Source organism: Pelophylax lessonae (genome assembly GCF_965119305.1).
Source record: "Pelophylax lessonae genome assembly, chromosome: 4".
NCBI lineage: Eukaryota > Metazoa > Chordata > Amphibia > Anura > Ranidae > Pelophylax > Pelophylax lessonae.
This window is the reverse complement of record NC_138771.1, coordinates 483,463,190-483,751,547: the sequence shown is the minus strand read 5'-3', so window position 1 is coordinate 483,751,547 and position 288,358 is coordinate 483,463,190. Positions and strand designations below refer to the sequence as shown.

At 44.3% G+C, this 288,358-nt stretch overlaps 1 protein-coding gene across 3 annotated transcripts; it reads right to left on the bottom strand.

Moving 5' to 3' along the window:
* Positions 1–51,785: 51,785 nt before the first annotated feature.
* On the bottom strand, positions 51,786–260,209 carry PIK3C2G (phosphatidylinositol-4-phosphate 3-kinase catalytic subunit type 2 gamma). Of its 3 annotated transcripts, none has more exons than XM_082255684.1 (31): positions 260,157–260,209; positions 216,381–217,270; positions 211,979–212,061; positions 210,911–211,065; positions 208,526–208,802; positions 173,933–174,032; positions 173,440–173,510; positions 172,355–172,418; positions 172,042–172,167; positions 169,144–169,171; positions 165,364–165,553; positions 160,917–161,042; positions 156,582–156,707; positions 155,269–155,380; positions 153,634–153,758; positions 144,013–144,201; positions 143,260–143,353; positions 141,860–141,954; positions 141,212–141,392; positions 125,670–125,777; positions 116,605–116,697; positions 115,328–115,457; positions 113,850–113,965; positions 101,734–101,903; positions 94,437–94,593; positions 93,916–94,025; positions 91,106–91,277; positions 60,451–60,511; positions 60,236–60,315; positions 59,781–59,906; positions 51,786–52,442 (listed from the first exon to the last, which is right to left on the bottom strand). In XM_082255684.1, exons 2-31 carry the CDS (start codon positions 217,227–217,229, stop codon positions 52,302–52,304), a joined length of 4,455 nt encoding a protein of 1,484 aa, XP_082111810.1. In that variant the 5' UTR covers positions 217,230–217,270; positions 260,157–260,209; the 3' UTR covers positions 51,786–52,301. The 3 variants fall into 3 exon arrangements, with proteins under 3 accessions (XP_082111810.1, XP_082111809.1, XP_082111811.1); XM_082255683.1 differs by lacking the exon at positions 260,157–260,209 and adding an exon at positions 219,051–219,404; XM_082255685.1 differs by lacking the exons at positions 141,212–141,392; positions 141,860–141,954; positions 260,157–260,209 and adding an exon at positions 219,051–219,404.
* Between the last annotated feature and the right edge of the window lie 28,149 nt (positions 260,210–288,358).

Genomic DNA, 288,358 nt, shown 5'->3' with positions numbered 1-288,358 from the left:
TAACGTCTTTCTGGGTTGTTTATTCGTTGATTTGCAAGGTAAACATCTATTGCATCGAATAAACCCTTTTAAATCAGGAAACAGTTTCACTGGTTTGGGGGGATCAATAGCATTATGTACCAATTGATTGCGTAGATTAGGGGCTCTCCTATAGATAAACCTCGGTTGTCTAGGGAGTAATTTAGACAAGGTCTTGTCGGATTTTAGGATAGGCCAATATTTTTTCATAATCTTCTCTGTTTGTCTGAAATTTTGATGGAATCCCGTAATAAAAGCTAGCTCATTAGATTTTTTGTTGGGGACATTTTTCTTTTGTAGGAGTTCTTCCCTATTGATATTTAATGTTTTATCTCTTGTCATAATTAACTTTTGTCTGTCGTAACCCTTTTCCTCAAATCTTGTTATTAGAACATCCGTTTGTGATATATAATCTTCCACATTGTCACAATTTCTCCTGATCCTGACAAATTGGCTCTTTGGGATTCCTTCTTTCCATACAGGATGGTGACAGCTGTTAGTAGGTATGTATCCATTCCTATCTGTAGGTTTAAAATAGGTCCTACTTTTCAGTATATTATTGTCTTTAAAAATATTAAGATCCAAATAATTTATTTGATTAAAACTCCAGTCTCCTGTGAACTTAATGCCATATGGATTCTCATTCATTTTTAAAAAGAAATTATTCAAAGATTCTTCAGTCCCTTCCCATAAAATGATAATATCGTCTATATATCTTCGGTAGAATGTTAATTCTGGTATATCCTGAGTGTAAATCATCTTTTCCTCTAACATGTCCATAAATAGGTTCGCTACGCTAGGTGCGTAGCGGGCTCCCATTGCAACTCCCTTTGTTTGTAGGAAATATTCATTTTTATGCCAAAAGAAGTTGCTACTCATGGTGAGTTTTAAACCATCCAGGATATATTTTATTTGTGTTTGTTTTAACTTGCTACGTTCGTGTAAGGCAATATCTACCGCTTTTAATCCATCACTTTGTTTGATGCTGGTATAAAGGGAATTAGCATCTATTGTAGCCAAGATACATCCTTCTGGTAATTGTACTTCTTTGAGTGCTTTAATCAACTCTGAACTATCTTTAAGGTAAGATTTCCCCATCTTTACAGCTGGTTGTAGGTATCCATCCAGATATTCGCCCAATCTAGAAAACAAGGAGTCCACCCCACTCACAATGGGTCTCCCCGGGGGTTTGACAGGGTCCTTATGTATTTTAGGCAAATAGTACAATACTGGGATCTTACTTGAATCAGGTATCAGGTATTGTGCTTCCTTTTTATCCAATATTCCTATTTCTTTGCCTTTGTTGATGAATTCTTTAAGTTTCTTCCTATATATCTTGGTTGGATTCCTTTTCAGTTTTTCATAGGTGCCTTCCACTCTTAATAGATTGTTCATTTCTTCTTCATAGTCATTTTTGTTCAGAATTACTAATCCCCCTCCTTTATCTGCGGGTCGAATAATAATTCCTTTTCTGTCTTCTAGTTGTTTGATTGCAGATTTAACCTGATTGTACTTTTTATGTGGTTTTTTAATCTTCCTCAGGTCCTCCTCCACCATTTTCTTGAATGCGCTAATACATTCACCTCCAGGTACTTTTGGATTAAAAATTGAGTTATTTCTGAGACCTGAGTGTACAAAATTGGGGTCAGGAATAGTGGGTGTGTGTCCTTTTAGTTTAAAAAATTTCTTAATATTCAGTTTTCTTAAAAATTTATGAAGATCAATAAAAATTTCAAAGGGGTCCGCATCTTTGGTGGGGGCGAATTTAAGGCCAAGATCTAAAAGCTGAAGTTCGTCATCGTTAAAAACTATATCCGTGAGGTTAAAAATACCTTGCCCTAAAATTCTCGCCTTCGTTTTCTTCCTCCCACCTCTCTTACCCCTCTTACGTCTTCTTCTTCCCAATAATGGTTTTGTTGATTGGGTCTCATGTATCCTCCTGGGGGTGGTGGTCCCCTCCATTGATTCTGGTAGTCTCCTCCTCTGTATGTATTGGGTCTTCTGTCTTCGTGATAATTGTGGTTCCATCTCGTCTGTTGGTCTTGTGGTCCTCTCCATCTCGTTCCTCCTTGTGGCCTGTACCATCCTTGTTGTCTGTAAGAGGGTGGTGGTCTTCTTTGGTGGCCTCCACGGAAAAAATCCCTTTGCATATTGTAGTTCGGTCTATCCCTATAATCTCTGCCTGGAGTATATGTATCCATCCTGGCTAACGGAGAAAATCTGTTATGCATAGGTAAATTAAAATTTCTGTGATTGGGTGTATCATTCCTATTAAAATCTCTGGGTGGTGTACGTGGTCTTTCTTGTACTCTGGGTTGATTCCTGGGTGGTATGAGTCTATTTTCTTGGGTAGTAGGTGTGGTGTCTTCTATGTCTCTATTGGGTCTAAAGGTGAAAACTTGTGGGGTCCTAGGAGCTGGAGTAGCTATAGATTCTTCGTATTCATCTTCATCTACTGATGTATCTCTGGACTCAAAAGCATTAGGAGTGGTAGGAATTTCCATTTCTTCTTCCGCTACTTGCCATTTGTACACTTTGGAACTTTTATAGTCAGTGACATCTCTGCTATACTTTTTTTGCTTTTTCTGTTGTATAGCCGAGTCATATTTTGCAATATATGTTTGGAGTTCTTTTTCTTTGTCTTTATATTCCTTATGCAGTGAAAATGGAATGAGTGCCGTTTTCAGGTCTGTTATCTGTGTTTCAATATTCCTTAGTTTGGTCTGTCTCCTTTTGATAATGAGTGTAAGGAGATCTGTTTCGCACCGATTGAAGAATATATACCATTCTTCTGTTAAGGTAATATCATTAAGACCATCATTGGGGTTGACATCCCACCTTAGTCGTCTGGGGGTAATTTTATCTCTAATGTACATTTCTAAAGTGGAAATGTCCCACCAGACCCTAAGTTGTTTTTCAAGGGCATGTTTAAGTTGTTTGAAAAGCCCGTCCATGTCTTGTCTATTGGTTACTCTTTCCTGATTGAAAATATCCTCAATATTGATTTTCCGATTATTTATATATCCAAAGATATCCGAAGCTGCAGGATTAGCCATGACCCCTAAGGGTATGTAAGAATATGTGGATAAATAAATCCGCGCTAAGGATATCAAGGGATTGTAACAATATATGCACAAATAAGCTGCAGCCTCCCTTAAACTATAGCCAAAGGCTATAAAGAGATAAATAAAATGGAAGGTGATGGCGCTGCTTATTTAATAAAGTGCAAATAAATAAATATAAGATGCTAAAGTATAAATACGATTGAGGAATAAGTTAATAGATAAAAGATGCGGAGGTGAAAAACCAAGTAAAAAGATCAAACGTATGGTGTTATAAGGGATATAAATTAATCTAAAAATAAATTTAAATATATAAAAATATTCCAAAGGTATATGAGAGAAGCAACCACCAGAGGGCGTAATAAATGGCAAAGTGTGACAATAAATATGCTTGTGTATATGCCAAAATAAAATAAACAATGTGAATATATGACAATGCTAAATAAATAAATAAAATATATACAAGGTGTATATTCCACAAGTGATAATATAAATAATAGTGAATAGGTAAGTAAATAAATAGGTGATAAATGTGCGGGAAACTATTAAGCACGGGATGGGTGTGCAAAACAACAGCTGATATACAGTGCAACAAAAGTGATATCAATAAATATATCAAGGTGAGTCAAAGATAAATGTGCCAAAAATAATTTTTTATATATAAATATGCAGGTGAATGTAAAAGTGCGGGAAGTCTATTTGTGCAACGTGCAAAAAAATCCAAAAAATTAGTCCATAAAATAATGGTGATAGCAAAAAATATATAGGTGTACAGGATATCTTACGGTGACCCCCAAGGTGGGTGACTGGTGAGTGGCTAAGTGGCCCCTGGTAAAAAGACCTACTCACCAGATGTACCCACCCCACACAGGGGTATAGAGCGGGTACTGAAGAGGTATCTTATGAGCCTGGATCTGTGTAGTAGTTCCCTTCCTAGGGTAGATGTGTTATGGAGTCCGGAGTGTCCTGAGTGGGGTCCGGTGGTGAATTGTGGTATCCAAAATCTCGTGGGTAAATCAAGTGTGGCCACTCAAGGGTATATGGATGGAGGAAAAAAAAGGAGCTCGATAGTGTATTATCGTTATGCTAGAAAGTTTATTGTAAATTACAGCAGCAAAATGGGTACTCACATATACAATGTGGGAAAACAGCGAGGTATCAGCGTCCCGGAACGCAATGCGTTCCAACCAGAGACCGGAACCGGAAGTGACGTGACGGCGCTGTACGCGTTTCGTCATGTGACGTCTTCTGCAGCGTCCTATCACTTCCAGCGTAGGCCCTTTTGTACATGGTGGTTGCTAGGCAACAAAGTAGGCGGAAATCAACAAAGGAAGAATGATGCCGTGGGTCGTAGTATAGGGAACAGGGCGTAAGATAATCTTAGCCAAATAGAAATCAGATGGTAAGTATAAATAGCAAAAACCCAGGCTAACCATTGTTGAATACTAATTAAATGAATATAAAATATAACAATATAAGAAATGTAATGTTCCGTGCCTAATAATTGAACCACCGTGTATACATACAGGGAAGGATATCTCGTACATGTTATTACAATATATACAACAATACTTTATTAACAAATAAGATTAAGAATATGTTAAAATAAAAAAGTATTAGATTAAAATATATTACGCCATCTGGTGGATAGAGTAAATAAATGAAGTACATTTGGTTTAAGAACGTAGACATTGCGCCATCTAGTGGATAAATTGTTAATTGTATAAACTATTCATTTGATATAAAAAGTATATATACGATGTAAAGGTTATTAGTGTTGTTACCATGAGTTTGTTAGTATGTGATTACTATCAGTATGTACCAATTTATGGAAAACATGATAGATAAAATATATAATTAAGGAGGACATCTGATTTGATATATGCTATATTGTAAAAAACATTATGGATAAAATTAGCATCAATATAAATTATTGTGTAGAAACCTTATTGGATAAGATTTTATGATTAAAAAATATAATGAATAAAAAATAAATAATAATATTTTATAGGAGGAGAGTACATCTAATGTGTGGAAAAATATATGTCTATTGATTATTAGAAGGATGTATCAAAATATATATAGAAAGATGTATATAAAAATAAAAAATATATATATATATAAAAATTAAGAAATGGAAGGTGAGATGACAATAGTGTGTATCGAACATTAGAATCCAGTATAATATATTAAGTTTAATACATATGAATATGAATACATACAGTGTAAGAATGTAATAAATGTGAATATAAGAATTAATAAATGGGAAGTGATATAGTAAAAAATAGTAAACAATAAAAATATGTGATTATAAAATATATTGTGATGATAGGATGGATACTATATTCATATATAAAAATTGATAGGAAAAGGATTAAAAATTAGAAATAAAACAGTTGAGGTCTATATCTAGGTTTAATCCCCTAGGCTGGAGTGTATTAAGCCGATATATCCAGCTGGTTTCATTTTTGGAAATTTTAATTCTTTTATTTTCACCTCTCCAGTGTCCTGTAATAGAGTCAATTCCAACAAATGTAAGTCCCCTGGGATCCTTGTTGTGTGCCTCTGCAAAGTGCCTAGAGAGGCTATGTTTCGGGAATCCATTTCTTATGTTCTTGATGTGTTCTCTAATACGCACGAAAAGAGGTCTGGTGGTCCTACCGACATACTGAAGTCGGCATGGACACTCTACCAGGTAGGTCACATGGGTGGTCTGACATGTAATTAGTTTGTTAATCTTGAATTCCTCTCCACTCCATCTGGATTTAAAATATAACGTCTTTCTGGGTTGTTTATTCGTTGATTTGCAAGGTAAACATCTATTGCATCGAATAAACCCTTTTAAATCAGGAAACAGTTTCACTGGTTTGGGGGGATCAATAGCATTATGTACCAATTGATTGCGTAGATTAGGGGCTCTCCTATAGATAAACCTCGGTTGTCTAGGGAGTAATTTAGACAAGGTCTTGTCGGATTTTAGGATAGGCCAATATTTTTTCATAATCTTCTCTGTTTGTCTGAAATTTTGATGGAATCCCGTAATAAAAGCTAGCTCATTAGATTTTTTGTTGGGGACATTTTTCTTTTGTAGGAGTTCTTCCCTATTGATATTTAATGTTTTATCTCTTGTCATAATTAACTTTTGTCTGTCGTAACCCTTTTCCTCAAATCTTGTTATTAGAACATCCGTTTGTGATATATAATCTTCCACATTGTCACAATTTCTCCTGATCCTGACAAATTGGCTCTTTGGGATTCCTTCTTTCCATACAGGATGGTGACAGCTGTTAGTAGGTATGTATCCATTCCTATCTGTAGGTTTAAAATAGGTCCTACTTTTCAGTATATTATTGTCTTTAAAAATATTAAGATCCAAATAATTTATTTGATTAAAACTCCAGTCTCCTGTGAACTTAATGCCATATGGATTCTCATTCATTTTTAAAAAGAAATTATTCAAAGATTCTTCAGTCCCTTCCCATAAAATGATAATATCGTCTATATATCTTCGGTAGAATGTTAATTCTGGTATATCCTGAGTGTAAATCATCTTTTCCTCTAACATGTCCATAAATAGGTTCGCTACGCTAGGTGCGTAGCGGGCTCCCATTGCAACTCCCTTTGTTTGTAGGAAATATTCATTTTTATGCCAAAAGAAGTTGCTACTCATGGTGAGTTTTAAACCATCCAGGATATATTTTATTTGTGTTTGTTTTAACTTGCTACGTTCGTGTAAGGCAATATCTACCGCTTTTAATCCATCACTTTGTTTGATGCTGGTATAAAGGGAATTAGCATCTATTGTAGCCAAGATACATCCTTCTGGTAATTGTACTTCTTTGAGTGCTTTAATCAACTCTGAACTATCTTTAAGGTAATGTTTTTCCAAAAGACTGTAGTGAATCCTCTGAATCAGATGATTTTGTAGGCTCTGGTTATATGGATTGAGTTTCCTCTTGGACAGCTTCTTCTTGAAGAGTTTCTTCTTGAGTACTTTCCTTGAGACATAACTTAAGGTGATTGCGATGTACTACACGTGATTTGTTCTCTTTGGTGATCTCATAAGTATCAGTCTCTGGATTAAAAATAGCTGTAATGGTGTAAGATTCTCTCTCCCATTTGCTATCTAACTTGCTGGTGCGATGGTCGTTTTTTAACCACACATGGTCACCAATTTTGAGAGGTTCTGCTTTGGCAGATTGGTTATAAACTTTTTGTTACTTTTCATGAGCATGTTCCATGCGATGTTGAACAATCTCTTGTGCATCAATTAGACGTCTTTGGTGCTCACTCACCCAATCAGTCTTTGGTAGAGGGTTGATTGCATCAGGCACTTGTACGCCCGAAGTATGGTCAGCAGGTAGTTTACCTTGTTGGCTAAACATGAGATAGTAAGGTGTATACCCAATAGAACAGTGAATAGTGTTATTGTAGGTGTACATCAATTGAGGCAATAGAGTAGGCCAATCACTTCTTGTAGCAGGCGGTACCGCTCTTAACATCTCAATTAAAGTTTGGTTCATTTCTTTGCAAAGCCCAATTCCCTTGGGGGTGGTAGGCTGTGGTCCTGATTTTCTGGCAATTGTGAAGTGTACACAGTTCTTTGAAGAGTTGCAACTCAAAGGCAGATCCCTGATCTGTAAGGATTCTTTCTGGGCATCCATATGGCAATAGGAAATGTTTCCAGAAGGCATTTGCAGTTGTTTTAGCAGTCAAGTCCTTAACAGGTACGGCTACAACAAATTTGGTATAATGATCAATGATGGTCATGGCGTATGTGTAACCTGAGCGACTTGGTTCCAGCTTCACATGGTCAATTGCAACTATTTCTAGCGGTGTTCTGCTTACAATGGGATGTAAGGGTGCTTTTTGGTCATGTTTTTCATATCTTCCAACAGCACAGGTGGAACATTCTCAACACCACTTTTCAATGTCTCCTCTCATCCCAATCCAGTAGAATCTTCTATGGATGGTGGCTTCTGTCTTCTGCATGCCAAAGTGTCCTGATTGATACATCTCAAGAATGATTTTTGCATCTCGGCGTGGTATTAAGATTTGGTATAGACGATCCCAGGTAATTTGGTCTAAAATTCTTCTTAATAGTAGTCCCTTCTGCAGGAAGAGATGTTTTCTGTGTCTCCATAGTTTTGACAATTCTGGATCAGCATTGCTTCTGCAAATTCTTTCAGGTGTTCTTCTGCTGGTGAAGAAATTTTGCAGTTCTCCCAACACTCTGCTTTAATTTTGCAGCTTGATACACTTTTCTTTGTCCACTTGGGATCTTGGATCCACTTGTTGTTGAAGGTTAAGGACTTTTCTTCCTTTGATAGTGATAATGTCTTGGTGGGCAACATTTTTGTAAAAAGCTGGAATTTCTACCTCTCCCCAAACATCTTCCTGTGTAGTAGGGTCTTCTTGGGTAGGCAGACGGGATAATGCATCCACATTTTCATTTGCTTTTCTTGTTCTGCATTTTACGGTGAAATTGTAGTTAGCAAAGCGTGAGGCCCACCTTGTTTTCAATGCTCCCAACTTGGTGGTATTAAGATGTGCTAGCAGGTTGTTATCTGGGAAGGCCACGAATGGTGTTGCGGCAAGGTAATCTTTAAATTTTTCTGTAACAGCCCACACTAGTGCAAGGAATTCCAACTTGAAGGAACTATAGTTTAGGTTGTTTCTTTCAGTACCTCTAAGAGATCTACTAGCGTAGGAAATAACTCTTTCTTTACCTTCTTGTACTTGCGACAGGACAGCTCCCAGGCCTTTCTTACCAGCATCTGTGTAAAGATGAAATGGCTGCTGGCAATGTGGATAGCCTAAGATTGGGGTTTCTGTTAACTTCTTCTTCAGGATCTGGAAGGCAATTTCTCTTTCTGTGTTCCATTCAACTGGTATTGGAGACTTTTGGTACCTCTTAGGATGTCCTCTCAGAAGTTCTAATATTGGCTCCGCAATTTGGGCAAAATAAGGGATAAAGCGTCTGTAGTATCCTGTGAAACTGAGAAATCTCCTCACTTCTTTCACTGTAGTAGGAGTAGGCCAATTTCGGACTGCGGCTATCTTCTCTGGATCCAGTTTAACACCTTCAGAGCTTACAATATGCCCTAAGTATATGACTTGTGGCTTCAGTAGATAGCACTTAGATGGTTTGACTTTGAGTCCATGTTTAATGAGGACTTGAAAAACTTCGGCCAAATGTTTCAAGTGATCTTCATAAGATTTGGAGTAGATGATGACATCGTCTAAGTACAACAGGACGGTTTCAAAATTTTCTGTGTCCTAAACAACGCTCCATTAATCTTTGAAAAGTTCCGGGCGCATTGCAAAGTCCAAAAGGCATGCAGTTGAACTCAAATAGGCCCATAGGGGTGGTAAATGCAGTCTTCTCACGATCTTCAGGTGACATTGGTACTTGCCAGTATCCACTGGTTAAATCAAGGTTAGAGAAGTAGGATGAAGATCCTAAAGCTGTCAAAGATTCCTCTATGCGTGGTAAAGGGTAAGCACCCTTGTGGGTGATTTGGTTAATTTTTCTGTAATCCACACAGAATCTGATGTTACTATCCTTTTTACGGACAAGGACTAGAGGTGCAGCCCATGGACTATGGCTGTTTTTAGTGATATTGGAGTCCTTCATCTCCTGGATCATTTGCGCTACGGATTGGTACATAGTTGGTGGTATAGGCCGATATCTTTCCTTGATCAGTGGGTGTGAACCTGTAGGGATGGAGTGCTTGATAATATCTACTTCTCCATAGTCTGTAGAATGCTTACTGAAGGCACGGTGAAGCGCCTTCACAACTTTTAGTACTCCCTCAATTTGGTTTGCTGGTGTGGAAGCATCTCCCACATGAAGTTCTGTCATCCAAGATGTGTTTACATTTTGGTCCTGTGGGTTCTGTCTCTTGGTAATTTGCTCTGTGGTAGCTGTAGCCACACTGATGACATCTTGAAAAAGTAACTTGGATTAGCTGTGCAATGGGACAGTATTTTGTTAGTGTTACACTCCTATCACTCAAGTTTAGGAGTCGAATAGACACTTTACCTTCAGAGACGGTTACCAGGCTTCTTGCAGCTCTAACTAGGGGATAGTCTTCCAAAACAACAGGCTCTACCAGGGCTTGGTAGTCTTGACCCTGAATTCCAACTACAGCTCGGCACCACAATAGAGTTTCGGTGTTGGATTTGAGGATCACAGGTTGCTTATCTCGGATATGGGCACAGCAAATTCCTCCTTTTATGTTGGCGAATCTCTGTTGCACATTTAGTACACGGATGGTTTGTTGGATCACCTTCTTGGAAGCAGGAGAGGCAGTAGGCACTGACTGGTTCAAGGCTTCTAGCATCTCAAAATAACAGTTCCTGAAGACATTAATACCTAGGACTATTGGAGGGTTATGCTTATTGTCACTGACTCGTACCACAATAAGGACCTGTCGAAGTAGTGCAGTTCCTCCTACTTGAATGGTAGGTTCCCAATAACCATAGACTGGTACTGGTTTGCCGTTACTGGCTATAAGACTCAGCCAGGATTCTGGAAGCTGGGTAAGCTGGTGGTGACTTGGGATCCTGTGTCAACTAGGCGGGTTGTTATCTAGGAAGGCCACGAATGGTGTTGCGGCAAGGTAATCTTTAATTTTTTCTGTAACAGCCCACACTAGTGCAAGGAATTCCAACTTGAAGGAGCTATAGTTTCGGGGCATTGCTCACTGTCAAGATGCCACATCTCCACACCGGAAGCCCTCTGGGGACCTTTTCTGTTTGGGCCTTGGCCACTTTGGAGGGGCCCCCGGTCTCCACCCATTTATTTTTATTGTTTTTTCTTATGGCGGGGGTACCGGTAGTCTCTTGGAACGTCCGAGGCTTGGGCTGCCCGCTCAAGCGGGCTATGGTGGCCCATCAGCTACAAAAGTATCACCCGACCATTATTGCTTTACAAGAGACTCACTTGGTGGGGGACTCTGTAGGGTGCCTTCGGTTATCATGGGTGGGTTGGGGATATCACTCCACATTTTCCCGAGGGGTCAGTGTGCTTATTCATGGGTCGCTGGCCTTTCGGGAAATGGGGGTCCAGGTGGACTCTGAGGGCAGGTATGTGTTCATACATTGTATGCTTTTTCAAGTTATGTGTGTTTTAGCAATAGTGTACATACCGCCTCCATTTTCTTCTAGGGTACTCAGGGAGCTTCTCCAATTTACTATGGACAAAGTTGGTCTGCCATTGTTTATTATAGGGGACTTTAATGGAGTGCTGGATCCTGCCAGGGACAGACACTCTCCACCTTCCCCCGTGGTTGTGGCAAGAGGTACAGCTCTTTCCCGCTTTCTGGCGGAGGTGGATTGGTCTGAGGTATGGCGCTTTAAAAACCCTGACACGGTGCAATTTTCCTGTTTCTCCAAAACACACTCTGCATTGTCTCGTATAGATTTATGTGTGGGTAACAGAGAGGCTATTGCCATGGTGGAGGACAATGAGTATGCCCGCAGGGGAATCTCGGACCACTCCCCGTTGGTGGTCAGATTACAGGTTCGCCCTCGGGTGGACTTACGTACAGCTCCCTGGAATTTGAATGCCTTCTGGCTGAAACTGTTTCCGCCGGATAACGACATTCCAGCAGCCATTGCCAACTTTTTTGAGGAGCATGACCAATTCGGGGATGTGCTTCTGAGGTGGGAGGCTTTTAAGAGCTTTCTCCGAGGGGTTCTCATAGCTAATGTTAAGAAGGTCCAGGCCAGGTCTAAATGCTTTGAGGAACAACTATCCCAGTGTGCACAGCGGCTGGAGCAGGAATACTTGCACAACCCCACTGATGATACGAGGGCGGCATGGCTCTCGGCTCAGTCGGTGTGGGTTGGGGAAGTTCGCTCCAAGGTGGACAAAAAGCGTTTTTTTGCCAAAACAGCATTTTATGAAGAGGGGGAAAGGACGGGCCGCATGCTGTCGAGAATGGTGGGGGCATGCCCCTCGGTTCCTCCCATAGGGGTTCTGCGGCTGCCTGGGGGGGCTTTGGTTAATACGCAGGATAAAATTATGGCTGAATTGGTGAAATTTTACAAGGACCTGTACTCCATTACGGCCCGGGAGAGTTGCAGGAATATTTAGGTGCCACTCCTCTACCGCAGTTGACGGAGGAACAGCGGATGCAGCTCGAGGCCCCGATTACGAAACACTAGTTGCTAGAAGCGGTGGCCCTGGGGATGATGGCCTTCCTGCTGAAATTTATCAAAACTACTCCGGGTTGTTAATGCCAAAATTATTAGAGGTGTTCCAGAGGGCTAGGGAGGTGGGGACTCGTCCGGAGTCTATGACTAGGGCAAACATCATATTATTGCTTAAACCAGATTCGGGCCATTGCTGTGGCACTCTGCATTGATTCGGGGCATTGCTGGGGCACTCTGCATTGATTGGAGGCAATGCTGTGGCACTCTGCATTGATTGGGGGCATTGCTTTGGCACTCTGCATTGATTGGGGGCATTGCTGTGGCACTCTGCATTGATTGGGGGGCATTGCTGTGGCACTCTGCATTGATTTGGGGCATTGCTGTGGCACTCTGCATTGATTGGGGGCATTGCTGTGGCACTCTGCATTGATTGGGGGCATTGCTGTGGCACTCTGCATTGATTGGGGGCATGCTGTGGCACTCTACATTGATTGGGGGAATTGCTGTGGCAATCTGCATTGATTGGGGGAATTGCTGTGGCACTCTGCATTGATTGGGGGCATTGCTGTGGCACTCTGCATTGATTGGGGGAACGCTGGCATCTCTGCATTGATTCGGGGCATTGGTGCAGCACTCTGCATTGATTGGGGGCATTGCTGTGGCACTCTGCATTGATTGGGGGCATCGCTGTGGCACTCTGCATTGATTGGGGGCATTGCTGTGGCACTCTGCATTGATTGGGGGCATCGCTGTGGCACTCTGCATTGATTGGGGGCATGCTGTGGCACTCTGCATTGATCGGGGGCATGCTGTGGCACTGTGCATTGATTGGGGGCATGCTGTGGTCACTGTGCATTGATTGGGGGCACGCTGTGGTCACTGTGCATTGACGCCCCCCCCCCCCCCCCTCAGCGGGCCACAGAAAAATTATCAAACGTCGACCGGTCCGCGGCGATAAAAAGGTTGGGGAGCACTGCTGTAGATGATGATAACTTCAAACTCTTTGCAATTTTTCTCTGAGAAACTCCTTTCTGATATTGCTCCACTAATTTTCGCCGCAGCATTGGGGGAATTGGTGATCCTCTGCCCATCTTGACTTCTGAGAGACACTGCCACTCTGAGAGGCCCTTTTTATAACCAATCATGTTGCCAATTGACCTAATAAGTTGCAAATTGGTCCTCCAGCTGTTCCTTATATGTACTGTACATTTAACTTTTCCGGCCTCTTATTGCTACCTGTCCCAACTTTTTTGGAATGTGTAGCTCTCATGAAATCCAAAATGAGCCAATATTTGGCATGAAATTTCAAAATGTCTCACTTTCAACATTTGATATGTTATCTATATTATATTGTGAATAAAATATACGTTTATGAGATTTGTAAATTAGTCCATTCCTTTTTCACTCACAATTTTTACAGTGTCCCAACTTTTTTGGAATTGGATTTGTATATCTTCCCCTTGCAGTCTGTGTAGGCGAACCGGAGGTGGCCCCTGAAACCCTCAAAGGGGCCCGGTATGCAAAAATAACTTTGGGATCGCCCAGTTACAGGACCCTACTCTTGCACAAGCCTGGAAAAATTGTGAAGGTAAGCAATGAGAGCCTAATAGCTCAGGGCTTGAGAATGTGTTAACCATAACATGCTGTATCGAGTTGACAAAATTCAGGGTGAGATTGTGGAACAATTCATGGTGCCCGGCCCTTATAGGCTTTGTTATAAAGCTTTAACATTTTTAACATCCCTTTTTTTGTCAATATTTCTATTGGTACCGTTAAAATCCCATTTCAATTGGTTTTCCAAGCCCTCCAACTCTTTTCGCCTAGGCGAGAACTCTGTAATTTCAGAGACAACTTTAAATAAGTATACTGGGGACGTTGGTACCACTGTGCTAAACTTTTCTTGCACGTATATTTCCTAACGACATACCTTAAACCTATTTTATAGGAGGACAGTGTTGAACTTGGCACATACAGTGGGAAAAATAGTTATTTAATCCTCTGCAGATATTGTAAGTTTGCCCACTTACAAAGAAATTAAGGGCTTATAATTTTTTTTATCATAGGTGTATTTTAAATGATAGAATTTCAACCAAAAATCCAGAAAAAAAACACATAAAACAAATGCAATAAATTAAGTTGCAGTTCAGTGAGTAAAATAAGTATTTAATACCCAAGCAAAACATGACTTAGTTTTTCGGGGAGAAACCCTTGTTAGCAAATACAGAGGTAAGACGTTTCTTGTAGTTGGTGACCAGGTTTGCACACATCTCAGGAGGGATTTTGATCCACTCTTCTTTACAGATCTTCTCTAAATCCTTAAGACTTCTTGGCAACTTGAAGTTTCAGCTCCATCTATAAATTTTCTATAGGATTAAGGTCTGGAGACTGACTAGGCCACTCCAAAACAGTAATGTGCTTCTTCTTGAGCCGCTCCTTTGTTGCCTTGGCAGTATGTTTTGGGTCATTGTCATGCCAGAAGACCCATCCACGACCCATCTTCAGTGTTCTTGCTGAGGGAAGAAGGTTATCATCCACGATTTTACAATACGTGGCTCCGTCCATTGTCTCTTCAATGCGGCAAAGTCAGCCTGTACCTTTAGCAGAGAAACAGCCCCAAAACATCATGTTTCCACCTCCGTGCTTGACTGTAGGAATGGTGTTCTTAGAGTCGTAGTCAGCATTTTTCTTCCTCCAAACTAGGGGGCCTTCCAGCATGACAATGACCCAAAACATACTGCAAAGGCAACAAAGGAGTGGCTCAAGAAGAAGCACATTAAACAGGAGTTACTCTTCCCCACCAAACAATTTAAAGTCAGCAGCTACAAATGCTGGATTTTCAAATCGGCTCTCAGGTGCTGCCACCACCATTATAAAAAAGGGAAACTGGCAGGGAAGCCTTGCGGCTTCACAGCCGGTTCCCTACTGCGCATGCACGAAGTGTACTGCGTTTTGTGAATGGCCCGGCAGTGGGGGAAGGAGGGGGGGGGGGAATTCCTGAGGTAATACCCCTAGTCCAGGAACACATGCAGCAAACACAGGAAGCACAGAGCCGAGTGTATAATAGATCAGCGAAGGTCCCAACTTTCCGCTTGGGGGATTGTGTGCTCATTTTGGTTTCAACAGTACAAAGTAAGTTCCTCGCTTAATACCAAGGGCCCTATGAAATACTAGTAAAGGTTGGGGAAGTACACTATAAGGTGTACAAACCAGACAAGTAGAAGAAGGCACAGATCTACCATGTAAATTTACTCATGTAAATTTCTTCTCAGAGTTGCCAGGCTGCACATATGTAAACAAACAGGACATGGCAACCTCCTTAAAAATGTGCCCCACATACCTTCGGGGATGGAAAATGCAAGAGCCAGGAGCCACGAACAGCAGGGGGGCCGCGCACACGTGATGTCATGCCCTAACTCGGGGCCCGGCTGAGAGTGAGAGTTGGGACCCGCAGTTAGGAGCAGGGGGGCGGGGCGCGCACGTGACGTCACACCCCAACTTGCGGCCCGGCTGGGAGTGAGCCGGGAGCTGTGGTAAGAAGCAGGGGTCAGGACGCACACATGGGATGTCACCCACGGTCCCAGCAAACCAATGACTGCTTATAGTGGCAACCTGACAGTCCGGGCAGAAGCTTCGTGCAGTCCGTTCTTGGACCGCAGGCCGCCATCTAATGATGGCTGCTCTAGGTTGATAAACGAGTTGAGAATTTGGATCCCACTAGGTACAAAACCACCCTTGATCTCACTAGAGGGTATTGGCAGGTTCCCCTGACTGATGAAGAAAAAGAAAAAAAAGCTCCAGAGGGTTTGTGGCAGTATGTCCAGATGCCCTTTGGATGATTCGGGCTCCCACTACATTCCAACGGATAAAGGATGAGATTCTTAGCCCACATAAATGCTATTCAGCAGCCTATTTACATGACATCACCGATTGGGAAAGTCACCTACCTAAAGTGCAGGCTCTCCTAAATTCCATTAGAAATGTGGGCTTAACAGCAAATCCATACAAAGTGTGCCTTTGGGGTTAGAAGAGGTCCGGTATCTGGGATACACCATTGGATGGGGCCTAATCAAACCCCAAATTCATAAAGTAGAATCCATCCGAGACTGGCCTGCTACTGCCACTAAGAAACAAGTGAGAACCTTCCTAGGCATGACCGGATATTATTGGAGGTTCATTCTAAATTTGCCACGATGTCGCCCTCTAACTGACCTTACTAATAGTAAAAGCTTCTCTGTAGCAATTACGTGAAATCTCAAGGCTGAAGAAGCTATCCAAAGTCGGAAGCAGGTCCCGTGTACACAGCCTGTGGTGGTAGCCCCAGACTTTAGTAAAGAATTCATAGCCCAGACCAATGCCTCAAGTGTAGGTCTGGGGACTGTCTTGTCCCAAGTGGTAGGTGATGAACACCCGGTGGTCTATTTCAGTCGAAAGCTTACCCTGACAGAATTAAATTATAGTATTGTGGAGTGAGAGTGTTTGGCCATTAACTGCGCCTTGGAGGCTCTATGGTATAGTTACATAGTTACATAGTTAGTGAGGCTGAAAAAAGACACAAGTCCATCCAGTTCAACCTATGTGTGTGTGTTTGCTTTTAACCGTACATTGTATACCCCTGTATGTTGTGGTCTTTAAGGTGTCCATCCAATCGTTTTTTGAAACTATCAATGCTCCCCGCTGATACGACTGCTTGCGGAAGAGAATTCCACATCCTTACCGCTCTTACAGTGAAGAACCCCTTACGCACTTTAAGGTTAAACCGCCTTTCCTCAAGTTTTAGTGAGTGGCCACGTGTCTTATTGTATCTCCTTTCTCTGAATAGTTTGTTCCTTATGCTAGGGTCGCCAGTACAGTATTTGTACATTGATATCATATCCCCCCTCAATCGTCTCTTCTCCAGAGAGAATAAGTTCAGTGCTTGTAGTCTTTCCTCATAGCTGATGTCCTCCATTCCCCTAATTATTTTTGTTGCCCTTCTCTGGACTTTCTCCAGTTCCAGCACATCCTTCCTGAGGACCGGTGCCCAGAACTGGACAGCATACTCCAGATGTGGCCGGACCAGAGTCTTGTAGAGTGGAAGAATAATCTCTTTATTTCTGGAGTGAATCCCCTTTTTTATACAACCCAGTATTCTGTTGGCTTTGCTTGCAGCGGCTTGGCATTGCATGCCACTTCCAAGCCTGTTGTCTACTTGTCTGTCTTACTTGGTACTACTTGCTGGGACTGCACTTCTGACTCATACCACATCATGCTCCTTTAAAATGGATGGCCCAGGCTAAGGACTAATTCCAGGACTACCTGTTGGTTCTCGGCCTTCCAAGATTTTTCTTTTAAAGTGGAGCACTGGGCTGATTGTAATCAGAGAAATGCGGATGCCCTTTTGAGAACCCATTGTTTGGTAGCTGGCGTTCAAACCCACAGGAGGGAGGGGGGGGTGGGGGTGATGTGACAAACAGCCCCCGTCAGTTGTGGATCTGCTCCATAGGATTTTGCGGTTCATAAAATAAATAGGTTAGGTCTGCAGCAGGATGCAGATAGTTATTCACTGATAAGGCTTACCGGTAGGTACTGTGAATATCTCCTAAACTTGCACAGTTTAGGAGATATTCAGAATGCATGCAGCCATGATGTCATTGGCTCATGCGTCTGAAGGTCTGGCTTACAGTCCTGGACCTTCTGAGCCTATGTCGTAAATGTCGAGCGCGCAAACCTGGAAGAAGCACTGGCGAAGATGTCAGCTCAGCTGTCTCAGTGGTGTGCGGGCGCTGCTGGAGGGCTTAGTTTTAAGGTAAGTATTTCCTAATGAGCTAGTATGCGATGCCTTTATCTTACAGATTTTTTTGTTGTTGTTGTTTTTTACTTTCTTGGGGTTTACAACCTCTTTAATGGGTTGTTGCTGGAGAAGGATGCAAGCAGGCTGTGAAGAAACATGTCTGCAGGTCTGAAGAATACCCAATGGGTCTATTTACTAGCCAGGAGGGTTAATAACTGTTTCTGCTGGACTTTTGTTTTGGACTATGATACTTACCTGTGAGGGAATTTTCTTGTTTTGCTGTAAACTCTGGCAAATATACACGGGCAGGAAGCCCTTAAACCGTGTGTGGAATACCTCTCGGCAAGCTCTCTGCTTAAAGTTGACCACCACACTACCAAACGTGTTCCACTACACAAAACCTTTTATGCAAACCTTTTTATTAGCACATTTTTGTTTTAAAACAAATATAAATCAAGCATATCAATGAACAAAAAAAACAATTTTGGTTTATCCAACCATTTTTTGCTTATTAATTCTGCATGGGCCATGTACCTATGGGCAAGGCAAGGAGTATGTCTTATCTTAGAAAATTGGGAGATATGCATGAGTTATATTTATGCTACCTTTAGGTGACTGGACTGGACACTGGCAAAAACTTTGCTGGGGCCACCCCTAGGGGCATTTCCTTTTGGAGCCCTAAGCCCACCAAGCCTACCCAGAACCCTTCCTCAAAATGAAGGGGACGCCTATCCTATTGGCATCTGTGATGTCCAGGACCTCTGGGTTATAATCTGTCATTTTAAAGGAGTACAATATAGAATTTCTATCTCTGCCCCCTCCTCGTTTGTAACCATGGAAATTTACGTGGTTTTAAATTTCCGTGGTTGCAGGAAAGTAATTTGCACTGTCTATGGCTTGCCTAAGTAAGAATTATATTTCCTCTAGGCATCATTGCCTCCCTAAGGTCCTACATAGGTACAGAGGATGTTAGATCTCAGGGTTATAGAGAATTCTAAAATGTAATGATATTTCAAAATTACAGGATGTTTAACCGCTTGCCGCCCCCCCGCCGTCATATTACGGCGGAGCAGTGCGACCATTGTTCTGGGCCGCCGTCATATGACGGCGGCACTTTCAGCAGGGCAGGCGCGCGATCGTGTGCGCGCCGCCCTGCACTGCTGGTGTCGGCGTGTACCCGGGACACCCCCGTCACCAGCAGGGGGAAACAGCCAATGGGCATGGCTGTTTCCCACGTGATCGGCTGTGTTCCAATGACACAGCCGATCACAATAGAGGAGCCCACAAGATGACCGCGCATGCGCGATCGGGAGCGCGCAGCGCGGTCATGTCGGTGGCTCTGTGTTCCCTAAGAACACAGCTAGTCACCGGCGGTAGTGAACAGTCACTGACAGTGACTGTTTACTATGTGATCGGCTGTGAATCCATTCACAGCCGATCACAAAATGTAAACACAGAGCAGTAACTCACTGTTACTAGCTCTTCTCCCCTCACACAGTTTCCAGTGTGAGGAGAGCAGAGCTAGAAACAGTGAGTTACTGCTCTGTGTACCTGTAAAAGTAAAATCACAAAAATAAATGTCCCCACACAGTTCTTAGCCCCCCCCAATTGCAGCTGTCACCCAACAGTCACCTCATCAGTGCCCAGAAATTGACACCCATAAGGCTACGTTCACATGTGAGCGTAGTGATCGCAGGCAGAATCACCGCGATTCTGCCCGCGATCCGGAAACCATTGCAAATCGCGGGGCACCTGTGCGTTGCCCGTGATTTGCAATAGCACCCCAAACGCTGTGCGATGTTGCCGTGATTTCCGCCTGCCGAATCGCAGTAACATCGCGCAAACAACGCATGCCGCCCAAAAAAGGACAAGAGCTTCTTTGGGGCATCATGAGTTGTTTGCGCCATGTTACCGCGATTCAGCAGGCGGAAATCGCGGCAACATCGCACAGCGTTTGGGGTGCTATTGCAAATCACGGGCAACGCACAGGCGCCCCGCGATTTGCAATGATTTCCGGATCGCGGGCAGAATCGCTGGGATTCTGCCCACGATCGCTACGCTCACATGTGAACGTAGCCTAAAGTTCACCGGTCACCAGAGACTGCCATCAGTACCGCCGTGCACCATTGCCCGTCACCTGTCACCCATCGGTGACCATCGCCCGTCACCTGTCACCCCATCAATCACCGTCAATTTAACTGTTAGATGGTCACCTTAGAGACCACAACATACAGGGGTATACAATGTACGGTTAAAAGCAAACACACACACACACATCATAGGTTGAACTGGATGGACTGTTGTCTTTTTTCAACCTCACTAACTATGTAACTATATGTAACTATGTAACTATGTAACCGTCACCTGTCACCCCATCAGTCATCGTCACCTGTCACCCCATCAGTCATCGTCACTTGTCACCCCATCAGTGATCATCACTTGTCACCCCATCAGTGATCATCACCTGTCCCCCCATCAATCATCGCCACTTGTCACCCCATCAGTGATCGTCATCTGTCACCCCATCAATCATCGTCACTTGTCACCCCATCAGTGATCGTCATCTGTCACCCCATCAGTGATCGTCATCTCTCACCCCATCAATCATCGTCACCTGTCACCCCATCAGTTATCGTCATCTGTCAACCCATCAATCATCATCGCCTGTCACCCCATCAGTCATCGTCACCTGTCACCCCATCAGTCATTGTCACCTGTCACCCCATCAGTCATCGTCACCTGTCACCCTATCAGTCATCGTCACCTGTAAACCCATCAGTCATCGTCATCTGTCAACCCATCAGTCATCGTCATCTGTCAACCCATCAGTGACCGTCACCTGTCACCTATCAGTCACCTGCCACCCATCAGTGATCATCCCCAGTCAACCGTCACCCGTCGCACAGCCAATCACAGCCAGCATGTCAAAAAGGATGTACAGCAGCGAGGAGGCCCTTCAGGTCCTCTCCATGACTGAGGAGAGCACCGGGGAGCTCTCATCAGTATCCGAATCCAATTCCGAATTTGAAATGGCTAATAGTAGCGGATCAGAGATGGACTCGGACTATTCCTGTACACTTTCCTTTCTAGAATGTATTTTGGGGTGCAATTTTTGCTATATACATGCAACCACTTACCGACCGCCTAACGACTATATACGTCGGCCGTTACCGACCGCCTAACGACTATATACGTCGGCCATTAAAAGCTAAATACTGGGGTTATGGCAGCAGATAGCTGCCATAACCCCGGTATTTTTTTAAACGGCGGGCGGTTGGCTTTCAGATAAGGGTGGTCCCAGTGGCGGATTCGCTGCGGAATTACCCTTACGGTGCAGAGGAAGAGGTGCCCCCCCTCCCCCTCCCGCCGCGTCCCAGACATTTTCCCAGCTTACCGGACCCGCCGGCAGCGGGGAAAACTATCCGGTCCCGGATTCTCAGAGACAGGACTCTATGGTCTTGGAGGACCGGAGCTACGCCAAAAGTCGTTGCCTAGCAACCGGTTTAAAGGGCCGTTTTTTTTTTTTTTTCTTTTTCAACAATTTTTTTTTATTTTTTAGTGTAGTTGTGAGGTGTGAGGTCTTTTTGACCCCAGATCTCACAATAAAGAGGACCGGTCATGCCTATTTCTATTACAAGGGATGTCTACATTCCTTGTAATAGGAATAAAAATGATGAAAACATATTTTTTTTTTTTAACTGTGTAAAATAAAAAAATAATAAATAAAATAAATAGGGAAAAAAAAAAAAAAAAATGAAAGCGCCCTGTCCCCGTTAGCTCGCGTGCAGAAGCGAATACATACGCAAGTCCCTCCCACATATGTAAACGGTGTTCAAACCACACATGTGAGGTATCGGCGCGATCGTTAGAGCGAGAGCAATAATTTGAGCCCTAGACCTCCTCTGTAACTCTAAGCTAGTAACCTGTAGAAATGTTTAAAATGTTGCCTATGGGGATTTTTAAGTACCAATGTTTGGCGCCATTCCGTGAGCGTGCGCAATTTTGAAGCATGACATGTTGGGTATCTAATTACTCGGCGTAACATTATCTTTTACATTATGGAAAAAAATTGGGCTAAATTTACTGTTTTCTTATATTTTAATTAAAAAAAGCGAATATTTTTCAAAAAAATTGCGTTTGGAAGACTGCTGCGCAAATATGGTGTGATAAAAAATATTACAACAATCTCCATTTTATTCTCTAGGGTCTCTAGGGTTATAAAAAATATATAATGTTTGGGGGTTCTAAGTAGTTTTCTAGCAAAAAAAAATATTTTAGCTTGTAAACACCAAGTGTCAATAATAGGCCCAGTCTTAAAGTGGATAAATGGACAACTTTGTGAAAAGTGCTACTTGGATGTTAGGACTCTGTATGTGGCTAGGCTGTGTAAAAGTGTTACACATGTGGTATTGCCATACTCAGGAGGAATAGCAGAATGTATTTTGGGGTGCAATTTTTGCTATGTACATGCTATGTGTTGGAAATATTTCATAAATGGACAACTTTGTGTAAAAAAAAATGCATTTTCATTTTCTTTCCACATTTTCCAAAAACTTGTGGAAAAAAATGACACGTTCAAAAGACTCATTATGCCTCAAAAATTATACGTTGGGGTGTTTGCTTTCCAAAATGGGGTAATTTTATGGGGGTTTCCATTGTCCTGGTGCTCCAGGGCCTTCAAAAGTGCGATAGGTTGTCAGGAAATTATATGTGTAATTTATGCTCCTAGAATGCCGGACGGTGCTACTTGGATGTTAGGCCTCTGTATGTGGCTAGGCTGTGAAAAAGTCTCACACATGTGGTATCGCCATACTCAGGAGGAGTAGTAGAATGTGTTTTGGGGTGTAGTTCCAAGTATACATATGCTGTGTCAGAGAAATAACCTGTTAATACGTCAATTTGTAAAAAAAAAAAAAAAAAAAAATCTTCATTTTGCAAAGAATTGTGGGAAAAAATTACAACTTCAAAAAACTCACCATGCCCCTTTATAAATAAATACCTTGGAATGTCTACTTTCCAAAAAGGGGTAATTTGGGGGGTATTTGTACTTTCCTGACCTTTTAGTGTCTCAAGAAATTAGATAGGCCTTCAGTACATCAGGTGTGATCAAGTGTGATCAATTTTCAATGAATAGCACCATAGCTTGTGGACTCTATAACTTTCACAAAGACCAAATAATATACACTTATTTGGGTTATTTTTACCAAAGATAAGTAGCAGTATAAATTTTGGCCAAAATTTGTGAAGAAAAATTACTAATTTGCAAAATTTTATGACAGAAACAAAGAAAAATGTGTTTTTTCACAATATTTTCAGTCTTTTTTTATTTATAGCACAAAAAATAAAAAACCCAGTAGTGATTAAATACCATCAAAAGAAAGCTCTATTTGTGTGAAGAAAAGGACACAAATTTTTTATGGGTACAGTGTTGCATGACTAATTGTCATTCAAAGTGTGAGAGCGCTGAAAGCTGAAAATCGGTCTGGGCAGGAAGGGGGTGAAAGTGCACTGTAGGCAAGTTAATGTTATAAAACAATTTATTACACCTCATTACCTGATAATAAATCTTTTATGTATAGGTCCATCTGATTTATTAATGTTTATTTGATTTTGGACTAATCATGTATACAGATTAAAGCAAACCTTTTCTTTTAAAGTCCAAACAGAGCTCCTCTCTCAGATTCCCTTCTGAGTCTCAGGCCAGAGCATTTCTGTGCTCTCTTCCTGTTCATTTAAAGTCCACCTGAGCATGGACTCAAGTGAACCACAACCTGCGGACCGGAACCCAGCCTGTCACAGAGGCTGGAAAAGCCCGGGCCGGATTCCGGTTCAGTCTCTCACCACAGAACGTATGCGAGGTGAAATATACCGATTATCTACTACCTCACCTCGCATATCGTCACATATCCTCCCCCTCTGCTCAAGCGCCTGTGATTGAGCAATTGACCCAAGCATACAATGCATGCGGGAGAGGGCATTCGCATTGTTTTGGAGCTTGCCAAGCCTATGCTCTACTGTAAATTTAAATGGCTGTAGAGCCAGAAACCATCTTGTCACGTGCCCATTTTTATCCCTGTTGTCACACATCCACTTTAGGGGAGCATGGTCAGTGACCAACTTAAACGACCTCCCCAACAAGTAATACTTCAGGGAGTCCAAAGCCCACTTAATAGCAAGACACTCCTCGACAATAGCATAGTTCTTTTCATGCTTGTTCAGTTTTCGGCTCAGGTATACAACCGGGTGCTCCTCACTACCTCTGTTCTGGGATAGTACAGCACCTAGGCCCACCTCGGAGGCGTCAGTCTGTACCACAAACTCCTTTGTGAAATCCGGGGTCACCAGCACCGGTAGTACACAAAGGGCCTGCTTTAACTTCTGGAACGACCATGACCGACCCTCTACCCTTCGTTAGGTCCGTCAGAGGGGTGGCAAAGTTAGGTATAAACCACTGGTAATACCCCATAATGCCTAAGAAGGCCCTAACTTGTTTCTTGTTTACCAGTTGGGTCACTTTTGAATTGCCTCAATCTTATTGGTGTGAGGCTTGACCAGTCCCCGACCAATAACATACCCAAGGTATTTGGCCTCCTCCAGGCCTATGGCACATTTTTTTGGGTTGGCCATAAGACCTGCTTCCCTAAGGGAATCTACCACTGCTTGTACTCGGGGCAGGTGCGAGTCCCAATCTGGGCTGTGGATGACAACATCGTCCAAATAAGCAGCTGCGTACAAGCGATGTGGTCTCAAAGTTTTGTCCATCATTCGCTGGAACGGTGCATGGGTCCCATGCAGACTGAAAGGCATCCGCTTTTATTGAAACGAGCCCTCAGGAGTGGAAAAGGCAGTCTTCTCCTTGGCCTATTCAGTTAGGGGTATTTGCCAATAGCCTTTCGTTAGATCTAGGGTTGTTATGTAGCGGGCCTGTCCCAACCTGTCCATGAGTTCGTTAACCCGCGGCATTGGGTATGCATCGAACTTGGATACACTGTTGAGTTTCCTAAAATCGTTACAAAACCTGATAGTGCCATCAGGTTTTGGGACCAGTAATATAGGGCTCGACCACTCACTGTGGGACTCTTTATCATGTCCAACTCTAACATATTTTTGATTTCCTTTGCAACTGCCTCTTGTCTGGCCTCTGGGATTCTATATGGCTTTAAATTTACGCGAACTCCTGGTTCTGTAACTATATCATGCTGGACCACATTGGTCAGTCCAGGTAAGGGGGAGAAAAAGTCTCTATTTTGTACACAAACCCCCTAACGTCATTTGTTAACACGTCAGGTGTTACTAATGCTACTAATAAAGTCTCTCTGTCCTTCCAGGGCTTTAAGAGATTCACATGATAAATTTGTTGTGGTTTTCTTTTCCCTGGTTGGTAGACTTTATAGTTGACCTCTCCTACCCTTTTGATAACTTCAAAAGGACCCTGCCACTTGGCTAGGAACTTACTTTCAACCGTGGGAACCAGTACCAACACTCTGTCCCCCGGGCTGAAAGTACGGACTCTGGCACCCCGATCATAGACCCTCCTCTGGGCCTTCTGAGCTCGCTCCATATGTTCTTGCACCAGTGGCAGGACAGCAGCGATTCTGTCTTGCATCAGGGAGACATGCTCTATGACGCTTCTATATGGGGTGGCCTCACCTTCCCATGTTTCTTTGGCAACATCCAGCAGCCCCCTGGGATGTCTACCATACAAGAGCTCAAAGGGAGAATAACCTGTGGATGCTTGCGGAACCTCTCGTATGGCAAACATAAGATATGGGAGCAAAAAATCCCAATTTCTCCCATCTTTGTCAACCACCTTTTTTAGCATACTTTTCAAGGTTTTATTAAATCTTTCGACCAAACCATCTGTTTGGGGGTGGTAGACAGAGGTACGGAGATGGTAGATTTTATATAATATATTCTACATGGTTCCTTGGTAACCCTGGACATAAATGGGGTGCCCTGATCGGTTAAGATCTCTTTTGGGATTCGCACTCGACTAAACACCTGGACTAACTCCTTGGCGATAGCCTTAGCGGAAGTGTTACACAAAGGTATGGCCTCAGGATAGCGTGTCGCATAGTCTAGTATTACCAGAATATGCTGGTGACCCCGGGCAGACTTCACTACCGGCCCCACCAGGTTCATGCCAATCCTCTCAAAAGGAACCTCGATGATTGGTAGAGGGACCAGGGGACTGCGAAAATGGGGCGACGGTGCCGACATTTGGCACTCAGGGCATGATTCACAATACCCCCTGACATCTGCATGCAACCCAGGCCAGAAAAATCTCTGGGCGATTCTCTCCCGGGTCTTTTCGATACCGAGATGTCCCCCTATTACATGACCATGGGCCAGGTCTAGAACCAACCTGCGGAAGGGTTTGGGAACCAGTAGCTGTTCAACCTCATCCTCTCCACGTTTTACCACCTGATACAGTAAATTGTTTTTAATGGCCATGTAGGGAAAAGACACCCCCAGTGAGGATCTACTGGTTCCCCATCCACCATCTTAGCGTTTTCTCTGGCTCTAAGGAGGGTGACATCTCGTAGTTGCTCGGTACAGAAATCCTCTCTCCTGACCTCTAAGTCGGGTACCACATTCTGGCTACTCTCATTGTCAGGGCCAGAAATGTCCTCCTGTTCGTTACCCTCCGGCTGAGAGCTAGCTTCCAGCTCCTCCGGCTCCCCAGCCATGACAGGGAAAGGAAAAGGATCTCCAGCTCCCTCGATTCCCCCAACAGTGTGTCACGGAACCATGAACCAGACGTACAACAACAGATAAGTGAAAATAAGACAGCTTTATTGAAAAACAAGCTATAAAGCAAAAGTCCAAACGGATGGCGAAACCGATGCAGAGTCTTTGCGAAGCCAGGGGTCAGGAACCAGCAGAGTAGTCAGACGAAGCCAGGATCAGGAACCAACAGGGTAGTCAGACGAAGCCAGGATCAGGAACCAACAGGGTAGTCAGACGAAGCCAGGAACAGGAACCAGAAGTAGCAGCAGTCTTAGTAGCATGTGAACACAGGAGGACCAAGCAGGGAACTGAAGCCACAGACCTCCTATGTATATGAGCTAGGCATCCAGCTCCTCCCAGTGGGAAGGAGGAGCCGCAGGGTGGGAGGCTACAAGAAACCCAGAAACCAAGATGGCCGCCAGCACATGTCAAACGAAGGAGAACAGCAAGAAGGTAAGACCATGACAGTACCTCCCCCTCAAGGGCCCCTCCTCCGCGGAGTAAAGAACGGTTTCTGAGGGAAGCGTGCGTGGAAGGCTCGGAGCAAGGCAGGAGCATGGACATCTGCGGAGGGAACCCAGGAACGCTCCTCTGGACCATAACCACGCCAATGAACCAAAAACTGCACCCGACCGCGGACCAGGCGTGAGTCCAGGATATTGCTCACCTCATACTCCTCACGATTGCCCACTTGGACCGGACGAGGCCGAGGAAGTGAAACGATTACACACCAGAGGCTTCAACAGGGAGACATGAAACACGTTGGAGATCCGCATGCCAGGAGGAAGCGCAAGGGCATAGGCTACCGGGTTTACCCTGCGAAGCACTCGGAAGGGACCAACAAAGCGAGGCGCCAGCTTGGGAGTGGGCACTCGAAGGTTGAGGTTGCGGGTGGACAACCATACACGGTCTCCGGCCTGGTAGGAAGGAGCAGGCGCTCGTCTGCGATCAGCCTGGAGTCTCTGGCGCTGCGCAGAGACCTCAAGGGACTTCTGGATCTGTACCCAAGAAGCACGTAGGACGGAAAGGTGATCCTCCACAGCCGGAATATCCTGGGGAGAGAATACCTCCGGTAACACGGCAGGTTGGAACCCATAGTTGGCCATGAAGGGAGACGTCCCAGAGGAAGAGTTCACCGCCGTGTTCCTGGCAAACTCAGCCCAAGGCAGGAGGTCAACCCAATTGTCTTGGTGATCGGAGACATAGCAACGAAGGAATTGCTCCAAGGCCTGATTGGATCGTTCTGCGGCCCCATTGGACTGAGGGTGGTAGGCCGAGGAGAAGGAGAGATGAATCCCCAACTGGGAGCAAAAGGCGCGCCAGAACCTGGACACAAACTGACTCCCCCGATCCGACACAATCTCCTTGGGCAAACCGTGCAACCGGAAGACCTCCCTGGCAAAAATCGTGGCCAACTCCTGTGCAGAGGGTAACTTCTTGAGAGGAACACAGTGACACATTTTGGAAAACCGATCCACAATCATGAGAATGACCGTATGGCCTCGGGATGCAGGGAGGTCCACAATGAAATCCATCCCCAGGTGTGACCATGGGCGCTCCCCGGTGGCTAAGGGTTGCAGAAGGCCCAACGGAAGGTGCCGAGGGGACTTACTCTGGGCACAAACGGAGCATGCCGCTACATATGCGGCGATGTCGGAACGTAGGGAAGGCCACCAGAACAGACGTGAAACAGCCCAGGACAGCTGATTCTTTCCAGGATGCCCCGCGGTCTTGGAGTTATGGTAGGTTCGCAACAACCGAGTGCGCAACTCCTCAGGCACAAAACATCTGCCGTTGGGTCTCCCAGAGGGAGCACCAGATTGAGCCGCCAAAATCTGCTCACCCAGGGGAGAGGTCAGGCTGGTGCGAATGGCAGCCAGGATCTGATTCGGAGGTATGACCGAAGTCGGAATCGACTCCTCCCTGGACAGGTCGGAGTACTGCCGTGATAAGGCATCAGCCCTGATGTTCTTGGAACCGGGTAGGTAGGAGACCACGTAATTAAAACGTGACAAGAACAGAGCCCATCTGGCCTGACGTGGTGTCAATCTCTTGGCCTCAGAGAGGTAGGTCAGATTCTTGTGGTCCGTCAGGATGAGGACCGGAACCACCGAACCCTCGAGCAAGTGCCTCCATTCTTTAAGAGCCTGCACGATGGCCAATAATTCCCTGTCACCAATCTGGTAGTTGCACTCCGCGGAAGACAGTTTCCGGGAGTAAAACCCACAAGGAAGCAGAGGACCCTCTGGTGTTCTACGCTGAGACAGAAGGGCGCCTACTCCCGTCTCAGACACGTCCACCTCGAGGACAAAGGGCAACCCAGGGTTGGGATGCGACAGAATCGGAGCCGACACAAAGGCGGACTTTAGAGCCTCAAAAGCTCGGATGGCCTCGGGCGGCCAGACCTGGGAATTACTGCCCTTCCTGGTCAGATCCGTGAGAGGCTTGGCTAGCATGGAAAAGTCCCTGATGAACTTCCGATAATAATTGGCGAAGCCCAAAAAGCGCTGCAGGGAGCGAAGACCACTGGGCTGGGGCCACTGTAAGACAGCCGAAACCTTCTCAGGATCCATGGAGAACCCCTCAGCGGAAATGATGTAACCTAAGAAGGTTACCTGGGATCGGTGAAATTCGCATTTCTCAAGCTTACCGAACAGCTTGTTCTCTCGTAACCGTTGCAACACTCGTTTGACATCCAGAATGTGGGTCTCCATGGACTCAGAATATACCAAGATGTCATCCAGGTAGACCACCACACACTGCTGCAACAGGTCACGGAAAACATCGTTGATGAATTCCTGAAAGACTGTGGGCGCATTGCACAGCCCAAAGGGCATAACCAAGGATTCATAATGACCGGTCCTGGTGTTAAACGCGGTCTTCCACTCATCGCCCGCCTTGATCCTTACGAGGTTATATGCCGCCCTCAGGTCGAGTTTGGTAAAGACCGTGGCCCCTTTAAGGCGATCGAACAGCTCGGAAATCAAGGGTATCGGGTAAGCGTTCTTGATCGTGATGCGATTGAGACCCCTGTAATCGATGCAAGGCCTCAACTCACCGCCCCTCTTTTTCACAAAGAAAAATCCAGCCCCTGCCGGGGACGAGGATTTGCGAATGTGTCCACGTGAAAGCGCCTCCCTCACGTACTCCTCCATGGCCTCATTCTCCGCTACCGACAGTGGATAGACTTTGCCACGAGGAGGAACGGCACCAGATTGTAACTCGATGGCACAATCGTATGGGCGGTGCGGAGGTAGGGCAACCGCGCGCACCTTATCGAATACATCCCGGTACTCCTCGTATTCAGGGGGCAACAGAGAGTCCGAGGAAGTACACAGCAACTTGACAGGCCCATGGATGCAACTAGTCCCACACTGCGGTGACCACGAGAGGATCTCGGCCGATCTCCAATCGAAAATCGGATTATGCTTCTGGAGCCAGGGGTACCCCAAGACCACCGAGTAGTGTGGAGACGAAATAACCTGGAAGCAGACCGACTCTCTGTGGACAGCACCAATGGCTAACCCCACTGGAAGGGTCTCATGAGTCACGTGTGGCGGCAGAAGGGGTCTGCCGTCTATCGCCTCAAGAGCCAGAGGAGAACCTCGAGCCTGCAGAGGTATGGAATTGGCGGCAGCGAACACACTATCAATGAACAAACCACCAGCACCAGAGTCCACCAACGCCTGGGTCGTCACCGAGCCCCCGACCCAGGAAAGGACAACAGTGATCAGTGGTTTGTCAACACGGGAAACCGGGGACGAGGAGACTCCACCCAAGATCTGCCCCCGACAGGATCTCAGGTGCGAGCGTTTCCCTGGACGGTTCGGACATGCCAACCGAAAATGCCCACCGATCCCACAGTACATGCATCGGCCCTCGCGTCTCCGGAGTACCCTCTCCCCCTCGGACAGGCGAGCAAACCCCAGCTGCATGGGTTCACCCCCAGACAAGTCATCCCCAGGAGGCGTGGGAGGAGAGGGAGGCACGGGTGGGACAACAAAGGTAGGCGCCAATCTGTTAGGAGGCCTCCGCAGACTCTCCTTAAAGGAAGGTCTCTCCCTGAGTCTGGTGTCAATCAAAATCAGGAAAGAAATAAGAGACTCGAGCTCCACTGGTAGGTCCTTAGCTGCAACCTCATCCTTCAAGGCATCCGAGAGACCATGAGAGAAAGCAGTGACCAGAGCCTCATTATTCCAGCCCACCTCTGCTGCCAGGGTACGAAACTCAATGGCGTATTCAGCTACGGATCGTGAACCCTGTCTGATGGACATAAGGAGCTTCGCAGCAGAGGCAGCACGAGCCGGCACATCGAATACCTTCCGAAGAGAAGCAACAAAACCGGAAAACTCGGCAACCACCGGATTGTTGTTCTCCCATAAAGGGCTGGCCCAGGCCAAGGCCTTGTCCGAGAGCAGCGAGATTAAGAAGCCCACCTTTGATCTCTCAGTAGGAAAGGCATGTGGCAGCAACTCGAAATAAATGCCCACCTGGTTAAGGAAACCTCGGCACTGAGTTGGCTCTCCCCCAAAGCGCTGTGGAAGGGGGGCAGAACCGGACATACCCCGAAACACTGCGGGCGCAACAACAGGTGTCGGGGTAGACTCTGGCGCAACAACCGGAGCGGCAGTAGGAGCGGACCCAGGAGCGACAACCGACCCATCGGCAACGGGAGCGAAATGAACCGTGCGTTCAAGCAGGGTTTGCAACGCCACGGCGAACTGACCCAACAGGTGATCCTGCTGATCAAGTCTGGCAACCAGCGTGGGTAGTGAGGATGGCCCTGTACCGTCAGAATTCGTGGCCTGTGGTACCGTGCGTTCAAGCAGGGTTTGCAACGCCACGGCGAACCGACCCAACAGGTGATCCTGCTGATCAAGTCTGGCAACCAGCGTGGGTAGCGAGGATGGCCCTGTACCGTCAGAATTCATGGCTTGGTCCTAATGTCACGGAACCATGAACCAGACGTACAACAACAGATAAGTGAAAATAAGACAGCTTTATTGAAAAACAAGCTATAAAGCAAAAGTCCAAACGGATGGCGAAACCGATGCAGAGTCTTTGCGAAGCCAGGGGTCAGGAACCAGCAGGGTAGTCAGACGAAGCCAGGATCAGGAACCAACAGGGTAGTCAGACGAAGCCAGGATCAGGAACCAACAGGGTAGTCAGACGAAGCCAGGAACAGGAACCAGAAGTAGCAGCAGTCTTAGTAGCATGTGAACACAGGAGGACCAAGCAGGGAACTGAAGCCACAGACCTCCTATATATATGAGCTAGGCATCCAGCTCCTCCCAGTGGGAAGGAGGAGCCGCAGGGTGGGAGGCTACAAGAAACCCAGAAACCAAGATGGCCGCCAGCACATGTCAAACGAAGGAGAACAGCAAGAAGGTAAGACCATGACACAGTGTTTCCTTCCCTTTGGCATAAAGGGTCTGTTGAGAGTTCCTGTGCTTCCGGAGCAGGGGGAGCTCTATCCACCAGCCTCCCCTTGCTCTCCCACAACCTCCAAAAATGGGGGAAATCCCTCCCCACTAAAGCTTCATGACGTAGCGAAGGCACCACCCCCACTGAATGGGTCACACTGCCCCAAGGGGTATTAACCTCAACCACTGCTGTCTGGTAGTCCCGAGTGTCCCCATGGATGCAAATGACCCCAATAGTACTGGGGTGTAGTTTTGTGGGATTTACACAATCACTTCTGACTAGGGTCACCACACTTCCAGAGTCTAGTAGGGCTGTGAGCGGCTTTCCATCCACTGCAATAACACACATTTGTTATTCAATGAGACTCTGACATGATGCAGTATATGTGACCTGTGCAAACAGAGATATGCGTCTTTTCCTATAAGCAAAATCGCATTGCATAGGTTCATCATTTATAGGACAGTTTGCAGCAATATGCCCATATGCATGGCAGCGGAAACACTGTATGTGCTCTACCCCCAGCCCTCTTAGCGGTCCCAAAGCCCTTCCTGGCTTCTTTGGCCAGTCTCCAGGCCTAGGACCCACAGTCTCATTAGCTGTAACAATAATCTTATCTAGTTTCCCCATGCACTCGAACCCTGGAACAGTCTTACCAGAACCGCTGGGCGATCCTGCACCCCTAGACACACTGAAGAGGGGCGTAGACGGGTTCACCAAGTCCTCAGTAGCACTCTAACTCTCCACTAGGTCCACCAATTGGGCTGCAGTTTTGGGGTCCCCCTGTCCGACCCACTTCCTCAGAGCAACAGCGAGCGCACACAGGTACTGGTCCATTACCACACGCTCCACGATCTGGGTCTCCGTCAAGGTCTCTGGTTGCAACCACTTTTTGGTGAGGTGGACCAGGTCAAACATTTGAGAATGGGGTGGCTTGCTGCTGGAGTAGGTCCACTGATGCACGCACTGGGCCCGGACTGCCATGGTGACACCCAAGCGTGCGAGTATCTCCATCTTCAGAGTCTCATAGTCCTGGGCCTTATCCAGGTCCAGGTCAAAATATGCTTTTTGCGGTTCTTCGGTCAGAAACGGGGCCAACAGACCCGCCCACTGTTCATTTGGGCAACCTTTACGAACAGCGACCCTCTCAAAAGTCGCAAGGTATGCTTCAACATAATCGGCCGGTGTCATTTTCTGCAGGTGGTACGAGGCACTTACCAATTTTGGTTCAGCCGGCACAGGAGATGCAAATGCTTTTTTCAACTCCAGCAGAGCCTCTGCAAACTGCCGGTTCATCTCCTGCTGGGCTGCCTGTTGTGCTGCAGCAGCCTCCTGCTTGGCTGCCTGTTGTGCTGCAGCAGCCTCCTGTTGTGCTGTAGCGGCCTCTGCGATTTGGCAGTTGGTTTCCCACTGAGCTGCATTGGCCTGTAGCAGGGCCTTTAACATTTCCTCCATCTTTAGAATATGCCCGCATCCTCCACCACGTGTGGGAGATTAGCTCACAGGGATCACGTTTTCCAGGAAAGTAAGGCCAGCATGCAGGTAATTTCTTTAAAGTCTGGTGGGTTGCCAGCTTTATTTAGCAGAGGTTTGCAAATATGTAAAAACAACAAAACAGTAAAATAAATCCTTGCTGTCCGGCGCTAAACTAAACAGCAGTTTTTCTCACTATACAGTGTGGGGCTGGTCCCCATCACCTACAAAACACATGGTAAAGCAAACCTTTTCTTTTAAAGTCCAAACAGAGCTCCTCTCTCGGATTCCCTTCTGAGTCTCAGGCCAGAGCATTTCTGTGCTCTCTTCCTGTTCATTTAAAGTCCACCTGAGCATGGACTCAAGTGAATCACAACCTGCGGACCGGAACCCAGCCTGTCACAGAGGCTGGAAAAGCCCGGGCCGGATTCCGTTTCAGTCTCTCACACAGAACGTATGTGAGGTGAAATATACCGATTATCTACTACCTCTCCTCGCATATCGTCACAATGTATACTGACTTTATATGTACCCTTTGATTACCAGATGAAAATATCTTCACGTACCCTTGCCCTGATCCTGTTTATGATCTGGTTTTGTAAAGCCATAGAACCTATCCTGATAGGCAATCCTCCTAGCAGGCTGATGTTTTAATTTTTTTTTTCCTCTCTAGTTTATGACAGAAAGTTCAGCAATGGCAGCCATGTACCCTGTTTTACTTCGATTTCTCCCTATGATGTTGAGACGGAATTCAAACTTGGTGTTTGGCCTTGAGCCTTTAGTGGAACCAAGTGCAGTTTGGGATATTAATACGAAGTTAACATTTTTTTTTGTTGTTGAAGTTACTACGTTCAATTTGTGTTTTGTCTTTTACGCAGGATTCTTCCTACTTGCTTCCCTTCTCTATTTTCTTGCTTTTCTGCCCTCTCTTTTGGCTCCCACTTTCCTCTACTTGGCTCCTTCTGATCCAGTTCCCAAGCCTCCCTCAAGCTAAAGCAGACCGGGGACCCAAGCCATTTTCTTCCTGCCGATTGGTAAGTGACAGACCCTTTTTCTTTGAGCACCATGGCTGACTCGTTGCTCGTTAAGAAATGTAACCCCTTTCAACATTATCAGTCAGAGGACAGACGTGTTCCTTCTCCAGGAAATGCATTTTCCTCCTACCTATAACCCTACATTTTTACATAAACAGTATTGACAATTTTATCTGGATAATGGTCTGGGGATAGCGATTTGCTTCTCCAAATTAGTCTCTTTTTCCCTGGAATAGATAATTGGCTAGCATGAGGGGCAATATATCTTACTTAAAGGCTACTTTGAGGGGTCACAGGTCACTTTAATCTCTCACTATGCCCCAAATATGGGCCAATTGCCCTTTTTTAGCAACTGTTAGACAAGGTGTTCTCAGAGATTGAGGGATTTACTATATTTGGAGGGGACTCTAATGTAGCCCTGTAGTTTGATAAAACTCAAAGACCACTATGCTCATTATAGAAACTTACTTAAAATAGGTACCAAACTGGTTAAAATGGATTTCTTTCATGATTTAGTAGACATTTGGAGAGAGCTAAACACATCCAGGAAAGACTACACTTTTTTTTTTTCTTATGTCTATAATACATATTCACATATTGATCATGTTTTCACATCCTCCTCCACAGGTCCCGTTGTTCTATTCTAGTAAAATGGAAAACGTGGCCTGGTCGGGCAACCCGGCCCTCTGGATCATTTGCAATTCTCCAAGTCATTTTTCTGGTTCCTCCCCTCCCTCCTTAGCAGCCACTTATTTATTGTATGTTTTATCTATGAACAGCATTTGGGTTAACTGGATGTTTAGAAGATATCAGATTCAGACTGCAGCTTGATTGAAAAAAATCCTCTGAAGCTATTATCTGCCAGAAGAAGTGTGAATTTTTCAACCTAATGACCATGCACAGATAAAACTGGGACTTGGACCTTCAAGATAAGACAGACTTTGCTAGGCTGAAACTTAATTTATGTTGGATGATGAAAGCAGAAAAGGATCTTCGTTGCACAATTCTACACACAATCAGATTGTCTGGGTACACTGTTGCCTCAGAAACTTAATCCCTGACCTCCTCACATGGCTATTCCAAAAATCTGGAAGCCTGATGGCTCCCTCACACAAAACCCTGCAGTGGTCATGCGTCTCTTCTACTCCTACTACTCTAAACTCTACGAGACCTCTGAAGTAATGGCACCAGGGAAAAAGGTCCCCCATCTTTCAGAATTATTTAATGCCCTGCAAGAAGGAATGACCATTTTGTGGACTCCAATAGGACCCACATCTGTATGACACCAAAGCTGAATAAGGACCCTAGCGGCGTGGTGAATTATTGTCCAATATTGTTAATCAATAATGACTTGAAACTACTGGTGAAAATGTGCACTAACAGACTTAACACATTTTTGGGGAAGTATATACTTATAGATAAGGCCAGATTCGTCTTGATTCGAACATCAAGCGGTGGCTCAGATTTGAAGGGAAATTATTCTCATCTCGCTTTTATGCTCTAACTGGGACAGAGTGGGCACTAGGGATGGGCTATGTGTTCGAGTCAATCGTAAGTTCGACTTGAACATCAGCTGTTCTATGTGTTCGCTGAACACACACAAACAAATGGGGCGCTAGGTGGGAAATTTGCCTGCCGATGAACGCCCCATAATGCACTGCGTTTTTTTTTTCCAGGTCCAGTGGGCGTCATGATTGACGATTGTTTTAAAAGTTTCGAGGGACACTATTTTTTTAATAAAGGACATGTCAAAAACTGTTTCCTGTGGTTCTTACTTTTTGCCACTTTTTTTGGTAAATGGGTAGGGGTACGATGTACCGATACCCATTTACATGGGGGGGATCTTGGGGCCCCCTTGTTAAAGGGGGTTTTCAGATTCCGATAAGCTCCCCACCCACAGACCCAGACAACCACAGCCCAGGGTTGTCGGGAAGAGGCCCTTGTCCCCATCAACACCTTGTCCCCAGCACCCCCCCCCCCCCCATGTTGAGGGCTTGTGGCCTGGTATGGTTCAGGAGGTACAAAGTATTGTACTTTTTTTTATTTATTTCCCATCCAGGTACCTTCCCTTTACTTAAAGAGGCTCTTCAGTCATTTTTCATCTTTCCATCTACTAAATCTTCTTCCCCATGTTGTTTTAACTTTGGATAGTAAAAATTGGATTTTTGTACTTACCGTGTACTAACTCTGAGTTCATTGACGGACACAGCTCTCCATTATTTAGAACCATTGGGGTATATTGCCCCCTACAGGAGTAGGACACTAGGCAGAAAAAAGACTTGGCTATGCCAATGGGCAGTCCCAGGTGGTATACTCCCCCTGTCTGCCATAGGTCTTCAGTTTAGTAACAAGCTGTGTCTGAAGTATTACAACTCCATAGAGGGGTGGGTGCTGTGTCCGTCAATGAACTCAAAGAAATGGGTTTTATAGTAAGTACAAAAAAGCACATTTTCTCTATTGTTTATTGGCCGACACAGCTCTCCATTATTCAGAACCATAGGGATGTCCCCAAGCAGTGCCAAACATGAGGGGTGGGACAACAAAAAAACCCCCAAGGCTAAACACAATAGCCAACCAGGAGCTCAACAAAAAACAACTGGAGCCCAACCTGAACACTACACCCCCAAAGAGGGAACAAACCCTCTAAACATTAGCCTGCAAAACTTTGCAGCCAAAGGAAGCATCCACAGATGCCAACATGTCCACTTGTAGAATTTAGTGAAAGTGTGCACCGACAACCAAGTCGCTGCCTTGCAAACCTGCGCCACTGATGCCTAATGACGGAAGGCCCAAGAAGCACTAAGCGCCCAAGTAGTGCGCTGTTACAGGGAAAGGAGGAACCTGACCTTTGATAGAATAGCTCTGTGTCACCGTCTGTCTGATCCATCTGGAAATGGTTGCAGAAGAAGCCGAAAAGCCCTTTTCCTGGATTATCCGTAGTCACAAACAGTGAATCTGACCTCCTGAAAAGACTCCATGGCTGAAAAATACACCCGAATCACCCAAACCACATCCACGGTATGCAAAGTAAAATCCTTAGGATGTTTGAGCCTGGGACACAGAGAAGGCAACACAAAGTCTTCATTCATATGGAAATCAGAGTAAAGTACGATGGACATAGATGAAAAAACACTTTAACTTTGTGGACCACTAAGGAGGGGGTACAACGAGATAACAACGCCAGCTCCGACACCCTGCGCGTAGAGGTGATAGCCACTGAGATGGCCACCCCCTGGGACAGCGTAAGCAGCTGAATTTCCTAAATATTTTTAAAGGGAGGGTTCTGGAGAATTGAAAGCACTAAGTTCAATTCCCAAGGCGGTAGAGGAGACCACACCGGTGGAGTGAGATGTCGAACCCCTTGAATAAAGATATGCACCAGAAAGTGCGTGGCCAGAGGTCGCTGAATGAAGACTGCCAAGGCCGACATCTGGCCCTTGATGGTACTCAAGGTCATTTTCTGCTCAACAGCTTGTTGAAGAAAAGCCAAAATCCGAGCCACTGAAAAAGAGCGAGGGTGAACTCCAATCGACTCACACCACAAAATATATTTTCCACGTACGATGGTAGAACTTCCTAGAGGTAGACTTCCTAGCCTTCATTAGTGTCAGAATCACTGACCCATGCAAACCTCTATCCTTCAACACCTGGCTTTCAACAGCCAGGTCGTCAAATCCAGCTTCTGTAAGGCAATATGGACTTACGTGACTGGAATCTTCTCGGCCTCGATTCTGCACAAAAGCTGTGGCAGAAGCTTGAGAGGAGGAAAAGTGGTGTAAATCAGATGATACTGGCCCTGCAAGGCCACCAAAGCGTCTGTGGCATCCACCAAAGGATCCCGTGACCTTGCCACAAACATCGGTACCTTTCTGTTAAACCCAGAAGCCAACAGATCTACTTTGGGGGGCCTCACTGGAAACATCTGATGAAACATGTCCGGAAGAAGAGACCACTCCCCTTGGTCCAACGCCTGCCGACTGATAATCCGCTTGCCAGTTTTCCACTCCTGGAATGTGTACGGCAGAGAGAGCTGTAACAAAGCGTTCTGCCACCGGAGGATGCCGGCTACTTTCAGGGCTGCCAACACATTCTTTGTTCCGCCCTGGTGATTAACATAAGCCAACGCCGTGTCATTGTCCGACTGGATCTGCACCTGAGCCCCCACAGTCAATCCGTCCATTGATCCAGGCACACCTTAATGGCCTGAAGTTCCAAGACATAGATAGACAGTCCGGACTCTTCCAGCGTCCAACAACCCTGAGCGGAGCTAAGTCTCAGGACACCTCCCCACCCAGACAGACTGGCATCCGCAGTGACCACTGTCCAATACAATGGTAAGAAAGGATTTGCCCTGCTGAAGAGCAAAGCCACCAGACCAGAGAACCCCCTAGTTTCCCGGCTCAGCCGGATCTGATTGTCCAGAGACTTCGGACACTTGTCCCATTTTACCAGGATCTCCTTTTGATGGGACCTCATATAGAACTGTGCTACGAACCGCCTCAAAGAGAGATACCATCAGGCCCAGTACCCGGATGCAAGTCTGGAGGGAGGACCATCTGCTGGACAGCAGGAGATGAATCACAGCATACAACTTTAGGAGTTTTTTAGAGCCCAGAGTTAATCCCAGATAATCCAATTTTCTGGATGGAACCAGAGCAGGCTTCTGGTAATTTAGAAGCCAGCCAAACTCCTTCAGGGTCTGTATAGTGATCTCCACGTCATACATCAAGGCAGCAGAGGACTCCGCTCACAAGAGGAGCTTTTCTAGATAGCCCAGTACCCCAATCCCCCGCTTACATAGCAATGCCAAAACTGGGGCCAACACTTTTGTGAAGACCCGAGGAGCTGAGGTGAGACCAAAGGGTAAGGCCACAACTGATAATGCTCTTCCCCTACAGTAAAATAGAGGAAGTGCTGGTGTTGGGCACATTGGAATGTGCTGGCAAGCGTCCTTGATGTCTATGGAGGCATGAAAAATCCCCCTGATGTAGGGATGCCACCACTATGCGAATGGGCTCCATTCTGAACTTCTGTACCTGCACAAAGCAGTTCAGGGTCTTGAGGTCCAGAATTGGACATACCTTGCCCTCCTTCTTTGGGACTGTGGACAAGTTTGAACAAAAACACTGAAACCGTTCCGATACTGGAACCAGAACAATCACACCCTGAAGCAACAGGTCTTGCACTGCCCCAAAGAGAGCTTGCAATCGGTCCGGGACAGATGCACATTAGAAGGGAAGAACCTTTCGGGAGGGCAAGAATGAAAATCTATCTTGTAACCGGACAGTAATTAATGGACCCATTGGTTGTTTACCAAGAAGGTCCACGGAACCAGGAAACCAGAGAAGACGTCCACCCCAGGCACAAGTAAGGGCACATCTGCATGTTGAAGGAGCCTTGTCTGTGAGTCTGGAGAATCCCGCTCTCGGCTTTCCAGATGGGGGTCGCTTGGAACCTCCCGAGGAGGACGTGAAAGGTTTTGAACCATTGTCAGTGGACCCTGCGGGATGAAAAACTTCTTGTGAGTCGAGAAAGACGGGCCACGTCTGCGATGAGGTTCTTTCCCCTTCCCAGACTGTGGAAGCAAGGTACTCCTCTCCCTTGTGAGACTTAATGATGTCATCCAGGGTAACCCTAAACAGGCGAACGCCTTGAAAGGGTAAATCAGACAGAGCTTTTATAGCAGTTTGGTCTGCAGACCAACACTTAAGCCACAATACACGCTTAAGCATCACTGCCGATAAGGATAGCTTAGAAATCAGGAGAACCGCATCAATCAAGCATAGCAGACAAAACTGCAGCCCCTGGACCAACTGTTCCGCCACACAGCAAAGGCAGGGGAAATCTGCTCACCCCCTAGGTCATGGTGCAAAAGCTTAGCACACTCAGTTAGTGTTTGTGACACCGGCAATGGCCAGATCTGGCCTAAGCGTCGGGCCAGCAAAAGTGAACATATTGCAGGCCACAGACTCCATCTTCCTGTCAGCCAGATATTTAAAAAACAGAGATTTCTATACCAGAATCATAGTTGTCGTGTTCAACCTGGAGAAAGGGGGGTCCAACACTGGTGGAACAGTCCATTTCTTGAGGAGAGACTCTTCAAAGGGGTACCGCACCGCAAAAGTGTGTAGGAACCACAAAGGGACGTTTGGGACGCTCCCACTCTTTAGAGACCAATCTGTCAAAACAAGAGGGTTAAGGAAACACATTTGCAGTGCGAGATGGCATGTGGGTGCCAAAGGGGACCAGCATCTCTGCCTGCAGTCTCAGTTGCATCCTCCATTCCTAAAGTTTCCTGCACAAATGCAATCAGTGTGTCAACTAATGCCTTCTCGTGCACAGCTAAAGGTGTGGAGAAATCATCCTCACTATCTGACAATCAGAGAGCGTGGCAGCAGACCCCGCAGGGTAGGCCAAGTCCACGGCGGCCGAGTTCAGGATCTGATGAGACAGATGAGGCAGGGGGCGCTTTTTGCCCAAAGGGCTGAGGGGAACCCACAGGTCCGACCATCCCAGGGAGGGGCCCACATCCACCCCAAAACCCTCCAGGGGGGGAGGGGGGATAGCTACTCACCATACCAGGAACCAGGCGGGCACCGCTCCAGACAGAACTTCCTGGCAATCAAAATAGGAGGGCTGTAAACCAGGAAGAACAATGCAACTCCGGTTGAGACCCAGTCGTATGCGACCTCGCGAGGCCTGCCTGTGTCCAGGGGGCTATATCACAGCTGACCTAGCATGGAGCTGTGGTCTGTGTGCGCTCACTGGCCAGACTGAGGGAACCACTGGATCTACATTATCCAGCCTGTTGCCCAGTCCGGCAGTTGATTGTAGATCTCACAGGAAAAATACAGGAGAAAAAAAGCCATTTAAAAGGAAAAATTTGCCAGGACCACAGATACCATCAGGGAAGTAGGTTCTTACTCCTGACTAGGCAGAAAAAAAACTAAGGACCTATAGCAGAGAGGGGGAGTATACCACCTGGGACTGCCCATAAGCATAGCCAAGTCTTTTTTTCTGCCAAGTGTCCTACTCCTGTAGGGGGCAATATAACCCTATGGTTCTGAATAATGGAGAGCTGTGTTTGTCAATGAACGAAAGAGAAACATTTTTGTTCTGCCAGTAAATACCTTATACAGCCCACTTCCTCTTTCTTGTCTGGTCATTAGCCTAGGCTAATGGCATCATGTACAGCTCTCTCTAACTCTGGTGAGAATTAGCCAACAAGGGAGGCAGGGAGTAGTCATAAGAATACCAAGGAGAGCTGGAGGGGACGGGATGAGGGCAGAGATAACAGGAGACTGAAGAGGTGAATGAGTTTTCATCAAGAGAGGAGAAATGTGGTGCGAGTATGTCTGCCTGTATATATGTGGTGTGTGCCTGCATAAATGTGTGTGTCTGCGTGTATATATATATATATGTGTGTGTGTGTGTGTGTGTGTGTGTAAATCCAGGAATTGAACAGTCAGCAGCTTCAGCTGCCCACAGTTAAAATGGCTGAAGCCAGACTCAGTGAAGGAAGATTTCTGCAACATTTTTGGCAAGTACAGAATCACAGTACATATAAAATAACTTGCAAAGTGGTTGGAGGGAAGCTTCAGAATGGTTAATGTGTTTTTATTACAAATTATGTGAGCAGACTGCAGTTTCCATTTATATGGAGCTCTTGAGACTTTGGAGCCGCTTGTTCAACACTGTATGCTCCTAAATCGCTTTGGGGTCTGGGTGTTCCACACCTTCAGAGATATTATAAGGAAGCCCAATTTTCCCCAAATAACTTAGACCTTTTACACCATTTATAGAGCAGACTGGGTTATACTTGAAGATCAAGCTCATGCTCTACACCCTATTGATCTCCTTTGTGGTTTCTTCACAAGGATTGTGGGGTAATCTTTAGCCTCACACTGTTGCTCTCTCACCATATTTGGGACTTAGCCTGTAAAGCCTATCCCCTTTAGGTCTCAACATACGCCTGTGGTCCCTCTATTCAATAACCCGCTCTTCCCCCCATGCCTGTCTCCCCATCTATTCTATTGGTGGCTTAACAAAGGCCTATATAGGATAAGAACTCTTTTTGAAAACAGATGTATGCAGTGCCTAGGAACAAAAGGGGGCATTTCAGAGCTGTATTTTCTTTCTTCCGCTCCCACAACTAAGCTCCCTTATCAGAGGGCATTGAAAATGACGAGAGACTCTTTAGATCCCTCATTTTTTTCATCCTCCTGGCTGCCAAAATATCTATTGCCCAGGCGTGGAAAACTCCATTGATAAATTTCACTGGGACTAAAAAAAAATATATACTGGATAATGCTCCATGAAAAACTGGCTAGTGTCCTGTGGGATAAACAGTTTGGAGTCAAAAAAGTTTGGGAGCCCTGGATTAGATACACATTAATGGACAATATGTATAGCATTGTTTAAACGATGATCGGAAATGCTATGCATTGGTGAGTATGCATTGGTGCTAAGTCACAAATTAACTTTTATTTGGACTATTATCAGCACATTTGCACTTGAAGCACCATTAATGTCTTTTATTGTGACAATATTCATTTGATTTATTTTATGATAACTTTGATTGTTATCCATCCACTTACAGTATTATTGTTATTATTATGATATTTATCCACACCATACAATTATTTATTGATTGATTATTTATCAGCACCCAGCACTTTATTTTTACTCCTACTCTTCCCCAACCTGGGACACTGCTAAGCCATTGTCCACCCCTGGTTTAATCTCAGCAAGCGCTATAGTTGGCCCTAACTCCCCCTGGGGTCTTATCTCTACTTTATCATACTTTATTTCCTATAGCAGCTGCATTTCTCCTCTTTTATCCCTTAACCCACTTCACCCTTATCTATCTGTTGGAACATCCTAGGCGCGAGGGATATACACACCAATTACTTTGGAGTATATACATTTTCTCATATAGAACAAATGCTCATGAGACTTTGAATGACAAATTACAAGGCAATTTGGGCTCTATCAAGTTACTCTTTCAAAAGCTGGAGAAAGCCATGAATAAGTAAATTAGAGCTTATTGGGACTCCAGCACACCTACGGAATATCTGGCATTAGCGTGTATACCAAAAGGACTACGTATAAAAAAGTTCCTGACTTTTAAGTTATGCGATGAGGAACTAAAAAATAAATGGACAGATACACTCTCCCTTTGTTCCTCTACTCTAATAAATATCATTATTCTGTCTTAAACCAAAGCAATCGAGAGTCTACAGGAAGAGATTAAATCTCTTCAAAATACAGGTGAATTTTCAGACTTGGACAAACAATTTAACGAAAGATAAAATCATTTAAAAAAAGGAATTATTGAAATGAAAAAAGAAAAAATTATGAGAGACAAGTTAGATTAGGATACCAACTCCATATACATATAGAAACTAAAACGTACTTGGAGCCACCAATCTGGTAAATATGTCAGTTTTTCAGATACTGAAGAGTATTTCATGGAAGAAACAATGGGGGCTTCGGATTCGGATCAATCACCGGTGCAGACACCTGTCTCTGGACGACAAAATGTAGCTAATACACCGATCCCAGCAAAAAATGGGGGAAGAAAACAGAAAACACACAGGAGGACACGCAGTCGGAACACAGCAGGACCCGGAGGGGCCATAGGCGACAGTTGCTACCCGTACCGAGCTCAACCACGCAGGACTTAATAGGTAACCCCAATGTATTGAATCTATCTGATAGATCCCAAACATCTGATGAAATCTCTCTACTCTCAAAAGGGGCTCAATTTTTGTCCACAGAGACATTTTAATGTTTTTGATACAATACTGGACAATTAACAATTTATTAGAAATGTGACGATTAAGAAGCATTATTTTAAATGTGACAGTAATGCGGATTTATGTGATGATGAAGTTAGCCAAACACTGATGTATTGTAGTGATGTAGATAACAAATTTTCAATGCACACATTCAGTGAGGAGTTTAATGCTCGGTGTAAAGAAATTGATACGTTTCAGAGAATGGTAGAGAAGAATTTGACCTCATTGGTGACTCGGTCTCCATGGGTTCAACTCCTTGGCACGACAATTTGACTCCCAAAGCAAGAGAGGCTTTAAAAAAACCTTGAAAATTACTCCACAATTGTCATAGGAAATTAGGCAAAGGTGGTCTCATTGTTGTTATGTTTATAGACAGGAAGCTGAAAGACAGTTATCAGATGTTTGTATTTATCAGAAATTAGGAGGTGACCCTACCAAAAAATACAAAACAATTTTAAGAACACTTGTGGATGAGAGGGTTAGACTGGGCATCTTTGATGAAAAAACAGCAGAAAATGTCATTCCTATTTACCCAATCACTCCCACTTTTTACCATCTTCCTAAAATTTACAAGGGGTTAAACCCACTACATGGCAGGCCCATCATATCTGGTATAGGGTCTTTAAATGAAAAATTAGGTCAGTGGCTGGATAGACAACTGCAACCACTGGTAACCACACTTCCTAGTTATCTAAAGGATACGAATTATCTTTTGAAAGTTGTTAATAAGCTACACTGAGAAGAGGAATTCATGTGGGTTACTTGTGATGTTGCAAGTCTATACTCATCTATTCCACATAAGCTAGCTGTTCAATCAATTAATTTTCACCTGGAACATTGCACTGACCTTACAGTGGAGATTTGCCTGTATATGTTGGATGTTGTGGAATATCTGTTGACCCATAATTATTTTACATTTAATGGTGATTATTTTTTACAGAAATGCGGAGCCGCGATGGGGGCAGAATTTTCACCCTCTCTCGCCAACCTGTAGATGTGTTGGTTTGAACGGTCCAGCATTTTTGTCACAGAAAATCCATTCAGACAACATATCAAATTCTTCCATCACTGCTCTTTATAGTTGATAAACGTATGGAGCGATTAGAAAATTTCCTGGATTACCTTAATACTAATGATAAAACTTTAAATTTACTTGACAGGCAGACATGAAAGAAGTTTGTTTTTTAGATACTCCTCTGAGTAGCAATGGAAGGAATGTAAATATTGATCTTTACAGAAAGCCACTCTCAGGTAACACCCTTTAAATGGCACAATCGGGACATCCGAAACATACAATTAAGGGGATTCCTGTGGGTCAGTTTTTTAGGTAAGCCGAATTTGCAGTAACCAACAAGCCTTTGAAAGAGACACCGGCTCTCTATCAACGATTTCTACAAATGGACTATCCGAGATGGATGCTGGATAGGGCTCTATCCATAGAGTCCTCCAAATGTTGGGCAGAACTAAGGAAAGGAGGACAGGAAATTAGAGGAATAGGGATGGTACCAACCAAAAATTTATCAGAAAAAAACTCACATTGACAATACCATTTAGTTCTGAGTTTAGTGAGAATAGGGTAATTATCAATACACATTTACCCATCCTTTTTGAGAATGATGTGTGTGCCAACCTCCTCAGTGAGGGTATAAACATTGTCCCTAGAGGAGCACCCACATTGGGCAATTCATTATCACCTAGCTTTTTTAATCCACTACTTGGTTACATTTTTAAAGGGAATTTTCTGTGTGGGAGCAGTGATTGTCCCTGTTGTAAACACATTATCAAAGGGGATGTAGTCCGCTCATACACAAATGAAAAGAAACATAAAATACAATCTTTTTTAAATTGCAATCTAGCCTACGTGATTTATATTATCACTTGTAAAGTGTGTCATGTACAGTATATATGGCGTACAATTCGAAGGTTGAGCGATCGATTCTATGAACACTTATTCAGTATCGCAAACAATCGGTCTATGAATGTAGCCAGGCATTTTATCAACTACCATGCAGGAGATACATCTATTGTAGGTGTACAAGTTCTGGAAAAAATTTGTCCACCAAAGAGAGGGGGCGATATGTTTAAACTGTTTTGGATCTTTTATTTTAAAACAATGAATAGCGTTTCAGTCTTATCCCCCAGTTTTTAGGGTTCTTTTTTGATCTTACCTTTGCTCATAGATTTTTTTTCCACAGAGGGCAACAGTTTATCCCTTAAATAAAATACTCTGCAACTAAAATAAATCCACATATTTACAGTGCCTTGCGAAAGTATTCGGCCCCCTTGAACTTTTCGACCTTTTGCCACATTTCAGGCTTCAAACATAAAGATATAAAACTGTAATTTTTTGTGAAGAATCAACAACAAGTGGGACACAATCATAAAGTGAAATTTATTGGATATTTCAAACTTTTTTAACAAATAAAAAACTGAAAAATTGGGCGTGCAAAATTATTCAGCCCCTTAAGTTAATACTTTGTAGCGCCACCTTTTGCTGCAAATACAGCTGTATGTCGCTTGGGGTATGTCTCTATCAGTTTTGCACAGATACTGAAATGTTTGCCCGTTCCTCCTTGCAAAACAGCTCGAGCTCAGTGAGGTTGGATGGAGAGCATTTGTGAACAGCAGTTTTGAGTTCTTTTCACAGATTCTCGATTGGATTCAGATCTGGACTTTGACTTAGCCATTCTAACACCTGGATATGTTTATTTGTGAACCATTCCATTGTAGATTTTGCTTTATGTTTTGGATCATTGTCTTGTTGGAAGACAAATCTCTGTCCCAGTCTCAGGTCTTTTGCAGACTCCATCAGGGTTTCTTCCAGAATGGTCCTGTATTTGGCTCCCTCCATCTTCCCATCAAATTTAACCAGCTTCCCTGTCCCTGCTGAAGAAAAGCAGGCCCAAACCATGATGCTGCCACCACCATGTTTGACAGTGGGGATGGTGTGTTCAGGGTGATGAGCTGTGTTGCTTTTACGCCAAACATAACGTTTTGCATTGTTGCTAAAAAGTTCGATTTTGGTTTCATCTGACCAGAGCACCTTCTTCCACATGTTGGGTGTGTCTCCCAGGTGGCTTGTGGCAAACTTTAAACAACACTTTTTATGGATATCTTTAAGAAATGGCTTTCTTCTTGCCACTCTTCCATAAAGGCCAGATTTGTGCAGTATACGACTGATTGTTGTCCTATGGACAGAGTCTCCCACCTCAGCTGTAGATCTCTGCAGTTCATCCAGAGTGATCATGGGCCTCTTGGCTGCATCTCTGATCAGTCTTCTCCTTGTATGAGCTGAAATTTTGGAGGGACGGCCAGGTCTTCGTAGATTTGCAGTGGTCTGATACTCTTTCCATTTCAATATTATCGCTTGCACAGTGCTCCTTGGGATGTTTAAATCTTGGGAAATCTTTTTGTATCCAAATCTGGCTTTAAACTTCTCCACAACAGTATCTCTGATCTGCCTGGTGGGTTCCTTGTTCTTCATGATGCTCTCTGCGCTTTAAACGGACCTCTGAGACTATCACAGTGCAGGTGCATTTATACGGAGACTTGATTACACACAGGTGGATTCTATTTATCATCATTAGTCATTTAGGTCAACATTGGATCATTCAGAGATCCTCACTGAACTTCTGGAGAGAGTTTGCTGCACTGAAAGTAAAGGGGCTGAATAATTTTGCACGCCCAATGTTTCAGTTTTTTATTTGTTAACAAAGTTTGAAATATCCAATAAATTTTGTTCCACTTCATGATTGTGTCCCACTTGTTGTTGATTCTTCACAAAAAATTACAGTTTTATATCTTTATGTTTGAAGCCTGAAATGTGGCAAAAGGTCGCAAAGTTCAAGGGGGCCGAATACTTTCGCAAGGCACTGTATTTCCTTACCTCCTGACATGTTCATATGATGCTTGAATAGGGTCCCCTTTTTGTCATCTTGTTATTTGCTAACTAATGATATGTATTCCCTCGGGATGGTGTCTATGGGGTGATTTAGCAGCTCCTTGTAGCCATTAGATTTTAGGAAGGGAATCTTTCTTATATCTGTTTCAATTTTGCTTGCCTCGGCTCTGGCGATTTGGTTGTATAGATCTTATACCTAATATAGATCTTTATTGATTTTTCTTTAACAGATTTGACACAAGCTGAATGAGCAATGTCTTTTGGTTGCCTTAGAATGTAAGGATGTGAAGATATCCAAGTATTTGTTACGTTGATTTTACTTCACACCAGTGAAGAATAGATATGTGTTTTCTCTTTATCCATAGGGTATATGGTTTACAACCACGTTCTTGGAACTTTATTTTTATACAAATTATAGTATTCACTTTTGACTATTTGGTTATATATTTTTAAAATGCAATCCAATACTAGACCTTTTTAGCACTTTATTTTGGTATCCTAATCTTTTTCTTAACCACTTTACCACTGGAGGATTTTGCTGTCTTACGTCTGGGCCACTTTTTGCGATTCGGCGCTGTGCGACTTTAACTGACAATTGCGCGGTCGTGTGACGCTGTACCCAAATGAAATTTACGTCCTTTTTTTCCCACAAACAAAGCTTTCTTTTGGTGGTATTTGATCACCTGTGCGATTTTTACTTTTTGCGCTATAAACAAAAAAAGAGCGTTTATTTTGAAAAAATAACAATATTTTTAACATTTTTTTATATGAAATTCCCCCCCCAAAAAATGTAAAAATCAAATTTTTTTTAAATTTTTGGCCAATTTGTTTTCTGCTACCTATGTTTGGTAAAAAAAATCACAATAAGCGTATTTTGATTGGTTTGCGCAAAAGTTATTGCGTTTACTAACAAAGGGAAAGATTTCTGTCATTTTTGGTGTTTTTTTTTTTTTAACGCGTAATGGCGGCGATCTGCGATTTTTTTTGCGGGACTGTGACATTGCGGCAGACAGATAGGACCCTTGACTGACATTTTTGACACTTTTGGGGGTACCAGTGACATTACTGCAGTAATCAGTGCTATATATATGCACTGTTACTGTAAAAATGACACTGGCAGGGAAGGGGTTAATTTTATTGGAGAGGGAGGGGTTAATGTATGTCTGGTGCTTACTAACGTGTGTGGGGGGAGGTGACTGTGTGACACAAGGACAGATCCAGGGTTCAGCTATGCTGAACCCTGCAATCTGACCCTGCCTGTCACTTAGGAGATCCGCCCGCTCTGTTTACACAGGCGGGCGGATCTCCAAACTAGATTCCCCGATGATCGGGGAAGAGCAGCGGCGATCGCCGCCGCTCCTCCCCTGGCCCGACTCCCGCTGTGACTGAAAACAGCGGGAGCGAGCCTCCGGCGGCGCGGGCGCGCCGCAGAGAGAGGGGAATGTCTGGTGACGTAGACCTACGTCGCCAGACGATAACGAGCCACTGTGCAGCAGTAGCAGCACAGTGAGCAGTGGTAAAGCGGTTAATTTTCACATTAATTGGCAATATGTATAGCATTGTTTAAATGAGGGTCAGAAATGCTATGCGTTGGTGTGTATAGGTGTTACACACATTGATCTTTTTATGTTTTGCCATGAAATATAGGGGTTTTAGGTATATTTATTACTCTTGGCATATTGCCACACGTACACTGCCTGGCCAAAAAAAAAAAGTCGCCACCAAAAAAAAGGTCACATCAATTGAAGATATGGGTTTTCTCGTTTTCCTTTTTCTTTTGTTTTTATATATCTATAAATAAACTGTATGTATACACTGATGTTTTTACTATTGAAGTTTCAATGTAGAGACAATCTGGCAACTAACTGACTATGGGTGCAAGCCCTACGGGGTGTGTACATAAACAATGGTTCTCTGATGTCTCTTTTGTAGTGAACAAGCACGCTGAGTCCATGTAAAAAGCATCTACATTTTACTTGTTGCACCTAGTACTTGGATATGTGTCAATAAACAATAAATTGCTTCATTTAAGCTCCTTTGTGGTGTGCGGCCATTTTCTCTCTTTGTCTGGATTAGATACAAGGCACAGAAGAGTGACATCACTCCAGGCAACCTGTAAAGATCCCTCACAGCTATGTAGACCCGGGTGCCAGCCTCGTCCGTGACCAGAGGAACATGTAGAAGAAAGAGAGATTGGTGGCCCTTACAGGGATAAAAAACACTTCTTTATTGAAACTTCATAAAAGCAGCAACATGATACACACATGATATGTGCTTGGTCAGCAAACATGTTTCACACTCCTGTGCTTAATCATTGTTTCTTGTTGCTTTTATGAAGTTTCAATAAAGAGGTCGTTTTATTCCTGGAAGTGCTGACAATCTCTGCTTCCCCTGGATAGATACATACAGTCACCTATTTAAGCTTGGGTAGCGCTGGAGTTGTGGGAGCTGGAATGGGTGGAACAATTCTTTACCTCTTCTTCTCTATCATTTAACTACTCCCCCCCCCCCCCTATTTTTTTCTTTCCACTCTTCTTTCACACCCCCTCTCCCTTTATCTTACTTTTCTCCTTTGGTTTATCACTTGCAGGTCAGGTTGATCTACCTTGCTTTTGAATCAGTGACAGCTTGGTATGGATATGGGTCTGTTATAAGATGCTGACTAAACCATGTCCACAGTTGCCACAATCGACCCCTCGCCCTCCTTGGCGGTAGCGGGCTAAAAACATGTCCTTATACTGGTTTCGTTTTTCCTTTTCCTTCTGAATATGACAATAACACAGTTTCTACGTAATTGTGGTCAAAGAATATGTACAGTCAGGTCCATAAATATTGGGACATCGACACAATTCTAATCTTTTTGGCTCTATTGAATAAGAAAGTCTGCAGTTAAAGCACATCTTGTTTGTTTCAATTCAAATTCATAGTGGTGGTGTATAGAGCCAAAAATATTAGAATTGTGTTGATGTCCCAATATTTATGGACTGCATATGATGCAGGGTTCTTGATTGTCATTTACACACATTCAGTATATATGTTTGTTATTTACAACCTATTCTCAAATGCTGAATATGTTGAACCTTTGCACCTGCATATGTTCTTGTATTCAACTCAAAACCTTAATACAAATATTGAAACAGAAAAATTAACCAATCCTTTTGTATTTTGCCCACAGTCACTGATAAGTGTCTAACCTTCATTAGAAATCCTGACTCTGGCACTGTGTAGAACCATCCTGGAGTTCAGTCTGCTTAGGGAGGGAGGGATTTTTGTAAATGCAATAATGTGAGAGTATTTCTATTTGATGTGTGGAAGTTATTGTGTGAAGTGTGTTTTTTGTCTTTCATGATCCCTCACATTACACAGATCTCCACCAATCACCAGTAAATGATAAAATAATTTATTTCTTCAGTGATAAATCACATCCATAATTGTCTCCACCTATAAAAGTATTTTGTAGTCAGTACATGATATTAATAGTCCTGCACTGCATTGCTGTGGCCTGAGTGGTGGTGGATATTGGAGCTCACACATCAAACTTGAGTCTCCTATAACTCGCTAAGCTCCGTCAACTGACTCCCCTCCTCATCCACCTACTCAGCAGCACCAAAATTCTATTGATGAGGGAAGCCGCCCCAACTTCTATCTGGCCAGACCTAAAATGGTCCCATTCTTAGGGCCAGATGCTGTGACACAATCATCATATTTGGGCAAACACTGAAATATCAGTTGTGAGCGGAATAATTCCATAATAACCAAGTGTGTCCATGATAATACTGAATTTTCCACTGTTGCCGAATGACAAGAATGGCACCATCTGATAGCCATCACGCCATAGAGATGGAAGCTGTCCAATTAGCTGTCGTCCACTATCCATAAAAATATCATCAGGTCCATCCCTCTGATTCCTGAAGCTGCAGATGTGTTTGGTCATCCTCCAAGGCGATACCAGACATCCTTGTTTAATGGGACAGTGCTCAATGAAACAAACAGCTCCCCCAGAGAAGCTCCTATGCTCTTCACCTGGAACTTTATCACATGGCCATTTAAATGCCCCACTGAGAACTGCACCTGCAATAAAACAGAGATATGATCAATCTGTATGTCCAGAATAAGACCATATAGAGGAGATGTACGTATACATGCAACAATGTACACATTCAAAATGTATATCCAGATTAGGAGTATACAAAGGAGTCATACATACACACAGAAACAGAGATATGATTAATCTGTAGATAAAGATAAATATATTTATACTCACTGAAAAATTATTTTCTTGGAGTCCATCGAGTGACTTAGAAAAGCTTTCACCCTCAGGTTATTCTGCTGCCTACGAAAGCTTTCACCCTCAGGTTATTCTGCTGCCTACAGTAGGACTAGACACCTGACAAACAAAAAACTATAGGCCAGCCCAGGATAACCCCCTCACTTCCAGAATGCCTCAATTATGTAGCAAGCAGCACCAGGAGCCTAATCATAAACATTGAGGGGTGAGATCTGTGTCCTTCAATGGATTCCAAAAAAAGGATTTCACAGTGGCTACAAAAAATTGGATTTTTTACTTACCCTAAAATCCATTTCTCTGATGTTCATTGACGGACACAGCTCCTGCTCGTCTTAATTATTGGTTATACTGCCCCCCTACAGGAGTAGGACACTAGGCGGGAAAAAAGTCTAACTACGCTTATATAGGCAGTCCCAGGGGTATACTCCCTCTCTCTCTGCTATCGGTACTCAGTTTTGTTACAAGCAGTGTCAGAGGAATTACAACTCCATAGAGGGGTGGATGTTGTGCCCGTCAATGAACTTTAGAGAAATGGATTTTCCGGTAAGTCAAAAATCCAATTTTCTCATTTGTTCATTGACAGACATAGCTCCTGATCTTCTTAAGCACTGAAAAATCCCAAAGCAGTGTTAAATATGAGGGGTTGAACAGCGAAAAAGAAATTCCCAAGGCTAAACTATAGCAAACCAGGTAAACAGGAGCTCAATCAAAACTACTGGAGTCCACTTGAAAAACAATACACCCTCAAAGAGGACCAGGACCTCTAAACAGCAGCCTGCAAAACTTTGCGGCCAAAGGAAGCATCCGCAGATGTCAACACATCCACTATGTAGAACTTTGTAAAAGTGTGCACCGATGACCAGGTGGCTGCCTTGCAAACTTGCATCACTGACACCTGATGAAGACAGGCCCAGGAGGCACTGAGCGCCCGAGTAAAATGCGCCTTGACAGGTAAAGGAGGAACCTGACCCTTGATGGAATAGGCCTGAACCACTGTCTGTCTGATCCATCTGGAAATGGTAGCAGTTTCCTTCAGATGCTTTAGACTGGGACACAGGGAAGGCAACATAATGTCTTCATTCAAATGAAAATCAGAGACAACCTTTGGAATTAACGACGGACAGAGACAAAGAACCACCTTATCTCTGTGAACCACCAAGTAATATGAACGACAGAATAATGCCACCAATTCCGACACCCTGCGCGCAGAGGTGATAGCCACCAAAAAGGCCACCTTCTGGAACAGTGTAAGCAGGGGAATATCCCGAAGATTCTCAGAGGGAGGCTTCTGGAGGACTCAGAGCACCAAATTGAGGTCCCAAGGCGGTAATGGAGACCGCACTGGAGGAGCCAAGTGCCGAACTCCCTGAAGAAAAGTACGCACCAGGAAATGTGTGGCCAAGGGCCGTTGAAAGACCGCTAAGGCTGAAACCCGGCCCTTAATAGTACTCAAGGCCAGTTTCTGCTCAACCCCCGCTGAAGGAAGGTCAAGACCTGAGCAACCGAAAAAGAATGAGGTTGAACCCCAAGAGACTCACACCACACAATGTAGATCTTCCTTGAAGTAGATTTCCTAGCTTTTAACAGCGTTGGAATCACTGACTCAGACAAACCTCTATCCATCAGCACCTGGCATTCAACAGCCAAGCCATCAAAGCCAGCGACTGTAAAGCAGGATGGAAGATTGGTCCTTGGGAAAGCAGATCCTCTCTGAGAAGAAGCTTCTAAGGAACGTCCGCGACCAGCCGCACCAGATCGGCGTACCAAGCCCGGGGAGGCCAGTCCGGGGCCACTAAGATGACCGGAATACCTTCTGCCTCGATCCTGCGTAGAAGTCTTGGCAGAAGCTTGAGAGGAGGAAAGGCGTAAATCAGACTATACTGACCCCACGGGGCCACCAGCGCGTCTGTGGCGTGCGCCAGAGGATCCTGTGACCAAGCCACCAACCTCCCCACCTTTCTGTTGAGCCTAGATAGCAACAGATCCACCTCGGGAATGCCCCACCAAAGACATAACTGATGAAACACCTCCAGATGAAGGGACCACTCCCCTTGGTCCAACGCCTGCCGACAGCTGAGGGCTGGGCAACAGTATAAAAAATGATAACAGGACCAATGCTAACAAGGAAAATTGGGGACTGCCTGCAGCTCAAGAGCCACCTGAAGCACCAATGCCCAAAGATGGCACTGGATGAAGCTAAACCCCCATCTAGTAAGGAGGACTTGGGAAAAATATTGCTATGTGGTAAGTTAGCATGGGGAACTATACTTGATGGCAGAAAACCAAACAATTACTTACATAACTATTGAGGAACAGTTCATCAAGGGAGAGAAAACGCTGAACCATAGACCATAAGCGTGTAACAGGTCTAACTGATCCAACCAAAAGAATGGAACGAGAAACTATTTCTGAACAGGGCAAAGACTCACAGCCTGAAGCATGGTCAACAAGATGCAAGGCCCACTTTCTAAGAACTAAGATCAGCCGTAGGGAAATTAGAACAATGTCCTGTTAGAGGACACACCAGAGCTATCATCAATTAGAGAAGACCCTGAGCGTCAAATCACCCAATCCCATAGGATTCCAGAGAAAAAAGGTGTCCATGCCTGGATTGAATGGCAATGCAAACATTCACCTTGTCAAGGTGATGACTACCACTCTGAGGATGGCCTTAGAAATATATTTAATGAGTGGTTCTTGATCCCATCTAAAGAACCAAGATTTGATCTCAAGAAGTATGAATTAGGCAGGGGATTGAAGGGAGATTCCCTCACAAAATTTTAACAAGGAGGAGTGAAGACCTCTCTGAAAGGAAAAGTATAACCCTGGGGTGAAGCCCTAGGGTGGGGAACCTGCTGAAATACCTGCCTACAGTATTTGAAGCATGAAAGAGTTGCAAGACTAGAGATGCTCCTTACTCTGCAGATCGAGCAGTGCATCAGAATCCATAAAGCAGTACTGAGCAGCAGCCTATCAGGATGGTGAGGAACATTCATTTGAGTGAATCCAAAGCAAGGAAGACTACCAGAAAGGCTTTCCTTTCGAGTGTGCAAAACAAACAAGAAGGAAAGACGTAAACCAAGGTGTGCAGAGTCAGAGCATTCCCAGCTACTACCAGAGGGTTTCTGCATCAGTGAACTAGGATGTTCAGTATATAAATGGTCCAGGGCCCCCCTCTGACATCTTCCACCTGCAACACAGGATCTAAAGCTCCCCCATGTCCACAGGGATTCAGTTGGGAAAAACTGGACTCTAAAAGGCTGCACTTGAAATTAGCAGACTGGACAGGACTAGGCACAAGGCTTCATCCAATACTGGGATACAGTTAATGAGACCAAACTGGCACAAAAACTAGAACAAGGATTGTTGGGTACAAGGGGCAGAGGTTGGTCTGCTAATCTAGGTAGGAAGGTGAGGAGCTGAAGGCCACGCTGGTGGTGGGGGTTCAGTCTGTAATCCTGAAAAGACACTCTGCACCCTATTGTCTGAAGAGCAAACTACCCAAGGATTACCAAACACCCCCCCCCCCCCCATGGGCGTACTTTCATGCTGATGGAGGCTTCCCTGAAGGTTTAGCAGGCTTCCAATTTCAGACCTTCCAGGAGGCTGGAAAACCAGGCTTGAAAGACCTAGACATGCCTACTTCAGGAGCATAGGAAGAAAAGGGAGAAGATGTTGGCCTCCAATGATACTCTTGACATCAAAAGATTTTCTGAATAGATGTCATACCTTAATGATCAAGCAGGGACACACTGTATGGATGCAGCGTTCGCAATACAGAATTTAAACTAGAGTGTTCTGCTTATACAGGAGAGAAGCCCAGATGCTTTCAGTGGGACATAGCAGCTGAAGTGTAAGGCTCCAGATACAGTATCTGCTCCACACACTCTATCCGGATTGGGTCCACTGCCACAGTGGAGAGATCCCTTTTGATGGATTTAGACCAGGGGTATTGAATTAAAATCCCCAGAGGTCCAGTCAGTAAAATTATATTCCTGCAGAGGTCCGAATCGCATGTTTGATTACTAATAGCACCTCTGCGCATCAGCAAACGCAGCGTGTTGCGAGTGCCAAACTGCATGTTGCTGCAGCATCATGCGGCTCAGCGTGGCACGATTTTAAATTGGGTCAGGGACTTGTTTTCTGCATGTAAGGCAGCCTGTTGAAATGAATGGGCTATATAAGAAGGTGTTCTGTACAGTGTACAGAACTGAAGATGGTTAGATGGTCAGTACAAATTTAGGGATACAAAGTGTCTGAGTTTAAATAATAGCAAATTTATTGTGGGTAAATTACATATATAATTGTAACCGTACAGATATAAAACACTATTGGTGTATCAGTTAAACAAGAAACAAGACAAAACAACATAAAACAATACATATAAACAAAGTACCGGCCGGTGCAAAAAATGTTACATTCACAGGGATGATGTGAAAAAATCTGATATATGTGGTAAATACCACTTAAAAGTCTTTCCTGTGATACGTGTCTGTGGATGGGCGGGATCCTGTGTAGAAATGGTGTGAACAGAAATAGTTTTAAATATGTGGGGATCCTGGATAGCAAGTTATTGTCGGGATGGCTTTATTGTAATTTCTAATTAACATCTACTGAGTGAAATTCCAGGGTATTGAAGTAGTTTTGTAATCCGGGATATGTATAATCATTCACTCCGGTGGTAATTGCCTTTACTTCATCTATTCCCTTTCTCAGATATGTGATGCTAGTTGGGGATGACTTTCAGCGGTCTCGAGGGTAGGGTAGGATGTTGTGTAACTGCGGCGGTATAGAGGAGTATCAGGGGTGTATTTATGTGTGCATATAAATATGCAAGTCTTGGCGCTTCCTGTGGGGACTATGCAGAGTGTTTCGTTTGGCTATCCTGGTGTTTTGCCTGAATAAGGCTGTTAGTGCCGTTTCCTCACTCTGTCAGCTTTGTAGCCGATGCTTCACCCCTGCTGCCTTGGATGCTGTGTAATATCTTCGCTTACCTTACCTCCTTCCTATAGCCGCACGCTCCGATATCTATCCTCCGCTGTTAGTAGCAATTGCCGGTCCCGATCTTCATGCTTCCATGCGCTCTGTCCGCCGTCCACGTCTGAGACACTCGTGTGTGTGCCGGCGGTGATGATGACGTCTTGTTTCTTGTTTAACTGATACACCAATAGTGTTTTATATCTGTACGGTTACAATTATATATGTAATTTACCCACAATAAATTTGCTATTATTTAAACTCAGACACTTTGTATCCCTAAATTTGTACTGACCATCTAACCATCTTCAGTTCTGTACACTGTTCATATGACCCTCCCCCCCTTCATATGACCCTCCCCATTTGACATCCCTGTCCTCAGTCCTCCTTTATATTATCCTCCTCCTTTACATTCATGTTCTGGCTCCTCTTTATATTACCCCTGTATTCTTTTTAAATTCCAGTCCTCAGCCCTCTTTCATACTGTATCAACCCCCTTTCACAATTCCATCCTTAGCCCCCACCTCTTCATATCACCCCCCACTCCTTTGCATTCCTGACCTCCAACCCTCTTTTTATATCACCCACCTCCTTCTTCTGACTCCTGTCATCAGCCCCCTCTTTATATCACCCCCGGCTTCCTCCCCATCCTGCACAGCAGTGGCATAGCCCTCGCCCCTGTCCTACCTTACACAGGGATGGGGGGGGGGGGGTTGGGGGGACACAGCAGGTCTAGAGCTGACGTCAGTAGGCAGGACAGTTCTGAATCGAGCACAGGAGCTGCACAACTTTTCCTGTTCATCAGCTTGTGATTGGTTGCTAGGAACGCCTAGCAACCAATCACCCGCTGCTTAACTTGAAAAGTTACCTTGGCAGGACGGTCTTGCCTCCCAATGCCGATGGCAGCCTGTGAGGATGTCAGCAGCGGCATCAGCTAAGGGGAAGAGCTGGCTCCTAAATGGCAGGACAGGGGCGGGCCAGGCAGAACAGTGGCTCGCCCTTTAGTGATGCCCAATGTAGACCATTCTGCCATGGTTTGCCAAAGGGGGATTTCCTACTATTGGGAAAATGCAGAGATGTTTCCCTAGCTCTACTGCTTGATGTAAAAGTCCATTAACTAGTGTTAGGTGCTTTAGCCAGGGCGTTCAACTTCCACAGATGGGTCATCTTATTCAGAGAAAGGCTGGCAACTCGGCGTGCTCTGGAATAAAAGTACTTTATTTGCTATATGGGTACAGAATATATGCTGACGTGTTTCGGCAATGAAGCCTTCATCAAAGATATCCAGTGATAGGCATTACTGTGCCTATCACTGGATAAAGGCATCCTGCGAAAACACAATGAGGTAGCAGCCAGTGCTTAGCCTAATCATCTTATATCAAGGCAATTCCACAACATCCAGAACAGCAGGGTCTAGATGTGGTACTCCAAACCAAGAGTGAGGATGGCCACACTGGAAAGCTGCAGTTGCAGAGATTAGCTCTAGCAGCAATGTAGAGGAAAGTCTTGATTGTAGAATAAAAAAATGTTAGCAGGAAATAGGTTAGGTTTTTCCCAGCAAAGCAGAAGAAAAGACATCCATCCTCCTAGAACACTAGTAAAAAAACTTAGGCACACTGGGCAGTAGGAGGGGTATTCTAGGCTGGCATACAGTTTTTTGCTTGCCAGAGTCCAATCCTTCAGTAGACAGCAGAATAACTTCCTATGTCCATCAAAAGTAGAGAGAGAAAAGAGTTTACAGGGGAGCAGTGCATAGACACAGCAGGCTCCATCCTTGAGCAGTCATTGTTTTTACATAATCAGCATCATCATTAATAACACAGTGACAGGTAGAATCGTCTTCATACAACACTGTTTTCCACAACATTTTCATTATCATCATATTTATTATTATCATCCCTTAAACAATTAATATTTCAGTGAGAGGGAAACTCAGTGGGAAAATGTTTTGCCAATTAACCACCCAGCATATTATTAGGTCATGGCAGGAAATGTACTGGGTATTGAAGCCAGGATCTAAGTGCTGCAAGGTGCCAGGATGGTCATGGATCAGGCTGGTAATACACAACACGTTGACACTGTACAGGTATTGGTTGTCAGGTGACTTTTAACCCCTCACACCATGGTGTCACCATCGTACTCACCAGCTTGTTGAAGGTTGGAGCCGGAGATCTGACTGAGGATTTGACCTCCTCTCTGGATATCTCCAAATTCTGATAAAAGAGAGAGATGGTGACGCTCACAGTGGGGGTGGAGCCATCTGATAAATACTGGAAATACAGAAAAAGAGGTTAAAGACTCATAGATTTATCATCACAAAAATTCCAGGAGTGGCCAAATCATCCAATCAGATAAAACGGTATTCTACCACTTATAAAAACTATATGTTTGACAGGGAGAAGGCATCTTCTTTACCTCTGCTGCCCCTCGGTTCAGACATGCTGTGCCTAACTATCAGCAATTTCTATTTAGAACACTAAGCACACTACTCTCCTGTGTGTGCATTCTGCAAACTGCCAAACCACATCTATTATTCCCTGCTATGAGCTGCTTCACAGACAACTGGATGGTGATGATTATTATTCAGGGAAGAACTTACAATATTTCGGAGATGCTTGAGGAGGACGGAAAATATGGGAGGAGAGAAGGAGAATTGAATCTGAATCCCACGCTCACCACCTGTTCAATCAGAAAAGAGAACTGTCTATAAAATCTGACATGGTTTTATATTATTCATTCAGAACATCTGCCCCCTTCACAGTAAAGAAAAGCAGTGAAATATGTCTCTGTCAACATCACATGAGGGACACTTACCTACTGCACCAGTCGGCCCAATGTCTACGGGTGTCTTGAACTCTGTCAGAATTCGCTCACTCTGTGGGAAGAGAAGGAAGAATTGTTGCATTAGAGAAACTTTTTTTATTTTTTTTTATTTTAACTAAAGAGGACTTGTCAGTTTTAAAAATGGCTATTCAGAACTTCCTCTCTTCATAGAAACAGCTGAGTTGACACTCTAGTTTAGAAAGCTCATTTTAGGCCACTCTACTAATATGATACATATCTCACTTTCAGCTAGAAATGAATGCATTCAGTGTGGAGAGGCCCAGTAGATGGTTTAAAGTGGGCAGTATGGATGAGGTAGGGGTTCGTGTCTAATTAATGTCCGCAGTTTAGTGAACAGGTGAAATAATTGTCTAGTTTCCCCGTCTTAACCTACAACAGCCGCCCGAATGTAGCCCACTTCTTTGGCTTCCGCGACTCTGCTCTTTCCTGGTTCTCCTCTTACCTATCTCAGCACACTATCAGTGTCACATTCAATTCTTTCTCCTCTTCCTTATTCTTTTGGGGTCCCCCAAGGCTCTGCCCGCAGACCCATTCTATTCATTCTCTAGTCTACACCAATTCCCTGGGCCAGCTGATAACCTCCTAGTGATTACAATGCCATTTCTACACAGAAGACACTCAAATCTATTATTACTCCTCAGCTCAGACCTTCAACCTCCTCATTCATTTGCTGATGGACATATCAGTATTGATGCCACACCACGTCCTTAAACTTAATCTGTCAAAGGCTGAGGTAGTAATATCCTCCCCGCCAAGTTTACCATTGAGATCAATAGCACAACTCAATGTCCCTCTCCTCAGGCCAGGATGCTGGATGTATTATCAGACTCTGACCTCTCCTTCGGGCCCCACATCTAATCACTGACTAAATCTGGTCTCAAAATCTCTCAAACCATCCTCTCCATTACTCCAAAGACCTACTGCTCTCTAGCCCAACTTACCTCCAGAACTTCTCCATAGTCTCTCATCCTCAAGTATTTCCTACCACAATCTCTCTGACTATCTCCTACTCTGTCTGCCTTCAGATAATCGTTGAAAACCCATTTCTTCAGGGAAGCCTATACTGTTTCCACCTAAAAACTGTACTTCTCCCTACATCACCTTATCCCTCATTTTACATTTTATCCCTCATATTACATTTTGCACCACTTGCCCCTCCCCTTTAGACTGTAACCTCTTATGAGCAAGGCCCTCCTAACTCTCTTGTATCAAATTGTATTGTAACTGATTTGTCTCCTTTTATTTTGTAAAGCTCTTGCCACTATATAAATCCTGTAAAAAATAATATTGTAGCCGGAAGACAGTCATTTAGCAATGGTATTACTGCTAGGCCAGCTTCTCTTTGAAATTGTAAACAAGTTCTTGGGGAATCTGGGTGACATCATTGACCAAATGTGTTTGATTCCAGTGGGGCCAGGGAGCTATCATTTACAGCGGGATAAGACGTGGGGCAGCATTATTATGACAGTAGGTCTACATTGTGAGGTTTCACTCATTGTGATTGATGTGGCTCTAGATCAGCCTTTTTCAACCAGTGTGTCTTGAGGTTTCTTCAGGGGTGCCTTCGCAAAATGCCTAAAAATTGCCCAAAAATTGTATACAAGCTGGCGAGTGGATGAAGCCTGCCTTTTTAGTTAAACTAAGTCAAAGGTTTTCATTGTGCACCATTACAACCTTCTAGCTGCCGGTGTCCTAATGACCAATGGCATCATCAGTTGATGAGGAGGATGTCAGTCGCCTGCATAGCATCCTTGTTTGACCCTCCCCTATCCCTCTCCCTCAGCATTGGGGTTACATTAGCTGAGTGATGGAGAAAAACTAAGGGAGAAAATACACATTATAATACTAGTCCATACCAATTCACAAAAATGTATTTGCTTTGGAAGAATAAATCCCCTCTAATGTTGGGTGTCCTACTTGGACTTGTTGATATTGCTGCATTATGTAAAACTATTAGAATAGCTTTTACATTTTAGAATGGAGTGCCTCGGGACTGTGCATAATTTTTAAAGGGTACCTGAGACTGTCAATCATTTTAAAAGGGTTCTTTGAGATTGTCCATGATTTTAACCACTTTAGGACCGGAGGATTTTCCTGCTTTACGTCCAGGCCACTTTTTGCGATTCGGCACTGTGCGACTTTAACTGACAATTGCGCGGTCATGCAACGCCGTACCAAAACGAAATTTACGTCCTTTTTTTCCCACAAACAGAGCTTTCTTTTGGTGGTATTTGATCACCTCTGCGCTTTTCATTTTTGGCGATATTAATAAAAAAATGCGACAATGTTGAAAACAATATTTTTCTACTTTGACAGTTAAAAAATATTCAGCATATTCAATTTTTGTCATATATTTAGGCCAAAATGAATTTAGCTACATGTCTTTGACAAAAAAATTCTCAATGAGCGTATTTTTAACCGCTTTATGACCGGAAGATTTTACCCCATTCCTGACCAGGCCATATTTTGTGATTCGGCACTGCGTTATTTTAACGGACAATTGCACGGTCGTGCGACGCTGTACCCAAATTAAATTTATGTCCTTTTTTTCCCTACAAATAGAGCTTTCTTTTGGTGGTATTTGATCACCTGTGCAATTTTTACTTTTTGCGCTATAAACAAAAAAAGAGCAACAATTTTGAAAAAATAACAATATTTTTCACATTTTTTATATGAAATTCCCCCCAAAAAATTGTAAAAATCAAAATTTTCTAACATTTTAGGCCAATTTGTTTTCTGCTACATATTTTTGGTTAAAAAAATTGCAATAAGCGTATTTTGATAAAAATTTATGTAATTTTTATTGTTTTTTTCGGCGATCTGCGTTTTTTTTTGCGGGACTGCGACATTGCGGCAGACAGATCGGACCCTTGACTGACATTTTTGACACTTTTGGGGGTACCAGTGACATTACTACAGTAATCAGTGCTATACATATGCACTGTTACTGTAAAAATGACACTGGCAGGGAAGGGGTTAACTTTTATTGGTGATCAAGGGGTTAATGTATGCCTGGTGCTTACTGACGTGTGTGGGGGGAGGAGACACAGGCACAGATCCCAGGTTCAGCTATGCTGAATCCTGCAATCTGTCCCGGCCTGTCAATTAGGAGATCCGCCCGCTTTGTTTACACAAGCGGACGGATCTCCACACTCGATCCCCGACGATCGGGGAAGAGCTGCGGTGATCACCGCCGCTCCTCCCCTGGCCCGACTCCCGCTGTGACTGAATACAGCGGGAGCGAGCCTCCGACGGCGCGCGCGCGCCGCCAACAAGGGGAGGAGTCCAGCAACGTAGACCTACGTCGCTGGACGATAACGAACCACTTTGCCGCAGTACGCTCAATGTGAGCGGTTGGCAAGTGGTTAAAGGGTGCTTGACTGAAAAAAGGTTGAGAAACACTGATCTAGATTGTAGGATGACATGGTTGACAGTTGATTTTAGACTTGGTCCACACTAGCGCGACTTGTCAGGCGACTTGTCAGCCTGACAAGTCGCGCTCCCTCGCGGTCCATTGACTGCTACAGGACCCGTTCTAATAGGAGCGACACAAGTCACTCCGACTTAGAAAAAGGGTCCTGTACTACTTCGGGGCGACCTCGGAGCAACTTGCATAGACTTCCATTATGTGAAGTCCATGCAAGTCGCTCTGAAGTCGTGGTGCATGGGAATGCACAAGTCGCCCCGAAGTAGTAAGGAGTCAGGTAGTAAGTAAGGAGTAGTAAGGAGCCCCAGTGTGAACCGAGCCTAAATCGAGGAAATTGTTTATTTTTGTATGTTATTTTGATGTGGTTGTAAACCTTTACATATACCCAGAGAAGTGATTTGCCTCAGGTGATACATAGAGATGAGACAAATCATCCTTTGAAGTTTCTGTTTATTTTCAGCCATTCTTTTCTCTACATCCTCCTAAAACACACAGATAAAAGGCTTTTCTCAGCAGTAGGGATGGGAATCTGATGTCACACATACTGCAGAGCTAGAGCACAGAGCTCAGTGAAACCTTAGTGAGAGAACAGACACCTCCTTTCTACACACTGTCATAGGGAAACACACACAGCTGACTTTCCAATTCCCACTTTTTCAGATAACTACAACTCTGCCATGCCTTCTCCTCTCAAATTGGCTCTCCGAGCCTGACCCTCCTGCACCGTAATTCAGAATCTCTATTGCGTTAGGACCACCTGGATAAACCCTTATCTAATATTATAATATTCATAAAGCACTCATGCCCTCAGTTCATTTTGACATGGAAGCCCTTCACTCTAAGTGGTCTATGCAAGGAAGGCCATAGTGCTGAAATGGAAATTAATGGAGGCACCCTCTTTGAATTTTTGGAAATCCCTGGTTAATTCCTCAATAGCCATGTACAAGGCCCCTGATTCCTCTCGTGGTTGCCCAGCCAAGTTTGGAACATTTGGACGGAATCCCTTACTACAAATGCTACTCAGTAATTGTTACTAACATCCGTTACTACGATCCTGAATTGAAATCTTCTTTAAATGCCCTTTATTAACTTCTGACCACAGGTATTCACTAGGTCTCCAACGGGTAGTAGTGGGTTGAGTGTATTTTTCCTTTTTTTTAGTTTTTCTTTTGTTCTCGGTTGTAGCTGGTTGCTATGTACCTCTATCTCGATGTAAGTGCCGAGCCAGGGAAAGCCCAGAGGCTCTGTTTTGTTAACCTTTCCACATTTGGAAACTACTAAATAGAATTTTAAAAAAACATACAGAGCTGAAGCTGTTAGTCAGCTGTTGTGTGCTTTGAGGCGGGCCCCCACCCAGGAGGCTGTGGAGTCTGCATAGAGCAGGGAACCTCAAACTATGGCCCTCCAGCTGTTGTGGAACTACACATTCCATGAGGCATTGTAAAACTCTGACATTCACAGACATGACTAGTCATGGTGGGAATTGTAGTTTCTGAACAACTGAAGGGCCATAGTTTGAAGACCCTTGGCATAGAGTATTATCAGTCACTGAAGATAGCAGAGAAGAGAGATTAGAGAGAATTTACACTTGATGCTTTGGATTGAGGCTAGTACACTATAGATGGATATGCTTAGGTGATTTTTCATATTAGAGGTTTACAACCACCTTAAATAAAGGGCTTTTTTAAATTTTGTGGGTGCTTCTTTTTACTATTACCTTTTTGTTTGTGAATGAGTAAGAAAGTATACTATTTACTCTGTAGGTTTTCATGTATGTGGGAGAGGGCCCTTATTCCAAAGAGGGTTTCCAGATTCCGATTTTGAGGGACAGGATGTGGGGATGAGGCTCTTTTTCCCAGCAGCATGAGGATAAGGTGCCTTGGAGGGGGAAAGGTTTGACAAAATGAAGTCACCCATGTTTGTATACAAACAAGCCAGAAAGGATCTCTCATAGGCAGTAGTGATACCACCACTAAATGATGGATCCCTGTCTGCGAAATAAAAAACAAAATGCAAAAAAAACAAAAAAACAAAAAAAAAAAAAAACACATTTGAAGGAGTAAAAAGTACTGGTTTAAGGCATTTGCAATGTTTAAATACATATATATATATATATATATATATATATATATATATATACGCACATATATATACACACATATATATATATATATATATATATATATATATACATATACATATACAGTGCCTTGCGAAAGTATTCGGCCCTCTTGAACTTTGCAACCTTTTGCCACATTTCAGGCTTCAAACATAAAGATATAAAACTGTAATTTTTTGTGACGAATCAACAACAAGTGTTACACAATCATGAATTGGAACTAAATTTATTGGATATTTCAAACTTTGTCAACAAATAAAAAACTGAAAAATTGGGCGTGCAAAATTATTCAGCCCCTTTACTTTCAGTGCAGCAAACTCTCTCCAGAAGTTCAGTGAGGATCTCTGAATGATCCAATGTTGACCTAAATGACTAATGATGATAAATAGAATCCACCTGTGTGTAATCAAGTCTCCGTATAAATGCACCTGCACTGCGATAGTCTCAGAGGTTCATTTAAAGCGCAGAGAGCATCATGAAGAACAAGGAACACACCAGGCAGGTCCGAGATACTGTTGTGGAGAAGTTTAAAGCCGGATTTGGATACAAAAAGATTTCCCAAGCTTTAAACATCCCAAGGAGCACTGTGCAAGCGATAATATTGAAATGGAAGGAGTATCAGACCACTGCAAATCTACGAAGACCTGGCAGTCCCTCTAAACTTTCAGCTCATACAAGCAGAAGACTGATCAGAGATGCAGCCAAGAGGCCCATGATCACTCTGGATGAACTGCAGACAGAGGCGGCTCTAGGCTCTGTGAGGCCTAAGGCAAAACTTGGACATGAGGCCCCACTCACGCCCATAATGGGAAAAATAATTCAAGCGATAAAAATTAACTGTATAAATTGCATATATTAAGAGCCTTAACCTTTGTACTATGAATTCACAGTTTCTAGAATTTCCTCTAACCAATTATTCTTTAATCAAAGATCATTAAAGGGTATGTATGTACTGTGTATATATACTGTATATATATATATGTCTGCTCTTACGTCACAGTCCCCAGCATTTCCCTATAGGTCATGATTCCCTGAGTCCCTCCTTACATCAGAGTTTAGTGTTCCCCCTTACATAAGAGTTCTCCTTTAAATCAGATTCCAAACAGCATCTCCTCCTTACATCAGAGCCCACATAATTCCTCTTTACATTAGAGTCCCTCTCTTAAATCAAATTTCACAGAGCCCCCTTTACATCAGAGTCTCCAGAGTTTCCCCCTTACACTGTAAGAGGGAACTCTGAAGACTCTGAAGTAAGGGGAGTTCTGGGAACCCAAATTTAAGGGGGAATGCTGGAGACTCTACTGTAAGGAGAGTTCTGAGAACTCTGATTTAGGGGGAATGTTGGGGACTCTGATGTAAGGAAAGTTCTGGGAACCCTGATTTGAGGGGGAAAGCTGGGGACTCTGGTGTAAAAGGGAACTCTGTGGTCACCAAAGCTCCCCCTTGCATCAGAGTTTCCAGAGACCCCCTTCCTCAGTCCACCACAGTCTAGGGCACAACAAGTCCCACTGCAGAAGACTGCCATACCTGAGTCCCCACAGAGGGCACTGTAAATTCCAGTATAGTGCACTGCCATTCCTCCCTGAGGAATGGAATCCTGCTATGCTTGGACTTGTACTGCTCTCTGTAGGGCACTGAGGAACTACTGCCTGCTATGCTAAGACTTGTAGTGCCCTCTGTGGGGACTAAGGCATGGCAGCCTGCTATTCTGGAACTTGTAGTGCCCTCTGCGAGGGACTGAGGATTCCTCAGTCCTCCACATTCTAGGGCACTATAAGTCCCAGCATAGTGGGCTGTCATTCCTCAGTCCCTCACAGCTGGGGGGGGGGGGGGGAAACAACAGAGTTAAACATCTAAAAGGACAACTCCAACCAAAACTACCAATAGAGTCCAAATGCTATATAATGTCAAAGCCCCCGCTACCCCTCACCTTCCACCTCGGATGCTGTCATTGTGTAGGGCAAAGGACTCCAGCTCCAACATGTTTGGCTTTGATGTCAGATATGCAGGACTGGCTCAGCTCCACTCTCTTCCCTGGCAACTGACTCTGGCATCATGGGGGGCCTCTCCTCCTCCCCCAGCCACCCAGGGGCCCTCTCCTTCTCCCCCAGCCACCCAGGGGCCCTCTCCTTCTCCTCCAGCCACCCAGGGCCCCCTCTCCTTTTCCTCCAGTCACCCAGGGTCCCTCTCCTCCTTCTCCAGCCACCCAGGGTCCCTCTCCTTCTCCTCCAGCCACCCAGGGGCCCTCTGCTTCTCCTCCAGCCACCCAGGAGCCCTTTCCTTCTCCCCCAGCCACCCAGGGTCTTTCTCCCCCAGCCTTCCAGGGGCCCTCTCCTTCTCCCCCAGCCATCCAGGGGCCCTCTCCTTCTCCCCCAGCTACCCAGTGACCCTCTCCTTCTCCCCCAGCTACCCAGGGGCCCTCTCCTTCTCCCCCAGCCACCCAGGGGCCCTCTCCCCCAGCCACCCAGGGGCCCCCTCCCCCAGCCACCCAGTTGCTCTCTCCTCCTCCAGCCACCCAGGGGCCCTTTCCTTCTTCTCCTCCAGCCACACAGGGGCCCTCTCCTACCCCAGCCACCCAGGGGCCCTCTCCTTCTCCCCCAGCCACCCAGGGGACTTCTCCCCCAGCCACCCAGGGGCCATCTCATTCTCCCCCAGCCACCCAGGGGCCATCTTCTTCTCCCCCAGCCACCCAGGGGCCCTCTCCTTCAGCCACCCAGAGGCCCTCTCCTCCCTTAGCCTCCCAGGTGCCCTCTCCTTCTCCTTCAGCCACCCAGGGGCCCTCTCCTTCTCCTTCAGCCACCCAGCGGCCCTCTCCTCCCTTAGCCTCCCAAGTGCCCTTTCCTTCTCCTTCAGCCACCCAGGGGCCCTCTACTCTTCCCGTAGCCACCCAGGGGCCCTCTCCTTTTCCCCTAGCCACCCAGGGGCCCTCTCCTTTTCCCCTAGCCACCCAGGGGCCCTCTCCTTTTCCCCTAGCCACCCAGGGGCCCTCTCCTTTTCCCCTAGCCACCCAGGGGACCTCTCCTTTTCCCCTAGCCACCCAGGGACCCTCTCCTTTTCCCCTAGCCACCCAGGGACCCTCTCCTTTTCCCCTAGCTACCCAGGGACCCTCTCCTTTTCCCCTAGCCACCCAGGGACCCTCTCCTTTTCCCCTAGCCACCCAGGGAACCTCTCCTTCTCCTCCAGCCACCCTCTCCTCCCCCAACCACCCAGGGCCTTCTTCTTCTTCTCCTCCTCCACCAACCATTTTAGGACTCTTCCAACTTCCCTGGGGCTACTCACCCCCTTTGCGTAGTAGACACCATAAATCTATGACCAGCCTGCAGAGTGACAAGTCGGGGCCTGGTTACCTGTATGTTCCTGGGCCAGGGCAGAGCTCTCCTCCCAGAGCATCAACCGATGATAGCAGAGTGAGCTGACCGGGCAGTCACTTCCTACTGATGCAGATACACGCCCACCGATTCCTCCACATCTTAAGATTACATGATCAGATGGCCAATCCCCAGGCAGAGAAGGCGGGTAAGTGTCAGCGGACAACAGACACCTGGCAACCGCAGTGAAGGGACTGCAGCACACTGCTGCAACTTTTATATCCGAGGATTTAAAACAATCTTTTACTTGGGAAATTTCCCTGACTGGGCCCATCTAAATGTTGTCGCTCTGCCACTGGCCTAGAGGCCCCTGTAGGTGCGAGGCCTTAGGCGACCGCCTAATTTGCCTAATTAGAGAGCCGCCTATGACTGCAGAGATCTACAGCTGAGGTGGGAGACTCTGTCCATAGGACAACTTGCAGTCGTATACTGCACAAATCTGGCCTCTATGGAAGAGTGGCAAGAAGAAAACCATTTCTTAAAGATATCCATAAAAAGTGTTGTTTAAAGTTTGCCACAAGCCACCTGGGAGACACCAAACATGTGGAAGAAGGTGCTATGGTCAGATGAAACCAAAATTGAACTTTTTGGCAACAATGCAAAACGTTTTGTTTGGTGTAAAAGCAACACATCTCATCACCTTGAACACACCATCCCCACTGTCAAACATCATGGTTTGGGCCTGCTATTCTTCAGCAGGGACAGGGAAGATGGTTAAAATTGATGGGAAGATGGATGGAGCCAAATACAGGACCATTCCGGAAGAAAACCTGATGGAGTCTGCAAAAGACCTGAGACTGGGATGGAGATTTGTCTTCCAACAAGACAATGATCCAAAACATAAAGCAAAATCTACAATGTAATGGTTCACAAATAAACATATCCAGGTGTTAGAATGGCCAAGTCAAAGTCCAGACCTGAATCCAATCGAGAATCTGTGGAAAGATTGGAAAACTGCTGTTCACAAACGCTCTCCATCCAACCTCACTGAGCTCGAACTGTTTTGCAAGGAGGAATGGACAAAAATTCAGTCTCTTGATGTGCAAAACTGATAGAGACATACCCCAAGCGACTTACAGCTGTAATTGCAGCAAAAGGTGGCGCTACAAAGTATTAACTTAAGGGTGCTGAATAATTTTGCACGCCCAATTTTTCAGTTTTTCATTTGTTAAAAAAGTTTGAAATATCCAATAAATTTCGTTCCACTTCATGATTGTGTCCCACTTGTTGTTGATTCGTCACAAAAAATTACAGTTTTATATCTTTATGTTTGAAGCCTGAAATGTGGCAAAAGGTCGAAAAGTTCAAGGGGGCTGAATACTTTCGCAAGGCACAGTATATATATATATATATATATATATATATATATATATATATATATGTATATATTATTTTTTGCATTGCCACATGTCCTCAATGGCAGTGCCTAGCTACACATGCCCTGTTTTGGATAAAAGCTTGTACAGTAGCCTTTAAAAAAAAACAGTAAAAACAACAAGATTCGGCCCTCATAGACTTATTGGGGATTAAAATTCCCCTATTGGGGTTTAGTGGATTTAGCTTGGTTTACTTCTCACTAGTAGAGAAAAGAGGAGGGGCCCAAAAGATGTGTTTATTGTGAGGCAGAAGGAAAGTAAAATTGGCAGTTTACAGTCGACAAGAGAGGAGAGGGCAGATAGACAGTTTATAGCAGGGAGAAGCTTAAAGCGGAGTTCCACCCAAAAGTGGAACTTCCACTTATCTGTCCCCCCCCCCCCCTCTGGGGCCACATTTGGCACCTTTCGAGTGTTTTTGACAGGTACCCTGTCCCCACTTCCGTCGGACTTTGTCACAACGAGGTACGTCAGAAGTTCGGCCCCCCCCTCCTCCCTCCTCCGCTGCCAGGCTAGTAAGAGAGCGCTTTACTGCCGGGTTCCCTTACTGTCAATGGTGGTGGCGGCTGCACCTGACAGCCGATAGAAACATTGGCTGCGGTGCCAGTGTCCGGTCAGAATAGCGCTACCCATCAAAAAAAAGTAATGGAAGTGACTTTCTAAGCAAGAAATGCTTACTGCACATGCATCAAGCGTTCCAAGACGCCAAACGTCAAAAGACGCCAGTTAGCAGCGTTTTTTGGCGTTTATTGGAGCACTCCAAACCCAATCGTTTTTGTTTTTTTTTTCCAGCCAGAAAATGCCCCTGCCAAAAACTGCTGATAACAGCCTATGTGTGTATAGACACATAGGATAACATGCTGAGGTGTTTATTGGCTGTAGAAAAAAACATCTGACGTCAAAAACAGCAGCCGTAAAAGGCCTCATAGTTAGGAGGTGAGGGCAGGCCCAGTTTAAATCGGGGAGGAGGTGGTTTTGACAAGGGGAATAACCAAGGTTAAAAAAAAATAAGGCACCCTAGACGAAACCTAATTTTGCTGCCCCATTGGCTCTGCCCCATTGGAGATTTTTGCAGCACCTCTCCAACTTTTTCTTCAGCCGTGGTCCGCAGGCCCGCACCTGCGCCTCTAGACCCGGCCTGAAAACAAATAGTGGCAGCACCGGCTCACTTTCTCATGCCAGCCATGGTCCGCAGGTATATGGACAGGCTAGGGTAGTATATGGACAGGCTAGGGTAGTATATGGACAGGCTAGGGTAGCATATGAAGAGGCTAGGGTAGTAAATGGACAGGCTAGGGTAGTATATGGACAGGCTAGGGTAGTATATGGACAGACTAGGGTAGCATATGGACAGGCTAGGGTAGTATTTGGACATGCTAGGGTAGCTAGGGTAGTATATAGTCAGGCTAGGGTATTATATAAACAGGCTAGGGTAGTATATGGACAGGCTAGGGTAGTAAATATGTTTTAAGGGGGGATGGGTGCGCTGATAGTGTGTTGAAGCTGCTCCCGGTATTCAGTGCTTTTGAATATAGATAAATGTATATGTGGTGTGGGGTGCGCTAAACAACAAATAAATAATGAATATATAACATATATCTATGTGTGAACCAAATCAACAAAAGTAAATATATATAACATATATCAATCTGTGAAGCCAATTAATAATGCAAATCAATTGGTGCATAAACATAAAAGTTCATAAATGTCCATAAATATTTTGCAGGTGAGTAGAACTGTATTCTATCCGAATAATACGTGTATCAACCACCGAGTGAAATTCATCCTTACCAAACGGAAATAAATAAGGTGCAACTATATTTTCTTGTGCTGAAAAAATATCCAATCTCCTTGTGAACAAACACCACGTGTAAATCACCAAGAATTAGCCTCTTACCAGATGGTAATAGGTATGCACTTGTTCAGTGAAACCACCGCCTTGCTTCCTCTTTAAAATCCTGAAGTGGGATGTAGAACCGCTCTACCTTTCTTTCTCCACTAGATGGCAACGAGTACCAGCAAGAAACACAGCCTCATCCTTCTTTACAAGCTCACAAAACCACCGTGTATTAAAGGAAAAAAGAGGGCTAATAGTGTATTACCCTTAAGATTTATTCAAAAAACAGTTGATAATGCACTTACAATTAGATGTCTTGTATTCAGCATAAACATAGGCATACGAATTCCTGCAAAGGCTTGCGGTCGGCTGCAGCACGGACCGCAAGTTGTGTGTGACGTGTGCGCCTCCTAATCTGACCGGTTTCTTCCCATAGGACTTCTACTGAGACAGGAGTGGAGTCCTATTCAGTAGAAGTCCTATGGGAAGAAACCGGTCAGATTAGGAGGCGCACACGTCACACACAACTTGCGGTCCGTGCTGCAGCCGACCGCAAGCCTTTGCAGGAATTCGTATGCCTATGTTTATGCTGAATACAAGACATCTAATTGTAAGTGCATTATCAACTGTTTTTTGAATAAATCTTAAGGGTAATACACTATTAGCCCTCTTTTTTCCTTTAATACACGGTGGTTTTGTGAGCTTGTAAAGAAGGATGAGGCTGTGTTTCTTGCTGGTACTCGTTGCCATCTAGTGGAGAAAGAAAGGTAGAGCGGTTCTACATCCCACTTCAGGATTTTAAAGAGGAAGCAAGGCGGTGGTTTCACTGAACAAGTGCATACCTATTACCATCTGGTAAGAGGCTAATTCTTGGTGATTTACACGTGGTGTTTGTTCACAAGGAGATTGGATATTTTTTCAGCACAAGAAAATATAGTTGCACCTTATTTATTTCCGTTTGGTAAGGATGAATTTCACTCGGTGGTTGATACACGTATTATTCGGATAGAATACAATTCTACTCACCTGCAAAATATTTATGGACACTTATGAACTTTTATGTTTATGCACCAATTGATTTGCATTATTAATTGGCTTCACAGATTGATATATGTTATATATATTTACTTTTGTTGATTTGGTTCACACATAGATATATGTTATATATTCATTATTTATTTGTTGTTTAGCGCACCCCACACCACATATAGGGTAGTAAATAGACAGGCTAGGGTGATAAAATGGACAGGCTAGGGTAGTATATGCAACTCACTTTATCTGCGGACCAGGCCCTGGTGTCTGCGACTGTAGAGACACCTGTGCTGACATCAGGCCAATGGAGTCCCCTCCAATCCCCCACCCCCCCTTACGTTCAGTTGACATCTAGTTCCCACCCCTGGTCCCAACGGCCATGCATGAACTAAATGACCGGGAAGCTGCGGAAAGGCCAGGTGAACAGCGTCAGCCCAAGGAGCAGGCCCAGTGAGCTTTATGGCCAGTCTGGGCCTGCCCCTGGCCCAGTCTGCCCCTGCCAGTGCGGCGCCCCCCACTGATGTGCACTCTAGGCCGGCGCCTACCTTGCCTATAGGTGGTGCCGGCCCTGATAAAGAAGTATATCAGAAAATTCTGTAACTTGCATTAAACTGATTTATAAATATTTTAAAATTTATTTTATTAAGTGAAACTTTTACATTTTAATTAAAATGAATTGAAACATTCTATCAGTGATTACTCTGCTATATCTCATTCATTTAATGCCCGAAGTCAGATGAATGGGGGTGGCTTTACAAGATATAGCAAAAAATCTTTTTCAGATCTGCTTCCCCACTCTGCAGTGTATGGGAGGGACCCCCAGAGACAACCCATCAGAATCTTAGACTCTCCTGGAAATCAGGGTGAGTTGGCAGCCATCAATGTTGAGAACTGCAGTTCCTCCACAAAACCCTCCAGAAAACTGGCATATCTGGCAGCCATCAATGTTTTTTTTTTTTTTTTTCAAATATTTTATTTTATTCAATCAGGCAGAGAATAATAACAACCGCATATATATAGAACTTCCACTGTACATAGTCCACCATCAAATGTAAAGCCAAATGCAATACAAACAAAACCGGCACAGAAACATAGGTACAGGAAAATCTACTAGGTATGAGTTGAGGATATCAGATACGAACCCCACCGTGGAGGGGGATTACCGTGGGACCCTGAGTCAGACAATATCCCCGAACAGATCGGAAAGTTGCAAAGTATGTGTTACAGGTAAGTGGTAGATCATGGTAAGGTAAACCTCTGCAGACCTAGCATACATAGTGGTACCTAATGCTAGAAGAGTGTGTAAGAGGATAGAAAGGAGGCAGAGTGAAGACAGGAAAGGGGACAAGAAGAGGAAAAGAGGGGGGGGAAGGGGGGGGGGAGGGAGCAGGGGTAGTGGGATGCAGCGCCAGACCAACACCCCCTACCTAGCCATCCACACCAATAGGGCTCACAAGCACATCAGGGCTTTCCCCCTGTCAGAGATAAGGAACATATTCCAGTATCCCCATATTTTCTCGTATTTGTCTCGTCTATGTAGCGCCGTGAGGGTCAGGTCCTCCATCTTATTGATTTCTTCCAACCTGCGCATGCAGTCCCTGATGGTAGGTATCTGGGAGGTCTTCCAATAGAGTGGAATACAAGACTTCGCTGCGGATAAGACATGAGGTACTATCGATTTCTTGTATTTGCGCAGCGGTATGCTCGATAGTTGCAAGAGAAAGAATGCCGGGGTATCTGGGATATTGTGTTCCGTGAGGTCCCGGAGGAGGGAGCCAACCGCGGAAGCCATCAATGTTTGGAGTTGTATTTCTTCAACAGAAATTCAGAGTGCCCCAGAAATAAGGCAGAGTTGGCAGTCATTAGTACTGGAAGTTGTAGGTCTTCAGCAGAATCTCATACTCCCCTGGAAATCAGGTAGAGCCTATAGGCAGTTTTAGTTATTTAGCAGGGGCAGATCCACCTCCTTCTGTAGATTTGTTTTGGTGGGGTCTGTGGTCCCCGTGCTGTCCTGTCATCAACCAGCGCTGGAATTGATCTATCTATAATCAGTATTCCTCTCTCGGCTGTTTCTGTGATTTAAAAAATGTTTTGACTCTATTAATCCCAATGTTTCCATCATTAAATATACAAATCTATTCACAGGGTGAAATGTGGGCTGTGCAGTGCTGATCCACCTGACACACTGTTGGTGAAAAAAAATCTCTCAACATTCCCTTACAAATTTGCAGACTTGCTGCTGCATGAAGAGAATTATTATTTTAATTAGGGTCAGCCCCGGTTCACACTTGTGCGAGTGCCGGGTTCGCATGTAATATCGGAGCGCACTGCTCCGACATTACATGCGATCAGCTGTGCGGTGCGAGTTTAGCCATACAGTTTTTATGGCTAAATTCGCATCGCACCCGGAGCAAACACGCACAGGAGGCATTTTTGCAGCCGCATCAGGATCGGATCGCACAGCGGTTCACACTTGTGCGATCCGTTCCTGTGCGAACTGCACGATCGCACTGCGATATGCGATCAAACTGGGGGTGTCGTTAAGATTACATTGACACCCCCAGCGTATCGCATATGGCAGTGTGAACTGCCGGGGGTGCGTGTGCGATGCGGGAACAGGCTGCGAATTCACAGCCTTCCCGCATCGCATAAATGTGAACCGAGCCTCATTCACAAACCACAACAATTACACAAAGGGAATTATTTATTTTAGCATTTCATCATTCGCTGCTCATGATTTCTGGTCCCTGGAACACATCTATTTATCCACCCCTCAGCTCACTCCCTCAGTCTCCTCACGTATCACTAATTTACTATCAGATATATCAGTCTGGATGTCACACCACTTCCTCAAACTCAATCTATCCAAAACCGAACATATCATTTTTCCTCCACCATGTGCCCCTCCACCGTTCTCCCTGTCAATATCGATGGCACAACTATCAGCCCATCCCCGCATGCCAAGGTCCCAGGTGTTGTCCTGGACTCTGAACTCTCCTTCAAGCCCCACATCCAATCACTGTCCAAATCTTGCCGCCTCAACCTCTGCAACATCTCCAAAATACGCCCCTTTCTAACCAATCACACAACAAAGCTCCTAGTTCACTCCCTGGTTATCTCACGCCTCGGCTACTGCAATTCCCTTCTCATTGGCAATCCCCCCTTCAATCCATCATGAATGCTGCTGCCAGACTCATCCGCCTTACCAATCGCTCAGTGTCCCTTACTCCTCTCTGTCAATCCCTCCACTGGCTTCCGCTCACCCAACAAATTAAATTAAAAATTCTAACAACATCTTACAAAGCCATCCACAATTTAGCTTCCAGCTACATCACTAGCCTAGTCTCAAAATACCAACCTAATCGCTTTCTTTGTTCCTCTCAAAATCTCCTGCTCTCTAGCTACCTCGTCACCTCCTCCCATACTCGCCTCCAGGCCTTTTCCAGAGCCTCTCCAATCCTATGGAACTCCTTACCCCAATCTGTCCGATTATCTCCTACTATATTAGCTTTTAGACAATCCCTGAAAACGCTCCTCTTCAGAGAAACCTATCCTACCCACACCTAACAACTATACCTCCATTTTCTCCATTAGATCATCCCCCACAGTTATTGCCTTTTGTTTCCCTTGACCCTCCTTTCTAGATTGTAAGCTCTAACGAGCAAGGTCCTCTGATTCCTACTGTATTGACTTGTATTGTAACTGTATTGTCTTCCCTCATATTGTAAAGCACTGATAAACAAATAATAATTGGAGTGTAGTTTGGGGTGCAGTCAGTATGGCTCATTCACTTCCACAGAGTAGATACTAACTCCACTCTAAAGCCGGCCATAGACGGCTCGAATCTCAGCTGGTTCAATAGGAACTGGATGAGATTCCAACCACGTATGGGCAGGCTGAATGTACCCAAGTTGATCGATCAATAACCAGCCTGTTATATTTTACATGCAATTTAAAATTAACAGCCCCATGCCCCAAAGCACCCCCCCCAATGTTGAAGGCAAGTGGCCTGGTATGGTTCAGGAGGGGGGGACCCTGACGCCACTTAAAAAAAAAAAAAAAAAAAAAAGGTGTGGTGGTTTCCCTCAAAATCCATACCAGAATTTTTTTATTCTTATTTTTTTCTTTGCCGGCAATTCTTTTTTTACATTCGGCTGCCAGAAGGGAACCCCACTGACAGCTGATGACTGGTCAGGTAAAGGATGTGGCGGCCGCCAACTCCTTAACAACCGGCTATTTACAGTTTGTTAAGGAGAAAAAAAAATGCAAAACACATGTTCAAAAATGCAGAAATGCACCGGAAAACCATATCAACCACAATCACATAGATGTGAACCTATCTGTAGGAAGAAACATATAAAAATGACAATTTTGAGGCGCCGAATCCGAAAATGCTAAGTGCTAAATAAATATATGAATATTGGCTAGTAAATAAAGTGGTGAATACATAATTAATAATAAATAAATAGAATACAATAATTTATAAAGTGCAGAAAATACATCCAGTGCACAAAACAACATATGAATATACTGTATATATTACATTAAGTCCATTAATTCATAAAGTGCAAAAAAAGTTTTTCCGTGTAAAAATTCCACCACAAAAAGTGACATAAAGTGCTGAGTCAACCTTCTTGTTTAAAAAAGGTGCTTGTGCTAGAAATATTCCTTCGCCTCTTAGTGTGAGGGTAACACTTGCAATTATTGTTCTTAATAAAATGAATTTGTTAAAGTAATATATATATATATATTTTTTTTTTTTTTGGTTATCCAAAAATTTGTGTTGCAAGAAAGTTTCTTTAGGGTAAGAGTGGTTAATTTAGTTTTGTAGAAAGAGTCCCATGTGGAAAGAGTCATTAAATTTGTGTTGTAGGCATGTATGATTTGGGGTAAGAGTTCCAGTTGTGTTGTAGGAAGGGTTATTTACAGTAACAGTGGTTAATTTGTGTTGTAAGAAGGATTCATCAGGATAAGAGAGGTAATTTGTGTTGTAGGAAGGTTACTTTAGGATAACAGAGGTTCATTTGTTCAGTAGGAAGGGTTCATTCCAGTAAGACTGGTCAGTTTGTGTTGAAGCAATGTTTATTTGGGGTAAGAACATTTAATTTTCATTGTAGGAAGAGTTCTTTAGAATAAGAGAGGTTAATTTGTGCTGTAGGCAGGTTTCTTTAGGGTAAGAGAGTTTCATTTGTATTGTAGGATTGTTCTTTCCTGTAAGAGTGCTACAATTGTGTTGCAGGTTCTTTAGGATAAGAGAGGTAGTGGTTTTGATATACTAAAACTGGAGAGAGAAAAATCAGGTGCAGCTCTGCGTAGAAATCAGCTTCCCGGTTTGTTTTGTCAAAGCCTAATTGAACAAGCTAAAGTTAAAAGCTGATTGGCTACCATGCACAGCTGTACAAGATTTTGCACTCTCCAGTTTTAGTAAATCAACCCCATTTAGTGTTGTAGGAAGGGTTCTTTACAGTAGGACCAGTTAGTTTGTGGTGTAGGAAGGGTTCTTTAAGGTAGGAGAGAATCATTTGTTTTGTAGGGAGGGTTCATTACAGTAAGGTCTCATGCACACAGGGAGTTCTAAAAAATGAGCTGCAAAGCCAGTTCTGACGCTAGGAAAAAGCAGCTGTAAAAATGTGCTTTTAGGAGCGTTTTGTATTGGCGTTAATGCACGTTTTAGCCACGTTTAGTAGCGTTAGTGTTTAGCAGCCTTTTTCTGCCCTCTTCTATTTTCCAACCTCAAAGTCAACTACCACAGCTTAAAAACGTCTGATGTGGCCTAACGCTGTATGCAGCCTTTAGAAGCCTTTGGCAGTGTCAGGCGTTTTTACAGCTTAACGTTGCTGCTCCAGAACGCGCTGACCCTGTTTTTTTTACAGCTTAAAAACACCTACGCCACTTGCAGCTCCTAAAAGCCTGTGTGTGCATGAGGCCATAGAACAACATGGAGGGGCGTTTTTATCCACTTCTGGACCGGAACATTTTCCCCCCTAATGACCAGGCCATATTTTGCTTTTCAGCACTGCGTTATTTTAACGGACAATTGCGCGGTCGTGCGACGCTGTACCCAAATAAAATTGATGTCCTTTTTTTCCCCACAAATAGAGCTTTCTTTTGGTGGTATTTGATCACCTGTGCGATTTTTTTTTTTTTTTGCGCTATAAACTAAAAAAGAGTGACATTTCTGAAAAAAAAACAATATTTTTCACATTCTGCTATATAACATTTCCAAAAAAAAAAAAAATTCAAAATCAAATTTGACATTTTAGACCAATTTGTTATATGCTACATATTTTTGGTAAAAAAAGAATGCAATAAGCGTATTTTGATTGGTTTGCGCATAAGTTATCGCGTCTACTAACTAGGGGAAAGATTTATGTCATTTTTATTGTTTTTTTTTTTACTAGTAAGGGCGGCTATCTGCGATTTTTTTTGGGACTGCGACATTGTGGCGGACAGATCGGACCCCTGACTGACATTTTTGGGGGGACCAGTGACATTACTACAGTATGCTAAAAATATGCACTGTAATAATGACACTGGCAGGGAAGCGGTTAACACAGTAAGTGATCAAGGGGTTAAATGTGTACCTAGGGACTAGGGATGATCGAACGGTTCGGGTCCACCATCGGTTCGGCCCGAACATTGGGTGTTCGAGGTTCGGCCGAATTTAGAACTTTTTGCCCAAAAAGTTCAGAATTCGGCAACCAGAACCGAACAAAATGCAATGCTTCAGGAAATGGGCTTTAAAAGCCCGTGATTGGACCAGAACCATTAGCAAAAGCCAATTGAGGGGGCAGTAGAATGCTAGGAATGTGATTGGGGTGACTAGGATGTCCCTAGACCAATCATTAGTGAATACGCCCCCCAGTATATAAGATAGCCCCCGCCATATTCCTAGCATTGTTATACTGGACATGGAAGAGAGTGGAAGCAGTTCTGTTAATTTTACTTTAAAAGTGTCATTAAGCATTTATTAGTGTGAGGAAAGGGATATCTAGTGTAGTTAGAGTGCTCCTTTACACTTAAGTTAGCTTCAAAAATTTAGTTTCTGTAGGGAAAGTGTTAAGTGTAAGGGGACCGTAGTGTAGTGTAGGGTTAACTGACAGTGACTGCTATGGAAGGGTGACAAAACCCTTCCATAGCAGGGTGACCGCTATAGAGAAATGATCATTTCTCTGAGTTGCTTCGGGACAGGAATATGGCTTCTCACCAGCAAGCATTTTTCATGCTGCAGGGGTTGCCACTGCCAGTGCTTTTTTGAGGACATGTTTGATGTCAGACATGACATCTGTACATGTGTATAGGGGGTATATATACACATATATGTCTGTATATATACCCCTAGACATATATAGGCGTGATAGTAGCAGAAATATATGATTGCGCTAATGAAATCATTTACAGTAATATATTTCTGCTACTATCACACCTATATATGGCTAGGTGTCTATATACATATAATTATGTGTGTATATATACCACTATACACAAGTTCAGATGTTTTGCCTGCCTCAAAAGAACCCCAAAAAATGCCAAAAAAACGCTAGCGTCAAAAAAAAAAAAATGCCCAGGTGTGTTTTTGCTGGCATTTTTTGGGGGTTTTTGGAGGCAAGCAAAACATGTGAACTTGTGCACAGTACCACTATACACCAATTCAGATGTTTTTCCTGACTGCAAAAGAACTGCAAAAAAAATGCCTGCTATTAAACCGGCAAGGTGTGAAAACCGAGAAGAGACGCCAACCCCCTGAGCTGAAAGTGTTCTAATACAAACAATCCTTTTTTTATGGTTCTGGACATGCTACAGAGCTGAAACTTCACAGGTACACCTTTTAGACCCCCCAGATACGAAATCACACAAAAAAAGTTCTTAAAAATTGTAATTTTTGATTAAAAAAAAGCCAATTATTGAGAAAAAAAAAAAAAAGAGATTTTTTGATTTTTACTTTGGATTTCAGATCTGGGGGGTCTAAAAAGTGTACATGTGAAGTTTCAGCTCTGTAGCATGTCCAGAACCATAAAAAAAAAAGATTGTTTGTATTAGAACACTTTCAGCTCAGGGGGTTGGCTTCTCTTCTGGGTTTTCACACCTTGCCGGTTTAATAGCAGGCATTTTTTTGGGTTCTATGCAGTCAGGAAAAACATCTGAACTTGTGTATAGTGGTACTGTGCACAAATAATTCTAAGGGTAGTGGTGCGCTTCAGGGATAGGCTCTAATGAATTTCTATTTGGGTTGATGGCAGTGATGTGTACAATTCTTGCTGTCAAAGTGCTCCGCGTAATAAATAATGTATAAAATCAATCAATGTCGAGAATTTCTTAAATAAATAATTATATGAGTATGGTGTGTATCAATGAATAAATAAATAAATAACAATCGGAGTGTTACTTCTTTACCAGTGATATCAAAAAAATAAATAAATAAATTCAGTGTAGGTCTTCAATCTGATTCATAAATAAAAACACATATATATTGTGCTCAAAATAAAGTGCTCCATGCAATTTTCTCTTAAAAATGGTGCTAGAAACAATATCTGTGAATAATTCAATTGCGATCCTTCAAATATAAATATTAAAATAAAATAGTCCAAAAAAAAAGATTATATAAAGTAATCCAAAATGGCTTGTGTGAATACGTTCCTCTTTTATATCCGTGCTTAACTCATGCGATTTAGTGACTGTGATCTCCTTCACCTTGTGTATCACCTCTGAGTGCTCTAGCCTCTCACCTTATAGGCAAGATAAATTTGCCTTTTGGTATCTATCCAGGCTCAACGAAAGACGAAAGACTCACTTTCTCTCGATCCCGGTCCTTTCTTGCTCAATGGAGCTGCTTTCTTGTTTCGATCGTTTTTTATATATACTATCCTCTTTGTCCGGTCTTTGGTGTGCCTCAGAGACAAAGACTATTCATGGTGCAGTATATCCAACTCATTTATTAAAATATAAGAATTTACACTTACAATTTAGGCATGTTGCTTCAGCATGTAAACAAAAAACCAGCCGCCGCTGTGGAGATCGGGCTCCGTTGTAACGTCACTTCCGGCTCCTCCTACGCGTTACGTCACGAGGTCACGTGACTTCATCAGGGAGTCGAACTTGTACTGTGCACAAGTTCTGATGTTTTGCCTGCCTCCAAAAACTCCCAAAAAATGCCAGCAAAAACACACCTGGGCATTTTTTTTTTGACGCTAGCGTTTTTTTTGGCATTTTTTGGGGTTCTTTTGAGGAAGGCAAAACATCTGAACTTGTGTATAGTGGTACATATACACACATAATTATATGTATATAGACACCTAGCCATATATAGGTGTGATAGTAGCAGAAATATATTACTGTAAATGATTTCATTAGCGCAAGCATATATTTCTGCTACTATCACACCTATATATGTCTAGGTGTGTATATAAATAGAATTAAAAAAAGACAGATAATCTCCTGCAACCTCTTTGAATCCATTTCCTGTTTACATCCACTCCAGTAATGGCTGCCTGGCATTTCTCAGAGCGGGTTTACTCATGGTATGACAGGGGACAACACATGAGCACAATTGGGAAACAGGAAAAAAGCATGGTCACCCTATAACAGCATGTGCCTAAAGAGGGACCTTCATGGCATAATCACCAGCAATTATTTTAATGAATCTGAAGGTTTATACATTTTAAAGTTTATTCATCTTCTGCTTTTTTCCTTTTTATTATATACAGTTTTTAGATTCAGTAACATCATAACTGGGTCTCTGTGCTTCTCACTGCAGCCGATTATGGCTGGTGGAAGGGGTCGGCATGGTGCAGTACATAGCCCCTGGAAAACATCACAGCCCCCTGTAGGAGTACTCATCTCAACAGCCCGCAGCCCTGATGCAAATATCACAATGCCTTGATAGTAGATGACAGTCTAGAGGAATTAGCATTCCTATACAGGCTGCATTCTAACGCAAATGCCCCTGGGTAACATGATGATGAGCTTCCAGGATTAAAAGAATTGAAACCAGTGAATGAAAGGGATTAGCCAGGGACAGCCAGGCTGAGGAGGAAAGACTACATGATGCTAGATATTCTTGAACTGGTAAGGTGGGCTCTGTCTGACTTGCTGCAGCACATTGTGAGAAGCTCACAGTGTTCTGTTAAATTTAGAGCAAACAATTTCAGTATAGGAGAGGAGGTGGTATAACTTTTCAAGACTGAAGGGAAAACTTATTTTCAGCCTTAAGTGCACATTTGAGGAATGGTTTTAAACAGAAGGTATTCAGGAAGCGGAAGGGGTTACACATCACGCACATATTTCTCTCCGAGCCTGACGGACAGGTAGATGACTCCTCTATGGCCCAATGAGGTTCAGCATTCCCGGCTGCCAGTTTATAGTACATGGGGTCTCGAGAGGCAGAGGAGTTTATCCCGTCTCTAATACACACGAGAAAAGTGCTCAGATAAATCAACCGCTTTATTTACAAAACATTTGAAAGTATCAGCAAAGTGATCAATGTTGCACAGAGGTTCCCCAATAAATATGCGCCGCACCTCGGGCCTCTCACTTCAATCTCATTGAATTAATCATCTGATTATTTATTTCTGGAATTACAAATGTGAGACAGTAGAAAATATACTGATGTATAATGAGGAGCTGTACACAACTCCACCTGAAATGTCTCCAAATTCCCCATCAGCCACTCATTTATTCCACACCAGATGCACAATGGCTTCCGGCTAGAGAAGTCCGCTGACAATTTATCACACTGAGAAACAAGATTGATCAGTTTTTCAGGAATCTCCATCGGCGTTTATCCCAGTAGGGAGGGGAACTGCTACTCGGAGATCGCTAGAAGTGTAATAAGTTGAAAATAATTACAGCTGTCGAGCAATGGATCGCAAACAGCCGAGGACAGAACGATGGGAAAATAAAGCACAGCGCTCATATTTACCAAAAAGAAAAAATGGTGCAAACGGAGGACACCAGAAGTTTCATAAAATGTAGCCACACTCTTGAGTGTCTGTAATGTAAGATTAAATCCCAGCAAAATTACACCCAGTATAAATCTGCCCTTTAAACATACAATTTCTACCTACGCACAATTTTTTTCACTCTCATTATCACCTTGTTACACAGTCCCTGTGAACTATTTTCTTCCTTTAACTCCCTACTTTGTCCTTCACTGCCTCCACCCACTAACTCACTGCCTAGGAAATTGCAAATTACTTAAAAAATAAGAATGATGCTATTTGTGATGAGATCTCCATTTTCCGCAGAAATCTCCTGCACCTAACATTCTATGTCCACCTGCACACTCAATACTTCCCTTGTTTAACAATTGTAATATACAGGAGGCCACTATTTCTTTTTATTAAAGGTCTACAAAACCACCTGCCCCCTGAACCCTGTTCCCACACAAATACTATGGCCACCCTCTTTCTCTTAGGCTCTCTAACTCACGTCCTCAATCTCTCCTCCTCTACTTATGTCTTCTCCAACCCTCTTAAATTGTCTCAGGTCATCCCCATACTTAAAAAGTCCTTGCTGGACCATAGCAATCTTAATCTAAGACCCAACTCCTTGTTCCCTTTTACCTCCAAACTCCTTGAATACCTAGTCTACAACAGCCTGAGCTACCACCTTACTTTACTTAAATTTAAATAACCTTGTAATTCCTTTCTTTAACCCAAAGGTGTGGTGTACAGACAAGTTTAAAGACATTGCATGATACAAGTGCATGAATAGACAGGTATCATAAACATTGTCAAAGCTATAAAGTCAGCTCAGCGAATATAAGCACACAAGGTTCAACTGTGAGCAAGGCTGAGAGGGCTCAAAGGGAGGCATCACCAGGGCCTCCAACCTACATGTATGAGCTTTAACATAGAAATGAAACCGTGTTTAACATAAAGTAAAAAATACCAGGATCAAGAGTGGTGCCCCAGCGGCCAGTATAGCCCAATGAGGGTGTATGAGCTAATAGAAGGGGAAATATCATGATAACTGCAGAAAACTGCAAATGAGGAGCAAAATGGGGGGTAAACAGAAGGAGGAAAGGGGTTGGGGGATGGAAAAAGGAGGGGACTGAATAATCTTTTTGACCTTATTCAGTCTGGATTTCGCCACAACTACAGTTTTCAGTCCGTCCTGAATGCCAGGGTGTTGAGTGTAATCCTGTACTGGATAACGCCGGCAGTTCCGACACCCTGTGCACAGAGGTGATAGCCATCAAAAAAGGCCACCTTCCGGGCAGCGCAAGCAGGGAACCCTCCCGAATATTTTCAAAGCAAAGCTTCTGTAGAGCTGAAAGTACCACATTAAGATCCCAGGGTGGCAACTGAGTCCGCACTGAAGGCACTAAATGTCAGACACCCTGAAGAAAGGTACGCACAAGGGAGTGTGAGGCCAAAGGTCCTTGAAAAAAGACCTCTAAAGCCGATACCTGGCCCTTGATGGTACTCAAGGCCAATTTCTGTTTAACCCCCCGTTAAAGGAAGGTTAAGATCCAATCCACGAGAAGGAGCGAGAATGAACCCCAAGAGACTCACACCACGCACTGTACGTCTTCCACGTACAATGGTAGATCTTCCTAGCTTTCAACAGCGTAGGAATCACAGACTCAGACAAACCTCCATCCTTCAGCACCTGGTGTTCAACAGCCAAGCCGTCAAAGCCAGCGACTTTAAAGCAGGTTAGAAGATCGGTCCTTGGGACAGCAGATCCTCCATGAGAGGAAGCCCCCAAAGAACATTGGCGACCTGCCGTACCCGATTGGTGTACCAAGAATGGGAGGTCAGTCTGGACGGAATCCCTTCTGCTTTGATCCTGTACAGGAGTCGTGGCAGAAATTTGAGAGGGCTGGAACGAATCGGTCAGTCCACCTTAGAATGCCTTCTAGTGTTACCAGAAAACTACTTGTGCTCTCTTGGTGATTGACATAAACCACGGCCGTGGCACTGTCCAAATTAATTACCAGACACCCCTGAAGACCCGGGAAGGCTGGCATCCGTGGTGACAACCGTCCAGTACAGGGGGAGAAAGAAATTTTCCCGTCAAAGTGCCAGAGAACGAAGCCACCTCTAGAGACAGTGGGTCCTTGTCACATCCCATGCAAACCCGGGGGGATGACTGTCTGCTGAACAACAGAAGCTGATTTGCTTCCTGCAATGTCTGGAGTTTTTCCAGAGGAAGAAACACTCAGGCTGAGGTGGGGTCAAGAGTCAGACCCAGATAGTCCAGTTTTTATGGACAGAACCAAAGCAGACTCCGAAAGGTTCAGAATTCAACCGAACTCCCAGTTGTCCATCAGAGCAGTTGGAGACTCCGCTCGCAGAAGAAGATCATCCAGGCACCCCAGTACCGCCATCCCCCGCTGACACAAACAATGCCAGCACCGGGGCCAACACTTTTGTGAAGACCCGAGGAGCGGAGGCGAGACCAAATGTCCATTCCACAAACCGATAATGCTCCTCGCCCACGACAAAACAGAGGAAGCATTGGTGACTGGCACATATTAGAATGTGCAGGTAGGCATCCTTGATGTCGATAGAAGCTAGAATAAATCCCCCTGACGTAGGGACACCACCACGTGAATGGACTCCACGCAAAACTTCTGTACTCGCACCAGCAGTTTAGCACCTTGAGGTCCAGAATTAGACGTATCATACCTTCCTTCCCGGGAACTGTAAAGAGATTTGTTAAAAACCCAGGGAAACGTTCCGAAATCGGAACCGGAGCAATTACCCCTTGAAGGAACAAGTCTTGTGCTACCCCAAAGAGACCCGTTAGTGATCTGGGGACAAGTGCAGGTTGGAAGGGAAGAACCTTTTCGGAGGATAAGACCGAATTCGATCTCGTAGCCTGACTGAATAACTTTGTGGCCCCACGTGTCCTATACCAGGGAGGTCCATGGATCTGGAAACCAGCAAAGACGTCCCCCCACCACAGATACGAGTGAGGGCACCCCTTCATGCAGAGGCAGCCTTGTCCGCAAGTCTAGAAGTGCCTGCTCGTGGCTTGCCAGAGCAGGTCCTATTGGAACCTCATGTGGAGGCCCTGACTTTTGATCCCTTGTCTTGAGACCCTGAGGGATGAAAAAAAAACTTCTTCTGAGCCAAGGAGGATGGCCCACGTCTACAAAGGAGCTCCTTGCCCTTGGTAGCCTGAGGAAGAAGAGTACTCTTCCCCCTGTGAGACCTTTAACAATGTCATCCAAGGAAGCTCCAAACAGGCAATCCCCTACAAGGGGGAGATCAGATAAGGCCTTCTTAGAAGTCTGGCGTATTATCTGGCTGAAATACTTGTAGTAATGGAGAGACAGCTATCTTACTCATCATTTCGGGACAGCTCGTACCGATCATTGTGTAAGCCAAAATTATGTATAAAAATGTGAAAATTACTTTATTATAAAAAAAAGGGGATAAAATATAAAGAATGATAAATATTACATATAAAAAAATATTAAAATATATATAAAAATATATCTCTCCATATAGCTGTCTCTCCATTACTACAATCGAGCGGGCATTGCAGAGAGGCATAACATGGCCTCCGTCCGGCTTCTGGTTGGGAGTACCAATATGGCGGCAGGGGAGGCCGTATGGTCGCTAGGAGACGACACAGCTATTTAATGGCCGGGAGTCCGATATGTTGACGCCACTCCAGCAGACGTCCTCTGACAAAACGCGTAGGGTGGAGTCATACGTCATTACGTCACTTCCGGTTTTCGGAGCCAGGGCAGTGGAACACGGAAGCTTCCCGGTTTCCTCTATCACTGATCGTGGACAGCTACAACCGTGAGTTACTACCTTCGCTATTCCCCGATTGCCATTTTTATTACACCAAGAGGTCCCCCTTCTCTCTCTTTTTGTCTCTGAGAATTGCAGAGAGGAACACATCGGAGGGACCCTGAAATACTATATTTGTCCTACGGAATACACCACAAGCAGGTTGTATGAGAGGTGCGACACCTAGTGGGCACACTGGTGATTGCAACCAAAAAGCCTCATCTGTATTTTCACTCATTTATTCACTTATTTATATTTTTTTCTGGTGGAACTTATGGTTATTTTTTCACCAAGAGGAATTCTATCTTATCTATTGATTTAATTTAAATAAATCACTATTATGTTCACTGGTGCTATTACACTGTAAATTATTCAGTTTTTCCTTTACAATAAAAGTCACTATTTATTCATTTAATTTTTTCCAACTTGATTTATTTGCACTAGCTCTTTTTCACTTGATTACTGCACGCCTTTTTGGGGCTAACAATTGGTCACAGCATTGACTACAATCACTAGTGCACTTTATATTTATATTTATTAATTCTACGATTAAAAATCCAATCGTATCACGATTTATTTATTTACTTGTACACTTGGCACTTTATAACCTGTAAGGTAGCGCCGTTTCAATCCTTTGCACATAATTCACTTTCTTAACCCTTAGGGGTTGGTTGTTGGCAGCTTACACCTTTGTGATAAAGAACATACACATTTACTGAAAATTCCATTGCGCTGGTCACCCCTGCTTATTTTTAGAGAATAAAATGTCCGTCATTGCAATTTTTTCCTACAAAATACATTTTAATGAATAAAAAAAAAAAACACAATATATACAACAATTTTTTTGTAAAATATGAAAAATGGTTACGTCGAGTAAATAGATAACTAACATTTCATGATTTAAAATTGGCTTGCTCGTGGAATGGCGCCAAATGACAGTACTTAAAAATCTCCATAGGTGACGCTGTAAACATTTCTACAGGTTACTAGTTTAGAATTACACAGGAGGTCTAGTGCTAGAATTATTGCTCTCGCTCTGACGTTCGAGGTGATATCTATCATGTATGGTTTAAACACCATTTACATACGTGGGCGTGATCTACGTATGTGTTCATTACTGCGCATAATAATAGCAATAAAGAGAGATTTGTTTTTTATTACTTATTTAGAATGTTTATAACGTTCACTGTAGACCTTTTTTATCTCTGTGAATGCCTGGTAACGGCCCTTGTGGGTATGCAGTGGACCGTGAGGCACCCCTCCCCGCATAGTACCTGGGAGACAGCAGACATCAGCCATATGTGGTTTTCTATTGGTTTTAAGGACCTCTAGTTGTAAAATGTGAGCTCATTTAAATATTAGCATCTCGTTATTGTTAACATTATATATTTGATATTTTCATAATACTCAATGTATAGTTACATTATAAATCTGATATCCCTCCCGTTCCCCTGAAGCAGAAAACTCTTTTCCTGATCTGTCTGATGATTATACTCAGACTGACCAAGCTGTATGATTGTTGGCAGTTTTTTCGGTGTACCTCAGACTAGTAGGGTATCTGTACTCCTGTAATGTATAACGTGTACTTTTATATCACTTCTTGTAAAATTATGGTACTATTTTATTGATATATTTTTATGATGTTTTTAATAAAGATTGGCATTCCCCTTATATACATACATACACTATATTACCAAAAGTATTGGAACGCCTGCCTTTACACGCACATGAACTTTTATGGCATCCCAGTCTTAGGCCATAGGGTTCAATATTGAGTTGGCCCACCCTTTGCAGCTATAACAGCTTCAACTCTTCTGGGAAGGCTGTTCACAAGGTTTAGGAGTGTGTCTATGGGAATATTTGACCATTTTTCCAGCAAGCGCATTTGTGAAGTCCAGCACTGATTTTGGACGAGAAGGCCTAGCTCGCAGTCTTCTCTCTTATTTATCCCGAAGATGTTCTATCTGATTGAGGTCAGGCCAGTAAAGCTCCTCAACATCTTTATAGACCTTGCCATGTGTACTGGTCCAAATCATTTGGTTGAGGGGGGATTACGGTTTGGGGTTGTTTTTCAGGGGTTGGGATTGGCCCCTTAGTTCTAGTGAAGGGAAGTCTTAAGGCGTCAGCATACCAAAATATTTTGGGCAATTTCATGCTCCCAATTTTGTTGGAACAGTTTGGGAATGGCCCCTTCCTGTTCCAACATGACTGCGCACCAGTGCACAAAGCAAGGTCCATAAAGACATGGATGAGCAAGTTTGGGGTGGAGGAACTTGACTGGCCTGCACAGAGTTCTAACCTCAACACGATAGAACGCCCTTGGGATGAATTAGAACGGAGACTGCGAGCCAGGCCTTCTCGTCCAACATCAGTGCCTGACCTCAAAAATGCGCTTCTGAAAGAATGGTCAAACATTCCTATAGACACACTCCTAAACCTTGTGGACAGCCTTCAAAGAGGAGTTGAAGCTGTTATAGCTTTTGGTAATATAGTATATATATGACTTTGCTTTAAAAGTCCCTTGAGGGATTCTTTTCCTTTTTTGTATTTTACATTTATAATATAGTTCTGACATATTCTGTAGTGCTGTTCAGAGAACACTGAACCATTTATATCAATCTCTGCACTAGAGGAGCTCACACTCCAGTGTCTCAACCAAAGTCACACACTATATTTATTATACATTTGGGTGGGAGAATTGGGATCACATTCTCACCATTTTATAGATCTTCTTTAAGCCCTTTGCGGCCGTTTTCCGGACAAATTTCGACAGAGATGGGTTTGCCTGTCCGGCTAGTTTTGCTGCGTCCCCTGGGGTCATGTTGGCGAAAGCATGTATCAAGAAATTTAACTTCACAGAAACACACTGCAGACTCTCCGTAATCTTGCTAAAGGGACAGAGAAAATATTTCACAACTCCAGAAATCTTTTAATAATCAGTTAGAGCTATGTATCATAGCCAGCCTACAGATTATCAGCGATTACTGCTATCAGTTGCAACTCCTGCGAACCAATTAAGGACTGGCAGACTAACAAAAATAAGATTTTAATTGGATCTGGAATAAGGCTTTAGCTGTTCTATGTGCAATTTTTTCACAATGGTTGGACCTTGTGGAAAATGCGTCATATTTCACTTCTAATGAATACAATAGGAAATATATCAGCTGTTAAGGGTTTAATCTCTGAAGACATTAGGAATCATGAAAATGTGTCAGTAGAAATCTAGAATTATTCAAAAACCTGTATGCTGGATTCCATCACCACATGCCTGGATCCCGAATCTCATCACTTCATACTTGAATCTCATCACCACATACTCAGATCATGGGCGTAACTACAGGGGTTGCAGGGGTTGCAATTGCAACCGGGCCCCACGCTCCAGGGGGCCTGTGCGGCTCTCCTGTACATCTGGATAGGAGGGGCAGCGGGGACAGCATGTCGAGAAATCACTGTCCTCCTTTTTCCTCCTGTAGCTGCATGAGGAAAATGGAGGAGATTGGTTCCTCTGTATGCTGCCCCCGCTGCCCCTCCTATCCTGTTCACTTGTGTTCTGCTGTCTCTGGGCCCCTGTGTGCTCCTCTGGTCCCCCTTCCCCTACTGTTCTGCCCCCCCCCCCACTGTTCTCCCTCCCCCCTCCTACCGGCTGCTGCAGGGGATGTGTCACAATAGAGAACCAGGAAGGGGTCGGTAAATATGTAATTTACCAGCTCCTTCCTTTTTTGAATGGACAGAGTCATAGTCAGTGACATTGTAAAAAAATAAAATAAAATGATAAAAAATAATACAATTAAAATACCAAAAAATAAAAACTTCTGACACCAGTGGGTGAACTTCCAGGATCGCAAATGTCACACTTGTGACCGGGCCCTGGCATTCCACCACTGTGGGGAGGCCCCAAGATGGCAGGAAGGGGGCCCACTGAAGAACTTGTGAAAGGGTCCTGTTGCGGGAGTGTAATAAAGGGCCCTGCAACAAGAGTAAAGGGCCCCAGGATCAATGGGAAGAGCCCCAGGCTTGAAGGGAAGGGCCCCAGCCAGGGGTCCGGGGGGCCCTTCATGGTTTCTTGCACCAGGGCCCTGAAGGTTCTAGTTACACCTCTGACTCAGATCCCATCATAACATACCTGGATCCCAAGTTCCATCACCACATACCTAGATTCCATCATCACATATTGGTATCCAAAACCCCATCACCACGTACCTGAACCCCATCACCACATACCTGGACCCCAGATCTCATCACCGCATACCTGGATCCCAGGTACCATCACCACACACCTGGATCCCATCACCACATACCTGGATCCCAGGTCTCATCACAAAATACTTGGATCCCAGGTCTCAGCACCACATACAGGGATACCAGGTACCATCACTACATACCTGTACCTCAAGATCCTATCACCACTTACCTGGATCCTATCAATAAATACTGATATCTCAGGCCCCATCACCACATACCTAAACCCCATCAGCACATACCTGGATCCCAGGTCCCATCACCACATACCTGGATTTCATCGCCAAGACCACAGGTCTCATCACCACATACCCAGATCCCAGGTCCCATGACCACATATCGGGATCCCAGGTCCCATCACCACATACCTTGATCCTGGATCCCATAATCACATAACTGTATCTCAGGCCCCATCACTACATTCCTGGATCCCAGGCCCCATCACCACATATCTAGATCCCAGTCCCGATCACCACATTCCTGGATCCCAGGTCTCATCACCACATACATGGATCCCAGGTCCCATCACCATATACATGGATCCCATGATCCCATCACCATATACATGGATCCCATGATCCCATCACCACATACTGGCATCTCAGGTCCCATCACCATATATCTGAACCCCATCACCGCACACCTGGATACCAGGTCCCATTACCGCATACCTGGATCCCATCACCACATACCTGGATTCCAGGTCTCATCACCACATACCTGGATCTTGGGCCCCATCATCACATACCTGGATCCCATCATCACATACTGGCATCTCAGGTCCCATCATCACATATCTGAACCCCATCACCGCACACCTGGATACCAGGTCCCATTACCACATACCTGGATTCCAGGTCCTATCACCACATACCTGGATCCCATCACTACATACCTGGATTCCAGGTCTCATCACCCCATACCTGGATCCCATCACCACATACCTGGATTCCAGGTCTCATCACCACATACCTGGATCTTGGGCCCCATCATCGCATACCTGGATCCCATTATCAGGTACTGGTATCCCAGGCCCCATCACCACATACCTGAACCACATTTTCACATACCTGGATCCCAAGTCTCATCACCACATACATGGATCTTAGGCCCCTTTACCACAATCTTAGATCTGATAAGCACATACTTGGATCCAGGGTCCTATCACCACACACTTGTATCTTGTACTCTTGCACTCACAGAAATGCCTGGGTCATGACGTGTTTGCCACCATTGAGATTTCTTTATTTTGTATGTATGGATGAAGGAGATCCGTTATGTCCTTACCTTGTAAAATAACTTGTTGCTTGTAGATCAGAGTCATATGGCCGCAGGTTGTCATGGACATACTTCAGATCATGAATGCCAGATAATTCGGGAAGGCCGGCCTGCAGCATCTAGGAAGACACACAAGGACAGAAAGTCATTGACAGCACTTTCTGCTTGGGGGGGGTTTATTTTCTATAGACGGACCACAATAGCAGCAGGAGGAATTCAGGGGAGATATGTCTGTCCTCTACTCAACCAGCTATCTTCATAATCAAAATATGGACTAATGGGCTCTGTAAACACAAATTACAAAATCTAAGAGTAGCAGAGGAAGGACAAGCTATGTCTGAGCTGACTGAACTTGGAGCGTCTGCCAGCACAGATGTACACATTCACACTATCCCAAGATACAGTCAGACAAATTCGAAGGAGGGGGTGCTACACATATCGGTCTAGGAATACTTTAAAGTGTGGGCTAAGGCCGAATAAGAGAGGAGTTCATATTGCAGAATACATTGCAGTTTGTGCAGCAGGCTCACCAGCTCTAGGGTAGTGATCAGTAAGGTGCTGTGTCTGCGGATGATATTGTATGCACAGCAGCAGAGATCCACAAACTTCTGTGCGCGCTGTGGGCTCTTCCCCCCCTCGGTGATGAAGTTTTCCATCTCACTGGTGAAGATGAACGGTGCCCGGTCTCTAAAAAGCATAAACCGAAAAAACTGCATCACACAGAATGAATCTCACAACTTAGCTTTAGGGAAGTGCTTAGAATTCCAAGGTGGGGACTGTACATTATGACCATTTTTATATCAGTTCAGGGTTTTTAGATGTTGCAAGGTGCAGCGACCTAAGAAGATCGAACAGAGCAGGATGCCAGCTGGTGTCCAGCACAAAGTCAACCAGCTCACTGGAGACTGAGGTCACCCTGATATCAGAGCTACTTACCTTATCTTCCCTAGCATGCCTGTTGCAGGTCAGTAGCTTGAAGTATTAAATCCAGGCACAGCAGGGGAAATAATATTTTAAGGTGAAGGCTAGCAATAGCTGTCCACATAGTTCTCTCTGTATAAATAGAATTTATGTACTTACACCCCAGGATCCTTTATTGACGACTGCTCTCTCAATGCAGCTAGGACTAGGGTTGCTCTTCATAAAAACACAAGATTTGTCCAGAACATCGCAGATTCTAGAACCGAATATGTACAAGAATCGAGTGCACTGCCTTTGGAGCACAAAATCCAAGAAGCATGCAAATTTAAATGTGCATAACAGTAAATATACACATTTAATTACACTAGCTGCAGGGGGTTTATTTACATTGTTAAATTATAAATCAGTTAAGGACTGCTTTATAATCCGGCAATATGTTGTCACCAAAATGATAAAAAAATAGAAATCCACACAGTAAAAAAAAAAAAAAAGGGGGGGGGGGTTGAGGGTTCTTCTTTTTTGGGGTTTTTATCAAACAAAATTAACACTTTTAGGAGAAAAAAAAGAAAAGACAAACAGATCGTAGTGCAACAGGCACCATCATCAAAAGGATGTTACCAAGTACAGGTACATACAGATTACAGACATTGCAATCAGCAACATGTGCTGTCAGTAACAGTTGCCAGTACATATGATGTGCAGACATGTATATACTGTAGATGGATATAGTACACACTAACTAGTGTGACGTACCCAGAAGGTAGGTGTTTTACAGAATTATTTATTCATCCATTGCGCATGTAGAGACAGTTTTTAACCATCTATCCCAAACGCTGTGGTCTATTTTTTGGGCATCCTCTGTGAACATATAGAACTTTTTTATAGGGAAGAGTGTTATTAATGGTCGTAATCCAGTGTTGTACAGTTGGAGGAGACTCCCTGAGCCAAACCCATGCAAGAAGGTTCTCCTTAATATTTATCCAGGCATCTGACCTGGGTGGCCAGTAATGAGAGGGCAGGGAGTGTGGACCCCCTCCTGAACCAAACTGACACATGCCTTTTAACATTGGGGTGCAGGCACTGTTTATCTTGCACAGCACCTTATACCAGTGTTGAGGGACCAGAACCGCTTTCTTACCTCTGTGTGTCCCAAGAAGGAAAAGTATTATTATTATTACAAGAAGGGTGCAATCTGATACTCTCAAAGGAATGAATACAGGGGTACATTAGTATCACTTACCCATTCCCACAAAGAGTAAAAAAAATAAAAATAAACACTGAGTTAAAATCCTGTAATCAAACACAAACTTAAAGTATTACTAAACCCACAACAGTTAAATCAGTCTATATATGCAGTAAAGCATGCTAGTTAAACTTACTGTGGATCCTGAAGGGTTAATCCACTGCACTGTGTAATAAGCTGTTTAATCTTGTATGCACAAATCCTCCCCTTCTTGCATTGTCCCCCATAACATCCTTTGATAAGACAGAGTTAGTGGAGTTACTCTGCACATGCTCAGTTTTTTGTTTTGTTTTGGGGAGAGTACATGTAATCAGCACAGGGCCAATTAGCACTGTCCAGACAAAGGGTCAGGGGTCCTGCATCCTTATAGGACATTCATGTGAGAATGAATAAAAACTCCTCCTAAAAGCTTTAACCAGCCACTGATAGAAGTCACAAGACTGCTATATACTGCTGATGAGAAAAGGTATTTATCAGTTATATTTACTAAAATGATTGCATTTCCATGTTCTGTGTACTGTGGGAGACCAGATATAGTGAATGCAGGATCCTGGGTTTATTAACTCTTTAAAGTGATAGTAAAGTCTTCTTTCTGACCTGTACTTACAGGTAAGCCTTTATTAAGGCTTACATGTAGGTACAGTGAATATCTCCTAAACTAGTCACACTTCATGCAGCCAGTAACGTCACCAGCGCATGTGCTTTGAAAGGATGGCATACCCCTGCAGCAAGCCATGTTCGTGGCTCCCACGCGCATGTGTGAGAGTGACATCATCGTGGCTCAGCCAATCAGACAGCCAGAGCTGGAAGGAAGACAGGGTAAAGATGGAAGCCCTGTCAGCGGTGATAGTGCACTGCTGGATGCCTTCGTTCTAAGGTAAGTCTCTCAGGATGTGCTAGTAATTCATACTAGCACAATATGCAATTGTCTTGCAAATGTATTTATTTATTTTTTAAAAAGGTGAGGTTTACTTTCACTTTAATAGCTTTTAAAATTGAGTTTATTTATTTTTTTACAGCCCCCATAGTACCTTTGATGTCTGGGGCTGCTAGCCCTCCTTGCGTTTTACCTTTGGTTAATACTGAATATTGTATTCTTGGTCTCTTATTCTGCTATATGAACATTAACATCAAAATTAGGTTTATTAACCCCTTGCCACTGCTGTGAAGCAGCCCTTTAAGAGGGTCTTAACGTAAGGTGGACTTCCCGATCCTGTAAGCAGCATGACTGGCTTTCACAGCAGTGATCAGTAATCATATGTTTGAGAGCTCCAGATCATTAACGATGGCCGAGAGCTGTCAGTGACATCTCGGTCACTGCTGGGAGTGCACTCTCAGTACAGAACAACATTTCTACATGAACACATATGTGCGGTGGTTGGGTGTTAAGGCTCACCTGTTTCGTTCCCACTTATATGCATACAGCCGTGGAAACAGATTAATGTTCCTAGATGTAAATCCAACGTCAATCATGGAATCCAACAAGGAAATCCACATAAATCGCAATGACCTTTTCCCAGCTGATCTGTACACATCATATTCCTGCTGCTAAATGAGAGATTCCAGTAAATTAAATTTACCACCAGTTATCCTGTGTGCCATAATTGACCAAATTTGGTCAAATTATTCACCTGGGATTCCTGGTGGTATTACCGCAGGCAGGAGTCTGTATTTAGCAGCGGGAATGTAGCTTGTACAGTCCACCTGAATTCCATCATCATTGACCTCTGTCAGGAGCCTCTAGTGCTCCTGCTCCTCATTCTAGCATCCTTGTTTTGGCATTCTCCTTGTCTGTCTGTCTGTCTGTCTGTCTACCTGCAAGGCGATTAATGTGGCCAGTCTCTGGGTGGAGACCAAACCTGATTTAGGCTAGCTGTCAAGGTCTTCCCTGTTGGCAGCCATCTTGGACATGTGCAGACTGCTGCCTCTTATAAACTCTGATTGCATCATCACTTGCCTACTGCCTAGGTGTCGCACAGTGATGATGCTGCACACCTGACTATATCTATCACCTGATGGGTTGCAGTCCTTGTCCTTGCATCTTGTGCTCCAATGTGCATTTCTGCTAGCAGTCTTCTGTTCTCTGTGTTCCTCTGCGTATGATCTGGCTTGGCTGACGACTCTCCTGGCTCTCAACCCCGCATCGGCAGACGACCCCGCATCGGTAGACTACCCACTTCTGGACTCAACCCCGGCTTGGATGACTACCCGCTTCTAGACTTGACCCCAGCTTGTTCCTGCTCTCACTTCCTCACTCTTGCTGTGCATTTATTTTGTTCAAGAACTGCTTTATTTTACCTGCATCCCTGTGTGGTCTGGTTTGCTGGCACCCTGACACTAGCCAATCCTGCAGTCTCATGCTTGTAATAGCTTGTGTAATACCTGATCAAGCTACCTGTTTGTCTGCCCTGCTCTGCTAGATTGGATTCTTTTGTTGACAACCTCGGATTCAATATCAACTATTCTCTGAACATTGCCTGCCTTCGGACATTGACCCTTACTATTCTGAACCTTGCCTGTCTACCAATCGCAAGTAACTGTTTGCTTTACTCAGTACACGCATGCCCTGGCGTGGTAGCCAGGCACTATAGCATTTTGTATAGGTCCTGAAGGCAACTGAGCAGTGGCAGGTCTGCTTGCCTTATGGGAAAGGGGGCTGCTATAGGTGAAGAAAACAGAAGCTAGCTGTAGTGTCTGACCATTTGGTATAGGAGTAAGCGTGACATCTGCAAAGATGTTCAGAGTCAAGTTTGGGGTTTTTGCCAATTTCCGTACTGTATAGCCAAACTGACAATGAATGGAACATGGGCATGTTTGAGCAACACTAACCAGGACCTTCTATCTTCATGTTACATAATTTATAAGCAACAATACCAATCCGTGGTACTTAGGCTGGCCATACATTAAACAATCTTCTTGTACAATGTTCTTTACATTTACCAAAACCATATAATATGAGGTCAAACCTAAACACTTTCAATTAGTATGTAATCAGGCAGGCCCTTGCACTAGAACGTTGAAGGTAAATCTAAAGGAAATTGAGTAAGAAAATTGTATAATATATGGCCAGCTTTCGAATGAGCCTGAAGAGAAAGAGTGTAAAAATATTTTGCCCTAAGGGGCAGAACAGGAGCTCAACCCGATGATGTTTATTTGTTCCAGAGCTCATCCTTATTTCATGAGGGCTTACAGATGATATGCTGGATAAGTGATATGTGCATGCTTGCTCTGGGCCAGAGACCTACTAACTTGTAGAAGAAGATGAGGATGACATGTCCAGAGAAATTGTAGGTCCCATATTTCTATCCTGAGGAGATTCATTTATAATCTTTTGTTTATAATTAACCTTCTGTATCAATATTAAACCACCAAACTCAGAATAATCAAAGTTACAATATTCCCGATATAGATGTACTTCTGTTGACAGCATGTCAGTGCTGACAACTCTGAGGATGATGATGATGTTAATATTTAAAAATCCCAACCAGCACACAGATTACAATAGAAGTTGTGTGGTGTGTCAGGACATGTTATCCCATATCCCAGGATAGAGCTCCACTATATACTGTGTCCAGTCATTTGAATCATGAACGTCATATCTCGGCTGCTGAGATGAAGGCACAACTTGTTCTCCTCTGACCTACATATGGCGCAGCGTCTAGGAACAAGGCCTAATGGCTCCCCTGTGTCATTATCTCCATCCCTCTGCCTGACACTAATCACACCTGACGTCCACCAATTAAACATCTAATAGACGTTTTCCTCACTGGCTGATGAAAAGTGACAGCAACCATAATAAGCCGGGACCCCGGGTGACCCTGGGGATACAGGCAGCTCTACCACTTCAACACTAAGAGGTCATAAAAAAACATGTCCATCTATCAGGAAAGGGAGCCGATAAAAGTAAGGAGGTAAAGAACGGGAAGGTTGAGACAGAATATTATGATAAAATGGGCAGAATCAACATTTAAAGCTACTGTACAATCAACACCTTTTTTTTTAGTTTTGGATGAAATGTAGAACAGATAAGACACCTGGCAGAGTTCTTTTTCAATTCCCATGTCCTGTCAGGGAATTTTTTCTTTATCTCTTATTCCAGATGCAAAACCGGAAGTGAGGAAAAACTCTACCCTATAGACAGCTGTCACCAGAACAAATGTCCCCATTGGAAGATTTCCTCTTTATTCCTATTCTGGTGACACCAGGACAATGTGAAAGAGGGAATTTCCATAGCAGGGACACAGATTCTTCTCTGTTTTATCCAAAATCACGGCTAATTCACATGTGCATGTCCTCTGAAGTGTGATCCGTGTTAGGGGGCATTTGACAAACGGCACGGATGCATTATGTCGCCTCCTCACTGCCTGAATTAACCCAAATGCTGCACCATCCCATCACAATCACACACGGTTGAGGCATGGCACCATAAACTAGCATTAGTCCCGCAACATACTGTTTAATTTTTGCTATGGCTGTGAGCTGCAAAACAAGAACATTTCACATTATTCCCTGTGAAGGAGAGTAAAGCCAGCCATAGGTGGATCAAACCTCGGCTGGTTTAGCAGGGACCGGCCAAGATTCAATTTATCTATGGGCAGGCTGGCTGTACTCAAGTGGATCCATCGATCGCCTTGGGAGCAACAAGCCTGTTGGATTTTTTACATGCGATCACTGCTGGCGGCTATAGTGTTCTCCAAAAAGCTCCCTGGCGGCAGAATACAATAACACTACAGGAGGGCTTGATGGGGAAATCGATTTTCTTTCCTTCTTATGGCTTGCCCAATTGCTGATTCAAACAACATTGTATGTAACAGATAGTTGGTGTGTGGTGTTACACTGAAGGAACTGCAAAACACCTGCTAAATTACAGGACTGCCTTCTGAATTGAACATAAAATGTGATTTAGGGTATGGGGTGTCTGACATACATTTATACTGCCTTGTGAAGAGGAATAAAAGAAAAGTGTAATCTGATCTCAAGCTGAGAATAATTGTCCTCCGCCAGCGATGGATGCTGGGTCTTATGACTGTCCAGTGTGGGACAGCCACACACACAGGAAAAGACTGACAGAGGGCATTGATCCTCTCATGAATCAGATTTTCATCCTGGGAAAGTTTACACTTCCTGACCCCACATATCCCCTTCCTCAGCGGGTGGGGTACAGAAGATCCGTGGCAGATTGGGATATGTGTGTGACGTCTCCACACATTGTGTCACTGAGCAGCTCATTATCCCCTTTTATGGGAAAATAAATTAAAACACATCTCAGTCTCATGGGAAGTCCCCCCCTCCACTGACAATCTTCCCATGATGTGACGATAATAACATGTCATCCGAAAAATAGCAGAGAAATGTCTGGAAGGTGAACAAAACTGCAGAATGTTCTGGACATTATCCAGTATATGGCGACCCACCATGGAGGCTGGGTGGTAGTGAAATGTATTTAAAGGGAACCACGTTGTATTTTTCATCAGTGTGTTGTATAGTTTGTACATCTTTTGGGCCAGAGGGCAGCCACACCAACAAAGTCTCCGTTATACAAAGTGGCCAGCAGCGAGCATCTCTTCCTATGTAGCACATTGAATTATTGTAAGATTTGTATAATTGTCTGCGTCAGTCATGGATTCCTCTCACCCAACAAATTATACAGGAGCTCCACCCACCTTTTTACCTTCCCAAACATCTGCGCATTGCCCAAAATCTTCCCAAAATCGATGTGGAACATGTGACCCGTGCCTGTCAGCATTATGTTGTCATTGTGGCGGTCACATATACCCAGGATGAAGGTGGCGACACACCAGCCAGCACAGGAATACAGGAAATTATCTGCGGCCTGAGAAATACATCACAAAAATGATACATTACACACATGATCTTTGTAGATGAGTTATGTGTTATACATATTAAAGATGTGTATAGATTTTATGACATTTTCACATTTGTGGGATAATCAAATACAGATATTATACATCTGGAAGAGTAAATGATGGACAAGCGTCTTGGTGTCCTGGTAGAGCATAGACTCTGCACTTAGCACCAATCTGTAGCCTTTGGAGCCGGTTACACAGTGGGATCGCAAGAGAACACGCACATTACCATGTGATTTCTGTAGGGTGCGTTCATTTAAATGGACTGCAAAGTGCACTGGACCATGGAAAAAGTAGTGCAAGTGCTACTTTTTCAAAACACATTGCACAAAACCGCATGGCACTATGTCTGTGATCTCCGTCTGCTATTAACATTACATTGGTACTCGCATGCAGATCGCAAGGGCAGCATGTTAATCTGCAGTGTGGGAAACGTGCACATAACGCACCTTTCCCGCACTGCGCTCTGGTGTAAACTGGCTATTGGAGCAAGATACTTTCTTGTATTATGAAAGAGGTATAGACGCTAGAGAGAGTGACATGATCTGCCCCTGTACAAAGCATTAGTAACACATCATCTGGAATACGCAGGTCAGTTTTAGGCACCAGTTCACAAAAAAAAGATATCGGAGAATTAGAGAAAGTGTATAAAAAAGACACAAAAGTAACCAGTGGCAAGAAGGAGATCAGCTATGAGGAAAGAGTAAAGTCCAAATGAACCTTCAGCTTAGGGGCTCACGCACATGGCAAAAAATTTGATATTTTCAGCAGTACTTTTTTTAACATATCTGAAGGCAGGTGTATTGTTTCTTATGGACTAATGCACACAGTTGCTTCAAGTCCAGTAAACTTCTGCTGCATTCAGATATGTAAAAATCTTTGTACTAACATTTACATATGTACACCATACAGCACAAATGTAATCTATTGGAGTCCAAGAGCAACTTGCACCCAAGCAATGGAGGATGCTAAGGCGGCAATAGCTATCTGCATCTTAGCAACAGAGGACTCTAGCCTGCAATAGTCACCTGCCTCTTAGCAACAGCGGATATTCAGTGACAATAGCTTTTTGTATCTGAAGCAACTGAGGATGCTAGGTGGCAAAGCTACTGGCATCCTAGCAATGGTGGACGCTAGGTGGTAATAGCTGCTTGCGTCCCAGCAAATGAGGACATTAGGCAGCAATAGCAAATGAGGATGTTGTAAATTTATTTGCATGTAAAAGTTGCTTAAATGTTATATGTGTACAGGGCACTTTTTACTATGCAAGATCCTGCATACTAGTTGTATTTTCATACAGTCAGTTTCTTTTTATAAGTAAGCAAAAACTTAGACAAAGGAGTGGCTGTGGGATTAGGATTTTGCAAAAACACTTGGCCGTTCCCCACAAACGGCTAATACGTCAGTTAAAGTCTTAAGTCTTAGCAATTCAGTTTGTAATTGGATAGAAAACTGTCTAAAAGACCGTATTCATAGAGTAGTGATCAATGATTCAGACTCTCAATGGTCTAAGGTTATTTGTAGTGTTCCCCAAAGATTTAGTTTTGGGACCCTTACTTTTTAAAATATTTATGAACTATACAGATTTTGGGATTAAAAGTACCATTTCAGGGTTTGCAGATGAAACCAAGCTATGCAGTGTAATCAAAGGATGTCTCCAACTTACAAGCAGACCTCTTGCCTACAGGGCACTTTTACCCCCTTCCTGACGAGGCCAATTTTCAGCTTTCAGTGCTTTTCGCACTTTGAATGACAATTGCACGGTCATGCAATACTGTACCCAAACTACACTTTTATAGTTTTTTTACACAAATAGAGCTTTCTTTTGGTGGTATTTAATCCCCACTGGGTTTTTTTTGTTGCTAAATGAAAATGTTGAAAAAAAACATTTGTTAAAACATTTTTGCAAACAAGTAATTTTTTCTCCTTCACTGATGAGGCTGCACTGATGGGCACTGATGAGGCGGCACTAATATGCAGCACTGATTGGCACTGTTGGGGCTGCACTAATAATTAGGACACTGATGATCAGTGCCCTAATTATCAGTGTAGATGTCCCCTGTCACACTAGCTGTCCTCCCGCTGTGACAGCGCATGAGGAAAGGAATGCTGATAACGAGCAAGTGTGTTTACATTGTAATCAGCTGTGATTGGACACAGCTGATCACATGGTAAAAGGCTGCTGTGACCGACCCTTTACCCCGATCACATAGCACACTGGATACACATCGCAGCGGGAGCATGGGGTGGGGGGAGGGCGTGGTTCTAGAGGGACGTCCATGGATGCCCTCCCAGAACCGGATGACCATGCTGTAGCTGTCTTTTGGCTACAGCGCAGTCGGAAAGAGGTTTATTGGGTAACTGTGTAAAAAATTAGGTTTAAGGCCTCATGCACACTGGACGTTATCAAAACGCCAGTAGAAAGCTGTAGGAGGATTTTTTTTTTGTTTTTTTGCAGTAGCATTTTTTAGCTTTTTCAGCTGTAGCGTTGTTTAGTTTTTTTTTTGGCAAAATTATACTCCCACGAAAGCTTATGGCTCAAAAACGTTGATAAACACTGAATAGCTGCGCTTTTCGGCGCTTTATGGCTTTTTCATCGTTTTTAAGCTTTTATCAGAGTTAGAGCATTTTCACAGCTGAAAAACTCCTCTCAAAACCCACTAGTTCTGGGGGTTTTTTCCAGCCAGAAAACGCCCCAGCCAAAAACTGCTGATAACAGCCTATGTGTGCATGGACACAGGATAACATGCTGGGGAGTTTACTGGCTGTAGAAAAAAATGTCTGATGCTAAAAACACCCACTGGAAAAACGTCCAGTATGCATGAGGCCTAAAGTTGATAAAATGGAAAGTTATGCACTTGGGGACTATAAACATGCAGGCATCATACGTTTTAGGAGGAGAACAGCTAGGGAAGTCAATGGTCAAGAAGGACCTGGGTGTTCTGATAGATCAAGGATTTAAAGTGGTTAAAAACCTCAGACATGAAATATGAAAAAAGTATACCCTTCTATAATGCATACTTATCTCAATTAAGAGCACTATGGGGTTTATTTACTAAAGGCAACTTGCTCCAGAGCTTAATAAATGAGGTGAAGCTTCTCTTTGCAAAGAATACCCAATCATGTGGAAGGAAGATAAAAGAAACTGCAAACTTTGCTTGCACGTGATTGGATGATGGAAGTCAGCAGAGCTTCAGCTCATTTACTAAGCTGTGGAGCAACTACACTTTGCAAAGTGCAGTCTTTTTGTCTTTAGTAAATCCACCTCTAAGTGTAATTTCAGTCTGCTGCTTCCTTCCTCTGCTATCAGCATGAATCACTTCTGACAAGTTTTTCTGACACCAAGAGAAAAATGGTGACAGATGATTGACAGCCTCAGCTCTGTTCCTGTGTGCTGTGTGAAGGGGGGTGTGTCCCTTCCCTCCAATCAGCTGTCAGAGCTCTCCTCACTGATGTAACTTCAACTCTCTGCCCCCTGCTTTTTTTTAGAGCTGAGAGATCCTGTGTACATTTTGCACTTTGAATTGATGTAGATCAACTGGTACAAAATATGTAGGAGGATTTGTTTTATCTCTGTGTATCACCTGAGGATAGTCCCTTCACTGGGTATATGTGAGGGTTTACATTTCCGTTTACTGCCCTCCCCTTTTTTGTGCAAGTTCAGACAAGCTTTTAAAGCATATCTCCACTTATTGAGAGAAAAAAACACCCCCCCCCCTTTTCTGGGTGATATATGTACATTACAAGGATTTTAACAAACTTTGTTGCAGATTCCTACCCTTTGTTATTCTGAAGAAATCCCTCTGTGTTTCTCTGTGCTCATGTGGGAAAGTGAGTTCAGTGGGAGTGGTTTCATAATTATCAATCAGCTGCGCACTTGCAGGACACTAATGAGGAAATCTGCTGGGCCTGTATTCCGACCTGTTCCTATTGGGAGTATCTCACCAAAAATGGCACACAAGCAAGAAAATTATGCTTCTGGGGGATGTTCTGTACACATTCTTTGTACAGAACACCTCCAGATGGCCATATTGCATTGAATTTCAGAAAATTACAGCAGATGCAGATTGAAAAGGAAAGGTCATTTTTCATAAAATTCAATTACAATATGACTTGTGTTGCAACGGTATACGCTATATTATTTTTTTCTTTATTTGCTATTTTTTCTACACGAAAGTGGAGTTTCCCTTTATATTCTGGAATGGATGTAGAGAAGAGAAGGCTCAGACAGGTATAACTTATGTAGGAGGATTTGTTTAATCTCTGTATTACCTGAGGCCGGTCACTGGTATATGTAAGAGTTTACAACCACTTTTATGATAGCATGCAATGCCAAGCTGCAGTTTCTAAAGCTAGGAAAGTATTTTCTTGTATTAAAGACTCCAGAGAGACAGACATATTTAGCCCCTGTATAAAGCATTAGCGAGACTTCATTTGAAATGTGCAGTTCAGTTTTGGGCACCGGTTCATGATAAGGATTTTGGAGAACTGGAGAAAGTCCAGAGAACGGCAACCAAACTGATAAGAGGCATGGAGGAGCTCAGCTATGAGAAAAGATTAGAGGAACTGAATTTATTCTCTCTTTAGAACAGGAGATTAAGGCCCCTTTCACACATATGGTCCGTTTAGTTCATCAGTTCAGTCACTTCAAAATGTATCAGTTTTTCATCAATTTTTCATCCATTTTTCGTCTGTTTTTCATTAGTTTTTAGTCCGTTTTTTTTTTTACATCCACTACCAATGCATAAACGGATGAAAAATAGTCAGTTTGTCCGTTTACATCCGTTTTTCATCCGATCCCTTTTTTTAACAGAAAGAAAATAGGGCTTTCATCCGTTCAAATAAACGGATATTGACGGAAGCGGATGAAAACAGATGTAAATGGATGATCATCCGTTGTCATCCGTTTTTCCATAGGAATGCATTGATGTCTGTTTTTCATCCGTCCGTATGTGTGAAAGGGGCCTAAGGGGGATATGAACACTGTGTATAGATACATAAGTGGCCCATATAGTGAGCTTGGTGTAGAGTAAAACTCGCTATACATGGATTGAAATTTGTCCGTGTCCTCCCCCACCAGGGCAGGCAGACCAATTATCATCAGGAAAACAAAGATGTAGGTGGTCTGTCACCTTGACTGGCAAGCTCTGCACCAAAAGCAGAAAGGGCAGGGTAAGATCAAGCTGAGAGCAAGTTGGTGCATTTTTTTTATTTTTGAAGAGGTGTTTTTATCAACAAAATTTGGGATGTGCAATACTATTTTTTAAAAAAAATAAGGAATTGAAACTGGGAAGCCCTGCAAAATAAATAAATACAATGAATTAGGGCTGAAGAAAAAAAAAAGACAGATAGACCAACACAGACAGAAAAACAGGCACACAATACCAGTGGAATATATCCAGAAATGATCATATATATCATGTAGCAATAACCCCTGAAGAAGTTGCTGGATTAAAGCTTTCCATAGAATGATAGTTCTGTCAAGCAGGGACAGTCACACACTGATCAGAATTTGGCCTGTCCTTGCTGAACTGACTGAATTTTGATCCATCTTTGGCATAGGTGTGTGCAGCTTATTGCATTAGGGTGTGCACACTAAATCTCAAACACACATGCATGTATAGTATATTTACTTACACTCTTCCTTGTGGCACTCTTCCCCACCGGCACATTATCTCCTTGCCTGTAGCTTCAAAGTGAAGGAAAAATGCTTCCGCACTTCTCCTTTAAGCAGAGCCACTCAGTGGGAGATCTTTTCCATCTCTCCATTGGCACACAGAGCGAAAATGCTAATGTGAACAGGGTAATTAGGGTGTTCATCCGACACACCCTGTGCACTCGGCTATGATCTATGGCCAGCTTTGCAGGCTCTCTTGCTCTCCCTACTAGTGACTTGCCCTGTAACTACACCCCGGCACTTACTGACTCTCTCTAAGGGCTCTTTCACACGGTCCGCCTCCGTAGGCGGATCCGTGCTGCTCAGCGGGGATCGATCCGCGATCCCCGCTGAGCCGGCGGATGACAGCTCCGTCTCCGCTTGCACCCCTGGTGCCTCAGGAAGGGCCCCGCTTACCGCGGAAGAACTTACCCTTAGGATTCTAGGGCAGCAGAGTGCTCTTGCCCCCAGTGACTCCTTTAACCAATTCGTCCAGGGATTCCCCAAAAAGACTAAATCCCGCATAAGGGATGTCAGATACCGTCTTCCTGGAAGTCTGGTCAGCCGACCAGCTCTTCAGCCAAACCAGGCGACGGTTAAGCACCGCGACACCAGACAGGCGTGCGGCTAAAGGGGCCTCATCTAAGGCCGCGTCACACAGATACATAAACGCCTGACTAATCTGGTCCACCATCTCCAAAGTAGTAGTGGGGGCAGAGTCAGCCACGTGGGTGCACCTAAGCACCTTGGTCCAGTCTGCCACAGCCTGAGACACCATGACGGAGACGAAAATAGGTTTCAGCAAGGAACCCGCCACCATATAGGCGTGGCGGGAGAGGGATTCCAACCTCCTATCCGTAGGGTCCCTGAACACCGCAGAATCCTCAGTGGGAACCAGAGTGGCCCTGTTTAATCTGGACACCGTGTGATCCACCTTAGGGGCCACAGACCAGCGCGAATCCATAGGAGACGCAAAAGGGTAACGGAGTTGAAACCGTTTAGGCACCACAAAATTGCGCTTCAAATTGCGCCATTGTTCATTCACCGTTTCGTGAAACTCAGCGGGACAAGGAAACACCTGCGCCGCTTTTTGGGATCTGCGGGTCCCAAAAGAGGACCGCTTACCTGGAGGGTTGGGCTCATCCTCCAATTGTAGTGTATCTTTAACAGCAGTAATCAGCGCAGACATAGCAACACGTTCTCTGGCCGTCCCAGGGGGGGGATTCATCCCCCTCCTCGTCCTCTGCCTCCCCTTCAGACAGGGAGGAATGAGACCCCTCAAGGGGTACACTATCTACGGCAACCATATCAGACTCAGAATCAGAAGAGTGAGAAAACTTAGGCCTTTTCCTAGAATCCCGTTCAGCCATCAAAAGATCCACTTTGGACGCTAAAGTCGCAAGTGCAGCAGTAAGTGTAGATGATTCAGAGGAGCCTGAATCATCCACCAAAGCTGGGGGAAATTTGCTGTCCTGGGACTCCATAAAAGAATTTTTATGGTGCTGGCCCTTTAAATCGCACAGCGTTTCCACCGCAATACACCGCTAGTAAGGACTACACTGAGAGACCCCTCAGGCAGGAATAAAGCTGATAGCCAGAGATATTCCCCACAAAAACAGCAAGAACAGACCCCCACAAGTGTTACCACGCTGGCTGACGATCTCCTCTGTATGAGAAAGGAAGTGATGTCACACCGCATGAAGCTGAACAGGCTAAGGGAAAATGGCTGCCCATAGGAAGTAATGGGAGGCTCTGGGAACATGGCTGCCGACATGTGCACAGAAGAACACATTGCCATGCGCAAGATGGCGAACAAAGGCGCCAAAACACACTACATAGAGAGCTGCAGAAGTGCCCATAGTGAAGCTAAGCAGCTGCCCACACCTAAAATGGCGGACCCGCGGTTTTTTTACACTGCAGCGGGACGCCCATGCATGTCTGCACCCAAACACACCACAACAGTGTCACCCAGGGTAGGGACCCCCACAACCCCCCACATTGCGTTCTAGACGCGCTAGAACCCCCGCAGGGTTCGGGAGTAAGGCGAGCCCCAGACACACAGACATGAGGGGATACCACAGACCTAGCAGACTGCCATCCCCAGACAGAGGCCCCACACAGAACGTACTTACCGTACTAGATGGCGTGGGCACCTCTCCTCGACGGGAAGCCTCCCACCCCAGTCGGTGGGGGTGCCGTCAGCCAAAAACGCTGGCCACCTCGCAGGCTTTCGTCCCTGAGGACAGGGACAGGTCGTTTGCGAGGTCAGGGCGTACGCATAGCCTGCTAAACGCTCGATGGCGGGCTGGGATTCCATAAGGCCCTCTGTCCTGGAGCACCAGGATGACCAGTCCGACTCCCAGCTCCGCGAACGCCGTAGTCTTCCGAAGAGCTGACTAACTAGGCGCAGGAACAAAATAAAAAGCTAGTAGTGCAAGAAAAAACACTTAGCATGAAATAAAAGTAATAAAATAGAAGAAGGCTGAGACTGTAGTCCCAGCACAGGGAGAGCCTATCTTACTCCGAACTAGGCAGAAGACAAACTGAGTTGGGAATGCTGATAGCAGGGGGGTATTGGACCAGTGGGACAGCCCCCATAGGTGTGTCTATGTAAATTACTTTGTTTTTAACAAGTCTCATGCCTAGCTTGCTCCTATGGATAAGAGGTCCATACCCATTGGTGAAGACTGAATGAGTGGGCGGCGACTGTCAGAGGATGTAAGAGAAATGTAAATTAGGCCTTCGAGTCACAGCAAATCCACCTTTGAAGTTGATAGTGGCTCTAATATTTCAGTGGCAGCCTCCCAATTACAAATGGATCCTCTGAGAGTGACTAAGTAATGGCCGTTGATTTTTCAGTAGCAACCTCCCAATGAATAGATCCTTTAAATACCACTATTGGCGGCCTTGGATTCTGCAGTAGCAGCCTCCCAATAGGAGCTAACCTTTAGGCCCATGCAAGCAATAACTGATACCTTAAACTGCTAAGTAATAAGGACTCCATGCACTGTCCATCTGAAGCAGTTTCTCCTAAAATCTCCAGGACATTCTTCCACATAGCGCACATAACTCATTCCTCTGAAGACACCTTCCTGATCCTTCAAGCGATATTAAAGCATTGTTTTTTTTTTTTTTTTTAAACAAACATGGTATACTTACCTGCTCTGTTAGATGGTTTTGCACAGAGTAGCCTGGATCCTCCCCTTCTCGGGTCTCACGATGGTGCTCCTTGCTCCTCCCTCCTGCTGGGTGCTCCCACAGCGATTAGCTTGCTTTGGGGACACACAAGCAGGCCCACTCCTGACCCACGGCTCTGTGTATCCATTCACACACAGAGCCACTGCTTGGCCCCGCCTCCTCCACCTCCTGATTGGCTCACTGGCGGTGACTGACAGCAGCTGGGAGCCAATGGCTCTCACTGCAGCCAAAAGCCAATCAGGAGTGCGAGTCCCTGGATCAAGAGGGGGTTCAGATTAGTATTAGGAGGGGATGCACACAGAAGGTTTTTTTACCTTCATGCATGAAGGTAAAAAACCTTGAGCCTTTATAATCACTTTCAGCCCCAACACAGGCCAATACAGTGTTTGTAAACCCTCACATATACCCAGTGAAGGGACTATCCCCAGGTCATACACAGAGATAAAACAAATCCTCCTACATAATTTGTACCTGTTTATCTACATCAATTCAAAGTGCAAAATGTACACAAGATCTCTCAGTTCTAAAAAATCAGGGGGCAGAGCGTTAAAGTTACATCAGTGAGGAGAGCTCTGAGAGCGGATTGGAGGGAAGGGACATACCCCCCTTCACACAGGAACAGAGCCGAGGCTGTCAATCTGCTAGAGCTCCCTCTCCTGTCACCATTTTTGTCTTGGTGTGAGGAGAACATGTCAGAAGTGACTCATGCTTATAGCAGAGGAACAAGGCAGTGTAAAGAAATGGCCCTTAGTGCTCTGGATTCAGACAAGTACACAGTATAGAGGAATATGCTTTGTTCATATTTCATGTCTGAGGTTTTACAACCATTTTAAGTTCATTAGGCCTCGACTAAAGCCCCGTAAACACACAACGATTATCGGCCGACCAATCGTCCGTCTTTTGTCCAGAGTGGTGTTTTGTTGGTTGGAATGTGCCTAGACTGCACACAAATTTTCTCGCCCAACAAAATTCTACTTCAGAAGTGATGTCATGTGTTGGTTTGCTTTCTTTGTGTTCTTTCTTCTCTGAGCATGCCCAGTCTTGCTCATTAGATTTTTCCCTGTCGAAATGTGTACTGACTGCACGAAAATCGGCCGTGTTTTGACGGCGGACAAAAATCTTATAGCCTGCACACCAGATTTTTTTCGGCCAAAAAGTCGGAGTTGGTTGTCGGAAGCATCATACTAACAAGCCGAAAATCAGCAGATCGGTCGTTGGACGAAAATTCCCTGCCGATTTTCGATGCGTGTGTACGAGGCTTTAGGCCTCAGGCAAAGACCCGTCCCACTGGCTTATTCCCCAAGCAGCAGCTCTGGAAGGTAAAGACTGGACCCTTCACACACAAATCCTCAACAGGTAGAAAACCTTTCTAAAAGGTCTCTCCAATTATATATCCTCTTCCCCAGCTCACATCAGTGACATTAATCCAGGACTGAACAAATATTCATAACCCAGTAAAGTGTATCTTCTCACCAGGACTACTGGAGAACCATCTCCATTAACAGACAGAAACAAACAATGTCCTTGGGCCTAGGATAAACCCAACAAACCTAGATATCAAACTAAGCTCAGGCTGGCTACAGCCTAACTGCCAACACTAAATTTAGGCACTCTAGCTTATGGCAGGATCCCTACATATATATATACATTTTTGTGTATACAGTAGATCAATGTGGCAATAACTCTGCAGTCAAAAATATGCATTAGGTTATTTCACTGGAATTGTCTGACTCCTCCTTTTCTATTAAGAAGCGGACAATGTGCACCGGTCACCTAGTGTCTCTTTACAATGATTAGAGCGCCGACTCCGTGTCTCACCTTCTATCACATTAGCAGAGTAGGAGGGAGGCTGAAGGTTGATTAAAGTCTATTGGAAAGCAAATGGCTTGATAAATGAGAATTGGATTTTTATAATGGAGTCGGAGAAAGAAAAGGGCACAGAGGATTCCTCATCTGGGCAGAGAAATGAATATATAGCTGAGAATTATTCAGTCACATCTCGCACTATGTAACACTGAATAATGAAATGACAGCTTCTGCAGACCAGACAATGAAATTGTGCTGTTTATCCAAGCGGACAGTATGTGGGGGCGCTGGACAGTGGACTGTGATGTGATTAAAGATGTGCTCAACATTTATTTTCCATTATAAAAAAGCAGAATAAAGCCCTAAGGAAGTCAGGAGTCATTCCTCTACAGTTTTCTTCCCTGTTGTACTATTTAGTTTTCATTGCATTTTCAGTCCTCAATCCTCAAAATACTTTACAATGTACAAACCTGAAACAGATGGTTGGAAATAGGAATGTCAGAAAATTACTAGGAAGGATAAAAAAAGGTTATTATAATATTTTGCTGGACAATCAGACCTACACTGTGCTGACGTTTTCTTTCTGGTTTAAGGACCAGTTCACACTACATGCAATCCAGTGCATTTTTTCTGCATCAGAAACGCATGTAAAGTAGATTATATGGTTTCCAATGGCATCATTTACAGTAGTCAGTTCCAGGGCGTTACGATTCCAGAAAAAAAAGTAGACCATGCTGCATTTTTTCTGAACTGAATTGTACTGAAACAGGGTAAAACGCATCAAATATACACCAGACCCCAGAAGAGTGAAAATAAAAAAGAAAGAAGGAAAAAAAGCGTCCTAAATGCATCAAAAACGCACCAAACGTGTTAAAAACATGTATGCAGAAATGCATCAGGAATGGATCTAGAATGTGTTTTTGTGGTGCAAACCAGCCCTTAAAACAGAGGATTGAAGACAACCCCACCTGATCAGAGAGTGAATGGGTTTGTACCAAGGAAGATGAATGGAAAATCAGTGTTGGCCTCCCTAGATTCCCCCTGCAGGCTCCTCAGCCACTGGTGTCCCAAACTTTATAGAGAAGTGCACTAGAGCAGAACTCTACCATAATGTGTAACCCAGATGGGGGAAAAACATTTTTGGCACAACCGTCATCAAATATAATATCTGGTATCTTAATTTAAAAATAGTTCTACTTGTCTGCCAGTTTGAGTAGTATTGATACTCTGGAGGGAAGAGGATAGTAAGTACCGTCTTATTACTTCCGAACCATTTCTTCATTGATGTGTCTTTTAAGGGACCAAAGAGACCACCGGTGTTCTGAATCTTAGCAAGGGTTGTGGAATCTGGGACCATCTGAATCAGACCTGAAAGAGCAAAGAGGACAACAATAACAGAATATTGAGGAGCAGGGAAGTACAAATCACTAATACGGGTCATGTGCTTTCCAGACCTTTCCAAAATCCCACTAACAGGTCATGTTTTCCAGAGGACCTCCCAAAATCACAGTGGAATTCATACCATTGTGTTTTTATACTTTTACTAAAAGAAGCTGTGTTCTTACCTGAAAGTCCCAAAAATATAATTGTTTCCAGTTGTCACAGTTGTGCTCCTACCTGGATTTTTGGAAATCATTATTTCTTTCAAATGATCACAGCTGTGCTTCTACCTCAGTCTTGAAATCATCTTTTCTTTTCAACTGTAACAGCTGTGGTCCTACCTGGAATTCTAGAAATTATACCTGCTTCTACTTAACACATCTGTGTTTCTTCCTGGAAGCCTGGAAATCATCATTTCCCAATTGTCACACCTGCTTCTAAAGCTGGCCATAGATGGGTAGAATCTCAGGCTGATTGTACCTAAATCGATCCATCGATCAACTTGGGTACAACCAGCAGGTCAGATTCTCAGCATGCGATTATCACCTATAGCTGCTAACAATAATCACTGTGTTCTCCCGGGAGGGATGGCTCCACGCGCCCCCCCTGCCAGGAGATCACAATAGCTCTGTGGGAGGAATTCCCCCATCAATACTGACTATGTTGTTGGGGGAATCAAGCAATGTTTTACCTGCAACTCATGGCTGCAGGAAAGAAAATCGCATCATTTATGGCCTGCCTAAGTAACACAGGGGTGCTCCTACCTAGAAGTCTAAAAATCATTGTCTGTTTCTAATTATCACAGCTGTGCTGCTACCTGGTAATTAAATCATCTGTTTCTCAGGGTACGCCCACACTGAATGCGGGTTCACGAGTTTGAAATCGTACAGGTTCGGGGGAGATTTAAATGACATCTGTGTGGGCTCATGAACAAATGTCTATTGAAATCGCCCCTGCGGTCGCCAAAAGTAGTGTAGAAACTACTTTTGCAAATCTGTGCGGTGCCGCAAAGTCGGCATCGCATCAATTGGGACATTGCGTTGCTGGCAATGGGCTGCAATTTTGCATGCGATTTGACATGTCAAATCGCATGTCAAATTGAGCCGCTGTGAATGAGGGCTAATGGTCACAGCTATGCTGCTACCTAGAAGTCTGGAGAACATACACCATTGCTAGTATGATAAAAAATGCTCTTGGTGATCAGTGGTCATTATTATTGGAGATCATCGATCTCACACCTGTTTCATAGGCAGACGACCAGCCATTGTTTGCAGCCAGATCAGATATTGATAGTAGTGATGGCATTTGCCAATATATCAGCACACAATTCTTCTCCCGCCGCCGACTCACCTTGTTTTCTGCCAGTGGATAAACACCGATAGGTCACCATCCGCAGGTCCAGCCCTTCATAAAGCCAGATTCTGTCCATGAGATTGATGAGTTGGAGGATGAGCATGTCCTGCCGGATGTCATCTCCAGTCTGAAGAGTCACAAATGACACTCACAATGAATAGCGCACAGATACACCTGATATGACACCCTTCAGCATCGAGTCATCAAGCTGCAATCTCACTTAAGTGCCAAATACTGTTTTAAGGCATGCTGAAATGACCAGTGGTATTGTATGTAATTTTAGCATGTCTTAAAATGTAACTGTGGCCAGGCTATAGGTTTTTCAAAATTTCCATATTCTTAACAAGTATTAAATCAGCTTTAAAGGGATTTTGCTGCTTTTTAAAAATTAGAAAAAGAACCACAATGTAAAGCAAGCAATTCTTACTTCCCTATCCCAATTCCCATACTTGTTAACTCCTACAGTGTGTATAGTAATGGTGTATGGACTAGGAATGATGTACAAAAGAAACCATCAAGCACAGTGGGGGACGACAGCATCTGACACAAATTATCAAATGCAGAAAATTTTCCAGCAAAATTTTCTCTGTTGGCAATGGGGCAAATAAGTATCGACTGCTTGTTTTAGAGTGGGTCTCTTTCTATGAAAAAAAAAAAAAACTTAAAAAGCAACCACTGTACTCTGTAGCTGCAGGTACTCGGGAGTAGTTTATCCTCAATATTCTTTTTTAACTCAAGAAAGGCTTTATTGAAAAGGAAAATAAGAAGCAGTTCCAGCACAGATCAGCTTCCAAAGCCAAAAATCAACAGATATCCTCAATATTTACTGCAAAACTACTTTCATTTTGATTTCAGCTGATGAGCTGCCCCTTCTTCTGACCCCCCACCCACCCCAGCAATGACTCAGGAGCTGAGCCCCAACCCTTAACCCCCCCCCCCCCTCCCAGCAGTGACTCAGCAGTTGAGCCCCCACACTCCTGCTCCAAACCTCTAGCAATGATTTTAGCAGATGAGACCCTTGTTAAATTAAACAGTTTATCAATTGCCTGAAAATGTTTATTAACCCCATAATATGTTCATGTCATCTCTATTGAGGGACACCCAGAAAATACATAATGCTGCTTCTACTCTACTACGCACAGGTATAATAAGCCAGCATGACACTTTCTGGACTGTTCACACAAAATCCGGATTTCAACCCCCCAACCGACCCCAGACCATGAAATGTGTTAAGTTGGTTTCCCTGATAAATCTTATTCTGTGCTCTCTTTTACCTTGTATATGAGGTGGATATCCGGCCCTCGGCTATCGGCATTCAGGAAAGTGATCTTCAGTGGTCTGGCGTTTGATTTGAAGTAAGAACATAGCTAGAACAGTCATACAAGTTAGAAAAATGATTAAAACTAAATTTTACAATCTTGCTTCTGGCTGTGATTCAGCGGCAGCCTAGGACAGAGCGGGAATATTAATTACTGAAGGAAACTTGGTGATTTATAATCACCCAATTACAGATAATCCATCCTCCTCCCATTCGGAGATTGCAAAATTCACAGCAACTTTCCTTATAACCAAAAACTATCACCTGTTCATATATGAACAACTGTGTATTGAATCTGATTGTACAATCTCCTTTAGATAAACCAACAACTATGTACTGCAAGGACCTAACTGAATAGCTAAAAATCAAATGGATGGTTTTGATCGCCCATCACACCACATACTTTTTTGGTAAATGTAATGGAGATTATATAAAGAATGTACAATTACTTTGTAATGTGCCTGACTTGCTTTATTTCTGGAGGAAGAGTGTGGAATGGAGGATGAAAGGCTTGCATGTACCTGGTTACAATTATATTATCTATACTTCATATAATGTCAGATTGGTGCAAATTGCAGCAATTACCTGGTTATACATGGATCAAAATTTGGCCAGTTTAGCAGAGACCAGCTTAATTTCGATCCATGTTTCGGTCTGTACAGTAAACTTGTTGGAAAATTGCTGCACCCACTACAGCCGGTGTCATGTCGAAAAATGCCCTCCGTCGGATAATGCCCGGGTCGGACTGCGCATGCTCCATAAGTGACGTCACTCCAGCTGATTTTACCGATCAGCTGGGGATGGCGCGTGCGCAGTCTGTCGGGGGCACAATCCGACGAGAGACAGAGCGGGGAAGAATCTAATGTCAGATTCTGACTCGCTCTGTAGCGCGTGCGCAGTCCGTTGGGGGCATTTCTCGACGAGAGACAGAGCGGGGAAGAATCTAATGTCAGATTCTATCTCGTGTACGATCAGTACACATATGGGACAAATTAAAGGGGCACCCTGAAATACTAAAAGGGCACTCTGGAATACTAAAGGGGCACCCTGAAATACAAAAAGGGCACTCTGGAATACTAAAGGGGCACCCTGAAATACTAAAAGGGCACTCTGGAATACTAAAGGGGCACGCCGACTGCAATACTAAAAGGGCACTCTGGAATACTAAAGGGGCACGCCGACTGCAATACTAAAAGGGCACTCTGGAATACTAAAGGGGCACGCCGACTGCAATAATAAAAGGGCACTCTGGAATACTAAAGGGGCACGCCGACTGCAATAATAAAAGGGCACTCTGGAATACTAAAGGGGCACGCCGACTGCAATAATAAAAGGGCACTCTGGAATACTAAAGGGGCACGCCGACTGCAATAATAAAGGGGCACTCTGAATGCAATAATAAAGGGGCACTCTGAATGCAATAATAAAGGGGCACTCTGACCGTGGGTCATAAAGGAGCTATGTGACTGGGACACATAACGGGGCACTCTGATAGGGACACTGGATGTAAAGGAGGACTCTAACGGGGACACTGGATGTAAAGGGGGACTCTGACGGGGACGCTGATGTAAAGAGGAACTCTGACGGGGTCACTTATGTAAAGGGAGACTCTGGGACACTGATATAAAGGGGGACTCTGATAGGGAAGCACTGGATGTAAAGGAGCACTCTAATGGGGACATGGATATAAAGGAGAACTCTGGCAGGGACACACTGGATGTAAAGGAGGACTCTGACGGAGGCACAGACACAGGCCAAACTACGGCGGGGGGACATGAACTGCATGACGGCGGGGACACAGGGTGGATGACGGCAGGGACAGGGGCTGAATGACGGCGGGGACAGAGGCTGAATGACAGGGGGAAACAGGCTGCATGATGAGGGTCACTGTCAGAGAAACGGCCATGCTGCAACTGGCAACTCCGCCAGTACTTCCAATGGCCGCAATGGACTCAGGCCATAGACTCATTGTCAGTGAAATGGCTGTGCTGCAACTGGCAAATTTGCCAGTACTTCCCATGGCTGCAATGGACTCAGGCCATAGACTAATTCACTGGCCTATAAAAGGACTCTGCTCAGCCCATCTGATTGCTGGATTGTCTTCAGCTCTTCCTGTTTCCTGTGCATTGCTACTTCCTGGATTCCAGTTTGACCCGGCTTGTTTCTGACCTGTCTGCTCTCTCTCCTGGCTTTGACCCACGGCTTCGTCTGACCCTTCGATCCTGCTCCAGTGTTTGACCCTCGGCTTGTGTGACCATCCTTGCTCTCTTGTCCTCTGCCTGACTTCCAGTGTACCGATCCCGGCTTGCTCAACGGACTTGCTTCTGCTCAATCCCCTTGTCTTGGCGACCTGTTTGGACTGATACCTGTGTATGACCCTCGGCCTGGCTTTTACCTGCACATTGCTTGATTCCCTGGAGGCCCTGCAAGTTGTTCCAGGATATCCTTGTGAACCTTTACCTGCACTCCACAAGCATTCAGTGCTCCTTGGGACGCGTCACCTCCTGTCCCACTTCCAGGGGTGATTCGCACCGAGCTGCAAGGGAAGCCCTCTCAGCATTTCGGCCTCTACCAAGAAGTGATCTGACAGTCACACTGATGAGGCACAAATGAGGAGGCACTCATTGGCATGATTTAGGCACAGATGGGCATGAGACACAGGTGGGCATAAATAGGGCAGAGATGGGCATGGATGAGGCAGAGATGGGCATGGATGAGGTAGGGGCGGTGCCCATCGGTGTGTACAGCGTGCGAGGAGAGAGCTAAACCAGACATGCAGCATTCTGTTGACAAATGATCGCTCTGTCGGAGCGATCACATGGTAAATGGCCCCTGTCGTTGGCCCTTTAACACAATCCGTGGGAAGCACGATTCGGATGTCTCTGTACGCCCTCCCAGAATAGGCCGACCACGTTGTAGCCATCATTGGGCTATGCCCTGGTCGACAAGTAGTTAATCCCCATAGTCTTAGCTATCCGATATTACCCGTAAAGCGGGGCTTTGCATTACCTATGTTCTGCAATATTTGGCCAAACTCAATCACCATGCCAGTCTCTGTGAAAATTAGGCGTTGCCCCCAAAAACTGTGTGTGGCTACTGGAGGTCCACTAGTATAAGTTTGCCAAGTATGGTGCCCTGAACCCCCGTGGTTTGGGCTCTACATTTATAGTAGCTTGGCCTGCTATGTTAATCTATTGCAGAGTCTTAGTCTGGAAATTTGAGGGGCTACAGCTAGGACCCCAAATGAGTCCGGGGGCCATATTTGGCACAGAGGTAGGGGGGTCCTTCCTTTACCACCCCAAACATTTTGGGGTTTGTTAGCTCAAAATTTCCTGATCAACTTTTTCTAGGGCCCCTTGAGAGTATGTGGCCACCGGGCCATACGGCACAGCAGGGAGTGCTGGATACCATTGGACTATTCTGCGGTGGTCAGCTAAAGTCTACCCCAATGCAGGTCCCTGTGAAAATAAAGCATTGGCCCCAAACAAATGTATGTGCCAAATTTGGTGCCCCTGAGCACCGTGGTTCGGCTACCACAGGGCCCTACATTTAAGCTAGCCTGGCCCATTATGTTAATCTATGGTGCAGCCGCGATCGGGAATTTGAGGGGCCACAGAGCGGGCCCCAAATTAGTCCAGAGGCCCAGAGGTAGGGAAGGTCTTCCTTTACCACCTCTACATTTTTGAGGTCGCTAGCCTGAAGTTTTATGGTCAGCTTTTTAGGGGGCCCCTTGGGAGTGTGTGGCCCTCGGGCACTAATACGGAGTGGGGATTGGTGAGTACTGCAGGAATCTCTGGACTCTTAGCTATTTAACAATATTTGCAGAGCCTGGCTCTGCAGTTCCTATGTCCTGCGGTGGTTGGGCAAATTCCACCCCCATGAAGGTCCTCATGAAAATTAAGCATTGGCCCCAAAAAAATTTTGTGGCCCCTGGGGGTCCTCTAGTAACCCTATACCAAGTTTGGTGCCCCTGGGCAACATCGTTCCGCTACCGTGGGGCCCTAGATTTAGGCTAGTTTGGCCTAGCCTATGGTAATATATGGCGCAGTAGGGAATTTTGGAGGGGCCACAGCGTGGGCCCCAAACATGTTCAGGGAACCTGGACTCTTTCAGGGCCTGGGCTGTGGCCCCTCAAATTCCCACCCCCATCAGAGTCATGGATTAACATAGCGGGCCAATGTACCATAAATTTAGTGCCCTGTGGTACCCAAATCACAGGGGGTTATGGTCACCAAACTTGGTACAGGGATACTAGCTGACCCCCAGGGTCACACACATTTTTTTGTGGACGATGCCTAATTTTCACGAGGACTGGCATGGGCGTCAAATTTGCACAAATACTGTAGAACATGGGTACCAGTGAGCCCTGCTCCGCAGGTAACATTGGATAGCTAAGAATATTGAGATTAATATGGTTTCCAGCAGTCCCTTCTCCACGGTACTGCCCCAGGGCCACACACTCCCAAGAGGCCCCTGAAAAAGTTGACCAGAAAATTTCAGGCTAGCTACTCCAACATTTTCAGAGTGGTAAAGGAAGATCTCCCCTACCACTGTGCCAAATATGGTCCCCTGGACTTGTTTGGTGCCCGAGCTGGGGCCCTGCAACTGTGCCCACTCGAAGATTGCCATACAGCACCAAGCTGACCTAAATTATGGGCCTAGTGGTACCTGAACCCTGGTGGCTAGGGGCCTCAAACGTGGCAGGGGCCACATGCTTTTTTCAGGACCAATGCTTAATTGTTACAGGGACCTGCATAGGGGTCGATTTGGCTAACCACTATGGAATACAGGAACTGCAGAGCAGCGCTATACAGATACTGCTGAATAGCTAAGAGTCCAGCTAAGAGTCCAGGGATTCCTGCAATATCCAGCACTCCCCGCTGCATGGTATGGGCCGAGGGCCGCAAACTCTCAAGTGGCCCTGGAAATAGTTGACCAGTACATTTTGGGCTAGCGACTCCAAAATGCTTGGTAAAGGGAGCCCTCCCCTACCTCCGTGCAAAATATGGCCCCCCAGACTAATTTGGGGCCCGAGCTATTTCCAGGGCCACTTGAGAGTTTGCCGCCCTCGGCCCGTACCATGCAGCGGGGAGTGCTGGATATTGCAGGAATCCCTGGACTCTTAGCTGGACTCTTAGCTATTCAGCAGTATCTGTATAGCGCTGCTCTGCAGTTTCTGTATTCCATAGTGGTTAGCCAAAATCGACCCCTATGCAGGTCCCTGTAACAATTAAGCATTGGTCCTGAAAAAAGCATGTGGCCCCTGCCACGTTTGAGGCCCCTAGCCACCAGGGTTCAGGTACCACTAGGCCCATAATTTAGGTCAGCTTGGTGCTGTATGGCAATCTTCGAGTGGGCACAGTTGCAGGGCCCCAGCTCGGGCACCAAACAAGTCCAGGGGACCATATTTGGCACAGTGGTAGGGGAGATCTTCCTTTACCACTCTGAAAATGTTGGAGTAGCTAGCCTGAAATTTTCTGGTCAACTTTTTCAGGGGCCTCTTGGGAGTGTGTGGCCCTGGGGCAGTACCGTGGAGAAGGGACTGCTGGAAACCATATTAATCTCAATATTCTTAGCTATCCAATGTTACCTGCGGAGCAGGGCTCACTGGTACCTATGTTCTACAGTATTTGTGCAAATTTGACGCCCATGCCAGTCCTCGTGAAAATTAGGCATCGTCCACAAAAAAATGTGTTTGACCCTGGGGGTCAGCTAGTATCCCTGTACCAAGTTTGGTGACCATAACCCCCTGTGATTTGGGTACCACAGGGCACTAAATTTATGGTACATTGGCCCGCTATGTTAATCCATGACTCTGATGGGGGTGGGAATTTGAGGGGCCACAGCCCAGGCCCTGAAAGAGTCCAGGTTCCCTGAACATGTTTGGGGCCCACGCTGTGGCCCCTCCAAAATTCCCTACTGCGCCATATATTACCATAGGCTAGGCCAAACTAGCCTAAATCTAGGGCCCCACGGTAGCGGAACGATGTTGCCCAGGGGCACCAAACTTGGTATAGGGTTACTAGAGGACCCCCAGGGGCCACAAAATTTTTTTGGGGCCAATGCTTAATTTTCATGAGGACCTTCATGGGGGTGGAATTTGCCCAACCACCGCAGGACATAGGAACTGCAGAGCCAGGCTCTGCAAATATTGTTAAATAGCTAAGAGTCCAGAGATTCCTGCAGTACTCACGAATCCCCACTCCGTATTAGTGCCCGAGGGCCACACACTCCCAAGGGGCCCCCTAAAAAGCTGACCATAAAACTTCAGGCTAGCGACCTCAAAAATGTAGAGGTGGTAAAGGAAGACCTTCCCTACCTCTGGGCCTCTGGACTAATTTGGGGCCCGCTCTGTGGCCCCTCAAATTCCCGATCGCGGCTGCACCATAGATTAACATAATGGGCCAGGCTAGCTTAAATGTAGGGCCCTGTGGTAGCCGAACCACGGTGCTCAGGGGCACCAAATTTGGCACATACATTTGTTTGGGGCCAATGCTTTATTTTCACAGGGACCTGCATTGGGGTAGACTTTAGCTGACCACCGCAGAATAGTCCAATGGTATCCAGCACTCCCTGCTGTGCCGTATGGCCCGGTGGCCACATACTCTCAAGGGCCCTAGAAAAAGTTGATCAGGAAATTTTGAGCTAACAAACCCCAAAATGTTTGGGGTGGTAAAGGAAGGACCCCCCTACCTCTGTGCCAAATATGGCCCCCGGACTCATTTGGGGTCCTAGCTGTAGCCCCTCAAATTTCCAGACTAAGACTCTGCAATAGATTAACATAGCAGGCCAAGCTACTATAAATGTAGAGCCCAAACCATGGGGGTTCAGGGCAACATACTTGGCAAACTTATACTAGAGGACCTCAAGTAGCCACACACATTTTTTGGGGGCAACGCCTAATTTTCACAGAGACTGGCATGGTGATTGAGTTTGGCCAAATATTGCAGAACATAGGTAATGCAAAGCCCCGCTTTACGGGTAATATCGGATAGCTAAGACTATGGGGATTAACTACTTGTCGACCAGGGCATAGCCCAATGATGGCTACAGCGTGGTCGGCCTATTCTGGGAGGGCGTACAGAGACATCCGAATCGTGCTTCCCACGGATTGTGTTAAAGGGCCAACGACAGGGGCCATTTACCATGTGATCGCTCCATCCAATGACAGAGCGATCATTTGTCAACAGAACGCTGCATGTCTGGTTTAGCTCTCTCTTCGCACGCTGTACACACCGATGGGCACCGCCCCTACCTCATCCATGCCCATCTCTGCCTCATCCATGCCCATCTCTGCCCTATTTATGCCCACCTGTGTCTCATGCCCATCTGTGCCTAAATCATGCCAATGAGTGCCTCCTCATTTGATCCTCATCAGTGTATCCCTCATCATGCAGCCTGTTTCCCCCTGTCATTCAGCCTCTGTCCCCGCCGTCATTCAGCCCCTGTCGTCATCCACCCTGTGTCCCCGCCGTCATGCAGTTCATGTCCCCCCGCCGTAGTTTGGCCTGTGTCTGTGCCTCCGTCAGAGTCCTCCTTTACATCCAGTGTGTCCCTGTCAGAGTCCTCCTTTACATCCAGTGTCCCCGTTAGAGTCCTCCTTTACATCCAGTGTGTCCCTGTCAGAGTCCTCCTTTACATCCGTGTCCCCATTAGAGTGCTCCTTTACATCTAGTGCTTCCCTATCAGAGTCCCCCTTTATATCAGTGTCCCAGAGTCTCCCTTTACATCAGTGACCCCGTCAGAGTTCCTCTTTACATCAGTGTCCCCGTCAGAGTCCCCCTTTACATCCAGTGTCCCCGTTAGAGTCCTCCTTTACATCAGTGTCCCTATCAGAGTGCCCCGTTATGTGTCCCAGTCACATAGCTCCTTTATGACCCACGGTCAGAGTGCCCCTTTATTATTGCATTCAGAGTGCCCCTTTAATATTGCAGTCGGCGTGCCCCTTTAGTATTCCAGAGTGCCCTTTTATTATTGCAGTCGGCGTGCCCCTTTAGTATTCCAGAGTGCCCTTTTATTATTGCAGTCGGCGTGCCCCTTTAGTATTCCAGAGTGCCCTTTTATTATTGCAGTCGGCGTGCCCCTTTAGTATTCCAGAGTGCCCTTTTATTATTGCAGTCGGCGTGCCCCTTTAGTATTCCAGAGTGCCCTTTTATTATTGCAGTCGGCGTGCCCCTTTAGTATTCCAGAGTGCCCTTTTATTATTGCAGTCGGCGTGCCCCTTTAGTATTCCAGAGTGCCCTTTTAGTATTGCAGTCGGCGTGCCCCTTTAGTATTCCAGAGTGCCCTTTTCGTATTGCAGTCGGCGTGCCCCTTTAGTATTCCAGAGTGCCTTTTTGTACTGCAGTTGGCGTGCCCCTTTAGTATTCCAGAGTGCCCTTTTAGTATTTCAGGGTGCCCCTTTAGTATTCCAGAGTGCCCTTTTAGTATTTCAGGGTGCCCCTTTAATTTGTCCCATATGTGTACTGATCGTACAGAGCGAGATAGAATCTGACATTAGATTCTTCCCCGCTCTGTCTCTCGTTGAGAAATGCCCCCAACGGACTGCGCACGCGCTACAGAGTGAGTCAGAATCTGACATTAGATTCTTCCCCGCTCACTCTCTCGTCGGATTGTGCCCCCGACGGACTGCGCACGCGCCAACCCCAGCTGATCGGTAATATCAGCTGGAGTGACGTCACTTACGGAGCATGCGCAGTCCGACCCGGGCATTATCCGACGGAGGGCATTTTTCGACATGACACCGGCACCACTGATCAGTCAGTGTATTCTGATGGCAGGGAAGTCTACCCGCTGTCAGAATACAGTAGCTCAGTGGGAAGGATTCCTTCATTCACAATGAATATGTGGATTGAGGAATCGAGTCATTTTCTTTCGTTCAACCTCCTGGTTAAATATAAAAAAAAAAAGACTTCTGTATGTCATCTTCATCTTAATACAACACTTCGACAAGCCTGATACCACATCTACTCCCCCATTACAGCCAGAGAAAAAATATGTCCATATATTGCAGGGACTGACCTCTCTGTTGATTCCTTTCACAACGATAGCTGGATCCAGAGGGAGGCGACAACATTTCACCTCTTCAAAGAACTGATCCAGATCAATCAGACCCAATTTCAGAGTTTCCTATAGGACAAAAAGTATTTCATTCATTTACAGATGGGGCCGGTGAGGGAAGAGAGTGGAGTGGCTAGGGGTCATGGGGGATTTGGACAGCTTCCTAATAATGTGCCTGGATTTACCCCCTATCGCTTTTATGTTATCCCTTACCCTGATAAAGCCCCTGGACTTATTTTATATCCCCTTTATTTTATTCTTTACCCTGATATTGTTTCTGGATTCATCCCCTAACCCCCATTTCGTTATCCCTTACCCCTGATAATGTCACTGGGCTCACCTCCTATCCTCTTAATATTATCCCTTTCCGCGATAATGTCCCTGGACTAACCTCATATTCCCTTTATATTAGCCCTTACCCCTGATAACGCCACTTAGGCTCACCTACTATCCTTATTATATTATCCCTTTACCCTGATAATGTCCTTGGGCTCCCCTCCTATCCCCAACTCCTTATCCCTTACCCTTGATTATGTCTCTAGATTCAGCTCTTATCTCCTTTTGTATTATCTTTTACCCTAATAATGTTACTGACCTTACTCCTTAAGCCAACCATTGATGGCTCAAACCATATCCGAATGGCTGTTGGATTTTACATGTGATTATTACCAGCGGTTATTATAGCTGCTAGCAGTAATCACTGTATTCTCCTGGCGGAGACAGCTTTCACTGCCAGGAGAACACAATTTCTCTGCGGAAGAGATTCCCTCATCAACATTGACTTTGTTGTTGGGGGAATCAAACTATTTTCTTTCCTACAACCCGTAGTGGCAGGAAAGAAAATTGCTCCATCTCTGACCGGCTTTATATATTTTGTGATATTGGCTGATTAAGCTCAGTGGTGGTGAGCCTTTTTAATGAGTAATGCCAGTCTGAACTTTGGTTAAAGGGCTTTCTAGCCCACTTTTATTAAAAGGAAAAACAAGGTCTTGACAACAGGTTGCCCACACAGAGGTGCCCACGCAGAGGTTTTCCAACAGCAAAACAGCAAAACAAACAACAAAAAATGCTAAGTCATCTGCCTTTTTTCGGTAAAACCTCTGCTCTCATCTCTGTCCTCCTAGACCAGTGATGGAGAACCTTGGCACCCTAGATGTTTTGAAACTACATTTCCCCTGATGCTCAACTACATGGCAGAGTTCACGATCATCATGGGAAATGTAGTTCCAAAACATCTGGGGTGCCAAGGTTCACCATCACTGTCCTAGACGGACCATGGGGTCTTCAGGCTTACTCAGCCTTAGGTACAGCACCTTGCTGCATTGGGCCTACTCCTGGCCTCTAGATAGGGTTCTCCTAGCACCCTGGGCTCTCTCACTTTCTTCAGATTAACAGACCCAGTCCACTGGTCATACTAGCTCTCTCAATATTGCCTATTCACTCAACTATTCCAACTCTAAAATGTATATGGATTTGATAATGCCTATTTTCAATATAAGTAAAAGAGAGGAAAAGGAGGTTGTACAGAGATAAGGGCTACATTGTGAATTCAGCACTAACATTTTCAAGTCTTCTGTTTAATATTAAAATATTGACTGTATTATTAATTATGAGATATAATAATAAAATTTAAAAAGGGGCAATGATACAATTGGAAACTTTATGTTGTCGTAGTTGGATTTCTTATTTTTGAAATTCTGTGGTAACCACACATGGACATCTCCCGGTCATTTATATCTAGAATACTAAATCTGTCCTGTTAGAAATCACAAAGCCCCAGAGATGTCAGAGAAGCTTCCTCTCTGACTGAGTTGGAGATAAAAGGAAAAATTGAGAAAATCCATCATCACATCGAAAGCTTCACACTGCTACCCCTGCTGAAGGAGACTTTATCTTTCTAAAATGACACCTTTGTGATAAAGACAAGCATCTGCCAAATGACAGGTAACCAGAACAATAGTACACATGGGGAGCATTCCGTAAAATATGATTGGTAATCTGTTTTACCAGCACATTTTGGATAAAAGGAATTTGCATCTTATCTTGAGCTCAGTTTCACAGTTTTTTTATTTTCAGTTACCACATAAATGGGAGACGTAAAATCCTCAGAGTAGCTATGAATGGTTGCCACGGGTTACAGTACATATGGCGTGGCTGCACGGTGTCAGTTGATGATGGAAGCATGGCAGAAGTGAGATGATATTATGTTGATTAGATTATATTTTTGCTAATTTGGAGATGAATGGGTTGACAAATGTTCACAATTTATAATCTGAAAACAGCTTAGGCCTGCAGACCTGTATTAACACCTAGCTGCCAATGGGGCTCTTACAGAGCCTGTAGGATGTGGCTGTAGATAAAAGTAATCAAACTACCTCGTAATACCTCAAAAGAATTCCACAGACCTTGCAACTGCAAAAGCAGCAGGGAAGAAGAGTTGGATTCCCCAGTGTATTTGCTTTTTTTTTTTGCTACAAGATGGCGCTGGAGTATGACATGGATTATTAGGCAGTGCAGGTGTTGTAGGACCCAACAGAGGTCCCTAAATGCATGATAGCAGTGTGTAGAATAGTCACATAGAGGTAATGCCAGCCCTGCTTCTGCCAACAGTGGGGCTAAAAAAATTACTCACATACCCTGTTGACAGATGCGGGACTCTGGACAACCCCTGTAAAAGTGCGCGCTACTCCTCAACTCTCTCTCCTCCCTTATCTAATGATTGTTTGGAACTAAGGATTATGCCATCACCTGGGAAAAGGATGACTAAAATACATAAACATGGAAATAATTGATTGTTCAAGTTAAGTAAGGAAAAGGCTTTCTGTTTCTGGACTCCTTCTCCTACCTTCTATTGGGAATGTCTCCTGGCAACGAATTGTGTCTGTGCCTGTAGCCGGTATGTGTTAGGAGGGAATCTGGGAATCTGATTGGCTGTGTGTTGGCGCCAAAAGATACAAGTCTCCACCCCACTTGTTCTTGATATATCAACAACCCACCTGTTTGTAGCCCTTTGCCATGTTGTGCCAAACTTCATTCCACAGGCTTCCCATGACATCCCCAGCCATTAGCCCTTCTATTCAAAAGGAATGAAAAGTCCACACCAACAGTAAAGTTTCCAGCACTTTACTGATGTTTCTTCAGAATGTAGCACCCTCCTAGATAGGTTGCTTGAAATGTTAGGTAAGATTAGGGTACTTGTCCAGGAGGAGAAGTTCCCAGCCTGCTGCCCTTCTGGGCAAAACAGCTGAAGTTTCACACGTGCTCATCAAAGTCCCAGATCAGCCAAAGCTGGGGGGCCTGTTTTAGTGATCATCAAGGTCCCAGCTGTGTCAGAGCTACTACTATACTAGTGTGGGAAAAGAGCCTGGGACAAAACTTTTGGGCCCTTTTGGGTGTGAACGTTACAAGAAGATGGCAGTAACCAGTCACATTACATAGACATACTACCCATGGTCACTTGAGATTACTTTGTCAATCACATATTGTGGATATACCATGGTAGTCATTATGTGAAAGCAGAGCATCGTACATCACCCTTAAGCCCTTTGCAAGGTTTCTCTTCCTCCCAGGGTCATTAGTACAGGCAGTCCCCGGGTTACGAACAAGATAGGTTCTGTAGGTTTGTTTTTAAGATGAATTTGTTTGTAAGTTGCAATGGGTAAATTTTTTAGGTGTACCTTCAGCAAAATAAAATATTTAAGCTTTGGATAGCATAGGGAAGGGTTTACTGACCATGCAATGATGTGGGAATGCTGACTGGTCCACCGGACAGTAGGTAGCAGCAAGATGGTGGTTACCGGGACCAGCATGACGTCATGCTGCCTCCGTTCTCAAGTATGAGTTGTATGTAATTTTTGGATGTTTGTAACTCAGGGACTGCCTGTACTCACTCTGTAGGCTCTGGCTTGCCAAAGGCTGTACGTATCTAGCTAACGACTCCCTACTTGTTGTTCCAGAAACAGGATTACTGCACCTCTAGCTGCAGTACACTTCTTCCAGGTTCTCCAGAGTGATAGAACTCACTGCAGAGAACACTTAGCCTTGCCTGAAAGGCCTTTTGCAAAACCACGGTAGCCTCCACCAACCCTAAAAGGCATAAAGACTACTCTTCTAGATGTAGAACTACCTCACTCTGTCCTTCAGCTCTATCCAGAGCCTCTACACAGCTGACAACATCTGCATGCTGATGGGGTATCTGGCTTCCGTCCCTGGACTGCTCCCAACCTGGCATATATATGCCCACTGATTCACTCATGACATCACTACAGTAGGGCTATAGCTAAAAGGGACCTATCACCTGATTACACTATTCTCTCTTACCACACACTGTCTTGGGACAAAGCCACCTAGTGGCAGACTAGATAACCGTCCCACTTACACTTTTGAAAACTCAGTTGGAGAACACTGTTCACGTCAGGCATGAGTATCTCCAAAGTTGTGAGCTCATGCAAAGGGGACATAGCATAGGTCACAGTCCCCAACTACCCTGCAGAGCCCTGTGCCAAGAGTATTCCAGTGTGCTCAAAGGAACCACACCTATGTTTATGCATACATGGGTTGAACAGTACTCCACACTGTCTAGGAACCCCCATTTATTATTCCTAGAGCAGAAAAATATTTGTTATAGGGAGAATAAAATGATTACTTCTGAAAGTATTCATTGAAGGCCTTATAGAACACCCTAGGGACTGACAAAATTGTTAAATAGACCCTGTTTAAAGAAGTCATGATATGTTTAGACTTCCTGCGATTGGGATTATGCACTGATGTCGGAAATTCTAACCCCTACCCAGACACCCAGCTGATTGGTCCATAGAACCTATGGCCACTTCAGGAGGCAAGTATTCTCGTTGCAGCAGGTGAGGTAACAACCAGGTGATAGGCAAATGATCAAAATCCTTCCCACATGGATACTTCTATAAATTTAGTGGCAAATGCTCAAAATCTATCCCACATTCACACCTCTATAAATTGAGAACAAATGTTCAAAATCTATCCCACATGCACACCTCTATAAATTGAGTGGCATGAAAAATGACCATTGTATTTGTCTAGAGAGTGATTCGAAGATACACTATAATGTCAAAAATATTGGGACACCTACCTTTTCACGCACAAAATTTAATGGCAGACCAGTCTTAGTCTGTAGGGTTCAATGGTGATTTGGCCCACCCTTTGCAGCTGTAACAGCTTCAACTCTTCTGTGAAGGCTGTCCACAAGGTTTAGGAGTGTGTCTATGGGAATGTTTGACCATTCTTCCATAAGCACATTTGTGAGGTCAGGTACTGATTTTGGACGAGAAGGCCTGGCGTGCAGTCTGCACTCTAATTCATCCCAAAGGTGTTCTATCGGGTTGAGAGCAGGACTCTGCAGGCCAGTCAAGTTCCTCCACCCCAAACTCACTCATCTATGTCTTTATGGACCTTGCTTTGTGTGCTGGTCCAAATCATTTGGTGGAGGGGGGATTATGGTGTGGGGTGGTTTTCAGTGGCGGCTGGTGCTCAAAATTTTTGGGGGGGCGCAAAAAGAAAAATGTAATAGGTATTGCTTCGCGTCAAAAAACGCAGTAAAAAATTGCGTGACTTTGAAGTCATGGTACAGGCATGGCATACGTGATGGTACAGGCATGGCATAGGTGATGGTACAGGCATGGCACAGGTGATGGTACAGGCATGGCACAGATATGGTATAGGCATGTCACAGGTCATGGTACAGGAGATGGTATATGCCCCCTTTCAATGCAGTGACCAGCGTACATGCCCCCTTTCAATGCAGTGACCAGCGTACATGCCCCCTTTCAATGCAGAGACCAGTGTACATGCCCCCTTCAATGCAGAGTTCAGCGTGCGTGCCCCCTTCAATGCAATGAACATTGTGCTGTGCCCCCTTCAATGCAATAAACACTGTGCTATGCCCCCTTCAATGCAATAAACACTGTGCTGTGCCCCCACAATGCAGAGTTCAGCGTGCATGCCCCCTTCAATGCAACTGTGCTGTGCCCCCTTCAATGCAATGAACAATGTGCTGTGCCCCCTTCAATGCAATAAACACTGTGCTGTGCCCAATTCAATGCAATAAACACTGTGCTATGCCCCCTTCAATGCAATGAACACTGTGCTGTGCCCCAACAATGCAGAGTTCAGCGTGCATGCCCCCTTCAATGCAACACTGTGCTGTGCCCCCTTCAATGCAATAAACACTGTGCTGTGCCCCCTTCAATGCAATAAACACTGTGCTGTGCCCCCACAATGCAGAGTTCAGCGTGCATGCCCCCTTCAATGCAACTGTGCTGTGCCCCCTTCAATGCAATGAACAATGTGCTGTGCCCCCTTCAATGCAATAAACACTGTGCTGTGCCCAATTCAATGCAATAAACACTGTGCTATGCCCCCTTCAATGCAATGAACACTGTGCTGTGCCCCAACAATGCAGAGTTCAGCGTGCATGCCCCCTTCAATGCAACACTGTGCTGTGCCCCCTTCAATGCAATAAACACTGTGCTGTGCCCCCTTCAATGCAATAAACACTGTGCTGTGCCCCCTTCAATGCAATAAACACTGTGCCCCCTTCAATGCAATGAACTCTGTGCTGTGCCCCAACAATGCAGAGTTCAGTGTGCATGCCCCCTTCAATGCAACTGTGCTGTGCCCCCTTCAATGCAATGAACACTGTGCTGTGCCCCCTTCAATGCAATGAACACTGTGCTGTGCCCCCTTCAATGCAATAAACACTGTGCCCCCTTCAATGCAATGAACTCTGTGCTGTGCCCCCACAATGCAGAGTTCAGCATGCATGCCCCCTTCAATGCAATGAACACTGTGCTGTGCCCCAACAATGCAGAGTTCAGCGTGCATGCCCCCTTCAATGCAACACTGTGCTGTGCCCCCTTCAATGCAATAAACACTGTGCTGTGCCCCCTTCAATGCAATAAACACTGTGCTGTGCCCCCACAATGCAGAGTTCAGCGTGCATGCCCCCTTCAATGCAACTGTGCTGTGCCCCCTTCAATGCAATGAACAATGTGCTGTGCCCCCTTCAATGCAATAAACACTGTGCTGTGCCCAATTCAATGCAATAAACACTGTGCTATGCCCCCTTCAATGCAATGAACACTGTGCTGTGCCCCAACAATGCAGAGTTCAGCGTGCATGCCCCCTTCAATGCAACACTGTGCTGTGCCCCCTTCAATGCAATAAACACTGTGCTGTGCCCCCTTCAATGCAATAAACACTGTGCTGTGCCCCCTTCAATGCAATAAACACTGTGCCCCCTTCAATGCAATGAACTCTGTGCTGTGCCCCAACAATGCAGAGTTCAGCGTGCATGCCCCCTTCAATGCAACTGTGCTGTGCCCCCTTCAATGCAATGAACACTGTGCTGTGCCCCCTTCAATGCAATGAACACTGTGCTGTGCCCCCTTCAATGCAATAAACACTGTGCCCCCTTCAATGCAATGAACTCTGTGCTGTGCCCCCACAATGCAGAGTTCAGCATGCATGCCCCCTTCAATGCAACTGTTCCGTGCCCCCATCAATGCAGAGTTCAGCGTGCGAGCCCCTTTCAATGCAGAGCGCCACAGCATTGTCCCCAATCACTGCAGAGCGCCACAGCATTGTCCCCAATGATTGCAGAGCGCCACAGCATTGTCCCCCAATGATTGCAGAGCGCCACAGCATTGTCCCCCAATGATTGCAGAGCGCCACAGCATTGTCCCCCAATGATTGCAGAGCGCCACAGCATTGTCCCCCAATGATTGCAGAGCGCCACAGCTTTGTCCCCCAATGATTGCAGAGCGCCACAGCTTTGTCCCCCAATGATTGCAGAGCGCCACAGCATTGTCCCCCAATGATTGCAGAGCGCCACAGCATTGTCCCCCAATGATTGCAGAGCGCCACAGCATTGTCCCCCAATGATTGCAGAGCGCCACAGCATTGTCCCCCAATGATTGCAGAGCGCCACAGCATTGTCCCCCAATGATTGCAGAGTGCCACAGCTTTGTCCCCCAATGATTGCAGAGCGCCACAGCTTTGTCCCCCAATGATTGCAGAGCGCCACAGCATTGTCCCCCAATGATTGCAGAGCGCCACAGCATTGTCCCCCAATGATTGCAGAGCGCCACAGCATTGTCCCCCAATGATTGCAGAGCGCCACAGCATTGTCCCCCAATGATTGCAGAGCGCCACAGCATTGTCCCCCAATGATTGCAGAGCGCCACAGCATTGTCCCCCAATGATTGCAGAGCGCCACAGCATTGTCCCCCAATGATTGCAGAGCGCCACAGCTTTGTCCCCCAATGATTGCAGAGCGCCACAGCTTTGTCCCCCAATGATTGCAGAGCGCCACAGCATTGTCCCCCAATGATTGCAGAGCGCCACAGCATTGTCCCCCAATGATTGCAGAGCGCCACAGCTTTGTCCCCCAATGATTGCAGAGCGCCACAGCATTGTCCCCCAATGATTGCAGAGCGCCACAGCATTGTCCCCCAATGATTGCAGACCGCCACAGCATTGTCCCCCAATGATTGCAGAGCGCCACAGCTTTGTCCCCCAATGATTGCAGAGCGCCACAGCTTTGTCCCCCAATGATTGCAGAGCGCCACAGCTTTGTTCCCCAATGATTGCAGAGCGCCACAGCATTGTCCCCCAATGATTGCAGAGCGCCACAGCATTGTCCCCCAATGATTGCAGAGCGCCACAGCATTGTCCCCCAATGATTGCAGAGCGCCACAGCATTGTCCCCCAATGATTGCAGAGCGCCACAGCATTGTCCCCCAATGATTGCAGAGCGCCACAGCATTGTCCCCCAATGATTGCAGAGCGCCACAGCATTGTCCCCCAATGATTGCAGAGCGCCACAGCTTTGTCCCCCAATGATTGCAGAGCGCCACAGCTTTGTCCCCCAATGATTGCAGAGCGCCACAGCATTGTCCCCCAATGATTGCAGAGCGCCACAGCATTGTCCCCCAATGATTGCAGAGCGCCACAGCTTTGTCCCCCAATGATTGCAGAGCGCCACAGCTTTGTCCCCCAATGATTGCAGAGCGCCACAGCATTGTCCCCCAATGATTGCAGAGCGCCACAGCATTGTCCCCCAATGATTGCAGAGCGCCACAGCATTGTCCCCCAATGATTGCAGACCGCCACAGCATTGTCCCCCAATGATTGCAGAGCGCCACAGCTTTGTCCCCCAATGATTGCAGAGCGCCACAGCTTTGTCCCCCAATGATTGCAGAGTGCCACAGCTTTGTCCCCCAATGATTGCAGAGCGCCACATCATTGTCCCCCAATGATTGCAGAGCGCCACAGCATTGTCCCCCAATGATTGCAGAGCGCCACAGCATTGTCCCCCAATGATTGCAGAGCGCCACAGCATTGTCCCCCAATGATTGCAGAGCGCCACAGCATTGTCCCCCAATGATTGCAGAGCGCCACAGCATTGTACCCCAATGATTGCAGAGCGCCACAGCATTGTCCCCCAATGATTGCAGAGTGTCAGCGTGCGTGCTCCGTTCAAACTTACCTGGCGGCGGCGCGGCTCAGCTTCTTCCTCCTCTTCTGCGGCGGGTCCTTCTCCCTCGTCGTCTCGGCGGCGGGAACCGGCGGGCGGCCTCTCCTCTTCTCTGAGCGGCGGTGACGGTGAGTGATTGACGCACGCACCGGCACCGCCCCCATTGCGACATCAGCGATATCCTGGATGATGATTGGTCCAGGCTGTAGACTGGACCAATCACAGCCAGGATATCAGAAAGTGGGGGTGTCCAACCGCAAAGACTTGCGCCCAGGATACCCCCCTACCTCCCCAGAAGGCAGCCAATCGGCGCCTCTTCTGGGAGGTAACCCCACCCCCCCCCCAGCCACCAGTTCCTTGGGTTCAGGCCGGCGAACCCAATTTTTTTTTTGAACAACTTTATTTGTTCGTTTTGTTTTTTTTTTTTTTTTTTCGTTTTTTTTTTTTCTTTTTTTTTTTAGGGGTAGGGGGGGCGGCGCCCTGGCGCCCCCTATGCACGGGCCGCCACTGGTGGTTTTTCAGGGGTTAGGCTTGGCCCCTTAGGGAACTCTTAAGACATCAGCATACCAAGACATTTTGGACAATTTTATGCTCCAAACTTTGTGAAAACCGTTTGGGGATGGCCCCTTCCTGTTCTACCATGACTGTGCACCAATGTACAAAGCAAGGTCCATAATGACATGGATGAGAAAGTTTGGGGTGGAGGAACTTGAGTGGCCTGCACAGAGACCGGACCTCAATCAAACAGAACACCTTTGGGATGAGTTAGAGTGGAGACTGCGAGCCAGGCCTTCTCATCCACCATATGTGCTTCTGCATTCTTCCAGAAGCACATATGGTGGATGAGAAGGCCTGGCTCGCAGTAAGACATTCCCATAGACACACTCCTAAACCTTGTGGGCAGCCTTCCCAGTTGAAGCTGTTATACCTGCAAAGGATGGGCCAACTCAATATTGAACCCTACGGACTGGGATGCCATTAAGTTCATGTGCGTGTAAAGGCAGGCATCATAATACTTTTGACAATATAGTGTATAGCATTTATGGAATTTTAGGTGTTCCCCTGCAAATTGAATAAAACAATACTGGCCAAATTGTAATGTTTATTTCTGTTTTTTTTATTATTAAACAGGAAAAAGCCACATTTCACACATGTGCATCTGGATTTATCAGGCTTGACTGACTAGTATTAGGGATGTAGAGCAATGCACACAGTGATATATTGTGGATGTTTCTTAGGATTCTCCAAGGACTTTGTATCAGCCCTATAGGATCGTGGACTGAGTTCATGTGAACTGTATATAAGCCAGCTGCATCACATTTATGAGGAAAGCTGCATACATACTGGATGTAGATCCAAGCTGAATTTACATTGTATATCTCCAGGAGAGATCATCCATCTTTGGGCTCTGTGTAGGGTCTCCCCAACTTTCCATCCAAGTATCCGAGGGTGTTTTTAGATGGAGGGAATTACAGAGGGTTACTTAGCTTGGGTGGTTAGTTTAGGGGGAAGAGCGGTTAGTTATATATGGTAAGGCAACGGGGAAGAAGGGACCTAGGATTTTATTTTGCACTGGAACTGTTATATATTGTTTATGTATAACTAATAAATATTTTATTTTAGCCTCAAGTAGGTGTCAGATCCGTAATATTTATACTTTTTTGGTTACAAATTTCTGTGCACTTCCTGCTTAGGGATATTACACAGTATATACAAAATTATTAGGTGGCCTTCTGAGTACTAAGCTAAGAATTCATACTTCTAGAAAGATTGGTGCATTATATTGCTAGAAGCTGTATACTCTAGTGATGGCCAGCAGTATTGCAGGCAGTGATAACTATTTTACCTCCCTAAAGGAGGCTACCTCCTCATTCCTCCTCCACTGTACAAGGATTGTGCTCCAGTTAGCAAGTTGCCATGGGCGTGATTTCTTGACAAATCGGTATAAGGATTACATCTTTCCCATATGTGCACAGTCCTCAACGACTGAATGTCCCTCCCCTTTCATTCATTTTTTATATATGCCTTTCAACTCCTGCAGATTGGCAGCAGGTTGTGAGTATACACAGATTTTAGGACTGCATAAAAATGTTTACGCACACTTATTGCTGAAGGTCAGAACATTTGGTGTCAAGTTTGTAGGATTCACAAAGAATCAGCAGCTCTAAAGTCACTACTTATAAATAATGAAGTTAATGCACTTTTTTTTATATTTATATAAAACTTGCTAAGATAAAAGTGCCAAGCTGAGCGGAGAGGAGATTTCATGCTGTAAATAATTGATAGCTCTTTGGGCGCATAAAACACTGGCCAAAACTGAAGGAGGATTAGAGGAGAATTTACAGGATCCAAACCAGCCGCAAAGGTCCTACACCTCAATTGTTGTAGAATGCAGGAAGTTTGAGGTTCAGTGATCCCCTCACTAGCTTAATCCAGAATATTAGATCTGTATTCTATACATTCATATTAGGTGCCCTTATAGGGTAAGATCAAAGATAACAATTCAAGGTTTACAAACTTTACTTCCATAATTGAAACAATAAACTTTTGTTTGAGTTTTGTTTTTGGATATATTATTGGAGGATTTGTGTGTATATTCTACACTATATAGCCAAAAGTATGCAAACACCCTCCAAATGATTTCAAGTGTTTTCAGTGAAGGGTACTGTTAAACCATGACATGCAAAAACATTTTAGACAATTGTGCGCTTCCTATCTTGTGGTAATAGTTTCTGTTCAAGCATTATGCTGCCCCTGTGCACAAATTAAGCTCCATAGAGACACAATTTGAACAGTTTTGGAGGAACTTACATGGACTACATGGGGCCCTGACCTCATCCCTACTGAATGCCCCTGGCATTAACTGGAATTCCAGTTTTGAACCAGGTGCCTGTGATGGATAGGGGTACACAGACTTTTAATCATCTAGTTTGGAGAAAAAAGACAGAACAGTGAATACACTGTTTAGATAAGCAGTGAAAATCCCCCATACATGACTGCAGGGAAGGAGGGACAAAAGGGAAGAATGGATAGACAGAAAAGAGTTCAGGGAGAAGAGAACATAGTGGAGGGGAGGACAATAGGAAGGATGGCAGCGAAAGGGAGAAGAGGACACAGTATAGAGTTAGGACAATATAGAGAATGGCAGTGGAGGGTGGGGAAGAGGACATAATTGAGGGAAGGACAATACGGAGGGTGATAGCAGAGGCGAGAACACAGTGGAGTGGAAGACAATATTAACTTTGTAAGATGAAGAGAGAAGACACAGTGGAGGGGAGGACAATACAGAGGATGACAGTGAAGGGGAGAGAAGGGACAGAGTGAAGAAGTAACAATATAGATGGTGATAGCAAAGTGGAGAAGAGGACAAAGTAGAGGGCGGGGGGGAATACAGAGGAAGACAGAAGAGGGAAGAAGACACAGGGGAGTGGTGGACAATACAGAGGATATCAGAGGAGGGGGAAGACACAGTGGAGACAAGAACAATACATATATATAGTATATAATATATCAGAGGAGGAGAGAAAAGTACATATTGGGGGGAGAGGGGTGTGATACAGAGGATGACAATAGAGGGGATAAGAAGACACACTGAAGAGGATGTCAAGGAAGGGGGGAAGACTCAGTGGAAGGGGGGACAATACAGAGAATGACAGTAGTGGGCACAAGACAACACAGTGGATTGGAGGATATTATAGAGCATGTGTCAAACATATAGTCCCACAGATACTAGTGGCTTTTTGAGGGCAACCATATTGCTGATGCGGCCCGCAATTAGGTTAAGTTTGACACCCCTGTTATAGAGAATGACAGCAGAGGGATAAAAGCACACAGTGGAGAGGAGGACAATATGAAGGATAGCAGTGGAAGGGAGAAGACGTCATTATGGAGAGGGAGGACAATACAGAGGATGACAGCAGAGAGAAGAAGAGGATGACATGGAGTGGAGAACAATGCAGAGGATAAAGCGGAGAAGAGGACACGTGAGAAGAGCAATATGGAAGATGAAAGCAGAGAGGAGAAGAAGACAAAGTGGAGAGGGGAAAGTAAGGATTACAATGGAGGGAAGAAAAGGAAACAGGGGAGGGGAAGACAATACAGACTTTGTCAGAGGAGGAGAGAAGACACAGTGGAGAGGAGGACAATACAGAGGATGACGGCAGAGGGGAGAAAAGGACAAAGTAGAGAGGGGAAAATACAGAGAATGACAGAGTAGGGCAGAAGACACAGTGGAGGAGAGGAAAATATGAAGAATGACAGCGGAGGGGAGAAGAGGACACATTAGAGGAGAGGACAATATGGAGGATGACATCGGAGGGGAGAAGAGGACACAGTGGAAGGAAGCACAATAAAAAGGATGGCATTAGAGGGGAGAAGAGGAAACAGTGAAGGGGAGAAAAAGATTAAGGATGATAGCCGAGGGGAGAAAAGGACACAGTAGAGGGGATGACAATATGGAGGATGCCAGTGAAGGGGAGAGAAGGGCAAAGTGGAAGGGAAGACAATATGGAGTCTGACAGCAGTGGGAAGAAAAGGACATAGTGAAGTAGAGGACAATACAGAAGATGACTGCAGAGGGGAGCAAAGGACACAGTGGGAATGTGCACAATACAGAGAATGACAGAGGAGGGGAGAAGACAAAGTGGGAGAGAGGACACTACAAAGGATGAAAGACAGAGAAGGAAACAGTGAAGGGGAGAAAATTTTAAAGGATGACAGCAGAAGGAGAAGAGGACATGGTGAAGAGGTAGACAATGCAGAGGATGGCTGCAGAGGGGCAAGAAAGACACAGTGGATGGGAGGACAATACAAAGCATGAAAGTGGAGGGAAGAAAAGGACACAGTGGAGAGGAGGACAATACAAAGAATGGCTGTGGAAAGGAGAGAAGGAAGCAGTGGAGGGGACGATAATATGTAGGATGACAGCAGATGGAAGAGGGGGACACAGTAGAGGAGAGGACAACACAGAGGATGACTGTGGAGGGAAGAGAAGGACACAGTGGAGAGGAGAACAATTTGTAAGATGGCAGCAGATGGAAGAGGAGGACACAGTGAAGAACAGGGCAATACAAAGAATGACTGTGGAGGAGAGAGAAGGACAAAACGGAGGAGAGGATAATGCAAAGAATGACTGCAGAAGGGAGGGGATACACAGAATGAAAGCAGAGGGGAGACGAGGACACTGGAGATTAGGACAATACGGAGTTTGACAACAGATGGGAGAGGTGGAAACAGGGGAGGACAATAGGAAGAATAACAGTGTAGGGGAAAGAGGACACAGTATAAAGGGGGCAATATTGAGGATGGGAACAGAGGGGAGGGGGGACACTGTGCAGGAGGACAATACAGAGGATGACAACAGAGGGGAGAGGAGGACACAGTGGAGATAAGGGGAAATACAGTGGATGACAGAGGAGGGAAGAGAAGGACACAGTGGAGGGGAGAACAATTAAGGAGGATGACAATGTAGGGGAGATGAGGACACAGTGGAGGGGAGGACAATATGGAGGATGATGGCTAATGGGAGAAGAGGATATAGGGGGGACAATACAGAGGATGACAGCAGAGGGGAGAAGATGACACAGTGGAGAAAATAATTTAGAGGAAAGCTGCGCACAAGGTAGCGCTGCCAGATGTTGGCCACACACACACCACAATTTTAAGACCATTTTAACCACTTGCAACCAGATTTCAGTTACAGGAATGTTCAAATATATAAACATAAATTCCCAGCAATGAATTCCACTGAACGTAATACAACAATCACAACTGTTGGTGGAAGGTTATTTTTTCAGGGGAATAGTTCACCCATAAAATATGCTCTCTGGACAAAATGTTTTCTATTATTTTTCTTAGGTGAAAAAGTTTCTCAGACAACATTATCTTATGTGTATTGAAAATAAACAACGGCAATTGTCAAAAAAGCTACCTTAGAGTCCTAATTAGATAATACTAAAATTATAATATTAATAAAAATATACAGGAGGGCAGAGACCTGTCTTTTCTCCTCCGGGGCGTTCTTGACCCTCTCAGCGATTTTCTGCAGAATTCCCATCATTTTGGTCTCTCTGGAGAATTCAGCGTTTAGGGCACTCCCCATACAGAATTGGAGTGCAGCCAGCAGCGTCTGATACAAGCGTCTATAATGAGATTCATTTGTAGCATCTGTTAACAGCCTGCAGGAGAAGAACAAAATTCATGTTTGTTTCACAAAAATTGTTTCAGCTCAAACATGAGAGCAATAAAAAGTACAAAATGTTGGAGCTGCAGCTGCTGATAAGAGTGTGAGGCACAAGGTGTGCAATGCCTCATAAGGCATTCCTATTTTATGGCTAATCTCATCTCAGTATGGTCTATGTGCTTCCCAATAAAAATAAGCAGTAAGCTATGAATACTTTGTTAGTGGGAGTAGCAGATCAGTTAACCAGTATCTGCATACTCAGGAATATATAAATATAATAACATTATAAAATATAAATACCATCATATATCTTACAGGCTGTGATCTAAATTATACAGATTATTCATAGCCTGCATTAAACATTGAACACTCTGGTAAGAATTAGCTTCTCCTCTGCAGATTAAAAAATGTATTGATCGCAATATTGGTAAATGCACTTCACATGAAGACAGAAAAACTCACCAGAATATTCTGTGGGCAATCTGGACAGACCGCAGTGATCGCTCAAGGAGGAGTTTCACCAGACTGCTGTCTAGGAACCAATCAAACTTTACTGCCTGCCAAAGAAATAACTTTCAGCAGAAAGATGGGAAGAGGCAAATGGAATTCATTCTTTAAAGAGTTCCTGTTACCAAAATTATTCATGCCATCAACAATCCCCCTATAGGATTATATGTGTATTGAATGTATTTTAGGCATAATATTTGCCTGTGAGACCCTTTCTTGTATAAACATTCAAAAGCCCAGAAACTGCTGATGGGCACCACCATCTTGGATGTGATGATGGCAGTCTCAACAGACTCAGAGCTGTCACACTATAGCAGAGGTCTCCAAAGTACACAGAGGAGCAGAGGATGATGACATGGAGGAAGGATGATAACAGAGAAGCGAGGATAGCATGGAGAAAAAAAGGATGATGACATGGATAAAATAAGGATACTGACAGTAAGGGAGCAGAAGATAATGACACGGAGGAAAGAAGGATAATGACAAAAAAGAGAAGGGTGGTATTTAGAGAAAAGGGGAATGATGACACAGAGGAGAGGAGAATGATGAAATGGAGGAAAGAAGTGTGATGACATGGAGGAAATTAGGTTAGTGACAGTGAGGAGCAGAAGATAACGACATGGGGGAAAGAAGGATGATGACATGGGAAAAGAAGGATAATGACACGAAAGAAAAGAAGATGGTATTTAGTGAAAAGGAGGATGATGACAGGGAGGAGAGGAGAATGATTATATGGAGAAAAGGACAATGGTGACACAGGGAAAGGGATTATGACATAGAGGAAAAGAAGATGATGACATAGAGGAGTGGAGGATGATAGCATGGAGGAAAGAAGGATGATGACAAAAAGAAAAAAGTATGATGACATGGAGCGAAGATGGATGATTACACAGAAGAAATGAGTTTGATGACATGGAGGAAATTAGGATAGTGACAGTGAGGAACGGAAGATGATGACATGGAGGAAAGATGAATGATGACATGGAGAAAAGAAGGAATATGACACAAAAGAGAGGGGGATGATATTTAGAAAAAAAGGAGGATCATGACACAGAGGAGAGGAGAATAATGACATTGGAGAAAGGAGGGTGATCATACAGAGGAGAAGTGGATAATGATACAGGGGACAGGTGGATAATGATACAGGGGAGAGGTGGATTTGACAAAGGGGAGAGATGGATGATAACAGAGGGCAGAGTGATGATAACACAGGGAAGAGGAAGATGGTGACATGGAGGATGACAGAAGAATGTAAAGTTGGGCCCTGTAAGTCCCACAATGCCTCTGGCTGAAAGATTGCTGGAGGTGTTTATTGAGATGAGTTTTCAATGTACACAGCACAGTGGGATTCTGACCTGAATGAGCTGTGGCAAGAATTCCAGCAATTCATCATCTGACATCTTCCCGATCTGCCGACAGGCCGCGTCACGAATGTTTCCATCTGAGAAACTGGAGGAAATTGGGAACCATTAGACAAAGTAAAAGAAAACTGCAAGATGGTGAGAAGTGTCAAAGAAATAAATACCAGAGGGAGATAAATGCTGAGAGAGGATTAATACCAACAGGTGAATAAATGTTAGTAATGGATAAATAATGGGGTGAGAGACGGATACCAGGGGGATAATAATACTGGGGGGGAAAGTGAATAATTCTGGGAGGCAGAATATAAATAATGGGGTGGAACTGATATCTCAGGGGGGTGGGGCTAAGTATCATGGGAAATAAATCGAGGGTGAGGGATGTGATAAATACTGTTTGTGGAGCTTCTATATACTACGGGAATCTCCACTTTCTGGACATGAAAAGCGTTTTATGAAAAATTAAAGTATAAGACAATGATGGGGAACTGCTTCAAAAATAGGTTGTAATATAAAGGGGATTCCTCCTTTATACATGCTCAGCTGATGAAAGTCAGCAGAGACTTATGAGAGCTAACACAATGATAAATGAGCTGTATTTGAGGAAATAATGATGCACAGCAGAAATATAAGCAGGAAGGTTAGTCAGTAGAGGATGCGGGGGAGAATTATTCTTAAAGCACCCATTACTCTGCCTGACACACACTGCTTTAGTGAGGGTAGAGGAACCATGCAGAAAGAAATTCTCACCAGGGGCTCAGCAGGCTTAGGCCCTCCAGCGGGTCTGAGAAGCTCCAGTCTTGCAGCAGCTGGTATATGGCAGATATAGTTGGGGGATCCCAACCGGGGGCACTACCCAAGAGTAAAGAAAGGGTACCTGGCAGCTTGTTCACACAGTGGCGGTAATGCCACAGACATTGTTTATCTGTTTCAGAGAGCCTAGAGGGAAGAAATGAAGTTGAAGAAGATGAAAAAGAAGACTTGGGATGAAAGAACATAATAGAAAACAACAGTGACAACAGCAAATCATTTTAAAGCTGATAAGTGATGGTGCTTTAAAATAAAATAAAACTGTGCTAAAAGATAAAATCCCTAAATTAGCAACTAGTACACCATTAGATACAAAATGGTAATAACAAATAAACCCAAACTCAAGTACAGCACTCAAAGAACAGAAACAAAACTAATAATAAAATCACTACAAACCTGTGTTAGGACGTAAACAAAACTACAGTGTAAATGTGATGTGTTTATAAAATAAAAGAATTGCTGCTGTTACAAAGGTTCTAAAATCTTAAATCGATAGTATTCCGATTCACAGCACTGTCCCATATATTCCACCTCTAATATTATCACTCTAAAACCATCATAACCACAAAGTGCCAAACTTTAAATAAGGTGCATATAGTTTAAATAATACAGTCTTTGCAATACAGTGTTGGTTTTTGGATATCTTGTGCAATTTTGCAACCTCTTGTGCTGATGTGCCAATCGTTCCACTGCTTTACATGCATCAATGTCAGTGCCGTGCTCCCCTCAGGTGTTCCCACACTCAGCAAAGCTCTATGCATAAGCATTAAGAGTCATAAGTGCTTATGATGCAGGTTTCACTGGCATATATGGGCTCTCTGGATGTAAACTTCTTTACTCCCATCTGTCCTCTACCGCAACCTCCAATCTGGTAACTGGACTCAGTATCTGGTATATCTCTCACCATACAAAGAATAAACAAGAGGTGCCCCCATAGCGTAATTCCACTTTATTATAAAACACACAAATTGGTTTACACTTACTTAAAAGATGAATATAACAGATGAGAATGCCAAACTGGGAAGCACCACTCGCAGCTTGTGCTCCATGGGCCAGATGTTACATTGCCAGTTAACTCCGCTCAACAAGTTTCTGAAGATCGCATAAAAAAAAAGTGCAGCGCTCAATCAGTATGCAAACAAAAAATTGTGCATATAGCTGTGAAAATGAATTAAATAAATTAAATGAACAATACATTCACATCACAAAAGTAAGTCCATAGTTCATAAGACAGTGTGAAAAAATGCTGGAAGACCAAAAGTGAAGCTGAAGTGTTCGGACAACCAAAGTTGTCAGTGAGAAAGGACCCAGCATCAACATAGAAGGCATATGCGCTCAACAGAAAATATGCACCCAGGTACCTTATAGTAAATGGTTCAACTGGGCCAAATAATCCTCATAAGAGAAAGTAGTCCACTCGTGAGGGATGGTCAATCAAAGTATATCCATATATTCCTGAGATGTGATGGCTTTGTCTCCCGCCAGCACACCGATATATGGAAATAAGCCAAAGTGCACATACATAGTGTAAAACTGCTTCAATAAGATTTATTTAAAAATGGTCAAAAACGCGTACAGACATCTTCAGATAACCAGCATGTAGCAAACAGAGTGATTACTGGTAGGAAAATGCGGTTCTGACATGTTTTGTTCATAGGGTTTGCCAATCAAACTAACCACTCCAAATATATATATATATATATATATATATATATATATATATATATATACCTTAGAAATATCAATACATCTATTACACCTGTTAGCAGCGGTCCTGGAGCTGTACATCGCTATGGTAATCCAAAATGGCACACGGCTCAAGCTTCGGTTTCGAACAAACCAGGCCTCAATATCAACACCTATTGGAAGACTGTGAAAGAGGCCAAACCCTCCCCAGACAAGCTCAATGCACTGACCAAGCTAGCGTATGCACTCCAAGCCTCATTCTAGATAAAGAAACTGACCTAATCACTAGTAACGTATATGTAGATTATGGAGTGATTGCATGATTGCATAAACAAATACAACACTCGTACATCCACAACTTAAATGGCAAATGGATCATGTAGAATCGTTTCCACATAAGTGGGAAAAAGAAAAAAAAAAGAATAATCAACTCCAGGATAGTTCACACAGATGTCATATTACACAATTTAAAAGCAGAATTTACGAGTGGGGATCAATGTGAAAACATCAACCACCTCCCAAATGAAGCAATAATATCTGATTGTGCAAATGAAGATAAAAGTAAAAATGACTGAAAATTGTTAAAAAGTGGGCAAAAGTGGGACAAAAAAAAGAGGGACTGAAGAGTGACCTGGCCACCACCTGACACAAAAAAAAAAGAGAGACTCCAACGGCATGTATAAAATACAAAAAACAAAATATAAAAGTAAAAAAAAGTACCAAATAACCTTATTATATAAAATACCAAAGGGACACCCATTGTGAGGAGGTGACGATCACCCCAAAAAAATTGTCACTAAACCATACATGGGTTCAAGATGTATTAACCAGTTCTGGACCGGAAGGATTTCCCTTTTTAATGACCAGGCCATTTTTTGCGATTCGCCACTGCGTTACTTTAACGGACAATTGTGCAGTTGTGCGACGCTGTACCCAATAAAATTGATGTCCTTTTTTTCCCACAAATAGAGCTTTCTTTTGGTGGTATTTGATCACCTGTGCGATTTTTATTTTTTGCGCTATAAACAAAAAAAGAGCGACATTTCTGAAAAAAAATATATATATATTTTCACATTTTGCTATATAACATTCCCAAATTAAAAACATTTAAAATTAAAATTTTTCATCCTTTTAGGCCAATTTGTATTCTGCTACATATTTTTGGTAAAAAAAAACCCCACAATAAGCGTATTTTGATTGGTTTGCACAAAAATTATCGCGTCTACAAACTAGGGTAAAGAGTTATGTCATTTTTATTTTTTTTACTAGTAATGGCGGCAATCTGCGATTTTTAGCGGGACTGCGACATTGCGGTGGACAGATCGGACCCCTAACTGACAAAAGGGGTTAACCTAGGGGTGATCGAAGTGTTAAATGTGAGCCTAGGGGAGTGCTTACTAACTGTGGGGGGATGGTCTTGTGAAATGATTATAGAGACCTGTGATCCTATATAGCAGGATCACAGGCGCTCTGTGATCATTTCAGAGAGAACAGTTAGCTGTGTTTACAACAGCTGACCGTTCTTCTCTCTCAGCGGGGAGCGATCATGGGTGGCCGGCAGCAATCAGTGCCGCTGGCCCTGTGCATCGGCATCCCCGCTGCCTAGTGGAGGCATTTGTCCCCCCACACCACGCGCGCGACCAATGTAGAGCTACGTCAGTTTGTGCAGGAGAGGCTGCCTCCCGCAGTAAATGTGCGGCGGGCGATCTTAATGTGGGTAATAAACGCATTAATATCCCAATCTATATTAAGTCCATAGGGTGTATAAGATTGCAAAGTGTATATCCAGTATGTTTCTAAGCGCGAGATTCCTCTTTTCTTAGACCCCCCTCCAAGGGGCAACAAAATGATCAATGATGTGAAAACTGGTTCCCTTAGGATCCTTATTGTGATAAAGTAAATAGTGTTTAGGAACACTATGTGTGGTTTTACCTTTTCTGATTTTAGCAATGTGCTCATTGACTCTCACAGAGAAGGACCTGATGGTGCGAACTACATATTGTTTATTACAAGGACAAGTCAGCAAATAAACAATATTGATAGTAGCACAGGTAGAAAAAAATTTTATACGAAAAATGGAGTTAGTGACCGTGGATTGAAAGGATAAAAACGTCCTCTTTAAGGGAACATTCCACCTACAAATATTCCATCTCCTACAGGGGTAATAGCCTTTCATATTATGAAAAAAGGTAGAATAGATGGTGGATTGATGACATTGGGAGCCAATTTTCCTTTTAGGGATGGAGCACCCCTAAAGATAACCTAAGCTATATCTGGAAGGTAAGGACCCAAGACATGATCATTCCTGAGTACCTCCCAATGAGTGTTCAGAATATTTTGGATCTGTCTATGTTGTGTTGAAAATTCAGTAAAAAAACACCACCTAGCAAAATTTAAATCAGGATTGACCTTGGGTTGGTCGGACAAAAGGCTCTTTCTATCTAGGCGGGGTATTCTATTGATCTCAGAATCTAGATCTACAGACCTGTACCCTTTGGCTATGAATCTCTGTTTTAAGACCTGGGCTTGTCTTCGAAAATCAAAAACATGAGTGCAGTTACGATGGAGTTTGACAAATTGACTCAGAGTAACCAAACTTGGCCATGCCTTATGATGGCAACTGTCGATAGATAAAAATGAATTGCGATCTGCACTTTTGAAGTATGTTTTGGTGATTAATTTATCATTAACTACAGACATCTCTAAATCCAAAAAATAGATACGCTGACTACTGGATTCGTAAAACAGATTAATCCCTCGATCATTAGAATTGAGAAATTACATAAAGTCATCAAGGGATGCACGGTCACCTTTCCATAGGAGAAGGATGTCGTCTATGTAGCAAAACCAAAGGGTCAATTCAGGCCTCGCTAAAGGATAGACGACATCCTCCTCCCATTTAGCCATAAATAAATTAGCCAAGCTGGGAGCAAATGTAGCTCCCATGGCCACCCCTTTCTGTTGAATGTAAAATTTGTGGTTAATTCAAAAAATAATTATGTCCAGTTGCAAATAAAAGCAAATTAAGAATGAAGTATCGCTGGTTTTGAGGGACTGTGATATCCGAAGCCAGAAAATGTTCAACAGCCTTGAATCCAAGAGAATGGGTAATGCATGTGTAAAGAAAGGCCACATCAGCAGTTACCCATAAATGTTCTCCCTCCAGACTAACACTCTCTGGAACTATGATAGTATCTTTAGTATCCCTCAAATAAGAAGGCATAGTACATACCAGAGGCTGTAAATAATAGTCTATATATTTACCAATTTGAGATGTGATGGAATCAATTCCATTGACTATTGGGCGACCTGCCAGATGGGTAGGGTTGTTGTGTACTTTTGGAAGATAGTACATAACAGGTACCCTTGGGGCTGTTGGTATAAGGTAAGCTTTTTCCTTTTTATCAAGAATTTGGTCCTTAAAACCTTTTTCTATCACCTTAACGAGTTTATTTTTATAGTGTATGGTGGGATTATTGGGAAGTTCTATATATGTCTCGCGGACACTCATTCTCTCCATTTCTGAAAAATATTCTGCCTTATCCACGATCCCCCCCCCCCCGCCTTTTTTTGCTTGGCAGATCACTAAGTCCTTTTGTTCACAGAGGGATTTGAGACCCACTTTTAACTGTGGATGTGGCCAATTCTTTTTGAGAGGTAATTTGGCTAAATTTTTAAGGACTAGATCCCTAAATACTCTAACAGAAGGGGCCAATGGACGCTAGCTTGGCCACTGCGTCAAGCTTGTCTGGGGAGGGTTTGGCCTCTTTCACAGTCTCCCAATAGGTGTTAATATTGAGGCCTGGTTTGTTCGAAACTGAGGCTTGAGCCGCACGATGGCGCCATTTTGATTACCATATCGATGTACAGCTCCAGGACCACTGCTAACAGGTGTAATAGATGTATTGATATTTCTAAGGTATATATATCTGGAGTGGTTAGTTTGGTTGGAAAACCCTATAAATAAGTCATATATGACGAAACGCATCAGACCCGCATTTTCTTACCTGTAATCACTTGGTTATCTGCAGATGTCTGTAAGTGTCTTTGGCAATTTTTAAATAAATCTTATTGAAGCAATTTTACACTATGTATGTGCACTTTGGCTTATTTCCATATATCGGTGTGCTGCCGGGAGACAAAACCATCACATCTCAGGAATATATGGATATACTTTGATTGACCATCCCTCACGAGTGGACTACTTTCTCCTATGAGGTTTATATGGCCTGGTTGACCCATTTACTATAAGGTACCTGGGTCCATATTTTCTGGTGAGTGCATATGTCTTCTATGTTGGTGCTGGTTCCTTTCTCACTGAAAACTTTGGATGTCCGAACACTTCAGCTTCACTTTTTGTCTTCCAGCATTTTTTCACACTGTCTTATGAACTATGGACTCACTTTTGTGATATGAATGTATTGTTCATTTAATTTATGTAGTTCATTTTCACAGCTATATGCACAATATTTTGTTTGCATACTGATTGAGTGCTGCACTTTTTCTTTATGCGATTTATGGACAATTGTATGTCATTTGTAGTGCTGGTAGCTTCTACTTTATAGTCAGCGCAGTGTTTTTTCACATTTATCATCTCAAGTTTCTGAAGATGCCCTGTGGAAGGGGAGAAACGCACTGGGCGGAGTTAACTGGTGACGTCAGGTCTGGCCTATGGAGCACACACTGTAAGCGCCACTGTGGGTTAACGTTCCCATCTGTAATGTTCATCATCTAAGTGAGTGTAAACCAATTTGTGTGTTTTATAATAAAGTGGAATTACGCTATGGTGGCCCCTTTTGTGTATTCTTTGCATGGTGAGAGATATACCAGATACTGAGTCCAGTCACCACACTGGAGGACAGAGAGGAATAAAGTTTACATCCAGAGAGCCCATATATGCCAGTGAAACCTGCATCATAAGCGCTCATGACTCTTAATGCTTACGCATAGAGTCCACAAGCTTTGATGAGTGTGGGAACACCTGAGGGGGGCACGGCACTGACATTGATGCATGTGAAGCAGTGGAGTGATTGGCACATCAGCACAAGTGGTTGTAAGATTGCACAAGATATCCAAGCACCAGCACTGTATTGCAAAGACTGTATTACTTGGACACTGAGCATTTTATTTAAAGTTTGGCACTTTGCGTTTTTGATGATTTTAGAGAGATAATATTAGAGGCGGAATGTTTGAGACAGCGCTGTGAATCAAAACAAAACTAATATTAGTCTAGTGTGTGTGTGTCTATAATAGAATGTCCGTGCAAACAATAACCATTTGCATGGACATTCTGCTATAGACACATATACTGGACCGATTTAAAGAGGAAGTAAACCCTCCTCTGCAACTTTTACCTATAGGTAAGCCCATGATAAGGCTTACCTATAGGTACTGTAAATATCTCCTAAACATGCACCGTTTCGGAGATATTTACCTTACATGCAGCCAGTGACATCACTGGCGCATGTGCTCTGAAGGAATAGCCGCTGGTGCCGTTCCTTCAGAGCCCCGTGCCGTGACCGTCGGCTCCCGCACGGGTGCGCAGGAGTGACGTCACCGCGGCTCCGGCCAATCAGATGGCCGGATGCCGCGATCCTGGAAGACGGGCAACTGAACATGTCGCCCGTCATACAGGTAAGCGGGCAGCACGGCGGGGGCTAGTTCTAAGGTAAGTATTTCATAATGAGCTAGTATGCGATGCATACTCGCTCATTACGTGTTTCTCTTTCAGGTTGAAAAAAAATATATATATTTTTTATGGGTTTACATCCTCTTTAAGTTTTGTTTTGTTTTATGAGCACTGAACTTGAGTTTGGGTTTATTTAAAGTGATGGTGTCCAGACAATATGGAAGGAAAATTATCCCTGGCAGTAAATAAAATGGCTCATAAGTGATCCACCTTACCTCCTCCTGAACTCTGCCAGATTTCTCGACTTAAGCTGGGCACAAAAAGTTTATTTTCATTCAGCCAGTGGGCTGAACGAAAAAAAAAAAAAAAAAGAAAATTAATAGATTCCTCCATCCACACAAGTGAGGTGGATGGAGGAATCCTTCTCACAGGGACATTGTTTTCTGACGGCGGCTCCCACTGTTGTCATAATACACTGACCAGTGGCTGGTTGCAGCTGCTATTTGACAATACTTTTCCAGCGTGTCCATTCAAAAGAAGTCGATATAACAATCAATAGACTTCTGTTGAACTGGAAAAGCCACACACAGAATAAAATTGAACCAGTCCCTGCTGAATCAGCTGAACTTCGATCAGTCTATGCCCAGCTTAAGTGAAATAGAGAATAATTTGGAAAGTTAGGTAACTTGTAGTGATCCTTTCAATTGCACCACTTTAAAATAATTGAGAGGTGGGATCTAACTGGCTGCACTTCTAACTGCACTTCCTGATAACACCTCCCACTTAATGCTCTGCTTTCATTTTCTTGATTGGTTTTAATTCCAAACAGATTCTATTCTGCTCATTTCCATTTCCTTCAGCCGCTGACAACTCTACCCAACATTTACATTTCAGTTCTGCACAGCTGCTGCTTAAAGGCTGAAATTAAAAACACAAAAACGAAAAAATAGCACAAGGAACATAACTTACAGTCAGTAGGATGTGTCATTTCTTCTGATTCCTCTTCTGTTAGTAGAAATCCTCTTCCATCCATGCCCCTTACCCCTAACTCCTGGTGCAGTGCGGCTTAATACAACTAAGGGACTGTCACAGGCTCTCATTTGGAGAGCCTGACTATGCCTGCTCTTTCTGCCCAGCTACTCCATTCATAGAAGCGGTAATACAGCTCCTATGAATGAAATGTGATCTTTGATTAGAGGGGGCTGGCTTGTCAATCATCTGCCCATCCTCCATTCATAGATCATGTTTCATTTATAAAAGCTCTAGCATGGCTTATGCAAATAGAGCAGCTGAGCGAAAAGGGAGGCCATATTTGAGCTCTCTTAACCAGAGCCTGTGACAGACCATTAGTTGCAATAACTCCCACTGCATCCCGTGGATGGGGGGGGGCATGGACGGAGATGACTTTTTACTAACAGAACAGGAATCAGTGGCGGCCCGTCCATTGGGGGCACAGGAGTTGCCACCCCCCCATCCATGCGTCCAGCCCCCTAATCTACATGCATGTATTTTTTTTTGAAGCACGTGATTAGAGCCAGAGGCTCTAATAGGCTTTATAGAAGGGTGGGATCGGGGCGCAGAGCACTGCCCCCAGAGACCACCCAGTTGTGTGACAATAGCGAATGAATATTCGCTATTATCACACTGACTCTCCTCCCAGCCAATCAGGAAGGGGGTCCCTGTGACCCGTTTCCCGATTGGCCGAAAGGAGGGGCCATGCTATTGGCCAAGGAGGAGATGCGGAGATGCGGGGGAAGCCGCTGCCTGCCCTCCACGTCAATCCAGGGCGGGGGGGGGGGGGGGGTGTTGGCGTGTGAGCTGGTGTGGTCCGGGGGGGTATGGTGTGGTCCCTCCATCGCCCCCCCGCTGGCCCATGGAGCACCAGCCGCCACTGACAGGAATCAGTAGAAGGGACACATCCCTCTGACTGTAAGTTGTGTTCCTTGTGCTGGCTTTTCTGTTTTTTTATTTTAGATACCCTTATGCTAAAGAAGTCAATTTCTCCAACCATGAGATTCTCCCAGAATCTCTTGCTACCCCCCAACCACTGCAAACCCAAATGATAATGTCACCCAGAGGGGTTATCTATAATTATAATCGTGGAGTCTGACTGTGAGCAGGTGACACCTACAAGCTATGGCACTGTAATCCTCCCACCATATAGGGCGATTCCATTTATTGTTCTCCACCCTAAGTCAAAATAATAGCTTTTTTTTATCCCATTAATCACCAGTAATGAAGCTTACAAGAGTACAGAGCCACGTTGCGCCAGGAATTCCTTCTGATGGGTCGGATCCTGAAATGCGACGCTGATGTGGGACTTGTCTGCGGTGGGTCTGCAAAATGTGTGCACTGCCTGTGGAAAATCAACCTGCACCAAATAACATGTTGCAATTACTGTGCTACGAACTTGAAATGTTATAAAATATAAAGAACTAAAAGCAGAGACTGTACCAGTATAAAATACATTGTATATCAGTGCTTGCTGCAGCATAAGACAGACTAACTCATATAATGCATACTATAAAATATACTGTTCATATTACATGACAGAGACTGTACTAGAATAAAACACATTACATCTCTATAGAGTCTTCAACTGCAGTGGCAGAAGGGAGATTCTCTTTCAATACATCACACACAATACAGAGTGTGATGTCCATATAGTAGATACACTATATTACCAAAAGTATTGGGATGCCTGCCTTTACATGCACATGAACTTTAATGGCATCCCAGTCTTAGTCCATAGGGTTCAATATTGAGTTGGCTCACACTTTGCAGCTATAACAGCTTCAACTTTTCCTTGAAAGCTGTCCACAAGGTTTAGGAGTGTGTCTATGGGAATGTTTGACCATTCCTATTAGAAACGCATTTGTGAGGTCAGGCACTGATGTTGGACGAGAAGGTCTTGCGTGCAGTCTCCGCTCTAATTTATCCCAAAGATGTTCTTTTAGGTTGAGAGCAGGACTCTCTGCAGGCCAGTCAAGTTCTTCCACCTCAAACTCACTCATCTATGTCTTTATGGACCTTGCTTCATGCACTGGTCCAAATCATTTGGTGGAGGGGGGATTATGGTGTGGGGTTGATTTTCAGGGGTTGGGCTTGGCCCCTTACCTCCAGTAAAGGGAACTCTTAAGGGGTCAGCATACCAAGACATTTTGGACAATTTCATGCTCCCAACTTTGTGGGAACAGTTTGGGGATGGCCCCTTCCTGTTCCAACATGACTGCGCATTAGTGCACAAAGCAAAGTCCATAAAGACATGGATGAGCGAATTTGAGGGGGAGGAACTTGACTGACCTGCACTGAGTCCTGACCTCAACCCGACAGAACACCTTTGGGATGAATTAGAGCACAGACTGCGAGCCAGGCCTTCTCTCCAACATCAGTGCATGACCTCACAAATGTGCTTCTGGAAGAATGGTCAAAGATGCTATTAAAAATCATGTGTGTGTAAAGATACAGTAGATAGCGAGTATTACAGGAACAAAATATAGTGGATAGATGCAGATTATTGGGGGCCCCTTGTAGATGGATAGCTAGTATTATAGGGCTCATACAGTATTTAGTACATGTATAAAGAGTAAATAATACATTTAGTTTTAATCAATGTATCTACTCTCCAAATCTTTTTATCTAAAGGGAAGGGGGGTGTATTTAAGAAGTAGTTTTCTTTGTATTTGATAGTTATTTGTGTTCTTTTGCTTGATATTTTTATACCCGATACACCCCCCCCCCCCCCTACAGACATCGTAGGGGGGATCTGAAGTCAATGATGGGCCTTATGTGTATAATATATTGTGACATAACAAAATATAAAACAATCTAATATAATATATAGAAATAATATATAATACACGAGGGATCAGATTACTGACCTGTACAGTGGCGAGTGTGGGCAGAGTGACATCAAAGGCTCCTGGGGTGATGGCAGGTGGTGGTTCGGCGTGAGATATCATATTGATCAGCAGAAACCCCTCAACCATTTGCCTGGAGGAAAGAAGAAGAGGTAAGATGGGTAACACAGAGTACCATCAACCAGCACTGGCACCCCCATACAAGCTGCCAGTCACAATGAATAGTAATGCCCCATCCCCAAAGTGGTTATTCTCTGATGTCTAGAAGTTGTTTCCCGCAGAGAATTATATCTTACATAACCGACTGTTCTTATTGAGTGCATCAATAAATGATCACCAAAGATTGATGTGTGTGAGGAATCGGATTGAGTCAGAGCAAAAATTGTCCATCTGAAATTAATCCAATTGGTAATTTGTCCATCATTAAAAGTACAGCCATGATTGCTCAGTGCATCACATGAGCAGTAATGCTCAGCTGCAACATGCTAAGAAGGAGCAGTGGTCACACACAGTTGTAATTATTTGAATTTCTTTCCATGTTCTTGGCTGTAGGAGGCCTGGGGGAGCGGAACTCCTGGTATATTCTCTCAATTAACATTGACTATTTTAAATCCCTATGCTGTTAGCATTAGTAAATAGTTAGGAAAGAATATAATATTTTTTGCATTTCTTCATTAACTTCCTGGTTTCCAGGCCTAGGCAAATTATGTCATACATCTCACAAGTCTTCGGAAGAAGAAGAGGGGAGGAGGTTTTTTTTCAGTTAAGCAGACCCTTCCTGCATGTCTGAGCTAAGGGCAGATGGATTCCAGGAAGTAAATGCCACATAATTCATCTGCCATTACTCAAGATGGCCATGGCCAGAATTTCTAGGGGGGTGTTTTTCAAAGTGATTTCTCAGTAAAATAAAGCATGGAGACATGGATGGATGGGGAAGTTTACTTTGAATATAAAAAATTAATGAAATAGCATTTTTGGTTTGTGGTGCTCAAGTGCAGTGTAGTTCTGCTTTAAGTCTTCAGCTCTGAACTTGCAGTCAACCTTTTCCTATTAAACAGAAGAACTCCCTGTCTGGGTCACAGCTGTCTGACATCCAATCACTGTGTGTCAGGGAACTACGCTTGCATGCATCACAGGATATCCTCGAGTGATTGATCTCCCCACTTTACATCCTAATTATAAACAAATAGAGAAAAGAAGGCGATCGATAGACCCTAATGGACGAGAGGCAATGGCTGCTCTGATATCCACTGGGATGAAGCAGTTCAGGGAAGTTCAAGGATTGTGTTTAAGGCACGGCTCCACTGGCAGGGAAGTATACACAGATAACTCACCCATTGGAGTAGAGCGGCAGACAGGACCAGGCCAGGAAGGAGCTGCAAGTGTCAGTCACTGCATACAATCTCAGCACCAACATTGTCTCATATGGCAGAGCTGCCAGAAGGAGCGGGAATTTCATCCTGGAACACAACACACAAAGACTGTCAGAGCCCAGGGCTGCCATTGGCTAGGTCCTGAAATTGTTGCTAGTTCTGTGTGCAGAGGTCACCTCTACAGCACCACACAGTAATTCTACCTTCAAGAGACAGCAAATGGTAACAGCCCCCATGGCGAGGTCACTTATAAAACTCCCGATAAAAAAATGACCCCTTTAATTCCCCAATGTCTTTATTTTTTGGTGTGATCTCCTGCAATTGGTCTACATACCGAGCTGCCACACTGCGGCTGAAATCATGCTTTCAGTGGCAGTAGGTAGGCAAGTGATGTTAAGAGGTAGGGCAATGACACACATATATACTCACACTGAGTGATGAAATCAACCCAACAAAATTGTTACTTAAATAGACAAATTAACAAAAAAAAATGTGCAATAGACGTCCTGCATCCGCATAAGGCCCCTTTCACACATACAGTCCATTCAGATCTGCCTGTCAGTTTTTCAGGCGGATCCAAACGGATGCCCCATGCATCTCTATGGGGCAGCGAAAATCAGCGGAGACATGTCTGCTGACATCCGATCCGATCCTGTCCGTCAAATCCAGACGGATGGAAACCCTATTTTCCATCCGTCTGGCGGATCGGATCGGATGAGAACGGACAGGTGGTCCGTTCTCATCCGATTCCCCCATAGAGGACAGCGGGGATCTGACAGCTCAGTCACCGCACACAGTGCGGAGACAGCTGTCATCCGCCAGCTCAGCGGGGATCGGCGCATCGATCCCCCGCTGAGCAGAACGGAGTCCGTCAGTGGTGCGGACCCTGTGAAAGGGGCCTAAGTGGAAAAACGAACATCTATTAATCATACATGAAACACTGTGTTAAATTGTCAAAACAAATTATGTACCAAAACATACACTTTTTATTTTTTTAATAAAAATATACAGCATCTCACAAAAGTGAGTACACTCTTCAAATTTTTGTAAATATTTTATTTTATCTTTTCATGTGACAACACTGAAGAAATGACACTTTGCTACAATGTAAAGTAGTGAGTGTACAGCTTGTATAAGGCCCCGTTCACATAGCAGCGACGCTACTTCCCGGGGCGACCTCCGAGGTTCATAACATTGAAGTCTATGACGGTCGCTCCGGGTTGCCCCAAAGAAGCTCCGGACCCTTTTTCTAAGTCGGAGCGACTTGTGTCGCTCCTATTAGAAGGGGTCCGCAGCTTCCCTATGAAGGCGACCTACGGTGACCTGTGAGGCGACCAGGTCGCCTCACAGGTCGCCCCAGTGTGAACGGGGACTTACAGTGTAAATTTGCTGTCCCCTCAAAATAAATCAACATATAGCCATTAATGTCTAAACCGCTGGCAACAAAAATGTGCAATAGACTTCCTGCATCTGCATAAGACCCCTTTCACACATACAGTCCATTCAGATCCGCCTGTCAGTTTTTCAGGCGGATCCGAACGAATGCCCCATGCATCCCTATGGGGCAACGAAAATCCGCGGAGACATGTCCGCTGACATCCGATCTATAAAGATGGCCTAGGCTATAAGAAGATTGCCAAGTCTCTAAAATGGAGCTGCAGCATGGTGGCCAAGACCATACAGCGGTTTAACATGACAGGTTCTACTCAAAACAGGCCTCGCCATGATCGATGAAAGCTCAGCATCACATCCAGAGGTTGTCTCTGGGAAATAGACGTATGAGTGCTGCCAGCATTGCTACAGAGGTTGAAGGGATGGAGGTTCAGCCTGTCAGTGCTCAGACCATACGCCGCACGCTGCATCAAATTGCATCTGCATGGCTATCGTCCCAGAAGGAAGCCTCTTCTAAAGATGTTGCCCAAGAGAGCCCGCAAACAGTTTGCTGAAGACAAGCAGACTAAGGAACTAAACTACTACTAAGGATTATTGGAACCATGTCCTGTGGTCTGATGAGACCAGGATAAAGGTATTTGGTTCAGATGGTGTAAAGCATGTGTGGCGGCAACCAGTTGAGGAGTGCAAAGAGAGGTGTGTCTTGCCTACAGTCAAGCATGGCGGTTGGAGTGTCATGATCTGGGGCTGCATGAGTGCTGCCGGCACTGGGGAGCTACAGTTCATTGAGGGAACCATGAATTCCAACATGTAGTGTGACATACTGAAGCAGAGGATCCCCTCCCTTCGGAGACTGGACCGCAGGGCAGTATTCCAACATGATAACGACCCCAAACACACCTCAGAGACGACCACTGCCTTGCTAAAAAAAGCTGAGGGTAAAGGTGATGGACTGGCCACGCATGTCTCCAGACCTAAACCCTATTGAGTATCTGTGGGGCATCCTTAAACGGAAGGCGGAGAAGCGCAAGGTCTCTAACATCCACCAGCTCCGTGATGTCGCCATGGAGGAGTGGAAGAGGACTCCAGTGGTAACCAGTGAAGCTCTGGTGAACTCCATGCCCAAGAGGGTTAAAGCAGTGCTTACATCTGGAATTCCCAGATGTAGCCTTTTACAGGGAAACGTCACTACATTACAGTGAAACGCGTCAGGAGGAGAAAGGAGCTGTGACGTTACTAAGTTCCGTGCCTGGCAGTGTAATCCCCAGTCAGACCCCTCTCTCTACCACTTGTATCTATTTGTTTTGCTGTAAGTGCATATATATTTTTATTAAAAGAACACTCTTTGGAACATGCTGCTTGATGAGTTTTTATTTTATATATGCATATAACATGGCCCAAGATTAAAGACAGCTGGCCCGAGGCTCCTAAAAAGAGATCTGGAGTGTTGGTTGAGACATCTATGGTGGAACATAAGATCTTACTCCCGCACAGTACCGGTATACAGCTGATCCTGGGTTATTGAAAGTATCCTACAACCTATGTTGTTCTTGATCTTCTATAATTTAGAGATCATGGAGTTTTGGTAAGAGGCACACTTTTCTATTTTTTGAGCACTGGTGGAATATAGAAGCAAGGTGTTTGATTCAAATATCAAGAAACAATGGAAACAGAGCATGTTGTTTTACGTTGTTTGTTTAATAAATTGGACACTTTATAATAACTTTTAAGTGAATTTTAAAATGTATGTTTTGGTACATAATTTGTTTTGATGATTTATCACATGTATGTCTCAGCTTTCATGTATGATTAATAAATGCACCTTTTTTCACTTATGCGGGTGCAGAAAGTCTATTGCACATTTTTTTTATGTTAATTTGTCTATTTTAAGTAACAACTTTTTGAGTTGATTTCATCACTATAGTGTGAGTATATATATTTTTTGTCATCCGATAGCGCACTTTTATATTATATTTATTTTGTCTATTTTCCAGTATTCAGGAAATTTGTCTTAGCGCGAGGTTGTTCCTTTATATACCATGGCACACAATGTGCAGAACTGTCAACATCCTCCTATAGAGCACTACAGAAAAGTAGTGATGATTTACTGTACACATCTTCTGGGATGTACTGTATATCAATTTCTGTGTAGCAGCTCCAGTCATGGATTTGTTTACTAAGCTGGCCATATACATTAAAAGCCAACTGTATCATTTTGATTAAATTTATGAAAACAGTATTATGGTTACCTAAAACCTCCATCTATTCAGACAGGCCCCTCCACTGTGCCAAAGATCTAAAGCAGATTATACAATCAGATTGTAACTGTGGTCAGCCTAAAGCTGGCTACACATTATACAATTTACTTGCACAATTTTTCTTTACTGTAGATTTACCAAAACCATATAATATGAGGTCAAACCTTAACACTTTCAAATTGTATGCAATCAGGCAGGCCCTTGCACTACATATTTGAAGGTAAATCTAAAGGAAATTGAACAAAATTGTATAATGTGTAGCCAATTAAGGCTGACCACAGACGAGTCAGTTTTTTCGTTCAACGGAAAGAAACTGACCTGATTCCCCATCCACATATTCAAGGTGGATAGGGTATACTTCCCGCTATGTCTTTGTATTCTGACTGTGAGGAAGCTCCCCCGCCATCAAAATACACATATCAGCACTGCAGTCTACAGCCTGCAGTGATGAGGGAGTGGTATTTTCCAACAGGGTGATTAAAAGAAGTTGACTTCTGTTCAACCACTGTGACCATACATGGATCGAAATTCAGCTGGTCCTTGCTAAACTGACCAAATTTCAATCCATATATGGCCAGAGTTAAATTTATTGAGTAAATATTGCAGTAAGGTGAAACAAAAGTAAGGACTGGACAAAAGAGCTTACATTTCATCCCATACAAGCCTGGAGAAGAGTGATTGTGTGGCCTTTACATTCTGAGATCTGATCTCAGGGCAGATTTTCCTCCCGCTGTATGTCACTGAACATGAGATATAGAAGACGGAATCCTGACTGGAAACAAGACAAATGTCAGATTATAAAGAATGTAATCATACAAATATTCAACGCACGACAACAATCCAAATACAAGTTCCAGTAGATGTGTCATTCAGGCACTTCCTGTTATTGGGTGTGAGTGGTCTGTGCGTGTCTCCCAACCATTTTCCTTTGTTGCCACCCTTGTAAACCAGCTTCTAATGGAGACTACAAGTGGCTGTTTTCATCAAACATTAGTAAACCTGCCCTGGGAAAGGCCACTGGAGTAAAAGTAAATAAAGTAGTGGCTGCAAAGAGGCTGCAGAAAATCAGCTTCACTTTAACAAAGAATGTAAATGGGTTACAACAGAAGCTTTATATTCATAAAAAGGCAATTGTTTATATCATAGAGTGCACAGAGCAAACTAAATGTCATCCAGTTTAGGTTTACATCTACTTTGTGCTGGTTTTAGTGCTCCATAAGAATCTCCATCATAAGACGAATCATGTCTCTGGGCGGAGTTCTGTTTGTCTTAGTAATTTCTCTCCTAAATAGTTAATGAGCTCTCTGAGTGTTGTTCTCATAGACGGGGCCCCAGGGGGCCGTTATATAAGCTGTACTGAGGCAGAACTGGGACACAATCTGCACAGACAGCCCTTTAATGGGAACATTAGATCCGTAATGTCATTTTATGGGGGGGGGGGGGGGTTTACTGGTGAGTGCAGGCCCCTTAAAGTGTATTTTGTTTTTTAATTTTGGATAGATTGAGGAAGAGTTAAATGCCTGCCACTTTATTTATTTTTTGCATCTCAATGTGCAGATTGTCTTTCATTTCCTGTACCAAAAACACAACATGAAGTAAGCAGAAATCTTTAAAAAATGATGGGAATTCCCCTCTTAGACAGAGGTCACCAGAACAGGTGTTCCCTTTGGAAGATTCCTCCTCTTTTTTTTTTTTTATGGTGATAACTGTATTATATATTTTGGATTTCCCCTCACTTTCTGTCTCCGTGACACCAGGATGAATAGTGAAAGTGAAAAGAGTGGATAAAGGCAGCAACAAAAATCTGCCAGAGAGTAATTCTTTCCTACCCAATCCGAACCTGAAAAAGGTTTGGCTTTCCATATGCTGTAATGAATTTATTTAAATGACATGGCTAATAGTTCTAATATGTGTAATGGGAGACTCCAGGATGTACTGTAAATGGTATTTTTAGCATTATTATTATTATTAATGGTGGAGTGCTGCGACCACATGTAACACATCAATTCACCATCTACACACTTTTTCAATTATACCCCACCAATTCTATAGTAAATTATATTTCATCAACAGGTAAAGATTGCTGGATTGTCCCCCATGGGCTTCTCTCAGGGTGGATGGGGAAGAGAGTCAGCACTGTAAACTAGAGGCTTTTATCAGCAAAGCGGTTAGCTTCAGACCCCATTCACACTGCTGTGACCAGAAAGTCGCCTCATAAGGGGAGACTTTCAGCGCGACTTTGTGCGAATTCAGCGCGACTTGTATCATAGACGACTTTGTACGACTTTGTGTTTGGCCAATCAGAATATGATGGTTCTGAGTCATGCTCAATCACACAAAAAAAAGTTCTTAAAAATTGTCGTTTTTGATAGAGAGCCAATTATTGAAAAAATTTTTGAAAAAAAAAAAAATTAGATTTCTTTGGATTAGTGTCTGTGGGGTCTAACGAGTGTACCTGTGAAGTTTCAGCTCTGTAGCATGTCCAGAACCAGAAAAAAAAGATAATTTTTCTTAGAATTTTTAGTAGCACCTTTCACACCTGGGCGTTTTTGTTGCAGGCATTTATTGGGCATTTTTTGGTCTTTTTTGGAGGCAGGCATGACATCTGAACTTCTGTATAGGGGTATATATATACACACATATATATGTATATATACACATACACACATATAGGTGTAATAGGAGCGGAGCCACATCCCTGCAAATAATTTCATTAGCGCATGGATGTGGCTCCGCTCCTATTACACCTATATGTGTGTATGTGTATATATACATATATGTGTGTGTGTATATATACCCCTACACAGAAGTTCAGATGTCATGCCTGCCTCCAAAGACGCCCAAAAAATGCCAGATAAATGCCTGCAACAAAAATGCCCAGGTGGAGCGGAGCCCCATCCCTGCGCTACTAAAAATTCTAAGAAAAATGATCTTTTTTCTGATTCAGGACCATTTTAATGGAAAGTCGGATCACAAGTCGCTTCAAATAAGATAAGGAGGCGACTCCCATTGAAGTCTATGGGACAAGTCGGATACAAGTCGCCTCAAAGTAGTACAGGACCCTTTTCTGAAGTCGGAGCGACTTCAGTAGTGCCAATTAAGACGGCACTCATTGATTAACATTTTGTTATGTCAAGCGACTTGGGGCGACTTGAGGGCACACAAGTCGCCTCACAAGTCGCAGCAGTGTGAATGGACTCTCAGCCAGGTAAATGTTGTGCATATCCAACAAAAAACATCATGTACTGTGCATATCAAACAAAACAACATTGATATGCACAGTATACAATGTTATATATTGGATATAAACAGTGTACAATGTTGTTGTATATTTGATATGCACAGTATACAATGTTATATATTGGATATAAACAGTGTACAATGTTGTTGTATATTTGATATGCACAGTATACAATGTTGCATTTCTGACATGCACAATGGAAAATCCTATAGGTTTGATATAGAAAATATACAATGTTGAAGGTTTCATATTTACAGTATATAATGTTGTTTAATCTTTGATATGCACAGTATACAATGCTGTTATATATTTTATTTACACAGTATACAAGGATGTTGATGGATATGCACAGTGCATAATTTTGGTCTATGTTTCATATGCAAAATATACAATGTATGTTTGATATGCACAGCATAGAATATTGTATGTTGGATGTGCAGTGTACAGTCTTGTTGTATTTTTGATATACAATGTTGTTGTATGTTTGACATGCACAGTGTACAATTTTTTATGTTTGATATACTGTATGCAGATAACAATGTTTTATGTTGGATATGCCCAGCTTACAATGCTGGTGAGTGTTTTTTATGCACAAATATACAATTCTGTACGTTTGATATGCACAATATTGTTTATTTGATATGCACAGTATACAATATTGCTACATGTTTGATATGCACAATTTACAATGTTGTTGTATATTTGATAAGCCCAGTATACAATGTGTATGTTTGCTATGCAAAGTATACAATGTTTTATGTTGGATATGCACAATATACAGTATCTCACAAAAGTGAGTACACCCCTCACATTTTTGTAAATATTTTATTATAGTTTTTCATGTGACAACACTGAAGAAATGACACTTTGCTACGATGTAAAGTAGTGAGTGTACAGCTTGTATAACAGTGTAAATTTGCTGTCCCCTCAAAATAACTCAACACACAGCCATTATTGTCTGAACCGCTGGCAAAATGTGAAGGGTGTACTCACTTTTGTGAGATACTGTACAATGTTGTTGCAAGTTTGACATACACCATCTACCATGTTGTTCGATATGCACAGTATACAATATTGTTACGTATATATTTGAGATGAATAGTATACAATGCTGTATGTTCAATATGCACAGTGTACAATGTTGCTGTATATACTGTATGATAGGCACAGTATACAATGTTACTGTATGTTTGACATGCACAGTGTACCATATTGTATGTTTGATATGCACATAAAACATTTCTGTATGTTTGATATGTACAGTATAAAATATTGGTGTATATCTGATCTGCACAGTGCTGTATCTTGGATTTGAACAGTATAGAACTTTGTTCTATGCTTGATACGAACAATTTACAATGTTAGTGCCCATTCACATACGAGCGACGCTACTTCGCACCGCGACCTCCGAGGTCGCGGTGCGAGCAGCGCGCCGCGACCTCGGAGCGGCCGCCACGGACTTCATAACATTGAAGTCTATGGCGTTCGCCTCCTGGTCGCCCCAAAGAAGCTCCGGACCCTTTTTCTAAGTCGGAGCAACTTGTGTCGCTCCTATTAGAACGGGTCCGCAGCTTCCCTATGGGAGGCGACCTACGGTGACCTGTGAGGCGACCAGGTCGCCTCACAGGTCGCCCCCTTAGTGTGAACCGGAACTTACTGTATGTTTGATATGCACAGTGTATAATGTTATTGCATGTTTAACATGCACAGTGCATAATGCTGTTGTATGTTATAAACAATATACAATATTTTATGTTGAATATGCACAGTATAAAATGTTGTTTAACATTTCCTGAAGTAAAAAACTAAAAATGTATTTATTTCAAGGATTATTATTGCTAGGAGTTCTGACCTGGTCGCCCAGTTACCGGTTAGGTTGTGCACAGCGTACAGGTGGAAGGTCAGGTGATCTTGAGTCCCCACTGTCCACTTCGGCTCATCAGGAGATTCCGCCTGGAAATCTGTACGGAAACTGCAGCTGTAGATATTGATGAGACTGGAGATAGCGAGGGAGACTGCGGTCACTGCATCCTGTACTGGGGCTGGAGGAGATAGACATGACAGTTGGATAATCTAAGAATTTCAAAGATACATGCTGGATAGAAGGTGATCTCCCCTCTCCAGGAAAAAGAGCAAGAGTAAATATTACAGTAGGAAACAATATAAGAACAGATAGGGATAATACAATAACAGGGATAATACAGTAACAGAAGGAGAAAATGTAAAAACAAATAATATAATAATACAAATCAGATATTACTGGAGGACGAGAATCCCTCTCTAGCACTATGCACCAATCAATTTCCCTATACTAGAAGCAGGTGACAAGGATTAATTCTGATCGGTTGGTTTGGGTTCCTGCCCCTCCCTTCTTTCTATTGTTTAATTATATATTGTTGCTATTTCTCTTATAGTGTTTTATTGTATTACCTTTTTCCACCTCCCACACTGTCATCATCTGTCCAGGAGTGCAGGACACAAGAGGACATTATTCTGATTTAAAGTGCAGCTTTCATGAAAGAACAATGTGGGCTGCTGTTGTTGGCCTTCAGAAAAACTGGATTTTTACACTTACCGAAAAATCCTTTTGTCTGAAGTTCATCGACAGACGCAGCTCCAAATCTTCTTAGACCATTAGGTTATGCTCCTCCCATTAGGAATAGGACACTAGGCAGGAAAAAGCTTTACCATGCCAATGGGGGCTGTCCCTGCAGGCATAACCTCACACACTCTGCTACAGCCTCTAGTTTCGTTGCAAGCAATGTTTAGCAGACAAAAAACCCATTTCACTCAGAAGCAGAGGGGCGGGTGCTGCGTCTGTTGATGAACTTCAGAGAAAAGGATTTTATGGTAAGTACAAAAATCCAGTTTTCTCTATTGTTCATCGAAAGACGCAGCTCCATATCTTCTTAGACCATTGGGATGTCCCAAAGCAGTATTTTCATGAAGGAAGGCCCCCGTCTTTGACGTGGCGCCTTGCCCTTAGAGGACTGAGGAAGAAGAGTACTCTTCCCAGCTGTAAGGCCTTTGATCAACTCATCCAGAGAGGATCCAAACAACCTCTTCCCCATAAAGGGAAGATCTGTTAAAGTCTTTTTGGAAGCCTGGTCCGCAGACCAGCTTTTTAACCACACCATGTGTCTAATCGCAATCCCCACTGCCGACACTCTGGCCACTAGGGGAGCTGCATCCAGGGACGCATCATACATGAACACCAGGGTTTGAGCATTCTGGTCCATTAGTTCAAGCTCCGCTGGGGGGAGCTGCTCAGCTTCCAAGTTACCTTTAAGTAACTTCACCCATTCAGTAACCGTCTGCGACACCATAATATTCACAAATATAGGTTTCAATATGGAACCCGCTAGCACGTGTAGATGGCGGGACAGAGACTCCACTCGTCTATGCACAGGATCTGCAAAGGCCGGGTATTCTTCCCCTGGAACCACAGAAGACTTATTCATCCTGGAAACTGGGTGATCAACCTTTGGTGGGACAGTCCACCTAGTGGAAACTGCATCTTCAAAAGGATAATGGCATTTAATGCGCTTGGGCACCACTAGCATGTGCTTGATGCGCCGCCATTGTTTATTGACAATATTGTAAAAAAGCTCCAGGCAAGGAAACACCTTGGCCGATTTTTGGTATTTTCTGGAGCCAAAAGACACCTGCAAACCCAACGCTGTAGATTCATCTGCCAATTTTAAAGTTTCCCGCACTGAAACAGTAAGCGCTTCCACCAATGTGTGTTCCCGCACGGCCGCTGACAAGGACAGGTACTCTTTACCATCAGAATGCGAAGACACCGACCCCTCAGGGCAGGGTGCGTCTGTGGTGGCCATATCTCACAATCTGAGGAAACTACCGAGAGAGGCGAAGGCAGAGGACATTGGAGGGTAGCAACACTTTTACATACAAAATCTACCTTTGACACCAGGCTTTCCAAGACTGCTGTAAGCGCAGGCAGTGGCTGCGACCCAGAAGGTTTCGCACCCGCACCTAGGGGGTCTGTAGGTGATATTATCCTGGGACTCCATTTTACACTGAGATGAAAATAATGCAGTGTCACGTTAAAATCGCGATCCCACCGCTAACTTAGCGGAATACCAAGACCCTATCCAATACAATATGATAGCAGAGTAGGTGGAGAAAACCTACAGGGGACCCCAGAAAACGTTGCCAAACCGCTCAGGAGACTGTCAGCACGTTCTGTGAAACAGAAAGTAAAACGATCTGACACAGTAAATAGAAAGCACAGCCTGGTCATTGCTAGATTTTTGTGTGTCCTACCGTTTGCCTGTCCAGCGATCGTGGACTACAAGAAAATGGCCGCCCCATGCATTCCTATGAGGAACTAACAAAAAATGGCTGCCCATGCATGGCAATGGGAGAATAGAAAGCATGAATCTATAGCAAAATAGCGGCCTCCCCAGAGCGCCATGTGGTTTTCCAGACCCCCAGAGGGGGTCCCAGACAAGAGGCATTGGAGGGTCCCTAGGAAGAGACCCCACCAGGACAAAGCCACCCCCACAGAAAACAATATTTCTGCCCCCCAGGAGGTAGGAACCTGCTCTGGGTAGGGGAAAAATCTTGGAGGGGGTAGGCCTAGTATCCCAGAGGCTAGGGGAACTGAGGGAGCCCCGAGGGTCTGACTATTCCAGGGAGGGGGCTCATGTCCATTCCAAGACCACCAGAGGATTGGGGGGACAGTATTACTCACCATACCACGGTACCAAGTGGGCGCCACTCCGAACAGTCCACCTCTCACCCGGGGACTCAGGGCATGCCAGGTTAATCGCCTCCCAGCGAGACTTGTCCACTCGCAAGCTCGCCCCCATCCATCGGGGCTCTGTCGTGGCAAGGCCTAGTTCTGGACTATAACCTGCTCATGCTCGCTGGCCAAGCTAAGAGACCTTAAGAATCTAGAATATCTATTCCGAAACCACAGCTGGCTGTTGCTTGTAGTTCTCCAGGAACTCTAACTAGTAAAAATAAAAACAATCACAAAATAACAAATTTCCCTATTAATAGCTAAGACCGAAGTCCCAGCAGGGAACTAGGTCCTATTCCTAAACTAGGCAGAAACAAACTGGAGGCTGTAGCAGAGTGTGTGGGGTTATGCCTGCAGGGACAGCCCCCATAAATGTGGTAAAGCTTTTTCCTGCCTAGTGTCCTATTTCTGATGGGAGGAGCATAACTCAATGGTTTAAGAAGATATGGAGCTGCGTCTGTCGATGAATGATAGAGAAATGCAGATTGCCTGGCTTCTACTGTTCTACTTCTACTTTTTTTTTTTTTTTTTCGATTAGCGACTCAGACTGCATTGAAACCATCAGGCTAGCAAAGCAGGCAGGAAAAAAGGGATAGCTGAGCAGCTTCCATATAACAGTATTTCTCTTTAACAACCAGTTGCCCTCTTTGCACACGTCGTTCACTGTAATCCTAAAGGGTAATTCGGTGTTTTGAGACTCTTTACATTTCCTTAGCTGCGCTCATCAGCCAGTGGCTAGCGACAATAAGTCCTCTTTTATGCATATTTTCAAGGGATAGGTCAGTTTTGGCTGTCAGATGTAAGAGAAGAGAAAACATTTCCCCTTTAGTCCTAATGACAATAAATGAAACTGTCGTCACTTACTCTTTCCCTGCGGTGACATAGTCCAGATCTGTGGAGAGAAAAAAATTGTGGTGATCAGTACAAGATCTATGCCAGATGGATTGTCGGATTTCATAATTCTACCTGATGCTAACAGCGCTATGGTGTATGTACCCTGCAGGTGATGTATCCCAATCCTGTCCTCCACTGAGCTCTGGTCATGATTTCTGGATGTCCTCAAATCACTGCTCACTAGATCTAGCCTGGGGGACGTAGGTCATTGAATGGTTTGGGGAGGAGTATATAAGATATTAAACTGATATTTTATACCTCTGTCTTTCTATTTTCATAAAATCTAAATGAAACACAGGGTGGTCATAATGCTGCTCTCTCAGATAACTGCAGATTCTCTAAAAAACAGTGTTCGCCTTCGGTCTAATTTTTTTTCTTTTATATTATAAACTAAGCAGATAATTAGAGGCTAGAAAACACAAAAGAGAGCCAAGGGCACCACCTGTTGCATTGGTGTGAAAACACAAATATTCATATGCATTATTTCCTAATCACCTATCTAAAAATACAATTTTTCCTCAACATTTTATTTTTTTAGGAATAAAAAAAACGTACAAAACCGCTACACATTCCTTTTAAAGATAATTTTTTTTTTATTTTTAGCGAGAAGGGTGGTACCATCATTGTTCAGCCATTATCCAGAGTCCCCATCTACTTCCTGGAGATAGATGACAGATGAGGGATGACACAATCATGTAAATCCATGTACTTGTGCAGTTCTTGGCTGTGACACAAATCAGCCGCTGCTGCACCTTTTCACCTTGAGACTTGTTGCAAAGTTACAATGATCCCATTGCTTGGGGATGGGAGACTAAGGCAGGCCATAGACGGTTCAAATTTCTTTCCTGCAACCACAGGTTGCAGGAAAGAAAGTCGCACGATTCTCGTATTAACAAAGTTGGCAGTGCTGACAGGGGAATCCTTCCTGCTGAGACATTGTATTTCCCTCCGACGGGAGAAGACTATAGCTGCCGCTAGCAATAAGCGCAAGTAAAATCCAGCAGGCTTGTTGTACCCAAGTTGATCGATCAACTTGGTACGTTCATCCTGCCCATACTCAGTTTGAATCTCAGCGTCTAACTGTCTATGACCAGCCTAAGGGCTAAGGAAATGCTTCTGTCTGCCTGCAGCAGGTTGATAGGATTATTTCAGCATAGGCACTAAGGCTGGGTTCACACTGGTGGGAATTGGATGCGAGTTTCGCATTTCAGGAGACTGTGACCGGGTCAAAATGGAGCCAGTTTACACAGCTCCAGGATGGCTGCGGAGCGGTTTCCACAAGGATCCTGTGCGTCTTATGGCCTGTTTGAGGTCCAAATTCAGCCACAAATTCGGACCTAAAGCAGTGAAAAGGGACGCCCCGGACCCCTCTGCTGTGCGCTGCTCCGCACACAGTGTAAACCTAGCCTAAATGAGTGGAACCCAAGGTATGCAGGCTTTTTTTTTTTTTTATTGAAATGGTGAGGTGGAATGTTTCTGAAAAATCCTACTGTTGCTGTATATTGTAATATGTCAGGGATTTATTCTTACAGACTTTTAAAAGTACTGACAGGTACACTTTAATGTCAATCCCTGTACACAGTATAATCTCAAAGACACTTCCATAACATCTGATTTGTAAATTAGTTGCTCTGTGCTCATTGAAACTGTGCTGATAAATAGTAAATTCCAGATAAAAATGTTGACTTTTTGTGTTTCTACTACAGATAATCCTCACATGGACTGTACAGCAGGGTAACTGTTACAGTGCAACAAATGCTGTGTTTACTGCGTTGGAGATGAAGAATGATTAGGGGGGGATCCCAAGTCATCTAGGACGGGGCACCGAGGACATTGTCAGACTAATCTATTAGATTTGACCGTTGAGTGACCATTCTGTGTCCACTGCCTAACAAGCACATTGTCAGTACTGTTTGATGTGAGATCCTTGGAGACGATTTATCATGCGATCATATCCAACACTTCACAGGAAAAGCTGCAAATCAGTGGAGTCCTTGGCCCGGAGAACAGGCTGAACCGGCCATGAACTTCAGTAAATGCAGCTCATCCTGGGCGCTGGTCCCGGGAACATTGCCTGCGGGGGAACCATTAATATTCAACATTCAGTGCCTGGGATTCTGCGTCGAAGTGAAAGGCTAGTACATTCTCGCAGCGCCTAGATGGTACTCTGCTTTTCGAATCTGTGTTAGCTAGCAGATTAATGTAAATTTCCCAGTCACAGAGCGTTCTATGTGTATGACAACATGCATGTATACAGCACGTGTGGTGCATGCTGACGTGTAGACAGGATGGCAATGGCAGCTCTCATATTTCTGTTCTGACTGGTCCATTTTAAATAGTGAAACATTGGTAAAGGAACAGCGAAGTGAAATCACTGTGCAACAGTAAGACGCACATCCTGCAAATTTATTGAGTCACTGTGGTGGCACCTTTATAAAAAATAGACTCTCTTCATGATTTATCTTGTAATTGGTTTTATCTCAGCAGTTGTTTGGCATGGAAGATGACTTAGCTGATACATAAGAAAAATCGCAGTACCCATCTAATTATCCAGGTACTACCCACTCAGGACACCATAATTATTAATTTATTGTATTACTGTGCATGTGCAGTAACTCAAGGGGTGACACTGTGATCCCAGGACACAGTCCCGCATCGTAGACCTCAGGCCTGATGATGCTGTCTTGGCAAATCTAGGACATTTCGCATCTATGCACATGCTCTAGCATTGTGTGTAATGGCTGCAATACTCATTTCAGGCTCCAGCCTGAACACTTTATGCTGAATACAAGCACGGGCTCTAGAAACTTTTCCTGCATATGAATTGCATGGTTTGTAATGGCTGGGACCCCCCTGCAATGCACTCACCTGATTTGGCCGGTAACAAGCAGCGCGCACAGTCTGCAGGCTGTCACTGATCTCTTTGGTTTCAACCGAGCGGAGAAGGTAGCAGATTTCTTTCACGGCTCCCAGAAGGCCTTCAATGCCAGCGTGCTGAAAAATATGTGAGCAGAATGTTCATCAGTCAAGGATGATGGGAAAAAACGTTCATAGATGGGGAGCTGGGGGTAGGAGGGAGCTTGTGGGAGTAACTCGTTGGGATTGTGGGTGTGAGGTTGCATTTATAGGGTTTTCGAAGAATAAGGTTGGATTTGGTGGGGTTTATGGGGATTTTCCTTACCTGGTCATAGAGGAAATGTAGCACTCTCTCCTCATATTGGCAGATGGCACTGCGGAGTCTCTTTCTGGAAAGGAAGAAGATCAATTAACCCCAATGAGCCAGTATGGTAAAAGGTAGGCAGCAGAAATTTCTCCATGTTAGAAACTGCAGGCAGCTGCCTGTTTGGACCAATCTGTCCATTTGTCCCGTTCATAGGATCCCAGAACAGTTGGTTATATTGCTTTGGTTAGATACTATGACAAAGGTACCTGAGAGGAGTGAGTCACTCAGGACAGAGGGTACTATGACCAAATATGGCCACTATGTATCTCTTACCTTTAGGTGGACTTGTCATTGCTATCCCAATAAATCATGACGGCTCATATTCACCAAATCCCATTATGGTAAAGTTCAGAATGTTTCTAGCTATCAGGGGTATTGTTGGTGTTTCATGCTATTAGAGACTCAACTTTTTTCATTCAGACAGACCCTGACTGGTAAACTTGCAGCTGTGCAGATCTACTAAGCTGAAAGCAACGCTGTGCATGTAAATATGGCCATTCCATCCACATATATCAGTACACATTATATACATACACAGCATTATATGATATCAAGCTGATCACATTCACACGTGTCTAGGAAAACATGTACAAGACCGAAGTTCTTAACCATATCTTGTCAGTCCTCCTTTGGGAATGGTGAGAGGGGGATTCCGGATCCCCATTTGGTTCTCTTACAAAGCACTAACTCTGATTTACTTTCTATTAAAGCTGAACTCTGGGCTTTGTTTTTGGTGGAGTACAGAAAATGAGATCAATCTTTTGCATGCTGGGGAAATATTTTCATCTGGTGACAGGTGTCAAATGGAACAAGAAGTGAGGAGAAATCCCTTCAAGAAGGACAAGGATGACAATAGAATTAATCAGAGAACCAACCCTTCAGCACTCCAGCCTATAATAAACCAAATGCTAGAGTTGAGCTTTAAGCTTCTTACATTTATATAATTACTTGAATTCCCCCAACTGGCCCCCTGAGAGGGGCAGAGTCATTAAAGTGTCACATTTTACACAATGCTTTATCATCGGCTGTGATTGTATGCTTACCCAAGCTCTGTCCAGTATTGGCGATGTTCCTGTCGGTCACTGAGCTCCAGCTGCTTCCAATCATCCTCAACCTTTAAGATATAGGAAGACAATGAGGAGGGTACAACGGATTATCTACTGATTTCATCACTATTTTCCAGATCATTTACTCCACCCTAAATCAGACACAATTTACAGTAGAGGGGAGTTGAAGGAGGAGCTTTCCTTTAGATTTCATTGATTATCGTGTCACTATTTAATAGAAATTTTCTCAATTTTGCCATTTTTACAGATCAATCAATCTGACTGTATTTCGGTAGTGGATGGGGTGCTCTGGAAAATGTTGTAATATTTAATGATCTGTAATAATCTGCAGTATAAAGGGAAAGAAGGAATTCAATGACCCCAGCACTGTGCAGGGAAACCAATCAAAATTTGTCCTGCCCTGCTTTGGCTTCAGTAAAGTGAATTCTGATAGGTCAGCCAATATTGTACAGTGAATGATTGAACTCACGGATCGGGCGAGTGGTGAAGAGTCATCCCCCCCATGATGGAGCTGTAGCTGAATACGGGACAATCTCCACAGACTTGAATGACTCCGCAAGCTGAATCCGCTACAAGAGAAGAAAAAAAGGCAACAGAGAAACATCAGAGACTCTTCCTGAAAGGGAGAAATGTTTTGGTTTTTTTTAAATACCAAAAACTTCCCTGAAACTCACATCTGCCAGAACAGAACTGATTCCAACACTATAGATGTTAATTACAGTGCACTGCTGTCATTTCCCATGGTGATGTAAAATGTTCATAGAAAAAAAAAAAAAAATCAATGGACTTTACTGGCAATGAAGGGGGAACAAAAGTAATTCATTAAATATATTATTTATTTACAACCATATTAAAACAGCTTATATCTCAATAAATTAAATGGCTATTATTAATATTTATAGTACTGGTTTTGATTTTTTCTATATATAAGGATTTTACTGTAAGACAAAAATCCAATTTTTTTTACAATCATATTAAAACGGTTATATACTGTATCTCAGGTTGAGATTTCAAGTAAAAATAATAAACACATGATTTTATAGTGACTGCAGACTCATACCACTATTCATATTAATGAAATTACACTTGAGTTCATCAAGTATATGTTTGTATGGTGGAATCGTGAGTCCTCTGATTTAGCTTCCTCAGGACGCATGAGAATTCAGCAGCAATCACTAAAAGTGCACTAAAAGAAAACCAAAAAACACATACTGTATTCTCGGATGTTCATTAACGGACACAGCACCAGAATCTTCTTGACCATCGGGTTATGCTGCCCCTTACAAGAGTAGGACACTAGGCTGGAAAACACTTTACCACGCCTATGGGGCAGTCCCAGGGGGTATACTCCCAGTTCCTGCTATAGGCAGTTTAGTTGCAAGTAGTGTCAGAAGAAAAATAACCCAACTCAATAGAGGGGTGGGTGCTGTGTCTGTCAATGAACATCAGAGAAAAGGATTTTACGGTAAGACAAAAATCCAATTTTCTCTTTTGTTCATTGACGGACACAGCTCCAGAATCTTCTTGACCATTGGGACATCCCAAAGCAGTGTTAAACATGAGGAGTGGGAAAAAACTCAGCAGAAAAATTCCCAAAAGGCTAACCCTAGCCAGGTAACATGGACCTCAACCTGGAACAACTGGAGCATACCTGAAAAAACATACACCCTCAAAGAGGACTAATGCTCTCAAAGAGCGACCTGCAAAACATTGCGGCCAAAAGCAGCATCCGCAGATGCCAGCACATCGATATAAAATGTTGTGAAAGTGTGCACAGATGACCAAGTGGCCGCACCACTGACGCCTGATGGTGGAAGGTCCAGGAGGCACTAAGCGCCCACGTAGAAAGTGCCTTAACAGGGAACGGAGCAACCTGACCCTTGATGGAATAGGCCTGCACCACCGCCTGTCTTGTCCATCTGGAAACGGTCACCCCGGTTGCCACAAGGTACACCCCGATCACCCAACCCACATCCAGAGAGTGCAAGGCAATCTATTTAGGATGTTTAGGCTTAGGACACAGGGAATGCAACACAATGTCTTCATTCAGATGGAAACCAGAAACAACCTTAGGAAGGAATGACTGACAAGGGTGAAGCACCACATTGTCTCTGTGAGCCACCAGGTTGGGTGAACGACAAGACAACGCCGCCAGCTCCGACACCCTGCATGCAGATGTAATAGCCACCAAGAAGGCTACCTTCTGGGTCATTGTACTGTAAGCAGAGGAAGCTTGCAATTATTTACGAAAGGCTAGTACTAGAGAACTGACAGCACCAAATTGACACCCCACAGATACAACGGAAATCGTACTGGGGAAGCCAAGTGCCGAACCCCCTGAAAAAAGGTGCGAACCAAAGAATGCATAGCCAAAGGATGGTAAAGGAAGACCACCAAGGCCGAAAACCTGGCCCTTGACGATACCCAAGGCCAGGTGCTGCTCAACACCTCGTTGGAGGAATGTCAAAATCCAAGCCACCAAAAGGGAACGGGGATAAACCCCAAGAGACTCACACCATGCAATGTACGTCTTCCAAGCGCAATGGTAAATCTTCCTAGAGGTAGATTTTCTATCCATTGACAACGTCGGAATCACTGATTCAGACAACCCCCTATCCTTCAACACCTGGCTTTCAACAGCAAAGCCAGTAAAGCCAGCGACTGTAAAGCAGGATGGAAGATTGGCCCTTGGGCAATAGATCTTCTCTGAGAGGAAGTCTCCAAGGGGTATCGGCGACCAGCTGTACCAGATCGGCATACCAAGACTGGTGAGGCCAGTCTGGAGCCACTAGGATGACTGGATCCCTTCGGCTCCGATCCTTCGCAGGAGACTTGGCAGAAGTTTTTGAGGGGGAAAGGCGTATATCCGGATATACTGGCCCCAAGAAGCCACCAATGCATCTGTGAAGTCGGCCAGAGGATCCCGAGACCTTGCCCCAATTCTCTGTACCTTCCTGTTGAGACAAAAGGCCAACAGGTTCACCTCGGGAGTTCCCCACTGGAGACACAGCTGAACCTTAGAATGCTGGCTACCTCCCGAGCCGCCAGGACACTACCTGTGCCCCATTGGTGATTGACATACGTCAAAGCCGTGACATCGTCCGATTGAATCCTTACCTTGCACCTCTAAAGGTGATTTGTCCGATGAGCCAGACAAATCTTATCGCCTGAAGTTCCAGTATATTGACCGGTAGTCTTGACTCCCCCAGAGTCCAGGCCCCTTGAACACATCTGTGCCCAAAACGCCTCCCCACCTAGACAGGCTGGCAACTGCGGGGACCCACGTCCAGTACAGGGGAAGGCAGGATTTACCCTGTTAAAGTGCCAGAGAGCAAAGCCACCATATCTGGGACCCTCTCGAATCCCAGCTCAACAGGATCAGATTATCTAGAGACTGTGGATCCTTATCCCACTTGGCAAGATCTCCCATTGCAGAGGCTGGAGTGGAACTGTGCAAACGGAACCGCCTAAAAGGTAGACACCATCAGGCACAGCGCCCGCATGCAAGTCCTGAAAGAAAACTGACTGCTGAACAATAGGAGCCAAGTCGCATCCTGCAGCTTTGGAAATTTTTCCCCTGGAAAAAAACACCCTGGCTGAAGCTGAGTCCAGAATCAGACCCAGATAGTCCAACGGAACCAGAGCATATTTTTGGAAGTTCAATTTCCAACCAAACTCCTAGAGTCCATACAGTAGTTTCCAGGTTATCCTTTAGAGCAGTTGGAAACTCTGCTCACTGAAGATTATCCAGGTACCCAGTACCGCAATCCCCGCTGCCGCTACAATGCCAACACCGGGGTCAACATTTTTGTGAACACCTGAGGAGCTGAGGCGAGACCAAAGGGTAAGGTCAGGAATTGATCATGCTCCTCACCCATGGCAAAGTGGAGGAAACGCTGATGACCGACATATATTGGAACATGAAGGGAAGCGTCCTTTGATGTGGGGATGCCACTAATGCTGCACCAGCACACGCTGTTCAAATCCTTGAGGTCCAGGATTGGATGTACCTTGCCTTCCTTCATGGGAACTGTAAACAGGTTTGAATAAAACCATGAAAATGTTCCAATTTTAGAACAGGAACAATCACCCCTTGCAGTAGAAAGTCTTGCACTGCCCCGAAGAGACCCCGCAGGCGGTCTGGGGACAAATGCAAACTGGAAGGAAAGAAACTCACTGGAGGAAAAGACCAAAACTCGATCTTGTAGCCGGACTGGATCAGCTCGTGGACCCACCTGTCTTGAATCAGGGAGGTCCATGGGTCCGGAAAGAAGCAAAGACGTCCCCCACCTCAGACACGGGTGAGGGCGTCCCTTTAGGCAAAAAGGGCTTGTCTGCAGGTCTGGAAGAACCCGCTCTCCCAGACAAGGTCCTCTTGGAACCTCCGAGAAGGTCCTGACATATCCTTTGTCTTGAGATCCTGAGGGAGAAAAAGGCCGCAAATTAGCCGAGAAAAAAAGAGTCCACTTCAGTGACGAGACTCCTTGCCCCTGGCAGCCTGTGGAAGAAGAGTACTGTTCCCCTGTAAGACCCTTAATGATATCATCCAGTTAGATCCAAACAGGCGATCCCCTAAAAAAGGGGAGAACAGATAAGGCCTTCATTTCAGCCATATCATGCGTCGAAGGACCACTGCTGTCACGGACAGCCTAGAAACGAAGGAAGCCGCATCCGAGAGGCACCACAGACAAACTGCAACCCCTGGACCAACTGGTCCGCCAGCTCGCAAGGGCAGGGGGGAAGCTGTTCCCCTTCCAAAACCCGGCGCAAAAGCTTTGCCCACTCCGGGACACCAAAGCTATGATGGACACCGGCCTAAGGACCAAACCGACCTAACCATGTGGCAGACCAAAGTCTTGGCTCTCCTGTCAAAGGGATCATTAAAAAAGCCGGAGACTCCTCCACCGGAATTAGAGTGGAGTTATTTAGCCTGGAAACTTGAGAATCCACCACAGGTGGGACTGTCCACCTTTTTTAAGAGGGACTCTTCAAAGGGATACCGTCTAGCGAAAACTCTTAGGCACCGACATATTGCGTTTAGGTCACTGACTCACGACAATTTTGTCAAAGTAGGCGGAAAAAGGGGATACCTTTTGCCGCTTCTGGGGAGCTTGCCCGCACTGATACAATCATTGCATCCACCAGCGCCGTTTCATGCGCGGCTGCAGTAGAAGAGGAATTCTCCTCACTATCAGAGCTTTCGAAGTGTGTGGACGCAGACCCAGCAGGGTCGCTACATACTAAGCTCACCACGAAACATAACAATCAGGATTGTTATATACTGTAGATAAAAAACAGGCAGGTGAGGGTCGCCGACTGCGATCCCACAGGGGGATGCCAAGCCAGGGTCCACGAATGGACTACCTACTGGACCCCCCTCATGGGGGAGAGGGGGGGACAACTACTTACCATACAGTGGAACCGGGTGGGCACCGCTCCGGACAGATCAACTTTCCACCGGAATGGGAGTGCTGTCGGCCAGGAGGAACGATCCGGTCGTATGCATCCTTGCAAGACTTTTAACTCGCAGGCTAGCCCCCGTTCAGTGGGGCTATGTCACGGCCGACCTAGTGCACAGCTGAGGCCTGTGTGCGCTTTCTGGCCAGACTGGGGAGACCTTAACCACTTAAGCCCCGAAAGATTTTACCCCCATTCCGACCAGGGGGTATTTTGCGATTCGGCACTGCGTGACTTTAACGGACAATTGCGCGGTCGTGCGACGCTGTACCTAAACAAATTTGGCGTCCTTTTTTTCCCACAAACAGAGCTTTCTTTTGGTGGTATTTGATCACCTGTGCGATTTTTTGATCACGCGCTATAAACAAAAAAAGAGCGTCACTTTTGCAAAAATAGCAATATTTTTCAAATTTTTTTATATGAAATTCCCCCCCAAAAAAATGTAAAAATCAAAATTTTTTAACATTTTCGGCCAATTTGTTTTATGCTACCTATGTTTGATATGATTTTTTTTGCGGTACTGCGACATTGGGGCGGACAGATCGGACCCTTAACTGACATTTGTGACACTTTTGGGGTTACCAGTGACATTTCTACAGTAATCAGTGCTATACATATGCACTGTTACTGTAAAAATACACTGGTAGTGAAGGGGTTTTATTTACTATTACTATTTATTTACTATTACTATTTACTATTTTATTTACAAACTTTATTTGGAAGGGAGGGGCTGTGTGTATCCCTAGGGGCGTGCTTTCTACTGTGATTGGCTGTGGCTTGAGCTGTAAGGACACTGATCAACGGATCTACATACTAGATCCGTGTGATCAGTGTCTTTACAGCGAGGAGAATGACAGGTCGCTTGTTTACACAAGCTGCCTGACATTCTCCCTCTCCCCTGCCGATCGACGAGTGACCGGCGGACATCGGGTCCGCTGGTCACACGCGCGGGGGGGTTCGTGACCACGCGGGAGCGCGCCTTTCGGGGGCGCGCGCGCGCTCCCTAGACCCTCACAAGCTAGTGACGTAGCCCTACGTCACTTTGCCTGTGAGGGGCTGACTGCCGACGTAGATCGGCGTTAGGCAGTCGGCAAGTGGTTAAGAATCTAGAATATCCAGTCCGTTGCCCAGCAGTTAATTATAGTTCTCACAGGAACAGAAATTAATAAAAGAGGAATAAAATTCCATTTAAAAAGGAAAAAATGCTAGGACCAGAGATTCCAGCAAGGAACTAGGTCCTTACTCCTGACTAGGCAAAAAAAAACTAAATGCCTATAGCAGGAAGTGGGAGTATACCCCCTGGGACTGCCCCATAGGCGTGGTAAAGCTTTTTCCTGCCTAGTGTCCTACTCCTGTAGGAGGCAGCGTAACCCTATGGTCAAGAAGATTCTGGAGCTGTGTCCGTCAATGAATAACAGAAAAATTATATTTTTTTAATGGATGATTGGTCATTGCCAGTAAAGTCCATTGATGTTGTTTTTTTTATGGATGTAGCAATTGAGCAGTATATTCCCAATCCAAACACATGGGAGGATTCCAGACCTCACAATGATGAGCCTTAATGAGATTAAAGAGTCTGTACAGGGAGACAACCTATAGGAAGAACCCTGGGGGAGGGGAAGAATGGAATATATATCTGCACCTCTTCTTTACAGACTGGCCAGATGTCACTTCAGGTGAAGGGAATACTGAAACTTGTAGCTCTTATAGGAAAAACCCAGAAAGAAAAGGGTGGGGGAGGTATAGAATGTATATATATATATATATATATATATATATATACTTCATTACCAAAAGTTTTGGGACACCTGCCTTTACACGCACATGAACATTAATGGCACCCCTACTTCATAGGGTTCAATATTGAGTTGGCCCACCCTTTGCAGGTATAACAGCTTCAACTCTTCTTGGAAGACTGTCCACAAGGTTTAGGAGTGTCTTTATGGGAATATTTGACTATTCTTCCAGAAGGCCATTTGTGAGGTTAGGCACTAATGTTGGACGAGAAGGCCTGGCTCGCAGTCTCTGCTCTAATTCAATCCAAAAGTGTTCTATCGGGTTTAGGTCAGGGCGCTGTGCAAGTCAGTCAAGTTCCTCCACAACAATCTCGCTAATTCATGTCCTTATGGACCTTGCCTTTTGCACTGGTCCATATCCTTTGGTGGAGGGGGGATTATGGTATGGGATTGTTTTTCAGGGATTGGGCTTGTCCCCTTAGTTCAAGTGAAGGGAGCTTTTAAAGTGGAGTTCCACCCTATTTTTATACTTACCTCCATCTTCTCGCTCCGGGTCACCTGAAAAAGAAATGGATAATCGCATATTTTTTTTTTTTTTACTTACCTCGTAGCGAAGAAAATATACTTACCTTACTTCCTTCTTCCTCCTTCCTCGGCCGCGGCCCGTCGTCACTTCCTGGCTCTGCAATGATTCCTGGGAGCTGGACGTCATAGCTCCCAGGAATCATTGCGCCTGCACCGGCCCCGACGTCAGTTCCGGGTCGCGCGCGTCATCCCCTTCTAAACAGCTTCTGGGCATGCCCAGAAGCTGTGGAGGGGTGACGCGCGCGACCCGGAAGTGACGTCGGGGCCGGCGCAGAGCATCGTGGGACCACAGAAGGCGGAAGAAGACGCCGAAGAGGACGCGCTTCAAGCTGCCCACATCTGAGATGGCAGCGCTGGACAAGACGTTTGCAAGGTAAGTATTTTGTCTTGCAGGTAAGTGCAACCCGGGACAGATCAGAGGCTAGCCATTGTGGAATGCACTAGCCCTGACTGTCCCGGGGGTATTAAAAAAAAAAAACAAATCCAGGGTGGAACTCCGCTTTAAGGCATCAGCATACCAAGACATTTTGGAAAATGTTATGCTTCCAACTTTGTGGGAACAGTTTGGGATTGGCCCTTCCTGTTCCAATATGACTGTGCACCAGTGCACAAAGCAAGATCCATACAGACACAGATGAGCGAGTTTAGGGTGGAGGCCTGCACAGAGTCCTGACCTCCACCTGATTGAAAACCCCTTGTAGAGGAATTAGCACGGAGACTGAGAGCAGGGCCTTCTCGTCCCTGACCTCACAAATGTGCTTCTGAAAGAATGGTCAAACATTCCCATAGACACACTCCTAAACATTGTGGACAGCCTTCCCAGAAGAGATGAAGCTGTTATAGCTGCAAAGGGTGGGCCAACACAATACTGAACCTTACGGACTAAGTTTGGGATGCGTGTATTTTATCCCTCTTCCTATAAGACTAGCCAAGTTACACCCATAAGAGAAGGGAATGCTGAGATTTGTGGTTCATATAAGAACCCAACTGGCATTTGGGTATAGAATTCCTACAGAACTGGTCAGGTGTCACCCATGGGTGAAAGGAATGCTGTGACTTGTAGCTTATATATATATATATATAAGTGTATTTCTACCCCTCCTCCTATATGACTAAGGCCAACTAAGTGTTACCCATTGGTGAAGACAATACTGGGATTTGTAGTGGTGGGGGTATTAAATGCATCTCTGCCTTTCTTCCTATACTACTGGGTTCATATGAGTGAAGGAATTGCTGGCACTTTTATTTCTACAGCAGAAGCTGGAGAATCCTTGTACCTAGATGTAGACTAATTGCTGATGGATAGCTATGGGAAAGAGTGGACATTCTCAGTAGTCACAAAATGCAGAAAATGATTTGTGTATCAGGAGCGCCACCTGCTGGGGAATACCAGTTTCTGCACCTCACCACATCTAGCAAATATAATTTAGAGTAATTTGTCTGTGATTGGTAGAGCTCATCAAATCTCATTTCACTCACACAGACATCCAGTGGAGAGGTTCCATACTGCTGTCAGGGGATCAGTTTAACATGATTTGTCAAACACCTGTATGATAAGAACAGAACAATGGGGCGCAATGGGGAATCAATAAATAATTTCCAGCTTGCCTGATTGTTCTGTTTCCTCTCAGTTGTCGCTCCACGTTTCAAGATAGCAAAAATTCTCTAGAAATCCCCCCAAGTGAAATGTTGGGCAGAACAGACAATCCAGTCTGTCATTTCTGCCAGTGTTAATTTCGAAAATATTTTCGTCATAGTTTACGTCAGCTACATGTTTTCAGTGATAAAAACTAAACAAAAAATAAAATTAGAGTTAAATTAGAGTTAAGGCCCCTTTCACACTTGTGCGACTTCAAAGTCGCGTGATTTTGCAGCGACTTTTGCCGCGATTTTGACTGGGCTTGAATGTCTTTGGCCTTAAAACGCTTCAAAATCATGCCAAAGTAGTGCAGGGACTACTTTGAAGTCGGTGCGACTTCAAGTCGCACAGATATGAATGGTACTCATTGGAAATAATGGAGAACAACTTGTCATGCGATTTTGCAGTCCAAAAATCGCATGACAAGTCGCACAAGTGTGAAAGGGGCCTTAAGTGATTGTAAAGTCTCCTTAAAAATAAATAAATAAACACATTATACTTACCTCCTCTGTGCAGTTGGTTTTGCACAGGGCAGCCTCGTTGCTCCTCCTATCGAGTGCCCCCACAGCAAGCAACTTGCTTTACGGGCTGAGCTGCAGTTCCGTGTGTCTATTCAGACATGGAGCTGTCGTTTGACCCTGCACTTCTCTCTGTCCTGATTGGCTAACTGACTGTGATTGACAGCCGTGGGAGCCAATGGCGCCAATGCTATGTCTCAGCCAATCAGGTCGCCCCAGTGTGAACGGGGTCTAAATCTGTGTCTGTAGTGACTAAAATATGACTAAAACTAAAATCAAAAGACTATGACTAACACAAAATCAAAATTTGACGTCAAAATTACCACTGATCTCTGCCAGGATATGTACAAATATACAGTGCCTTGCGAAAGTATTCGGCCCCCTTGAACTTTGCGACCTTTTGCCACATTTCAGGCTTCAAACATAAAGATATAAAACTGTAATTTTTTGTGAAGAATCAACAAGTGGGACACAATCATGAAGTGGAACGAAATTTATTGGATATTTCAAACTTTTTTAACAAATAAAAAACTGAAAAATTGGGCGAGCAAAATTATTCAGCCCCGTTAAGTTAATACTTTGTAGCGCTTTTGCTGCGATTACAGCTGTAAGTCGCTTGGGGTATGTCTCTATCAGTTTTGCACATCGAGAGACTGAAATTCTTGCCCATTCCTCCTTGCAAAACAGCTCCAGCTCAGTGAGGTTGGATGGAGAGTGTTTGTGAACAGCAGTTTTCAGTTCTTTACACAGATTTTCGATTGGATTCAGGTCTGGACTTTGACTTGGCCATTCTAACACCTGGATATGTTTATTTGTGAACCATTCCATTGTAGATTTTGCTTTACGTTTTGGATCATTGTCTTGTTGGAAGACAAATCTCCGTCTCAGGTCTTTTGCAGACTCCATCAGGTTTTCTTCCAGAATGGTCCTGTATTTGGCTCTATCCATCTTGCCATCAATTTTAACCATCTTCCCTGTCCCTGCTGAAGAAAAGCAGGCCCAAACCATGATGCTGCCACCACCATGTTTGACAGTGGGGATGGTGTGTTCCGGGTGATGAGATGTGTTGCTTTTACGCCAAACATAACGTTTTGCATTGTTATTATTATTATACAGGATTTATATAGCGCCAACAGTTTGCGCAGCGCTTAACAAAATGAAGGCAGACATTACAGTTACACTACAATTTGGAACAAAAGGAATCAGAAGGCCCTGCTCGTTAGAGCTTTACAATCTAAGTTGGATTTTGGTTTCATCTAACCAGAGCACCTTCTTCCACATGTTTGGTGTGTCTCTCAGGTGGCTTGTGGCAAACTTTAAATGACACTTTTTATGGATATCTTTACGAAATGGCTTTCTTCTTGCCACTCTTCCATAAAGGCCAGATTTGTCCTATGGACAGAGTCTCCCACCTCAGCTGTAGATCTCTGCAGTTCATCCAGAGTGATCATGGACCTCTTGGCTGCATCTCTGATCAGTCTTCTCCTTGTATGAGCAGAAAGATTTGTAGATTTGTAGATTTGCAGTGGTCTGATACTCCTTCCATTTCAATATTATCGCTTGCACAGTGCTCCTTGGGATGTTTAAAGCTTGGGAAATCTTTTTGTATCCAAATCCGGCTTTAAACTTCTCCACAACAGTATATCGGACCTGCCTGGTGTGTTCCTTGTTCTTCATGATGCTCTCTGCGCTTTAAACGGACCTCTGAGACTATCACAGTGCAGGTGCATTTATACGGAGACTTGATTACACACAGGTGGATTCTATTTATCATCATTAGTCATTTAGGTCAACATTGGATCATTCAGAGATCCTCACTAGAAATGTCGCGAACATAAAATTTTATGTTCGCGAACGGCGATCGCGAACTTCCGCAAATGTTCGCGAACGGGCAAACCTGGGCGAACCGCCATAGACTTCAATAGGCAGGCGAATTTTAAAACCCACAGGGACTCTTTCTGGCCACAATAGTGATGGAAAAGTTGTTTCAAGGGGGCTAACACCTGGACTGTGGCATGCCGGAGGGGGATCCATGGCAAAACTCCCATGGAAAATTACGTAGTTGACGCAGAGTCGGGTTTTAATCCATAAAGGGCATAAATCACCTAACATTCCTAAATTGTTTGGAATAACGTGCTTTAAATCATTCAGTGTGTGAATACGATCAGGTATGATGTTGTATTGATCAGGTAGTGTAAGGGTTACGCCCGCTTCACAGTGACAGACCAAACACCTCGTTTAATGCACCGCAAACAACCGCAAACAGTCCATTTGCAGGGGGCACAGTACAGTCTGTGGGCCTGACACTCACTGGCAGGCAACTGCAATTATATTACAGAGGAAAAATTAAATATATAAATATCACTACTTGTACTAAATTAATAGACGATATTGTAATCCACTGCGCTTTAGGAAATACAGGTAACACAAACCTGACAGAATAACACAAATAACACAAATTGCTGCTACTTAAATGAGTAAATATAATAAGAAATAAAATTCATCCAGAAAAAACAGGAACTGGCTTTTTCATTCGAATTTCAGTAGCGCAGGGATGGTGATAACCTCTTACCAAATAAATAGGATGATAACATATACCAAAATATATGAATCAGATGTGATAAATATAAGCATAAAATCATAAATACATAAAAGCATGAAATCACATCAATAGGAGTCCATAAAGTCCATAGATATAAAGTGCATAGAGCAATGAAAGTGCAAACATGAAGGATCACAGGTGCGACTTATGGGGACCACCCTTGCTTGCCACCACCACACAGTGCTGGGAGAAGTATCTGAAATGCAGACTCACCAGACGCCTATGCCTAACCACTCTCATGGACTAGCCAACAACAGTATATAGTAAAATCAGGTTTCCTCCAGATCTCTGATTTGTGCTGCAAAGACTCCTCTGGAAGATTTCCTGGTAAATTTATAGTGAGTCTGAATTTCAGATACTTCTCACGGCACTGTGTGGTGGTGGCAAGCAAGGGTGGTCCCCATAAGTCGCACCTGTGATCCTTCATGTTTGCACTTTCATTGCTCTATGCCAGGCATGTCCAACCTGCGGCCCGGGGGCCGCATGCGGCCCAGAACCGCAGGCAATGCGGCCCACTGCCCCCGGACAAATTTTTATTTTGCTGGGGAGGAAGGAAGTCGGGTCAGGGGCATGGCCACAGCGGCTTCCAACTAACTGTAGGCAGAGGCTGCCTCGGAAGGGATCATCCTCTAGTTGTGTTAAATTAGTGCTGGGGGTGGGGGGGCAGCAGCGCGGGAAGGGCGTGGCGGCGGTTTATTACTTATATACCTTAACTATAGTATATATTTTATATGCGGCCCGAGAAAATTTCTCTACACTCAATGTGGCCCAGAGAAGCCAAAAGTTTGGACACCCATGCTCTATGCACTTTATATCTATGGACTTTATGGATTCCTATTGATGTGATTTCATGCTTTTATGTATTTATGATTTTATGCTTATATTTATCACATCTGATTCATATATTTTGGTATATGTTATCATCCTATTTATTTGGTAAGAGGTTATCACCATCCCTGCGCTACTGAAATTCGAATGAAAAAGCCAGTTCCTGTTTTTTCTGGATGAATTTTATTTTTTTATTATAGGAAAAATTTAATTAATTTTTTATCTGCAAGGTGCTGTGCCACCCTATATGAGTGGTGGGCAGTGGGCACAGTACGGTCTGTGGGCCTGACACTCACTGGCAGGCAACTGCAATTATATTACAGAGAAAAAATGAAATGACTTTATCTGCAAGGTGCTGTGCCACCCTAAATGAGTGGTGGGCAGTGGGCACAGTACAGTCTGTGGACCTGACATTCATTGGCAGGCAACTGCAATTATATTACAGAGGGAAAATGTAATGAATTTTTTTATCTGCAAGGTGCTGTGCCACCCTATATGAGTGGTGGGCACTGGCAGTGGGCACAGTTCAGCCAGTGGGCCTGACACACACTGGCAGGCAACTGCAATTATATTAAAGGGAAAAAATGAAATGACTTTTTTATCTGCAAGGTACTGTGCCACCCGATATGAGTGGTTTGCACACAGTACAGTCTGTATATATATAGAAAAAAAATAAATAAAAGCAGACTGATATACCAGCCCTAAAAAGGGCTTTTTAGGGTGCTGTCAGGATGCTGTCCTTACAGCAGGAGTGGACACAGAACACTGGCCTAGCTAATGATTTCCCTATTAATTCAGCAGCAGCAGCAGCACTCTCCCTGCTCTAACTAACTCTGCAGCTTCAGAATGAATCTAAGATGGATGCTGCCCTTGCTTTTTTATAGGAGGAAGGAGGGTCTGGGAGGGAGGGTATGCCGATTGGCTGGAATGTGTCTGCTGACTGTGAGGTGAGGTACAGGGTCAAAGTTTGCTCAATGATGATGTATAGGGGGCGGACCGAACATCGCATATGTTCGCCCACCGAAGAGAACGCGAACAAGCGATGTTCGCCGGCGAATAGTTTGGGACATCTCTAATCCTCACTGAACTTTTAGAGAGAGTTTGCTGCACTGAAAGTAAAGGGGCTGAATAATTTTGCACGCCCAATTTTCAGTTTTTTATTTGTTAAAAAAGTTTGAAATATCCAATAAATTTCGTTCCACTTCATGATTGTGTCCCACTTGTTGTTGATTCTTCACAAAAAATTACAGTTTTATATCTTTTTTTTGAAGCCTGAAATGTGGCAAAAGGTCGCAAAGTTTAAGGGGGCCGAATACTTTCGCAAGGCATTCTGTCGGTGGGGGATTGGCATTAGAAGCATGCAAGGGAGCACTAAGAAATGTGCACATCTAAGTTACTAACAAATAATGTGCAATTATTAAAGATGAGTGCCCTGTATGAAAGGGAATTGTACAGTTCACTTTTATTTCTCTCCTATGGTCAGGAAGTCTTTTAAATTAAATAGGAACTCACTCTTGTTTATAAAAAATGAAAAGTCAGCAGCTACAAATACAGCAGCTGCTGCCTTTTAACAAACAGTTACTTGGACTCCAGCGCTGTCTTCCCCAAAGCCAATTCTTCAGCAGGCTTTGGATCTTTGGCACCACTTTCTTGGATGTGTGAGCCAGCTCTGACTTTCTTGGTGTCTTACAGCCAGTTCCCCACTGCGCATGTGATGTGAAAGATTGAGCGGAGCTATGAGACTGGTCCTTATGGAATGGGGGAGGGGGGGTCAAACTGACGTCCTACTCATCTAGGCAAGAACTGAGGAAGTGGGAGATGGTACCTATCGAAAAAAATATACCCACTCCCTACAAAAAAAAGGTTGAAAATTAGTTAGGGGCTTGGGGAGGAAGAAAATAAGTTGCATTTCAATTCATGGGTGAAGGTTTGCTTTAAATATTTTTTTTATAGTAATTTCTGGCCAGCAGGTGGGGCTCTTGGAGAATTTTCACATGTGTACAGGGCGAACCTTAGCTGCTTTGCTGAAAATGTATGATGTTTACAGGGATTAAAAAATTAAACTCAAATTTAAACACAAAACACCTCCTGAGCAGTGACTCTTCCCTATTCAGTAGAAAGAATGGAAAGGGAGGGATTGGACTTTATAGGCACCAGTATTAAAATTGTATACTTTATTAAAGGATTCACAAGAACATATAAGACAAAATACACAAAAGAAAAAGGTAAAAAGGCCAACATATAATGTACATATAATGCAATAAGGCAACAAAGCCTAAAAACAGTATACAAATCGCATAGCCTATCAAATATTAATGTATGTAACAACAGTCACATATAACAATCACATATGTTACAAAATAACCTATGTTCATGAGGCGGCCAAAGAGAGGATTGATACCCGTCTCTAACGGTCGTCTGTACAGAGTAGATACACAAATATTAGATTGAATCCCAGCTGCCCTACATGTTTCGCTTAGTCTAATAAGCTTCTTCTGGGGCATGTGGTGAGAAAGGACATCTGAGAAGAATTTTCAGGTCATCAGACCTTGTAATAAACCAAGCCTGGTAAGTTAAAATGATAACGAGGGGGGGTCGGTACGCTGTAGTAGGAGCAGACTGCCTAACACAATTACCGGGGTAAGCATGAGACAAAGTAATTCATATGACATGGGTACAAGACCTAACAAAGGCTAAATGTCATGGAATTCCAATCGTTTCAAAAACGTTTAAGTAGGGAGGCCGGAGAGATGGAGAGCCCCGACCTGAAAAACCAACCAAGGGCAGGCGAGGTAAGTGTACCTCATATGCCTAAGACCCAGGTGTGTTAGGTGTAGGTATGCTGCCGACAGAGCGACCAGATGTAACCCCCCCCGGATGGGGATACCGTCTTGTACCCATGTCATATGAATTACTTTGTCTCATGCTTACCCCGGTAATTGTGTTAGGCAGTCTGCTCCTACTACAGCGTACCGACCCCCCCTCGTTATCATTTTAACTTACCAGGCTTGGTTTATTACAAGGTCTGATGACCTGAAAATTCTTCTCAGATGTCCTTTCTCACCACATGCCCCAGAAGAAGCTTATTAGACTAAGCGAAACATGTAGGGCAGCTGGGATTCAATCTAATATTTGTGTATCTACTCTGTACAGACGACCGTTAGAGACGGGTATCATTCCTCTCTTTGGCCGCCTCATGAACATAGGTTATTTTGTAACATATGTGATTGTTATATGTGACTGTTGTTACATACATTAATATTTGATAGGCTATGCGATTTGTATACTGTTTTTAGGCTTTGTTGCCTTATTGCATAATATGTACATTATATGTTGGCCTTTTTACCTTTTTCTTTTGTGTATTTTGTCTTATATGTTCTTGTGAATCCTTTAATAAAGTATACAATTTTAATACTGGTGCCTATAAAGTCCAATCCCTCCCTTTCCATTCTTTCTACTACTATTTAGGATGTGGCACCCTTAACTCTACTCCCCCCCCTTCTGTGCGCCTGGACATCCTGCGACCTAGGAGCGCACATACCAAACACTTGATCTTCCCTATTCAGAGCAGAGACTCCTCTTCCCCTTCAGAGTAGTGACTCCTCCCCATTATAACTTTGAGTCCCCCTCTCATAGGATTGGGGTAATTCCAGAATGCTAAATGGAGATAAGAGACTTGTCTGTCAGTGGTAAATCCACTCATATATACTGTATATCTATATATATATATATATATATATATATATATATATATATATATATATAGAGAGAGAGAGAGAGAGAGAGAGAGAGAGATACAGTGGGGAAAATAATTATTTCATCCCCTGCAGATTTTTTTAAGTTTGCCCACTTACAAAGAAATGAAGGGTCTATAATTTTTAAACAAATAATTATTTTTCCCACTGTAACTATTTAACAGAGATAATCAACATACAATCAACTTTCATGTTTATTACCCCTGTAAATTATACTTTAACTAGTCTGTACTAACAACTCCTGCAAAATAAACTGTAAGAGAGAAAAGGTTAAAGAGGGTTTAAGTTCCAAGTACAGTGTTAGTAAGGGTTCATTCACATCAATACATGCATTGCTGTATTGCAAAATCCGTATTTATTTTTACCTCAACGGAATGTAGTTTGTATGCACTGCAGCACCTTGATATGAACTGAAACAATAGGACATAAAGGCAAATAGCTCTTACAGTGGGACTGCTTTGAGCATCACTGCTGGTGCGAATAAGCTCTAAAACATAGTGGAGGAATTCATAAAGTGTGTGGTGTCTTTAACATTCCATCAGGCCGCCACTTCAAAATTGTCAGAAACAGTTACATGGAACCGTTGAAGCCTGACACTGAGGTTGGGGGGTCCACACTGGACTCTCCTTCTGTAGTGTGCTCCCTACTGGGCCACTAACACCCGTCACACAGACAGGTTTATGGCCAAGGATTTTTATTTCAATCTTGTTTTACTGAGAGAAATGTAGCATTTACAAAGCCAAGATAAAAGTTACAAAAGGAAGATATCAAGTATAACATGTTCAAGTCAATTTGCCAACATTAGTATTTAAGAAGAGTTTAATGGATAAGAAAGATAACATTAAAGAAGTAAAAAAACAAATTAGGCTTTTCAGGGGAAAACCACCCAGTCTGTGTCTTTAAATACTGGCAGAATTAAAGCATTAAAAAGGCAAGAGCTTGTTCAGAGTAAATAATGTAGATGATCAGGAATGGCAGATAGGTGTGCCAAACTATGAAAAAGTATAGACCAAACAGGTAAGTCTAGTGGCATATCAGGAAGAAGGTGGAAAGATGGGAAGCTGTAGAAGAAGAAGGATTGGAGCTGGGGGACGTGTAGAGGGAGGAGAAAGTGAAGAAAGGTGTTTACTCCATCATGGCTAATTCTTGTTTAGGGGGGTCATCTTCCATGATCCAGGTTTGAAACTTCGAGGAAAATTTAAACATAGACCAGGAAGTCCAGGTTTTGGAAAACTGTTCCTCCCTATCATTTTCCTGCACCAACAGATGCTGAAGGTGTCTGACAGAGTCAGGTTCACTCGCCCATTCCGCAAGGTAAGGCATGGTGGAAGTTTTCCGGGGAATAACCATCCTGGCAGCCACCAGGAAATGTCGGAGGACATCTTTCTTAGCTGATTTGATAGGTCTGGCTAATGAATTTTATAGGTGAGGTGGGTGGAGCCTGAAAGAAAAGTTACCATCAGGTCCGCCATGCTGTTGATTGACAGCATGCAACAGTGGGCAGATCCATAGCCACTTTTAAGGATGTGTACACACCAGGTGCAGTGTAGAATGTGTTGCCCTAAAAAGTAACTTGCGGGTACATGCAAAGAGCACTTGGACGCTTTAAAATTTGCCCACTTCTATCCGTTGTCAATTAAAAGTAAGGGGACCTGAACTTGCCTCTGAGTTCCTTATCAGGCTCCACCCACCGATGACAAGTCATTTCCCAAATATAGGCATGGCTCTATTTAAACAATGACGTCACCATCATCCCTGTCCCCTTTGTTTACATTCAGCTTTGAGCTGGGGAATCTCCTGGCCAACAGCTGAACAGTACAAAGAATAGAGCCTTCACATTCATGAGAGGTTCCCAGCACATACATGCCCCCTCTCCAAGCACTGGCATCTCTCTGTATGCCAGCTCAATGCTGACCTTTATTACCGCCAATTTCCTAATCGGTGAACTGCAGTAATTCTTTAAAAACTGTTGCAGCCATAGCGACGGGTTCTTAAAGTGGCAGTAGTAAGAACTGCTTGAATTTGTCTATGGGACTGTAATGTTACCGAAACTGGTGCAAATGCCTGCCTGAATTACGTGCAAGTAGATTAAAAGGGAACTACTGCCAGAAAACTGTTGTTTAAGCTTTACTGAATTCCCAAGATTATCCTTATTTCTGGCTATCTAAAAACAAATCTGTAAATGAACATGCAAAAATATACATATAAATTTAGACTCCTGGACCATTTCAAGCAAAATAAAGTGAACGCTCACATAACCCGAAGGGTCTTGTATATGTTCATTCTACATATATATATATATATATATATATATATATATATATATATATATATATATATATATATATATACACATATATGTATATGTTCATTCTACACTTTAAGTTATCAAAAGTTGTAATAATGCAGGTTGCACAAATGAGGTTGACCCATACATGCACAGATCCTTTCCTTTGTTTGTGTAGACTGTACAGTGTAAAGTGTTCCGCAAATCGAGCTCTACAAACTGCAGATGAAATGTCTTGCATCAGTACCTCATAATAGCATCTTGATCAGTGTTTTCTATAACACACACAGCATAAAAGAATCTCTCCAGAGTACAATTGTTCAGTGCTTATAAACTGCTGCAATGTGAAATGACCTTGTTCATATTATTGCATTGCGGCAATGTGCACATTCCCATACATGTTACTGCAAGCGGCTTGCAATGGTGTTCTGTGGTAACATCCATTCTGCACCACAGTTGAACGTGCATGCATTGCAGTGGGGTGCACTGTCAAAAGCTGCAGGTCTGATCTTTGGGCCACTGAGGTTTGTGCAAGTCTATTCATTTTGAATGAAGTGCATAATGCAGCGCATATTAACGCACAAAAGTGTGTAATTAAATCCACTGCACCTCAGCACATGGGAACCTAGCTTAAAAATTGTATCAATTGCTGGGCCCCATAAACTACTGTTTTTTTTAGCACACTTATAATATGCTGTTGACATGCGCTAAACACATCACTCAAATTTTAGGTCAATTGCTTCCCGAATTGGCCAAAATTCAAGCTGTGGGGGGCACTGTCGGTACCACCTTGCTCAACAAAAGACAGTTTAAAAATCAAATTTTGTTGAAGGAGCCAGGTTGAAAACTGTCGGCCAAACAGTGACTGCAACCAATCAGATGCACTGCTTCAGTATTCTGAGAGCGGAAGCTGTCACAATGCAATAGCTGTCAGTTAAGAATCCTCCATCCACACACTGTTTAGCATCAATAGGGAATCTATAAATACCTGGAATAAATACATAATTAAATAAATAGATACAGTATCTCACAAAAGTGAGTACACCCCTCACATTTTTGTAAATATTTTATTATATCTTTTCATGTGACATCACTGAAGAATTGACATTTTGCTACAATGTAAAGTAGTGAGTGTACAGCTTGTATAACAGTGTAAATTTTCTGTCCCCTCAAAATAACTCAACACAATGTCTAAACTGCTGGCAACAAAAGTGAGTACACCCTTAAGTGAAGATGTCCAAATTGGGCCCAATTAGCCAGTTTTCCTTCCCCGATGTTATGTGACTTGCTAGTGTTACAAGGTCTCAGGTGTGAATGGGGAGCAGATGTGTTAAATTTGGCGTTATCGCTCCCACGCTCTTATACTGGTCACTGGAAGTCCAACATGGCCCCTCATGGCAAAGAACTCTCTGAGGATCTGAAAAAGGACTTGTTGCTCTACATAAAGATGGCCTAGACTTTAATAAGATTGCCAAGATCCTGAAACTGAGCTGCAGCATGGTGGCCAAGACCATACAGCAGTTTAACAGGACAGGTTCCACTCAGAACAGGCCTCGCCGTGGTCGACCAAAGTAGTTGAGTGCACGTGCTCAGCGTCATATCCAGAGGATGTCTTTGGGAAATAGACATATAAATGCTGCCAGCATTGCTGCAGAGGTTGAAGGGGGTGGGGGTCAGCCTGTCAGTGCTTTGACCATACGCCGCACACTGCATCAAATTGGTCTGCGTGGCTGTCATCCCAGAAGGAAGCCTCTTCTAAGAATGATGCACAAGAAAGCCCACAAACAGTTTCCTGAAGACAAAGAGACTAAGGACATAGATTACTGGAACCATGCCCTGCGGTCTGATGAGATCAAGATAAACTTATTTGGTTCAGATGGTGTCAAGCGTGTGTGGTGGCAACCAGGTGAGGAGTACAAAGACAAGTGTGTCTTGCCTACAGTCAAGCATGGTAGTGGGAGTGTCATGGTCTGGGGCTGCATGAGTGCTGCTGGCACTGGGGAACTACAGTTCATTGAGGGAACAATGAATGTCAACATGTACTGTGACATACTGAAGCAGATCCCCTCCATTTGGAGACTGGGCTGCAGGACAGTATTCCAACATGATAACGACCCTAAACACACCTCCAAGTTGACCACTGCCTTGCTAAAGAAGCTGAGGGTAAAGGTGATTGACTGGCCAAGCATGTCTCCAGACCTTAACCCTGTTGAGCATCTGTAGGGCATCCTCAAATGAGAGGTCGAGGAACGCAAGGTCTCTAACATCCACCAGCTCCGTGATTTCGTCATAGAGGAGTGGAAAAAGACTCCAGTGGGAACCTGTGAAGCTCTGGTGAACTCCATGCCCAAGAGGGTTAAGGCAGTGCTGGAAAATAATGGTGGCCACACAACATTTTGACACTTTGGGCCCAATTTGGACATTTTCACTTAGGGGTGTACTCACTTTTGTTGCTAGCGGTTTAGACATTAATGGCGGTGTGTTGAGTTATTTTGAGGGGACAGCAAATTTACACTGTTATACAAGCTGTACACTCACTACTTTACACTGTAGCAAAGTGTCATTTCTTCAGTGTTGTCACATGAAAAGATATAATAAAATATTTACAAAAATGTGAGATACTGTAAATAAATACAAACCTATTGATTTCTCTCATTCAGCCTGTGGGCTGATAAAGGGAAATCTATACATGTGTGGCTAGCCTTAAAGCAGGGCTTGACAAACCCCACGTGCCAGGTCCCTATTGCGAAGCTCCAACCTGGCGCCTGGGCTGCTGCCCGAATGGTGTACACACCTCCCACGCTCACCCCTAGCCCTATGTATCCCAGGCTCCGCTTACCCATATGCAGGCCCAGGACCGCATAGCGAGTACCACTGGGTAGAGGAGTGGGAAGATGGAGGAGAGCGGACAAACATCTGCTCTCCTCCCCTTCTAATTGTTGACCCGGAAGTGACGCGTGACATAATTTTTGGGTCAGGCCAGGAAAGAATGTAATGCAGTGCGATGTGCATTGCATTACATTCAGTGGAGCACAGGGGAGACATGCAGGGTCTTTTAGGCCCTAGGTGTCTCATTAAAGGGAACCTGTCACGTATGTCACAGAAAAAAGTTTAGTAAAAAAAAAATTTTTTTTTGAATTGTAAACAATTTAAGTTACACCCAAGAACATAAAATCCCCCCCCCCTCTGAAATTTTGGCCCCCCCATCCCCACATATACGCATGCGGCGGTGAGCCTATGCCTGAAAATGTCAATTGCAATACACATGTTACATATCATCGCAGAATGAGAGCAATAATTCTAGCACCAGGCCTCCTTCATATTGCTAAATAGATGACATATAGGGGGCTTTTAAAGCATCACCTATGGAAAATATAGGGTACTGCCATGTTTAAAGCCCCGTACACACTTACCGATCGTCGGCCGCACGATCGGCCGTCTTTTGTCCGCGGGCTGTCTTGTCTGTTGAAAACTGCAAAAGACTGCACACGAATTTTGTCGGCCAACAACAGCCGACTGCAGAAGTGATGTCATGTGATGGTTAACTTTCCTTGTCTTTTTTCTGAGCATGCTCAGTCTTGCAAATCTGCTGTCTGTCGGCCGAAATCTGTACTGACTGGCGAACAATCGGCCGTTCTGGTGTCGGCATACAAAAATTTTAATGCTTGCACGACAGATTTTGTTCGGCCGAAAGTGCGCTGTCGGCAGCATCATACTAACAAGCCGAAAATCGGCCGATCGGTCGTCGGCCGAATCTTTTCGGCCGACAATCTGCACGTGTGTACGGGCCTTTAGGTTTGACATGTTGGGTATCTATTTACTCACGTTTTTGTGCCCCCCCAAAAATGTAATGTGTTTTTTTACTGAAATTATACTTTTGCGGTAATATCATGTGACATAAAAGAATTGGAACTACAGCTATTCTTTAGGCTTTCTGCTTTCAGAAAATATATAACGTTTGGGGGTTTTATGTAATCTTTAGGCCTAAATAGATTTTTTAAATGTGAGCAAAAAACTGCAAAATGGCTCTGACTGTGAAAGGGTTAAAGGATAAGTTCACTTTTGGGGACATGTTAAATCCGTAAGATTTGTTAGTTAAAAAAACTGGCTCATAACTTTTTTAGCTGGCTCCTAGATTCAAAGCAAAATTTTCAAGCCCTGTCTTAAAGTGGTTGTAGCCCCACTGTGTTATTTTCAGGCTTCCTTAATGCAAATGCCGTTCTATACTGTATTTCTGAGCGCCACTCTGCGCTCACGTAATCAGCCGCTGCTCTCTCCCGACTTGACAGGTACAGCGGGAGGGGCAGAGAATCCCCCACTGACATCAGTCGGGAGGAGGAGAGAGGCAACCGGTCATGTGAGCGCCGAGCAGTGCTCAGAAATACAGTACAGAACAGCATTTTCTTCAAAATAAAACAAATACATTGGGCACATTGCATTAGGGAAGACCGATGCATGCCTGAAAATAACACTGTTATTTCTGAAGGTGGGGAGTGGCGGGCCCTGACAGGCAGGGAGGGGGTTAGGAGAGGACAGAGGAGGACAGGGGAGCTGCAGATGACATAAATTGACCACAGTGTCAGGACTCAGCAGCCATGATAAACCGTGGTCAGTGTACAGGGTGAGGGCAGAACCAGGCAGGATCAGCCAGGTATTTTGGGTGATACAGGGGGCCAAATTACACAGCACAAGCACTGTGCTGTGTAACATGCTTTAACCTCTTCAGCCCGGAAGGTTTACCTCCCTTCATGACCAGGCCATTTTTTGCATTATGGCAATGCGTTACTTTAACTTACAATTGCGCAGTTGTGCAACGATGTACCCAAATAAAATTGATGTCCTTTTTTCCCCACAAATAGACCTTTCTTTTGTGGTATTTGATCACCTCTGCGGTTTTCATTTTTTGTGCTATAAACAAAAAACGATCGACAATTTTGAAAAAAAAAAATTGTAAACTTTATATTATAAAAAACACACAATATTTTTTATTTAGAAAAAAAAACAAATTTATTCATCAATTCAGGCAAATATGTATTCTGCTACATGTTTTTGGTAAAAAATTCCAATAAGCGTATATTGATTGGTTTGCGCAAAATTTATAGATTTAAACTAAGCATCTACAAACTATGGGCTAGATTTATGGAATTTTTTTTTTTTTACTGTTTTTACTAGTAATGGCGGTGATCAGCAATTTTTAGTGGGACCGTGACATTGTGGCAGACAAATCTGACACTAAGTGACACTTTTTGGGGGATCAGTGACACCAATACAATGATTAGTGCTAGAAAAAATGCACTATCGCTGTACTAATGACACTCGCAGGGAAGGGTTAACATCAGGGATGATCAAAGGGTTAAATGTGCGCCTAGGGAGTGCTTGCTAACTGTGTGTGTGGGGGGGGGATGCTTTTACTTGGGGAAGACAGAGATCTGTGTTCTTGCTTAGCAGAAACACAAGATCTCCATGTTCCCCTCTCACAGAACCGCGGTCTGCCTTGTTTACATAGGCAGACCGCCATTCTGCCTTTCCTGAAAATGATTGCGGGGTGCCAGCGAACATCAGGTCTGTCGGACCCGCTGATTGGCTTTCGCTGTGGCCAATCACAGTGGTAGCGGGTCGCTGGAAGTGCGGGCCCAAGTGCACCTAATCACATACAGGTAAGTGATTTTGCACGGGAGGGCCGCCCTGCCGCAGTTTATGTGCGTGGGGCGGTCCAGAAGGGGTTAAGGGAACAAACGCTTTAAAGGCCTATTTACCCTTGTTTCACTTACAGTTTACACTTTGAAATACAATTGGTAGGCTAATTTGGAAGAATGTACATAAACATATTATCTCTCCTAAATGAATATCATCATGAGAGAACTCAACACATTCTGAGACGAATACAAGAAAAACAAAAAAAGAAAGAAGGGGGGGAGAGGGGGGGGGGAGACAAGAGGCAGTGGAGGAGAAAGAGAGAGGGGGAGAGAAATAAAGGGGGAGGGAGAGAGGGAGGGAAACCAGGAGAGAAAGGGAGGGAGACAGGGAGAGAGAGGGGGAGAGAGAGAGAGAGCGCGCGAGAGGGGGAGAGGAAGAGAGAGAGAGGGGGGAGAAAGAGAGATGGAAAGGGGAAGAGGGAGAGAGATACAAAGAGAGGGAGGGAGAGAGGGAGAGACAGAGGGAAGGGGGGGAGAGAGAGATAGAGGGAGGGAAGGGGGGAGAGAGATAGAGGGAGGGAAAGGGGGATAGAAGGAGGGAGGAGGGAGAGAGAGAGGGGGAGGAAACAGGGAGAGAGAGGGGGGAAGAGAGGAGGAGGGAGGGAGGGATGGAGAGAGAGAGAGAGAGAGGGAGGAAGAGAGAGAGAGGGGGGAAGAGAGAGAGAGGGAGGAAGAGAGAGAGAGGGGGGAAGAGAGAGAGAGGGGGGAAGAGAGGCGGGAGAGGGGGGAGAGAGGGGGAAAGAGGGGGAAAGAGGGGGGGAGAAAGAGGAGGGAGGGAGAGGGAGAAAGAGAAAGGGGGGAGAGAGAGGGGGGGGACAGAGGGGAGAGAGGGAGGGGGGAAGGGAAAGAAAAGGGGAGAGGGGGGAGAGAGAGAGAGCGGGAAAGGGAAACAGGGAGAGGGAGGGAGAGAGGGGGGCACGAGAGGGGGGGGAGAGAGAGAGTTAGGGAGACATGGAGAGAGAGAGGGGGGAGAGAGGGCGGAGAGAGAGAGAGGGAGGGGGGGAAAATGGGAGAGAAAGGGAGGGAGACAGGGAAAAAAAGGGTGGAGAGACAGAGAGGGAGGGGGAGATAGAGGTTATCTGTAAAAAACTCTAAACGAGGCATGTAAAAGTGGCAAAATGGATGTTTTTTGCTGTTGATTACTATCTGTCAAGTTCCAGCGTTCAGAAGAGGTTTTCAAACATCCTGTATACATGAAGTCTAAAACTTGTAGTACCTCTCTAAGCAAAGAAGCGGAATGTGTATAGTCCCACTAGTACATATCACCATCCGCCCTTTATTTATATAAAAACTGTCAGAAGGTGGGGACTTTGTCGGGTGGAGAACTCTTTTTTTTTTTTGGGTCGGAGGTAGCGGCGGGCATTGTGATTGACGTTGGATCTACTTCCAGGGATATTTAATTTTTATTTTGTTTCTTAATTAGGAACTTATCAAAAACTGTTGTTTTTATTTACTTTTTACACTTATTTAGTGAATGAATAGAGGTATTATGTAAAATTGTTCTGAAAAATGTGGAATTCATCAAAAAACGAATATACGAAATGAAACAAATTTTAACGAAATTCGTTACTGTTTCATTCAGAGATTCAGATATACCTGAATCTCCGAATAACCAAAAAATACATCCTTATTTATATTCACACTGAAACAAATTGCACATGTCTATCATCTGAGCATCGCACAACTTTGCACTGAATATTGACACCAAAACCTTGAGGACATTGAGTGTGTTTCCCCCTCCAGGGACCTCTTCCCCCTCCCCTCCTAAATCAGCATTCAACACAACCCAAAAAGAAAAACCTAGATCAGTTTTTAGTACAAACAAAATTAAACCTGCAAAATCAGTTACGGTATTTATTTTATCTTGACAACTTCTATCCAAATATGAAAAAGCAGTACTTTTGTCCTCAAGGAAATATTGATACATTTGAGACCATAAAGATATCCAAGTGTTACATTTGAAAAAACAATGTACCTTCAGGTTAGGTTCACACTGGGAACTGCATGTTAATCGCACAGGAAGCACACCCCCTTCTTATTCAAATCATATGCGATTCTGTACGTTGTACTTTGAGCCCATTCATTTTTGATGGCTCAAATCAAACTGTATTCACATCAAAAAGGTGCCTCATACCCATGAGATCCAGTTCAGGCAAATGCACTGCGTTTGTGACCTGCTTTTGGGTATGTTATTAATAATTAAATGACACATGCAGCAGATCGCGGAAAATGGTGCGATTGCGGCATCTGAATCGCACAGGATTCGCTGCGTTTCCCGCACCGCATCATTGTGAACCAAGGCTCAAGGGGTTCAATTAATGACTGGAGTCAATTGAGTGGGAAGGAATATAAATATTTTTTTACATTTGATGGTATACTCAGAGGAAGGAAACACAGCTGATATAGATAAGGTGAGGAGATGCTCTAGACGCCCCTGCTGCCACTGTGCTATATGTTGGAAGTCCAGTGCGCACCTGTGCCTTTAAGGAGGGGTAGGCTGGCTGCCCTCTGCCTATCCATTATACTTCTACTATTGAGGCTCTCATAAATGTATAGCACTAGGACTGCGGATGATAATGGGGTGCCTTGTTGCGGCCTCTGCAGTTTTCACATGTACCGTATTTGCAAATGTGTGCTAATTAAATCCCTGTTTGAACGCAAACTGTTAGACAGGTTCATTTGGTTGGTAGCAGGCTGCCTGACGAATTGAGCTGGAATTCTCTTTGGTTTTATATAATATAGTTCCATTCCATTGTCAATTATGATGAGCAATGCCCGGATGCCCCTACTGACACAGGTACATGGAAAAGGGACCATGAATTTGAGGCAAGCACTGACACTTGTAGTGTGGAGGTGCACTGAGGCCAGAGTGTCCATATCACCATTCCATCCTCAATGCAGCTGAGCTTCCTCCCAACCGCTGCCACTGTCACACAGACACAGTGGGCAGATTCAATAGCTAATAGACAGCTTGCTATTGGCTATAGAATCCATTCACAGACTACTGTTATTCACAAGGAGAGAGTGGACCCGATGGAGAACTAGTCCCTCAGCTTCTCCATCAGGTTCCGCCCACTGTCAGCATCACTGCTTGTTAGGAGCTTGTCGGTTGTAAAGCAGATAGGGTCTTTGACAACCAGTGACAAATAAGGAGGGCAGGAGGCAGTTAGGTAAACATGCCATTCTGCTATATACCATACGGCAGTGGTCCTCAACTCCAGTCCTCAGGGCCCACTAACAGGCCAGATTTTAAGTATTACCTTGGGGAGATGCAGACTAGAGTAATGCAATCACTGAGCAGCAAATGATATCACCTGGGATGTATTTCAGTTATCTTGCAAACCTGGCCTGTTCGTGGGCCCTGAGGACCAGGGTTGAGGACCACTGCCATACGGAGACAGGTACCCTGCTTTTCTCTGTAAGCCATTTTAGAATTGGTCTTAATTCCCCCCAGTTTTATAACACACAACCTGGAGGCAATTCTTTTGGAATCTAGTGCAGCCATGGCACCACTTTGTAAAATCTGCCAAATTTGCAGCAGGGATTTTTTCATTTGGCGCAGGGCATTATAAAGGACCGCCAGAAAGATGTCATAAGTCTTTTACTGAATTCTCTGCATTATGTTTTACTAACATTGTACTTGAAACCTATAAACCAATTTAACCTTATCTCTATTCAGGGCTGCCATCAGGGGGGTACAGCCCATACAGATGTAGGGGGCCCGGACGTCCCGGGGGGCCCAGTCCCTCGGGATGCCCCGTGCCCCAAGTTGGCACCTATTTTGTTCCTTTCCTCCCCTACACTGACAACTAGTCCCGACTCCTTCTGGTGACACCTACTGCACTGGCTCCTGACTCCCATTCTGCCGCTGGCCACCGCTGTCAAAATTATTGGTTGCTAGGACCGCCTGGCAACCTTGCAGTCAACCATATGCATTCACAGGCCCCCGCAAAGAAGGAGGATGTAACCTGGTGGTCAGGCCCGGAGGGCCTTGGCCTACAGCTGTGTAAGGGGCCCCAAAATTTGATGGATGGCCACCCTGTCTCCATTACAGAGTCTGACACATAATGTTCCTATCTCATATATACCTATATACAGATGCGCTCATAAGTTTACATACCCTGACAGAATTTATGATTTCTTGGCCATTTTTCCGAGAATATGAATGATAGCACAAAAACTTTCTTTCACTCATGGTTAATGTTTGGCTGAAGCCATTTATTATCAATCAACTGTGTTTACTCTTTTTAAATCATAATGACAACAGAAAATACCCAAATGACCCTGATCAAAAGTTTACATACCCTGGTGATTTTGGCCTGATAACATGCACACAAGTTGACACAAAGGGGTTTGAATGGCTATTAAAGGTAACAATCCTCACCTGTGATCTGTTTGCTTGTAATTAGTGTGTGTGTATAAAAGGTCAATGAGTTTCTGGACTCCTGACAGACCCTTGCATCTTTCATCCAGTGCTGCACTGACGTTTCTGGATTCTGAGTTATGGGGAAAGCAAAAGAATTGTCAAAGGATCTGCGGGAAAAGGTAGTTGAACTGTATAAAACAGAAAAGGGATATAAAAAGATATCCAATAAATTGAGAATGCCAATCAGCAGTGTTCAAACTCTAATCAAGAAGTGGAAAATGAGGGGTTCTGTTGAAACCAAACCACGGTCAGGTAGACCAACTAAGATTTCAGACACAACTGCTGGGAAAAATAGTTTGGAATGCAAAGAAAAACCCACAAATAAGTTCAGGTGAAATACAGGACTCTCTGAAAACATGTGGTGTGGCTGTTTTTTTTTTTTTTTAAATCCAAGAAGAGTTTTATTGAGAAAACAACAAAAAACAAAAGGGTAACAGGTATAGGCATATATAAGAATGACAATCAGGTACATACAAAGATAAAAAGGACGTTGCACCCATCGTAGGGGTCACACTGCAGAGCAAAATGAGAATTACATAGGAACATAAGGATATCTGTGACAGCACTGACTGTGAGGTAATGCAAGTATCCAAACACCTTTCAGCCGAGATAATCATAATCAAATGCAGCAACGTACCATTATAAGCAGGGTTCGGCATATATACATGAGAGAGCCGTTCCACACCAACAGTGCAATCCTCATCACAAAATAAGCCTCAGGAGGAGAGAACAAGGAAGAGAATGACTTCCTCCAGGAACACCATACCTGTCCATTTATTATATCCATTTCAAAATCAGGGAGAGAGAAGGAATCCAGGGACGAGTCCTGACCACTGCAAAGGTACGGCCGAACCCAGTCCCAGGAGAATAGAGAAACAAGAAGGGAAGAAAGAAAAGAAGAAGGGAGTTAGGGACAGCAGGGATAAAGAAGGGAAAGAAGGGGGAAAGGGGAAAAAAGGAGAGGAGGGAAAAGGAAGGTCAGGTGAGAGAAATCCCAAACACCAGGATTACCTACCAAAGAGTCTATACCTGCAGAATACGGTACATAAGTAGCTGTGCAGGAGCTAACCCCAGACAGGTTAACCAATCCTGCCAAACCTTATACCTAACTAACTTCGGGCAGCGCCAAAGCAGATGTATAAAATCTCCTCTGTGGGAGTCACATTTAGGGCATAGAGGCGTGTCTCTTCTGCCCCACTTATGCAGGAGAACTGGAGTACGGTATGTACTCCAGGGCTTGGTCCCACTGGTCTCCATCGATGTCCCCCAAGTCCAACGCCCATGCTGCTCTACACTTCAAGGAGGCCGGGTCTTGTATACACGAGAGAAGCCCTTGATACCTGAGGGAAATTAGTCCCCGCTTATCCTGGGGTCCTATCACAGAATTTACAATTGTCTGATCTGCCTGTCGTAGCGGGGATAGACGTTGTTGTGCCTGTAATGAATGACGCAATTGAAGATAACGATAAAAGTGTTGACGCAGGAGATTAAAGTCAGTCTGTAAACGGTCAAATGGTTTAAGCACGGATCCCTCAAACAGTGGAGCCACATACCTTATGCCCCTGTCCCTCCAACCCAAGGAGTCTGGTAACCCAGCTACCTCCGGGAGGGTTGGGTTCTCCCACAACGGCGTGAAATCAAAGAAGCCTTCCGAGTTTGACAACACACGCAATTCTTTCCACAAGCGATGAAATAGGATGGCCGTGGGAGCACGGTTCGGCAATGAGGGGAGGTCCATCTCCAGAAGGGAGGCCGCCGAGAAGGGTTTTCTAGAGTTAGTCAATGGCAACGTTTGTGGGTCTGTCGAGTTTTGGTCCCCCCACCCCGCTAAATGTTGTAACTGGGCAGCGAGGATATACATCCTAGGATGGGGGATTGGTGTGGCTGTTTAAAGATGCACAATGAGGAGGCATTTGAAGAAAGATGGGCTGCATGGTCGAGTCACCAGAAGAAAGACATTACTACGCAAATGCCACAAAGTATCCCGCTTACAATACGCCAAACAGCACAGAGACAAGCCTCAAACCTTCTGGCACAACTTAATTTGGAGTGATGAGACCAAAATTTAGCTTTTTGGCCACTACCATAAACGCTACATTTGGAGAGGAGTCAACAAGGCCCGTGATGAAAGGTTCACAATTCCTACTGTGAATCACGGAGGTGGATCGCTGATGTTTTGGGGATGTGTGAGCTACAAAGGCACAGGAAATTTGGTCAGAATTGATGGTAAAATGAATGCAGTATGTTATAAAAAAAAAACTGGAGGAAAATTTGCATTCATCAGCCCAGAAGCTGCACATGGGACGTAGTTGGACATTCCAACATGACAATGATCCTAAACGCAAGGCCAAGTCAACCTGTCATTGGCTACAGCCGAATAAAGTGACTGTTCAGGAGTGGCCATCTCAGTCTCCTGACCTCAATATCATTGAGCCACTCAGGAGATCTCAAATGTGCAGTTCATGCAAGACAGCCCAAGAATTTACAGGAGGCTTTTTGCCAGGAAGAATGGGCAGCTTTACCATCTGAGAAGATAAAGTGCCTCATCCACAAATACCACAAAAGATGAACTGGGGTATGTAAACTTTTGATCAGGGTCATTTGGGTAGTTTAAGTTGTCATTGTGATTTAGAAAGGGTAAACACAGTTGACTGATAATAAATGGCTTCAGCCAAACACTAACCTTGAGTGAAAGAAAAGTTTTTGTGCTATCATTCATATTCTCTGAAAAATGTCCAAGAAATCATAAATTCTGCCAGGGTATGTAAACTTATGAGCACAAATGTATGTCATCAGGTTAAAAGATACAAACATATAAAAAATTAAATAAAATTATATATACTTATTAACCAGAACTTTATTACAATATATATATATATATATATATATATATATATATATATATATATATATATATAGTTATATATGTATAGTAATAAAGTTCTGGTCAATAAGTGAAGGCAACACATTCCAGCGATCTGCAGTTGTGTGAAAATCCTAAAGATCCCATATTGTACCTTTACCGACTGCTAACAGTAATCCTACTGTGGCAGTGCGGCTGCCCTGGGTCCAGCGACGTAGACCTACGTCGCTGGACTCCTAGTGATTTGGCGGCGCCGCCGGAGGAGGAGAGACGGCGATTGCTGCCTCCCTTCCCCGATCGTCAGGGAAACTGTGAGAAGACCCGCCTGCTTATGTAAACAAAGCCGGCGGATCTTCTCAGTGACAGACAGGAGATCACATGATTCAGCAAGTGTCATTATTACAGTAATTTTTAGCACTGATTACTGTAGTACTGTCACTGGTCCCCCCAAAAGTGTAAAAAATGTCAGTTAGGGGTCCGATCTGTCCGCCGCAATGTCGCAGTCCCGCTAAAAATAGCAGATCACCGCCATTACTAGTAAAATAAATAAATAAAATATTGTTTTTTTTTTCCAAAATTGTCGCTCTTTTTTTGTTTATAGTGCAAAAAGTAAAAATCGCACAGGTGATCAAATACCACTAAAAGAAAGCTCTATTTGGGAGAAAAAGAGGACGTCAATTTTATTTGGGTACATCGTCGCACGACCCCGCAATTGTCCATTAAATAACGCAGTGCCGAATCGCAAAATAGGGCCTGGTCATTAAGGGGGCAAATCCTTCCGGTCGTAAGGTGGTTAAAGGAGAAGTGTGGAATAACAAAAAAATTAACACATATACTCCCGTATGTCTCCACCAATGGTCAGTCACTGCTCTCTGTTCTGCCCCTCCAGCTCTCACTGGAGCGCTGGACTGTGGAGGGGGCGGGAGCAGCTGACTCAGGCTCTCAGTTAGACCACTGTCAGCTGGATCAGGGTCACAAGTGTTCAGAAATAAGTGCAACCAGAAGAGAAGGCCAAAAAAAGCTTTGGCCATACTTCTCTTCTAGAGCTGGTTCACACCACAGAAACACAGTCCGGATGTGTCCCGGATGCCTTTTTGCATGCGTGTTTTTGATGCATTCCTTGGGCGTTTTTGATGCAATTTACAATTTTCCAGTACAGCTGGGTGGTGTATTAATTATTGATTGCATGCATCTCTATCAGAGGTGTATGGGGATTTTATTTTCCTTATTAGTTTTTTGCGCTACTGAAGTTTTGTAATATGTTTATTATTGTAGCAAATTTATGAAATTTCATATTTTATATGTCTTTGTACAAGTAGAAGCATTTCCATTTCTTGTATCTACATTATACTCCTGAGCGCATAGGTTCACTTTATAATTACCACCGCTAGTGGGCTTATAGGTGTTTTTCTCGATTGTTTTTGCAGTACAGTTCAGTGCAGAAAAAATGCAGCATGTTCTACTTTTTTTCTGGAATTGGAATGCACTGGAACTGACTGCACTGGTGTGAGCTATACCATTGAAAACCATATGAACTACTATCCATGCATTTCTGATGTAGAAACAAAATGTACTGGACAGCATGTGGTGTGAACCGGCCCTTAAGCCAGACACATTGATCGAACTTTGACCAGTTTAGCAGGGACCAGCCGAATTTCGCTCTATGTATGAGCACTGTGGTTGTACAGAAGTTGATCTACTGACCGACTTCTGTACATACGCCCTGTCAGATTTTCCCCGCTCAATCAGCACCGCAAGCTTAAAGCCCTGTACACACGTACCGATCGTCGGCCGAACGATCGGCCGTCTTTTGTCGTGTCTGTTGAAAACTGCAAAAGACTGCACACGAATTTTGTCGGCCAACAACAGCCGACTGCAGAAGTGATGTCATGTGATGGTTAACTTTCCTTGTCTTTTTTCTTTTCTGAGCATGCCCAGTCTTGCTAATCTGCTGTCTGTCGGCCGAAATCTGTACTGACTGGCGAACAATCGGCCGTTCTGGTGTTGGCCAACAAAAATTTTAATGCCTGCACGACAGATTCTGTTCGGCCGAAAATGCGCTGTCGGCTGTCGGAAGCATCATAGTAACAAGCCTACAATCGGCCGATCGGTCGTCGGCCGAATATTTACGGCCGACAATCGGTACGTGTGTACGGGGCTTTAGTCTGATCAGTTTCCCCGCTATCAGAATACAATATCTGATCAGGGAGGGTTCCCTCTTCCACATCAAACGTTTTGTGGATGGCTGAATCGAGTCAGTTTTTTTCATTCAACCCGCTGGTTTAATGAAAATAAGACTCATCTATGGGCTGCCTTAATGCCAGGATACACAGAACACCTTATGGGGCAGTAGGAGCATACTTCCTGAGCCTGTGCTGGATAACCTCTCACAGCCTCAGCCTTCTTATCAGTTCTTACCAACCACATTCAGCCCTTAAAGATAAAATCTAGTTGTGAAAAAAATGCTTTGTAAAAACATTTTCTTTGCACCGAGCAGCATTCAGCCCAGTGGTTGAATAAAAAAAAGCTCACAGTGTGTACTTAGTCCAAGTTTTAATTTTTTCTTTAGGCAACCATCCAACTCACAGCTCTATAAGGAAAATATCTGTTTTACCCCAGTGGCTGTTGCTTTCATCATAGAGGGAGGTTTAAGTTTTGGTGGAACCTTACCCCTGTAGATACTCATCCCGGCCGCAGATCTGAAGAAAACCAACTTTCCTTTTGGAGTCCTGTGGGTATGGCAGAGATTCCTGTGTCTGTAGCAGAGAGTCCACCAATGGGTACAGGCGCTGTGATGGTGGTTGCAGATTAGGTGCTGGATTCTGGTCCAGGTAATATTGAGTCACAGGAATGTAATCCGGCACATGTAGAGGCGGGTACAGAGAAGAGACAGATTTGGCCAATTTATGGAGAATATCAGAAATGAGTTCTTCTACCCGCACTGTGTCTGGAAAAGAAAATTCACCCAATTATTCTTCCATCGTTTTATCATTCACTGGGGAAGGCGAAAATTTCTGATGATTGCCAGCTCACTGCTGTGACGGTACGCACCATCACTGAGACTGAAAAAACTATGTGACAGATAAATTGATGGTTTGGACTGCTTCAGTTGGTCAGACTTGTAACAGATGTATGTCATCAGCTCAAACACCTGGTTTCCAGGAATTGTAAATTATGCTGATTTGCTCACCTATTGTTTACAGTGGATTCTAAGTATTTACACTATGATGTGTATTGTATCTTGTTTTAGCTTTGGTGACAGTCTGGTCTTCCAGGCTGGCTTAAGTGTAATGAGTTAATTAGCATGTTAATTGGGATTAGCCATGAGTCAGCTGTACCTCTTTATCTAACTACTGTGTGATGTTTTGGGAAAATATTCCTGTAGTGACTGAAATACTTCTCAAGTGTATAAAAGTCTCGGCCTTTTGGCTAAGATCAAGTGTAGTATCTGTTCTTATCAGTTGGTATGGGCCTTAGCTAGTACCAGTATGACCGAAACCCGGAGCGCTCTGAGTATTGAGGTATGGGGAGTAGGTCATCTGGGAAAGCATGTGGGGCCCGCCGCCTTCTGATTTGAATGGGTTGAACTGTCCTAACCAGTTTGAAGGGAGCAGGAAAGCCGGTCTGGAGGGTGAGCCCGGTGGAACTGCTCCTGGATGTAATGGGCTGAGGAACAGGATGGCGAGGGGAGGGCTTTCTCTCCTGGGTTTTGATCTGGCTTGGTGACGGGCCTGTCCCCAGTTGTAGGTAAGCTCTCTCTAAGCTGTCCAGGTTCTGATGTCTGCTGGTGGGGATAGGCTACACTCGGTCTGGCCGGGGGCTGAGATTGAAAAAGCCCGTAGTGTAAGTGCCCCTGGGGTGGCAGCCCAGGGGTGCCTTAATTTCTCACTGGTGAGGGGCAGCTCGCTGTGAGTTTTTTCGGCACCTTGGTCACTGCACTATGCACAACTTTTTCACACCTGCCTCTTGGGACAGGCCTTTTGGCTTGCACCAGAGGAATTTTTTATTCCGGCTGGAAGGCCTGCCTTGGTTCTTCACATGGCACCAAAGCACTTTCCCCACTCCCCTTCCCCACTTTTTTGTTTGTCTGTCTTTTTCTTTGGAGTCCGTCACCTGCACTGTCACCTTTGTTTTCTTTTTTTTGCACGACTGGAGTGTGTGGGTCCTCGGGCCCAGCCTTGAGTCTTGGGAGGGGGTGGATATGGCCTTTTGGCTTAGTTCGCCCTCTCTCATGGGGTCTCCCTTCGGGGGAGCCCCACTTAGTACTCGGTGGGGGCTGTTTCGGCAGTCCCCCTGAAGAACGGGGTCTGTCTGGTTATGGCCAGACAGACCATGAGTACCTTATATCCCGGGGGATCGAGGTTTCGGGTCCTACCTCTTCGGAGGGAAGACCATACGTTGTCGCACACCCTGTGCTTTTTTGTGTTCTCACTTTGTGTGTGTGCACTTTTTTATGCACCGGGTGGAGTCTTTTGAGTGTGTTGCACACGCTACGGGCTTTAAAAAAAAAAAAAAGTCTGTTTCTTGTTCAATAAAGAAGTTTGTTGTTTCCAGTATACAAACTAAGTGTCAGGCTAGCTTTGTATGACGGCGGCTGGGATTTGATATCTATGTTCATGACTGGGAGGAAGCTGTATACTGACGGAAGACCACAAGTGCAGTGTGGGTCATCGGATTCCGTTACAACTGCTTATTAACTTCAGAATACAGGGGAAAGCTGTGTGGGGCCTGAGTCACTATGTGAAATAAGCCATAGATAAAGGGAAGAGCTGCTCAGATATCCCCAGATCTTTAACAGATCTCTATGACAGCCTCTCCGCACCCCCATCATGTGAAAGAAAAGGCCTCAGACCTCACACAGCCCTTAGCTCTTTTATGAAAGGTAATGAATGACCTGTGCACTGGGAATCACTGAGCACTCCAGTGAATGGAAAGCGTTTTTCTCCTTTCCTAGTTATTAATTCCAATACAAGCTTATAATGTGATGAGTGTGGATTACCCATCTTTTCTTTTTCAATGGTGATCTATAAACATCTCCCCTATCATATTACTGACCTCTATGAAGAAGTAGGAGGGGAGCCTGGAGATTTTTCACATAGACAGAGATTTCCACCTCAGAATCTTCCACCTCATTCGGGAAGGGAATGGCAATACTCCACAATCTGCCAGAATTTGAAACAGCGTCTGCAGCACTGAATTTGCTTCGTATGCTAAGAAAGAGGAAATAACACAATTGACCCAAGTGCCAGATCCTAATACTGCAAGAAACAACAATATGGCAATCTAATAGTAAAAGTACCTAATAATAATGAGCCAGTCGCATCAGTTTCTGTATCGGAGGTCCTTACACACCCACCACAGTCACACACAATTAATAATATTATTTGTATTATTATACAACAGTAGAGAACACTAAACCAATCACATCAGTTTCTGCACCAGAAGAGCTTACACTCTACTGTCGCACCACAGTCACACACTATTGTTATACATTTATAAATGTATATACTGTACCTCTGACATATTCCAAAGCAGGGCTGGCCCAAGACATTGTGCTGCCTGGGGCAAAGAAGAAAATGCTGCCCCCCCCCCCCCCCCAAAAAAAAATTACACCCAACAAAAGGCCCGTCCATTATTTTATATAAATATAACATTTAGAAAATATTATATATACGGCTATCATCTTCCATAACTCACCACCGGAACAGTCCACCAAACACCCATCTTGCACGCCCCCTGCCCTAGAAGATCCAGCCTGCCCTGCATGAGATGGAGTGCGCCGATGTCTGACGTCATTGCGCACACCACGATCACGTGAGGGACACATACTCATCAGTTTGCACTACCGGCGGCAGTATGTGATAGGGAAATGCCACCCGTAATATGCTCCAAGCTGATGACACACAAAACTGCTGGGAAAAAAAAGCTTGGGAGCCAATTTGCTGCCCCTTTCCAAGTGCTCCCCTGGGTCCAATGGACCCATGGTAGGGCCGGCCCTGTTCCAAAGTGTTGTACAGAGAGCATTCATACAGTAATAATATAATAATACAAGGGATAATACAAGAGAGACAGTGATTTTGTGATAAAAAATATAAAATAATAGTGCAGTTCTCATCTACATACAGTTTTACGGTCTCACAGAATGCAGTAAACTCCGTATTTCTGTCTGAGGATATTTCCAGGATTTGAATCTTCCAGTCAGTATTCTGAAGTAAAATGAAGTGAACGATCAGTAAATCACTCAAGATCGGTCATCAAATAAATCTGATACAAATTATTCACACAGTGTGATTAGCTCAGCAGTTTCATGGGGAATACAAATTAAATCATGCAGGATTTCAGATGATTTCCCCACTTGTTTAGGCCCTATTCACACAGGTGCTGAGGCCTATAGAGCATGAAATGAAGCATAAGCACAGACAATGGGCACACCTGCACCCCCATATCCCAGTCAAATTTAGATATGTGGCTTTGTCTATACAGCCTCTAGAGTCTTCATTTATTAGCATAGGCTGCCTGCATGCAGATCCAGGTGGCTCCAGACGTGTAAATAAATGGCTCATTCATGCTGTACAGGCTTCAGTGCCCATGTGAATGAGACCTAATGTTGGCAGAAGATGATTTTCTTTATCTCCTGGTTTAAACTGTCCATACACTAGGGGGGATTTAGAAATGTAAGAACATACATTGTAGGTAGGTACAGTTGTTTCCACTGAGGTCATAAACTGATCATACACCAGGCTGAATGAAATAGAACTAACAGTTTCCTCCATTCACAAAAACAAGGTGGATGGAGGAATTCACCCTACAGGAACATTGTGATCTAACATCTGTACCTCTCAGAATGCAGTGATCAGCAGCTCCAACCAATTGGCTAAGACCCCGTTCACACTGGGGCGATCCGACTTTGCCGGGCGACCTGTGAAGTCGCGGCTCGCACTGCGACCTTGGAGCGGCCGGCACGGACTTCATATCATTAAAGTCAATGCAGGTCGCTCCAGGTCGCCCCAAAGAAGCTCCGGACCCTTTTTCTAAGTTGGAGCGACTTGTGTCGCTCCTATTAGAACGGGTCCTGTGCTGCTCTATGGCAGGCGACCCACGGCGACTTGTCAGGCGACCAGGTCGCCTGACAGGTCGCCCCAGTGTGAACGGGGTCTAAATATCAAGAAAAAAATTTTAGCAACATTTTTTGCTAAATACCGAGAAAAAGTTTACAAAGTGTTCCTTCGACAGAAGTTTGTCAAATGACAACGACACGCTGACTGAGGTTTAGCCAGTCCCTGCTGAACTGGCTGAATTTTGACTAGTCTATGGTCAATTTTACACACATTAGGGTTGATTTACTAAAGGAGTAAAGGCTGTTCACTATGCATTTTTAATTTTGTAAATTTTGTAATTAATTAAAATTTTTAATTTTGTAAAGGAATTTTCACTTAGTAAATGAGTTGAAAAAACAATTTTTTTCTTTTGCTTGAACAGGACTGGGAATTCTTTGCAAAGTGAATTTTCACCGCATTCCCTAATATAAGTGAACGTTCCCTTGTGAAGTATTGATTCACTTTGCAAAGCTCAAGCTCTTCTTCTTTACTAAATCAACCCCATTGCACAGTGGACACCACCAGTGCTGGCTCACCAGCAGATTGGATCAGCACTTCGAATAGTTCACATTAGGGTTGATTTACTAAAGCTTAGTAAATATTAGAAAAGCTCTGTTGATTTCCATAGTCCAATCATGTGCAAGAAAAAATGTTTTTTCCTATTTCCTTGCACATTATTGGGTATTCTTTACAAACTGAAGCCCTATCACATTGACATTTACGAATAAAAAAAGAGTCCAACTGCACTTCCAAAGTGCACAGTCTATTTGCCTTTAGTAAATAGACTACATTTACTAAAGGCAAATAGAGTGTGCACTTTGGAAGTACAGTTGCACTCTGCAAATGCAGTTGCTCCAGAGCTTAGTAAATGAGTTGCTGACTTCCATCATCCAATCATGTTCAAGCAAAAATTATGTTTTTTTTTAAAAAAATACCCTGCATGTGAAGTTTTACTTCATTTACTAAAATTTCTGGACCAACTGCATTTGCAAAGTACAAAGTCTACTTGCTTTCAGTAAATCTACCCCACTGTCACTACTTCAAGGAGTATATAGGGACTTTAAAATGTATGTCAAGCCACAACTTTTCTTTTTTTGGGGGGATTTTGTAAGGAGTGGTGAAGATTTATTTACTGTATTTTCTGGCGTATAAGACTACTTTTGAACCTCAAAAAAAATCCTCCAAAAATAGGTAGTCGTCTTATACGCCGAGTATAATTTCTCCAAGGTACCCTAAGTATAAGTATTACCGGTAGATGTAATCTCTCAAGACGCTGGCTGTGTGGGAATCTTGTACCCGTATACTGTATGTACCGTAGTATTGAATGCAAAGCCTGCTCGGATTGGCAGAATAACATCAGCCCGCCTCCCTGACTCTGCCAATCCAAGCAGGTTTTGCATTCAATAATCGAATACATCGCTCTCCGTGATTGGCTCAGCGCGGTATACTGTATGTAGCCGAAGCTACGGTACATACGGTATACCGGTACAGGATTCCCGCACAGCCAGCGTCTTGAGATTACATCTACCATTAATACTTATACTTAGGGTACCTTGGAGATATTATGAGAGATTACATGTATTACAGTACTTGGGGTGCCTTGGAGATCTATGAGAAATCTGATGTTTTTCAATGTTGTTGCCTTGCTTTGGAAGGGGGGTAGTCTTATACGGCGAGTATAGCCCAAAAGCTATGTTTTAACTTGAAAATTAGGGGGGTCATCTTATACGCCCAGTCGTCTTATACGCCGGAAAATACGGTATTTATTTTTTTTATTGCTGAGGGAAATTCACCCTCATTTTTTGTGCTGGGGTTATTGAAACAGGAAACGAGATCTAAAAGGTTACAGCTGTCACCCGAACAGAAATAAAGGGCTTAATCTTCCACTGGGGACAACTATTAAAAAGACAACTAGAGAAGCCCATATGATTTTATTTTCTTCACTCAAACAGCGAGTTGAACTAAAAAGACTGACCCTGATTCGCCCATCCACAGATTTGAGGTTCGATGGAAGAATCATTCCCACTGAGCTATTGTGTTCTGACAGTGGGGAGATTCCCCACCCCCATCAAAATACACTGATCAGCTATAGCCAGTGACACTGATCAAATTGCATTTATCCAACAGGCTGGTTGTACAGAAGTTGACTGGTAGATTGACTTCTGTACAGCCACCGTCCCCATACATGGATTGACATTTGGCCAGTCCCTGCTGAACCGGCCAGATTTTGATCCATGTTTGGTCGGCTTTAGAGGAGAATTCCATGAAGGGACAGGCTGTCCTAACTCAGCCTGTCAGTGAGCTGCTCCCAGACCTCCACAGTCCAGCGCTCCAGTGAGCATGGGGGGGGGGGGGGAGAGCAGAGAGGCGGTGACTGACAGTCACCAGCCCTCTGCTCAGGGAGGTCTGAGAACCGAGCGATCGGCGGTGTTTGATTGCTCAGTTCTCAAACTTAGAGTCAGCAGGGGACCGATGCGGCATCCACCTAGGTAAGTATGATTCCAAAAAAAAAAAACATTTCCATACTTCTGTTTTAACCCTTCCCCACTCCTTTTCCATATTGTGTAAGTGTAAACAGTCTACTGCATATATGATAACAGTTCACACAGCTTGTCTCTTTGTATATCATGTAATGATGTTCTTGTGGCAGCTAGAGTGATTCAGGCTCTGCTTCCCACTTAGTGACTACACTTTACTGTTCATCTCTCGGTGCAAATTTGTGGTCAGCCCTGACTGAAATGGATTCAATAAACAAAGTTCAGTCTCTATGAGTGTACATTGATCTTATGTCATTAGTTGTTCAGCAAAGATGTTGGTTGCACTGTACAGACAGACAGTATATTTGAAACATGGATCAGCACTGAAGTAAAATGTGAAGTCATATTAAAGATGAATAAATGCTACAATAATCACTCATAATGTGTATTTACTAAAGCTGGAGAGTGCAAAATCTGGTGCAGCTCTGTATAGAAACCAATCAGCTTCCAGGTTTTATTGTCAAAGCTTAACCCCTTTACGCCGGCCGCATGCATATATGCGGGTGGGCCTTATTGCAGATATACGCATATATGCAGCCCCGTTAAAACAACTGAGTGGGCTCACAGTACGGTAGTCTGGTGGGTACTGGAAAGCTCCTGATGCATACTAGCGATCGGGAGCTTTCTGGTCATGTGACCACAGACAGCCAATCACAGCAGTCGCATGACCTGAATGCCAGCCTCCGCCTACCAGCTTTTAGAAGTCTTAAGGGGCCGGTAGGCAGTTGGCATGAAGAGGTTAATTGAACAAGCTGAAGTTAGAAGCTGATTGGCTACCATGCCCAGCTGCACCAGATTCTGAGAGTTCCAGTTTTAGTAAATCCCCTCCTATAGTTTTTATTAAGTTATGTAATAAATATGAGATATTCTATCAGTGATTCATCATCTCACCTGAGCTTGGTGGTAAAAGTTGGGAGCTCTGGGCTGGATGTCATACATGGAGGATCTTCTAGTCTGTTGTTCACCCTCATCACCCCGCCAGGCATCCTCTCTCAGAGTCTGGCTTCTCACCAGCTTTCTTCCACCAATGTTTGGGGTAAGAAAGGCACTGCTAGGGCAGTCAATCTGGTGATAATGGATGGAAGGATCAACGTGAGAGAAATCCCCAAAATTTTCAAAACCGATTTTTAATCCTCCAAGACTTGTTGGATTTTGAAGCTCTGGCTCTGCGGTTTGGTCGTAGCTGTCCGTGGAGGGAAGCGGACCCTCTGGGTACCATGACTCTTGCTCTTCCATATAGTTGTTTGTTATGAATCCATAGGTAGGTGGAAGAGCGGCTGCACTGGTCATGTGATGATGGGGCTCTGCTGTACTGGTCATGTGATGGGGTGCCGCTGTACCAATCATGTGATGGGGTCCCGGCGTGCTAGCCATTTCATGGGGTGCTGGAGTGGTGGTCGCGTAATAGGCTGTTGGAGTGCTGGTCATGTAATGGCTTACCGGTGTGCTAAACATATGATGGCCAGCCATTGTGCCAGTCGTGTGATGGGGTTCCAGACTATCGGTCATGTGATGTGGTGCCACAGTACTGGTCATGTGATAGGATGGTGGTACGCTAGTAGGATGAGATAGGGTAGGTTCAAATCCAATGGCTGGAGGTCCATGCGCACCAGGATAAACCTGCGCATTCTGTACCATAGAATCCAGTTCATATCCTGGAGAAGGGAATTGTGAGTTCTGGCCATTGCGGCTGCAATTGGTCACATTGTCTGAAAATCCAATATAGAAGCCAGGATCCATCCTTCATTTGAAGATCTTTATTATGACGGATGTGCCAGGATCTGTGGATAAGAGGACACAAAGAGTCTGTACACACAATGCTGAGATGGGGTTTGGTGTGACTGGGGGGTGTTGAATGGCTGAATTGGCAAAAATTTTACTCCAGTTCCAACTGTGTCAGAACTAATAAAAAGTTTAAGCTTTCGGTTCACATTTTTTGGAATAGGCTGCAATTTACTAATTTAGCTCACCCTACTATCACCCTAATAGGTCACTGGCTTGGTGTCACCAAACAAGGAAAGGAGTCCAGAAATCTATAGGGGCAGCCCAACTTAAAAGTCAGAGATTAGTAACTGGCAGCGGGTGTCACGGCCAAACACTGATAAGATGGGAAGGAAAGCCAACACGGTGCCTCCCACTCAGTATGATTATTTCTGTGAGCTGAGGACACTTCTTGTATATCAGTGAATATACACAGTCTGTACACACATACATACTCTGTACACAGTTACAGAAACACTGCACATGGATACAAAGTATCATACACCCTATACACACTGCAAAAATACATCCTACACAGACTGAGCACACAGACAGTACACCATCTATACCATTTATACAGACCGCTATACTTAGGGGAGAGCACAGTCAGTCATTTGATGTGTTTTCCCTACAGTGGGCAGACAGATGTACAATAGCTCTGTATCATTGGTACATGTGTGGTGTCACCCCAGCAGTGCATTGTTACCTGTGTAATGTCACCATTGTAGTGTCATTGTTGCCTGTGTAATGTCACCATCGTAATGTCATTGTTACCTGTGTAATATCACCTAAGTGGTGTGTTATCTGTGTTGTGTCACCCTGATAGTGTCAGTGTTATCTGTGTGGTGTCACCCTGATAGTGTCATTGTTACCAGTGTGGTGTCACCCTGATGGTGTCATTGTTACCAGTGTGGTGTCACCCTGGTGGTGTCATTGTAACCAGTGTGGTGTCACCCTGGTGGTGTCAGTGTTACCAGTGTGGTGTCACCCTGTTTATTATCAATGCTACCAGAGTGGTGTCACCCTGTATTGTCATCTTTGTGGTGTCACCACAGTACTATTACTTGTGTGGTGTCACCTCTGTATTGTCACTGTTATCCATGTAGTGTAAATCTGGTTGCGTTTTTGTTACTTGTGTGGCGTCACCCCTGTATTGTCATGGTTTCCTGTGTGTTGTCACCCTGGTATTGTTCTTCTTACTTGTGTGGTGTCACCCCTGTGTTGTCATTGTTAGGTGGTGTGTCTTCCTGGCAGTGTTACCTGTGTAATGTCACCCTGGCCATGTTATCTGTATGATGTCAATCTGGCAGTGTTACCTCTGTGGTGTCACCCTGGCAGTGTTCTCTGTGTGGTGTCACCCTGGAAATGTTATCTGTGTGGTTTCACCCCCTGGTATTGTCAGTGTTACCTGCGTGGTGTCACCCTGGCAGTGTTAACTGCGTGGTGTCACCCTGGCAGTGTTAACTGCGTGGTGTCACCCTGGCAGTGTTACCTGCGAGGTGTCACCCTGGCAGTGTTACCTGTGTGGTTTCACCCTGGCAGTGTTACCTGTGTGGTGTCACCCTGGCAGTGTTACCTGTGTGGTGTCACCCTGGCAGTGTTCGCTGCGTGGTGTCACCCTGGCAGTGTAACCTGTGTGGTGTCACCCTGTCAGTGTTACCTGTATGGTGTCACCCTGGCAGTGTTCGCTGCGTGGTGTCACCCTGGCAGTGTAACCTGTGTGGTGTCACCCTGTCAGTGTTACCTGTATGGTGTCACCCTGGCAGTGTAACCTGTGTGGTGTCACCCTGTCAGTGTTACCTGTATGGTGTCACCTTTGCAGTGATCTCGGTGTCAGGTGTCACCCTCTCCCGGCTGGGTGTCTGGATTGTGAAAGAACCTGTTGTGTGTGCTCGTGGCGAAGTTATGCCTCCTGATCTCCCTGATAAGCACTCTTTATACACAGCCCGCCTCCTCAGCCCGCACAGCACTCTCACTGGAACAGAACACAACATGAGAAGACTTCTGTGGAATATTGAGGGACGCAGAGAGCTGAATTCCCCTCCACACTCCACCCCGGGCTCACGTTCTGGCCTGCACAGGGTGGAGGAGATATTGGCACACTCTTTAGTTAATGATTTTCCCGGTTAGCAGAACTGCCGGCGTCTCCTCACATCTCCCCTCCTCACAGGCTGCAAACATTGTGTGTATTCTATCTTCCTGTGTGTCTGTCCTGCTGATGAGACTGACAGTTGTAGTGAACTCTGATCGGAGGATATTCCCTCACCCTCTGCTCCACACCCGACACTCTACACAGGAAATTCTCTCTATGGTGATATCCCGGCTCTCCCTCCCTCCCCGCCTCTATGTCTGTAATCACAATAACCAACATCGTACGGTTCACTGCCCATTGTCATCACATAATACAACTGTCCATTGTCATCACATAATACTACTGTCCATTGTCATCCCATAATACTACTGTACACTGTCATCACATAATACTACTGTCCATTGTCATCCCATAATACTACTGTCCATTGTCATCCCATAATACTACTGCCCATTGTCATCACATAATACTACTGTCCATTGTCATCACATAATACTACTGTCCATTGTCATCACATAATACTACTGTACACTGTCATCACATAATACTACTGTCCATTATCATCACATAATACTACTGTCCATTATCATCACATAATACTACTGTACTGTCCATTGTCATCACATAATACTATTGTCCATTGTCATCCCATAATACTACTGCCCATTGTCATCACATAATACTACTGTCCATTGTCATCACATAATACTACTGCCCATTGTCATCACATAATACTACTGTACTGTCCATTGTCATCACATAATACAACTGCCCATTGTCATCACATAATACTACTGTACTGTCCATTGTCATCACATAATACTATTGTCCATTGTCATCACATAATACTACTGTCCACTGTCATCACATAATACTACTGTACACTGTCATCACATAATACTACTGCCCATTGTCATCACATAATACTACTGTCCATTGTCATCACATAATACTACTGTCCACTGTCATCACATAATACTACTGTCCTCTGTCATCACATAATACTACTGTACACTGTCATCCCATAATACTACTGTCCACTGTCATCACATAATACTACTGTACTGTCCATTGTCATCACATAATACTACTGTACTGTCCATTGTCATCACATAATACTATTGTCCATTGTCATCACATAATACAACTGCCCATTGTCATCACATAATATTACTGTACTGTCCATTGTCATCCCATAATACTACTGCCCATTGTCATCACATAATACTACTGTCCATTGTCATCACATAATACTACTGTCCATTGTCATCACATAATACTACTGCCCATTGTCATCACATAATACTACTGTACACTGTCATCACATAATACTACTGTCCATTATCATCACATAATACTACTGTACTGTCCATTGTCATCACATAATACAACTGCCCATTGTCATCACATAATACTACTGTACTGTCCATTGTCATCACATAATACTATTGTCCATTGTCATCACATAATACTACTGTCCACTGTCATCACATAATACTACTGTCCATTGTCATCACATAATACTACTGTCTACTGTCATCACATAATACTACTGTACACTGTCATCACATAATACTACTGTCCATTGTCATCACATAATACTACTGTCCACTGTCATCACATAATACTACTGTCCTCTGTCATCACATAATACTACTGTACACTGTCATCACATAATACTACTGTCCACTGTCATCACATAATACTACTGTACTGTCCATTGTCATCACATAATACTACTGTACTGTCCATTGTCATCACATAATACTATTGTCCATTGTCATCACATAATACAACTGCCCATTGTCATCACATAATACTACTGTACTGTCCATTGTCATCCCATAATACTACTGCCCATTGTCATCACATAATACTACTGTCCATTGTCATCACATAATACTACTGTCCATTGTCATCACATAATACTACTGCCCATTGTCATCACATAATACTACTGTACACTGTCATCACATAATACTACTGTCCATTATCATCACATAATACTACTGTACTGTCCATTGTCATCACATAATACAACTGCCCATTGTCATCACATAATACTACTGTACTGTCCATTGTCATCACATAATACTATTGTCCATTGTCATCACATAATACTACTGTCCACTGTCATCACATAATACTACTGTCCATTGTCATCACATAATACTACTGTCTACTGTCATCACATAATACTACTGTACACTGTCATCACATAATACTACTGTCCATTGTCATCACATAATACTACTGTCCACTGTCATCACATAATACTACTGTCCTCTGTCATCACATAATACTACTGTACACTGTCATCACATAATACTACTGTCCACTGTCATCACATAATACTACTGTACTGTCCATTGTCATCACATAATACTACTGTACTGTCCATTGTCATCACATAATACTATTGTCCATTGTCATCACATAATACAACTGCCCATTGTCATCACATAATACTACTGTACTGTCCATTGTCATCACATAATACTACTGTCCACTGTCATCACATAATACTACTGTCCACTGTCATCACATAATACTACTGTACTGTCCACTGTCATCACATAATACTACAGTCCATTGTCATCACATAATACTACTGTCCATTGTCATCACATAATACTACTGTACTGTCCATTGTCATCCCATAATACTACTGTCCATTGTCATCCCATAATACTACTGTCCATTGTCATCCCATAATACTACTGTCCACTGTCATCACATAATACTACTGTCCACTGTCATCACATAATACTACTGTACTGTCCACTGTCATCACATAATACTACTGTCCATTGTCATCCCATAATACTACTGTCCATTGTCATCACATAATACTACTGTACTGTCCATTGTCATCCCATAATACTACTGTCCATTGTCATCCCATAATACTACTGTCCATTGTCATCCCATAATACTACTGTCCACTGTCATCACATAATACTACTGTACTGTCCACTGTCATCACATAATACTACTGTCCATTGTCATCACTTAATACTACTGTCCATTGTCATCACATAATACTACTGTACTGTCCATTGTCATCACATAATACTACTGTCCATTGTCATCCCATAATACTACTGTCCATTGTCATCCCATAATACTACTGTACTGTCCATTGTCATCCCATAATACTACTGTACTGTCCATTGTCATCCCATAATACAACTGTACTGTCCATTGTCATCCCATAATACTACTGTACTGTCCATTGTCATCACAGATATTACTGTCCATTGTCATCACATAATACTACTGTCCATTGTCATCACATAATACAACTGTCCATTGTCATCCCATAATACTACTGTACTGTCCATTGTCATCACATAATACTACTGTCCATTGTCATCCCATAATACAACTGTCCATTGTCATCCCATAATACTACTGTCCATTGTCATCACATAATACTACTGTCCATTGTCATCCCATAATACTACTGTCCATTGTCATCACATAATACTACTGTCCATTGTCATCACATAATACTACTGTCCATTGTCATCCCATAATACAACTGTCCATTGTCATCCCATAATACTACTGTCCATTGTCATCCCATAATATTACTGTACTGTCCATTGTCATCACATAATACTACTGCCTATTGTCATCACATAATACTACTGTCCATTGTCATCCCATACTACTGTCCATTGTCATCCTGCAACACTACTTTCTATTGTCATCCTATAACACTACTGTCTATTGTTGTCATCCTATAATACTATGCCCATTGTCATCCTACAACACTACTGCCCATTGTCATCCTATAACACTACTGCCCATTGTCATCCTATAACACTACTGCCCATTGTCATCCTATAATATTACTGCCCATTGTATTCCTACAACAATACTGTCCATTGTCATCCTATATTACTACTGCCCATTGTCATCCTATAACACTTGCCATCCTACAACAATACTGTCTATTGTCATCCTATAATAATACTGTCTATTGTCATCCTATAATAATACTGTCCATTGTCATCCTATAATACTGCTGCCCATTGTCATCCTATAACACTTGCCACCCTACAACAATACTGTCTATTGTCATCCTATAATAATACTGCCCATTGTCATCCTATAATGCTCCTTCCTATTGTATTCCTACAACAATACTGTCCATTGTCATCCTATAAAACTACTGTCCATTGTCATCCTATAACACTACTGCCCATTTTCATCTCATAATAGTACTGCCCATTGCCATCCTCTAACACTACTGCCCATTGCCATCCTCTAACACTACTGCCCATTGTCATCCTATAATACCACTGTCTATTACCATCCTATAATACTAGTGCCTAATGTCATCCTATCAGGGGCGGACTGACAAATCATGGGGCCCCCAGGCAATAGGGGATCATGGGGCCCCCTGTGCCCCCCGTCCATGTGTCCCGACCCACACTCAAGCAGCTTATCAGTACCCATCAAATGCAGCTTATCAGTGCCCATCAATGCAGCCTCACCAGTGCCCATCAAATGCAGCCTTATCAGTACCAATTAAATGCAGCCTCATCAGAACCCATCAAATGCAGCCTCATCAGTGCCCATGAAATTCAGCCTTATCAGTACCCATCAAATGCAGCCTTATCAGTGCCCATCAAATGCAGCCTCCACGGTGCTTATCAAATGCAGCCTCATCAGTGCCCATCAAATGCAGCCTCACCAGTGCCCATCAAATGCAGCTTTTTAGTGCCCATTAATGAAACCTCACCAGTGCTCATCAAATGTAGCTTATCAGTGCCCATCAATGTAGCCTCACCAATGCCCATCAAATGCAGCTTATCAGTGCCCAGCAAATGCAGCTTCTCAGTGCCCAGCAAATGCAGCCTTACCAGTGCCCTTCAAATGCAGCTTATTAGTGTCCATCAAATGCAACTTCACCAGTGCCCATTAATGCAGCCTCAATTGTGCCCATCAAATGCAGGCTTATCAGTGCCCATCAAATGCAGCCTCATCAGTGCCCATCAAACGCAGCCTCATCAGTGCCCATCAAACGCAGCCTCATCAGTGCCCATCATATGCAGCCTCATCAGTGCCCATCAAGTGCAGCCTCATCAGTGCCCATCAAATGCAGCCTCATCAGTGCCCATCAAATGCAGCCTCATCAGTGCCCATCAAATGCAGCCTTATCGGTGCCCATCAAATGCAGCCTTATCAGTGCCCATCAAATGCAGCCTTATCAGTGCCCATCAAATGCAGCCTTATCAGTGCCCATCAAATTCAGCCTTATCAGTGCCCATCAAATTCAGCCTTAAATGTGTCCATCAAATGCAGCTTATCAGTGGTCCTCAAATTCAGCTTATCAGTGGTCCTCAAATGCAGCCTTATCAGTGCCCATCAAATGCAGCCTTATCAGTGCCCATCAAATGCAGCCTTATCAGTGCCCATCAAATGCAGCCTTATCAGTGCCCATCAAATGCAGCCTTAAATGTGTCCATCAAATGCAGCTTATCAGTGCCCATCAATGCAGCCTCACCAGTGGCCATCAAATGCAGTTTATTAGCGCCCATGAAATGCAGCCTTATCAGTGCCCATGAAATGCATCCTCACTGTGCCCATCAAATGCAGCATATCATTGCCCATCAAATGCAGCCTCACCAGTGCCCATCAAATGCAGGCAATTAGTGCCCATCAATGCAACCTCGCTAGTGCTATCAAATGCAGCCTTATTAGTGCTAATCAAATGCAGCTTATCAGTGCCAATCAAATGCAGCTTATCCCATCAAATGCAGCTTATCAGTGCCCATCAAATGCAGCCTCGCCAGTGCCCATCAAATGCAGCCTATTAGTGCCCATCAAATGCAGCTGATCAGTGCCCATCAAATGCAGTTTATTAGTGCCCATCAAATGCAGTCTTATAAGTGTCAATCAAATTCAGCTTATCAGTGCCCATCAAATGCAGCTAATCAGTGCCCATCAAATGCAGCTAATCAGTGCCCATCAAATGCAGCCTTATCAGTGCCCATCAAATGCAGCCTTATCAGTGCCCATCAAATGCAGCCTCACTGTGCTCATCAAATAATAATAAACAAGCTGCGTAACTTGTTTATTATTATTTGTTTTTGTGGTATCTCACTGGAAGCTGCTGCTTTCATTATTCACACTTTTCACTAGCGCGGTTATACTTTTTGGATTTTTTTGTGCCCATCAAACATAGAAACATAGAAACATAGAATGTGTCGGCAGATAAGAACCATTTGGCCCATCTAGTCTGCCCAATATATCTGAATCTGAATCCTATGAATAGTCCCTGGCCCTATCTTATATGAAGGATAGCCTTATGCCTATCCCATGCATGCTTAAACTCCTTCACTGTATTTGCAGCTACCACTTCTGCAGGAAGGTTATTCCATGCATCCACTACTCTCTCAGTAAAGTAATACTTCCTCATATTACTTTTAAACCTTTGCCCCTCTAATTTAAAACTGTGTCCTCTTGTGGTAGTTTTTCTTCTTTTAAATATGCTCTCCTCCTTTACCGAGTTGATTCCCTTTATGTATTTAAAAGTTTCTATCATATCCCCTCTGTCTCTTCTTTCTTCCAAGCTATACATGTTAAGGTCCTTTAACCTTTCCTGGTAAGTTTTTTCCTGCAATCCATGTACTAGTTTAGTAGCTCTTCTCTGAACTCTCTCTAGAGTATCTATATCCTTCTGGAGATATGGCCTCCAGTACTGCGCACAATACTCCAAGTGAGGTCTCACCAGTGTTCTGTACAGCGGCATAAGCACTTCTCTCTTTCTACTGCTTATACCTCTCCCTATACATCCAAGCATTCTGCTGGCATTTCGTGCTGCTCTATTACATTGTCTTCCCACCTTTAAGTCTTCTGAAATAATTACTCCTAAATCCCTTTCCTCAGATACTGAGGTCAGGACTGTGTCAAATATTCTATATTCTGCCCTTGGGTTTTTACGTCCCAGGTGCATTATCTTGCACTTATCCACATTAAATTTCAGTTGCCAGAGTTCTGACCATTCTTCTAGTTTTCCTAAATCCTTTTCCATTTGGCGTTTCCCTCCAGGAACATCAACCCTGTTACATATCTTTGTGTCATCAGCAAAAAGACAAACCTTACCATCGAGGCCTTTTGCAATATCACTTATGAAGATATTAAACAAAATTGGTCCCAGTACAGATCCCTGAGGTACCCCACTGGTAACATGACCTTGTTCTGAATGTTCTCCATTGACTACAACCCTCTGTTGTCTGTCACTCAGCCACTGCCTAATCCACTCAACAATATGGGAGTCCATGCTCAATGACTGCAGTTTATTGATAAGTCTTCTATGTGGGACAGTGTCAAAAGCCTTACTAAAATCTAGATATGCAATGTCTACTGCACCTCCACCGTCTATTATTTTAGTCACCCAGTCAAAAAAATCTATAAGATTTGTTTGACATGATCTCCCTGAAGTAAACCCATGTTGTTTTTCATCTTGCAATCCATGGGATTTAAGATGTTCCACAATCCTATCCTTTAATAGGGTTTCCATTAATTTGCCTACTATTGATGTCAGACTCACAGGTCTATAGTTGCTCGATTCCTCCCTACTACCTTTCTTGTGAATGGGCATGACATTTGCCAATTTCCAATCTTCCGGGACGACTCCTGTTACTAATGATTGGTTAAATAAATCTGTTAATGGTTTTGCCAGCTCACCACTAAGCTCTTTTAATAATTTTGGGTGTATCTCATCAGGACCCTGTGACTTATTTGTCTTCACTTTAGACAGCAATCTTAGAACGTCTTCCTCTGTAAAGACACATGCATCAAATGATTCATTAGTCATCCTTTGAAGTGGAGGTCCTTCTCCTTTTTCTTCTGTAAAAACTGAACAGAAGTATTCATTAAGGCAGTCGGCTAGCCCTTTATTCTCTTCTACATACCTTCCGTCCTTTGTTTTTAATTTAGTTATTCCTTGTTTTAATTTCCTTTTTTCATTTATATATCTGAAGAATGTCTTATCCCCCTTTTTCATAGACTGAGCTAGTTTTTCTTCTGCCTGCGCTTTAGAAGTTCTTATAACTTGCTTGGCCTCTTTCTGCCTAATCTTGTAGATTTCCTTATCTTCATTGCTCTGGGTTTTTTTATAATTACAAAATGCTAGCTTTTTATTTTTAATGATTTGGGCCACTTCTGCTGAGTACCACAGTGGTCTCTTCCTTTTTTTGCTTTTACTGACAAGTCTAATGCAATTTTCTGTTGCCTTCAATAATGCACCTTTTAAGTAGTCCCATTTCTCCTGGACTCCATGTAATCCGTTCCAGTCTGATAAGGACTCATTTATGACTAATTTCATTTTTGAAAAGTCTGTTTTTCTAAAATCTAAAACTTTTGTTTTTGTGTGGTGTGACTCTTTCACAGTTCTTATATTAAACCACACTGACTGGTGATCACTGGATCCCAAGGTTTCGCCTACAATGACATCATATACCGAATCACCATTTGTGAATACCAGATCCAAAATGGCCTCCCTCCGGGTTGGCTCCTCAACCACTTGTTGCAGAGACAACCCCAGTAGGGAATTTAGAATATCTGTACTCCTGGTAGAACTTGCTATTTTGGTTTTCCAGTTTATATCTGGAAGATTGAAATCTCCCATAATGATAACTTCTCCTTTCATTGTCATTTTAGCTATTTCTTCAACTAGTAGATCATCTAGTTCTTTGACTTGACCAGGTGGTCTATATATCACACCTACACGAGTTACTGCATGATTAGCAAACTGCAACGTAACCCAAACTGACTCTATGTTGGCTTCACCAACTTGTATTAGGTTAGATTTAATGCTATCTTTCACATACAGGGCCACTCCTCCTCCTTTCTTGCCTTCTCTGTCTCTTCTGTATAAAGAGTACCCTGGTATGGTTATGTCCCAGTCATTTCTTTCATTAAACCATGTCTCCGTAACAGCCACTAAATCTACATTCTCAGATGCCATAATTGACCCAAGTTCATTGATTTTTTTACCTAAACTGCGAGCATTTGTAGACAGGACTCTGAGCTTATCATTTCTTAACCTCTGTGCTTCTGACCTGTTCTGGCATTGTTTCGGGGGGCAATTGGACTCTTGTAATTCCAAATCAAAGGTTATCAGTGCCTATCAGCAGCCTTATCAGTTCCCGTCAAATGCATCATCATCAGCGCCCATCAAATGCAGCCTCACCAGTGCCCATCAAATGCATCATCATCAGTGCCCATCAAATGCAACCTCACCAGTTCCCATCAAATGAAGCTTATTAGTGCTCATCAATGCAACCTTACCAGTGCCATCAAATGCAGCCCTATTAGTGCCCATCAAATGCAGCTTATCAGTGCCCATCAAATGCAGCCTCACCAGTGCTCATCAATGCAACCTCACACGTTCCAACAAATGCAGCCTTATTAGTGCCCATCAAATGCAGCTTATCAGTGCTATCAAATGCAGCTTATCAATGCCCATTATATGCAGTTTATCAGTGCCCATCAAATGCAGCCTCACTGTGCCAATCAAATGCAGCCTATTAGTGTTCATCAATGCAACCTCACCAGCACCAACAAATGCAGCCTTATTAGTGCCCATCAAATGCAGCTTATCAGTGCCCATCTAATGCAGCCTCACCAGTGCCTGGATCACACAGAGTGGCGATCTCCTGCTGTGTCACAGAGCTTGAATTTAAATTGCCCGGTGGCTGCTGTCAGCAAAGTCCCGCCTCCTAGACTGGCTCCTATGATACACGTCACACTGATTCTATTTCCCAGCATTGGATCAGTGTGCCGTCTATGATAGGAGCCGGATTAGGAGGCGGGACTTTGTTACAGCGCCACTGAATAATTCAGATCCAAGTTCTGTGACACAGCGGGAGATCGCCGCTCTGTGTGACATACACAAGGAGAGGAGGAGGGAGGGGAGCACTCTGACAGGGACGCGCCGGAATGACGTCATTGATGCAATCGTGATTCAGCTGTTCTCTGCATTGATGGAGAATCGTTTAAGGCTGAATCGCAATGCATCGATTATACAATTATTTTCAACAACACAAACTGACCACCAATGTTAGCCCTGGTTCACATTAGTGTGATGACAGACATTGCATGTGATTCGGAGCACACTGCTCTGAAAATCACATGCGATATCTGTGCGATGCAAATTTAGCCATACAGATTGTATGGCTGAATTCGCATTGCATTCGGACAGAACACGCACGGGACCCTTTTTTGGGTCCGCAGCAGAATCAGATTGCACGGATATGTGATCCGATTCATGTCCGAACTGACAATTTGCACTTCAATATGCAAACTGATCTGGGGGTGTCGTTAACTTTTTATCGACACCCCCAGCGATTTGCATATGGCAGTGTGAGCTGCCTGTGATTTGAATGCTATGCGGGAACCAACAGTGGATTCGCAGGGTTCCCACATTGCATATATGTGAACAGGGACTAAGAGACATTCTTCCCTGCGTAGTGTACAGATGTCAGTGTTAGGGAAAAGCACTTAGTGTACACATATCAGAGATATATATAGGGAATAACTCATGAAGTGCTATTCCCTATATATAACACTGATATCTGTAAACTGAGTGGGACTCGCTGTACTGGGGAATAGCACCTGCTAGAAGGGCACTGGGAAAGAAGGAAGGAACCAGTTTGGCTGGTGATTATAGACCAGAGGTGGGGAACCTACGGCCCTTGGGTCGTATGCGGCCCATGAAATCATTTTGTCTGGCTCCTGTGCCACTGAGTGTGTGTCTGTCAGCTGAGCTGTCAGAACAGATCCAATGTTTCCTGTATAGTTCTGACTCCGTCTTGACAGTCTGAGTGAGTCACAGGTGGAGTGATATCAAATGCACTACGCCTGTGAGGAGACTGACCAAGATACAGGAAGCATCGCCTCTACCTTCCTCCAGCGCCGCGCTGCTCCTGAATCTCTAGCCAGCATTTCCCGCCAGCAGTACCCACAGCAGTACCAGCCTGAGCAAGCAGTACCCACCGTTGTACCAGCCAGCACTACCAGTCTGAGCCAGCAGTACCAGCTAGCAGTACCAGTCAGCAGTACCCACAGAAGTACCAGCCAGCAGTACCCACAGCACTGAACCAATCAGCAGTACCAGCCTGAGCCAGCAGTACCCACAGCAGTACCAGCCATAAGTACCAGTCTGAGCCAGCAGTACCCACAGCAGTACCAGCCAGCAGTACCAGCCTGAGCCAGCAGTACCAGCCAGCAGTAACCACAGCAGTACCACCCAGCAGTCCTGCCTGAGCCAGCAGTACCAGCCAGCAGTACCCACAGCAGTACCAGCCTGATCCAGCAGTACCAGCCAGCAGTACCAACCAGCAGTATCCGCAGCACAGTACCAGTCAGCAGTACCAGCCTGAGCCAGCAGTACCCACAGCAGTACCAGCCAGCAGTACCAGCCTGAGCCTAGAGTACCCAAAGCAGTACCAGCCAGCATTACCAGCCTAAGCCAGCAGTACCAGCCAGCAGTACCCACAGCAGTACCAGCAAGCAGTACCAGCCTGTGCCAGCAGTATCCACAGCAGTACCAGCCAGCATTTCCCACCAGCAGTACCAGCCAGCATTTCACACCAGCAGTACCAGCCAGCATTTCCCACCAGCAGTACCAGCCAGCTCTACCCACCAGCAGTAACCACAGCAATACCACCCAGCAGTCCTGCCTGAGCCAGCAGTACCAGCTAGCAGTACCCACAGCAGTACCAGCCTGATCCAGGAGTACCAACCAGCAGTACCAGCCAGAAGTATCCACAGCACAGTACCAGCCTGAGCCAGCAGTACCCACAGCAGTACCAGCCAGCAGTACCCACAGCAGTACTAGCCAGCAGTACCAGCCTGAGCCAGCAGTACCCAAAGCAGTACCAGCCAGCATTACCAGCCTAAGCCAGCAGTAGCAGCCAGCAGTACCCACAGCAGTACCAACCAGCAGTACCCATAGCACAGTACCAGCCAGCAGTACCAGCCTGTGCCAGCATTTCCCACCAGCAGTACCAGCCAGCATTTCCCACCAGCAGTACCAGCCAGCATTTCACACCAGCAGTACCAGCCAGCTGTACCCACCAGCTGTACCCACCAGCAGTACCATCAAGCAGTACCAGCCAGCAGTACCTGCCAGCTGTACCTACCATCAGTACCAGACAGCTGTACCCACCAGAACTACCAGCCAGCAGTACCCACCAGCAGTACCTGCCAGCAGTACCAGCCAGTAGTACACTCCAGCAGTACCCAACAGCAGTTCTTTTCAAAACTTTCCACCGCAAAGTGTCAGTGATTCAATACCATGTGCAGGCGCACTGTCGCTGCTAACTGGCGAACGCCTATGCGCGTGCACTCAGGCTACCACTAAATAGTTTGCGGGTATTCCGCGTTCGCGCGAACGCGCATGCGCACGCAATCCTCTTTTGGGGCCAAGCGTCCTATTTAAAGCCAGTGATCACACTGAATCTTTGCCGTGTGATCTTCAGCTCTCCTGTTCCCTGTATCTGATATTATCTGCTGTTCCTGTTTATCTGACCCGGCTTGCCTTTGGACTCTGATTACCTGCTGCCCGTCCTGACCTCGGCTTGTCTTGACTATTCTCCTGCCTCATCCTGATCTGCTTATCTGTTACTGGCTATTGGTCCTGGACCTGCTCCTGGCTCAACCAGGGAATCTGGTGGACCGCGAACCTGGTGTTAGCATGCAGCCAAGTCCATCCCCACCATCTGGGGCCCTGGTGAAAACCAGCTAACACTTAGACTCCGCGCCTCTGGTGAACCTGTGTGACGCCAGACTTCCAGTGAGACATTCCTCTTACGTCAGGCTCTGCCACGACACCCCTGACACAGAGTGTCGACTACATTGCAGACTGACCGACGCAAACCTGGAATACCAGTTGTGAGTAGCAACATCATAAATACCAGCTAACATCACACACCTCACCAAAGAGAAGTAGTTCCAGCCATCACATTAGGGGTGAGTTAATTAAATGTTTGACCAAATATAACAGGCTAATTTTTAAGTTGATAATTTTGTATGGCCCCCAAATGATGTTATAAATATCCAAATAGCCCTTGGCAGAAAAAAGTTTCCCCGCCCCTGTTATAGACACACACAACACACTAAACTGCTGTCATTATCTGCCGCATCAACCACCGGCAAGGATTCCATAGTTCACGGCCTTGTGCCTCCTCAGGGTATAAATGGTCTATTTTGCAGGAGAAGCTGTGGGCACCTCCAGGAGTGGACTGAGCCTCTTATGGGGCCCGCCCTGACCCTAGGCCCTCGGGCAGTGCCTAACACTACTGCTTATTGTCATCCTATAATACTACTGCCCATTTTCATCCTATAATACTACTGCCCATTGCCATCCTATAACACTACTGCCCATTTTCATCCCATAATAGTACTGCCCATTGCCATCCTATAACACTACTGCCCATTGTCATCCTAGAACACTACTGCCCATTGTCATCCTTTTAATACTACTGTTCATTGTCATCCTATAATACTACTGCCCATTTCATCCCATAATAGTACTGGCCATTGCCATCCTATAACACTACTGCCCATTGTCATCCTATAATACTACTGTCTATTGTCATCCTATAATACTACTGCCCATTGTCATCCTAGAACACTACTGCCCATTGTCATCCTTTAATACTACTGCCCATTGACATCCTATAATACTACTGCCCATTGACATCCTATAATACTACTGCCCATTGTCATCCTATAATACTACTGCCCATTGTCATCCCATAATAGTACTGCCCATTGCCATCCTATAACACTACTGCCCATTGTCATCCTATAATACTACTGCCCATTGCCATCCTACAACAGGACTACCCATTGTCATCCTATATTACTACTGTCCATTGTCATCCTACAACAATATTGTCCATTGTCATCCTATATTATTACTGCTCATTGTCATCCTATATTACTACTGTCCATTGTCATCCTACAACAATACTGTCCATTGTCATCCTATATTATTACTGCTCATTGTCATCCTATAATTCTACTGTCCATTGCCATCCTATATTACTACAGTCTATTGTCATCCTAAAATACTACTGCCCATTGTCATCCCATAATACTACTGCCCATTGTAATCCTATAATACTACTGCCCATTGTCATCCTATAATACTACTGCCCATTGTCATCCTATATTTAACACTACTGCCCACTGTCATCCTATAATACTACAGCCTATTGTCATCCTAAAACACGACTACCCATTGTCATCCTATATTACTACTGCCCATTGTCATCCTATAATACTACCGGCCCTTGTCATCCTATAACACTGTCCAATTCCTTATTGTTCACTGTGAAACAATAAAAATGAAAAATTCCTTTAAATATCATGCCTGGGGTGTCCCCTAATGTGCTTGTAAAGTGGCGCATCTGCCCCCCCCACCCCAAAACACCTTATCCCCATGTTGATGGGGAAAAGGGCCTCTTCCCGACAACCCTGGGCTGTGGTCAGAGGCGTAACTAGAACCTTCAGGGCCCCGGTGCAAGAAACCATGAAGGGCCCCCCCGGACCCCTGGCCCTACCCTTCAAGCCCCGGGCTCTTCCCACTGATCCTGGGGCCCTTTACTCCGCTTGCCGGGCCCTTTATTGCGGTCCCACAGCGGGTCCCTTTCACAAGTTTTGCAGTGAGTCCCCTTCCTGCCATCTTGGGGCCTCCCCACGGTTGTGGAATGCCAGGGCCCGGTTGCAAGTGTGACCTTTGCGATCCTGAAAGTTCACCCACTGGTGTCAGTAGTTTTTATTTTTTGGTATTTTAATTGTATTATTTTTTATCATTTTATTTTATTTTTTTACAATGTCACTGACTATGACTCTGCCCATTTAGAGAAGCAAGGAGCTGGTAAATTACATATTTACCGACCCCTTCCTGGTTCTCTATTGTTACACATCCCCTGCAGCAGCCGGCAGGAAAGGGGAGGGATCACAGTGGGGGGGGGGGGGCCAGGGGAGCACACAGGGGCCCAGAGACAGCAGAACACAAGTGAACTGGATAGGAGGAGTGGCGGGGGTAGCATGCAGAGAATCCAATCTCCTCCATTTTCTTTCTGCAGCTACAGGAGGAAAAAGGAGGACAGTGATTTCTCTACATGCTGCCCCCGCCTCCCCTCCTAATCAATTCTGGGCCCCCTGGAGCATTGGGCCCGGTTGCAATCGCAACCCCTGCAACCCCTGTAGTTACGCCCCTGGCTGTGGTTGTAAGGGTTTGCAGGTGGGGAGCTTATCAGAATCTGGAAGCCCCCTTTAATGAGGGGGCCCCCAGATCCCGGTCCCCCCTATGTGAATAGGTATCGGGTACATCATACTTATTCACCAAAAAAGTGTAAAAAAGTAAAAACCACAGAACACATTTTTTGACAAGTCCTTTATTAAAAGGAAAAAAAATAGCGTCCCTCAATGTAAATCCATCCTCAATCATGACGCCCACCGGACCCGAAAAAATAGAAAAATTTAAAAACAATTCACCTCTTAAGAGGCAACCTGCCATCTGCCCGATCTTCAGCTTTGATAGTTCTTATATTGGCAAGCAGCGGGGCCACCAGTCTATGTCACCCGGTGGCATGATGTCACGTGCTGTCAGAAGGGGCAGTGCCACTGGGTGACGTAAACTGGGTGGTCCCCGAAGATTGGGCATACGGCGGGAAGCCTCTTAAGAGGCAGAGCATTTTTTAAATATTTTTCTTTTCGCATACTAGCCCATTATGTGTAACTTACCTTAGAACGAAGCCCCGACACGGACCCCCGGACACCGCTGCGGGCGCTGCCATGATCCCTCGCCGTCTCTTCCGGGTTCGGCGGCTCCGGCGCGGTGATTGGCCGGAAGAGACGGCTCCGGCGCGATGACTGGCCGGAGCCGCGATGACGTCACTCCCGCGCATGCGCGCGGGAGTGATTTTCCGGCGAGCTCCCGGCAAACTAATTGAAGGTCCCCCCGGACCTTCAGAGCGCATGCGCTGCTCGTGTGAGCGGCTGCATGCACTGTAAATATCTCCTAAGCCATGCCGGTTTAGGAGATATTATTTGTACCTACAGGTAAGCCTTATTATAGGCTTACCTGTAGGTAAAAGTGTCAAAAAGCGGGATACTACCGCTTTAAAGGAACACTCTAACCACCATGACCACTTCAGTAATTTGAAGTGGTCATTGTGGTAGGAGTCAGAAACACTGCACATGCTGGGATATTTACAGTTATGTGCTGGGGGCTAGCTGCACCCCTAGCGCATATGACTTAGGCAGCCAGAAAATGTCATGTCCTTATTCATACATGTTTAAACAAGGACATGACATATTATGACAAAACACAACTAGTTATTAAAGAAGATATTGCACCAATTTACACACGCTAATGCACATACCTTTTCTACTTATTTTGCAGACTGCTGGCGGGTACTGCTGGTGCGGTTACTGCTGGTGGTCACTGCTGGCGGGTACTGCTGGCAGTTACTGCTGGTGGTTACTGCTGACGGGTAATGCTGGTGGCTACTGCTGGCACTGCTGGTGGGTAATGTGTCATGGACATGCAATAGTGTCTGGTATATAAAAAGGTGTTCTGTACAGTGTACAGAACTGTAGATGGTTAGATGGTCAGTACAAATTTAGGGATACAAAGTGTCTGAGTTTAAATAATAGCAAATTTTTTGTTAGAAAATTACATATAATCGTAACCGTACAGATATAAAACACTGTGGGTGTATCAGTTAAACAAGAAACAAGACAAAAACAACATAAAACAATACATTAAACAAAGTACCGGCCGGTGCACAAAATGTTACATTCACAGGGCTGATATCAAAAAATCTAATGTATGTGGTAAGTACCACTGAATAGTCTTTCCTGTGACATGTGTCTATGGATGGGCGGGATCCTGTGCAGGAATGTTGTGAACCAAAATAATTTTCAATATGTGGGGGTCCTGGATAGCAAGTTATTGTCGGGATGGTTGTATTACAGTTAACATCTTCTGAGAGAAATTCAAGGGTATTGAAGATGTTTAGTAATCCGGGATATGTATAATCATTCACTCCGGTGGTAATTGCCTTTACTTCATCTATTCCCTTTCTCAGATATGTGATGCTAGTTGGGGATGATTTTCAGCGGTCTCGGGGGTTGGATGTTGTGGTATTGCGGCAGTATAGAGAACTGTCAGGGGTGTACTTATGTGTGCATACAAATATGCGGGTCTTGGCGCTTCATGTGGGGACTATGCAGAGTGTTTCGTTTGGCTATCCTTGTGTCTTGCCTCAATAAGGCTGGTAGTGCCGTTTCCTCACTCTGTCGGCTCAGTAGCCGATGCTTCACCCCTGCTGCCTTGGATACTGTGTTGTGTCTTCACTTACCTGACCTCCTTTCTATAGCCGCACGCTCCGATACCTATCCTCCGCTGTTAGTAACGATTGCCAGTCCCGATCTTCTTGCTTCCATACGCTCTATCCGCCGTCCACGTCTGAGACACTGGTGTGTGTGCCGGCGGTGATGATGACGTCAACGCGTTTCGCTTCCTGGTGGCGTAGCTTCGTCTGGACGTAAGTAAACCCGATGCCTGTGCCCTATAAGTATGCGTCTTCACAGGTGATCGGGTTCAGGTTATAATTGGGTGTTCCGGGATTTCTAGTATGTTTTGAATCATACAGCGGGTGGTTTGCTTGCATAATGAATGTTAATTCAAGATTTTAAAGACATGGATGCTGAAGATCATAAATGTTAGTATAATTTTCGGTCAATAATACGTTTGGCTATTGATATTTTTAGGAGGTTTCATATCTTCTATTTATAAGCCGATTTTTGGTATGTCTGACCGTGTATGCTTCCTTTTCATTATTTCTTTCTGATTTTGCTAAAAATTATGACAGATTAAAGGGCATATCTAGAAGACAGGACAATACAATGACACCAAAGACATTGATCTATATGTTGGTTATATTTGATTCAAATTGAACATATATGTATGTATTAGCTGTTATGTTAGATGATGTATTTCTTTTATTTTTTATTTTTTAAGCAGGGTCTATTTCCCCTTTCTTTTAAATCCCCTATTCACGGGAATATTATGGGCGTGTTTCTTTATTTCTGGTGGAAGAGTTGTATTAACACAAGTTCAGGAGTTTGACCTTATTATTGTTCTAGGAATACCTGGAGGTTCATCTCAGTGTTTAACCCTTTTGGTGTCAAACTATTCAGGTTATATATCCACCACTTTTCCTTTTGTAACAGGATACGGTTAAAGTCTCCTCTTCTGGGGGAAATTTTCAATTCATAAATTCCTCTGATTTTGGTGCCTCTTAAGTTTCCGTCATGATATTGGGTGTAATGCCTAGCTAATGCTTTGTCCGGGTTTTTTTCCCGTATTTCTCTCATGTGTTCGCCTATGCGGATTTTTAGTTGTCGTTTTGTCTTTCCAATGTAGTTTTTATTGCATGGGCAAGTGATCATGTAAATAATTTTTGTTGTTGCACAGTTGATGAGGTTGTAGATTTTGTACTCCTTCTCTCCTGAAGCATCATGGAACGTGTCGGTCCTGTCGATATATGGGCATATCTGACATCTGCCGCAGGGAAACATGCCCTTACTTCTTGGGGTTTTCATTAACCATGTGTCTTCTGTTTCTTTAGAAAATTCTGATTTTGTTAAAATGTCTTTCAGGTTTCTTGCTCGTTTTGCCACCATATTTGGGTTATCCCCTGTTATTTCTTTTATTGTTGGTGTGTTACTTAGGATGCTACAATGTTTTTTGAGTACTTGGCGTACAGACTCCCATTGCGTTCCATATTGAGTTATTATTCTTGTAGCTCCAATAGCGTCTTTTCTATGTGGGTTTTTTCTTGTTAGGAGTTCTTTTCTTTCACGTTTACTGGCTTTTTCTTTTGCCTTCCTCAGCTGTCTGTGTGAGTATCCTCTTTCCCGAAATCTTCTATAGAGTTCATTGCTCTCCTGGTAATAATCTTCCTGTTTTGAACAGTTCCGTTTAATTCTCATGAATTGACCTGTCGGTATTCCATTCTTTAGCCATTGAGGATGGTGGCTGTCGGCCTTCAGTAGTGTTTGCTGCTGTTGTTTTGCGGAAGGTATTAGTTATCAGGTTGTTATTCTGGTTGCTGATCCATAGGTCTAGGAATGATATCCTTGATTTATCGTAAATATATGTTAATCGTATATTCCGGTTGTTCGTATTCAGGATGTTGACAAATGTGTGTAACGTCTCGATGTCTCCTTTCCATATCATTAGCACATCATCAATATATCTTATCCAAGTATGTGCATATTCCTTGTATAGTTCGTTCGTATATACTAGCTCTTCTTCCCACAGACCTAGATGTAGGCACGCGTATGCCGGTGCCCATGATGCTCCCATGGATGTGCCCTGTATTTGTTTGTAATACCGGGAGAGAAATTGGAAGTAGTTATTGTCCAGGGCAAATCGGATAAGGTCAGTTAGAAATTCATTTTGATGGCAAAAGCCGGCATGATGTTTTTCCAGAAAGCGTTCAATTGCTATTATTCCCCATTCATGGGGTATTGAAGTGTAGAGGGATTCTACGTCTATCCCCACTAACCAGGTTTGGCCTTCTATCTTGATTTTATCAATTTTTTCTAGAACATCTCTAGTGTCTTGAACGTATGATTTGAGGTTAGTAACCATTTCTTTGAGAAGTGCATCAAGATATTTTCCTACTTTATCGAGAGGTCCATTTATTGCTGATACGATCGGTCTTCCGGGTGGATCTTTCAAGGACTTGTGTACTTTCGGTATAGCATAGAAGACTGGTATATTATACTCCTTGACACTTATGTATTCTGCCTCTCGTTTTGTGAGTAGGCCTTCTTCTTTCACCCATTTAATTTTATCATTTAGTTTTTACCACTTCAGGGAATGGGTTTTTCTCCAATCTTCTATATGTGTCAGTCGCGTTTAGTAGTCTGAGGACCTCTTTTTCATACTTGGCTGCATCCATCAGTACTACATTGCCTCCCTTGTCGCTTCTTTTAATTACTATGTTCCGTGTTTCATTTAATTCCCTTATTGCTTGACGTTCTTCTTTAGATATGTTGTCTCCTCCTATATATGACCAGTTTATTTTACGTAAGTCTATTTGGACTTGGTTCAGGAACACGCTTATCCATTTGTTCTTATGTAGCTGGGGCAGCCGACAGCCACCATCCTCAATGGCTAAAGAATGGAATACCGACAGGTCAATTCATGAGAATTAAACGGAACTGTTAAAAACAGGAAGATTATTACCAGGAGAGCAATGAACTCTATAGAAGATTTCGGGAAAGAGGATACTCACACAGACAGCTGAGGAAGGCAAAAGAAAAAGCCAGTAAACGTGAAAGAAAAGAACTCCTAACAAGAAAAAACCCACATAGAAAAGATGCTATTGGAGCTACAAGAATAATAACTCAATATGGAACGCAATGGGAGTCTGTAAGCCAAGTACTCAAAAAACATTGGAGCATCCCAAGTAACACACCAACAATAAAAGAAATAACAGGGGATAACCCAAATATGGTGGCAAAACGAGCAAGAAACCTGAAAGACATTTTAACAAAATCAGAATTTTCTAAAGAAACAGAAGACACATGGTTAATGAAAACCCCAAGAAGTAAGGGCATGTTTTCCTGCGGCAGATTTCAGATATGCCCATATATCGACAGGACCGACACGTTCCATGATGCTTCAGGAGAGAAGGAGTACAAAATCTACAACCTCATCAACTGTGCAACAACAAAAATTATTTACATGATCACTTGCCCATGCAATAAAAACTACATTGGAAAGACAAAACGACAACTAAAAATCCGCATAGGCGAACACATGAGAGAAATACGGGAAAAAAACCCGGACAAAGCATTATCTAGGCATTACACCCAATATCATGACGGAAACTTAAGAGGCACCAAAATCAAAGGAATTTATGAATTAAAAATTTCCCCCAGAAGAGGAGACTTTAACCGTATCCTGTTACAAAAGGAAAAGTGGTGGATATATAACCTGAATAGTTTGACACCAAAAGGGTTAAACACTGAGATGAACCTCCAGGTATTCCTAGAACAATAATAAGGTCAAACTCCTGAACTTGTGTTAATACAACTCTTCCACCAGAAATAAAGAAACACGCCCATAATATTTCCGTGAATAGGGGATTTAAAAGAAAGGGAAAATAGACCCTGCTTAAAAAATAAAAAATAAAAGAAATACATCATCTAACATAACAGCTAATACATACATATATGTTCAATTTGAATCAAATATAACCAACATATAGATCAATGTCTTTGGTGTCATTGTATTGTCCTGTCTTCTAGATATGCCCTTTAATCTGTCATAATTTTTAGCAAAATCAGAAAGAAATAATGAAAAGGAAGCATACACGGTCAGACATACCAAAAATCGGCTTATAAATAGAAGATATGAAACCTCCTAAAAATATCAATAGCCAAACGTATTATTGACCGAAAATTATACTAACATTTATGATCTTCAGCATACATGTCTTTAAAATCTTGAATTAACATTCATTATGCAAGCAAACCACCCGCTGTATGATTCAAAACATACTAGAAATCCCGGAACACCCAATTATAACCTGAACCCGATCACCTGTGAAGACGCATACTTATAGGGCACAGGCATCGGGTTTACTTACGTCCAGACGAAGCTACGCCACCAGGAAGCGAAACGCGTTGACGTCATCATCACCGCCGGCACACACACCAGTGTCTCAGACGTGGACGGCGGATAGAGCGTATGGAAGCAAGAAGATCGGGACTGGCAATCGTTACTAACAGCGGAGGATAGGTATCGGAGCGTGCGGCTATAGAAAGGAGGTCAGGTAAGTGAAGACACAACACAGTATCCAAGGCAGCAGGGGTGAAGCATCGGCTACTGAGCCGACAGAGTGAGGAAACGGCACTACCAGCCTTATTGAGGCAAGACACAAGGATAGCCAAACGAAACACTCTGCATAGTCCCCACATGAAGCGCCAAGACCCGCATATTTGTATGCACACATAAGTACACCCCTGACACTCCTCTATACCGCCGCAATACCACAACATCCAACCCCCGAGACCGCTGAAAATCATCCCCAACTAGCATCACATATCTGAGAAAGGGAATAGATGAAGTAAAGGCAATTACCACCGGAGTGAATTATTATACATATCCCGGATTACTAAACATCTTCAATACCCTTGAATTTCTCTCAGAAGATGTTAACTGTAATACAGCCATCCCGACAATAACTTGCTATCCAGGACCCCCACATATTGAAAATTATTTTGGTTCACAACATTCCTGCACAGGATCCCGCCCATCCATAGACACATGTCACAGGAAAGACTATTCAGTGGTACTTACCACATACATTAGATTTTTTCATATCAGCCCTGTGAATGTAACATTTTGTGCACCGGCCGGTACTTTGTTTAATGTATTGTTTTATGTTGTTTTTGTCTTGTTTCTTGTTTAACTGATACACCCACAGTGTTTTATATCTGTACGGTTACGATTATATGTAATTTTCTAACAATAAATTTGCTATTATTTAAACTCAGACACTTTGTATCCCTAAATTTGTACTGACCATCTAACCATCTACAGTTCTGTACACTGTACAGAACACCTTTTTATATGCATGCCTAGGTTAGGTCAGACATGTATTATTTAAATACAGGGACATAATATAGCATACTTTGCCACAAGCTCCGCAAAATAACCTTGTATAATAGTGTCTGGTAGCTTACCTTTTCCTCATGTCTGCATTAGAGGCCAGACTCTTCCTTCTGGCTGATTTTATCATCTCTCTTCCCTGTTTGGCTCCATCCCAGGCCATTCCAGGAAGTCTATATTAACCAGCGCACTGCAGGTCTGCTTTGCTGTTTAACAGTGTTTGTTAGTTGTGTTCCTGTCTGCCGTGAGCTTGATCTACCTTTCCGTGTACCGACTTTGGCTTGTCTCTGACTACTCCTCTTTGCCTGTGACCCTGATCTTTGGCCTGTCCCTTGGTTACCCTTGTCTGTCTGTTACCCGACCTCGGCTTACCCATCACCATTCCGTGTGTCCTGAGTGGCTGCTTCCCCTCTCTCCCTACAGAGCGTGACCCGGGGGACCCCAGGGGCTGCAACCTGGGCCCAGCTGCAGCCAAGTCCATCCTCACCACTAGAGGCTCTGGTGAACACCTGCTGGGTCCGTGCCCTGGGGAATCTTGGACCCACGTTTCTGTCCATCCGCAGCAGTCTGCTATTGGGTTCACTACCTTGTGGTGCACCCCTGCCTCCAACAGGGTGCAGTTGTCACCTGGCCACAGGTGACCTGACAGTTTGAACAGCCATGAAACCGGCTGACGTGCCGCACCCTCCAGACGATCCATTACAGGGCTTAGTTCGCAGACTCGAGACGCAAGAAGCTAATCAGACAGATTCCTACAGGAGCTGTCTTCCTGCTTTGAACAGCTTCAGACCTCGTTGGGAACCCCGAATCCGCAACCCCAAGAGCAACCAGTGGCTGGTCCTGTTGGGCCAGTCACAGATTCGCATTCGCTGAAACTACCTCCTCCAATCAGTTTTTCTGGGGACTCCAAGGCCTGCTGGGGGTTTCTTAGCCAATGCACCATCCATTTTGAGCTTCAGCCGCAAAACTTCCGGATCAGATTGGGCAAAGGTAGCCTATATTATTTCCCTCCTTTCCAGTGAAGCTCTAGCCTGGGCTGCCCCCCTATGGGAGAAGAATGATCCGGTAGTTTCCAACCTGTCCGACTTCTTGAAGCCCTTTCGTAACATCTTCGAGGAGCCTGCTCGAGTTTCTTCAGCGGCAAGTGCTCTTTTACGTCTCCACCAAGAATCCCGTTCAGTGGGACAATATGCTCTCCAGTTCTGTATCCTCTCAGCTGAATTAAGCTGGAACAATGAGGCTTTGGTCGCTACCTTTTTGCAGGGTCTCTCTGACTGAGTGAAGGGCGAATTAGCGGGGAGAACGATGTCATCTCCTTATGCAACCAGATCGATATTCGTTTTCAGGAGAGGTCCATAGAAAAGACGCCAACACTCCCTAGGTTCTAGCCAGTCTCAGCTCCCCTCACTTCATCCCATGGAGCATCCTCTGCCTGTTGGGGAACCTAAGCAGCATCGCCTTCCCGTCTTCTTCTTCCGGTGTCCCTTCATGTAAGCACTTCTCCCCAATCGACCCTTGCATATCTGGATTCCGGGGCTGCCGGCAACTTCATGGACTGGAGAACTGCTTCTTCTATGAAGCTCACCCTTTCACCCCTTTCTACGCCGTTGGTAGTCTCGGCAATATATGGCACTGTTCTTCCAGGAGGCCCTATTCGCTTACAGACACTACCTATCAGGATGTCGGTAGGGGTTCTCCACCAGGAGTGGATATCCTTTCTCATCCTACCCAAAGCCTCTACCCCCATTGTATTGGGCCTTCCTTGGCTACAGCTCCACTCTCCCCATGTGGACTGGGTCTCTGGGCAGATCCAGGCTTGGGGCCCCTCACGTCTCTCGTCATGCCTTTCCAAGATGACCCCAAAGGAGAGACTTCCGGTTGCTACCACATTGGTATCTTCTGACCTTTCCGCTGCATACAGCGATTACCGGGATGTGTTTTGTAAGAAATCGGCTGAGGTGCTTCCTCCCCACAGGTCCTTTGACACTTTGGACAAGGAGTCCACTCCTGAACCTTAGCCGATCATCCCAACTTCTTGCATTGTTGCCCATTCTACCACCCTGGACTCCAAAATTTCTCCTGGTAAGACCTTTGTCCCCACGAGCTAAGAGCTAAGATTCTCCGTTGGGGACATGATTCCAAGATGGCGGGCCACGCGGGTTTTCTCCGGTCCTTCTTGCTCATCAGCTGTCACTACTGGTGGCCTAATCTCCGCTCGGAGGTCGAAGAATATGTCAAGGATTGTCATGTCTGTGCTCAGTCTAAATCCTCCACAGAAGCTCCTGCTGGTCTCCTCATGCCTTTGCCCATTCCTAAGGAATATGAGGTCAGTCAAGTTCTGGATTCCCGACTCTGTACAGGCGTTCTTCAGTACCTTGTTCATTGGAAAGGCTTTGGTCCTGAGGAGAGGTCTTGGGTGCCTGCATCAGTGGTCTTTGCACCTCGTCTGTTAAAAAGATTTCATCTGAAGTTTCCCTCTAAACCTGGGCCCAGGCGGGGAAGTGGGAGGCCTCGTAAGAGGGAGGGTACTGTCATGGATATGCAATAGTGTCTGGTAGCTTACCTTTTCCTCATGTCTGCATTAGAGGCCAGACTCTTCCTTCTGGCTGATTTTATCATCTCTCTTCCCTGTTTGGCTCCACCCCAGGCCATTCCAGGATGTCTATATTAACCAGCGCACTGCAGGTCTGCTTTGCTGTTCAACAGTGTTTGTTAGTTGTGTTCCTGTCTGCCATGTGCTTGATCTACCTTTCTGTGTACCGACTTTAACTTGTCTCTGACTACTACTGTTTGCCTGTGACCCTGATCTTTGGCCTGTCCCTTGGTTACCCTCGTCTGTCTGTTACCCCGACCTCGGCTTACCCATCACCATTGCGTTTATCCTGAGTGGCTGCTTCCCCTCTCTCCCTACAGAGCGTGAACCGGGGGATCCCAGGGGCCGCGATCTGGGCCCAGCTGCAGCCAAGTCCATCCTCAACCACTAGAGGCTCTGGTGAACACCTGCTGGTCTTAGACTCCGCGCCCTGGGAAATCTTGGACTCACGTTTCTGTCCATCCGCAGCAGTCTGCTATTGGGTTCACTACCTTGCGGTGCACCCCTGCCTCCAACAGGGTGCAGTTGTCACCTGGCCACAGATGACCTGATATAATGCTAGTCATGCGGGTACTGCTGGTGGCTACTGCTAGCAAGTAATGCTGGTGGCTACTGCTGGCGGGTAATGCTGGTGGCTACTGCTGGCACTGCTGGCGGGTAATGCTGGTCATGCGGGTACTGTTGGTCATGTCATGGGGTACTGCTGGAGGAAGCATCGGCTGCAGTAGAGAGCAGAGCCACTGCTTCCTGTATGGCTCCTGTCACAGGCAGAGTGCATTTTATATCACTCCTCCTGTGACAGAGCCGGAACTATACAGGAAGCAGCGGCTCTGTCACTGACTGCAGACATCCTAAGTCTCCCGCGGCAGACGGGAGATCACATGGCACTTGCAGGTGTCCGTGAGCCACCGGCCAAAGGCGGGAGACTGTCTGGAGTTCCGCGGCCGGTGGGCCACATTGTCTGCGGTTCCGGGCCGCACACGGCCTGCGGGTTGGACATGCCTGCTTTAAATGTTCTCTCTCTCTGTTTCAGTAGGTTACACAATCATGGGGAAGACTGCTGACTTGACAGTTGTTCAGAAGGCAGTCATTGACACCTTCCACGAGGGGAGTAAGTCACATAGGCCTTATGCCCACTGCAGTTCAAAGAAGCTGCTCCTACAGGCTATTGAGCTTTTTTGAGCTCTTATTTTTTCTGCCTGAAAACTCACCTTCATGTTAGCCAATGTGTCCATACACACTGACTTTTTCAGGTTTACGGGCATATGCTCTTACAGGCAGAAAAAAAACCCACCCAGCTCTCTTTTTTGAGAGGAGCTTTCAAGCAGAAAGGAAATACACCTAAGTACGCTGAAACGCATGAAAAAGCGCAAAAGGAGCATGAAAAGGCTCAAAGAAGCTCAGAAACACATAAAAATAATAAGAAAAATTAGCTGAGGAGAGGGTTTGGGAAAAACTACTTATGCCCTAAAATAGAGCAAAGGAGCTTAAAGAAGCTCAAAGAAACTCAATAAAAATGTGCTTTGTTTTTTAGCTGCAGTGTGCTTGAGCCCAAAAGGTCATTGCTAAAGAAGCTGGCTGTTCACAGATTGCTGTATCCAAGCATGTTAATAGAAATTAAGTGGAAGGAAAAAGTGTGGTAGAAAAAGGTGCACAAGCAACAGGGATTACCCCAGCCTTGAGAGGATTGTGAAGCAAAGGCCATTCAAGAATTTGGAGGAGATTCACAAGGGGTGGACTAAAGCTGGTGTCAGTGCTTCAAGAGCCAGCACACACAGACATATCCAGGACATGGGCTACAACTGTAACATTCCTTGTGTCAAGCCACTCCTGAACCAGAGACGATGTCAGAAGCATCCTACCCGGGCTAAGGAGAAAAATGACTGGATTGTTGCTCAGTGGTCCAAAGTCCTCTTTTTGGATGAAAGTAACTTTTACATTTCATTTGAAAATCAAGGTCCCAGAGTCTGGAGGAAGAGCGGAGAGGCACAAAATCCAAGTTTCATGAGGTCCAATGTGAAGTTTCCACAGTCAGTGATGATTTGGGAAGTCATGTCATCTGCTAGTGTTGGTCCACTGTGTTTTATCAAGTCCAAAGTCAGCGCAGCCCTCTACCAGGAAATTCTAGAGCACTTCCTGCTTCCCTCTGCTGACCAGCTTTATGGAGATGCTGATTTCATTTTCCAGCAGGACTTGGCACCTACCCACACTGCCAAAAGTTCCAATAACTGGTTTATTGATCATGGTATCACTGTGCTTCATTGGCCAGCAAACTCGCCTGACCTAAACCCCATAGAAAATTTGTGGGGTATTGTCAAGAGGAAGATGAGAGAAACCAGACCCAACAATGCAGACGAGCTGAAGGCCGCTATCAAAGCAACCTGGGCAATCCTAACACCTCAGCAGTGACACAGGCTGATCACCGCCTCCATGCCACGCCGCATTGATGCAGTAATTCATGCAAAAAGAGCCCTGACCAAGTATTGAGTGCACGCTATACTGTATATGGACATACTTTTCAGTAAGCCAACATTTCTGTATTAAAATTCATTTTTTTTTGGTCTTATGTAATAATTTAGTTTTCTGAGATACTGAATTTTAGGTTTTCACTAGCTGTAAGCCATAATCATCAACATTAAAAGAAAGAAATATATCACTCTGTAGCTATATAATATATAAGCTTCACTTTTTGAATTGAATTACTGAAATAAACTTTTTTGGTGATATTCTAGATTTTTAGATGCACCTGTATGTGTGTGTGTATATAGATAGATAGATAGACACTGTTTTTTAAGTGTGTACTAGGCCTAACAAAGCTGGCAGACAAGTTGCATTTTCATACCTCCCAACCGTCCCGTAATCCGCAGGACTGTCCCGCACTTTTGCGTGAGTCCCACGGTCCCGCGGAGCCGGCCTGAAGTCCCGGAAAATCTGCCCGGCCTGTCAGCCCTGCAAAAACACCCGCCCCAACCGCATCACTGTAACGGCTGGATAGTATACAGGAAGTCCAGGGCGGCATGGCAACCATACACTTCCCGGGGAACCCAACTCCGCCCACCTCTCCTCTCCATCCCAATTAGAGGCAGAGGTTGCGAACAACCAATGGGAGAGCGCTGTTAATTGCCGCAGCATTTATAATGAAAGGAGAGTGGTGATAGGACGGCCGGGCATGGAGTGGTGTGTAGGATAGAGTGGGGAAGGCGGGTTGGAGCGTTCTAGGGATACAGTGTAGATTGTTATGAGAGCGGCGATAGGACGGCCGGGCATGGAGTGGTGTGTAGGATAGAGTGGGGAAGGCGGGTTGGAGCGTTCTATGGATATTACAGTTAAGATTGTTATGGAAGAGATGTGTTCCATGGCTATAGAGGGGAATGGAATAGGCTGTGTGCTTTCCTGATGGAATACAGAGTGATCTGTCCTTCCCTACCTCATACCTCCCATCACACTACTTCCCTCCTGTCACACTGCCCCCCCCATACTGCCATCAATTGCTCCCCTCCCAACACACTGCCCCACCCATCACACTGACCCCCTCCAATCACACTGCCCCCCCATTGTGTCCTTCACTGCCCCCCATCACACTGCCCCTCTCCTGTAAAACTGCCCAGGTTCCCTTCTTAGATAGGGTGGATGGATGGACCTGGGGGGGTGGATGGACCTGGGGGAGTGATTTAGCCGGGGGGGTTGTATGGAGCTGGGGTGGATGGACCTGGGGGGGATGGATGGACCTGAAGGGATGGATGGACCTGGGGGAGGGATTTAGCCGGGGGGGGGGGGGTGTATGGAGCTGGTGTGGATGTAGCTGGGGGGGGATGGATTGACCTGGGGATGGATGGACCTGGGGGAGGGATTTTGCCAGGGGGGTGTATGGAGATTGGGTGGGCATTTGGGGTGGATGTAGCTGGGGGGGGGTGGATGGACCTGTGGGGGATGGATGGACCTGGGGGAGATTTAGCCGGGGGGGGGGGGGTGTATGGAGCTGGGGTGGGCATTTGGGGTGGATGTAGCTGGGGGAGGGATGTAGCTGGGGGGGGGGTGGATGGACCGGGGGGATGTGTGGAGCTGGGGTGGGCATTTGGGGTGGATAGAGCTGGGGGGGAGGGGATGGAGCTGGGGGGTAGATGGAGCTTTGTTGGGTATATGGAGCTGGGGTGGGTGTTTGGGATGGATAGAGCTGGGATGGGAGGTTGGGAAGGGGGTGAATGTAGCTGGGGGGTGGATGGAGCTGACGGAGGAATGTAGCTAGGGGAGGGGTGTATGGAGCTGGGGTGGGCATTTGGGGTGTATGAAGCTGGGGGGGATGGAGCTGGGGGAGGGATGTAGCTGGGGGGGTGGATGGAGCTGGGGGTGGGCATTTGTGGTGTATGGAGCTGGGGGGTAGATGGAGCTTTGTTGGGCATTTGGGGTATATGGAGCTGGGCAGGGTGTTTGGGATGGATAGAGCTGGGATGGGAGGTTGGGAAGGGGGTGAATATAGCTGGGGGGTGGATGTAGCTGACGGAGGGATGTAGCTAGGGGAGGGGTGTATGGAGCTGGGGTGGGCATTTGGGGTGTATGAAGCTGGGGGGATGGAGCTGGGGGAGGGATGTAGCTGGGGGGTTGATGGAGCTGGGGTGGGCATTTGTGGTGTATGGATTTGGGGGGTAGATGGAGCTTTGTTGGGCATTTGGGGTATATGGAGCTGGGCAGGGTGTTTGGGATGGATAGAGCTGGGACGGAAGGTTGGTAAGGGGGTGAATGTAGCTGAGGGGGGGGTGGATGGAGCTTGGGGAGGGATGTATGGAGCTGGGGTGGGCATTTGGGGTGGATGGAGCTGGGGGGTGTATGGAGCTGGGGGAGGGGGTGTATGGAGCTGGGGTGGGCATTTGGGGCGGATGGAGCTGGGTTGGGCATTTGGTGTGTATGGAGCTGGGGGGTAGATGGAGCTTTGTTGGGCATTTGGGGTATAAGGAGCTGGGGTGGGTGTTTGGGATGGATAGAGCTGGGATGGGAGGCTGGGAAGGGGGGATGTAGCTGGGGGGGGGGTGGATGGAGCTGGGGGAGGGATGGAGCTAGGGGGGTGTATGGAGCTAGGGTTGGCATTTGGGGTGTATGGAGCTGGGGGGGGTTATGGAGCTGGGGTGGGCATTTGGGGTGTATAGAGCCGGTGAGGGGGTGGATGGAGCTGGGGTGGGCATTTGGGGTGTATACAGCTGGGGGGGGTGGATGGAGCTGGGATGGGCATTTGGGGTGGATAGAGCTGGGGGGTGGATGGTGCAGAGTCCGACCCCTGCATTCTGTACATTACACACTCCTGTCCCATGCACTCTGTACATTACATACTCCTGTCCCCTGCATTCTGTACATTACACACTCCTGTCCCCTGCATTCTGTACATTACATACTCCTGTCCCCTGCACTCTGTACATTACATACTCCTTTCTCCTGCATTGTGTACATTACATACTCCTGTCCCCTGCATTCTGTACATTACATACTCCTGTCTCCTGCACTCTGTACATTACATACTCCTGTCTCCTGCATTTTGTACATTACACTCTCCTGCACTATATACACAATACTGTACATTATATACTTCTCACCAAAGTCTTCATTGTCTCAACAGTTGCTGGTTGCTATGCAGTCTCTGACTATTTTAATGAAGTTCTTCTTTAAGGTAGGCTGAGTAACCAAAGCATATTTTATGAGTACTAGATTGTAAGCTCTAACGAGCAGGGCCCTCTAGTTTCTCCTGTTTTGAACTGTATTGTAACTGTATTGTCTTCCTTCACATTGTAAAGCGCTGCGCAAACTGTTGGCGCTATATAAATCCTGTATAATAATAATAATAATAATACTAGGAAGTCTGGGTTCTGTTTACCCTATCACTTATGCCCCTCCCACTGCTAAGCAATTGGCCACACCCACAGTTTGCCGCAGGTTTTGTTTCTCTTTTCAGTGTCCCTCATTGCGAACTTCAAATGTTGGGATGTATGCATTTTACATATCAAAATGGCCACAGAATTTATATACAGGAGATTGTAAAATATAAATTTGTCTGATCAGACTTGAAAGAGACCCATTGGGTTGTTAATGCAATTTAGTAAGGATGCATTTAGGCCATTAACAACATCAAAAGGGGTTTGTAAGTATTTATTGTTTATAGTAAATAGCATTCTTCCAATGGTAACGTGCTCATCTAATTAGTAGTAAAAGGATGCAAGTTGGACAACTTTGATTCGATTTTATGACTGCAGCTGTCCACGGCCAGGAGGCATTATCTGTCACCCAGAAGAACAAAAATAGATCAAAGGGGCTATTAAAACTGGCCAATCAGATTGCTTGTCCTTATTATCAAATTGGGAAGATGTGTATATTAGGTAAAGGTAAACCATACCTTTGTTAACTCTATCTTATTTACTAAAACCTTTTAACCTTATCTATATTCTGCACTAACCTCTTACCTTCAATTCAGCATTCTCGGAGACCACACAGGGAGTATCATACACAGACTACAATCAAGGTCGGCACAATACTCAGAGACTTTATTTCTGGATATATAATGCAGGATATCATATGACATGAGGGTGTCATTCACTCATGCTATATTTCTAAATAAAGACAAGCTCCCCCTGTGTGTACTTTCCTATTTAAAATCTTATTTTTACATGTCCTTATAAACCTGTTATGTTTCTATTTCTAATAACTTTGCTAATACTGTGATTTAGCTTTGAGTCAATAGCACTTCCCTTTTTCTATGCAAGCCGTTTCCTGAGTACAGATTTTAACAGTAATATTTGAGCTTGATTTTGAGCTTGATTTTTGTTTCATAAAGCATTGCAAATTTATGTAAATGAATGATGTTTGCAGAAAATGAATAATCAAAGAAAATTAATATGCGATCATTAGGGAAGGTTCTTTTTGGCTAAATTGTGACAGAAACTTCTCTGAAGGTGTGTGAGTGCTACATGAATATGTTAAGTATCCTGTCATATACATTGTCTGTACCTCTGTTGGCTGTTCTGAAGCCTAAATAAATGCATCTCTCTTGATGAACAGATTTGCTGCGGTAATAACTTGAATTATAATAATAATTATGATCCCACTACTATATCACTACATTGGTCACTGTCACACTGGTCACTGCTCACTACTACACTGTCACACTGGTCACTGCTAGTGATAGGCTGGATGTTTGAGTCGAACATAAGTTTGACTCGAACATCGGGTGTTCATGTGTTCTCTGAACACACAAACACCCGGGGTGCTCGGTGGGAAGTTTGCCCGACGACGAGTACCCCATAATGCAATGCGAGATCGCACACACTGCTTACACGGCAGCCATGTATAGTGTTAGGAGTGGAGATTAGGCAAGTAGTTAGGAGATTGCGTGTGTTCACTCAGTTTAGTACAGTCAGTGTAGTTTAGTGCTGTGCTGATTCTTGTGTAATAAAAAAAAAGTGTAATGGTGCCACTTAAGTGTTGGTGTATACAACATGTCTGTGTCACCCCACTGATCCCATTTTTTTTTTTCGTTGATATATATATATTTTTTTTTTTTGCAGAATCAGGTTCTGTTGCTACATTATTAGTACTCCCCCTTCTGTGTTGAAGGTGCTATTCCATCTCCGTCAGCAGTAACTTTTTTTATTTTTTAAATTTTTTATTTTATTTTTTATTTTTTTGTAGCGCAGCAGCACTAATAATATTTAGGGCATAATTTCTGTCCCCCTTTCTGCGTCGAAGGTGCTATTCCTTCTGTGCCAGCAGTAAGATTTTTTGTGGCACAACAGCACTAATAATATTTAGGGCATAATTGCTGTCCCCCTTCTGCATCGCAGGTGCTGTTCCTTCTGCGTCAGCAGTGGTTCTCTTTTTCTTTTTTTTGTGGCGCAGCAGCACTAATAATATTTAAGGCACAATTGCTTCCCCCCTTCTGCATCGCAGGATCTATTCCTTATGAATCAGGAGTGTTTTTTTTTCTTCTTTTTTTGTGGCACAGCAGCACTAATAATATTTAGGACATAATTGCTGTCCCCCCCTTCTGCATCACAGGTGCTACACCTTTTGCATCAGCAGTGGTTCTCTTTTTCTTTTTTTTTTTTGTGACACAGCAGCACTTACAGTGCATTGCGAAAGTATTCGGCCCCCTTGAACTTTTCGACCTTTTGCCACATTTCAGGCTTCAAACATAAAGATATAAAACTGTAATTTTTGTGAAGAATCAACAACAAGTGGGACACAATCATGAAGTGGAACAAAATTTATTGGATATTTCAAACTTTTTTTACAAATAAAAAACTGAAAAATTGGGCGTGCAAAGTTATGCAGCCCCCTTAAGTTAATACTTTGTAGCGCCACCTTTTGCTGCGATTACAGCTGTAAGTCGCTAGGGGTATGTCTCTATCAGTTTTGCACATCGAGAGACTGAAATTTTTGCCCATTCCTCCTTGTAAAACAGCTTGAGCTCAGTGAGGTTGGATGGAGAGCGTTTGTGAACAGCAGTTTTCAGTTCTTTCCACAGATTCTCGATTGGATTCAGGTCTGGACTTTGACTTGGCCATTCTAACACCTGGATATGTTTATTTGTGAACCATTCCATTGTAGATTTTGCTTTATGTTTTGGATCATTGTCTTGTTGGAAGACAAATCTCTCCGTCCCAGTCTCAGGTCTTCTTCCAGAATGGTCCTGTATTTGGCTCCATCCATCTTCCCATCAATTTTAACCATCTTCCCTGTCCCTGCTGAAGAAAAGCAGGCCCAAACCATGATGCTGCCACCACCATGTTTGACAGTGGGGATGGTGTGTTCAGGATGATGAGCTGTGTTGCTTTTACGCCAAACATAACGTTTTGCATTGTTGCCAAAAAGTTTGATTTTGGTTTCATCTGACCAGAGCACCTTCTTCCACATGTTTGGTGTGTCTCCCAGGTGGCTTGTGGCAAACTAAACGACACTTTTTATGGATATCTTTAAGAAATGGCTTTCTTCTTGCCACTCTTCCATAAAGGCCAGATTTGTGCAGTATACGACTGATTGTTGTCCTATGGACAGAGTCTCCCACCTCAGCTGTAGATCTCTGCAGTTCATCCAGAGTGATCATGGGCCTCTTGGCTGCATCTCTGATCAGTCTTCTGCAGGGGCGTAACTACAGGGGTTGCAGGGGTTGCAATCGCTACCGGGCCCCATGCTCCAGGGGGCCTGGTAGCAAACCAGTGGGTGAACTTCTAGGATCTCAAAGGTCACACTTGCGACTGGGCCCTGGCATTTCACCACTGTGGGGAGGCCCCAAGATTGCAGGAAGGGGGCCCGCTGCAGAACTTGTGAAAGGATCCTGATGCGGGACCATAATAAAAGGCCATGCAATGAGATTAAAGAGCCCCAGGATTAGTGGGAAGAGCCCGGGCTTGAATGGAAGGGCCCCGGCCAGGGGTCTGGGGGGGCCCTTCATGGTTTCTTGCATCGGGGCCCTGAAGGTTCTAGTTACGCCTCTGGTCTTCTGCTTGTATGAGCTGAAAGTTTAGAGGGACGGCCAGGTCTTCGTAGATTTGCAGTGGTCTGATACTCCTTCCATTTCAATATTATGGCTTGCACAGTGCTCCTTGGGATGTTTAAAGCTTGGGAAATCTTTTTGTATCCAAATCCGGCTTTAAACTTCTCCACAACAGTATCTCGGTGCCTGGTGTGTTCCTTGTTCTTTATGATGCTCTCTGCGCTTTAAATGAAGACTATCACAGTGCAGGTGCATTTATACGGAGACTTGATTACACACAGGTGGATTCTATATATCATCATTAGTCATTTAGGTCAACATTGGATCATTCAGAGATCCTCACTGAACTTCTGGAGAGAGTTTGCTGCACTGAAAGTAAAGGGGCTGAATAATTTTGCACACCCAATTTTTCAGTTTTTTATTTGTAAAAAAAAGTTGCATCCTCTGCAGGCGGGGCAAGCTTGTCCTTTTTTCTGGTTCTGGCCGTGTTATTGAGCCACAACATGTAGAAGAGTTAGTGGAGTAGATAACTAAGCCGTTCTCATCCTCTGTCACCCAGGCTTATACTAGCTTGCCTTCTACCGCAGCTGCCAAAGCGGCCTATTCTACAGGCTCCATGTCCACAGCTACTCCTTTAATAGCCCCACCATCAGGCACGGAGGAGTCCCCTGAATTATTCGATCATAGTGTCAGTTACATGCTGCTGGAGGATGCACAACAATTTGAATGACCCGATGTTGGTTCCCAGGTTGAGGAAGGGAGTAACATGAGCTAGAGAGAGGGGGTGCCAATGACGGACAAGAAACTAGCATTCATGTTCCCCCAGCTGCAGCATACTGCCAAGTTTGCTCCACTGACGAGGATGGGAGGGGATGATGAGGTCACTGACTGTACTTGGGTGCCTGAGAGAACAGAGAAGGTAAGTGAGGAGGAGACACAACTCCAGTGAGGCAGGATGTCCTCCAGGGGTTGGCTTAAGAGCAGTCACTCTGCAAGGCGCTGTTAACTTTCTGCTGACTTCCAAAAGTTCATTGGTGTGGGCTTTTTTCAACACATGTGCAGTAGACCACAGCGTTGCTGTTTGCAATCTTTGTCTGAAGTGAATCAAGCATGGCCAGAACACAGCCGCTTGAGCACCACATGCTTGACAAGACATATGACAACAACCTGTCATGCAGTCCATTGGCAACAGCACCTGAAGGCCCACATCATAAAAAAATGCAAACTTCGCCTTGCTCCTCATCTGGGATCTCTACCCCTACTATACCTCAAGTCTTCTCAAAAACCTGCACTGAGAGGAATGATGGTATAGCAATGGGTGCCACAGGTACTTGCACCCAATCTGCTAGCAGTACACCACCTGTTGATTTCACCACCACCGGTTTACAAATGTAAAACTTTTCTGGGCCTATCCCTCCTCATGGGCATTACTAAAAAGAGTGAGTTGCGGTCATATTGGTCCACCGACCCAATTCACTATAAGCCCGTGTTCTCTGCTGACATGGCCAGGACTAGATATGAGCAAATCTTACAGTTCAGTGACAATGAAATCTGTTGTCCTCGGGGTGACCCTGGATATGACTGACTCCACAAAAATTCGGCCCCTCGTAAACCACTTCAACCAGAAGTTTGCAGCCTTGTATACGCCCCAACAAGCTGCCTGCATTGATGAGTCCCTGATTCAATTTTCTGGCCTTCTTGCTTTCAAACAGTTTCTCCCCAGCAAGTGTGCCAGATATGAGGTCAAGATGTATAAGCTCTGTGAGAGGGCAACAGGCTAAAAATGTAGTTTCCACCTTTTTGATTTTGCAATTGGCTCATATGGCGCTGTGTGACCTAATCGCCAGGGCTTCCCCCAATGGCTTGTAGATACCCGACTAAGATGGGGGGGGGGGGGGGGGTTGGACTGCTTGAAGTCTGATAAATTGCTTGCAGTGAAGTGGAGAGACACACAAAATGTTTTTGTTCTGTCCTCCATTCACACAGATACAACAGTCCAAATTGCAACGACGACTGGTGTTGTTGAGAAGCCCCTATGTGTCCACGATTACAACCTTAACATTAGAGCATGGACTTCAACGACCAGATGATGGTGCCATACCTAAATGCCCATAAGGCCAGACGCTGGTACAAAAAAGTGTGTGTATACTTAATTCAATTGGCTCTGCTGAACCCTTATGTGCTATTCAAAGCGCCAGGAAGAAGTGGATCCTTCCTAAATTTCCAGGAAGAGATCATCACAGCCATTCTGTATCCAGAAGGGGCTGTGGCCCAAATTCACAATCCAGATGCAGTGAGCCGACTGCATGCAAGGCATTTTCCGTGTGTCCTCCCTAGTACCTCTACCCCTGTATACCCTTGGCATGTGTGAGCAATATATAATTTCAATGCCAACTTTTCTGTCATTTTTCAAACACCTGTGACAAAAAAATGTAATATTCAATGGGCTCAACATGCCTCTCAGAAAATTCCTTAGGGTGTCTACTTTACAAAAAGGGGTATTTGGGGGGGGGGGGGTTGGTGCTGCTCTGCCATTTTAGCACTTCAAGAAGGGAGATAGGCAGTCAGAAAGTAAGAGCTGCGTAAATTCCAGTATTTACACCATAGTTTGTAGACACTATAACTTGTAGCTATATACAGTTTGGCCTAAATGTATGACAAAAATTTAGTTTATTGAAAACTTTATATAAGAAAAAGTAGAAAATTTCATTTTTTTCTCAAAAGTTTCTGTCTTTTTTCATTCATATCGCAAAAAATAAAAACTGCAGAGGTGATCAAATACCACCAAATAAAGCTCTATTTGTGGGGAAAAAAGTACAGCAAATGGCACCGCTGCTGTGTCTCAGCCAATCGGGAGGGAGAGTTCCGGACGGCCGAGGCAGTCGTGCACATCCCTGGATAGAGATGTGGCTCAGATAAATATTAGGGGGGCTGCTGCACACAGGTTTTTTTTATCTTAATGCATAAAATGCATTAAGATAAAATGCGTAAAGTCCTTTCTTGTATTAAGGCAGGTATAGACTGCAGAAAGAAAATATAATTTTGCCCCTGTACAAATCATTAGTAAGACCTCATCTGGAATATGCAGTTCAGTTTTGGGCACCATCTCACAGAAAGGATATCAGGGAGCTGGAGAAAGTGCAGAGAAGGGCAACCAAACTGATGAGGCATGGAGGAGCTCAGCTATGAGAAAAGATTAGAGGAACTGAATCTATTCTCTCTTGAGAAGAGGCGATTAAGGGGGGATATGAACAACATGTATAAATAGATAAGCGGTCCATATAGTGAACTTGGTGTTGAGTTATTCACTTTAAGGTCATCACAGAGGACAAGGAGCACTTTTTACGTCTACAAGAAAAGAGATTACTTTTTCCAAATAAAAGGTTTTTTCACAGTAAGAGCTGTGAAAATGTGGAAAAGGGTCCCTCAAAGCTGGTTCTGGCCAGCTCAGTAGATTGCTTTAACCTGTATGTCATTCTGCTTCAAGTGGTTGTACTGGGGTGATGCCTGCAGCTGCAGGCATCACCCCGGATCCATTTTTTAGAGCTGATGGTTGGCTTTCTTGTAATAACAACCAATGCGGCTTAGCAGCCGCTCAGCTGTTATTACAAGTAGCAGGAGGGGACATCCCCCTCCTCTTGCCACCTTTCCCCAGGCTGCCCGGGATCTCCAGTCCCACCTGGAGACTTTAAAGTCTCAGGCCAGAGACCCGAAGAAAGCCGAAATCAGCTTTGATCGGGTCTCCGATGTAGTAACTCAGAAGCGACAGCAATCTGACACTAACTGACGCTGGGGGGATCTGTCTAACTGACACTGACATCCCCAGTGACAATAATACTGTGACCTGTGGTAATAATATGCACTGTGTCTACTAATGACACTGGCTGGGAAGAAGTAAATATATATGGTGATCAAGGGGTTAAAGGTGTGTCTAATTATGTGTAATGTGTATACATTGTGCTGTTTTTTACCAATGATCGCTAAGTTTCTCATCCCAAGAAACTGACAAATCGCTCCCTCTGTACAGAGCTCTGTGTTGTTTACCAACACAGAGCTCTGAGCTGTGACGTTCAGCAGGTGGCGGCTGTAAATTATTGGCTAGGACTTGCTGATAGGCTCCCGCTGTGTACAACCACTGCAGGAGCCGGGCAGGGGGCACGCATGCGTGCGCCCAAAACCCGTAAGTAGGCAGCAACGTACAAGTACGTCGCTTTGCCTACAGCAACAAGCTGTTAAGGACTACTACCTGGAAAAGTATGCCTGAGTAGCTGGGTACTAGATAGTTAGAGAAGGAATATGTGTACTGTGCAGTATAATGTTGCAGTGTTAAAAGGAAAGTTGTTATACCTTCAAAAGCCTGGTCTGAAGTTATTGTAAAAGGGTTCATGGTGGTACACGGGGTATCAAAGGAACCAGGCCTATAAAGCACAAAAGGGTTGAAATGAAAAGTACAGAAGGTCATTGTGAAGGGTAAACTCAGCTAAGGAGTTGGCAGAAGTAATGGAGTTCCTATGAGTAATCATGAACTGGTGGGAATGTAATAGCAGTTAAGACAGCAAGGAGTGGTACAAGGCATGGGTGGCGGGTCATCCGGGTCGGTGCTCTAGCTTCTTTCCTAGCAGTCAGTTCTCCAAAAGCTATGGGGACCAAATCCACAGTACAGAGACCCCATGGACCTTGCTGCATAGTGCGGAAAAAATGAAGGAGTTAATAAGTGCACAGTCACTGGGAGTGAGGCTGCAGAGTAAAGCTGGGCTGGTAGAGCAGGACACGGCTCTGCGGAGTGCCCCTCTGAATACTACATTCTGGAAGATAAGGTGTTCAGCGAAATGGGACAGAGTGTTTCACAGAACTGTACACAGCTGCACACAGTGTACCGCTCATCTCTAAGTCAGGACTCCACCTTAGTGTTGACTTTCACTTGAACACGTTCCTGCCTGGTCCTGGGAATTAGTGAGCGCATACACAAGAGAGGCACCACCGCATGCAGGGTGAGTAGGCCTCGTCCATACATTGCCTCACGGGCTCATTGTCAAACTGTCACACTGCTCACTGTTTATACTGTCTGGATGTGAGTTCAGATTGCTCCCCAGTTCTGCTGTACTGACAGTGATATGCACAAATTGAAATTGAAAGCTCTAAGTATACATGTAAAGTACATACTACATATGTGTACAGTTATACATATATTTACAGAAAACATGCATTCACAAGATATATACTGTACATGTACAGAATACATATACAGTATATGTACAGGATACACACATGTACAGGATACACACGTGTTCAGGATACATACGTGTACAGCATACACATACAGTATGTATACAGGATACATACATGTACAGGATACATATCTGTACAGGATACAAGCATTTACAGAATACACACATGTTCAGGATACATGCTTGTACAGAATACATATACAGTATGTGTACAGGATACATACTGTACATGTACAGGATACACGCATGTACAGGAAACACATGTGTTCAGGATACATACATGTACATAATACATAAACAGTATGTATGCAGAAAATATACATGTACAGAAAACATAGCTGTACAGGATACACACATGTACAGGATACACATGTGTTTAGAATACATACATGCACAGAATGGATATACAATATGTATACAGGATACACATATACAGGATACACACATGTACAGAATACATAAACAATATGTGTACAGAATACACAGCTGTACAGGATACACAAATGTACGGGATACACAAATGTACGGGATACACATGTGTTCAGGATACATACATGCACAGAATAGATATACAGTATGTATACAGGATACATACGTGTACAGGATATATATCTGTACAGGATATACACGTGTTCAGGATACATACATGTGTACAGGAAACATATGTGTACAGGATATACACATATACAGGATAACCACGTGTAAAGGATACATACGTGTACAGAATACATATATGTGTACAGTATACATACATGTACAGGATACACATTTGTTGAGGATACATACCTGCATAGTACAGCCCAAGTAAAGAGAGGTCAGTGATCTCCAGCCACCAGCACACGCGCCTGTCTGTATGGTCAGTTTACACTTTATTTTTGGAGCAGCACATGACCCGAGTGACTGATTATCAGATCTCATATTTCCCCTGAAGCGATTATTACACATATCAGGGGAGGGAAGATACAAATGTCACGGGTTCTTCTCTGATAACTCATGTTACCTGTTAATGAAAGTTGTCATATCTTTCCCAGGTCAGAACACTGTATACAATGAGTATAGTGTATATGGTGAGCAGGGTATATTCTTTATACAGAGAGTGGGGTGTACACTGCATCCGGAATGTATTCACAGTGCTTCACTTTTTCCACATTTTGTTATGTTACAGCCTCATTCCAAAATGGATTAAATTAATTTTTTTCCTCAAAATTCTACAAACAATACCCCATAGTGACAGCGTGAAAGAAGTTTGTTTGAAATCTTTGCAAATTTATTTAAAAAAAAAAAAAATATCCTTTGTACATAAATATTCACAGTCTTTGCTCAATACTTTGTTGACGCACCCTTGGCACCAATTACAGCCTCGAGTCTTTTTGAGAATGATGCTACAAGCTTGAAACAACTTTTCTTGGGAAGTTTCGCCCATTCTTCTTTTCAGGACCTCTCAATCTCCATCAGGTTGGATTGGGAGCATTGGTGCACAGCCATTTTCAGATCACTCAAGAGATGTTCAATCGGGTTCAAGTCTGGGCTCTTGCTGGGCCACTAAAGGACATTCACAGAGTTGTCCCATAGCCACGTCTTTGTTATCTTGGCTGTGTTCTTAGGGTCGTTGTCATGTTGGAAGATGAACCTTTGCCCCAGTATGAGATCCAGAGCCCTCTGGAGCAGGTTTTCGACAATGTACATTGCTGCATTTATCTTTCCCTCGGTCCTGACTAGTCTCCCAGTTCCTGCCGCTGAAAAACATCCCCACAGCATGATTCTGCCACCACCATGCTTCACTGTAGGGATGGTATTGGCCAGGTGATGAGCGTTGCCTGGTTTTCTCCTGATATGACGCTTGCCATTCAGGCCAATGAGTTTAATCTTTGTTTCATCAGACCAGATAATTTTGTTTCTCATGGTCTGAGAGTCCTTGAGGTGCCTTTTGGCAAACTGCAGGTATGCTGTCATGTGCCTTTTACTGAGGAGTGTCTTCCCTCTGGCCACTCTGCCATTCAGGCCTGATTTGTGGAATGCTGCAGAGATGGTTGTTCTTCTGGAAGCTTCTCCTCTCTCCACAGAGAAATGCTAGAGCTCTGTCAGAGTGACCATCGGGTTCTTGGTCACCTCCCTGACTAAGGCCCTTCTCCCCCAATCACTCAATTTGGCCGGGCAGCCCGCTCTAGGAAGAGTCCTGGTGGCTACAAACTTATTTTATTTACATATGATGGAGGCCACTGTGCTCATTGGCACCTTCAATGCTGCAGAAATTTTTCTGTACGCTTCACCAGATATGTGCCTCGATACAATCCTGTCTCGGAGGTCTACAGACAATTCCTTGGACTTCATGGCTTGGTTTGTGCTCTGACAAGCACTGTTAACTGTGGGACCCTATATAGACAGGTGTGTTCATTTCCAAATCATGTCCAATCAACTGAACTCAACTTACCACAGGTGGATTCCAATCCAGTTGTAGAAACATCTCAAGGATTATAAGTGGAAACAGGATGTCAGTCATGGAAAAGGCTGCGAATACTTATGTACATGTGATTTTTTCGTTTTCTATTTTTAATATATTTGCAAAGATTTCAAACAAACTTTGTTCACATTGTCATTATGGGGTATTGTTTGTAGAATTTTGAGGAAAATAATGAATTTAAAACATTTTGGAATAAGACTGTAGCATAACAAAATGTGGAAAAAGTGAAGCGCTGTTAATACTTTCCAGATGCACTGTATATGGTGAAGAGAGTATATCTTGTATACACTGAGCTGTGTATAGTCTCTATATGGTTAACCAGGTATATCCTGTATATGGTGAGCAGTGGAGATGTTATATTCAGTGAGAAAAATATATCTTCTATATGGTGAGCAGAGTATAGCTTAGATGTATAGTGAGCAGAGGAGTATATCCTCTATGATATGCGGAATATAACTCTATATGGTGAGTGTATATACATATATATATATATATATATATATATATATATATACACAGTGAGAGGAGTATATCCTATACATGGTAAGTAGAGTATTTCTTATATATGGTGAGTGGAGTACAGCTTACATATACAGCGAGCAGAGTATATCCTCTATATGGTGAACGGAATATAGCTTATACTAGTGCATCTTAAAAAAATGTAACTATCATCATAATGGTAATTTATTTCTCTTATTTAATTTGAAAAGTGAAACTCATATATTATATAGATTCATTACACACAGAATCATATATTTCAAGCATGTTTTTCTTTTAATTTTGAATATTATGGCTTGCAGCTATTGAAAACTCAAAATTCAGTATCTCAGAAAATTAGAATATTGTGAAAAAGTTCAATATTGTAGACTCTTGGTGCCATACTCAGCATGGCTGCTGAGCCATGATCACCATGGTCCACCTGCGTGCCTCAGTCATCCGTAGCTCTCCTGTCCTCCTCACCCCCTCTTTCTCTGCCTGTTAGCTCCATGTCTGTGTCTCTGTCTCCACCCACCTCCTGCCGCTATTAGTAGAGAATAATATATTAACAATTGGCACTGCCAGCCCCTCTATTATATCAAGACATACTACACTGTATAAGTGTAGTATATTATTAAAACAAAGCTTGTAAATACCTTTTCACAGCTCTCTTCAGGCAGTCACGTGACTCCCAGCCATTTCCTAACCTGATTCAGAGCTACAGCAGGAGGGGCTGAGCAGCCACGTGACCTCCCCGGCTGACGTCAGAGGGAGATCTCAGCCCCTCCTACTGTAGCCTGGGGATCGGAGTAGTAGACTGACCAAAGGTCTTGGTGGTGATCAAAGGTCTTTACAGGCTTTGTTTTAAGAAAACACTTATACAGTGTGGTATGCCTAGATATAAAAGAGCAGTGATATCCATTGTTGTGGTACTAACCACTTTAATGGAAAGTTGAATGGAAGGAAAAAGTGTGGTAGAAAAAGGTGCACAAGCAACAGAGATAACTGCAGCCTTGAGAGGATTGTGAAGCAAAGGCCATTCAAGAATTTGGGGGAGATTAACAAGGAGTGGACTACGGCTGGTGTCGATGCTCCATCAGGAGCCACCACAGGCAGACAGATCCAGGCTACAACTGTCTCATTCCTTGTGTCAAACCACTCCTAAACCAGAGACAACGTCAGAAGCGTCTTACCTGGTCCAAAGTCCTCTTTTCAAAAGAAAGTAAATTTTACATTTAATTTGGTAATCAAGGTCCCAGAGTCCGGAGGATGATTGGAAAGGCACAGAATCCAAGTTGCATGAGGTCCAGTGTGAAGATTCCACAGTCATCGATGATTTGGGTAGTCATGTCATCTGCTGGTGTTGGTCCAATGTGTTTTATGAAGTCCAAAGTCAAAGCCAGCACAGCCCTCTACCAGGAGATTGTAGAGCACTTCATGCTTCCCTCTGCTGACCAGCTTTATGGCTGATTTTATTTTCCAGCAGAACCTGGCTCCTGCCCACACTGCCAAAAGTACCAATACCTGGTTTATTGATCATGGTATCACTGTGCTTGATTGACCAGCAAACTCGCCTGACCTAAACCCCATAGAGAATCTATGGGGTATTGTCAAGAGGAAGATGAGAGACACCAGACCCAACAAGCAGATGAGCTAAAAGCCGCTATCAAAGAAACCTGGGCTTCAATAACACCAACAGGTTGATCGACTCCATGCCACGCCTCATTGATGCAGTAGTTCATGCAAAAGGAGCCCCGACCAAGTATTGAGTGCATAGCATACTGTACATACTGGACATACTTTTCAGTAAAACAACATTTCTGTATTAAAATACTTTTTTTTATTGATCTTTTGTAATATTCTAATTTTCTGAGATACTGACACACTCTGTGTGTAGTGTAATGAATCTATATAGTATACGAGTTTCACTTTTTGAATTGAATTACTGAAATAAATTAACTTTTTGATGATATTCAAATTTTTTGAGCTACACCTGTATATAGTGGACAGATTATATCCTCTATAAGGTGAGCATAGTTTAATTTATATATACAGTGCAAGAGGTAAATTCTTTGTATGCTGAGTGGGGTACATCCTACATATTGAGCAAGGCAAATCCTATAAACAGTGAGGGTGTATATCCTATATACAATGAGTGGGGTACTGTACAGTATATCCTTTATACACAGTGAGGGGAGTGAGTTCTACAGTATATAGAGTAATTGCAGTATGTTTTAAGGGCAGATCACCCTTTACATGGCGCATTCCCCCCCAGGACAGGGGTGTTATATCTTCTATAGATCAGTGTGATTCAGGGTGACTATCATTGAATGTTTTGGTGGTGTCACTCTCTCAGGTAGGGGAGTCCTGGCCAGGCTTTTATTTTTATGGTGAGCGGCATTTTTCCTATATAGAGTAAACAGAATATATCCTATATATGGTGAGCTGGGCATATCCTATATACAGTATCTCACAAAAGTGAGTACACCCCTCACATTTTCATGTGACAACACTGAAGAAATTACACTTTGCTACAATGTAAAGTAGTGAGTGTACAGCTTGTATAAGTGCCGGTTCACACTGTTCCGACTTGTCAGGCGACATGTTCTTAGTCTGCTTTTTTGTGCATCATCTTTAGAACGACAGCTGGGCAGATGAATTTGATGCAGTGTGCAGCGTATAGTCTGAGCACTGACAGGCTGGGCCCCCTACCCCTTCAGCCTCTGCAGCAATGCTGGCAGAATTCATAATTCTATTTCGCAAAGACATCCTCTGGCTATGATGCTGAGCGAGTGCACTCAACTTCTTTGGTCGACCATGGCGAAGCCTGTTCTGAGTGGAACCTGTCCTGTTAAACCGCTGTATGGTCTTGGCCACAGTGCTGCAGCTCACTTTCAGGGTCTTGGCAATCTTCTTATAGCCTAGGCCACTTTATGTAGAGCAACAATTCTTTTTTTCAGATTCTCAGAGAGTTCTTTGCCATGAGGTGCCATTTTGAACTTTCAGTGATCAGTATTTGAGAGTGAGAGCGATAACACCAAATTTAACACACCTGCTCCCCATTCACACCTGAGACCTTGTAACAATAACGAGTCACATGACACCGGGGAGGGAAAATGGCTAATTGGGCCCAATTTGGACATTTTCACTTAGGGGTGTACTCACTTTTGTTGCCAGCAGTTTAGACATTAATGGCTGTGTGTTGAGGTATTTTGAGGGGTCAGCAAATTTACATTGTTATACAAGCTGTACACTCACTACTTTACATTGTAGCAAAGTTTCATTTCTTCAGTGTTGTCACATGAAATGATATAATAAAATATCTACAAAAATGTAAGTGGTGTACTCACTTTTGTGAGATACTGTACAGTGAGCAGAATATATTCTACTGTATATATATAGTGAGTGGTGTAAATCTTGTACAGTTTATGGCAAGCAAAGTGTATCTTATATATGATGAGTGCAGTATATCCTTTATACAGTGAGGAGAGAATATTCTTTACTGTATATGGCGAGTGGGGTATAGCCCATAAATAGAAAGCAGCAAATATCCTATAAATGGTGAGCAGGGCATATCCTATATATAGTGAGTAGGGTATATACTCGATACAGTGAGTAGAATATTTCCTTTACAGTGAGCAGTGTATTTTCTATATACAGTAAAATGGGTAGATCCTATATAAGGTGAGCAAAGTATTTCCTATATATAGTGAGCAAGGTATATTCTATATACAGTGAGGGGGGTTTATCCTATACACAGTGAGCTGGGTACTGTATATCTTATATACAGTGAGGGGAATATTTCCTACAGTATATATAGTAAGCGCTGTATATGTTAAGCACGGATCACCACCTAAATGTTGTATATAAGTGTTTTCCATCTAGCATAGAGGTGTTATATCTTCTAAGGATCAGTGTGATTCGGGGGTGACCATTGTTAAATGTGTAAATGGTGTCACTCTCTTGTTAAACTCAGATAATAATTCTGAATCAATATTCAGAGCTGGGAGAGAAAAGCAGCCTTTGTTTTATGTCACATGACTGTCCTGGCACAGTAACTGACTCTCGTACTAATCCTGAGAAATGTCCTATTAAAAATTAATAAGTAATAGATGATCACCTTTATTTCTCCTTTAGTACACCTAATGGAAAGTTAATCAAACCTTTTTACGCTCATTCAGACTGCAGACACAGAGTTGATGCACAGAAAGAATTGTTATGAACGGCCTCATACACATGACGTTGTAGCCAGATGCCTTGTCAGCTATGTCAATCCCCTGCTCTTCCCCCTAGCTGCTGCAGACTGTGTAAATAGCAGGCTGGGTGTGCAGCAGCCACCTCTTAACCTTAGCTTCCTTGCTGTGTAGCTTCAAAACAGTTCTGTGTGTGATCTCCCTCTTGCTCTCCCTTCATCCTGGCCAGCAGCAGAGGGACCAATCAGGAAGGTCTTGAGGAGGATCATGGGACATGTAGTCCTCTTGGAAGCGAAGCCCACTGAAAGTAATGGAGCCTGAACTACAGCTTCCACCAGACCCTGCAGAAGAAGGAAGGGAAAGAGCTGCATTTTCCCAGGCTGTGAAGGACACGGCTTCCTTTTGCAATGAGGGAGCATGGAGAGTGCACATTGCTGTCCAGTGTGCACCAGCAGTGCTGCATAATGCTGGCCTGAGCAAGATCCAGAGTGCTCAGTCTAGGTGTGCAGACAGCCAGAGTCACCTGGGTGCATATCAGAGAAGACTAATCACTGTGTGTGACCAGATGGTGAGCTGTAATATTGCTGGTACTGGTGAGCTGCTGCTTTGGAAATTCACTATATGTTGCATGAGAGAGGGAGACTGAGCCCTTTAGGAGCTGGCCATAAAGCCATCTAGTAGCCTTACTGCTGGCTGCAGGCTTGAATGGGACCTTTCTTATGTGCACCATCACTACAACTTGGTCCCAATGCTAGCCAGCTAAAGAGTTAGGACTAAAGACTTTGCCTTTATAGCTGCTACACAGCACCTATTACTTATGCTAAGAGGTAGCTCTCAGGGGAGATTTGACCATATCCTAGCCATTTTCCTAGAGAGCACTCTATATTAGTTATAGTACTATTATTTATATTTCAATTAAAGTGGTTGTAAAGGCAGAAGTTTTTTTTTTACCTTTCTGTATTCTGTGCAGTAGGGTAAAAAACCTTCTGCATTCAGCTTCCCCTGCAGCCCCCCTAAATACATGCCTGAGCCCGATCTCAATCAAACGATGTGTACGAGAGCCAAAGCTCTCTCGAGTCTCTCACTCATCATTGGCTCAGATACTGCAGCAGGAGCCATTGGCTCCTGCTGCTGTCAATCGGAGCCTGTGGGGAGGGAGCAGGGGCAGAGCCAAGTCTCACTCTGAGTGTCTAAAATAATCCCTTGCCCAATCGATCGCGACTGAGCTAAACCTCCTCTGTGAACAACTTAAACCACTGGGTGCCTTTTTTTCCCCAGACCTGCAAGGTAAAGGCATAATGTGCTAGTATGCATCACATACTAGCACATTATATGAAACTTACCTGAAAAGGAAACATTCCAGCAATGCAATATCATCGCTGGAGGCCACTTCCCTCTTCACCCATCTTCCTTCCGAGTCTGCGAACTCCGACTGTGTGACTGGCCGGAGCCGCGATTAAGTCACTCCCGCACATGCACAAGGGAGCCACCATTTACGGCACATGATTCTGAAGGAACAGCCCGAGTTTGCCGTTCCTTCAGAGTGCATGCACCGATGACGTCATCGGCTGCATTTATAGTAAATATCTCCTAAACGGTGCACGTTTAGGAGATATTTACAGTACCTATAGGTACAGTAAGCCTTATTATAGGCTTACCTATTGGTACAAGTGCAAGATTAAAGTTTACAACCACTTTAATACCCTACTACTCGAGCGGGTTAAGAGTAAACTGATCTATAGTAGGAGGTGTTTCTATGAATTTGGTAATGAGTCAGGTCGACTATTGGCGAGGTCTTTGAGAGAGCCAAATATAAAAATCACATTCTCTCCTTTCAGGGTCATAAGTTAACTAAGTCAATGGATATTGCAGCCTTTTTCAAGGAGTTCTACTCTGCACTTATAATCTTGACTACCCCTGCTACTAGAGATGCTCTAATACAATGCTATCTCACTGATTTCAGACTACCAAACGTACCCATGTTGAGCATACTAAACTTAACCTCCCCCTTCAGAGGAGGAATTAGCCGAATCTCTTAAGTCTCTACCCACAGGTAAGGCTCATGGCCCTGATGGCTTGGCCCCACTCTATTTTAAGCCTTTCATACAACCCTTTGGTCCTTGGTTCGTTAAAGTGTTTATCACATGGATTTTTTTAACAAAGTGACAGAAAAGGTCAACTCTGGCCCTACAACAAAATCAATCACAAAAGATCAACACATGTTGAAGAAAGGGAACAAGGACAAAATGACCCTAAAGTAATCACTCTATCTGGCTTTGATCTGTCTAATGACGAGGTCAAAGTTTTACAATATGGATTTAACTTTTGCCCTACACATAATATAAATAAATTTGATGTCATTAAAGATATCAACCTTTTTGCCCATAAGCTTAACTTTAGGTCGATGATTGAAGGCCCATAAATTAGAAGAAAACAGCCCCTTTGGAGGGCTTACTTACAGACAGCCACGATTTTACTAAGAAAGATTATAAAATGTTGAAAATTCAAATGGAATTAGAGGCCGAATCTGGACCATTAGAGATAATTGAGGACAATGATTACAATTCTCAACCTCATTCCAATACGCATTTTGTAGGTGCGCCTAACAAATTTAAGAAAAAAATGACTAGATTTTCTAATCCAACTAATCCTTAAGTTGATCTTTTTGTAAAAATTGTCACCGTGAGATTCCCTTAAAGGGAACGAGCATCCTCTCCCCTAACGAATACCAGGCTTTACAGAATTTTAGAAAACAAATAGATACAGTTGTGAAACCCGCCAACAAAGGCGTGAACGTAGTAGTGAGGAACAGCACACAACACACTGATATGTGTAAGAAAATTTTGCACAATAGAACCTGGTATATGAAGGATGAACCAATTTATTCTGGATGTTTTGCTTTTTATACTAACACACAACGTATTTGTTTTCGATGGCTCCTACTACCTCCAGGTGCAGGGGGTTGCGATGGGGACCAAGTGTGCCCAACCATATGCCAACCTGTACCTAGGAGGGTGGGAACGTTTTTTTTTTTTTTTTAAAGGTATTTTATTGAACAAACAAAACAATACAGAACAGAGAAATAATCAGAACCATGTCAATTGAGGAGCCAAAAAAGACACACACAAGACTCCATTTCACAACAAAAGCCATGACAAAAATAACATACATAGCTGTCAGCTGTACCATTAGTATAGAACCCTAGTCAGAAACTGAAGAAGCAGTCCGGTCAGAGTCCACCCAAAAAGACCAAATTTTCCGGAACTTCTTGGGGCAGCCTCTGGCCTCATACGTCATTTTATACAGAGGCAATGCCTGATTAATGAGAGCAATCCATAATGGAACGTCAGGGGGAGCAGTAGACTTCCATCTAGTTGCTATAGTCTTCCTAGCATAAAAGAATGTCAAGCGGAGAAACAATTTAGTACGGGCAGGGACGTCCTCGTCATCCACATAACCCAGCAGACAACGAAGGGGGCTACAAATATTGGATAACTGAGAGATATCTGCAATAAAAGCTGTGACTTCCGACCAAAAGGCCCGGACAGGTGGACAGTCCCAGAACATATGAAAAAATGAACCATCAGCAGCATTACACTTGGAGCATAGCGGAGAAGGCAATGTACCCATTTTGTGCAGGAGTACTGGGGTATAGTACGCCCTGTAAAGAAGCTTCAATTGGATAACCCTATCCCTAGAGGAGATAACAACAGGTATTTGTTCCGGAAGGACGTCTTGCCACACCTCATCCGACAATTCCGGAATATCCTCCCGCCACTGAGACTCAACCACCGCGAGCCGTTTGGAGTGAGAATGTAAAAGTCGAGTATAATATGTAGAGACCAGCTTCTCATGTGAAGAGTCAGAAAGAAGGTTTTCCAAGGGGGTCGGTTCAAGCGAGACATCACGGAGGCCAAACTGTGCGGCCGCCGTGTGTCTCAATTGCAAGTATCGGTAGTAAGCCGTGGGGGGCAGACCAAAGGTAGATTGCATGTCCGCAAAGGACCTGAAGGTTCCCCGGACATACAAATGAGAAATAGATTTCACCCCTAGGCGGGACCAGAAAAGGCCATCATCCCGACTAAAGAACTCCTTCAGCCGCGGATTGCTCCAAAGGGGGGCATTGGGGGAATGCAGCTCTGGAGGGTCGGAGCCATCCAAGGCCGCAGCCGCGAAAATCCGCAGGGTGACAGAAACAAGAGCAGTGTTCGGTCTGCCCATAACGGACCTTCGATGTACCAAGTTTTGCAGTGATTCATAGGAGGTGAAAATAGCCGCTTCCAATGAAGCCGCAGCATTAGCATCCTCCGGGTGGAACCACCAATGAGCATGGGCCAATTGAGACGCGAAGTAGTATAGACGCAAGTTAGGCGCAGCCAGCCCGCCCGCGAGAACCGGCAGCTGCAGAGCATCCCTGGCCACACGCGCCGCCCGACCCCCCCAAATAAAGGAAGTCAGGAGCGAGTCAATGGCCTGAAAGCGGCGCTTAGGGACATATACCGGGGAATGGCTGAGCACATACAAAAAACGGGGGAGAAAGATCATTTTAAAAATATTAATCCGGCCTAGCACCGTGAGGGGAAGCGTAGACCAAAGCCGCAGCGAGGACCTAAGACGGGCAACCAGGGGATCCAGGTTGTTGGAAAAGAATCGAGACAAGGGGAGCTGAATCTCAATCCCCAAATATCGAAACCGATCCACAACCTGGAGGGGACAAGAGGCAAGGGAAGGGGGCAGAGCCTGGGGATCCAGGGGGAACAGCGTGGACTTACTCCAATTCACCCTGAAACCAGAAAAGTGACCAAAGCGTTCAATAACATTCAACAGAATAGGGAGGGATTGATAGGGATCCGCCAGATATATCAACATATCGTCCGCGTACAGGGAGACCTTTTCTTCCAAGCCATTGATCACAAAGCCCGCAATACCCTCACAAAGGCGGATCTGCGCAGCCAAGGGCTCAATGGCCAGGGCAAACAACAGCGGAGATAGCGGACACCCCTGCCTGGTGCCCCGAAAAATGGGAAAGGGGTCCGACACAAAACCGTTCACCCGAAGACGAGCACGAGGTAGATAATACAGAAGGCGGACCCAATTTATAAATCCGGGCCCAAAGCCAAATTTCGCCAGCACTTCCAATAAATAAGGCCATTCCACGGAGTCGAAAGCCTTATGAGTGTCCAGGGTCACAACGACCCTGGACCCCACAGAGGCATGAGTCGTCTGAAGGTTAGTAAAAAGTCTACGCAGGTTGATCGATGTAGAACGGCCAGGAATAAATCCCGACTGATCCGCACCCACCAGGTCCGTGACAACCGTATTCAGACGCCTCGCGAGGACTTTGGCGAGAATCTTGACATCAGTATTAATAAGCGAGATCGGGCGGTATGACTCACAGAGAAGGGGGTCTTTACGTGGCTTGGGGATGAGCACAATGAGAGCTTCTGTCATAGAGGGTGGCAGACGTCCCTCCTTCAGAGCACAATTGAACACAGTCAGTAAATGGGGGACCAGCAATTCTCTATAGTGCAAGTACCATTCGATAGGAAAACCATCCAGGCCAGGTGTCTTATTGTGTGCGAAAGTGGCTAGGGCCTTGTTTATCTCATCCGCAGTCAGGGGCGAATCCAGAAAACTAGATTGGCCGGCCGACAACTTAGGCAAAGTAATATCATATAAGAAATCATCAAGTTCAACAATGGTATAATGAGCTCTAGATTGGTACAAGGAGGAATAAAAAGCAACAAAACTGGCCAGAACATCGGGGGTTTGTTCCACAATGACACCGGCGTGGCTGGTAATCCGAGGGATGACACAGGGCTGGTATTCCGGCCTAGCCAAATAAGCCAAGAGGCGACTGTTCTTATCGCCCAGTTCAAAAATGCGCTGATTTTGATAAAGGAGTTTCTTCTGTGTACGCTCCACAACCACCAGATCCAAGTCCCGAGCCCTGGCCCGCCAAGAGGCATGGTGCTGGGGAGTAGGGTCATCAGTATATTGTCGTTCAGCCGCATGCAGCGCCAGTTCGGCGTCAACCAACTTAGTCTGGCGAGCCTTCCTGGCACCGCCCACGGCAGACGAAAAGGTACCTCTCATGGTCGCCTTAAAGGCCTCCCAGGTCAACAATTCAGATCCAGCTTGTTTATTGAGTGCCCAATATGAGTTCATCTCCGCCGACCCCTGGTCAGTCACTGCCTGGTCCGCCAGCCACAGGGGGCTGAGCCTCCAGAGTTTATAATTAGGGGGGGACCCCAAGGCGAGATCCACCAGTAAAGGGGAGTGATCCGATACTGCGCGGGGCAGATACCTGACACCCGAAAGAAGACTTAGCAGTTCCCGAGGGAGCAGGCAGAGATCAATGCGGGACAATGTATTATGGGAGCTGGAATAACAGGAATACTCAGTAATCCCCCCATGTTTCCATCTCCAGGCGTCCAGGAGATCCAATTTGTCCAAGTAGGAGCATAAAGGAGTTGGTGCGGAGGAGACAGCTCCAGACCTGTCCAGAGCAGCATCGAGGACCGTATTAAAGTCACCCGCCATAATAAGGGGACCCTCAGCCATTTCCAAGACCAGACCCAACATACGGTCAAAAAACTGTCTAGTAAACGGCGGAGGGACATAAACGTTAACCAGGGTATAGGGCTTATCCAGAAATTCGAAGACAAGAATAATAAAACACCCCGAAGGGTCAGTCTTCAAATGCTTGATGGTGACAGGGGCCGATTTTGCAATTAGAATCGAAGTACCGCGAGCATACGAGGAATACGTAGAGTGTAGCGCGTACGCCACATGCGCCCTCTTTAGGGCCATCACCCTGGACCCCTGGAGATGGGTTTCCTGCAATAAAACAATGTGTGGGTTATGACGTTTTAAATATTCGAAAACCAGGGAACGCTTGACTTTAGAATTTAGCCCCCTGACGTTCCAAGAGACTAAACGGAGAGTAGACATAGTGATATGTTAAAAATCAGCGTTGGTGACCGGGGGGGTCCCAAAAAAGGGGGAGGCCCCCCCCCGAGCACCAAGACCTCACAATATGGCAGGCAAAACCACTGGCAGGCAATATGCATAGGAGGAGAAGGCACAGACAAGAACCAAAACATTATCAAGAGGGTGGGAACGTTGGCTCCTTTCATCCAAATCAGTGTCACCTTACCTCTGCCACATTGGTATGTTGCAGAGGTACATAGACAACATTCTTTGGTCAGACCCTAATGATTTGTTAAAAAAGTTTGTACAGGAATTAAATGTTAATACATTCAATTTACAATTCACTTTTGTATATGATAATCAACAAATTTCCTTTCTGGACCTTAACATCTACAAGGGATCTAACAATTACTCGGCCACTACATTATATCGTAATTGCACAGCAAAAAATGTCATATTACATTCGTTTAGCAGTCATCTCAGACACGTCATACAGGGAATTCCACTTGGACAGTACTATAGGATCTGTAGGAACTGTACTGAATCTCAAACTTTTGAAAGAGAAGCAGAACAATTACGCCAATGGTTTCTCAAAAGGGCTTACAGTTAGAAATGTGTTAAACGTGCATATATGAAAGCACAAAACAGTCCGCAGTACCTTACATAGTTAGTGAGGTTGAAAAAAGACATCAGTTCATCCATTTCAACCTGTGATGTGTGTGTTTGTATGTATGTGTTTGCTGTTAACAGTACATTGTATACCCCTTTATGTTGTGGTCTTTAACAGCTTGCCGACCGCCGCATGACTATTTACGTCGGCAGTCAGCCTCTCGCAGACAAAGCGACGTAGGGCTACGTCGCTAGCCTGTGAGGCTCTAGGGAGCGAGCGCGCGGTCACGGACCCCCCCCACGCGTGTGCCCAGTGGACCCGATGTCCGCCGGGCACTCACGATCGTCCGTTAGAGCGGGAGAAAGGCAGGCGGCTAATGTAAACACAGCCACCTGTCAGTCTCCCCTGTGTAAGAATGGAGATCAGACGGTTCTACTATGTAGGACCATTGATCTCTGTTCTTACACTAGTAGCCACAGCCAATCACAGTTAGAAACACGCCCCTAGGACACACTTAACCCCTCCCTCTCCAATACAGTTAACTCCTTCACTGCCAGTGTCATTTTTACAGTAACAGTGCATATGTATAGCAACCCCAAAAGTGTCAAAAATGTCAGTCAAGGGTCCGATCTGTCCGCCGCAATGTCACAGTCCTGCAAAAAAAATCGCAGATCGCCGCCATTACTCGTTAAAAAAAAAACAACAAAAATGACAAAAATCTTTCCCTTTGTTAGTAAACGCGATAACCAATCAAAATACGCTTTTTGCGATTTTTTTTACCAAACATATGTAGCATAAAACAAATTGGCCAAAAATGTTAAAAAATTTAGATTTTTACATTTTTGTTTTTGGGAATTTCATATAAAAAAAATGTGAAAAATATTGTTATTTTTAGCAAAATTGACGCTCTTTTTTTGTTTATAGCACATGATCAAAAATCGCACAGGTGATCAAATACCACCAAAAGAAAGCTCTGTTTGTGGGAAAAAAAGAACGTCAAATTCGTTTAGGTACAGCGTCGCACGACCGCGCAATTGTCCGTTAAAGTCACGCAGTGCCGAATCGCAAAATAGGCCCTGGTCAGGAAGGGGGTAAAATCTTCCGGGGCTTAAGTGGTTAAGGTGTCCATTTAATAGTTTTTTGAAACTACTGATGCTCCCTGCTGATACCACTGCTTGTGGAAGAGAATTCCACATCCTTACTGCTCTGACAGTAAAGAACCCCTTAAATAGTTTAAGGTTAAACCATTTTTCCTCTAGTTTTTATGAGTGGCCCCATGTCTTACTGTATTCCCTTTCTCTGAAAAGTTTGTTCCTTATGCTAGGGTCACCAGTACAGTATTTGTACATTGATATCATATCCCCTCTCAAGCGTCTCTTCTCCAGAGAGAATAAGTTCAAAGCTTGCAGTCTTTCCTCATAGCTGATGTCCTCCATTCCCCTAATTATTTTTGTTGCCCTTTTCTGGACTCTCTCCAGTTCCAGCACATCCTTTCTGAGGACCGGTGCCCAGAACTGGACGACATACTCCAGATGTGGCCGGACCAGAGTCTTGTAAAGTGGGAGAATAATCTCTTTATTTCTGGAGTGAATCCCCTTTTTTATACATGCCAGTATTCTGTTGGCTTTGCTTGCAGTGGCCTGGTATTGCATGCCACTGCCAAGCCTGTTGTCCACTAGGACCCCCAGGTCCTTTTCCATCTTAGATTCACCCAGAGGTTCCCCCCTTAGCACGTAGCTTGCTTTCGTGTTTCTGACGCCCAAGTGCATTACCTTGCATTTTTTAACATTAAACCTCATCTGCCATGTAGTTGCCCACCCCATTATTTTGTTCAGGTCTGCCTGTAAGGTTTCCACATCCTGCATAGAAGTTATTGCCCTGCTTAGTTTAGTATCATCAGCAAATACTGAGATTGTGCTGGATATCCCCTCCTTTAGATCATTTATAAATAAATTGAACAGGATTGGTCCCAGGACAGAACCTTAGGAGACCCCACTTTCCACACCCGCCCAATCAGAGTACTCTCCATTTATCACCACCCTCTAGACTCACCATTGGAGCCAGTTCTCTATCCAGGTACTCACCCTATGGTCCATACCTACCTTCCTTAGTTTGTACATTAAGCGTTTGTCGGGAACTGTGTCAAATGCCTTTGCAAAGTCCAGATACACCACATCTACAGGCCTTCCTTTATCTAGATGGCAACTCACTTCATCGTAGAAGGTTAATAGATTGGTTTGGCAAGAACGATTTTTTCATGAATCCATGCTGATTACTACTAATAATACCGTTTTCATTACTAAAGTCTTGTATGTAGTCCCTTAACATCCCCTCCAAAATCTTGCAGACTACTAATGTTAGGCTGACCGGTCTATAGTTTCCGGGATATATTTCGGCCCTTTTTTAAATATTGGTACCACGTTGGCTTTTCTCCAGTCAGCTGGCACCCATCTGTAGACTATCCGTAAAGATCAAGAATAACGGCCTGGCTATCAGCTGGCTGAGTTCTTTAAGAACCCTCGGGTGCAAGCCATCCGGTCCCGGTGATTTATTTATGTTGAGTTTCTCTAGTTTAGTTCTAAGTCTAACTTCTGTTAACCATGGGGGTACTTCCTGAGGTGTATTATTTAATTTAGCATTACAAGCTGGGTTAGTGTAGCCCCCAATTCTTTTGTGAAGACTGAAAAGAAGAAATTTTCGCCTTCTTCTGTGGCCAGATTCCCTTTGTCGTCTTTTTTGGTGCCAATGTGTTCTGGCCTCGCTTTCTTACTATTTATATAAAAGAATTTCTTGTTTTTTTTTTTTTTTTACTCTCTTCCGATATATGTCGCTAGTGTTCTATTTTAGCCGCTTTGATTTCGCCTTCACATTTCTTATTGCACTCTTTGTTATGTTGGAAAGCTGCCAATGACCTTATTATTCCAGGGGGATAAAATGGCGCCCCTTAACAATACTAGACTGAATACAAAACTTAATGCCCAATCTGAACATATCTGAAGTATGAAAAATCCTGAATACACACTGTCACATTCTGGTAGAGGATGACATATTGAAAGAATTTGTGGATATCAAATCCACTATTTTCCATAGACGTAACCAATCTATTTGAGTTTTGGTAACATCAAGTCACTATACGAGAGGAGGCAAATAAGACCCATGCACTAAGCTCCTCTTAGGAACTACTCCTTGTGGTAACTGTGAGTACTGCCCATTTATCGCAAATAGATCTTTTTAAGCTTTACCTAGGGGGAAAAAATTCTCACCCCAACATTTCGTATTATGTCAGACAGTTGGTATTTTCTATATCATGAAGTGTCCTTGTCAAGCGTTTTACATGGGAAAAACCAAACATAGATTTTGGGAAGGCATATGGAGCCATGTCAAATGTACCAGAGAAGGTGACTTGGAGAATGTCAGCGGGTCTGTGGTAGTGAGCCCTTATAGATCCCAAGCTCAGGATTCCCCAGGGCGTGGAGTCTAAGCCTCAGCCTGCTCCTTCACCAGGGCCCCTAATGGTGGGGATGGACATGCAGCAGACTGGAACCAGGTCGCGTCCCCCAGGTAGGCCCAGCTGAAGATGTGGAGACCGCTGGCATGTGCAGAGTAAACAGGAGACTTTAAGGATATCTAAGAGATAAGCCAAGGTCAGGACAGGCAGCAGACGAACATAGACGGAGAAACTAAGCCGGGTCGTACACAGGAAATCAGATACAATAGCCAAGCGGTACACAGATGGGAGCTCAGAGAACAGTGAAGTTGCTCAAGCAAGGAGCAGTGCACTGAGCATGTGTGTATATATAGGGAAGCACACAGGGACGTGACCCAGGAAGTAATAGACAGGAAAAGGATATAACCCACAGTGGAGCAGGCGATGCCCATAGGAGAACAGAGAAGCCAAACACCACATCCGCGGGGTGGACAATTTGATAAGACCATTCTGCAACGCAAATGCAGGTGGATCTACAACCTAAACACATGCACAAAACCAGGCCTAAATGACTAATTCAGCTTTGCTCCATTTTTAGATGCCTAATGTACAATTTATGACACTGTCCTCCTTCTTCCCTTTTTCCCCCCTTTCAACCCACCCCTTCCCCCCCTCCTTTGAGGATTACCCTAGAAAGTAGAAAATTATGTTTTATATTAAATATACATATATTGCAGATAAGTTTGTGCATTCTTATCACTGCTAATTCTGAAAATACACAGAACTATGTAGTAAGCTGTGTCTGATATTGTGAGATGAACTACTGATATACAGTATATGTATTTATTTTTTCCCTCCTTCTCTGGAGCTAATTGGGGCATGTGTTGAATTTGCATGTTGTCCTCTATTGCTTTGTGCATCACACGGTCAGGCATCTTTAATTGTATGTATTATTTTTTTTTTATGTTGGGACTATTTGTTCCTTCAGTTTGAGTTAGTGTTTTTGTTGTCACCTCCTGACTTCCGGTTTCTGGATCACATTTGATGATTGACGTCACTTTCTGTTGTACACCAGAAGTGTGTCATCACTTTGGGGGAACGTCATGGCTCCGTATTGTTTCTGAAAACAGAACACGACATGGGGAATGGGAGGCGAAGGAAGAGACTTCCTTGCTGTGTTACTTAATGGTGGTCACACACCAGCAATACACATCTTATATTGCACATACCTCTGACCACCACGCTGGTGGAATGGTGTTTTGTTACTATCATATAGGTGAATTATGTTTGGTTTCATCCACTATTGGTACAAGTGCAGCTGTTTGTTTTTTCCTCCTTCACTTGGGATTTCTAATGAATTTTTTACCCTTATAGGGCTTGTATCTTTCCCCTCTTTTTTGATAGGAACCAGTGTTGGCTCACTTTGGCTCTTTCCAGGCCTCTATTGTACAGCAAATCACTCACCTTCTCTTATTTGGACGATCTTATCTACATCTCTGTAATCTTATTAATTGTATCACACTACTCACAAATTAGCCTCATGTGGTAAGTGGCCCCAAATCTTGGCTGTTATACAGTATGTCTTAATGTTATGAAAGGAAGGAGAATTATTCTCAAGATACTTTATGTGACTCTTGGCATTTTGTGTTTTTGTTAGTTGGTTAGTATGTGTTAGCGACTCTTCTCTTTAATGATCATTGATATACTTTAGTACATATGTAGCACTGTCCCCTAGGGAGCTGCTGAGATTGGATTCCCCTGGGTTACCCACATCAACAGTCTGTTAACTTATCACTTTAAATCCTTGGCTCAGTCAATGAACAGTAGGGGATTTGTTTTTTTGTGTTTTATTTGAAATTGGGATGGGAGAAGCGATGAGTGGGACACTCCAACTAGAACTATGCACAATCCTGAGGACAAATAACTGTAGTGTGTGTGTGGCAAGGCCGCTGCTTCACTTTGCTACTAAAGTGAGGATAAAGAATCTGAACTCCTGTTGAGGCTACTCTTCAGGGTCTAACTTGGCACCCCCTTTCTCTTTGCTTGTTTGCGGACATGAAACAGGAAATGGTCAGAAGCTGCAGACATGTAACAGGAGATGGTCAGAGGCTGCAGACATGTAACAGGAGATGGTCAGAGGCTGCAGACATGGAAAAGGAAATGGCCAGAGGCTGCGAACATGGTACAGAAGATGGTCAGAGGCTGCCTATCCAGCTTATCACACACAGCACTGATTAACCAAAAGTAACAGAACCAGACCATGCCTTTAAACATGCACCCACAGTGACTCATGCAACCCAGCTGCTGCTGCTCTGTGTCCCCTCCAGCCTCTGACAGAGGCTTGCATGCTGGAAACACTTCCTTAAAAGATTGGGCCGTTTGCGCTTGTACTGCGCACGCGCGCTGTGCTATGTGATGTCCACGTGCACTCCAATTGCCTCATGACACGCCCCTCCTGGCTTCATGCATACCCTTGTGCTTAAATGGTGAATATTCTTTTGCCACAGACACGCCACTGAAGGTGTTGCATTGCCGCTACATTAAGCTACAAGCTCCCGAATCAATAATTGTGGTCACCAACACGGTTCTTCCCGTAAGCTGGAAGGAAACAGTCAGAGTTATGTGAGCTGAGCTGGCAGACAAGGGTGACTGGTTAACTGAAGAAAGGGAAATACACTTATGCAGCTTAGCTGGGCAGGTGCGTACATAGTGACCGGCTTCTCCGCAGTATAGGCAAAGGTTGTTTGAACGTTGGCGTTGACATTCTTCTGAAGATAATGAAGAGCGGATCAGGCCCAGTTGCATAGGTTCAGGTGTCTCTGGAGCAGATGAAGTAGTATTTCCAGAAACCAGGTTGGGAGGAAAAGGAATCCTGGGCAAGATCCATATCGGACAGAACTGTGTGGATCTTTCAGATCTGTGTTAACATAAGCGGCGATCAATCTGGATCAAAAGACCTTCTAGAGAGCTTGGCACGCCAATCCGGGCATGTTCATCCCTAAGCCTCCCTGAGAGACTCAAATGAAACTAATGACCCAGGGCTGCATCATTCCAACTGGTATGTGTACTCCAGTGTCTGAAATCAGTGACGTAGTGCATGTAAAGCTGCTTTGGCAGTGGTGGCTCGCTGTGGGTCGTCATATAATTGTGACGTGGCATCAAAGAATAATTGCATAGTATTTAGTTGTGCATTATTCTCTTCCAATAATCAGTGGGCCAGGATTGTGGTTCTCCTTGAAGCAGGTAAATGATGAACCCCACCTTGGTGGATTCCAGGGAAAAAGTTTGTGGCTGTAGAGTAAAGTAGAGTGGACATGCTTTGCGGAACGCTCTAAACTTACTCCGGTCACCAGAGAACCTCTCAGGAGATGGTACTCGAGGTTCAGGGGATAACATCATTACCGTAGGGTTGGTTACAGTCCCTGTTTGAGTAGTAGATGCAGCAGAGGTAGAAGCAAGAGTAGTTGCTGGTGTAGCCAGGGACTAAACACGTTCCTCCAAATTAACATATCCTTCCTGCTTGTGTAAGTGACAGATCTCATCCAATGGAGAGGGTCCTCTTGCAGGCTCAGACATGGCTGTTTGGTACTGTCACATACCTGGTCGGAGAGCATGACGTATAGAGGAGGGCCTCTCGTACAGCTCCAGTTTGAGGGCCAATGATAGTGAGACAGAAGCCACAGGAGCACGGTGATGTAGGAGTGCCTGTAATCAGTCCAGTGGTCTGCGCAGCAGCAGTCAGCAGGTAGATGTGGCAGCAAACAGGCTAATAGTAGAAGAGCTGGCATGGACCTTGGCAGACTGTAGAAGGCAGCTTGAAGCAGGATTTGCTGGGCTGACAGTTTTAGCAGGCCGGATGAGCAGGATGCAGGGTCAGACAAGCTTGGTTGGTAATGATTGGGCAGATTAGAAATAGACAGCAGACAGTACGTTGGTTGGGCCACAAGCCAAGTCAGTACCAGGAGAACAGTTAAGCAGAATCAGGAGGCAGAATCTAAATCCAGCAGACAAGCCGGGGTCAGGGTATGAAGCAGACAATCACAGGTTAGGGATAAGCCGGATCAAAATCAGAAGTCCCACGAAATCAGGAACAACACATAGAAGCTGCAGAACAAACAGCAATGAGTCCATACAGAAGGCCTGTTTAAGTAGCTGCCTGGCAGCAGCATAAGTGACAGGTGCGCGCATTGATGTGTGAGTGGGCATGCATGCGCGCGCTCCCTAACCCACGAGCAAGGACATCTGCCTGGCCAGTTGCTTGTCTGCACATGCGTATATGCGCGCACCGTGGAATTCCAATTACCCTATGGACCTGACTTCTCTGACAAGTGGGATGTTAAATGCCTTGTCAAGCACGTGGTACCCAAATTGCTGGTGGGGTTTTTGCCCTGCTTGATCTGCTGGAGGCAAAGTTTGGAAATTGCAACAGTGCGATCGGCTGCACATGTGCTAAAAAAGGCCTAGACAGCTGAGATGTGGGAAGTGGACCGGGAGATAACAGCTCCACAATGTGATGGAATAGGGTGGCTGCTCTCTATCCATCTATCTTTCTTCCATAATGGCTGTCTCGTTGAAGTTGTGCCTCACCCTCACTTTCCTCCACTGCTCCATCTGGCACTCAAGTCACGTCATCATTATCATCCCCTCCATCCTCATCACTGGAGCAAACTTGGCAATACGCTGCAGATTTGGGGAACATAACTGACTGCTAATTTGTTGTTTCCCAGTGTTCTCCCCTCTCTGTAGGCTCATGTTGCTACCTTCTTCAACCTCAGAACCAACATCTGCATCAATTAATGCCTGTGCATTGTCAAGGTGCAAGTGGCTGATGCTGTGTTCAAATAACTGACTCCTCCATGCATGATGCTGGGGGCTATGGCAGGAGCAGCTGTGGGCAAGGAGGCAGAATAAGCCACTCTGGCAGCTGCGGTGGATTGCACATTAGTCTCTGCTTGGGTCATAGAGAATGAGGACGATGAGGATGGTTTAGTAAGCCAGTCCACCACCTCCACTGCATGCTGTGGCTGGATAGCACAGGCAACATCACTAAACAGAGGAAATGATGCCCTGCCTAAGGACAGACAACATCCACCTTTGCCTGTGGACACAGATGCTGCTGGCCCCCCTCACAGTGCCATAGGATTGTCCGCCTCGTTGGCCTCCCAGACATGATGAAATGTAATGGAGATGGGGAAATGTGTACTTGGATATACTTTATTCAATGGAAAGTAGTGTTTAGTGCACTTTAACTTGGGTACTCACTACACAGACACCACTCCACTGACACACTACAATATACTGCTGTAAAACTGTACTGAGGCACTTCAGTATACTGCAGTAAAAGTGCACTGATGCACTTCTATATACTGCAGTAAAAGTGCACTGACGCAATTCAATATACTGCAGTAAAACTGCACTAATGCACTTCAATATATTGCAGTAAAAGTACACTAACGCACTTCAATATACTGCTGTAAAAGTGCACTAACGTACTTCAATATTCTGCCTTAAAAGTGCACTAACACACTTGAATATACGGCAGTAAATGTGCACAAATGTCAGGTCACCTGTGGCCAGGTGACAACTGCATCCTGTTGGAGGCAGGGGCACAGCGCAAGGTAGTGAACCCGATAGCAGACTGCTGCGGATGGACAGGAACGTGAGCCCAAGATTCCCCAGGGCGCGGAGTCTAAGACCCAGCAGGTGTTCACCAGAGCCTCTAGTGGTGAGGATGGACTTGGCTGCAGCTGGGCCCAGGTCGCGGACCCTGGGGTCCCCCAGGTCATCCTCCGTAGGGAGAGAAGGGAAGCAGCCACTCAGGACACACGGAATGGTGATTGGTAAGCCGAGGTTGGGGTAACAGGCAGACGAGGGTAACCAAGGGACAGGCCAAAGGTCAGGGTAACAGGCAAACAGGAATAGTCAGAGACAAGCCAAAGTCGGTACAAGGAAAAGTAGATCAAGCACACGGGAAACAGGAAACAGGAAACTAACACTGTTGAACAGCAAAGCAGACCTGCAGTGCACTGGTTAATATAGACTTCCTGTGATGACCTGGGTGGGGCAGGAAGTAGAAGTGATAAAAAGGAACCAGTGCAGTCTGACCTCTAATACTGAGATGAAGGGACAGGTAAGCTTGCCAAACACTATTGCAAGTCCAAGACAACTAACGCACTTCTTTATACTTCCATAAAAGCGAACTAACACAATTCAATATACTACAGTAAAAGTACTCTGACGCATTTCAATATACTGCCTTAAACATGCTCTAACACACTTCAATATACTGCCGTAAACATGCACTAATACACTTCAATATACTGCAGTAAAAGTTCACTAACGAGCTACAATATACTGCAGTAAAACTGCCCTTAAACTCTACACTGACAAACTTCAATATACTGCAGTAAACCTGCCCTGACACATTAAACTGATACTACAGTAAAAATGAACGCACAACAGTCACGCTGCACTATGACTATATTCACACCATACTGATACTTTAAACTCAAAACAGAATCACAATAGCACACTAACTTGATAGTAGCAATAAATAGAGCCCTGTTTTATCTATCTGCACTCCAATATCACACTGCAAATGGCTGCTCTGGGAAGGAACCTTTTAGTGTGGGGTGGAACTATGAGCAATGAGCCATGATTGGAGAGAGTCATCCTGCTGTGTCCAATATGGCTCTGACAGGGCTATGTGCTCTGACTGGGCAAAGCCTTCATTGCTTCAGCCAATCAGGGCTATCAATACACTGTGCAGCACACATTGCATTGTGGGGTGTTCGGCAGGCTGAACAAACGGTCGAACGCCCCGACATTTCGGGTGTTTGCCGAATGGGCATACAGCCAATGTTCGGCTTGAGAACAGTTCACCCAACACTATAGGTGACACATACTGTATAAACCGTCCACAATCCTGTCTGCCAGGCATCACAATATATTGTTCATGCTTCAGCTTAAATTTCTGCAAATAATAAGCTTGTGCTGATAGACCTAAGGGTGGAGATGTTATGTGGGTGGGGGGTGGGGTTTTGTGTGTGTGGAGGATGTTATTTGGATAGGGGGCAGGGGGTTATATGTGTGGGGGGAATGTTTTGGGGGGGGGGGGATGACGTTTGCGTAAAAGGGTTCATCTCATACTATGTTACAAACATATGAGAACAACAGCTTAAAAATTTAGAGTTAAAGTTCTCTTCTGTCTCTAACCGAAAGAGACAAACCAGAAAAACGAGTTTGTGTTTTCTTTCTAAGTTTTGTGTATTTTATTATTTTAACTTTCTTTACATATACCAATAAAATTCACCAAAATAAAAAAAAAAAAAACATTAGGAAAAAACACAAATACGTTCTTGTTTACTGTCATCATATTACTATTTTGCAAAAAACATCAAAATTTGAAAAAGGAAAACAAGAGTAAGGACATACATGTTTTTTTAATTTTTTATTACTTATGCTTCCGTGTGTTTTATTTATTTTTATCAATGTTTTTTATTAAAGTTTTTAATAAAAACATGAGAGTACAGAATAGTACAATAACCATTCTTTGGTCCATCTCTGCATACAATACTGGTTACAGAAAAAACATCAGCCCAGTAACAAGCAATCTGTATGCAACAACCTTTTGTTTAGTCAGTTTGCTGAGCCATAGGTGACATAAAATCTAAACAGTATATATGAATAGAATGAGCACAGTCCCCAATAAGAAGTATCCAAAATGTAACCCAAAGAAAATAATTAGGACAGAACCCTATTTGTGAAACTGGTTTTAACCTATTTGATTCAGATGACTTCTGCAAGCCCTTCAGCATTGCACCTAGTAAAGAAATTACACAGGATCATCAATGGCTTAGAGATGAATCCAGCATTTGGAAAATAAAAGGAAGAAAATAAAAACAAAGGAGGAAGGAGAGAATCTAGTTGAGAGAAGGATGAGAGAAGACAAAGAAAAGGTGTAAAAGATTATGTACAAAGCGTGCACCCTCTATGCATTGAGCAGGTGCCCCTCTGTCCAGATAATGAGGGTCCTGAAAGGTATTTTATCCAGGGATCCCATGTTTTCTCAAAGTAGGCCAGCTTATCCTGAAAGATATGTGTTCATTCATCATAATCCACGTCAGTTTAGCCTTTAGGCTGGGTTCACACTTATGCAAATTGGATCCAATTTGCATGTCAGGAGCCTGGAATCGGCTCTCAATGGAGCCGGTTCACACAGCTCCAGGACGGCTGCGGAGTGAATTGCACAGAAGTCCTGTGCGTCTTCTGGTCTGTATCAGGTCCGAATTCATCAAAAAATTCGGACCAAATTCAGACCTGAAACAGTGAACAGGGACGCACCGGACCCCTGCTGTGAGCTGTTTTGCAAGGAGGTGTGAACCCAGCCTTAAAAGTTCAAAGGGAATTGTGAGGGACCTCCAGGACTGTGGGATAGAAACCTTAGCTGTGCTAAATATGAATGCGATTCAGCATCTGACGTTTCCCGGTATTCCCTCCACTGGCTTCCCTTAAAGGGCCTGCTGTGGAGTCTTGGGTAGATTCACTTGGGTGAGGGAATAAATAAAATGACATGTGCGGATCCAAAACCACCTTAATTTGCTGCATGTCCACCAAGTATGGAGTACTGTTCCCTCCTGACCACAGCCACGAAAACATCTGGAGGAGAACCCCGTGACAAGAGGACGCCCATTGGACTGATACTAGGTACCACCAAAGGAAAACTTTATTTATTAATATAGGTGTTAACCACTTCCTGCAAAATCACGTAGCTCTACGTCAGCTGCAAGAAGTGGTTGTAACGGGGTGATGCCTGCAGCTAGAGGCATCATCCCAGTACCATTTTTTAGTGCCGGCGGTCGGCTTTCAGGTGGTAATGGCCACACTCAGTCGTTACCCTAGCGAGCTGGAGGGGACCCCCCTCCCACCGCCTTCCAAGTCTCTCCCCAGATCTCCACCGGCTGGTTGGAGTCCCGAACAAAGCCGGATTTGCCTTTGATCGGATCTCCGATGATGTAACCCGGAAACAGCGTTCATGACGTTACGTCCAGGTTACTCAGCTGCTAAAGGCGCTGAATTTAAAAAAGTGACAGTATTCAAAAATGCAGTTTTTGGCATTTTGAATACATTGAAGTGCAGTGGAGGGGTCTGGGGTCCCTCCATAAAGAGTACCTGTCACTGCCTATTGCTGTCACAAGGGATGTTTACATTGCTTGTGACAGTAATAAAAATTTTTAATGCTAAAAATAAAAAAACAAATAGGAAAAAAAAAGAAAACATTTTAAAGCGCCCCCCCCCCCCGTCGCTGTGAGCTCGCGCACAAAAGAAAACATATACAGAAGTCGCACCCGCAAATTAAAGCGCTTTTCAAACCACACATATGAGGTATCGTGGCGATCGCCAGAGTAGGAGCAATAATTTAAAAAAAAAGGGATACTCTGTAACTCTAAACTGGTAACCGTTAAAATTTTTTAAAGCATCGCCTATGGAGATTTTTATTGACCGTAGTTTTCCACCATTCCACGTGTGCGCGCAATTTTATACTGTAACATGTTGGGTATCTATTTACTCAGCAAGACATCATCTTTCACAATATACAAACATACAAAAAAAATGGGCTAACTTTACTTTTTAGGTTTTTTTAAATGCAGTGAAATGTATTTTTCCCAAAAGAATAGCGTTTAAAAGACCGCTGCGCAAACACCAGGTGACAAAAAATATTGCAAAGACCGCCATTTTATTCTCCAGAGTCTTTGCTAAAATATATATATATATATATATATATATATATATATATAATGTTTGGGAGTTCTAAGTCATTTTCTAGCAAAAAAATTTAGATTTTAACCTGTAAAAAACATGTGTCAGAAATGGGCTCAGTCCAGAAGTGGTTAATATATGATTTTGAATTGATTTGAAAAATCACAGACATGCCTCAAAATTATTTTTATTTGCCATTCCAGCCTTCTGGCTTTAAGAAACACTTAAAAAAAGAAAGAAAACTAGTCAATTTGCAACTGTTTTTGCAGAATGAGCAGAGGAAAAAAATATGAAATCACTCAATCCTGAGGAAGATATTATGGAATCACCATGTACTAAAACAAACATCTGCATCAAATTAGATCTGCTAAATAGTCTGCAGTTAAAGAGTGCTTGCACACCTTGGTGAGCTGTTGTACCAACCTGACTGGCATGAATCATGGCTCCAGCAAGAGATGCCAGTTGAAACAAAGCAAGGGATTATACAACTTCTTCAAGAAGGTAAATAAATGTTGCAAAATATGTTGGTTGTTCCCGGTCAGCTGTGTCTAAAATCTGGACCAAGTACAAATCAAATGGAAAGCTTGTTAACCACTTGCCGACTGCCGCACAACTATATACGGCGGCAGTCAGCCCCTCACAGGCAAAGTGACGTAGGGGTACGTCACTAGCCTGTGAGGCTCTAGGGAGTGAGCGCTCCCGCTCGCTCACGGCCCCCCCCCCGCGCGTGTGAGCGGCGGACCCGAAGTCTGCCGCTCACTCGCGATTGTCGGTTACACCAGGAGAAAGGCAGGCGGCTAGTGTGAACAAAGCCGCCTGTCATTCTCCCCTGTGTAACAGCAGAGATCATACGGTCCTGCTATGTAGAACCGTAGATCTCTGCTGTTACATCACAAGCCAAATCCAATCACAGTAAGAAGCACGCCCCTAGGGAAACACTTAACCCCTCCTTCTCAAAAAAAGTTAACCCCTTCCCTGCCAGTGTCATTTTTACAGTAACAGTGCATATGTATAGCACTGATTACTGTAGTAATGTCATTGGTACCCCCAAAAGTGTAAAAAATGTCAGTCAAGGGTCCGATCTGTCCGGCCGCAATGTCGCAGTCCCGCAAAAAAAATTGCAGATCG

What these genes read in the sequence shown, in the direction of transcription:
- PIK3C2G (XM_082255684.1), bottom strand. Translation starts at nt 217,229, where the DNA reads ATGGATCCTGGCTTCTATATTGGATTTTCAGACAATGTGACCAATTGC. An exon ending in CTTCACCACTCGCCCGATCC is followed by an intron (nt 173,511 to 173,932) that starts GTGAGTTCAATC and finishes TATATCTTAAAG; the next exon opens with GTTGAGGATGATTGGAAGCA. An exon ending in TCTTGCCACAGCTCATTCAG is followed by an intron (nt 141,955 to 143,259) that starts GTCAGAATCCCA and finishes TTTCTTTGGCAG; the next exon opens with GCAGTAAAGTTTGATTGGTT.